The sequence below is a fragment of the Lemur catta genome, chromosome 6, assembly GCF_020740605.2.
Source record: "Lemur catta isolate mLemCat1 chromosome 6, mLemCat1.pri, whole genome shotgun sequence".
Lineage (NCBI taxonomy): Eukaryota > Metazoa > Chordata > Mammalia > Primates > Lemuridae > Lemur > Lemur catta.
The window spans coordinates 42,671,834-42,932,193 of NC_059133.1; the positions used below are offsets into that span (position 1 = coordinate 42,671,834).

At 38.5% G+C, this 260,360-nt stretch overlaps 2 protein-coding genes, 3 non-coding genes and 1 pseudogene across 6 annotated transcripts; 4 read left to right on the plus strand and 2 right to left on the minus strand.

Moving 5' to 3' along the window:
* Window positions 1–23,667: 23,667 nt before the first annotated feature.
* Window positions 23,668–123,756, plus strand: PTPRR (protein tyrosine phosphatase receptor type R). The gene is made up of 10 exons (XM_045553366.1): window positions 23,668–24,136; window positions 34,340–34,608; window positions 75,469–75,655; window positions 78,556–78,640; window positions 86,210–86,289; window positions 86,710–86,847; window positions 100,593–100,703; window positions 102,396–102,553; window positions 106,576–106,689; window positions 122,566–123,756. Exons 1-10 carry the CDS (start codon window positions 24,134–24,136, stop codon window positions 122,657–122,659), a joined length of 1,239 nt encoding a protein of 412 aa, XP_045409322.1. The 5' UTR covers window positions 23,668–24,133; the 3' UTR covers window positions 122,660–123,756.
* Window positions 30,646–31,577, minus strand: LOC123640236 (annotated as a pseudogene).
* Window positions 123,757–124,388: 632 nt separating the features above from the next.
* PTPRB (protein tyrosine phosphatase receptor type B) lies at window positions 124,389–231,128 on the plus strand. 2 transcript variants are annotated; one of them, XM_045553367.1, is made up of 34 exons: window positions 124,389–124,493; window positions 125,755–126,150; window positions 135,876–136,132; window positions 154,364–154,637; window positions 167,012–167,290; window positions 168,179–168,436; window positions 169,997–170,260; window positions 172,176–172,442; window positions 174,143–174,403; window positions 179,067–179,333; window positions 183,299–183,562; window positions 187,857–188,120; window positions 188,663–188,926; window positions 189,694–189,957; window positions 192,229–192,498; window positions 194,868–195,131; window positions 196,758–197,021; window positions 197,771–198,052; window positions 201,222–201,500; window positions 202,074–202,223; window positions 204,350–204,593; window positions 210,670–210,776; window positions 213,788–213,887; window positions 214,848–214,931; window positions 215,030–215,047; window positions 215,165–215,246; window positions 215,845–215,935; window positions 216,648–216,724; window positions 218,347–218,481; window positions 219,513–219,635; window positions 219,823–219,986; window positions 221,945–222,080; window positions 229,005–229,125; window positions 230,795–231,128. In XM_045553367.1, exons 1-34 carry the CDS (start codon window positions 124,439–124,441, stop codon window positions 230,815–230,817), a joined length of 6,648 nt encoding a protein of 2,215 aa, XP_045409323.1. In that variant the 5' UTR covers window positions 124,389–124,438; the 3' UTR covers window positions 230,818–231,128. The 2 variants fall into 2 exon arrangements, with proteins under 2 accessions (XP_045409323.1, XP_045409324.1); XM_045553368.1 differs by lacking the exons at window positions 124,389–124,493; window positions 125,755–126,150; window positions 135,876–136,132 and adding an exon at window positions 153,868–153,967.
* On the minus strand, window positions 159,173–159,307 carry LOC123640909. The gene has a single exon (XR_006736138.1). It is a non-coding gene; the product is annotated as a small nucleolar RNA SNORA70 (small nucleolar RNA).
* Window positions 231,129–247,964: 16,836 nt separating the features above from the next.
* On the plus strand, window positions 247,965–248,105 carry LOC123640805. Its single transcript, XR_006736056.1, has one exon. It is a non-coding gene; the product is annotated as a U4 spliceosomal RNA (small nuclear RNA).
* A 7,206-nt stretch (window positions 248,106–255,311) lies between these two features.
* On the plus strand, window positions 255,312–255,419 carry LOC123640842. Its single transcript, XR_006736087.1, has one exon. It is a non-coding gene; the product is annotated as a U6 spliceosomal RNA (small nuclear RNA).
* Window positions 255,420–260,360: the final 4,941 nt, after the last annotated feature.

A 260,360-nucleotide genomic window follows, 5' to 3' on the forward strand; every position in this document is an offset into this window, starting at 1 on the left:
AGACATCCCTGGCCTAATTCCCAGCTGGGGAACTCAGATTTGTTGTTTTTCTTCAGTAAACCAAGAACCTTATTATTAAACTGTGACTGTTTTCATAAAAATTGTGGCTTTCATCAAAAACTTATGTATGAATTTATTAGTTCATCTATATATATATAAAGTGCTACTCGCAGATGGGAAAACCTCACAAAATGTTTAATTTACTTAAGTTTATTTCAAAAACTGTGTAGTTTCCCCTGTGTTCTAGGCATTACATGAAGTTCTGGACATAAAGAGATTAAAAATAAGAATTAAGTTTGGATGTTTAAAAATAATATAGTGGTTCTAGTATTGGTACATAGTTATAGATAATTTTTATTTTATCTGTGGTCTTTGATGATGAACAACAATGTCAAAGAATAACACATCTGGTGTTTACATCCATCTTAATAATAAAATTGGATTAACTTCCTGTCTGATTCAATGCTGCAGAAAACAGTCATCAAGATGGCCCAAATAAATCATTTGATTCAAGAAGTCAAGCTCTATTTCCCACAAAATATAGGGCTGCCAGATTTTTTTTTTTTTTTTAGTACATCTCTGGTGTGAGACATGAGCAGATAATAATGCCAAATTATGGTTTGGCAAGAATTTCAAAGCAGGACTTAGGGTTTAGCAGCAAGATTTTAGACTAAGAAAAGTTTTTAGTGATTTTCTCTTAATGTCTAGTGTACATATACTTTTTATGCAGGACTAACCTGCTTAAATCTTGCATTTAATAGAAATTAAAGCTCTAAAGAAGATGTGGCTTCTTAATCTTATACACCAAAATATCTTCCCCTACAGCTTCCACAGTCCTAAATTTATTTTTTTAAATTGCTATTGTGAATTACTCAGTTGATAACTGATGCTGGATTGTGTTGTATGAAATTAGCCATTTCTATCTTTAGCTGTAGCAGCAGGAATAAACTATATATAGTCTCCTTTGTTTTTCTGATCAATACATGCACTTCTATCTAACCATTTAAATAATTAGACCAGAGATAGAGCAATCCTAATAAATATCATGACTCCAATCATGCTAAAAGGAAAAAAAAAGAATCTTACTCTGGGAATTGGGAGGTAATAACAGGATGAAATTGGCACAGTCACACTGTGCATTAAAGTTATGCTGCAGACAGCGTCACTCAGAATCTTTCTTTTCTAGAAATGAGATGGTTCTCGAGGTGCTAATCTCAAAAATAACACATTGTGGAAAATTATATGCATTTTATTATTCTCCATATCCTTCTACAGATGAAAGGACCACAAGAATACTGACTAAAACTTATTCCATACGCCATCTTTATTCATTTTTAGTTATGCAGAAAATTGTTAATTTCCACTGTGATAGAAAAAGCAAAATTACCAAGAATAAAAGTTGAAAGGACATTAAATCACAGAGTTTATATTTGCATCTCAAAAGCACATGTCAATAAACCTCATTTCATGTTACCATGTTTCTTGGTGAATTCTGTAGTTCACCAGAAGGGTAAAAACCAGAATCCTATTACAGTCATTGAAGTGAAACATAAACTACTTCACAGAAGGAATCAAAATGAAAGTAAATTTACAACATCCTTCCATGGAGCGTTAGACTCCAAACCACCCTTGTGACTGGGCTGGTGTTTCAGAGCTTATATGATCTCCCTGCCCCTTCATGGCTCAAGCTTTTGCATGTGATCAGCTGGAAGTCCCAGAAGAATACATTCCTGTTTATTGAATATAAGCACAGAAGTATAAAAGGTAGCCCTCTCCCCATTTTACCACATCTGGAATAAAGTACCAAGGCCATGTAAGGATTGTTTATTTCTTCATTTTTAAAAAAATGGTATTTGTATTTTTGATGGCTTGGGACAATATCAGTTTATGACTAGAAAGCAAAGTAGTTGGGGGGGGGGTTGAAAGATTATTATTTTGCCCTTGGACGTCTATTTCCAAGCATCCCTAAATGCCACTTTCAAGTTAGTTTGGTCTCAATTTTGATTGAATACTACAGTGAGAAGCCTCCTCTGTCCTTTCAAAAAATCTCCATGAATGGGAGCAGTCACAGCTCTGCTGATTAGAGTTTTGTCATTTTGATGAGACTGGATGTGGAGACCTGAATTTGTCTGACCTCATTTTTTCAGGCAACATTTGCCTGAGTGTCCAGGGTTTCTGCCTGGCCCCAACCCCAGCCATTTTCATCTCAAGCTTTGGCTGCTGGGTTCTGTCTCCAGCATGAGAAATATGAAGGGAGGGGAAGAGGAGTAAACACCCTGGGGGTTGCTGAAAAAGAATACAAGGAACAAGAAAAACAGAGAAAAAATAACATTCAGTAAAAGATAGAAAACATAATCAGGGGAGGTGAACGTGGAAATTTCTGTTGACTCGAACATATAATAATAAGACTCAAAAACTCTTCTAAAAGCAAGGAGCTTGCTATTATATTTGTTTACTGTACCCAGGATAATACCTGTTTGTGGTTAAATCGTGATTTTTCTGCTGCCTCTAAAGAACTTTGTATTAAACCTCTGTTTTCCTCTTTTTCATCCATAGATGTGTCTACAACATTTATAAAAATATTTATATAAGTATAAATGGATGCAAAATCATAAAGTATAGAAAGAGTAGTATCATAAAAGTATACAGAGTATCATTTTATATTTTACGGAAATTTTATCTCCTCTACTGAATTTGTACCAGGAAAAGTCAAGACCCTCACCATTTCATGATTTTTAAAAATAGCTTTTTGTAAGGATGGGGGCTTACTATAAATTATACAGAATTTAAAGTTTTCAGAACAATGTGCAAAAGTTCTTCATTTAATTGCTAAATTTGAGAAGTCTTTGCAGGTCAAAGAAAAGGTCTTTTCACAAGAATGTTATTAGGGGATGTGAAAGGGGACACTAATTAAGAGGTAATATTAAAATAGAGGACAGAGATTAATGAAATGGGAAAAAACTAGGTTATAAAAAGCTTTTCAAATGAGTAGGATAAGGAATTCTAATCTAAAGCACTAAATGCGGCTCTGTTTCAATATTAATATTTAATTTGTACTGGTAGAAAGGAGGATGAATGTGGATTGAATTTAACATCTATATTCTTCTGTACAATTTAGAATTTGGGCTGCATGTTCACAGTAGCCATGGTTTAAAGGGGCAGGATGGGGACTGAACAGAAGCAGAGATTCTGAAATCAAAGTACCCGTCTTAAAATGCGCTGTTTTGACCCCTCAACCTCTAAGATATACTTGCCCCCAAAACACAGCACTTTAGCAAAACCAAATTATTTTGATCATTGCTTTTTCCTGAGGCCTAGATTTCCTGATTGACTTTTGGCTGAAGCTCCTGGACAAGCGTAATAATCAGTCAATATCAACACCAAAGGTCCAATCAGGCCACTTCGTAGAGTCTTGATATTACTGTTCTTGTGAATAAGTTCAAGACCTTCATGTCACCAACAAAGTTGCTACTCCATTTCCCCTTGTGCTGAATATCCACAGAAGCTGGTCATTAAATTAATTGTTTTCAACATGCACGTGTAATAAACACATATCTTTAGGCAAAGCTTACTAAGAACTTTTGATCTGCCAGGTCTAGCTGTTTTATATCTAGTGGCTCATGTAGTTCTCATATAAAGACTACTAAAGGGATTCAGTTATCACTCCCATTTGACAGATGAAGAAACTGAAGCTCAGAGTGTTAATAATTTGACCAAGGCCACTCACCCCAGGCTTGAATCTAAGCCTACCTTACTAACCCATGCTTTTACCTATTATTTCATAATGTGGCAAAGTTTCTTATTTGGCATTTGATCACGTACCTGTAACTTTCAAACATACAAACATAGTTATTTAAAGTTATGCTCAGTCCCCCTAGCAATTTAGAAAACAAAATAGGCAAAAGATTTTAAATGTGTGAGCACAAAATTCAAGTAGCTCCTGGGTATCATCCTTGTCCACAAGGTCTTCCCCTTTCTAAACAAGAAATTAATATATCTTTTCTCACTCACTACTAATATACATTTAGCTCCTTCATGAATTGTTTCGATTAATTGGCTGATTGAGTGATCTAGTAGCCCATGACAATAATAAAGTAAGTTCATGAGAAACCCATTAAGTTTGTATTGCAATTGTTTTCAAAATGTCTCAAAATATTACTGTTACCAAAACTCTAGTATTGTTATTTCATGTGTTAAAAGGGGTAGCTCCTCACCAATGCAGGGATCTTAGGAAGAAAGATGAAGTCATCCGTGACACTGTTGCTATGGAATAAAGGTCAAAATTCTTATGATCTGGGCAAAAAGATTTTCTGTTTACCATCCTACCTTTATCCTTTTGTTCTAAGCAAAAAGTGGTCTTGATCTTCTGCCTATTTCTTCATTATACCTCATCCCTGCACCATTTAAAAATGTCAATATATACTAATAGCATGCTGATTTTAGTTTATTCATACCAAGTTGTACCAACTCTTAAAAACTCATTCAATGACTCTTTGGCATAAAAAAAAAGTCTGCAGTTGTATTTAACGTACCCATATTGCTACACAATGAACATGTACTTTCATGTGAGTTCCAATGAAAATTCACTGGGCCTTCCCATGGACCATGAACCACATTTTCAAAATCACTACTTGAAGGCCTCCAATTACTTCCTCACCAACACATCCAACGGCCTTTTCTTGCTTCCCATTTTTCTTAACCTCCAGCGACATCTGGTTCTGTTGACAAATCTCTTTTGGAAACTCTCCACTCCTGACTTCCATAACAACATTTACCTTGATTTTCCTCTGACTTGTCTACCTCTGTAGATATCTGTGCTGAAATCAAGGCCAACTAACAAGAAAAGTTGTAAAGTTGTAGAGTCCTTTTTTGTGTGTGACTTCATGGTGCCATGTGTTGGTGTTTGAGCAGACCAAGAAATAACACCTCTCTCCCTCTTGCCTGAGAAAGACAGAGGTAATAGGCCTGTGGAAATCAAAATTTCAGTTCTATTGCTGATAGAGCTGCTAGAAATGTGACTTAGGAGCATGACAATAACAATACTCTTCTGTGACTGCCCTTCCTTCTTGGGCAGAGTTCCTCACAATCCCAGGCAGCAATGGTCAATGCAACCTTCCCCTGCCTGTGGAGACAGAGCCTTTCTGATTTACTTTACCACTTACAAAGAGCAAACCAGATTATATGGTCTTTACAGGAAGGTAGAACCCAAAAGGAAAGCACAGAGCTACACATACCCCAAATGCACCAATTATTCAAGTTGCTTCCCCTCCCCTGGAGAGACTGAGAAGGGGAAGAATCCAGGAATAATGCTGAATTATAGCTGCCACCACATAGAATAAAACATCAGGATTGGGGAATATGCATTTCCTCCTTAAATCATAGACGAGAGCCATAGAAATGTGATAGCCATAACATCACATTAAAATGAATAAATATTTGTATGATATACATGGGTTTATGTAATAGTCACATAATGCATATGTATATTATATTATATGATACAACCTATATATCAGAAAAACACTAGCACTAAAAATACTACAATCTTATCTCAAGGTGATGGGATACATTATTATAAATAATATTTATTTCTTTTTTCTAATTCATTATATTTTCTAAATCTTCTGTCATAAGCATTATCTAATTTTTGTAGTTAGAAGGATAAGTTTTAAAACTCTCAAATTAATAAGAAATAGGTACTAATACTGGGTAAGTGTGAGTTTAATTTATACCCACTATTGCATACAACTCAGAAAACTTATATAGATTTTGCCTATTAGAAGTAGGCTTCCAAAAGTTGATGAGACCAACTTCTGATTTTTTTCCCCTCTTAAATGGCACAGTAGTCAAAGTATCAGGCATGTTAATTACAAATCAAATACAAATTGTGCTAAATCAATTTTTTGTATTTTTTAAATGATCAGGTATTACAGCTGAACTATTTAACTGAACATAACCTGCTCGAGAGTAGAGCCCTGGGTTTGTAACCCTTTCTAAGCCTATCATGTAACTCAGAGTCTTTCACTGAGTAACTACACAGTGTTGGTTATGATGATTCACATGTTCCTTCATTTCACAAAGATTTATTAAATATCCACTATGTACCAGGCCCTGTTCCAGGTCCTGGGGAGATAGCAGAGAACAAGACTGACAAGGTCTTACACCAGTGGTGCCCACATTTTAGTAAAGAGAGATTATACAGTTAATAAATAAGCACATCAGAAACTGTCAGATAGCGATCAATGCTATAAGGAAAATAAAATTGGGTGATGTGATAGGGAGTGGCCAGGCTGGGAAGGGCTCTCAGAGGCCTATAAACAAAGCTGTGAAAGGCCAGAGGGAGCCATCAGACCACTGTGTCCCAGCTCTCCAAGCAGCAGGCAGGCAAATATCAAGGCTATGGGTAAAAATGAGCAGACTTTGTTTGAGGAATTGGAAAAAGGATAGTGGCTTGAAGGAGGGATATAAGATGAGGTTCACACCCAACAGCAGCCAGATAAAGTAGGGTCTTATAGGCCCACAGAATGGAATTTAAATCTAAACAGAATAGAAAGTCATTGGAGGATTTTAAGAGAGAAAAAGAGAAGCTGAACTCCTTGGGGAAAAAAAAAAAGATTTAAAAATGGAGGCGAAAGACCAAGAAACTATAAACAAAAGTTTTGTGCCACTTCCTGTCTGAAACAACTAAGAGAGTCCATATCTCGTCTAGGGCAATTGCAAAGAATAAGCTGGCAGAATTCAGAAGATAAATGAAGATAATAATAAAAACAAATTGGAGAAATCAAAACCACGTTAAAAATAAGAGAAGTAGAATAGATTCTGCTGAAAACATATAAGGATGTAGACCCGAGAAAATGTAATATTTATTTAGCCAAATAAAGACATACAAGTGGTTAGAGAAACTGAGTTCATAAAATAATGTGGTGAGAGAGAAAGACAAAGAATATTTAATTGCATAAATAGTGTCTTTGAAGACGAAGCCAAAATATTTCGAAGAAAAATCATTCAAATGCATAGTTGGGGAGAATATTTCTGAAATAGAGTCTGGAATCTGTAGGCTTCAAGGGTATACCACGTAAGAGGAACTATCAACCCAGGGAAATATCCTGGTTAAGTTTTACAACTTTGAAGGGAAAGACTCCTATGAGATTTCAGGCAGAAAAAGCAAATTATCTATAAGACAGGCTAGCCTCAGGCCAGAGTATTTTTCACAGCAACTTTTAATGCCAGAAGGCATTGGAAAATAGCAGCAGAGTTCAAAGACAAAAAATAAAAATAAAGCTTGAATCAAGGGTTTCATAACCAGCCAAGTTGTTATTTATTGTTTAAGGTACCATAAATATATTCACAAACATACAACGCCTAAGGAAATGTAGCACTCATGGGCCTTACTTGAGAGAGGCTATTTAATAATGAAATACAGCTAAATAAGATATACAGCAAAATAAAGAATTCAGGAATTCTAAAAATAAAATACTGAAAATGAGCAGTGAGTACATTCAAACATATAACTAACACTATAGAACTGTAGAGACTATAGTTACAGAATGCATTCATTGGTGTAAATAATGCTAACACAGTCCCATATCTTAGTGGCTCAATACAATAAAAGTTTATTTTTAACTCATGTCACTGTTTAATGACCATTGTTGGATGGGGGCGACTGCTTCATACAGTGATTTGGGGGCTCAGGTGTCTTCCTTTGTGTGGCTCAACCATTTTCAATGCAGTTTTAGAGTCACTCTGAGCCCATAGACCAAGGGAAGAGAGAAAGAGAGAATGGAAAAGGCACCTTCATTCTTAACTGTCTGAGACTGAAAATGTGACTTTACCTTCACATTATATTAATTATTGAGAATTATGAGTATTCTCTATTACACAGAATATGTCAATATCATCAACTATAACACTATAAAAATAATATAATTAAAAACTGGAAGGTAATCATGAGAGTTGGTGAGGTTTTTGTTTTTTCATTTCTTATAGCAAAAGTTAATAAATACTTTCTAAATTTTACAAATCAAGAAATAAAAGCTTAAATATATTATCACATTTATTTAATAAATGACACTGAAAAAATGTATAACTACAATGACAAAAAAAAAGACCATACAGTAAAAGACAGAAAATGAAGGAAGCATAAAAACAAACAAACAAAACACACAAAGTAATAAAACACATCTATATCTATTAAAATAACAAAGTGAAAGGGATAAGCTAACCTATTAAAAATAAGAAATTATTAGATGAGAATTAAAACATTATATTTGATACTGGTATAGATTGTAAATATAGACATATATACCAGATATGTTAATAAATGAAAATAGCAAGTTGTGGAATAATATGTGTACTTTAACCCTATTTGTAGTAAATAGTAATATATATGATATATAATATGTATGTATTATTTGTATATAATATATGCATTGAAAGTATCTGGAAGGATACATAAGAAATGGTTAGCAGTGTTATTTCTGGGGATTGGGATGGAGAGTTAGGAAGGGCAAGATATTTTTACCTTTTACCATATCTTTCTGTACCTTAAATTTTTTGTAATAAGCATGACATTTTTATTATAAAAATTTAAACAAAAAACGCTAAAGTCCAACACAGTACTACTATTGGAACACTGAAAGATGAGCAAAGGAAGCGGGAGGACAAGTCAGGGAAGGTTGGCAGAATGGTCTTTGGGCTGAGTCTCCCAGGAGAAGAAAGAGCCCCTAGCAGCAATGTGCATGCGCACTGACACAGTGTGAAAAGGACATGGTATGTTTGACAAGCGTTATGTGTGACTGGAGTATAATATGCATGGTGGAGAGGGATGAGAGGTAAGAATGGAAGGGCAGGGCAATTTCTGTGAACCGAGGAGTTAAGAGTATTAATTAGCAAATGAGAAAGTGTATACAGCAAAGGCAAGAGTAACAGCAGCACCATCCTGTCCAACAGCCGGGCCCGGGAGAAATGAGAAGGAATCAGCAAAAGAACTCTGGAAATATGAAGACTCAGAGCAAAATGTCTCCCTCAAAAGGGAACACCAGCTCTTTAGCAATGGATACCAACAAAAATCAGAATACTGAAATGACAGTTACAAGTATTCCAAATATGGATTATAAGTTCAATGAAATACAAGAGACAATGGAAAACCAACACAAAGAAACCACACAAAAAAAAAAAAAATTCAGGAAATGAACCAAAAATTCACTAAAGAAATCAAATGATTAGGAAATGAGATTTCCTCTAAGTATTTTGAGCAGGATAATGACTTGATTGGGTTAGCATTTGGCACAGATAACGATGGTATCCAGATAGGGAATGATTTCGAGACCATGAAAATTTGGCAACCCATTAGGATGCTATTCAAATAGTCGAGATAGCCATGATGGTGGGCTGAACTATCATAAGACAGTGGAAATATAGATGAAGAGAAGATGGGTTCAGCATGCAGAGATATAGATGTGAAGTGGAGTGAACAATAAGGAAAGAGTTGAGTCAAGGTGACTCTCAAATATGACACTTTATCCCATTGTATGAAATAGAGGAAGAGAAGCAAATTTGGTTGTGGATGGGGAGACGGAGAAAGGTAAGCTCAGTGTGGGTAATGCTGAGTTTGAAGTGTAAGTGGAACACTCAGGTAGAGGAAAGCAGGTGTAAGATTCTGAGAAGGGTGTGAACATGAAACCTGGAAATAAAAATCACAGCCTGTAAGTAACAGCAGAAAACAGATGCAGAGTTATGAGAAGGGCTGGGGTGAAAGTACAACATGGTTCTGACAGGTCAGGGTTTTCTATTCAATTCACAGACGTAAACAGAGAACCTTTGACTTTTATTCCTAAAGATGATTTGCCAATCCAACCCACGGCCTAACAGGTTTTGCCTGAAATGAAATTCTCAGTTTGTCTAGAATCCTTTTCTCCCCCCTTCAAATTGTACTGATATGTAATGTCTGGCACATATCAGCCTCAGATCTCTGTTTGTGCTGTATTTTAGCATCACTATTTTGTGGGGAATAGTCAGCAATCCCTGTATGCACTGTGGAATCAATCCAGCTTTTCACAGGCAAGCAGAGAACTGAGGAAAATTATTCAAATGTTTTGATGCAATGAACCAGATGATTTCAATTTCAACTAATTACTTCAACTCACTTCTTCACTAGAGTTGAGTAGCCTAAATTTCTGTTTCAAATGCACAGCTTTTACATTCTTGCAAAGTTGCCTTTTTGAGTGATTTTTTTAAATCTTGAGTTCCCATTTCACTTTCCCATTTACCGTTTCAATCTGAGACTTTAATACTGTTTCCAAAGTTACAAGCCTCAAGTTAATCACGGCCCTGGGAATTGAATTCTCAAGTGCACACACAACCCCCCCTTACTCTCAGTTCCAAATGCTGCCCCTGGAGATCAGAGGCAGCGCCTGCTGGCTTACCCCGCCTAACAAACACTGCTGGTGAACCAAGAGCCAGCGGTTCCTCAGCAGTGTTTGAGGGAACTGAGGAACCCATCATTGGTTTTGCAAAAGAGGAGGAGTAGACAGAGTCTCTTACCGTGTTCCATCTCTGATGGCAGCCTCTACAGCCGGCAGAGCTGAAAGCAGGCCCCCGGATGAGAGCAATTTTCTAGTTCTCAGAGCCACCAGGTGAGCTGAGTTTTTCTAATCTCCTAGGTCTTCCAGGTGGATGCAGTAAGTAGTCCTTAAAAGTATAATGCTATTTTCCTCATCACTACATTTCCAAATCCTACTCATGCTTCAAGGTTGAGCTCAAGTCTTACTTTCTGCATTAAACTGTGTTTTTATATATTGGATATCTTTTTGGGCCATAGAAAAGTACAGAGAATAAGATAGCAAACACTTATATATCATTAGATAATTTTTATTTAATAAAAAAGTATTACTCTCTGGAAGAAGAAAGTCACATTCTATTGAAAGAAGTCACTTTCCCCAGGTCCAGTAGGAATTGTTTTCTGTGACATGCTGGGAAGTGAATCTGGAGCAGAAAGGTCTTGTTCGACTTGTGCCTGGATTCATCTACCTCTTCTGTCAGCTCACCCAGACTTCACCACTGCCCTCATCCATGATAAGCCCCACATGCCAACCACCTCTGGAATAGGATCCACATTTGATGGACCTCCCCAGCCTCCCAAACAGCTCTCCAACTGGGGATGAATAACCCAGCGACCTAGTTGAGCTTCTAATTTGTATTGACTCAGAGCCTGAAAGAAACAGAGGAGAATGTGCAAAATTATCAGGGGTTTTGGTCAATTCTCTGGCTATAAGTTAGCAATCTCTTTCCTCAGAATTCTGACTTTCTCCTTGCTATGGGTTGAATTGTGTCCCCTGAAAATTCATATGTTGAAGTTCTAACCTCCCAGTACCTAAAAAATGGGACTTTGTTTGGAAATAGGGTTGTTGGAGGTATTAGTTGAGATGAGGTCATAGTGAAGGAAGGTGGGCTTCCAATCCAATAGGACTGGTGCCCTTATAAAAAGAGAAAATTTAGACCCAGACTCTCAGAGAGGGAAGGTGATATGAAGACACAGAGAGAAGGCAGCCATGCCATGACAGATGCAAAGCCTGGAGCGATACATCTGCAAACTAAGGAATACCAAGAATTCCTGACAACTCCAAAAGCTAGAAGACTCAAGAAAATACACTCCCCGACAGATACAAGAGGGAACATGGCCTTGCCAATGCTTTGATTCAGACTCTAGAAACGTGAGACAATAAATTTCAGTTCTTTTAAGTGAAAAAAAGGTAAAATAAAAGTTAAAAGTATCACTGATGGTATCTACACAGCTTTTCTACCTACCCCCAACATAATTTTTTGCCCCTCCCCAGAAGCAAGTTGTTGCCTATAGTTGGGCTGTTAGGTAGAGTTCTTCAATGGTTCTGCCCTTTTCTGGATCTTAATTTTTTGCAAGGAATCCACTTCCAGCCCCTTGGAGCTCTCACCTCCATGCAATACTTCAAAGGCCCTAAGGTGGAAATGCAGCCTGAGGCTTTAATTGGACCCACTGCCTTGACTAGGAACCATTACAAATCTTTTGACCTAAACTCCCTCTGATTCCTGTAGCACTGAGCACTTGATTTAGTTTCCAGTCACTTATTTTGTACCAACTGAAAGGACAAAATAGAGCAGATATTATTTCCTAACAAGACTATAAATTCCCAAAGCAGTATCATTCTCCTTCTAAAGCAAGCTGAGAGAAGTCCCTCTAAGAGTCCCTACACTATAATAGATTCCACTTTTAAGCCAATCTCTTTATCAGAGAAGTGTGTACTTAGAAGTGTGCTTCACATGTGGAGAAACGGGAACCCTCATACCTCTTGGTGGGAATGTAAATTAGTCCAACCACTATGGAGAACAGTATGGAGGTTTCTCAAAAAACGACAAATAGAACTACCATATGAACCAGCAATCCCATTACTGGGTATGTATCCAGAGGAGGGGAATTCAGATATCTGCACTACCATATTCATTGCAGCACTATTCACAATAGCCAAGATTTGGAATCAACCTAAGTGTCCATCAACAGATGAGTAGATAAAGAAATTGTGGTACACGTGCACAATGGAATATTATATAGCCACAAAAAAGAATGAAATCCTGCCTTTTGCAACATGGATGGAACTGGAGAACATTATGTTAAGTGAAAGAAGCCAAGCACAGAAAGACAAATCTCACATGTTCACACTCACATTTAGGAGTTAAATATTAAAAACCACTGATCTCATGGAGACAGAGAGTAGAATGATGGGTTACTAGAGGCTGGGAAGGGTAGCAGAGAGCAGGGGATAAAGTGGGGAATGGTTAATGGGTGCAAAAATATAGTTAGATAGAATGAACAATATTTGATAGCACAACAAAGTGTAATCAACAATAAGAGTAAACTTTAAAATAACCAAGAGTGGAATTGAAATGTTCCTAACACAAATAATAAATGCCTGAGGTGATGGATATAGCCCAATTATCCTGATTTGATTAATTCACATTGTATGTCTGTATCAAAACATCACATATACACTATAACAATATACAGCTACTATGTACCCATAATAATTAAAACTTTTAAAAAATAGGAAAAAAAACTGTGCCTTGATTTGTAGAATAGGTGATACTGCAGCCATCCAATAGTTTTTGATAGCCTAGAATAGTCAAATTAGTGAATTAAACATTGTAAGAATAAAAGAAATGCATAAGATTTGGTTTACCTTGCAAGTATCTATCTCAAATGATTGTATTTTTTAAAATACATGATAATTTACTTCATGGCTTAAGTGTAGTAATAGTACTCATGGTTTAAATTAAGGCTCTATTACTAATATTGCAATTTGATTTGTACATTAGGAATTTTTTAATATTTAGATTTTTTTCCAAAGCAAACCTGAAAGGTAAGAGTATTTGCCCAAACAACTGAATAAGGAACATTGACTTTAGACCAACCCATCAGTACCACTGGCTTCTTCACCAGAGATTGAAAATGCAGCATCGCACCTCATTCTTTTGCCTTGCACTGGCAGCAGATTACTATATAAAGAAACTGCCAAGACAGGCCTTATGGAACTCACACAGCATCTTTCTCTCTGTGACTGTGTGTGAACACAAATTAAAGACGGATAACTGAATATACTTGGCCACAGATTCCATTCTGTCATCTGGACCTAAACTAAAGCAAAATAAATCAAGACATATCTCAATGAAATTCTTTATGAATTGACCATTCATTTTTGTTTTTTGTTACAACTAGCCAAATTGTATTATCACATAATACACCATCTTTTTAACTAATACTATTTAAAATTTCACATAAGGCCAGGCACAGTGGCTAATGGCTATAATCCCAGCACTTTGAGAGGCCAAGGTGGGAGGATTGCTTGAGGCCAGAAGTTTCAGACCAACCTGAGCCACATAGAAAAACTCTGTCTCTACAAAAAGTAAAAAAAAAAAAAGAATGGCTAATGGTGACATGGTGACATGAGCCTGTAGTCCCTACAACCCAGGAGGTTGAAGCAAGAGGATCGCTGAGCCCAGGAGTTTGAGATTAGAGTGAGGTATAATCACATCACTGCTCTCCAGCCTGGTGACAGAGCGAGACTCTGTCTTTAAAAATTAGAAAAATAAAATTTCACATAAAATGTCTCTATAATTTTATTTCTATCAAAAATAAAACAAAGGGCCATGAGTGTGAACTTACCAGAGTCACAGAAATTGTTGTGGTCAATCATTAATCAAGAACTGAATGTCCTAAACCGAACACTTACTATAAGTTGGATTTCTTTTTGTCTTTATTTTCCAGACACTACAAATGGATGTAAACAAGCTGAACATAACCTTGCTTCGGATATTCCGCCAAGGAGTGGCTGCAGCCTTAGGACTCTTACCCCAGCAAGTGCACATCAATCGCCTCATTGTAAGATGCCTACGTTTCTTAATCCCCAAATCCAAGCTGTGTTCTTTATCACTGAAGGGTTCATGCTATAGTTCTATGGCTGGTGAACCAAATCTGGCATACCACCTTTTTTGGTAAACTTTTTTGTAAAGTTTTATGAAACAAGCCACATCCATTCATTTACACATTGCCCATGGCTGCTTTTATGCTACAATGGCAGAGTTGAGTAGTTGCAAGGGATTGTTTGGCCCCTAAACTTATTACTACCTGGCCCTTTATAGGAAAAGCTTGTCAACTCAAGGCTAACTACTCTGATAGGTATGAAGTGGCCCGAAATATTAACACTTGTCTTACCAACCTGATACTACTCCCAAAATATTCTTCATTAGAGTGAAACCTTCTGTGTCATGGAAGGCACTGTTTCCAGACAGTATCTATTAAAACCCCTTCAAGTATATCCACAGAATGATGGACATTTCATGTACAAGGCAGAGGATTTTGGATAAAGAATAAAGAAGAACTGACCCTTGAGAACTGCAGCCCAGATGGAATGCAAGAACTGATAGTCTAGAAAAGCCAAAAGAAAACTAGGATGCGCATCTGAGTGGGGATGACGTAAAGGCAAAGGATCTGTTGTACAGGGCCCACTCTAAACCTGTCAGTCACCTATATCCATTCTTTCCCGGCTTTCCGGCTTTCAGCAGTGTTTGGGAACCCGGAAGTCATCCAAATACATGTTCCCATCTGCACTATGGGGTTGTGTGTGAAAAAATTTTTTAAAAAATCAGATGATTTTCTCTTTGTAAAACTCTGATCATCTAAGTTACATGTGAAAAGGGACCTTGGAATCACTGTACAGTTTTAACATTGTTCTATTTCCACTGCAAGGGGAGGACGTGCAAGCCCTGCGCATTCTCTCTGCCTTAACTTGCTGTGCTCCTGCAGGACCTCGGCCTCCTGCTGCACCAACCTCTGCACTCCCAGCACGGAGAGAGTCCGGTTTTTGTTTTGGTTTGAGGTTTATGTTTCTTTTCATTTTTCTGTGTTTGGAGGGTGAGTTGTTTCATTCCCCATAAAAACTTTTATTCTGTGAGACAACAATGGTCTAGAACTAAATAAGTTGGTTTTTTTTTTTTTAATTTTAACTCAGTACCACAGAAGAGGAAATACAGCACTCCCTAATACCCTGAGAGAGTAAAGTAGGTTACTTATACCCACAGCACACCCTGCTCAAGTTGAGAAGACTTAGGTCTTATAAATGTCTTGGATCTAGATGTAAATTTTTAATATAAACTTATTTATACATGTATCTTAGATGTCCTTTTATGCATATAGATTTAATGAGCCTAATAGCTGTTTGCAGGAATGAATGAAGGATCTGCCACACCCAGGGAGGGATATGCATATCCATGGAGAATGTTAGTAGTGTTGTTACATAATAATAAGTGTTAGTAGCATAGTTATAATAATAGGTAGAGTTACAATACCTGAGGCAGCAGAGCACAGTGGTTAAGAGGTAAGAGTGTGTGTTTTGGAGACGGATCGGTACTCCATTTCCGGCGTGGCCGTGTTTCAGCCATGTGACTGTGGGCAAACCACTTGCAATTCATTTGTAAAATAGAGATAACCCTAATACCTATCTCCTGGAGGGTGTTTTGAGCATGAAATGAGATAACAGATTAAGGCACAGAGCAGCGTGTCAGGCACAAAACAAGTGCTGTGTTCCTACTACTGTTGTTAGGTCATAAACTATTTAAATTATTATAAACATGTTTCACATCAGTATTTAGTCATTGTCTATTGTTCCCTCCAAACACAGAAACATTTTTTCCGGGTTGCTAGTAGTACGCTGATACTCCATTTTATACCTGGCTGAAAGTCTGATAAACTGTGTTAAAAGAAAATTTTCCAGCAGGAGAGAACTCCATGTGTCAAAAAGAAAAAACTAACAATTTCCTTTTACAAGTGCATTGTATAAGTTGTAAAAGAGAATATTATCAATGGCAATGTCATTTTTATCTGGTGTTTTATGTGTGTATGTATGTAGCATATCAGCCTATCATTTATGGTAAGAAATCCTCTGTCTCCATTTCAGCTAATGAGGTGATACTAATAGGAAAGGTGTCAGGATATCACTACACAATTTATGCATCTCTACCAAAGGATACATTTTAAGAGTGTGGCATATTTGAGGTGCAGAACAGAATCAGGGAAGGGATTTCAAAGCTCACCTAGCACCACCTTCCTCAGCTTGTCCAGTCTTCACATTAATACAAGTTATTTAAAAAAATAGAGAAGGTGGAGGTATCTAATATGTAACCTTACTATTACAGCAAGTTTTATTTAATTCATTTAATTTTAAAATGCTTCTTTAAATATAATTACTCAGGGAACATCTAAACAATATATTTCAAAAAATTATAATATCAAATGGAAAATAAACCAGCATCCAGTGAAATATAAAATTATAAATCTTGGCGTGCCAACTAATTGAAAGAAGGTCACCTAAAAATTTTAGATGTTGCACTGCAAATTTAAGTCTACTGGAGAATAACTAATGAACGTGATCTCCAAGGTGCCTTTTACAATTCTAAGATTCTGATTTTCTTTAATGTTTCTAAAGGAAGTTGTTCAAAATGTCTATAATGCATACAAATAATCTGCTTTTACTAGGGAAAGAAGAACAGTGTTGAACTATTTGTGTCTCCCATAAACCGAAAAACAGGAATTTCTGATGCTCTGCCATCTGAGGAAGTGCTGCGTTCACTTAATATCAATGTTTTGCAACAAAGTTTATCCCAGTTTGGAATTACAGAAGTCTCCCCTGAGGTATGTTGTTGCATGAAATATTTCATTTAACAATTTGCACAGTTAGCATGATATGGTAATTTGACCCCAAGAGGCTTTGAGATGAAACCTATTTATTATATGTTATTTGATAATGAAAATCTCCGTACGGGTCAGAATGCCCTGATCTTCACATTGTATATATATGTTTATTTCTTACAGAATTTCATTTTCATATTAAAGTTTCGCTTTTTGATGCTTTCTTCTCCAAATCTTTATGGCCTTATAACTTATTTTGACTTTTCCAGTAAATTTTCAAGAAGAAAGACCATTTAGATATATTTGTCAGTTGATTACTTACAACTGAAGTGTCAAAAAAAAATAGCTGGGCGTGGTGGTGTGGCCTATAGCCCCAGTTACCTGGGAGGCTGAGGCAGGAGGATCACCCGAGCCCAGGAGTTTGAGGCTGCAGTGAGCTACGATGATGCCACTGCACTCTAGCTGGGGCAACAGAGCAAGACTCCATCTCAAAAAAAAAAAAAAAAAAAAAGCAAACAAACAAAAACAAACTTCAAATCTTTTCTCAACAAGTGCACCCCCCTCATTGCTTCTTTGATAAAATATTCACCAGCTAGTCACCTTTTCCCACAACTTTGGAATTAATTTGAAATGTGATTTTTCTTTAGCTGAAGAAACAAGTCTTAACAACTATGGATATTTTCTTCATAGTATTTTCCAAATTTGGCACATTTTAAAAATTTCCTCTACCACCTCCACCATCTCGCTCCTGAGTGAATTTAGTTCCCTTTCCACTTCTCCTACTCCATCCCACTCTAACAAGCTTGCTGTAAGGATTATCATCCTAAATATATGTAACTCAATTCAGAGTCATGGAATTAGACCTCTAGGGAACATATTCAAACATTTTATGGATACAGAAAGTAAGGCCCATGGAAATTAAGTGACTCCCACAAGGTGATTAAACAAGAGAGGTATAAAGCCACACTTGGAATCTAGATATCTTGATTCCTAGTCTATTCTCCTTTCAAGTAAATCACTCTGCCTCTCATTGCAGCAAATATCACAGGTGTGGCATAAAAAGCTTTGGTATAATAGACTGAGTTTAAATCCCAAAGCCAACACGTAGGATGTGTGTGACCTTGGGCCGCCCATTTAATCTCGGTGAGATTGTCTGCATAGTGTCAACATTTTTGAGCCTCACTTTCTTCATATCCAAAATGGGTATAGTCTTCATCTTACAGAGTTGAAATATGAATTAATTTTTTTAAATATGTGTGGAATTCCTCACATAGAGTAGATGCCAAACAAATGTAATTTAAATGCAGGATGGATTGGCAGACTGAGAATGTATTTTATCATTGGACTGTGACTGTTGCAACGGCCCCTAATTGGTCTTTTGCTCCCCTCCCACTTCCCCTCGGCCTGACACATCCAATGTATTTCCTCTCTTGCCACCAGGGTAATCGTTTTCAACATAAATTTGGCCATGCCCTCCTAATTTCATGATTCTTTGGCTTCCAAAGTACTACAGAATGAAATCTAGATCTCTTAGTATGGTATATGGTCCTTTGTATGCTGTATTTTATAACTGTTGGCCAACACTTCCCTAGTTTATGTTTCAGCAATTCTAAATTTAATAGATATCATGATACCTCCATACTCTCTCCTCCCTCCATGTTTTTGTATATGTTGATCCTCCTACACACCTTTCATTTTTCAAGATCACCATAGTATATAGCAAAGCCTTTCCTTGTGCCTCCACAGCTGTGGGTGCTAATTGCGTTGTGTTCCCCTTGAGCTCAGAACAAAAACCCTTTAACCCATTTTGGTCTTCAAGTTCATCTCTACACTGGGGGTTACTTGAAAGCATGTGACATGTCATTTTATCTGTGTCTTCTTTGCCTTCATTTAGTGCTTGGCATACAATGGGCACACAGTAAAACAACTGAGATGACAAATAACCAAGCACTATACTAGATAGTACCCAAAGCCAGAAAAATAAATAAATAAACAAATAAACAAGAAAACAAACAAATAGATAATATAATTCTTGCTTTCAATGAATCTATGCTCTAACAGAGCAAATAAGATACAAACAAATAACAAGACTGTAGGATTATGATAAAGTTACTATACTGTACCACGAAAGCCTTGAAGAGACCCACCCCCACCCCCCGCCCACCTTGTGCTTCAGAGAGGCCAGAGGAGGCCAGTGGGGGCTTAACCATCCAGACCCCACCCCAGCCCTGCCCCTCTGAATCTAAAGCAGCTCCACGTTTATGACAAACCAAACCCCATTCCCACAGTTTAAGCCCTTCACAGATTGACTAGCACACATCTTGCTTAGGACAATTCCTCTTTAAATGTTAAAAATGCCATTGGATTAATGTATTCTGCTTCCCATAAACTTTTAGAGAATAATACAAGCATTCTTCCCCGTTGCTTTATCCTGAGTTTAAAGGCCATTCTGAAGGCTGTAGGAATATGACAATTTATGGAGTCACCCAGATTTGTGAACCAAGAGAAATTCACCATGAAAAAAAGAACTACTTAAAATCAAGTACTTGGGGGTCCCCCAACACACCCCAGCTCAGTGAAAATGAGGCGCTTTGCTTGACTGCCTCGCACAGAGCTATTAGCCCACAATAGACCCCAAGGTCTGTACTCCACTGGAACAGTGATGGTCAGAACGTGACAATTTCTCATAAAATTGTTGGAATCTAGAAATGTAGAATCTAGAAATATACATTACAAGAACAGAATATAAGGAGCATTTCATCAAGGACAAATGGAGATTGTTTGAACTTTTTGTTCAGGCACTCCTAGAAAGGAGCCAGACATCACCCTTTGACCTTTGGTTTTTGACTGGAAGCTCTAAATGCAGAAACAGGGAAAAGCTGTCTGTAGTGAGCAGCACCCCAGCGGGGAGCTACGTGGTACAGATACAGCCTGAAGGAAAACTGCAGAATCATTTCTTGATAAAGCTGGTTAAGGGCATTCTGTGAGTTTCCCCACCATGTCTTTATTCATCTTTTTTGTGGTTAATGTTTTATAACAACTTATGCCTCAACCCATTCTTTCACATTTTAATCTTAAAATTATAACATGCTATGGTAACATGTTCATTAACAGAAAAAAAGGAATGTTGGTATTTTGGCTTTTCATCCTCTACATGGGTTACAGAACACTGTGAATGATGTCTCAAAGCATCTCTTCCTAAATGTATGTTAATTACTTTCACAGAAGGATATGTCTTTTGTTGTTGCTGTTTCTTTAGATGCTTGATTTTTTTTTAATTGAAAATGACTCTTGAGAAACAAAGAAAAATAGCAAATTGAAAATTACTTCTGTTTAACCAGCTATTTTTGTTTCTAATCTAAGTTACTTGAGGGAAAAGCCGTTATTTCTTTCATATATTTTTATATGGTACCTAGAGCATTGTAGGTACTCAAGTGTTATTTTATTATAAGATGCTTATAAAGATAAAACTAGACCTCCTCTTGCCTAATATGTAAAATCCCAGGGAAATAAAATTACGTTCATTATTTTAATCTATATTTATAAATGTTTTTACAAAATGAATTAAATATATCTATTGAAACAATAAGTTCTGTGTTGATATTGAAAAAAAATGATTTAGGAAGTTTTTTGTTGTTCACTTGCAAATCACTCGTTTCATAGGTCATATATTTCAAAGAAGGAAGTTACCTTCTATAAATAACAGACCCATATGCTGACTGATACATTCATGGAATAGTCACAAAGAGAAAAAACCCTAACATATAAATATATAACATAATGCATGACTTTGGTGGTTGTCCCTTCAAACTAGGAACACTAGCCAGCAGTCTAGTTTAAAGACTTATTTATAGCCCTAGCCATATAGTTCTGAGGAGATATACAATCTACGTTAACATGCATTAGATCATTCAGACCAATTGTTCACCTTGTGTATAATACAGTGAAAGTTTGGCATTTGTCCAACAAAGCCATGTTGTTATGGGATACATTTCATTTGTTTGCCTAAGTCAATCAAATTAACCATATAATTTATAACATTTCCATTTCATTCTTATTCTGCGGGGGCTTCATCTCTGTTAAAGAGATATATCTCCAAAAGCCTCTGTATCTCTGTATCATTTCTCCTAGCATTCAGGATCTCCCCCAGCATTTGGGATCAAAATTGGTTAAAGAAAGAGAGAAAAAGAGAAAGAGAGGAAAGAGAGAAAGAGAGAAAGAAAAAAGAAAGAAAGAAAGAAAGAAAAGAGGAAGGAAGGAGGGAAGGAAGGAAGGAAGGAAGGAAGGAAGGAAGGAAGGAAGGAAGGAAGGAAAGAAAAAGGAAGGAAAGAAGAAAGGAAGGAAGGAAGAAGAATGCACTTACAATGCAACAATTCTTTAACAGGATATAGAGAAGCTATCGTTATCTATACAGGAAACTGCCCAAATTTTAAATAATAAAACAAAATGAAACCCATCAGTTTCTTTCACTGCAACTAAGTTAAAGGGCAAAGTGATGTAGCTATGAAATAAGACACAAAGACTATACAGTGGCATTAGCTTGACCTGACCACAAAGCCTCTGAATTATTGAACACTCAGCCCCTTGACAAAATATAAAAAGCATCGGGTTAACCCTATGCAAAGGTTAGATTGAAGATTCTTATGAATTATAGTCTTTTGATTTGTGGGATCTTAACTACAAACTTTTCCATTTACTACCCTGCCCTTATCAAGTTCTTTAGATCTCTGTACAAATATAGTAGTGCTCAGCAGGAGTGGCATGACTCAGAAAGAAATCTATTTACCAAGAAAGTGCAGTGACTAAGTTCTAGGAGTTCAAAACATGTGTCTTTCTAACTAGGAGTGGGGGATGGGAGGGTGGGAGGTTAATTCTTTCATCATCTCTGCTTCAGTTAAAAAAGAAATCAAAACAGGTTTGTCTTGAGCAGAAAGGAACATGTTGATATTACAGGAGTTGCAGAACTACAGCAAGAAAAAAAAAAAAAAGAAGTGAACCAAATCAGGTTAGGAACACAAAATCTCTTTCCACCCACCTAACCACCCCTTTTTATCCAAATTTTACATGAGCTTAAGCTCAGATCCTTATACTTAAATTTGACAAATTTATGCTGCCTACTTGAAGGCTTAACTAGTTTGCTTTTATAGCAAACAATGGATGCTATTTAGTTGCCTGCAAAAAAAAAATTCATTTCCATATTTATACCTGATTTCTACAAGAATTTTCTTTTCTATTAGTTTCCAGCTATGTTTATAGAGATATCGAAACAAAAAATGATCTGACTGAGGTCAAGGAAATAAAAGAACATTTTTCTCTTGATCCCCAAATTTCCTTTCCATCAGAATACTTGGTTGGTAATCATTTCATCAATCAAGTACTTTCAGATTCTCCATCAATTTACTATTTACATATTTTAAAAATACATTCTAAATCATTTCTTGTATCCATGTATCTGTCTATGTCTTAGAAAGTAACCCAGATATTATACTGAGCACATCAATATTTTACAAGTAAAGGAAATAGACACTTGACCACTGCAAGAAATTAGTAAGAGTCTTCCTCCATATAATTTTTGCAATCGCGGTTGAACTCAAAGATCTTTTTCTGTTCTGCTTTGCTCATCTCCCCACCAAAACATTCTTGAGTTCTAAGATGAAAGTTTTCATAAAACATTTTTCAAGGAAAATGTTTATTTTTTGTCTGATTTATAAATGTTGGAAGTGTTTTATTTTTCTCAGGCTTAAAAAATAAGTTAGTAGTGATTGCAAAATTCAGACACCTACAAGACATGTTTTACTCAAGGCGTTCTTAATCATTGGAGACAATATGCAAGGACAGATACATACCCTCACTGAAGGGAATAAAAAGGCAGCCTTCAAAAAAGTGGATTTTGAATGAGTGGAGAGCATTTGATTTGACTTAGCCTTTATATGTTTTTCCTAATCCTGGACCATTTGGTTTCAAGTTAAAGTTTCATTAACTATAAATCTATACTGTCACTATATTATAAAACAATTTTATTTTAAGACTTGAATTTAATCAATGTGCTTTTTTTAAAAAATAGATTAAATAAAATTAAGACTCATCACATTTTATTCCTGCTTCTTCTCTACTTTTCCGCCCTCAGAGTAGTGAACAAAAGTGATAAAAATAAAAACAAATCTGTTCATTTTACCTTTTATTACCAAATAATTCTGAACTTTTGGCTGTTCTCTGTTACTTAAAAAAATATACACCACTCTAACAATTTTTTAGTCAGATTTTGACAAAGTAGATTCCATTTTAAAAGAAAAAAAGATGTGACAATTGGGGGGAAGAAAAGAAAGAAATGATTCTGGCATTGTTGCTGTTTATTAATGCATCATGAGCTTTTGTTTGCACCTGTTTCACTTTTGTTTAAAAGTAAAGAGCGGTATTACAACACGTAATCCGGGGTGTTGATGTTGTGGGAGGGGACTTAAAACAGTAAGGCAAGCTTCAGGAACAATTTCCTCTGCACGGAACAGAACAGAACTCTCTTACCTATGAACCAGGTAGTTTCCAAGAGAGATAGTGAGGGACGTTTAGGAAGCCTGGGACCTGAGGGTGCCAGGCACGTTTGTTCCTGTCCAGGCGACTAAATAATCTCTTGATGCATGAGGATGGCAGTCTGTTGTCTTAGAGCAGTTTGAGAAGCAGCTCTGGCAGCGGTGGGTGTAGGTGTGTTCCACTACACTGAATGGAATAAAGCTAAAAATATGTTTAGTGTCTGATAAGAACGCCAGTTTCCTCAAGCTCTCATTTAACGTCGGACTTTCTGTTTTGCTTTTAAAGAAAAATGTTTTACAAGGGCAACATGAAGCGGACAAAATCTGGAGCAAAGAAGGATTTTATGCTGTTGTCATTTTTCTCAGCATCTTTGTTATTATAGTAACGTGTTTGATGGTAAGTTTGCTTCTTTGTATATATTATCCTTTGCTGAGGCCACTGCTTAATATTATTGGATGCATTGCCAAACGAGTGCTAAAAAAGCCTGGGAGCAGAAGCAAGACTATGATCCTGTGAGGTTGGGAATATTTCCTATCTGACAGCAGAGTGATTGCTAAAGGAAAGCCTTTGGAGTGAGGGATGCTGACCTGCACAATAAGGCTGTAAGTGCAATGAAGTTTTTAGTAACTTGATCAACCCTGAGGATGAAGCTTTAGAAAGTGATTTACTGAGGTCACTGAAGCCCTCAAAGTCAGTATAGTCTCATGGGCACACTATGGGCTTACTTTATTTCTCCTTTTATATCATCTTTATGGAACTCAGGAAAAATTTAAAAAAGGAAGTATGTCTTTGGGACAAGATTACTCCCTAAGGAGTGGTGATTTCCTTATTTTTAAAAGGCCTTGAAATCATTCTATGAAAAGGAGGTGATTATAACCTCAAAGGCTAAATTAGTTAGATACCGACCAATTGTTTAGGTGGATGAATAGTATAAAGAATAAATGTATGCCCTGCAATAGCTCTAGAAGTAACATCATGTAGTCCTTAAAAGCATATTTCTAGTTGAAAAAAGAAATAGAACACAAAATAAACCTGTCCCACTAAATTAGGCAGTGCTCTTTGGTATTGAATGAGTTAACGGTTATCTTTCAAGTAGAATGATACGATTTTTGTATTCTTTTGAAAATTTTATGATGTCTTATAATTGAAATTCACAAATAGATTTTATTTTCTCTTTTTTCCTGGATGCTATGTTCTTTTTAATTTTGCACATTTAAAAAAAATGCTTCTTCCTTAGTTTTTAAATGCCCCCTAAAAAGACATCATGCTACTTATTCTATTCACAATCAATAGTGTTACAAAGTGTTTTATTGGATTTTGTTCATTTGTGCTCCCCCTGCTGGGAAGCGGTTTCTGTTAGAAAGATTAGGGCTTAGTCTGGAAAAATGGAGGCTGCATAAGTCTAAATTTGAAGGATGTAAAACGTGTAAGACCTTAAACAGGATAAAAATGGACGTTTCCTAGAGTCCAAAATATAGGAAGTAGCAAAAACATCCTAAAGCTTCCATCATAAGGAACTCAGAGGAATCTCCCATGGATCAGGCATTAAGAAAGAAAATTTCTAAAAATTGTGACTCAGTAAACAAAGAATAATTTAAACATTGAGTAAGAAAATAGATTTTTATATTTTAGGTGGTAGAGATTAAGGAAAAAGAATTTTAATGAGAAAACGTTGGAGGTTTTATGGAAATTGTGGTAGAAATTTCTGGGCATTTCTTACTGTTTTAAAGAGTGTGGTTTCTTGTTATGGTTAATTACACTTTAAAATATGTGGCTCTTCTTTCCTTAATACAGGAAATCTCAAGTGCTGTTCTCTCTCCTGTCATTCACAATTAGGGTGTTTTTCTGCTTCACAGATGAAAAAGGACAGAAGGAGGGGAAGAATAGAAAGGGGTAGGGATTGATAAAAAAGTAGATTGCTCAGGGGATAATGTATGTGATAAGAGCAAAGGCAAAGATAAAAGGGGGAAAGTGAGAAGCAGATTCATGTGCATCCTTTGAGTACTAAAGGGCAGAGAGGGGCAGAGCAGAACCTGCTATGAACCTATGAACGTATAAGGTATGTTTCAGATTCTGCATTTCTCTCCCAGGGAGTGGCCGTGTATCCAACATGACTAGGTAAATCCCTACATTGATCCTCCTGTGGTCTCATGTGTCAAAAGGACCTGTAGTAGCTCCACCCTCAACCACCTGGGGGCCGGGGGCCACTCTTCCTTTCCCAATATTTGCAAAACACCAACATAAAAGTCAGAAACCTAGGTAATTCCACTCCAAAGTTATTAGAACAAATCAAGAAAGGAGCATTCCAAAAGTACAGGTAATTGCTCTCTGTTGGGTTAGTCTGTAGATTCATTCAATCAACCAATTCCTGCAGAATATCCACCGAGGGACTGATTGCTGTTGGCACTGTGGGCAAAGGAGAAAACAAGACAGATAAGGCCCTTGCTCTCTCGAAGTCTTTACTCTAGGCAGAGGCACAGACAATAATGAAGTTAATTTTTAAAAAAAATCAAACAGTGAACATACAGTGTGATTCCAACTGTATGACATTCTGGAAAAGGCAAAACTATAGAGACAGGGAAATGATCAGTGGTTGCCAGAGGTTGGGGAGGAAGGGGATGATTAGATGACAGACAACAGATTTTAGGGCAGCAAAACTGTTCTGTATTCTATAATAGTGAGTACATGACATTGTGGATTCGTCAAAGCCCAGAGAATGTATAACAGGAAGAGCGAGCCCTAATCTACACTATGGATTTTAGTTAATAGTAATACATCAACATTGGTTCTTCAATTGTAATAAATGTATCACACTCATGCAAGATGTTAATAATACGGGTAGGAGAGAGGGTACATGGGAACTCAGTACTTTCTGCTCAGTTTTTCTATAAATCTAAAACTGCTCTAAAAATAATAATCTATTATTTTTTAAAAAGTGAAATAGCGATAAGTGCCATGAAGAAGATAATAGTGAGTGAGTGGGGCAGAACCACCTGAGACATTTGAGACCTGAGAATGAAAACACGTGGCAAAAGGACCTCCCAGGCAGAGGGCACAGTGGGTACAACGGGCATAAGCTTAGCCTGTTCAGGTTCAAGGGGAAGGAAGGGTGGAAACTGAGTGATTTAAACAGAACCTAGATGTGATCTAATGTAGGTGTTAAAAGATCACACTCTCTGCTAGCGGAGCATGGTTGGGGCCGGAGAATGGAGTGAATTATGGGAGAAGGAGGACCCTCCTGGAGGCTTCTGCAATAGCCTGATGAGGAAGATGCAGGTGGCCCAGAGCAATGGGTGGTGGTGGGGATGGAGGGGAGTGAAGGATTGGGATCTATCTGAAGGTAGAACTGGCAGGACATGCTGTGTCCTGATTCTCAGGGAGAGGGGGAAAGAAATTCAGGATCACTCCTAGGTTGTTTGGCTTGACTACGTGGGTAGCAGTGCTCTCATTTCCTGGGAGAGGAATGTGTTGGGGTGGGGACCTGTATATTCAGATAGTTCTTGAATAAATGAAAGAAAGAAATAGAATGATAGATTTTAAACACTATCTTAAATTTTAATATGAAAGAGTCACTTAAAAAAGTAACAGAGGGAACCAGAAGCACATAGACAGAAAATTGATACTTATAGGAAAATAAATACTACCTGATAGACAGGATTGAGATGAAGCTAAGTTTATCTGATGCAATTTACCATGGAGAAGTCAACAGTTCACATTTAGGGACACATCAAATGTGGTTCTCTAAAATAAGCTCGTCTTTATCAGTGTTCATATGTTTTTGATAATTATCTTGATGTAAAGTAAGTTTTTTACTTGGATTTCCCAGTAATAATTATATTATCACTTTTATGATTGTCAAACACATATATTCCAATTCTATATCCCATAGTTTTGCTGATTCCATGGCAAAAGAGATAACTCAGAATTTCTCTTCTGACATTAATTATATTTATGCAAGATTAAGTGTAGCTGTTTGCATCCAGCCTTCCTACATACCATAGAAATGAAAAGTATGTGGTTTTATTATGAAATTATATAGGTAAATTGCTGTAATGGAAGGTTGTGTGTGCTACATAACAATAACGTAAGACTTGGCAACATTTTTGAAATGTGGCATATTGTTTACTTTCCTTAAAATACAGAAAAAATATATGTGTTGCCAGGCATAAAATTAGCCAGGCATGACATTTTCAAATATGTGACTTATTTAGCACCTCACAAATGTGAATTTAGAGTAGGTGGAGCGACAAATACAATTTTCCAAGAAAAAATGTGTGGGCAACTTCCAATCCATTCAGTCTGTTTTAGATGGAGGAAAACTTATTACTAAGAAGAATTATTTCTTAAACTTGAACAAATAATAGAAAAAACACCATTTATCATCTAAATTAGACCTTCAAATGTACTTAAAGGTCTATTTACAAGGGCAAATATATTTATGAAATGTAGATAGAGTGACTACAGGCCAGATTGCTTCTGGAAAGCAGTTTGAGAAATCACATAAAAACAGCTGTTTGGGTCAGTAAAAGCACTGGCATGTTAGACCCATAGAAGAGTCATCCATACATGTTGCAAAGTTTCTCTAGTCATGGTCTGGTAGCTGAGGCAGGAAATCCTATATCTAAGCACCTGGTATAGCTTGAGAATCAAACAATAAGTACACGTTAAAGGTAGACATAAATAACCACAATTTTTAACTTTGTTATATGTAATCCCTAGGGATTTAAGGGAAATAGGACCAATCATTCCAGATTCTCAGCTGGAATGATTGGTTACAGATCAGTTTCTTTGTTTTTTTTTTTTTAAGAGATGGGATCTCACTCTGTTGCCCAGGCTGGAGTGCAGTGACACAGTCATAGCTTAGCTTACTGCAGCCTCAATCTCCTGGGTTCAAGGGATCCTCCCGCCTCAGCCTCCCAAGTTGCTGGGACCTCAGGCATGCACCACTACACCTAGCTAAGATTTTTTTTTTTTGTAGAGATTGGAGTCTCATTATGTTGCCCAGGCTAGTCTTGAACTCCTGGCCACAAGTGATTGTCCTGCCTCAGCCTCCAAAACTGCTAGGATTACAGGTGTGAGCCACCACACCCAGCCACACAATGTCTTGTTTATGGAATGCAGTAGGGATTGATTCATGTTCATTAAATTAAAAGAAAATGAATGAACTCTTTCAGAACTAACTGCAAAAACTATAAAGAACAAATGCTACAGACTGTTGGTTGGTGGCATCATTTTAAAATTTGAACATATTTTAACCCAAACAGAATGTTATGTGTTACTTATGAGATTTTTTAAATAAAAATTATAAGCTGCATAAGAGCTTCAAAGGATTTTTTTTTAGCTGTCTCCCATTTCTGTCTTCCTCTGGTTCTCTTGTTCCCACCATTCTTTTTTCTCTTGCTATAGTTTGACTTTTACAGCTCCTCTCATTCAATAATCCTTTCTCTTTTTCTTTTTCAAATGATTGAATGACTTTATGGCATTCCAAGATTTAAACAAGCTCTTAAAGATGAAGGAAAAATGTTGACTTGTCATTTCTGTGGTAAGCTTTTAGGTTAGTTTTAAAACAAAGTGAATTCACATAGAGAAATATGCATATGCTATATTCCAGACCTCAATCTGTGCAGAGAAAACTCTCTGACACACTTTTCCAGAGGCTTTGGGATTTCGAAGAAGGGTATGGGAACTTGGAAGAAACAGTAAAGTTAAATGATCACATGCCTGGAAGTTAGAAAACCTGGATTCTAGATTTTATTTCCAACATTCCATAAATCATTCAACTGCTCTGGGCTTACACATGCTGGTTTCTCAAAGCAGCATTAATGACATTTTGGACTATTTATCTTGCGGGGGTGGGGAGTCTTTCCTGTGTTTTGTAGGGTAGCATCCCTTGCCTCTGCCCACTAGATGCGAATAGTTCCCCTTCCCTTCTTCCTCACTCCCCTCTAAATATGACAACAAAAAATGTCTCTAGCCATTGCCAAATGTTCCCTGAAGGTCAAAATGCCTCCCAGTTGAGAACTACTGCCTTTCAGTTTAATTCCATGACAACTGCCCTACTGCCAACTAGCAACCTCTTCACCACTTTCCACATTTCTGCAGACAGCCCAATCTCTTGAGTATTTTTAAACAGTGTCTTATACACGTTATACATCCTCCAGGTTCTGATTTCCCTAATTAAAGATGTCGAAATCAGTTTGTACACATACTACACAGAGACAGGTTTAAAAGTTGACCTCTCACCAGAGAGGAAGTAAACAAATAACTGATTGTATATGTTACAAAGGTTCCTCATCAGAAGCATAAGCTCTATGAATGGTAAGGGAGGACTCACTAGACCTTGTTTCATGCTAATATAATCACAAAAGTACCTGTCAAAAACAATTGAGAAGGTCAACATTTCCTCAGCTTTCTCATTTTCATTGTTGAAATTTGTTTCTCTGAAATCCAAATGTAAACAGGCAAGCAAATGTTCTGATATGCATATTATATTTAGATGGGAAGAGCTTAGAATATATAATACATGCATTATCTTCTACTAAATGTATTTTTATAAGGGGAAAGATATATTTGTTTCTTTCTATATTCAGGAAAATAACTTGCTTGCCGTTAAAAAAAACTCACCTTAAATTCTATTGCCTCATCATTTAGTAGTTATGTGTTTAGCTTTACACAGTAAGCTTGACATATAGGTAGCTTCTGACTGGTATTGTTCTAGTTTGGGTTTTGCTTTTACAGCGTGGTGGTGACAAAGTACACTGCGAAGGTGACAAAAACTGAAAAGAAGCAGTAAGTTAAAAACCTTAGGCACTACGTACATGATAAAGGTGTTCATCTTTAGTATTTTCTATCTCTTTTTTCCCACAAATAAGACTTTTTATTTTTCACTATTAAAAGTCTGAATTTTAAGCAGATTCTTGGACTGATGGTTCATTATCCATCACATCAGCTCGTTCAATTTTAGCACATCTCGTCCCCAGTTGCTTTTCCAGAACTACTACCTTCACCATGAAGCCCCATCAGTTTTCCCAGTTCACACTAGGGCTTCTTCAGCATCTTTATTTTTCTAATGAAGACATCGCGGAGAGGATAAATAGGTTGGCAAGCCTTTTCTATGTCTTTTCCAATGCGGTCCGGAATCAATTTATTGATTACTTCCTTCAAGTCATTCATCTGCACTGTATCTGATTGTTGCATTTTCTAAACTATATTCTAAGAATATGTTTTCAGTATATTCTAAGCTCTCCACATCTAAAGACTGCTGCATTTTTTAGTAAAACCAACACAGAGCAGATGAAACAAGTAACCATCAGGCGTCTTGACATCAACATGAGCTTCTATCATGGTCTGCCATTTTTTGACCATGGAACACACTTTGTCAGATCCATGCCACAGAAATTGGTCAGGTAGTTTTTATGCTGAACATCCTCAATTAATCTACTTAAATTTCTAAATCCAAATTTATCATTCTCCAGATCAGCAAGGCTCACTTTAAACACATGACCCTTGATGCAATTAGGTGCAATTTTGGTTTCTTGAGTCGTGGTGACTAGTGTTTTCCCAATATTTCTTAATGGAACATAGCAGGTGCTTTCACATCATAGCAATTTTTCTTAGAAAATGGATCAACCACTTTCTTCTTGGCTACCTTTTTGCCACCTTTTGTAAGGTGCTTGTTCTTGCCAACTGCTATGGTGCTGCTCCAAGAGTTAAAAGAGCAGTATTTTCTTTCCTGTAGCTTAAAGACACCACAATATGCTATTTGAAAGTAATTATAATAAAGGTAAAAAGATTTGTCACTTTGTATTAGATGTCTTTTTTTCTTATTCAGCAACATTTGTCACGGGAATATTATAAATTCATTATTTTTCAAAATTTAAGATTTAGTTTTACCCTACCAGAGTCCATGAATACCACCAGTATAAAAGTAACCAGATTACGAAGAAGTGAACTGACATAAAAGACAATAAGGATTCTCGTTCATTTCCTGAAGTTCAATGTATAACATGCATGTCCATAGGTGCATAGTCCTTTTCCTTAAGGAGATCTTTCGGTCCACAAACATCATACTCTTCGAGTTAGTGGGTTTGAAACCCGGCTGTGCAGGGAGCAGGCAGGGTGGAAAATGCACAGGCCTGCGAGTCAGAATTGTGTTAGCACTGGGCTCTGCCACAGCTAATTGTGGACTTCCGACAAGCCCATTGCTTGGCCAGACCTGTTTCCTTAATTTGTAACAAGGTTAGAAAGACCTCTCATGACCATTCTAACTGATTCCCTTGGCATCTCTAACTAAAAAGTAGCTTAGCATACATTCACCCCGATTTTTTTTTACCTCTCTGCCCTCCCCCAACCTTCTTTTTTGTTACTACAATTTGGGATGTTAGACCCGAGACATAATTAAACTTAGTTTTCACTCTGTGTTTAGATGAATAACAAAAGCTTCCTTTTATATCACAATTTCTAGTTCTTTAGCTCTTAATTTTGAGTCATCTTTTCATGACTGTGAGTATACTTTTAGGTACATTTTTTTCAGGAAGAGACATAGGTGGCATATTTTCTGAGACCTTGTGCATCTGAGAAATTTTGTTGGCTTCATATACATAAACTTCAATATGTCTAGGTATAAAATTCATGCATCCTTTGAAATATACATTTTTTTCTCAAAGCTTAAGAAAAATTGTTCCACTTTCCATTTTATTCTCACATTTATTCCACTAACTTCCATTGACATACATTGCTTGGGTTTTTGGGTTTTTTTTTTTTAACCTAAGAATGTTTCTCATTTCATATCCCTAAGTTCCATAAAAACAGGGGACAGTCTATTCTGTTCATAGTGAAATACCCTGTACCTTTTACAACACGATAGACACAAAGTAGGCACTGAAAAATAGTTTTGAATGATTTGCTTCTCTTTCACTTATTCTATTAAATAGTTTTTCATTTACAGTAACTCTTCTCTGACATATATCCTATCTTTTCTCTTGTTTTCATATTCATCTTTTTATTCTTTTGTTCTACATTCCAGGTAGTCTCAAATTTGCCTTATATACCACTGATTATGTTTTCTTCATTGCCAGTTCTGTTCTTTATTGCTTGCAAAAAAAGATCTACATCCTGCTACTGAGTCTTCAGTTCTGTAGGTTCTTTTTCTTAAATCTGTCTGATAGCTTTTCATGTTAGTTTGTTGTGTTTTTATTTTATTCTGATTCTTTTTTATAATCTTATTGCTAAACAGACTTTTTTCACAACATTATTTTGAGAATACTGGACAAATAGTTTCCAAAATTGGCCTGAAACAAATTCTCTAAGGTATTTATTTCCTTTGGAATTTCAGACAAATTCTTCCCTAATTTTCTTTTCTGCTTATGATCCTTTAATAAGAAAAAAACATATATTTTAGACTTTGTATCTTTACAGGAGATTTAAAATATAGAGATTACTAGGATTTAAAGGAACTTTGAAAGAGAAGGAAAGACAGAATTCACCTCATAACTAGAATAAATGTGATTGAAAAGTGCCCTGTCCTCCTAAGGTAACATTCATTAAGCTCATGAATTCTAAAAATTAAACAGGGGAGTTCAATTGGCTTAAGACTTTTTAAGATACAGATGTCATCCATGCTATATATCTTCAGATAATTACAGGTAATGGATTAAGTCACCTCTTCATGTGAATTAACTTGCCAAGTCACTTTCTGAGAGCAAACTTGAAGAAACACCAGGACATCTAGTTTCTGCAGGAATTGAAGGACAGAGGTTAGCATCAAAAGAAGGACAAAAAGGACTATAAAAAGGGAAGCCTTGGGACCTGAAAGATAAACTTTGTTCACCTCACAATTTGGCCTGTGAAGTGTGCCTGCAAAGTCAGTCTAGTTCTTTTAAAAGTTTAAAAGTAATGATCCTGTCATTTCTAAATTAAATTAGGCATTCCAGAAAAAGCTCTGAGAATGAAAGAAAGTGATACTTTTAATTTTTTCTACATGCATTAAAAATTAAAGGAGAAAGGGGTAAGAAAGAAAATTCTGGTTGTCCAAATTATTCTTTGATAAATGGCCTAAAGTTAATTTCGGCAAGTATTTACCAGATACTCAAGTTGGTATATGACTAATGCAGATATTTACCAACATAGGAAATTATGATTTATGGCGTAACTATTCTTTCATTGATATTTTGCAAGACTTTTTCTTTCATGCCATATTGGATGCAGATCTCCATTTCTATAAATGTCACAGGCCCTTGTTTCATAGCTATTCCTTCTATAAACCATTCCAATCATTTTAAGTAAGAATTCCCATGTGATCAAACTGACATCTGGAATTTCTACAAGATTAGCTAAATTTGCTTTTGAATATATCTTTGAGGAACAGATTCATGTATACAAATATTTGATATGTATGTGCAGCATTACTAGAAATACCAAGTATATCATCTTGAGAAAAATCTCAATACCACAAAACCTAGAAATCATTCTAGAAAGTTTTGCTTACTTTATCATTAAAAGTTGATTTTGGTTTGTCTTTTGGATTGAGGTGGAAGAGATCATACTCTATTATTTAGTGTGAGCAAACGTGACAGGAGCCTTTTATATTTCCTTCTGTAGATTCTTTATAGATTAAAAGAAAGGCTTCAGCTTTCCTTGAGACAAGATAAAGAGAAAAACCAGGAGATCCACCTATCGCCAGTCACATTACAGCCAGGACAGTCTGAGGCAAAGACGGTCCACAGCATGGTCCAGACTGAGCAGGCCCCAAAGCTGCTGAATGTTGTCGTGGACCCCCAGGGCCGATGCACTCCTGAGATCAAAGCTACCACCTCGACCTCCGTCTGCCCTTCTCCTTTCAAAATGAAGCCCATAGGACTTCAGGAGAGGTAAGAACTTATTGTATATCCCTCTGCGTGCGGTTTTATAAAAAGAGTATTCATCTGCTTAAAAAGAAAGAAGTGATTGACATGATTAGGTAAAATCGTTCACCACCAGATGGACAACAGGATGAAATAATATTTTGTTGTCTCCCGAAAGAACCCAGCTGTATTAGATAGAAACTTTATGTACATCTGATTCTGTTAAGCTTGTGTAGACCCAAGCAAAGTCCATCTTCAACTACAAGACAGTTGCTATCACTATTTATCGAGTGATTATTGAGGTTTGCTAACCTCACATGATGCTATCTTGTTTAATTGTCATAATCTCTGGTAGGAGAGGGACTGGGATTGGACTCAGTGTTTGCTGCAAAAGCCTACATTGTTTGGAGTCAAGTAGAAGGAGTCTATGCCACAAATTAATTTTTTAAAAAGTTTTACCTCTGCTTTCTTTAACCACAACAAACATTCAATATCAAGATCCTTGACAAAATTTTTGTTGCCTTACCTGCCTTTGTGATATTATTATACATGTAATATACTTTATACTGACTGATACATTTCAATTTAAAGCAAATACAATGGAAGGAAACTAGAATATGCAAAATACATAAATGAGAGGCTAATTCTTTGCTTCCAAAAAATATTAAATAAAGCTTTCCCTGGTGTTTTTCAAAATAAGAAGTCTCATTTTTAGACTTAAAATATGATTTGTATTGTATCCAACATTGAACACCAGGGTAGCGGGGGAAGTAAGAAGTTCTCAAGGTACAATCCCAGGTTCATTCTCCTCTTGATTTCATGTCTCCATTTTCTATGACTGTCTTTTTTATTACCTTAGGCTTTTAGATCACATATATAAATTTTGAATGTGTTTTCCATGATGCATCACAATGCCCTATGCAAATTGTCATGGTTTACACACATACACACTCACACACACACACACGCACACCCCCTTCAGAAAATGTACTTTGGGCTTTAAGAACTACAGAAGACAAAATTGGTCATTCAGAATTCTTTGAAAGTATCATCAAAGAACACTGAATGACATGAAAAGAAAGGGATTTTTTGATCCCTAAACACTTTGACTCCACAGTAGGAGGAAAACAGAATGATCAAGTCATTCTTTCTACCTCCTCCCCAAACACTGTTGGTTTCCTGATGGATCAACATAGGTCTCCATGTGACATTCTCTTACTTGGACACCACTAAATTGCTCTTTGGGATTCAGCATGGAAAGGAAGACAAGATAGAACTGTCTCCCTGAGGCTAACTGGGAGTCAGGAGAACTGATCCCAGACCCAGCTCTGCCACTCCTGGATTGGGTGGTCTCAGCTGAGTCATGTAATTGAAGTGGATGTTTGAGAAGGGAAAAGACAGGGATTCTAGCAGAGCAAGCACAGATCGGTGTTAAATAGATTCCCTGTCCCTTGATCTACAAAAGTCCCTACATTGCCGCCCTTCTCCTCCCCCTTCCTTCCACCTCTCAGCAGGAGAAAGGTATTCTCTCCACGCGGGCTCCAGGCCATTCCCCCCAACCCAGTAACTGACTCCACCAATTTTCCTCCTCTGTTTTCAACTGTTTTCAAACCCTCTTTGTTACTGCAATCCTTTCAGCATAGACATAGGTTCTCTTCTGTATTAAAGAAACTCCCTTAACCCAATTCCTCTTCTGGTTCTTGTCTTTTCTTCCCTTCTCAAATAACTGTCTTAAAAGAACAGAGGTTATTTGTTACTTCCTTGGTCTTCTTCAACCTTCCATCCTCTCTGTTTCTTTCACATGCTTGATTATCAAGTTGATTACTGGTGGTCTAACCACCAAATTCAAAGTGCTTGTTTCCTTTCTTTTCCTGTCTAGCGCTGAAGACTACCTCCTTCTTAAACTTCTCTTCCTCTTTTAGCATCAAGAACATCATTTTTCAGACTCTTCAGTGGTTACCTTTAGTCTCCCACACAGACTCTCTTCTTCTTTTAACCTCAGAGTTTCATCCTGTGTCCTCTTCTGTCTTCCCTGAGTAACCTTAACCACAGCCACTTCTTCTCTTACTACCTTTTAATAATTATGATTCCTAAAAAAATTGCCCCCAGCTCAAATCTACCTTTCTGTGAGATCCAGCACTGAACTGGACATCTCTACCCTGATCTTACTTAAACACTGCAAATTTATAACATTCAGAAATAGAACTCAAGATTTTCCTCATTACATTATTTCTCTTCTTTTTTTATTCTGAATCCCAGCAATATGGTAATATCCTTAGCTCCTCCTCTTTCTTCTTTCTCCCTCCCCATATAGACAAACATTATGAAGACCTGACATGTTTCTCCAAGTATTTGCTTCCATCCAACTCCAATACCACTGAGAACTCAAGACCTCCCCACTTCTCCTAACCAGGCTCCTACTGGTCCCCCTGTTTCAAATTCTCTCTAAACAACGCAAGCAGTGGTTTTCTAAGTGGTGTTTGAGTGTTGCTCTCTTTATGAAATCCCTCAGTGCTTCCTCATTGCCTTCTGCAAAACACTGATGATTCCTACATATGGAATAGGAGACCCTTTCTGATCTGGCCTTTGCCAAACTCTGTTCACTCATGTTTACTGCTAAAAGCTCCTTTATACTCATCCTGCTACTTGAACATTTTTCTGGACACTATGCCATGCTCTTTTAAGCCTAAGAATTAGTACTTGTCTAGAATCTGCCCTTCTTTTTCCTAATCCTATGAGCCTTTGACAAATACCACCAATATAGTGAGCATGAATCTGGATCTAGAAATCTGGAGGTGAGAAACGTAATTTCATTTTTCTGAAACTTAACCTAAGCTTTTTTTCTAGGTGCCATTCCACCTAAATGGTAGAAACTTGATTTCAGCCCCTTCGTGATTCACCCACCCCTTACCTCTGGTTTCCTGGGGTTGCATCTATGTTTTAAGGGGATTTTCTCCACATGAAGAGTAGGAGCTCCATCTGCCCTGATGTCATACCTGCAAACTGTCATCTGTTCAGATGTCCATTATGTTTTCAGTCCTCACAATGATACTGAGGACAGTTGCCACCACATTGTCCTTTGTTGCTATTTATGTAACCTCTTCATTTCCAGCAATTGCTTCCTCATTTTCTTTCTCTCCTGCCCTTTCTGGGCTATGTCCAAGCCACTTCCAGATGCCCAAGAATCATCTTACTGCTCTACCCCAAACAGAGGCACAGGAAATTCTAGGCATGTCTAAGATACCATCCCCCTGAAACACCTCCAAGCCACTCCTTCTCATGGCTCTACCAAGGGTTAGGGTCCTCCTGCTGACATTTCTTCATTTCCTGGAGCTTAGCCATGAGGCTATGGGTCTCATTGACACCTGCACCCACAAAGCAGCCCCTCTAACACTTACCCCTCCCCTAAGCCCATGACCTTTTTCTCAGGCTTTGAGAACAGAAGACCCTGCTCTTATTTATTTCACATTCCATCTTACCTGACATCCACATCTTGAGACAGATCCTTCCACTAAGGGCCTGGCCTTTAGAACTCAAAGTCCATGACAGGACTCAAATTTCTCTACTTTCTGTTCTCAAATTTCTTCCTAAAGGCAGTAAAGAAACCAAGCAGTTTGGCAGCCTCAATGCAGGGAAGGTCAAAGGTGAGGGGTCAGAGTGCAAATATAAGGAGGGAAGTCCAAGCATCACTTCCTCTTGGAAGCCATTTCAGGCTCCTTCTGCCTCATTCCCCCTCCTCCTTCAGCCCAACACTGATTTAGCTACTTCTCTCCTGCTCCCCTCGGCTTGAGTCCCATAACCCTGTGTGCATACCGTATTTATAGCACTTCTTGCATGTCTTTTAAACTTTGGTTTATTAATCTGTCTTAGCCAATAGACTCTAAGATTCTTGAGGGCACATATATGATTTAATTGTCTGTATATCTCTTACATATAGAACATAATTCCTAGCGAGCAGGAACTCCTGGAAATAAATGCTTGAATGAATGAGTGGCTAATTCTCAGGCCAATTCCCAGTTGTTACAGGGAAACACTCTGCTCATTCCACCCTTCCTTCCTCTCCTATTCTGACTGCCATTTTTCTGCCATAATTCCCTGTCAAATGGCATAGTGAAAAGTTTTAAGAGTGATAAAATATGAAGAATGTACAGTGTTCCATGCAGTCAGAAAACTTCTCTGGCAGTTTTAAGCCTCAAAGCTTAATTTATGCTTATGTGTTCTAATGGTGCCTTTAAAATGGCCTCATATTTTATAGACCCTTGTCTCTTGATCCTGGAGTGAAGTAATAATCTTCTGTTTATTGCATGAGAGTCTGACTTCATTAAAATCACCATGAGACCATAAAGGCTGCATTTATGAGTCACTTGTCCCAAAAATCTTTTGAATCCTACCATGTAAATCTCTCATCCCTGGTGGAGGTAGAATCTATTACTTTGACATTTTAATAATAAAATAATTTAAAATTAAAATATAAATAAAAGAAAATATAGAGACTAAATGCATATGCTTAATTGAGTACAGAGGATAGACTCTGGAAATTATGAAGATTAAAGAACCTTATATAGGAAGGACGCAGCAGTTCTCTCTCCTTTTCTTCTTATTTTCAAATAGTCACTAAATCATATTGATTCTTATTCATCCAACTTTCTCATGATTGATTCTCTTTTTCTGTAGTCATCAACCTGCAGCCAGTTCTCATTACTACATGGTCGAATCATTGTGTCTTAGGATTATAAAATGTATTAGGACTGATATATGTTATATATTTCATATATATTATTTTATTTCATCTTATCTGGCTGCATCTAATTTTCTTTCCTCCTTCAATACTCTTCAGGTTTACTGTGCTATAACAATACTTGCATTATCTCACTTTGCAAATTCCTCATTACCTCCCCTTTCCCTACAGGATAAGGCACATAGACCATCTTTTTGAACCTTAAAGTTCCTACACTATCATGCCCTGATCATTTGCTGCATACCTGTTTGCCATTTCACCCCAGCATAAACCTTCTATTCCATCCAGTCTGTTCTCATTCCCACCCTCCTCAGTATGCTGTGCTCCTGCCCATTTTGCATCTCTGTCTACCTTGTCCCTCCTCTTCCCTCTCTACCTATCTCTGGTCTCCAGAGTTTAAAACAAAACTGACCCCTACCATTGGCCATGCAACCTGTTCATGCCCACAGTGGTTTATAACACCCATGAATTCTCATCTATACCACTCCTCTAGCCATGATTTTAATTGAAGAGTCATCCGGAAAGGGACTGAAACTGGTTTTTAAGTGATTTGTCCTATCCCTTAACCACACTGCAAGAATCTTAAGAACAGGGACTATGGCTCAGGATAACTTTTTTGTCTCCCATGGTTCCGGTAATCCTGGCACATAGTAAAGACTCAAAAAGTATTATGGAGTTAATTAGTTTTCCTTTGCATCTGGAGATCTCATATATTTTTAAAGAACCTTCCATAAGAACAAATAGCCTAATGATAAACTATAGGGCTGAGTCTCTGTGCTAATATTATTTCTGACATTTATTAAACAAGTCACTCAGCAGAGTAATTAAGTCCTCTGTGGTATAGTTTTCCCAATAATATCTGAACAAAATAGTATCTGTTCCACCTTATTTCAAAGGACCCTGCATAATTAACAATTAGAATAAAATGGCATGGTGTCTTTGAGAAGGTAAAGGAAATCTAGTATTCTTTTTGTTTCTCTTCTTTGATTCCATTTCACAAGTCTCTGGTAAATCAGTTGTATTTTTGAACTCGAGAGTTGAAACTTTTTTTCCTACTGAATTGATACAGTTGAACTTGCCAGATAACATCATGTTTTTAAACTGTCAATTGGCTTATAGTTTGCTCATCCTATTCATAAATATACATTTTATATATATAATTTATAAATATATACTTACAAATTGAATATTAAATGTTATGTAATAAATGACAGTATCAAATTCGTCTATGCTAGTGTAATAAATGAATTCATTTCCCATAGTGAGTCCAGGGATTAGAGAGATAAATTCAAATGCCTATTCCATAACTACTATGTGTTTAACTTAAAACCTGTTTGTTCACCTGTAATGAGGAAAATAACAAGTGCCTTGCACAGCTCTTATGACAGTTAAGTAGGTGACAAAGGTCACGTGGCTGGGACAGCATGAGGCCATAGTTAGCTCATGTTCCCTCTTCATTGTCCCATCCCAGTCCTCCCCAAATCCTCAACAGGTCACTCTCAAGGAAACTGTATACAGGCTGAGTTCAAACTCTAGAAGGTACATTTTCTTCAATGGGAAAACAGAGAACTTATAAATCTGAAAGTTTCTGCAGATTTCCCCTTGAGGCTACGGTATAACCAATGGCCAATTTTATGGAAAGGAACTCAACAGGCAAATTGAATATGTTCACATTATTTCTTCATTTTTCTCACTCAGTTTTCTATTAAGAAGTAAAACTGAGCAAGGACATTAGGGAACTGTCCAGAAAGGAAGGGTGTACTCATTATAATGTAGCACTCTGTTTTCTTAGAGGTTGCAACCTGGCCGAGCCTGGGAGGTTTCTAACAGAGCTATAAATTTGTCTGCAACAATGGAGACCATGAAAAGACAGACCTTGTCAAGAAAACGTTGAGCATTCTACAGCCAAACTCAAAGCCTTTGCTTGCTACAGTTTCCTCCTGGCAAGGTAGAATGTCCTGACTTCTGTCCCTAGCTCATTTGGATGCTCACAAATTTGAACTTGGAAAATCCTTAATCATTCCTCTACTGGTCTCTTTTTGGGAGCTATGAGTACAGAATGGATATAACTTCATATCAGAGTGCAAAGTATACAAAAATACTCTGGAAATTAAAATCTGTATTCATTAAATAGACCCATCAATAAAAATGGACCCAACTCCCTCATTTTCTGTCAAATGAAAACCGAGGCCCAGAATCTTCTCTCTTAGGTCTCAGGTGAGGTTCTGTAAAAGCATAGCCTGACACAAGGATTCTTGTCCACTTGAGTTATAGAGAAGCTGTTCCCAGGAGAAGCTTATTAGAAAAGTAGGAGAGGCAGAACAGAGAAAAGGGCCAGCAAAGGGGCGGTTTCAGCTGCCACCTACCCTCCGCCTGACACACAGGGAGGGAGCTCTGAGCATGAGAGGCCCCTCGTGGACAGTTTTCTCACCTGAGGCAAATGGCTGGGCCTCTGTTGTCTCATGTTAGTCAACCATGGACTTCAGGCTACCCAGGCATGGTGGAGGCAGCAGGACTTGGCAACAACCACCAGCTGAGGGTGATGCTCCAGAGAAGTGGCAGGTGGGTGCCATTAACAGGCAGCGCTGCCAGCAGTGGAGAAGGAGAGGATGGGGTGCCAGCTGGGAAAGGTGATCCAGGTGGGGCACCAATGGCATTACTGTGCTTGCTAAAGGTTGCAATACCAGTTGCAGCAGAGCTAAGTTTACACTCCAGGCTTCCTTGATCTTTCCAGGCCATTATACACATACCACATGGCCTCCTTCAAATAAACACCATCCGTTCTGTTAGCACCTGGGACCCAGCACCATTGCACACAGTCTAGCAATCATGACTCAGCAGCTCAGCCTGACACTATGTGGATCATAAACGTAACACATAACAAACAAACATGTAGACGTCGATCCTAATTTAACTCCAAATAACATCAATAAAAATAACTGGATAAAACCTATGAACCCTCCACATGCACTATCTTATTTCATCCTCACAAAGCACCTATTATCCCTTCCTTACAGTGAGGAAACTAATGCTCAGAGGGTTTAAGTTACTGCCCAAATACTTAATAATAAGTTACCGGGAGTGTGAGGGTGACACACAGAATTTGAACCCAAGCATCGTGGCTCCAGAAGCTGTACTTGTAACAAATGCTACATTGCCAACCTTTGGGGGCAGAGGGAAGGACATTCCTAAAGCCCGTGGAAAATGCACTTTAACATAAATTACATATTGATATATTTAGCAAGTAGGTATATTATTGAGTGTCACACCGTTACTCCTCTTAGCAAATTTCGTGGTTGGTTTTCAGCATATTTTTCAGATTTTACATCACACAAAATGCAATTTTATGAGGTAGATTTTAAACGCTCAAGGTAGATAACCATTTCGTCACCACTATAGAAGCACACTGTCTGTCTCAGTTTTTTCTTTTATCCGGTTGCTCCTGTTCTAGAGGCCCAGTGGTAATCGGCTAAAGGACGAAAGTGATGGTGAACACCAATGTGGTAAAGAAGCTGAGGTGATGGAGACAGGAGGCAAAAAACTAGAAAACCCACGTTAGAAACTATTCTCAAAGGACGCGGTGGAGGGGGTCTCTGTATTGCTCAAGCTGTCTGGATAACAACTCACCCATTTCAAGATGTGTGTGGCAGACAGTGCGGGTGGCAGGAAAGCAGACAAGCACATGTTCCTGCCCCTCCACCAAGCTGCTTCCCCCGGCTGTCAGAACAGGACAAAGAGTAAGGGCTAATCTAACGGTTAGTCACACCATGGCATCCGCGTGCCAACCACCGCGCTGATGTGTTATCTCACACAATCTTCACAGCATCCCTTGAGGCAGGCATTATTTCTAGGCCCTTCTTGCAGGTAAGCAAACAGATATCTATAGAAACCGAATAACACCCTCAATGTCACAAACAAAGAAAAATTTAGTTGGAGATTCAAATCTAAACACTCTGGTTACAAAATCCGCACATAACCGCTATGTTCTACCTCCTTCTAGATGATACAGATGATAAATCTTTAACCTTCTATTAATATTATTTTTTATAATCATATTCTTATAAACTGCTTTTATGGGGCCATCCACTGACGGGGGAGGCATTGGAAACACACACAAGCCCTTCACTAACAGTGACCATCAGGCTGTTTTTGCCTTCATTGTAGGAAAGATACAATTGCATTTTTATGTAGGTAGGTTGGAGTTCCGAGGGGTTAGGAAAAAATCTTGAAAGGGTTTTTTATTCTTAAAAAAATAAATTAATAAAGTCCCACAGGGAATGAAGAAAATGGAAGCAAAAGTTTTGAAATCTGCCTAACAATGAATGGTGAGTCATGAGACAAAAATGTAATAGTGTTAAACTAAAGAAGTGACAGCAGATACAACCGAGGGAGAGAACAGAAGCCAACATATATTTTTAAAGAATTAAAAATAAAGGTGTTTTGCCTAAAAAGATAAAAATTGGTCATTACTTATTGGCAAGTGTTGTCCAAGCAGACCCTGAAATGTTTGAGCCCTTGTGGCTGAACAAGACCCAAGACCTGAAAGTGGCTCCATTAGCAGCCACTGCCATGGGTCCTTTCCTCTCCCCACCGTCCCTCTCCCACTTGTGGCCCCTGACGGAGCAACAGGAGTAAGTGCCTGAGTCATCTAACTGCTGTACCTGCCTCCTGACCACCCCGCCCACAGGCTGCCTCACCCCGAGGTTCAAGCAGAAAGGGCTTCTCAGCACCTCCACGCCCCCATCCTTCAACACCCATTAACCTGCAAGCTGACCCAGGGCGCTGATTCCAGCTTCAGGAGCAGCTTCCGTTCGCACCCACTCCATGGGGGGCAAAACCAATTACCTTGGGGATGCTTATGGCCGCTCTGTAGAGTGTGACCTATTTGTAGAGAGAATCGTGCTTATTTTCCCTAGCTGCATGTTAGCATTTTCATAACGTTCTTGTTGTCCTGACCCTAAAGAAGAGGTGGTTGTGGTATATTTTTTGAGAGTCATGTTCCCTGATTCCTGTACCTGTGATCAAATTAGAGTTTCACTTTGGAGAGTACTAAATGCAGTGCTTTCTAAAATGAAATTTCCGGTCTTTGCTAGGGGACCACGATCCAGATCTTGATGTACAAGTTGACAGAATTAGGTGAAATGGCCTGTTTTGCAGAAGCATTTTAATCAGGGCAGGCACAGAAAATTCCCAGAGTAAGCTTTGCTTCCTATTTTGAGAGAGGCTAGCTCTGAATCCTAGATACTGTGTCGGGAGGTTTTCCCCTGCAGGCGGAGGCTTGTGCCTTAGGAGGTATTTGAAATGTGTCATAAAGCTACAGTTCAAGGTCCTAGAAAATGTTTGCATTTTATGGACGGCCCGAACATTGCTTTCCTATGAAGCGAGGCGCCACTCTGCTCTCCTCAGATTTGCCCAGATACTAGTCCATGACCTCTGTAGCAGAACAGTGAAAAATCACCCATCACTCTTGGCAGGTGACTTGAGCAAAAATTAAGTTATTTTTCAACTGATGGGGATTTTTTTCTGTAATTTAAATATATATATATTTGTGTTTAATTACATAAATATAAAATTATATTTTTCTGTAAATATTATAAAAACGACTTTTAAGCGTCACTCGCATTTAGCTACGCAGCGTAATTGATCTGAGCGTGATTTAACCACGGAGAGAGGCTGTGTTCTCAAGATCCGTTCTACAACTGGCCTAGAGGGCGCGCGGCTGATTGTAGTATGTGGAAATAGTGCCCTCTAGTGGAGAACGGCATGTGATGCAGTTATCAATAGCTAGTCTCACCTCGGGAAAAGAAAGCCAAATGTTATTTTTATATTAAATGATGATGATGATGATGACTTTAATGTCCTCTCTGGCAGGTGAGGCATAATATCTTTTTGCAGATACCTTAGCAAAAAGGTCTCAGTGTAGTGGTGAAAAAGCTGTAACTTGAGAAATGACAAATTGGTTTGTATACTTTTGAATGACAATGTTCGGCATCCAATCATTTTCATTTCTCATTTAATCCACAAATAATTTCAAGGAGAATATGCCCAGTGAAATTATTATTGCCTAATAATGTCTTAAAATGTATAGATCCATTTATTTGGGAGCCAGTGTTTTCTAAATCAGGGATTGAAATACAAGCCTCAACCACTCTTCCCTTTTCCAAGCCCTCCCCATCCCACCTGCCTTCTCATTTCCCTCCTTCCCCTCTTGATTCTGATTTCCCCACAGGGTGCTGTCTAGAGCACAAATGCCTGACACACACTGTATGTTCCATAAATACTTGTTAAACCTCAATATGAGGAAAAGAAAAAGTTCTTAAACAATAGGTTAATCTTATTGAAAGAAATACTTGCTTAAAAAATTAAAACAGATGATTCCCCCATCATCTTCCTCCTGCCCCACAGACAGAAGTCTCTGGTGTTGCAGATTGCCTGGCCTCATTAGCCACTGAGACTGGAGTGTCACAGAGCCATGGTCCCCACGTGTCCTCAACGATGTCACGCTGTATCCTCTGACTCTAGTGGGAGTTTATAAAACCCTCATTTCCCCTGCTCTGAATATGATCTCCTGAAAAAAATTAATTTTACTCTTGTTCTGTTTCATTTGCTGTTTAATTTTGGCCCCTAAGTTAGTATATTGTTACTAAAGCCCTATTCAGAGGGATATTCATTTTCCCGGTAGAATCTTCAGTCTACCTACAGATTCTAAGAAACAAGTTGGAATTTTTTAACTCACTTTGATCAATAACGAGAGTAGAAATGATCAAGTGCTAAAGGACATATGAGAGTGAATACATTAAAAGTACAGAAAAGACCTAGTTTGCCTGAAGGAATATACCTCAAATGTGCATCCTTCAGCATATCAGTCTCCAATGGACACGCTACTCAAATACCTGTCAGGTTTTCCAGTCAGCTCTTTTTCTCATTGTCCAAGGCAGCTTTTCCAAATCGGTATTGCTCTTCTGAAATTCCCTCTTCCCATCCCATACATAGGAAAAAAGGCAGACTTCTAGGAGTAAACTACCTCTAAACTACCTCTTCTCCCCTTCCCTGAGCCCACGAATAACTTTCACATGTGTGACAAGCACGCACACGTGCTCAGGTAGAACTCCTGAGAGCTCATTCATTTTTGTTTCCCTAGTTCCACACAGACAGTAGGGGCTCTTTAAATATCAACTGGATGATACAGAGTTAGCCTTACCCATCAGAGTTAGCCTTATATATTTCAGCTCTGAAATGTCCAGTTATTTCTAGAAAGCCCAGGGGCAGAGAAAAATTCTTGCTATCTCCTTCATGGGTGCTTAAATTCTTCAGCCACTTTATGTGACCAATGAGAATTTAAGGTCTATGACCTCTCTGCTCCTGTTTAATGTTTAAGTCTTGAAGGATTAAAGGGACTCTCTCCTGAACCTGTTATTACAGCACAAATATGCATCAAGACATTTAGGCAAGAAAAGTCATGCAGTTGAATGAGACCATATTTGTGAAAGAATGATCTAGAGATCTAGACAGCGGTCTCAGATGAGGAGATTGCAAGTTTCTCTAGGCAAGGCAGTGCTTCCTCGTCTTAGAACATTCTGTAGAGCTTGGTATGGGGCGACTCTCCTTGTCTTTACTTCCTCATCTCTGTGTTGTAAAACTCCAACCTTCTTTTGCTTTCCTTCAAGTAATCATGAAATATTTGTGCAGGAAACTTTCTTCCATCCAGCTTCTTGATCCAAGTGATGTTTATAATCCTGACCATGGTAATAACAGCTCAATTTGCCATCACTGTTTTGTAGAAGAGAGTTTCACTTTCAGTCAGCATTGAAAGTGTATTATCTCAACTTTGAAAGTGTATCATTGCCTGTCCTTGCCTCATAATCCATGGAATGTTAAATATTTTGGGGAACAGAAATTAACATAAAAAGCAAATTAATAATAATAGCTCCTATTCTAGCCGAAAATTGTATAAGAAAAGAGAAGGAAGGCAATGCCTCAATGCTGGGGCAATTCAGAGTAGAGTGAATTTACTTTCAGCTGGTTGGGTTAGAAACAAAACATGTAAGCAAAGAAGTATTATGCACATACTAGGCATGGGGGGAAGATCTTACGTATTTTATTTGGGCAGATTAGATCCAAGAGCTTCATAGATACTTTGGAAACACGTGCACAGAGATGTTATTGAAGTAATTACTTCCCTTGTTCAATGTAAAATCCCCGAGAGCAGTCAAGAACATACTCCATAAATACTATTCAGCTAGGGATGACCCAAAGAAGTTTCTAATTTCTAATTTAAATATGTTCTTCCATGTCTGACCTGTAGGTGGCGTACTGAAACAACAATATGACATAAAAGTAAAAATCGAGGCCTCTGCGTGACAGAAATCCCTAAGCTCGGCCTTACATCATCTAGAGTGATACCAGCAAAGTCTAGTGTGGGGAGCGTGCCTCAGGAAGTCCTTAACACAGTGTCGATAATAGTCTCCCTGGAATTATTTTTTAATTATTTTATGTCACTACTAGTTTTATTCCCCCAAGGTGTGGGGCAGGGCAGTGTGTGCAAAAAATCAAATAACATTAGACTGTCAAGATCCTCAAAATATTAATAATAAGTAAAATAATTAAAACATGGCTTAAACATGATTATTTGACCCCACGGGCTTTTTTTCTAAATCATTATTATTCCTCATAGAAAACTAAACAGTGTAATTCAGTAAACTAAATTGTAACCCCTTTGGGAGTCAAGACCATGTCTTTTTTTTAATTGCCACGTCCATGAATTTTTATTGTCTGTCAAGGTACCTGGTGCGTGTTAGACTCTGATAAATGCTTAGTTCCCTCCCTCATTCCCACTTGTTATTGGTAACAGTGGGCATAGTGATGGTCTGGAAGTAGGTGGTAATATTTTAGAATTAGGGGCTTCTTGAAAAGCCAAAATACAGCATTTTAGAATGAGAGAAACCTTAAAGTAGTGGTTCCCAAACCTAGTTTATTGCCCTAGGGAAACTTTGCAAAATTTCTAGATAATCTAGATAAAAAATTTCTAGGTAGAATTTTTTTTCTCTCTAAATAGAATTTCCAAATAGAAAATATTCTAGAGTACAACTCAGAAATCCAGCCTCGGCCGGGCGTGGTGGTTCACGCCTGTAATCCTAGCCCTCTGGGAGGCCGAGGCAGGTGAATCGCTCGAGGTCAGGAGTTGGAGACCAGCCTGAGCGAGACCCCGTCTCTACTAAAAATAGAAATAAATTATCTGGATAACTAAAAATATATATAGAAAAGTTAGCCGAGCATGGTGGCACATGCCTGTAGTCCCAGCTACTCGGGAGGCTGAGGCAGGAGGATCGCTTAAGCCCAGGAGTTTGAGGTTGCTATGAGCTAGGCTGACGCCACAGCACTCACTCTAGCCCAGGCAACAAAGTGAGACTCTGTCTCAAAAAAAAAAAGAAAAAAAAAAAAGAAATCCAGCCTCAATAGCTCTGGGCCAGGGTTGGGGAGACACAAATAGATAGATAGAGGTATAGATATAGACACATACAGATTGTCTATATGTATAATCTATATAGACATCTGTATATACATACATAGATACACATTTAATATATTTAAATAGATACATTAAATGCATATATTTAAATTCCTTTTTAAAGTATGCAGTTTAAATGCATATATTTAAATTCCATATATATTTAAATTACTAAATATTTCTATATCTATATTTAAATTACTCCTATTTGGGAACTATGATCTTCGTGGTTTTGATCCAAGTCTCAGGATGTTTCCATAACTATACAGCTAATGGCAGAGCTCTTGATGTGAAAGCAGTTGTCATACCCCTTATTGGAAGCAGAGTTCTGGAACCGAATGACTCATTGCAAAACTGGAAACTTTTCAAATGATTGTCTAAAACCAGTTTCACTTTTGGTTCCACAGCACTCCAACAGCTCTTACCTACTCAATTACACTGGGTTCCTATATCTGGATTTATTACTAAAATTATTAGGATCACAAGATGTTAGCGCTAGAAGGCACCCTCAGTGCTTTTCAGACAAGGAACAGAGACAAAGAAGTCAACTATAAAAACTTGTTTACAAAGAACTGAAAGAATCTTGTGAGAAGCATCTGTCACCCAGGTTGAACATCCCTAATCCAAAAATCTGAAATCCCAAATGCTCCAAAATCTGAAACTTTTTGAGCACTGACATGGCACTGAAAGAAAATGTTCATTGGAGTATTTCAGATTTCGGGTTCTTAAATAAAGGATGCTCAAAGATAAGTGTATATATATATATATATATATATATATATATATATATATATATATATATATAAAATGCAAATTTTCCAAAATCCAAAATTTGAAACACTTCTGGTCCCAAGTATTTTGGAGAAGGGATACTCAACCTGTACTGGGTTATTCAACAATAGAATCATAGCTGGATTCGCGGCTAACTGCGGATTATTCCACATTTGATCTAAATCAGTGCTTTTCAATTATGCTACATCGAGCTTTCAGGGGGAGGTGGGCTGGTGGGGCCTGGGCCCTTCTCCAAGGCCTCAACAAACCCAGCTCTGCACATATTTGTTCTGTTTATTAGCCTTACGTGTAAGATGTTCTTTTCTTTCTTAACCAAGAGCCCCCAACTTTGAAAAAAGTTTGAAGACCACTGATGTAATTATTTCCTCAGATAGTCTCCTCAGGCTGAATGTGTTCAGGTGGAATCAGACTGGAGGTTGAAGACAGATCACGTGATATTCTGGTCCACGTGTCTTTCTCAGATTTGACTGTTTTGTGCCTGATTCGGAAGCATTTTCTATGAGACTCTTCTAGTTCGATTCCTCTGTACTGGTGCAGCGATGTAGCTAGACAGTATCGTTTCCACCTATCATTCCCCTCAGTATACCTGAGACATTTTTCGGGTTTCCTAGGGTTGTTCATAACTAACATAAATTTTAAAATAATTTCCAGAAAAGTTGCACACTCTCAGATGCATTTTTCACCAGCCACTTTGAAAACCTGATCACAATACGAAAGTGTCTGATAGCTTCTTTTATAATTCTTTTATATTAATAAATTATTCTTTGATAATTCTTTCTAATTTAACTATCATATGTTGTGTACATTTGTGCTTAGAAGTTAATTCTGATTTTCTTCATCCTTATAACCCATTCTAAAGGTTGTATTTTACCTTATCTTTATAATTAAAGTCTTCAATCACATTTTCTGGAAAGTACTATAGTTTTTTGATGTTCCCAGAGAAAGTATTAATAATAGTTTTTCAGCTAAAACCTTTGTCCAGTTTCAATCAATAAGAGTCTGAGTGTTTTAATCATCTGAGAGAGGGAAAATCAGGACTAGGAACCAAAACTCAGTTCCATCTAGTTAGACTCTTTCCATGGAGCCCTTTAAGGTTTCTGAGATGATTTCAAGACTTCTTCCGCTATACTGCAGTCTGACAATATATGTTATATATGATTAAATATAAAATAATTAATATGTGACTTATCTCTAATACTAGGTAGGAATTTTAACACATATAGTCTTTCCTCCAAATACCAAAAACTATTCCACCCCCCCCAAGTATATAAAAATCTAAATACTTTACATGTATAACTCATAATACTCAAAATAACCCTACCATTTTGGCCACTGTTTTACATAAGAAAATACCATGGCTCCAAAAGGTTATATCACTGGCTCAAAGTCACCCAATTGGCCATGGGAGCCATGGAAAAAATATAGATTACAGGTGGCTGAGTTCCAGATCCCAAGTTGGCAACCACCGTACATACATTTTCTTGGAAATCAGCCTTAAATTTCTACCCAAATTTTACCTGATTTTTGCCCTAAAACAACTTGCTTACAGTAGGCATACAATAGAAATTTGTTGCATTGAATTAGATTTTTTGATTATATTTTCTTGAATTATATTGACTATACACAAAAACATTAAACAGATTATTTAAAAAAAAAAAAGCATCATTCTTTACTAGGTTTTAGCCTGGGTCTCCTAGAAAACCTCCTACAAAGTTATGTTGAAAAACATCGCCTGTCATGATGATCCACCAATGATGTGAGTCCACATAATAAGCAATACTGCTTGACTATGATTTTCCTATTTAGGGTTTCTCAGGCACTGGAAGGGTCCTCCCTTAGCAAAGAGACACAAACTCATGATGTTTGCCTTCAACCAGGGTTATACTAGAGCCCTGAAGGGTAAACCCATTCATCCTAGAATTTGACAAATAGTCTAGAAATAAAGTCACCATTTGACTCATCTGTCCCATAGAGTCAGATATTTAACTCTTTGACATTTAAGATTCTGGAACAGCTGGTAAAGGAAAAAATGAATAGAGTAAGGGGTTTTTTTTTTTTTAACGTTATTCTTTTTTTAAAAAAAATCACCTAATTGTAAATGATTTTCCCCTGTTTTCTCTGTTCCATTAAAACCATTATCACCACAAGAATGATTATCAATGTATTTAAACTCACCTAAGTTGGGTCTTGGTACTTTTTCCGTCAGTATCTATCCCCCAAATTAATAACTAGGAAGTCTGAATTTTTCCCATGTTCTAAATTCTTTGGTGACGGAAACATATGAACTTAATACATTGAAAAACCAAAAACAAAACTTTGATTTCCTGACTAAAATTTAGCTGCTTTTCCTAGATTTGGTGGATAATTTTACTCCATTGTGTTTTATTTATTCTTAGGAGAACTTGCAGGGATTGTTTTCACGATAATGTCAGGATAATTGTTCAAAATTGAGCTACGGGCCAACCCAAGGGCATTCTCCTGGCACTGGTTTGGCTAAAACATACAAAAGATTTCTCGTCTTATCAAAAATATTCCTTCTTAACATAAATGAGTCAAAGTTTGACATTAAATAAAAATAACAACAAAACCAAGCAGTGACTAAATGTCTCATATGCTCTTAGTCCATGGTTAGATGGCAAATAAATCATGTCTCCCAGCCCTGTCTCTTCATGCTTATTTTGTAATAGGACGATATATAATATAAGATGCCCTCCACAGAGTGGGGAGGGGTGCATGCTACACTTTCCCTTTCTCAGGAAAGTATTAATAGTATTGGCCATGAGGCAGTACAAAATATTGGTAAATATGAAATGTCAATGTTTCTCCACCCCTTACTATTTGTTTAAATTTTTAATAAACTGACAAATAATACATTTTTATTACAGAAATTTTGAAAGCATACATAAGCAAAAACAAAACTAAAGAGATTATTTCCTAACCGGTCCCACCATCAAGATAACCACCATTAGCATGTTGTATGTATCCCTCCAGACTTATATACACAGACATACACATGCACACACCACACCTCCAGTAATTGCTGAGAACAGCAACAGCAGTGGTAGCGACAGGAGCAGGATCAAGCACCAGCAGTACTTCTAATAGTAGCAAGAGCCGTGTTTACCAACAGGAGGTCAGCGACAGCAACAATTAGGAGGACGCATAACCATGTGAGCAGAACCGCAGAGAAAGCTGCAAGGGTGGCGGCAGCACTGAGGTGTCTCAGCAGCTGAAACAGCAGCAACAGCAACGTAGCAATAATAGTAGTAAGAATACCAGTTAAAGGTACATAATTACATTTATTGTATATTTAATAGCAAGTACTGTTCTAAGGGTTTTATCCATATTATCTCCATTAACCCTCACAGGATTCTAATAAAGTAAGTGTTCAAGTTGTATCCCCATTTTACAGATGAGAAAACTGATATACACACAGGGTAAGTTGCCTAAGGTCACAGAGTCTTTAGGGGTAGAACCTGAATTTGAACCGCAGGCAGCCTGGCTCCATAATGCACTCTTCACTGCCACACTGGTGGTAATAGAAAAAGTAGAATGAATTCTAAAATACAGTTTGAGGAGTATTTTGAAATTACTTACGTTATGAATGAATCTAGTTTGGGAGTGATTCTGAAATTGGAAAAATAGAAGAAGATATGAGGTAACTTTCAAAAACAAATCTTTCACAACTAAAATGGTCAGTTTTTTACAACTCTCAGCTGAAGAAAGAAAGTATATCTTGCAAACATTTTAGCTCTCCTGTTTCATTATTCCTCAACAATTTATACCTATCTCTTTGTATGTTTGTCTCCCGTTTGAGGTCTCTCACTGAATTCTTAAAAATAAAGGACAAATGAACCATACTAATTCATTTGTCATTTGTCTGTTGATAGACATGCCTCCACATATTTAGGTGCTCAGTAAGTATTTGCAAATGATGAATAAAGCAATAAAAAATAAAATTTCAGAATCCACACTCTAAGTACAACTGTGTTGGGCCGAACACATACCACTTCAATGAGAATGCTATTTAATGCTAATGGCAGTAGCAGCCAAGGAGATAAGAAAAGTCTTACAAACAAACAAACAAACAGGTAAATGTTAGTGCTTTGGTTCTATTTAGTTTTCTTTTGCCTCCTAGAATCCCATATGTTGAAAGTTTAGTTTACAACAAATATTTGTAATATTTGATCTGTGTGTATACTTGAGATTGTCATTATTAAAAAAGATCCCTTCTGCCTCTAGACACCTATAATTCAAGACAGAGTAAAAACCAAGACCAAAAAATCACTCTAATGCATAAATAAAATTTTATCTTTTGAAAGATGAGAAAATATTTCATTTGGGGCAAAATGTGTGACCCTCCAACATAAATTTGAATTCTTGCCTCCTGCTTTCAGACCACCAGGAATGACAAAATTAGAAAAAATGAGTCTACTGTAAATACAAAATAACTTAAAAAAATATCCTCAAAAGTTATCTTATGACTTCTCTGCTTAGGGTTTCAAGCTGAAGTTTTGGTAACTGACTTGATTTAATTTCCAAGTCTCTTATCTGTAGTTTATTCTTGTTACTGCAGTTGCTACTGGTTTTTAACTTGTACACAGGAAACCAGTGCCAATCAATTTTGTTCCCAAGGTGACAGGAAACCCTAGTTGGTCAGATGTTGATTGTGCTTACTGTTCATGCTCCACCCATCATATTTTCTTCCCTTTTGGCTGAACTTAAGACAAATTAATCAGTGGTTGACATCTGGCAGACAGTTTTGGTGTCTTCTCAGTGATTTGTTGACCTGCACAGTTACAGAGTAAAACTTCAGTGCATAAAACTTGTAGACACTAAATATAAATGCTGCCAGGAATCCCTTCTAAGGATTTGCATGGAAGGCTCATCTTTTGGCTTTTATTGGAAATGTGTATTTTCTTGAGTAATGAAACATCTGCTGAATAAATATTTCACCTTCTTTATGATGGTGAGTGGCTTACCTCACTCCATTGTAAATTCCAGATCTGAACTGTGAAACAAGGGGCAAGGAAGGGCTCAGAGAATGTTAAGCTTTTTAACAGGTCTCTGCTGTTTGTGATTAATCTTTAGCCACCTGCATATTTTCTTCATAATGAGTCCTAGTCCACATAAACATATCCCTTATCTCTGAACACTCAGAGAGAAAATGTTGGTACCCAGAGCATGACAAATAAGATAACTCATACATAAAAGCTAAGTGCAAAATCAAGCCAGATGACCTCCTCAGCCCTCAAAGCCAAGCTTTTTTGGAGTCTCCTCTTTGAAACCCATGGTTTATGACTCTAAGAAAAGACAAATTACTGTTCACTAGCCTTGTGAACTGTTTTCTGAAATCATTTGTTTTAAAGATAATGGTACTAAAATGTATGTCTAATTTTATCAAGTCTAGTGACAGTAGAGATCATGAGAAATGTACACAAAATGTCATCTCTGTGTAGGAAGATGAAGGAAGGTAATGATGCAGGAAGGTGAGATTAAGATAAACCTAAAAAGGGCAGGTATGTTGGACCGGATAGGCTTTTCCTGTTCCTAAAATGTCTTGTGCTCTTACACAGGAAAAGCATTCTTATTCACCCGAGGCATTTGCAAGTCCTAGGCACAAGACCCAAAAGTACCCTGGGTTCTGTTAGTAAGAAGGCAGGAAAGGAGTGGGTGGGAGAGGAAGCATCCACGGGGGGTCCATAACCAGGACAAGCTTCCCAAAGGGTAAAAAAGTGTTTAGCCATTTATTCACCTATGCTTCCTTTATAATGAGAACAAACTCAGCTAGTTTGCTCTTGTTTCTTACTACAATACTTTCCAAGCCAAAATTTGGATACATTTAAAATTGGGGTTGACTTAGGCTATAGAGTCACCAAAGAATTGATCAGCATGCTCATGCCTTTGGAGAGTTTGCTGCCATGGCTGGTCCTGCCCACTCCAATAACCATCCAGCTACTATCCTCCTGAAGGTTCCTTTCCTAAATAGATTAGCAGGGGGAATTTTGATCCACTTTTACTTGTTCAGTAAAGTGTCTTCCATAGAGAGGCTAGGACTGTGAAAAAAACATTAAGAGGGCTAGAAAAAGTTTGCAATGTTTTGAATCCTAACCATTTTGCAAAGCCACATTCCCAGTTTTACCAATAGCCAAGTAGAAGAAAAGTCCAAGACACTAAGTATTTTTAAGCAGTCAGGGAGAGTTGGCATTTGCCAAGGACCTAAAAGAAAACTCGTAAGTAATCCAAATAGAATCCTGCTGAAGACCCAAAATATATTTGAAAGGTATTTCGTAATCTCCCCCCTCCCCACCTCATATTGGTCCCCCTTTTGATTTACATGACAATCTAGTTGGACAGTAGCAATCCACTGTGTGTGGGCTCTTTTCCACCTGCTGCTCCATCAGCCATGAAAAGGAGTGTGCCCAAGGGAGGTGGTTGTTAATTGCTATTCACAATACCGGCGCCCCTTATGAAATGCTAGGCCAAGATAGATAAGTTCTGTTTTCCTGGACAGCAGTTTTACTATGTGCAATGTTCACTGACTCTGACTTTAATCAAAATTGGTCCCTTGGCCTCCTTAGCATCATTTCTAAGCTATGAAGCTGAGAACTTCAGAACATTCGGCAGTACTATGCATAAGTAGGAGCTTTTGTAGGACATCCAAGCAATAGAGGGAACGATGGGTAAATGTCTGCAATGCATTTCTTTCAGGGACATGGAAAATGTGTTTTTCAGGGTAATCTAGTTTATATAATTATATAACACGTGCATTTTAATATAACTAATACTCTCCTAGCATATTTATACTAGAAAGCATAATTGTTATGGGGAACCTTTGTATAGGCAAACCCATTCAGGGAAGAACCAAATCTGAACTTTAACCTGAACCCAGGTTTAGAAAAAAGTTTGGAGGGTCAAAGATAAGACAGTGAGGAAAGTAAGATAATTTATGGGGCATATTCAAATGCAGTATAATATCCAAAGGCCTATTGTTACTACCAATAGGAAAAACGTACCCCAATAACAGAACAGAATAACTATAGCTCTGTATGGAGAGGAAGAACTAGAAAAGACTTGATTATGTCTATGCCCATACCTAACACTTGTGGAGCAGCTGCTATGTGCCAGGTATTGTACAAGATGCATTACAAATATGCAATATCCTTACTTCCTCATCTCCATCTCAGGTAGACAGATTTTCTCATCCCAATTTCAATCATGAGGAAAGTGAGACGCAGTCATTTGAGTAAACGTCGGTGGTCACAGAGCCCATCCCTGCAGAGACGGGATTTGAGCCCAGGTCGGTGCGCCGCCAAAGCTCATGTTCTTTCCTGTTTCCTTCCTTCTCCGATGCCCAAGGCACCCTGTCCACCTCCTCTATATTCATAATTGGACTGTATTCATTTTTTTCCAGTGGAAAAACAGAAGCATTCTAAAATCAATAATGTGTTGAGCCTAACTCACTCTCGCAGATCCAGTCCGCTTGGAGAGGAGCGGGTGGTTCCGCCTCCCAACCCCCAGATGGCGCCTGTGCGCCGCGCACGCACAGAGGACGCGTCGGGGTCGCCGGCAGGGTGGGCTTTTGCTTTTGTTGGAAGGACATTGAAGCTGATTGTTTCTCTGTCCTCAAAAATCCTACCTGAGACCTTTGTTGCCACTTTAAGACTTAAAGCCAAATCAAATAAACAAGGAAAGGGCCATGTACCAATCCTGACGTTGATAGGGAGCGGCCAAAGCCTCACTTCCCGGTCCCCTGTCGGCTTCTGGGGGGCTGGGGGGCCAGAGGGCAAGTGCGCGCGACGGGGTTACCGGCTCCAGCGTCGCGCCCTGTAGAAGATGCCTGCTGGACATCCGCTGGATTCTTGCTCGGCTTCCATCTCTTCTTTGTGAGCAAGGATACGGATTTGTGTTCGATGGAAGCAACAGATTTTGGGGTGGTTAAGCCTTTGCAATTTGTATTCTAAAAAATAGAAAGGACTTTTTGCCCTCTTGCTCCCCCTCCTAACAAAACAATAATGCAATTTAATCAGGAAGTTATATAAGTTCCATTAGGATTTGTACTGAAAAGGGATTTCTATGATACAGCACAATTTTACCGCAGAAATGATCTTCAGGAAAGGATGGGGATGGGCAACCTTGTCCAGGGTGCGTTCGTGAACCCTGGGTTCCCGTAACGCTACCGGCTTATCGAGGGCAGCCCGGGAGCGAATTGGCAGTACATGAGAAAGCATGATTAGAAGAGGGAAGGCTGAAATGGCCTGAATGTCAGCTGTTTTCCTCTACAGGATACTGGGCGATTCCTGTCCTAACCAGATACTGATTACTTAAAGCTTAGCCCAAGAGTTCTTGTCAAAAATGATTTCCGTAGTGTATTTTGACTTGCTGAGGTCTGAAGAACTTTGGGAATCTGTTAGGTGTGGACCTGAACTCCAGGAACTGGTCAGGAGTATTTGGTTAATGAGCACCATCCGTCTGAACAGACTGTCTGAAGCACCTCCTATTTACCGTGTTCACGCGCCTCGCCTCTGAATGTTCTCATCTGACACGGAGAATTATTGGTGGAAAATGTGTGCATTGATAATTCCAATGAAAGCAAAAAATGTTCGAAGGACTTGTCTTCAAATTATTTTACAAAATATTTCAAATATATGAAAACCACTATAAATATGTTTCAATCTACAAATTTATGCATTCCTCTTGTATTTCCCCATTATGATTGTATTCTTAGGTTTTGTACTACACCTCATCTATGACATAGACAAATGCAAAATATTTAAATTGTTGAAGACTATTTTTAGAGTGAATATATTTTATTCACATAAAATATAAAGGATTAATATAACATTCCGACTTTTTAAATTTTCTACCAAATTTTCAACCCAGAATGGTAAGACACAAAAAGGGTGTGTGTTTGCATATAAAGCAGTGGACCATGAAGTATTTTTTTAATGTCTCTTAGAAGTATAATTTCTAATGTTAAGGCTTTACAATACTTTGTTGTTTCAAATGTCCAACAGACAAGAAGCAATTCTAAATTCTATAAATAATATAATATTCAAATCAGAGTACCACATTTTATAAAATTCATTTTATCCTTAATCAGTTAATATTTGTGAGGTCTTTCAAATACTGTGATTGTATACGATTTTTTAAAAGCAGATTTTATTTTTCATTTCTTAGCATGGATTCCTATGCATACCAGAAATCAGTAAGCATTATTACAAGGAAAATTACTGACCAGCTATCAGGTTTTGTATTATAATTGTTTACTATATAATAAAAGCAAATACTATTTTTTTCTTTTGAAATCAGTGCAAAACATTATGGTAAACATAAGAAGCAATTCATTTCTAGTCAGTCTTGAAAATCTCTGTATACTTCATTATTATTTCCCTTCCCACACCTACAAATCCCTGCCATGCATAGAAGAAACACATGGATGCATAGAAGGAATTAAAATTAGGTCAATTATTTTCCACCTTGTTAGGGTTGCCAGGCATTCTTTATATATGGAACATGTCCTGTATTTAATGATTTTGTCCTGTGTCCTGTATTGATTGTATCAGAATGCCCTACATGTTGTCTACTAAGCTGTTTTTCATTAAATTATAAAAATCTGGGAGTTAGAGCTATTTTTTAAAATCAAACTGGGCATCTTGTTTTTATTTGCCAAATCTGGCCCGACTCCTTGTCATCCCTTGTCAGCATCTTTCAGTAGTTAGACTCATTTGCATGTTTCTCTAGTCCATTTTTATCAGAAATGACCATTTTCAGAATTAAGTGTCACTAGTATGATTTAGGACTGCTTAACATGCTAAGATGGTAAAGCTAATTGGTATTAGAAGTCATTCTAATCTAACACTCTCCTTTAATTTGAAAGGTGGTAAATTTTTTAAAAAGATATTTTCTTTCTTCATTATTGCATCATTCACAGAAACATATCCTGGAGATGTAATAAAAATTTCAATATCTCAGAAATTTAGAGTTGTCCAGATAAATATTAGAATTTTTGTGTTAAAAGATCTCTGGTGAAAGGAAATAATGAATTAACTTATAAAACAATACCTAAAGAAGAATAGTTTGTTAGAGATACGAGGAATATCCTTGTAGTTGTTGTTTAAAAGCCTGTTTTTGCATATTCTTCACTGCCTGAGAGAAATGCTGTTGAATATATTAAGTTTAGGACATTTTAATTTTGTCTTTGTAATATAAGAGTCATTCTGGCAAATTCTTGCAATGGTAACTTAATGATTACCAGTTGCATATCTAAAGGGCAGATTGAGTTGTCTTCTGTGATAGACACAATGTTATTTTAAGCAATCTTTTATGAATAGTGATTATAGCTGACATGGTAGATACTCTGTTACAGCATCCTAAGTGCTAACTATCTCATATATCCAAAGTGGTTGAAAGAAGTTACCACTTGTAACTAGACAACTCAAAAATAAAAAGACGACCCAAATTAAAATTGGGCCAAGGATTTGAAAAGGCATTCTCTATTGAAAATATATAAATGACCAGTAATATATAAATGACCAGCCAATTAAAAGGTGCTCAACATTATTAGTCATTAGAGAAATGCAATTGAAGCCATAATGAAATACCCCTTCACATTCACTAAAATGACTGCAATCAAAAATATGGACAAAGACAAATATTAGCAAGGATGTGAAAAAACTGGAACTCTCATACATTGCTGGTGGGAATGTAAAATGGTACAGCCACTTTGGACAAACATTTGGTAGCTCCTCAAAAAGTTAAACCTGGAGTTACCATATGACCCAGCAATTCCATTCCTAGGTATATACCCCCTGAAAATGAAAACATATATCCACACAAAACTTATACACAAATGTGCATAGTGGAATAACTCATAATAGCCAAAAGTGGAAACAACCCAAATGTCCATCAACTGATGAATGGATAAACAAATGTGGTATATCCATACAATGGAATATATTGTACTATAAAAAGGAATGGAGGAGCCTGGCACAGTGGCTCACATCTGTAATCCCAGCATTTTGGGAGGCCGAGGCAGGAGGATAGCTTGAGCCCGGGAGTTCAAGACCAGGCTGGCAACATAGAAAGACTCCATCTCTAAAAACTCTTTTAAAAATTAGCTGGCCATGGGGGCGCATACCTGTAGTCCCAGCTACTCGGGAGGCTGAAGCGGGAAGATCACTCGAGCCTAGGTATTCAAACCTACAGTGAGCTATGATCATGCCACTGCAGTCCAGGCTGGGCAACAGAGTGAAATTCTGTCTCTTAAAAAAAAAAATAGATTTAAAAAAAAAGAAAGGATAGATGCTACAAAATGGATGAACCTTGAAAACATTGTGCTAAGTATAAGGAGTCAGACACAAAAAGCCATATGTTGTGTGATTCCATTTATGTGAAGTGTGCAAAATAGGTAACTACAGACATAGAAAATAGATTAGTGGTTTCTAGGGACTGGGGAGGAGGAAGGATGGAGAGTAATTCCTGGTGGATATGCAGTTTCTCTTTGGGGTGAGGAAACTACTTTAAAATTGATTGTGGTGATGCTTACACAACTATGTGACTATACTACAAATCATTGAATTGTACACTTTAGAAAGATGACTTGTATACAAATTACATCTCAATAAAAGGAGGGAGTATATATACCTTTATATCAAAAATGTTACCTGTTTCTCAAAAATTGGTTGAGCATTGCTTCTGGGAATTTTTCATTTCTTTCTATTTGGTTGAAGCATGGTAATTTAGAATATTTTTATTTCTGGAGAAGCAGAGAGAAGTATTTCCTGCAGCAGGCATAAAACTGTCCTTTACATGACAAATTTCAGTTCACTCTTTAAAATGTGTATGATGTTTTGCATTCCAGAAATATTTATTTTTTGCCAGTCCATATGCTCCTTGGACATAATATAGATTAATAAAACAGTATCAAAAGGAAGAATTCTTTACTTTGTCTGGTATACATGATATCTGCACTTGGATGAATAGCTATTTGATCTTCAAGGTTATCTTGCAATTATTCCATCTGCCAGTGGTTGAGAAAAGACCCAGAAATAAAAATGAATTATTATAAATGGCATTAAATCAACAAATCCCAGTTACTTGGGAGGAAAGGCTTATTTTAACTATTGGCAACTATGTTCAATAATTTATATTTAAGCATCCATCTTTGGACTAGGTGTAACTGATAACATGATTACGTATTTACATTGGCATGAAGGCAATCATAATGATCAAATCAAATGCCCCCTCTTCATTTATCACTAACACAACTCTTCCAGGTAATTGGCGCCTTCCTTCCTTCCACCTGAGAAGTGATGATACTTTAAATACAATCTGTGGCCACAGAATAAGCCAGCAAAGTCATTGACTCTTCACTGGCCCAAAGGAAACAACTCCCTACTCTGAAATTCCAGGGTGAAAGGCCAGTGACTTGTAGAGAACAACAGTCGTCCTGGTTTATTCACAAAGCATCGAACTGACCAAAGCCGTGATTGCATGGCTGGGTGGCACACTTTTAAATGGACACTGAACAAACACAGGAATGCATATTTACATAAATTACTGTTCCTCGCTAAGCATGTGGAAAAACTCTGTAGACAATAGATTTTCATTATTTTGACTGAGAGTTCATTTTCTGTGAAGGTAGACCTGATTCATGACTTAAGATATCTGCTTTTTATATCAAATGATTAAAATGGACTTCTAGAAGCTTTCAGAAAGATGTTAAATATAATTACTTTTTAAAATATCTAATTCTTTTTATAAATGCAAAAGTTTTCTTTGTAAAAATTAAACTTTATAAATTTTTCTCTCCTATGACTAAGTTTAAGGATTTGGAATAAAGAAATGTGCTTTGAAAATAAATAAATAACCTCTACAACTCCCTGAGCAAGTCTCTATTCCATGACAGGTTACATAATATTTGAGTTATCTGTTTAGCATTCTCCCCTCAATCTATAAAGTCTTCAAGATCAGAGGCCATGTCTTGTTAACCTTGGCACCTCCCAGAGCCCTGTTCTAGAATATAGTAGGTACTAACATGTGTCTGTAGTTAAACTAAGTTCAGCACAGCTTTGTGGTTAACAGTAAAGTCTCACTGATCACACTACCTGTATTCACATACCTTCCTGAATGACCTTTGGTAAATCACTTAACATCTTTAGTTTCCCCATATACAAAGTGAAATAAGCATAACATCTCTCTCAAAAATCGTTGTAACAATTAAATGAGATAATACAGGCAAATCACTTACAAACTTAGCTTAATTAATATTAACTGCCATCCTTATCATCATCAATATTATTAGCACTTCTGTAACAAATGAGAGCTTTTACCTTCAGCATAACCACTGTGGGAATTTAGGCACTTCTCAACCTGGGGCCAGGTGGTTGTTGCTCTAGGCAGTCAATGAAGAAACAAAGCCAGGACTCCTGCTTGACTCTAGTTAAAGGGAAGATGAACTCAATGAAAAGCAAAACTTTTTCTTTTCTTCTCTTTTCCTGCAATCTTCCCAACCCTTACCCAGAGGAGGTGGAAATGAAGAGATGTGCACTCTGACTGTAAACATATAACAAGCGGGGGGCCTGAATAAGCTCGTGAAAAAGACAGGATACCCTTCTTCAATTTGTGGGTTGGGGGTGTGTGTGTGCGTGTAAGAGATAGAGACAAAAACATACATCAAAGGCAAGCAGGGCATCACAATTCAAAGATGTATTAAGAAAATTTATTATACAGTTACATTTAGTAGGAAATTTGCTGCCTATCACTAAACTGGAAGAGCAATACAGATATATGGAATAATGTGCTGTGTGATAAAATGGCCCTTCGTTCATGAATCCCATAGTGAGAATTTATTGTTATTAACATATATTAACATATATTGTTCATGTTTTATATGATATTAGTCTCTAAAATTTCAGTTGTGTTATGAAAATACATACATACATATATATATATATATATATATATATATTGACTGCAAAGCATTCCGTAGATGTGTCACCAACTAAAAATAACCAGAGCTGCCACTGTCCCTGGGTCTATGTGTATATTCCAGTGAAGCTTTATAGCTCCTGCCATTCTGGGAAATGTTTCAATGTTTCTGCCCAGTGTTTTCTTACCTATTCTGGGCATTTCATATAAATGGCATCATAGAATATATGACCTTTGTTTCTGACTTCTTTAACTTAGCTTAATGTTTTCGAAGTTCATCCATGTTGTAGTATCTATCAGTATTCTATTCCTTTTCATAGCACATTACATTCAATTGTATGGACATGCCACATTTTGTTTATTCATCATTTGATAGACATTTGAGTTATTCCCACTTTTAACTATTGTGAGTTATTCTGCTATGAACATTTACATACAAGTTTTTGTGTTTATGTTTTCATTTCTCTTGGGTATAACCTAGGAGTGAAATTTCTGGGTTATATGGTAAATCTAGGTTGAACTTTTTGAAAAACTATCAAATGTTTTTCCAAAGTGGCTGTACAACCACAATGTATGAGAGTTCCAGTTTCTCCATATTCTCACCAACACTTGTTGCCCATCTTTTATATGATCGCTATTCTAGTAAGCCATCATTATGGCTAATGATGTCGAACATCTCTTCTCTTCCTCATTTCTTGTTTCCCAATTTTATTACATTGATCCGAATGTCTATCCTGATGCTAGTACTACATTGTTTTGGTTAGTGTAACTTTGTAGTAAGTTTTGAACTCAGGAAGTGTGAGTCCTCCAACTTTGTTCTTTTTCAATATTATTTTGACTATCCTGTGTTTCTTGCATTTCCATATGAATTTTAGGATCAGCTTATCAATTTCTAAAAAAAAAAAGCCATTTGAGATTTTGACAGGGATTAAGTGGAATCTGTAGGTCAGTTTCGGAGGGTATTGCCTTCTTAAAAATACTAAGCCTTTCAACACATAAACATATGTCCTTCCATTTATTTAGGTCTTTAATTTCTTTGAACAGTTTTTTGTAGTTCTCAGTGTATAAGTCTTGTACTGCTTGCAAAATTTATTCCTAAGTATTTAATTCTTTTTGATGGTATTGTAAATGGAATTGTTTTCTTAATTCTTAATTTCATTTTCAGATTATTCATTACTATTGCTTACAATTGATTTCTAATATTGATATTGTATCATGCAAACTTATAGAATTTGATTATTACTTCTAACATATTTTTTGTGGATTCCTTGGAATTTTCTATATATGAGATCATGTCATCTGCAAATAGAGATAGTTTTACTTCTGCCTTTCCAGTCTGTATTTCTTTTGTTTCATTTTCTTATCCAATGACCCTGGCTAGAACTTCTAGTTCAATATGGAATACACATGGCAAGTACAGATGTCTTTGTCTTGTGCCTGATATTAGATAGAAAGCTTGGAGTCTTTCACCAATAAGTATGGTGTTAGTTGGGGGGGGGGGGTTGTTGATGTCTTTTTTCAGATTGAGGAAGTTCCCTTCTACTCCCAGTTTGTTGAGTGCTTTTATTATAAAAGAATGTTGCTTATTTTTTGATTCACATTTTAGCTGAACTCTACGGATCATTATAATCATGTGTCATTTCTGGTAATGTCAGTAAATGAATATATTTAATTTAGTTGTAATAACATATATATATACATATTTTGAGACAAAGTTTCACTCTGTTGCCCAGACTAGAGTGCTGTGGTGTCAGCCTAGCTCACAGCAACCTCCAACTCCTGGGCTTAAGCGATCCTACTGCCCCAGCCTCACGAGTAGCTGGGACCACAGGCATGCGCCACCATGCCTGGCTAATTTTTTTTTTCTATATATATTTTTAGTTGGCCAGATCATTTCTTTCTATTTTTAGTAGAGACGGGGTCTCACTCTTGCTCAGGCTGGTCTCGAACTCCTGACCTGGAGCGATCCACCCACCTCGGCCTCCCAGAGTGCTAGGATTACAGGTGTGAGCCACCATGCCCGGCCTAGTTGTAATAATATTAAAAGAGTTTTTGGTAGTTGATAGCATAAAGAGATAGGGAGTTATTAACTGCATTCTGCTACTTAGAAAATATAGTGTGTGTGTGTGTGTGTGTGTGTGTGTATTAGTATATATATCTGAATCAGCTGAAATTCAAAAACAGACTTCTCACTTGACAAAGAATGGTTTATTCATTGAGATTTATGAATGTTTCTTCAACATCATCTTTTTCTTACCTAAGTATATGAACTAGGAAAAACAAAACTTGGTAAGTAAAATTAGAGCTACCATCATTTTGTTCTTTCGTTAAAAGGGAAACAGCCTCCTCACTATGAGTGACATCAAAACAATACCAAATGCCAAAAAAAAGGTAAAAATCAATCATTCTTAGTTACAAAACGAAACACTACCTTTTTCTCTTTTTTAGGAACAAAATTACTATAGGTCTTTAGGATGTTAATGCTCAGACTTCTTTGGTAATTAAATAAGACTCAGATTAAATCTCAACTGTAACATTTACTGTACCTAATAAGCTTGACTTCTCCACTCTAAATTTTCAAACTCCTGTCTAACATGATCCCCTAATTCCCTTATTCTCAGAAGGATTGGAAAAGCCATAGAGCACAGTAATTACACATAGCATTACCCTAACCAATTTATTTGCTGCCATTCATCAATGCAGACAACAAAAATGTTGCTTTTCATGTGCTCAGGACTGGGCCTGTCTGAGGCACCGACATGGGTAAGAAGGTTACAGGAGATGAGGAAATAGATTAGAAAGCATCTCATGTCCCAGAGAAGCTATTTGTGGGTCTTATCATCATATTTTCAGTGCTCAGACATCATTCTAGAGGAAAGCAGGAGATTTTAGAGTTAGGAAGTCTTCCTCAGTAGCTACTGCTAAGATCTGACCACAGATGAAGAGGGTCTGAGCTATATCCATGTCGGTGAGCCCTGGAGTCAGTCTTCATGCTTCTTCCACACCCCTTGTGTCCAGCAACTTCTCCAAATTCTGAGATTTTGAGTTAGTTTTAAAAACTTCTTGACTGAAGAATAATTATGGAAATGCATGAACATTTAGGTATAAGGATGTTCACTGCAGTTTTGTTCATAATGGTGAGAAATTGAAAGCAAATGTAGTATCCAAACATAAGGTATTGGTTAAATAAACTGTGGTACTTCCCAACAATGGAATACTAGGGTGTTTGAAGATAGTGTTTAAATAAACTTGAGGACATGAAAAGACATTCATGATGTAGTTAGTGTTTAAAAAAGAGAAATCATAAAAGAATATATTCAGTAAAAATCTGGATTTTTTTTTTGTCGTACTTATAAAGACTTGAAGGATATACACAAAAAAATGTTATTAGCAGTTTATTCTAAGTATTGGTATTATGGGATATTTTTCTTTTTTATCTATATTTTTTGTTTTTCTCCATTGAACATGCATTATTTTTGAATCAGAAAAAAAGATATGAATTCTAAGAATATTAGGTATGAATTTTAAGGGCTTGAATTATAAAAAATGGTCCCAACTTAGATGACTACTGACTTTGCATATGTAACACTGCTTCTAACTCTTAATCACTACTCAATTATCTGATTATTACCATCCTCAAATATTTGTCAGTGTATACCTATATAGCTCCCACATATCCATGCATGCAGAGTAAAGTAAGAATTACCATATGATTATTATTATTATAATCATTTATAAATGTCTATTATATGCCAGATATATGCTGGAAATATTCACATATTTTTGCTTCTTTACCTTTTATAATATGAATCAAACTTGTGAGTTTAGTTATTATTCTCACTTGAAGATTAAGGAGTCTAAGGCCCCAGGAACTTCAGTAAAGTGCAAAGCAATGATTTAAACTTAGATTTCAAGGTCAATGCTTAAAGAACAATGTAACAAGTTCAACTTATGTTTTTTTCAAATTGTTTTTATTTTTATTTTTTAAAATAATAAAACAAAGGAGTAGTAAATTTTGCCTTGTCGCATACTCATATAAAAGATCAGATATTATTGCATGGATTCAAAAATTTTCATACAATTATTACAGCCCAACCAAGTTCATTGCCCACTGATCAAGAGGTGGCCAATACACTCAACTGGGTTACAGCAAAGAAAGAGTTTAATATCGCAGGTGCCATGTGAGGAGACTAGAGACATTTCTCAAATCCGTCTTCCCGAGAATTGGGGAGAAAGAGTTTTTAAAGATAGTTTAGTGGGCAAAGGTCTAGGGAATTGGGTCTGCTGATTGGCTGGGGATGAACTCATAGGGTTGGGAAGCAGAAATTGTCTTTTTGTGCTGAATCAGGTCCCAAGTCACAAGACGCACTGAGTTGGTTCCTTGGTTTGGGCCACTGGTCTGGTTGGGTCAGTTGGTCCACTAGAATACAGGATCTGGAAGATATTTCAAAGACCAGCCTTAGGTTTCACAAGGGTGATGTTATCTATGGGAGCAAGGAAGAAAGAATCTTCATGACCATCAGCCATGTGACTCCTAAGAAGTAAGCAATTATAGGAAGGCAAGTTAGGGAACAATGTCTGGTTATATATATATTATACTATGCTTATACCTTTGCAGAGTTCAGGCCCCTACCACTGTTCCCACCTTATGGCCTGTTATTAATTTTATAAAGGGTGGTTTCATAATCACTCAAGAAGGAGAGCAACATTCTACCTATTGAAGTAGGTGCTTTCAGGTAGGAAAATGAATCATTTGCCACAACAAAAATGTTCTCTATGTTATAAAATTTTATTTTTACTTTAGAGGGAAATTTATTTATCATCTTCCTGGGCCCATGTCTGGTATCTTTTATACTTATTATCATTTCTTCCCTACAAGATTTCCTTCCTTTAGAAAATTTTACTATGGATGGTCATGGTACCATTCATTTATTTCAGCTTCTAGAAATTAGTAACACTGCATTTATGTCACAATTTAACTTTTCTAGTGCTCTGTATTTTTTATTTTACCTTCTCCTCTGTCAAGTGACCCAGAAAGTGAGTTGGTACTATATATAATTTGTTGGCAGGTAAAGAGATGGAAACCACATACTATTAATTAAATACCATTAACCTTGGCACTTAAAAGAATGTAGGGTTGCAAATGACTGTGGGGGCCAGTCAATCCCCACAAAGTAAAGAAATTACATCTCTCCTTTTCACTCCCTTTGTCTCCTGCATTTTTAAAATGATCAAAAAATTTTTTAATTCTTTCTAATTAGTGTTCTCCTGGAAAGTTAAATATGTGGAAAAATTGAATGAACAAAATTAAATTAAAAAATTAAGTTGAGGTGGAAGGATTTAAGCTCATCATTTATGATCAAGTCAAGATTGTCAGCTCTGTGATCATTATATCAATAAAGACAAGGAGGAAAGGTCAGACCAAAGGGCCACATTTTCAGATGTGAAGAGGCCATCGACATTAAAGTTCTTACTTTTCACCATGTAGGATTAGATGCGGTTACTAATGAAGACAGCTTTGATAAATTACGTATATCTTTTATAAAAAAAAATTTAAAAAGCTCTCAAAGGTCAAATCTGTTTGCTTTCATTCTGTACTAAATGCTTCTTATAATCTTTAAGATGCATATTTTTCCGTTCTCATTTCAAGTACTTCAAGATAAGCAGCTGCCGCCATTTCCCATTGAAACTGAATTTTACAATCCAATAGTTTCAGAAGTACATCTTCCTGGACTACAGGCAGAATGGTCATTTATTTCATTTCATTCTCTTACTTCCAGTTCCATTCCTTATTGGTACTAAATGAGGTGCCATGCTTGAAGTCTCACAGTTCTCCAGGGCTGAAGTACTAGGAAAAAAGCAGCATGTCTGAGAATTAGAGCCCACAGACACAAGGCTGGCCATTGTAGCCTCTTCTGTCTATATCTGGCTTCTAAAATCCAGCATAATAGCCCTCAACTACCAGGAAAATAAATGCCTGGTTTCTGAGTTATTCTAACACTCAGTTGTAGTGTTCTTGTATTTTCCTTCCCACTTCTTGGCCATTAGGAGCAGTGATGTAGAATTGAACAATTTCAACAGAGAGTTGTTTGTATTCTCTTGCTGAAATGAATGTGTGGCCCTGGCCCATAATATTTATACATATTTTCCTTTTTACTTAATTGTAATTAACATGCTGTTTATTGCATTCCTTTTACCTTTCCTTAAGAATTTGCTTTTTCCTTCAATTGTTTGCATTGGTATCTTTTGAATTTCCTCCCTCTTATTTATTTGTTGGCATAAATAATAATTGGTGTTACAGCAGGAGCTTGATAAAGCTTTTTATTATGTTCCCTTTTGTCCAGTAGCAATCATGAGGCATAAAAAAAGGCTGAACAGTTTGTGCACAGTTGCACGACAAAATAAAGGCAAAGGTTTCAATAGAGTTTGTGTTCTTACTTTTCCACATTGTTTTTATTAAAGGTCTAGATCTCCTATAATTCCTGTTGACTTTTCTTTCTCTTAATCCTTTAGATTTTTTTCCTGTGTCTTAATTTGAGTTTTCTTGTAACTTCTTATATTTATCTTGTTTTTAGAATGTCTTTCTGATTCTGTCCTCACTTCTTAACGTTTTGACTTATAAATGCTGTGGAATAAATTCACATTCTCTTTGTTCAGTAAAATAGTATTTTCTCTTTCAGATCATTAGTCAGTGATAGCTAGTTAAAAACCTGCCATTCCCATATTTATAGAACATATCCCTTCTCCAGATTGTTCAGTAAATTGTGTTAGAAATGTTGATAACCTATTTGGGGGATGGAATAACCTAAATGATCCTCCCTTTACCATACCCCAAAATAAATTACAAGTAGATTAAAAGATTAGCTTTAAAATATCTAAACTTCCAGGAGAAGAATTCCTATGTATTAAAGCAATGCAAGAAACTGCAAAGGAAAAGATTAGTATGTTTGACTGAATCTAAAAGTAACTTTTAAAAAATCTTTAGTGTTTTAAGACAGCCACAAACTGTATATTTGCAACAGATATGTCTGAGAAATAATTAATATCATTTATATATCTTAGTAATCAATAATATACATAATGATGCCACAATATGAAAATTAGGGAAGAGCATGAACAGGTACTCTCAAAGGACCAATAAACAATAGTCATATGAGAATGTGTTTATCCTCATCTCTAACCAAAGAAATAAAAATTAAAACAATAAGCCACTGCCATTCCTGCCTATAAAATAGCAAAATTTTAAAGTCAATTTAAATGCTAGTGGAAAATATGTATGAATGATTTTAATTCCTTTTTTAAAACTTCTAAATTTTATAAATTTTCTACAGTGTACCTGTATTACTTTTGTAATGAAAAAAATGAACACTGTAAAATCTATATGGATGTTTATTTAATCTCTTCTCTCTAAGCACAAGACATGACTAAGAAGTGTCCAAATATTTATATGTACATATGAAAATATATTTGTTTTATTTTATTTTATTTTTTGTGACAGTCTCTCTCAGTTGCCTGAGCTAGGGTGCAATGGTGTCATCACAGCTCACAGCAACCTCCAACTCCTAGGCTCAGACAATCCTCTTGCCTCAGCCTCCCGAGTAGCTGGGACTACAGGTGAGCACCACCACACCCAGCTAATTTTTTCTATTTTTAGCAGAGACGGGGTCTCACTCTTACTCAGGATGGTCTTGAACTCCTGACTTCAAGCAATCCTCCCACCTCAGCCTCCCAGAGTGCTAGGATTATAGGCATGAGCCACCGGGCCCAGCTCAAATATTTTAATATTTTTAAGTTGATTCTAATGATTAGATTTCCTATTTCCATTATATTTCAATTAATCTAAATATTATTTTTCCTTGAAAATATTAATTAACAAAAGCAGAGATTTCTCCAAGTTAATGGCATCCTACCACAATATTTCACGCCCACAATAGGAGAGTACTTACCACGATAAGGGCTATTTTGTGGAAAATGCTCTCTGGAAGGTCAACAGCTTGTGCAAGTTTAACTCCACAACTGAACTTTGAGGCATTGTCTGAGGTGTTAAGGTGAAGTGGTCTGGAACAGTTTAGGATTCAGGGGAAATGGATTTGCCATAATAAAGGGAAGCTTTAAGATAAATAGGTTAGCAAGAAGGATGTACTTTTGTTTAGTGACAAATGTGTAGATTGTATCCATTGATTTCAAAACTTTAAAGTTATAATTTCAGGATAAACAATTTTGACGTTTTTGTGAAGATCTTCTAAAATAGAATCCTCAGAGAAGCAGAAGGTGAGAGTCAAGTAGAACTTTGTTTATTATTACTCAAGTTTAATAATAGCCAAACATCACTTTTTATAAGCAGTTTACTTACATTATCTGGTTAACCCTTGTAATAACCTTCCAAGATAGGTACTTTTAATTATTCATTTTATAAAACAGGAGAAAATTGAGATGCAATGAGGCTAAATAGCCTCACCAAAGGTCCTCTATAAGGACATGGAAAGGCAAAATTTGAGCCCAGACAAGTACGATTGCAAAGATCAAATTTGTACCCTGAACACTGCACTTCCTCCACTCTCCACCTCAGTAATCTTGACCTTCCCCCCAGCAACTGACTCCCAACTCCATGTAGGGAATATATAGTCTAACATAACCTGCCCATCCTACCCTGGCTTTTGGGTGGCAAAGCAGAAAGAACTTCGATTTAATATTCTAACTTGGATCGAATCTTTGATTCACTATTATGTTTCTAAGTTAGTTATTTCTTCACCTGTTAAATGGGGAAAAACTATTAATAATACTTTATTACTTAATAATAATACCTCAGAATGCTGCTATGAATATTGAGATACCACATGTGAAAGTGCTTAGAACAGTGCTTGGCAAATAATAGATATTTAATAAATATCAGTTTCCTTTCTTCCTTCCCTTGCAAGACAAAAGTCGTCCTTCCTTATGAAGTCAGTTTACATGAAAATGCTTTCATGGCTCTTAGCTTACAACAGAATCTTTGGAAAATTAACTCAGTAAACCAACTGGATCTTAGACATGGGATCCCAAAGGTTTTGAATATCCCAGGCTTTAGCAGGGCACACTGGGGGAAGCTAAAATAGAAGTTGATATACTTCAGTATCCTTTCTTTTCTGGATCTGGGAAGATTTTTTATTGTCTTGCAGTTTATACAACTGTTGCTTCTTTTTCGTCTCTCTTATATAACCCTGCCCCCCAATTCCAAAACACACTTTTACACATATTTTAGGACTCTAGCTCAAACTGCTTCTATGCCATTTCTCAAAGTTGTCTTAACATTTTTGCTCCCCACTTTTTCTCCTCCCAGGCTCTCTAACTCTCTACCAAATATTTATTTATTGAACTTGTACCCTCAAGACCAAGTCCAGTAACTCCAGGCATCAGCTCTGACCACTCTGGTTGGAAGAGACCTCACCAGCTACTACACCACTCTAACGTAGTATCGCTCCACTCAAAAGATTGTAGACACTTTGTCTCTTGAGGCTGAAAATCACCTGAATGGAATTATGATTTAAAATGGCATCTGATTACCAATCCCTAAAGCAACCTCTCGCAACTCCTTACTAAAATATTTACAAAACCAGCAAAAGCCCAATTTTCACAAATATACTAAAAATTAAGATCAGTAGAAAGACCATTATCAAAATGAGAAAAGATTTTCTATCAATTTAAAGGCCAGAAGAACTGGACTGAGAAACTTTAAAAACTAAAAGTTTTCCCACTAAAAATAGATTAAAATTCTTGATCTGAAATCAGAACCATTCTTTGCTCCTCCTCAACTGTTTGCCTCCTACTCAGAAAAAACAAAGGAACCCTTTCAATCACCAGCAAAAACAACCAAAAAAAATGTGGAAGGCAAACATTTCTCTATCAGGTAGGTTATATTTTATGGAGTATCCATAAAAATGAATGCTACCCCTTAATCCCTAATCTAGTGATCCAAGAGAGTTAAGACTAATAATAGGATGAGAAAGGTTTTCCAGGAGGAAAAAAATAAAAACACATGTCAATATTAATTTCTTAAAAGTCAGATGTGAGACCAAATATAAAATTAAGGGGAAATAAGGTAATATTGATGAAATTTACAGTGAAGATATAATTATGAATCCCTTCAAATAACACAATGGCTGAAATGTATAAGGCAAAAACTGTTAGAAGTTAAAGAAAAATAATAGACAATTATTGTAGAAGACTCACATATGTATCTCTTTTCTCCTACAAATCCAATAGGAAAAAAGTAGGAAAGAATAGATTAGAATACAATAATATCTTTAATAATATATAATAGTATAATAAATAAGGTGATATGTATATATATGTGTGCCTATAGACACATACATACATAATCAAACTAGTTGCCAGCAAAAACATCTGTTAACTATGATAAATATTTCTAAATATTTAGAAATATTTATCATAGTTTTTATCTCAAAGAAAGAATCAAGAAATTTCAACTATTAGAAGTCAAGCCATTCTCTAATTTCCATAAATTTTAACTAGGAATTAATAAAGAAATTAAATGTCCAAACACATAAATAACCACCAAATTCAAGTGGAAATTAAAACTTCGATTACAAACAATTTAGGAATTAACAAAAATGATGATATCACATTGCAAACTATAGAATGGTACCAAATCTGCAACCAGAGGCAGATGCAGGAGTAAAAAATTGATAGGTGGTTGTTGTTGTTGTTGTTGTTGTTGTTGTTGCATATTCTGATAATTTTCCATTCTTTAAAATTAAGCTCAAGCCACTGGGATATTTCTTAATGTAGTATTCCACAATAAGTATTAAAACACTATTCAGAGGAAATAACCTGCTGGATCTAGTCTACTCTTAACTGTCTTTACTCTTTTATTTTGACCTATTGTCCCCTGCTCTCCACTTCCTTGAGACACCAACCACTTGGCACTGTACTTGATCTCTTGACACACACCAACGACCCCTTTAAATCTAACAATTCTTGTGCACACAATCTCTGACTTTGATCCTCAGTCTCTCACATTTAAAAATGTCTCTCATAGTTTATAGTTACTCCTTGGTTCTACACAGCTAATATTACTTGTAAAAGGCACTCACACCTTCTATACAGGACACGAGGAGTCTTATAAGTTTTAAGGACCGCACCTCGCCTCCCAACAAGAGTAGGAAAATTACAAAGGGAAAATAAATTGTAGCTCATTTTAAGACTGTGTGATTTCTATGGCCTCCTATGAGTTTACACAACACACACACACACCCATACACATACACATGCATACATACATATATACATAAATAGAGGATACGGAAGCTATCTTTTAGGGATTTATTCAGAAGTTATAAAAGATATATACATTTTGAAACTTTTAAATTTAATTTCAAAGGCAATAACTGGAACTAAAATAATGAGATTTTTTTTCTCTGAGTTCCCTGTGCCCAGAAAAATCATGAGTATGTTATATTGAATGCAAAAAAATATTAGGTGGCTATACAATTTATATGCTGGACTCTCAGACACACGTATAAGTAAAAGTTGGTTTGTGTTACACCTGATTTTTCACTGCAAACGTGTTTGCTTTTTCTAAATTTTTCACTTAATATTATTAGCCATCCTGTGATTTCTGTAACAAGTATGTCTGTTAATAAATTATAGTGTATTTTCTCAATTCAGAGTTCTTTCCAACAACAAAGTTGTCACTTTCCTGTAAAGGAATTATGGATAGTTTCTATGGTCAATTATGGTACTAAAAGAGAAAATATATTTAGTTGTTATTTTTGTAAGTGTTCTCACTGAATTGTGTACATGTACAAGAAAGACAAATTTCTGTAATCAAGTAAATTCATGTTACCCGTCACCTGAATAGTGTACCAAAAAATATTCATGTGATGTTTAAACATAATAACATTCTTCTCCAATGTAGACGAGGGTCCAACGTATCTCTCACATTGGACATGAGTAGCTTGGGGAACGTTGAACCCTTTGTTGCTATTCCAACCCCACGGGAGAAGGTGGCAATGGAGTACCTGCAGTCTGCCAGCCGCATTCTCACAAGGTCACAGCTGAGGGACGTCGTGGCAAGTTCACATTTACTCCAAAGTGAATTCATGGTGAGTCTGCTATTTCTTTTTCACTCTTCAGTATGTATTTTGATATATTATGGACACATACGGAAATAGCACTGCCCTACACTTAAGCAGCTTACAAGAAATAAACGGTTAGAGTTCAAAAGGCGAAGTGAAATGATTTTAGATCTACCTTCTGTCACATCAACTATTGATAAGTGTTCACACTAGAATGTGATAGCTAAATTGAGTGAGAGTATGGAGGAGTTGGCCAGTCAAGGAAGTGGCTTGCAGGACCTGGGCAGGGAACGTGCATTTCAGGACAAAGGAAAAGCCTTGTTTTCTCTGGTTGGGGAATTAAATTGTTCAGTTTAACTGGAGCAGTGGAAGCAAGGTGAGAAGTGGCAAAGGTTGAGCCTCCAAAGTAGGAAAGAAACCCAAGTTTTAATATATATCTAGGGGTTTGGACTTTATCTTGTGTTTTAGAAATATCAGTCTATCTGTAGTAGAATAGGTACTAAAAGGGAGCAGTTTGGAATCTCTAAAGATAACTGTGATGGTGGAACTGTGATGGTGACCTAAACTAAGTTAGTAGCAGAGAAAATGGAGAGAATCTGTAAGACTATAAGGATCTACAAGGAGTGGGCTTAATTGGATGAGGCAGCCAAAAGTAACGGAAAAGTCAGCCATGATACCAGTTTTTTGGCTCAAGCAACACGGTACATATGGTGCCCTTTGGTGAAATAAGGAACACATGAAGAAGACCAAGTGTGGGCTAAAAGTGATGGTGAGTTCAGTTTTAGACCTATCAATGTTGCTGGCGATAGCTTAATGTGTGATAACACACATCTACCCAGAGAACACAGAGTTGGAATAGACCTTCTGAAGTCTAATTGTCTCCCAAGAGGACTATTCATTTTATAGATCACCTTGCATCTCAAATCAGTTGCACCTCTTAAGCCATATTGGTTGAGCATAATAAATTGATTATTCTAGCGTCAGTTCAGATATTTGCAACCACCCTAACGGTAAAAGATTCAGTAATGTGTTAGATCTACTATTAGCCCCATTAACTACTATTAAGTGTCCAAAGTAAAATATAAACACGGAGTTTTTAAAATCAGACTTTGCGGTGTGTCATCTTTTTATATGTGAAGAAAATGAGATGACTGTAATCCCAGCACTTTAGGAGGCTGAGGTGGGAGGATAGCTTGAGGCCAGGAGTTTGAGACCAGCCTGGGCAACACAGTAAGACCCTGTCTCCACCAAAAAAAAAAAAAAAAAATTTTTTTAATTAGCCGAATGTGATAGTGCACACCTAAAGTCCCAGCTACTCAGGATGCTGAGGCAGGAGGATCACCTGAGCCCAGGCGTTTGAGGCTGCAGTGAGCTATAATTGTGCCACTGCACTCCAGCCTGAGTGACACAGTGAGACTGCATCACAAAACAAAAAGAAGAAGAAGAAAAGAAAAGAAATAAGCCCTGAACAGCCTACTTCCCTGGAAAGAAATATGAAGACAACAAGGAGTAGCCAGGAGAGAAATAATGCTGGAAGATGACAGACTGTCAGTGTGTATCAGAAAACAGACAGAGAGAAGGAAAAGGAAGGGGAGGAATGAAGATATTACCTACTTTGTGTGTTTGCCAAAAGAAACCGACCTCTTTGTAGTTACCAAACATGAACATGTGTTTTCTATTAGTCAACAATTTTGCTTATTTTGGTAACTCAGAACTGAGAAGTTAAAACATTTAGTTGAAACAAGAAATAGGGATGAATATCATAAATATCCAACATAATGCGAGTTTAGGAAAGGATGTTTAAAAAGTAAGCTGCTCCTCTCTGTAAGGCAAATCTCAAATTTATAATACAGTCTGGCTTTTCTCAAATTTTCAGATTGACTGAAAATTAGGATAATGTGAATTAATTTATAGAGGATTTCTTCTGTTTTAATGAATATTATGCTGTTGAGTTGTATCTTCCATTGGAGAAAGTTTAAGTAATAAAAATATTATTTTATGTGATCTAAGGATTTAATACTTAGTCATTAAATAATATAAAAGTTATTTTATTTCACATTATTCTTAATTCTTTGCAGAATCTTCAGTTAGAGAATGTACTATTTTGTGTAATCAAATCTTTAAATATTTGTTTGGACCCTTTTGAAAACATTGGCTCTTTGCTTTCTCTGTCCTAGTCAACTGCCAGTGCTCACCTTTTTAGGTCTAATGCATCTACATAGAGCCACTTCTGGTCCTGTTGTTCCTTCTGCAATCACTTGAGGCACATAACACATATTCTCACAGAGTAAGAATATTTATATTCTTGTTAAGTGAGAGAAAAAGTGTCTGGATATCCTTCATTAAAAAATATTGCATTTACAACTACAAATGGAATAGTCCAATTATAAATCATTCCTTAGCAATAATCAAAATTTTAAAAAAATCATATCATCATCACTTAAATCAACATTTACCATTATATTTACCATTTGGGGAAGGAGGTTTTAATAATCCTAAATGAGTCACTATTAATGTTAAAAGATAATCTGTCATAGAAAAAATTTTGGTACTGAACTTACATAGAGATTTGGATATATTTGAATATATTGTGGTTTTTTTAAATCCATAGTTTAAAACCTGTTTAATAACTCCAGCAATTATGCCACAACAGGATTCCTAAAACCTAACCAAAATGTTTCATGCCTCTTTAATGACACATATAAAACAATGCTTTCTAACACACACAGCTGTTTCTTAGAAGTCAGCTTGTCAGGGTGCAGCTGATATGTTTATGAAAGGAAGGGCGTTGGTCAACCAGAGGTGCTAGTCTGTTGTTTTATAAATGACTTTGAAGTGCAGTGGGGTTCTGGGTCAGATGATTCCCTGTGAATATTTTCTTCATGGAAGCATTAGATACACTAACTTGATATCATTTATTTTTGCAGGAAATACCAATGAATTTTGTGGATCCCAAAGAAATTGACATTCCACGTCATGGAACTAAAAATCGCTATAAGACCATCTTGCCAAGTAAGTTTCTTGATTTCATCATTTGCATTATAAAGCACAAAACAAGCCTTCCCTATTCACCCCTACCTCACCCTTTTCAATCCTTACAATTCCCACATACACACCATATTTGGAATTAGAAACACATATCAAGACTAATAATCATTAAAGTGGTCTGAAGTTAATAACTTTATTTTTAATCCTATTATTATAACGCCCAGCTCACAATCCCAATAGAACACATGGTTCTAAAACTTTATTGTGCCATACATTATGGCCAATTGATTTTTGTCTAGGGTGTCAAACAATTCAATGGGAAAAGAAGAGTGTTTTCAACAAATAGTCCTGAGACAACTGGATTCCCACATGCAGAAAAATGAAGTTGGAGACCTTACCTCAGTCCATATTAAAAAATTGACTCAAAACGATCAGAGGCCTACATGTAAGAGCTAGAACTATCAAACTCTTAAGAAAAAAGCAGGTGTAAATCTTCATGATCTTTAATTAGTCAATAATTTCTTAGATATGACACCAAAAGCACAAGCAACAAAAAATAAATAAATTGGCCAGGTGCAATGGCTTGTGTCAATCATCTTAGCACTTTGGGAGGCCAAGGCCAGATGATAGCTTGAGCTCAGGAGTTCAAAACCAGGCTGAGCAAGAATGAGATCCCTGTCTCTACAAAAAATAGAAAAATTACCCACATTTGTTGGCACTCACCTTTAGTCCCAGCTGAGGCAGGAGGATCACTTGAGTCCAGAAGTTCGAGGCTGCAGTCAGCTATAAGGTTGCCACTGCACTCTAGCCCAGGTGACAGAGCGAGACTTTTTCTCTAAATAAATAAATTGAACTTCATTAAAATTGAAAAGGTGTGTGCTTCAGAGGATATCTTCAATAAAGTAAAAAGAGAGTTCACAGAATGGGAGAAAATATTTGCAAATTATATATCTAATAAAGGACTTATATCTTCTAGAATAAAGAACTCTTAGCAACTCAATAATAAAAACACAAAGAACCCAATTTAAAAAATGAACAAAGGACTTCAAAAGACATTTCCTCATAGAAGATCTACAAGTGGTCAATAAGCATATGAAAAGATGATCAACATCATTAGGGACAGGGAAATCAAAACCACAACAAGGGTGGTGGCTCATGCATATAATCCCAGTACTTTGGGAGGACAAAGTGGGAGGACCATCTGAGGCCAAGAGTTCCAAGTCCACCCTGGGCAACATAGCAAGACCTTGTCTCTACAAAAAAATAATTTTAAAAAATTAGCCCTATGTGATGGCATGTGCCAGTAGTCCAGCTACTTGGGAAGCTGAAGCAGGAGGATCACTTGAGCCCAGGAGTTTGAGGCTACAGTGAGCCATGGTTGTGCCACTGCACTCCAGCCTGAATGACAGAGAGCCTGCCTCTTAAAAAAAAAGCACACACACACAAACACACAAGATACAACTTTATATCCACTAGGATGATTATAATAAAAAAGATAGACTATTTTTTAAATGTAGAGAAATTAGAAACTTCATACATTTCTTATAGAGATGTAAAATGGTGCAGCTACTTAGGAAAACAGTTTGTCAGTTTCTTAAAACGTAAAACCTAGAGTCACTATATTACCTGAACATTTCACTTCTAGGCATAATATATAAGAGAAATGAAATGTGTATCCATACAAAAATTGTACACAAAATATTTGTAACAGCATTATTGATAGTAGCCAAAAACTGGAAACAACTCAAATGTCCATCAACTGATGAATGGGTAGATAAAATGTAGCATACCCACACAATGGAATCAATGAAAAAGAACAAGGTGCTAATGCATACTACAACATGAATGAACCTGGAAAGTGATATGCTAAGTGAAGGAAGTCAGTCGCAAAATATCTCATATTTTATAATCCATTTATGTGAAATGTCCCAATAGGCAAATCTACAGAGACAGCAATGACCTTAGTGGTTGCCTAGTGTTAGAGGGAGATGAAGAATTACTGCTAAAGGGTCTGGTGTTTATTTGTGGGCTAATGAAAATGTTACAAAATTGATTATGGTGATAATTGCACAACTCTATGAATTAAAAAAAAGGACTGCAATGGCACACTAAATGGGTGAATTGTATGGTATGAATTATATCTAAATAAAGATATAACCAAAATCCTCACTGTGCATACCAATCACCTAGAGTCTTTGTTAGAAATCCTGTCCCCAACCTCAGGGATTTTGTTTAAGCAGATCTGCTGCTGAGTTCAGAACACTACTTCTAGCAAGCACCCAGGTAAGTCTAATGCAGATGAAACCAGAACCACACTTCAAGAAACACTACATGTTAAAACTAGATTTTGCTCCATGAAATTTATCAATGTCAAATGAGCTGGATGCTAGGGACCAGTAAGGAATAAGAAATAGTCTGTAAAATCAAGGAGGTCATGGACTAGAAAGGAGAGACATGTAAACAAATTATGATCAGTGTCCTAAGACCCAGAATAGAGATATGGCCCAGGTGGTATAGGAGTTCATAGAGGACTGAGTAATTAATTCCTCCTATAGCAGTCAAAAAACCTTTGGAAAACTTAAATTTTCTATCACTAAACAAATGGAGTTTTGGCAGAATATAAACATCTCAAAGTTCTGGAAAGATAGAGCCACAAAGAATTTTTTTAAAGTATTGACATTGAAACAGTAGTCTTCATAATTTAGTCCATTAATTCACTCAAAAGAATTCTCCACATTTATAGTAATAGTGGTACATTAAAATCAAGTAAAGAATTACTGTTGATGGTGTCTTTGGGCTTCCCCTTCTGGTGGAATTGGAAATGCATTGTTAAAGTCATTCCATTATAACGTGTTTTTAACTGGTCTATATAGTTAAACCTATTTACCTAAAGTATGGTCAATGTTGAAAGATATTCTGTGACTACACCTGGCTGAAGAGGGTGAAAGTGCTCTGTGTTAGTACTGGTGTTCCTCTCTCTCACGCTATCTCTTTCTCTCTCTGATAAAATTTTCATCTAAAATATTCCAAACATAAATAACCATGGCATACATCACAATTACTATATATACCCAAACCATCATCTAGTTTCAGAAGGATTTGGAAATTATCAGGATTATTTCAAAGTCCAGCCTTCTCCACTTCCTGCCCAGATGATATCAGACAACCGCTGTGTAGTCCTGTGTCAGCTTTTCCATTCCCAGAACTGGGTGGACCGCTTGAACCAGGGCACCTGTGCTGACAACTGATGTTGCACATGATGGATTTTCTGCTGAAAGTGTCTGCAGCCTGAATACCCCACCCACCCCCTGTTGCACACAAAATATAATTTAGGAAATATAGCTTGGACAGCACACACTATTGGTTGAAAAGTGTCCAAAGAGACTGGAAGACCAGGCAAGGCTGTTCTTGTTGGCTTATTTTAGACTGTAATTTGAAATAAACTTGAAACATTACATAAAGTAATGATTAGCAAATGATCAAGATTTTAAATATTATGATTGTTTTTCTTGTTTTAATGTACACTAAATTCCTCTTAGGTTTAAAAGTTTGCTAGCTTATACATAATATCAACATTATAAAATTTTGAGGATGCTTTGCAGCAGATATATGAGTAGTCAAGAATCAATTAAGTTGTAAATTAAATTATAGCCATCTCCGAGGGCAGTATCAGCCAGGCTCAGAACACTCTGGTAGATTTAAATGCTAATGTCAAGTTTATATCAAATTATTTTGCAATATAAACAAATATTAGTGATAAAAATACATCTACATCCTAAATCACAAAACAATGGGGGAAAAAAGCAATCATATATCAATATGAAATTATTAGCACATAATGATATATAATACTGTAATAATAAATTTTATGTTATTTTTCTTCCATGAAATCAACTTATTTATACAAACATAAGACAATGTAGACAAAATTAAGGAACTCAACTTATTCAGGCCATTATTTCATATTTAAAAATGTAATGTCTAATATTGTTTCCTGCTTAAATTATGTTTCCTCTTTTATTATATTAAGTGCCTAGCACAGAGTAAGTTCACAAATAAGTAAATCACTCATTAAAGCAACCAGTTGTGTAGCTAAAGCGAGATATTAGAATAAGATTTGATTTCCTACCCCAGCAAAAACATTTACAATTTTTGGCAGGCTACCTAATCTTCCTGTGCCATCCTTTCTTTATCCCTAAAAATATTGATAATAATACTATCCTACAAGGCTATTGAGAGAATTAAATGATAGTATGTATAAAATGCCTACCAAAGTCCCAGCTAATCATAAGCCCTTAGCTAATTTTAGTTTCTCCTTTCCCTTCCTACCTAACTGAAGATGAATCTGCCATTAACCCCAGAACCAATTCCAGAAAATAGGGCAACACCCATATACAGACACATTCACAGTTTCAAGAGCGAAATACTTAAGAGTCCTATTTTATCTTGTAATTTTCACATGGTTCTTAAAAAGTAAATATTTATGTAATTGCCATCTTGCATTGCCAAGGTCAACTCTCCCACAGTGATGGGAAAATGGTTTATATCTCCAATACTATAGGCACAAGGGCACAAGCCATATGCGTCAATTGAGCGCTTGAAGTACAACTACTGAAGAACTCATATTTAAATTTTATTTTATTTTAATTAACTTAAATTTAATTAGCTACATGTCGCTAGTGGCTGCCACATTGTGCAGTGCAGCCCGGGAGTCTTCTCTCTCCCTGCATGAAGTCTGAAGGTGACTCGTGATCACCTTGAAGGTAAAGGTGTGACCAGCCCCTGCTTTTCTGCCATTTCCCATTTACCTTGAATTCATCTATGAAAACCATTCTTTTCCTCCCATTCATGCCTTTGCCCATCACTTGCAGTGATATGGTTTCCCCCATCTATTAATAATTACTTCTCTCGACTTCAAACCTCAAACGCATTTCTTCCTGGAGGGGAAATCTTAAACACAAGAATAGCCTTTGACAAAATCTGCTATGATACCAACCAAAATGTCAGGATTTAAGTACTATTTTGTCTGTTAAATAAAAGACTTGAGATTGCCAGAAGGTATTTTAGGGAGACCAGGATGGGGACATTTCCTGTGTTCTATACACCACATTTATATATATGTTCAATAAGATTGAGAGGAAAAAGAAAAAGGGAAGAGGGAATAAAGAATAGAAGGAGGGAGAAAAGAAGAGAAAGAAAGAAGGAAGAGAGTGAAAAAGAAAGAAATAGAAAGAGAAGGGAAGGAGAAAAATAATACTTGGCTTTTTTTATTAGTCCACGCTGACATATTGAAAGGACTTTGGTTAAAAACCTACATTTTCCCATATTCAGTTATATGCTGCATTCTTGCTTTAAAAAAGAAGTATTGAGAGCCAGTCCCAGCTACTCTGGAGGCTGAGGCAGGAGGATCTCTTGAGGCCAGGAGTTCAAGGTGACGGTGTACAATGACTGCACCTGTGAGTAGTCACTGCACTCTATCCCAGGCAATATAGTCATCCCCCCTCATGAAAAAAAGGGGAGGATTTGAAAACCTCTAAACACTTAGAAAATACTGGAAGTTACTAATTTCCAACATAATTTAGTTTGACAGAGAATGTGCTTCTAAGCAGGTTATAAAGTAGAGTTCCCAGTAAATGAAATATATTACAGGTGTTATAAACTGAAGGAAGTAGACCTTTTTTCAAGCCTGAGTGGTTTAGGGTGTTTATGAAAATTTCTAATAATCAGTGAATACTGAAAGAAATAAAAGATTTGTCTCCTTTTCTAAGAAAAAAAATCTAGAAAGTCAAAATCAGGGTTTTAACTCTTTCTAATAGAAATTACTTCTGCCATTAAACTCTTTATGAACCACATACCAAACAGTAATCACTTAGGATATAAAAGTTAATTAAATACAGCCCTTGCCCTCAAGGGGCTCACCACAATCCACTGAGGGCAAGCAGAAATGTAAGCACTTAAAATACAAGATGATAAACACCAAAATAAAATTCAGGGAGACCAAGAAAAGCACCGAATGTTTAATTCTGCATGGGAAAGCCAGGGAGGGCTTCAGAAAAGCAGTATTTCTTGTACTAAGCCCTGAAGAATGAGAAAGTCTTTACCACGAGCAAAGGCAAAGGAAAGAGTATGTGTAAAAGCATAGAATCTAGAAGAGTATGGAATATTTGGGAGATTGCCCTGGGTTCACAGGGCTAGAATATATGGTGCACGAGAAAGTGGCTATTGAGGTCTTGAGAAAAGATATATATATATATATATATATATATTTTTTTTTTTTTTTTTTGTAGAGACAGGGTCTCACTTTGTCACTCAGACTAGAGTGCAGTGGCTCAATCATAGCTCACTGTAACTTTGAAAACCTGGGCTCAAACAATTTTTTTACCTCAGCCTCGTGAGTAGCTGGGAGTACAGGTGCATGCCACCATGTCCAGCTAATTTTTTCATTTTTTGTAGACAGGGGTCTCGCTATGTTGCCTGGGCTGGTCTTGAACTCTTGGTCTCAAGTGATCCTCCTGCTTCAGCCTCCCAAAATGCTGGGATTCCAGGCATGAGCCACCATGCCCAGCCAGGAAAAGATAATTAAAGATCTATCATACCCTGCTGAGTAAGGAACTTGGATTTCATCCCCTAGGCCTACATTGTCCAGTACAGCAACTGCTAGCCACATATAGCTATGTAAATTTACATTTAAATGAATTTAAAATAAATTAAAATTTTAGTTCCTCAGTTTGTACTAGCCACATTTTAAGTGCTCCATGGGCACACATGGCTAGTAGATACATTTTTGGACAGAGTACATAGAGAACATTTTCATCACCGCAGAAAGTTCTGTTGGCAATGTGGCTCTAAGCTGTCTGAATTGTCAATAAATATAATAAATACAATAACTGTAATAGAATGAGTTCAATGGACAGATAAGTTTATATATACTATTGTCTTGGAAATTCACAAAGTATTTAATCCATTAGCATAATAAAGACACTGAGAAGTCCTGCAGTGTACTTTGTTTAATCCAATGTTTCCTATATTTATTTGGTTACTGAACCCTACAAATTTGTAATATAATTTATAAGTTATGTAATTCTATATCTTGTAGAAGTTACAATTTACAGATAATAAATATTTTGGGAAATATTGCCGTGGGCAATTGGGAACCGTGGATGGCATTTAGGCAAGGGAATGATGTGATCAGATTTTGTTTTTAAAAGAGCACCTTCTAGCACTCCGGGAGATCATGGCAGGAAGATTGCTTGAGGTCAGGAGTTCAAGACCAGCCTGAGCAAGAGTGAGACCCCATCTCTATAAAAAATAGAAAAATTAGCTGGGCGTGGTGGTACACACTTGTAGTCCCAGCTACTCGGGAGGCTGAGGCAGGAGGATTGCATGAGCCCAGGAGTTTGAGGTTGCTATGAGCCAGGCTGACACCACGGCACTCTAGCCTGGGCAACAGAGTGAGACTCTGTCTAAAAAAAAAAAAAAAACACTCCACATAATCAACATATAACAGGTGCTCTATGTACTGGTTATTGGTGTTCTAAGGAACTTTAAAAAGAGTAAATCTATTTAATATATTCTTTTTTTTTTCTTCATTAGATCCCCTCAGCAGAGTGTGTTTAAGACCAAAAAATGTAACTGATTCATTGAGCACCTACATTAATGCTAATTATATTAGGGTAAGTAAATAAATATAAATTTCTTTCTAGTGACTTACTATTTGGAATTATTTTTTTATTCTTTTCCTGGAGTAGATTAAGTTTGATTTAACTTGGTTACTAGCAAGATTTTATTTTTTATTTTTGTCTTAGTCACAATCAACATTGGTAATGAGTTCTTTATGAGTCTTCCTTCATTGTGAGTCCCTGGCTATAGTCCCCTATATGGACACTCTGCTGGGGACTGGGCATTACAACTCTTAATACTCTATACCATGCTTAATTTGCTAGAAAAACAGCATGAGAATTGTGGTGATATAATCAATGAAGCTACCATAGTCTGTGCTACACAGCTATTTTATTCTGAAGCTCTTTCACCTAAACTTTTAGTTCAAGGTATAAACTTAAAAGCCAATATTTTTGTCTCTTTACTCCAAATAGGGCTACAGTGGCAAGGAGAAAGCATTCATTGCCACACAGGGCCCTATGATCAACACCGTGAATGATTTCTGGCAGATGGTTTGGCAGGAAGACAGCCCGGTGATTGTTATGATCACAAAACTCAAAGAAAAAAATGAGGTATGATATTCAGCGAACTTCTGAATGTTATAAATGTTCTGTAGCTATAGAAGGGATACTGTATAAGTGAAATTGCCATGGACTTATGACAGATTTGTTTAAGATGGAAACTTTGAGACATTTAAATGGTAGATCACTTTATATATCCATAAATTGGTAATTGTTATTATTTTATGAATGACAACTTTCTTTCAGACAAGTCAATATACTTGGCATACACCCATCTAATTTGTACCCACATATCTCAGTAAGAAAATAAGAGGCCACAAATTGTCACCCTAATTTATAGGCAGGGAAATAAAAAACTATTCATTCATATCCCAAGTAATTTTTGAGCACTTGTTATGTGACAGGTACTATTCTACTTTTTGGTGATATAATAGTAAACAAAACATACCAAGATCCATGCCCTTGGTAGATTTTAATTTTCTAGTGAGGAACAACAAAGAAAAATCAACAAACATAATAAATTTATAAATAATGTAGAATATGAGAAGAGATTAAATGCTATTTTTAAAAAGTGGAGCAGGATAAGGGGTTTAGGCAGGCTGGGTGAGTGGAGAGGAGATGTGTGGGCTGCAGTATTAAGTAGAGAGGGCAAGATGAGCCTCATTAAGAAAGTGAAATTTGAAGAAAGATTTGAAAGAGGTTACAAAAACCAGTCAACTTTCTCAATATCGTCATAATAAGGAATCCAAGAGAAACAAAATTAGATTCCATTTCCATACTAGTATTCTTTTCTAAGGATTTAGTTTGTAGAATATCCATTCAGTATTTTGCATTATAAAAGTAAAATTGTGCAATTCCTCAAGGGTGTTGTCCTAGGTACTGCTTACATTTTAGGATATCATATTGGGATAATTACAGTTTGATTTTAGTCAGCATTTTTGTTTGTTTGTTTTCTTGTCAAAAGCATTACACCAGGGCTTCACCATGAGAGTAAGAATTTAAGAAAGCTGAGCTTTTCTTTATACCTTTTTGGTGAGTTATAACCCCTGAGAACAGTATAATCTTGCTGCTAATTAAGAGAATCCAAGCTCACAAAATAGCATCTTACAAGTTTTTAAAATTTTACTTTTTTCCCATTTTCGCTACAATAGATGAAGAATTTTTTCTGAAATTTCTTCTGGAAAAATAGTATATTTTTAACCAGTAGGAAAAGTTGTATACTTAATTAAAACTATATGGCTTACCAAATAAACACATTTTATGAATCAGATATGAAAGCCTGCAGTAGCATAATAAAAATAACCCCTAGTATTCTCAGCTATTTCACACACAGTAGCAATCTGTCAACATATTAAGCCACTGACAGTTCGTACACAGTTGTTTAATGTATGTAACATTTTATTTTTATGATAGAAAAGATTCTTCAAGTTTAAAAGGTGTATTCTCTGGATGTTTACATCCACACATTCATACATAAAACTTACATAATCTGGCAGACTAGATAACTTGAAAAACCTCCCAACTACAAAATGAGTTACACCGGGTAAAATATGAAAAAGCACACATAGTAGAGCTTGAGAAAAAAAGTAAAGGAAATTAAAAAAAAATGAATAAAGGGCATAAAACCAGAGAATTAAGAGTTACTTATGTTTAAATGGCAATACAAGAACTAGAGGTAAAGCCTGGGCTTGCAGGAGCTAGGAGTTGGAACTGAGACTTTACATAAAATGAGTACCTGCCAAGGCTATAACCTTCACAAAAATAAATCTGCCTACCAAATAGGATTATAATAAGAAATTCATCTGTTCTAAGTCCCGCCTTTGTATGGGATAAGGAAAAAACTCTCTTGAGTATTTAAAGCAAGAAACCTCAGAATTCAAAAACCAGAAAATATCAAATAGAGTAATTAATGTAAAAAAGTAATTCTAGATTGGTAATACCATTTGGTACTTTATAAAACAAAGGCAAACTTTTTAGATGCATACACTCTCAGCATATACCTCACAGAATTTCCATAGAAAAAGCCTACCCAGGGTGGAACAAGATGGCTGACCAGAGGAGCTTAATGCCTGTACTCCCACAGAAAAGGACCAAAACAATGAACAAACAACTGCATTTAGACTGGACTGTTTGAGGGAGATCATTGGAATACAATAGGGGAGACATGAAAAACCTGTGGAGCCAGGAGACCTTTACGGAGGGTTTCACAGAGACAAGAATGAAACACCCTACCTCTGCCACAGTGTCTTCCCGCACTGTCTTCCCACAGTGTGTTCCCACAGAATTACTGAAGTTGATTGACTACAGCTGAAGAAACTGCACAGAGACTACACTGCACCCACCTGGAACCAAAGCCAACAAACCCTACCCAACCAATACCTTAAGTTTTTATCTTCAAAAGCCACTTTATAAAATTGCAAGAAGTACCACTCATCAGATGCACAGACATCAACACAGAGACACAAGAAACATGAAAAAGCAAGGAAATATGACACCATTAAAGCACAATAATTCTCCACAAAATACCCCATATAGCCAAATCAATCTAGAGCCAAAAAGAAAAAAGAAAAGCTAGAGTCATCAGACTACCTAATTTCAATATATGCTACAAAGTTATAGTAACTGAAAGAGTATGCTATTATCATAAAAACAGGCATATAGACCAATGGAACATAACAGAAAGCCAAAAAATAAAACCACGTATTTACAGCCAACTGATTTTTGACAAAGGTGCCCAGAGCACACACTGGGGGCAGGACAGTCTTTTTGAAAAATGCTGTGGGAAAAATTGGATATCTACATGTAGAAGTATGAAACTGTATACCTATCTTTTAGCATGTATAAAAATTAACTCTAAATGGATTAAAGACTTAACTGTAAGACCCCAAACTATGAAACTAGTAGAAGAAAACAGTGACATGTTTCATGTATACCATGTAAATTAGATACAATTAATTTTCAGTCAAAGAAATCAAGAGTAGAGAGGTTACTTGAGATAAAGAATGCCAATATCAACACTAAAAGGCACAATACACAAATATGATACAATTCTAAACTTGTAAATTCGTAACATAGCCTCAAAATATCTGAAGCATTAATTGGCAGAATTAAAGAGGGAATTGATAAATCACCATCAAACTGAGAGAAAACCCAACAAAAAGAAGATATTAAGCCAGGTGCAGTGGCTCACGCCTGTAATCCTAGCCCTTTGAGAGGCTGAGGTGGGAGGATCACTTGAAGCCAGGAGTTCAAGACTAGCCTGAGCAACATAGTGAGATTCCCCCAACTCTATTTAAAAAAATAGAAAAAAAATTAGCCAAATGTGGTGGCACATAGCTGTAGTCCCAGCTACTCAGAAGGCAGAGAAAAGAGTATTGCTTGAGCCCAGGAGTTTAAGGTTGCAGTGAGCTATGATGACACCCCTGCACTCTAGCCTGGGCATCAGAGCAAAACCCTGTCTCAAAAAAAAAAAAGAGAATATATTAGTATTTATTACATTAAGCAGATAAAAATATTAATAAGACTATAGAAAAAGTTTAAATATGACCTTTCTACAAATCAACAAGCTTGATTTAATGGGCATATATAGAACCTTCCAGCCAACATTCTCATACAAACTTTTCCAAAGCATCAGATATTATGAAAAGTGACAATACTAAGACCATATAACAAGTCTTGGCAAATTTCAAAGAAAAACTATAGATGGGTGCTTTGATCACACTGCAACTAATTTAAAAATAAAAAACGGATAAAATGAAAATTACATTTTAAAATTAAAAAAACACACAATTCATAGATCAAAATGAATTTATAATAAAAATGTAAATTACATACTGTTTCATAATAGTCTTAGAAGTAAAAAAAATGTAAATTACCTACAACTCAGTGATGGTTAAAATACTACATATCAAATCTTGCAAAATGCTACTAAAAGTGTTCATAGAGGGACATTTATAGTCATGAATATTGACATTATAAAAAATTAATGATCTAAGCAACTTACTTCAGTTAGTAAAAGAACTACAGAATAAACACAAAGCAAGAAGAAAGGAAGGATTACTAAAAAATAAAATAGTAGTTAATGAAATATAAAACAAAGATAAAAGGATTGATTAAAAACAAGTCAGTGTTTTTAAAAGTCTAATAAAATAACCAAAACTAGCAGAATTAATGGAAGCTCAAATAAAAATATTAGAATGACTATAAAGCAGACACTTTTTTTTTAATCAAAGGACACTATGAATAACCTCATGCAGGATTTATGCCATTTCATAGATCTGAGCAGAATGCATTACTTCTGCCTAGTTTGGTTTGAAATATTATTATCTGAATAGACTGTTAGAATAGAAATGGTTTTTCAAAGTGCATACATGCCTTTACAAATTCTGCTTTTATTACAAATGAAATCATATGAAATCAACATAGAAAAAACACCATGATTTATATAATTATTTATAAATAGAAGCATGCAAATGTTTTGAAACAATTACATTGTATTTTCCACAGAAAACTTAATTTGTCAGTGTTGCATACGTATGAAGGATTAACACTTGGCAAAGCTTATGTGAAACAATCTCTCACAAGGATTACACAATAGGTTGTAGTAACTGTGTAAGATAAATTACAGTTTTGTTCACTTCAGCATTTCCTCTTTGAATCTTGTGATATATGCTGATGTTTGTTTATACTTACAGAAAAAAATCAGAAATGTGCCTTTAGGGCTTTAACTTGTTCTTGATCGGGGTTTTATCAGGACAGAAGCTAAGATTGTTGGTTAGTCAGAAAGCGTTCCTTAGAGGACTTGTAGTATGTGACATATTTTAAAGAAATCCAACGGGATGATAGGAGCAATGGTGAGTCTTCCAAAGCCCCAGAAAACAGTTGCTCTTCTCCTCCATCTCCAAGACCAAGGTTGTCATTCTACCAGAACTGCTGTGTAAGTCCAATGCGTATTTCAAAGTGGTACAGAGTTGGTTCACTGATGATGCTCAGAGCATTTCAATCTGCGTCTGCAAAGGAACAGAGCCCATCTTCTTCCTGCTTTTTCAAGTGGAACAGTCATCCTCAGAGCTAACCTGTTGCTGCCACTCTCAGATTTCACAGTCTTCATAGGAGAGCCAAAAGGATCTGCTGAAAGCTAGAATTTTCTTTTAATAATCCCCCTATTAATGGGTAGTTGAGGTTTTAATTTTTCTCTTTCGCTGCATAATCCAGAAATTGGAGAAGCAATATTTGTTTTTTATCAGTTTTAGCCCGTTGTTTTAAATGTCTGAGATATACCTCTAGGGATATCAAAGTCAAACATTTATGTTTTATGTCTTCCATGTGTGACATGTTTTGTGTTTTTTTCCTATAGCCAGTCGTAATCCCAATTTTGCAATAAAGATTTTGACATTTTTATGGTTCATGACTCTTTAAAATAAAAATTCCTTTCTCTCTAGGCTCTCCAAAGATGTAAATATAATACTAGAGAGAAAGCTTTGATGTTTTACAGATCAAAATGATACTGAGATGTCTGGATCAAAAGAAATACATAGTAGACTTCACACTACCAGGAAAATGCTGTTTACCAAAAATGTGCCAACTTTCAATTGTGTTAAGTGTCATTGTTTGGAATAGACAAAAATCATTTCCTCCAAAAAATGTGGAGGTGGAGTTATCTTTAGAAATTCCCAGGCTTTATATTTTCATGAACTTTCCTACTTTCTAATAAATAAATAAATGCTATCTCTCATTTAATAATCCCAATATTCTCAGTTACTCAATTTTTATAAAATGAGAATAAACAAAAGATGAAAAGATAGAGCTGAAAAAGTTAGTTATATTGAAATAAAAGGGAAGAGATTTTATTGCTGGTAAATTTGAATTCCTTCATTTAGATAAATCTCAAGAAGAAGGGAATTCCTCTTGAAAGAAAGAAACATTGAAAATACAGTGCTAAATTCTTTTAACATGAATTATTCTATTGCTAGAGAAGAGAGAGTAGCCCAAACCTACAAGCTGGAACTAGAAGATTAACCTCAAAATGGAAAGTAGTGTTTGCACACTATCAGGGAGTCAAAGTCCTCAGACTGCCACTGGAAGCTATTCATTGCACCTCTTTCCCCTTCTAAAAAAGAAGGAAAGTAGCTATAAGTGTTGATCATATTGCAAATATTCTGGAAGATATTTCTAGCCACTACCATTTATTGAATATATGTGCTAAGCATGGTCCATACATAAGTTCCATTAATTTTCATTCTAACTCTTTAAAGTAGATTTTACTATCCCCATATGAAAGATGAGAAAACTGACGCTCAGAGAAGTTAAGTCATTTACTTAAAGTATTGAAGTTAGTGAGTGATAGAATCCAAATTGTAATCCAGGTTTGTTTGATTGCAAAGCCCACGCACTTAATCATTGCTCCAGCATAGTAAAGGCCCAAATAAGGAAGAAAGACATTACTTGCAATGACCCACTATTGCAAGGCAAGCGACCCACTGTTGGTCTCAGAGAGCAGTTAAGATCCTGAATGTATCCCTCACAAAGTGAGGGAATTACTGGGTGATTGACCTAACATAATACTTCCCTCCAGTATTTAACAGAGCCATATTCTTTCTCTAGGTTTACATGCATCTTTCATCCGAGTTAAACTATGCGACTTAAGTACCATAAGCCCCATTGTGCCCATTGACTTATTCAGCACTTTTCAAACAGGTTAACCTCAAAATGCCATATAAAGGAATCATATTTTAATTTTTCCCTTCTTTTATTCCATTCCCTTCTCTATATGATTAAATTATAGAAAATATTTATTTTAATTACATTTATTTAGCCAAAGAACTCATAAGATGGCTGTGGGTGTGAAGAGCAAGGAGGTACACAAGGGGGAACCAGTCCAGGCAAAGCTGCAGCATACAAAGTCATCCCAGAAACCACCGCATGCCCGAGTGGAGCAGTTTGGTGTGACGTGAGCACGTGGGGCCTGCTAGGGAGTGAAGGGAAATGAGACTGAAAAGTTAGGTTGTGACAAAAGTTATACGACTATGTTGAAAAAAAAAAAAACACTTTGGGTATCATTATTTAGGCCTCAGGGAGCTACTAAAGATGTTTTTAAAGTAGAGTGACACAATGCAATTTGTATATCAGGAATATCACTGGTGGCAGGATATAGGGTTTGGATTTGGAAAAAGCAAGGGGAAGCAGGGAAATAGGTTAGGAAGTTGTAGCCACAGTCCAGGTAAGAAATAATGAGGTTCTGAACTAAGGGAGTGGCAAAGTGTATTGAGAAAAGAGAACAGATTTAAAGGGCTTCTAGAGGTAGATGCCACCGTGCTTAGCCACTGATTGAATGGGAGGGAGGGAGGAGAGAGTTTGCCTTCAGGATTTCTGGTGTGGGAGGCTGAGTATATGGCGAAGTCATGAACCTGCATGGGCAGCAAGGGAAGATTTCTGAGAAAAGGAAACAAGCTCCATGTTTAATGTGTTCAGTCTGAGGAATCCTGGAGGCTTTAGGATGGTAAAGTCTATTAAGCAGTTAGAAATAAGTGTGTAGAGCCTGGAGAAATGTACAGATGAGAAATCAGATAGGTGGTGGTTGAAGACATGGGAAGGTACAGAATTCATATAAAGAGAATAAAATAGGCTTCTGTATTCTGTCATATATTCTGCTTTTAACATTATGAGCATTCATTTCATTAATAATTCATCCAAACATTATTTTAAATAACTACTAGAATTTCATTGTGTGGATATGCTAAAATGTATGTAATCATTTCCTTATGGAGATGAGGTCAAAGATGTAACTATTGTTTAGAAATAATCTACCGAGGCAGCTACTAGAGTGCACACACCAGATTTGATGTCAGAAGTTGATTGAAGTGCTGGTTTTATCTTAATTTCACCATCTGTAAAATGGGAAAAATACAACTTCTTACCTTGCAAAGATGTTAGAAGGGATTAAGTAATATTTTACATACAGGTAACTCTCTTTTACATTATAAAGTACTATGCTGGTATTAGTTAATATTGTTATTAGCCTAACATAAATATTTAAAAATTTGTAGACAGCAGCGTGAAAGAACATAAAAGAAGATCAGTAATGACCTCGTTCAATCAAATTACAGCTACTAGAGATGTCTTTGCTTAATTAAATACAATCCAAGAAAGTCTTTTTTGCAATATAAATATTGACTAAGTATATCCCATGTTTGCCTTAAGTTTCATTATAAAATTGGATGTGCGCTCAGATGAGAAAAAGCGGCTAATCAATATATCCATAAATTATACTTTAATATAAAGTAGACCTTATTAAACTGTAACTTTGAAGAGAAAATTAATTTTTCTGATAAAATACTAATGACAAAATGTTAATTATGCCATGTTATATTCTAAATGCTTAAAATGAAAGTATGTCCTTTCTATCATGTATATGGATAATTAGATTAAAAAATTAGAATTCAAGTTAGGTAATCTAGAAGGTTTATCAAATATGCACAGAAAGTCTAGAAACCTGACTGTTTGATCGTCCAAATAGCTAATGTTTATTGAGCATTCACAATGTACTTGGAAATGAATCCTTATACTAAAAATATCTGTAAAGCCCAGCACAAATGAGCATGTTGAGACACGGAGACTAAGCAAGTTGCCTCCTCCTCCTCGTGACACTATGCTGCCCCCTCAAATCTTCTGCTTATGATGGGAAGAAACAGGCTATGGAGCAAGAAGTGATTGTGGCCAGAGAGTTGTGTGTGTGCTTATTTACATTCAAGGCAAAAATCTTTTAAGCGTTCTCGTTAGGAAAGAAAGAGGAGATAGACAAGACATTTTGATCTGATTTAAAGAAAACAACATGTTGATTCATTTCACTGCTCACTCAAGGTAGTGGACAACTTGAAGAGTGGATTAGGACTATGATGAGGAAGTCACACTCAATTTGGAGGTCAGTGTCGGGTAGACAAGAGGATTCTTTGTATTCATGAATGAAAAGAACGAAGCAAACCAAGTCCCGTAACTAGAGTGTCCAAACAGGGTCAGGGAGGGTAATGTTGGAGGCCAACCTGGGGTGCAGACGGTGGAGACCCCCTGACAGGCATTCAGATTTCCTAGAGGACCGGAATTAGATATTATAGATACTGCCACTGGGCAACTGGAGAATTAACTGGAGTCACCAGAGAAATTGGGATCCAATGTAGGACTTTGTTTACAAAACAGGAATCCATTCAACAGGGAGCAAAGAGACCAAAGCCACCACAAAGCACCAGCAAGGACATCCAGCCTCTGACGTAGGGCCCGTCACGTGGGTGGGGGGAACCTGGCCTACCATTGCACAGCAGTGCCGGGCAGCCGAATTCCCCTTTGTGTGTGACCACGGTTTTGATGGTATGCTGTCCAGGCAATTAGAGGTGGCCAGAAATTCAGAGGCTGACAACACTCAAGCAAAATTACTTGCCTGTTCTTTTAAACATGCTGACATTCCAAATGTAACTATGTACCTTAATTTTTAATCTACTAGCTATATTCAAATTGCTTTATTTCCAACTATAGTTAAGAGACCTCTTATTTGACACAGTGAATAAAAAAAATTAGTGTACAGAATCATTAAAGAAAATCTGTTTTACTTTATCTTAAAACATTTACATTTGTTCATATTAAAATGTGTTCATTTTTTATTATGGGACTAAGTTTTTTGTGTGTGTGTTTGTCTGAAGCTAGAGTTCTAGATTATATAGCTTGTATAAATCAAACCCTTTAAATATCATCATAATTTCCCATTTCAGTTTCTTTAAAGTGAGAGAGAACACGGTAAGGCTTATAAAACAATATGAATGTAGATTCCTATTTAGAGCTTTAAACTTTGCACACACTTTTATAGTTGTCTCCCCTGTACCTGATTTGACTGCAGTTTTCTTTACTGGTTCACTTTGTATTCCGATGAAAAACTTATTCAACTTATGCAATTATCTCATAAAATAACTCTTCCTTTTCTTTTTACCCTCATGCAGGGTTCTATGCGCATCAACATTTTACAGAGGGAAGGGAGGTCCTTGGTTAATGCTGTGGTTAAGTAGGGTTAGTTAAGAGTCAGTATGTGGAAATCAAAGATGGAAAGTTGAATTCATAAAGTGGTATTTTCTTGGAGGATCCTAGCCCCCAAAGGAATCTTCCCAAAGACCCCTACCAAAACACCTGAGCCTCAGTTTCCTCAGCTGTAAAATGATTTTAAAAAATAATAACTACTACCCACTCTACCTACCTCAAAGGACTGTGGAAGAGATCAAATGATATAATGTTGGTGAAGGTACTTTTAATATTAAATCACTGTACGTATGTTAGTAATACTCAGTTGGAACCCTAGGAATAAGAGTAGCTACAATAATAATGGTTTTAGACAATCTGACCCATTCTGTCCCTCTCACATATTAATGTAACACAAATGAAGCTGAGCATCTTTGTTTCATTTATTTAGAGCTACTTTTTATGTGATGATACAAGTCTTTAGCTTGTAGAACAATATCTCTGATTTTAAATATATAGAATCTAAAAGGGAAATAGCTTAAAAATAGATTTTTTTTTTTCCAGGCAACTAAACTACTCACTAGACATCCTTTTTCTTTAAACACAAATAGTTCTTACTTGGTGGGGGCCAGAAGGAGAGTCAAAAAAAATTATAAAAATATGAGCTTTCATTACTCTGTGTTGCATTCTGCTTTTGCTAGAAACCAATGATTACAAAGAATTGGTTAATGCCCAGAATCTATTCAGGCAGTTTTCAATAATTACTTATTTGCAAAAGAGACACAGTCCTCTGAAAACCTCTTTTTCCTCCAAATTATGGATTCTTGGAATTAATAGATAATTTTACAGAAAGGATCAGCCCAGTTAGCAAAAGAATAGTGATGATTTGGGGTTATATTCTGCTAGAAAGCATGCTATTTTGAATTACCTACAATTAGTGTGATTTCACAATATTATCTGTAAGACAGCATTTTTCTTTCTTGCGTTTTCTGCCTCTTTCATATCATTGTTAGCAGCACAATAAAGAAACCCTAAAAAGCTGTTCAGTCAAATAATTTGAGCAGGAACTTGGGCTTTTAGAAACAACTGCATTTGCAGCTCTCCCCCACCTCACATTCAAAAGCACCCACACTTATCTGGTCTCTTTTCTACTTTCTCCTAAAAGGGGGAGAAATGTATTCAGCATGTAAAAATAAACTATTGTATCTCAGAAAGGAGATGGGATGCTAATTAAGGGTTGTTTGAATGAACAAGTCACACTGCATTGTCTACTGGGAGCCGACTGCCAATTGCTTTTTTGGTAAAGAGTCAAGAAAAACATTCAAGAGGGCCTCAGCAAGCTTTGGAGAGAGGCGAACAGCGCTTCCATTTATCAAGTAGGTGCACAAGCCTGTGCAAGTATGAAGAGTCAGGGTGCAGGCAGCAAGCTCCTGCCTTGCAGCTTTTCCTACTGGTTTCGAGAGCCACCTCCCTAAACAGGGGCCCGCTGCTCAGGTCTGATGGCGGACAATGGGGCACGTATGTCAGATTGCCGGACCACTGAATGCCTCTTTCTTTGTTCAATACCTTTTTTAAGATTCTTTGTCACTCTTCTTGGATTCATCCGGAGGCATGTGTTTTAAGATACACAATAGCTTGGGTCTCGCAGAGAAATAATTGATCCTCCATTGAAAGAAACCAGGCAAATTGGTTAGTATGCTTATCTTCAACAAACTGGGAAAATTTTAGACATCTGGCAAGTGGTAGATGCAGAGGGAAATAAGTTGTTCTGTTTTTAAAAGGTTTGTTTTTGAATGCTAACATTAATTCAGCCAGAGTAAGTCTTTGGTCTGATTACCTAACAGAGTTGGATGGCGTGTAAATAAAGCTGAAACCATTTACTTCTTTTGGAAAACAATCAAAACGTGGAGGATGTAAATGTATTTTTATTGTAATGGATGAAAGAAACCGATTCCACTAGGTGAAGTGACTTCTTTCACTGCTCTAGCATGTGAAGTAGTTGGTAGTTAGTACGATAGAGCCCTGGAGGTGTGTCTACATGCCTTTTCCTTTAGTTCTGTAATTCTCTGATTCTTTTGCTACTCTTTCAAATCTATAAGTATTTAAATTTTTTTCAAATGCCTTTGACATAAATGTGAAGAAATGTGTGTCCTGGGTATTCAAAGTCCTGATTGACAGCAACAGATGAAAGGATTTCTGAATAAATTCGTGGGTGGGGGGAGAAAATGATAAATGCTATTTAAACGTTTCTAAAATTTACATTGCTTCCAGGAACACTTGAAATAAAACATCAACTTTCATTCTTTATCATTAAAATGTGTGATAAAAAAATTAATAGTTCTTGTACAGTTGTTTAAAAGGCAAAATAAAATAAACTTATATGTATGCTTGGATCTCATTTTGTAGTTTTTTTTTAATAACAGTGCCTGAATATAATAATAGTAATAAAATAATATTTAATGCATGAAAATCAAATCACTTTGGAGCAAATATGTGTCACCCAGTAGTTTTAAAATAACAAAAATAACATGTTTTAAGTGCTTACTGTATGCCTGACTTTATCCTAAATACTTTCCATGTATTAAATCACAAGGAAATTGAGGCCAGAGAGGTTAAGCATCTCACTCATGGATTCACAGCTAATAAGTGGTGAACCAAAATTTGCACCCAAGCTCTCTGAACCCAAAGCTTTTCCCTTATCCAATACTATATTGCCTTGCTTGTAATATAATTATTTTCACTCTTATTAAGCTCTTCAAAGCTTATATTATAAAATATTTTTACATAATTTTATTGTACATTTATTTCAATGGATCTCATAAGTGAAAAAAACATTGATCCTGGAAAATAAAATACTATAGTTGTATTAGTAGTCATTAGATCTGCCTTATATACAAGGGAAACTGTCTATGGAGTCTAATACATTATAAATATTCTTATTAGACACATTGGTTTGATGAGCAGGAAAATATGACTTTCTTCAATCATCCTGAGAAAACATTCCTTTTATTTCTAGTCAACACATGGTAAAACCTAATATTTGGATATTAATTTCTTTTTTTAATTTCAGAATATTACGGGATACAAATGTTTAGGTTACATATATTGCCTTTGCCCTGCTGAGTCAGAGCTACAACCGTGGATATGAATTTCTTAATTCTTAATTTAGTTCTTTATTTTTCTGTAGAGTTTTGGGTAATTTTGCCTAATTATTATTATTCTTGGTATGAAGTTAGGACTGACAGTGTTTGACAGACACATGTAAAAATTGAGATTTTTTTAAAAAATGACTTTATTAAAGTATAATTTATATACCATAAAATTCACCTGTTTAAAACATACAGGCTGGGCGCAGTGGCTCATCCCTATAATCCTAGCACTCTGAGAGGCTGAGGTGGGAGGATCACTTGAGGTCAGAAGTTCGAGACTAGCCTAAACAAGAGTGATACCTCATGCTACTAAAAATAGAAAAATCAGCTGAATGCAGTGGTGCACCTGTAGTCCCAGCTACTCGGGAGGCTGAGGCAGGAGGATCGCTTAAGCCCAGGAGTTTGAGGTTGTAGTGAGCTATGATGATGACACTGCACTCTAGCCTGGGTGACAGAGCAAGACTATGTCTCAAAACAGAAACAAAAACATACAATTCAATGGTTTTAATACATTTATAGAATTATAAAAATTGATATTTGATTTTTTTAAAAAATAATGATATAAAAACTCTTGAGACACGTAAATGAAAAGTACTCCAAAGCTAAGGAAAGCCATTAATATATGCTGTATTCTTCTTTCCCCTTCCCCAGAAATGTGTGCTGTACTGGCCAGAAAAGAGAGGGATATACGGGAAGGTTGAAGTCCTGGTTATCAGTGTAAATGAATGCGATAACTACACCATTCGAAACCTCGTCTTAAAGGTAAGATTATGCAGCTAGAGCCATTTACAGAGCAGATGATGTTGGAGGGTTACATTTCTGCTTTGCAATTATTTATCCTAATAAGTACTATGAATTCAATTTAAGTAAATTAAAGAATGTTAAGATCTCAGAGAAACTATAGCCATTCCCTCATGTATTTCTTTGTCGTCAGCTATTATTAGTATATGGAATAATTAAATTAATGTAAGTAGATACTAAGGAAATTCATTATGTAGGATCTTGTGATCTTATCTGCATTAATAAAATATCTCTGATTTATTAATAACTTTTGAAAGCCTTTAACTCAAGGCTGTGCTGGAGAGTTTACCATGATTTTTTTTTTTATGTCATTTTGGTCTAGGCAGCTTTAAGTGAGGCCTAGAATCTGTGAAAGAGAAAATCTGCACTCGTGGGTGGCTGTGGGAGGCAAGATGAGCCGAGGTGTTGATGAGATCTTCAGAAACGTGGAGTTACAGTAATTTATAGGGACTTTCCCCAGACCATATTATGTCATAGAAAAATTATCTTATTTAACTCATGGGCAGCAGATGCTGAGGAATGTTGCTATGGTATTATTTTTGCTTTTGGAGAATGATCGCCTGAAGATTGCAATCTGATCTGCAGCCTCACTTCTGGGACAGAATCGTCACAAAGAGGGAGAGACTGGAGGCAGGGTTTTTATTTGGAAGTTTGGGATAGGAAGGCACTTACTAAAACTTGTTTGTCAACACATGTCCTTGAGTGCCCGGTCCATGTCGGGGCCCCCACCTGGGCAGTGATGTGCATAGACCCTCACTCAGAGTGTCTCCAATCCAGGGATCCCAGGTCGCTCCTTTACTGCTGAGGTTCCTCACTGCTGTTAAATACTGGAATTTGGGATGAGTGTAGAAGTATTAGCATGACTGACATGAAATCCCAGTGTTCTGCTTTTGATTAATATGTTTATAAAAACCTGTCAGGAATGTTCACAAAGCAGGAACATTCTTGGCTACATTTTTGACTACCATTCTTTCTTGGCTACATTTTTGACTACCATTTTGCTTATTGTAACAAATTCAAAACATATATGTAGCATATGTTACATACATTGTCTATATTATAAATATAGGGTAGATCTCACTTAACAGGGGCAAGACTGTGAAACTTTGAGACCAGGATGTTGACAGTAAAGTTTTCTCAAGGTGAAAGGGTTCTTCAGAGCTGGGGAGCTGGGCACCGTGGTCCACACCCATATTCCCAGCTACTTGGGAGGCTGAGGTGGGAGGATGGCTTGAGGTCAGGAGTTCAAGACCACCCTGGTCAACATAGCAAGACCCCATCTCTTAAAAAAAAAGGAAAAAAAATTATCCAGGCATGGTTGTCCAAGCCTGTAGTCCCATCTACTCAGGAGGCTGAGGTAGGAGGATCACTTGAGCCCAGGAGTTTGAGGCTGCCATAAGCTATGATGGTACCGCTGTACTCGAGCCTGGGTGACAGAGCAAAACCCTATCTCTAAAAAAGAAAAAAAAAAAGGGAAGAAAGAAAGAAAGAAAGAACGAAAGAATGTTATTAAAAAAATCTAGATTTTTTTCCACCCAGAAGTAAGTTGCCAGCAAAATGGATGGGAGTGATAGAAGGCATTCAGTATTGTGGTTTGGATGACTTTTAGTTCCGCAAGGGAATGAGGCATTTGGTGGCTGTTGCTATTTTCAGCAAGGAAGTCACACCCAACATGTGAAGCATTACTGGTACACCTCATGGCCCGATCACAAGACTCCAGACAGTGCCCAGCCCCTCCTACAGCTCATGCTGGATGTAGAAGAAGACAGACTTGCTTCTGAGGGCCGAGGGCCTGTGGTTGTCCACTGCAGGTAAGACAAGAACTGCTCTTTCTGCCTGAGCAACTGTCCATTCTTTGTAGAAGTAGGGTTTTGCCTCCTGAGAATCACTTTGTTGATAAATTAAATATTTACTGAAATTGGCTAACTTTGTAATATTTGAGTCTTAATCAAGATGACATTCCTGCAGTCCCAACTACTCAGGAAGCTGAGGCAGGAGGATCGCTTAAGCCTGGGAGTTTGAGGCTGCAGTGAGCTATGATCACACCACTGCCTGGGAGACAGAGCGAGACCCCGTCTCTTAAAAAACAAAAACAAAAACAAAAGAGATAATGCATACAGAATGAAGTAACACTTTTAGGGCATTTTTGGCAAATGACAATTACACAGTAGACAAAATACCAGCTCTAAATAAGTGGCTCATTGAACAGGAGACCTTATTCCAATCATCTACCTTGAAACTTACATTGATTCATTTAATCTTATCAGTCTCATATACCTTAGGAATTACAGATGTGTTTTCTTTTTTTGAAATTATTGATGGCTCTTTTGTTGTTTCAGGATGGCCCCTGAGCTCTATTGGGATTGTATCTTGATAGCATTTATTATTATTTCAATTTTGTAAAAACCAGTCAACTATTTTAAGGATTATCTCATGAAAAACAAATGGAAACCAATTTAGGAACTGAGAAGCGGGCAGGGAGTAGCTCACCAAAGGAAAACCAAGTGTTGTCACCAGGACATGGGTGCTGGAGGCCAGGCCAACAACAGTGACAGGTGTCTGTGGGGGCTCCTTCCCCGAAGGTCTAGCTCAAACCTCTCTCCTATAACCAATATCTCCTTCCCCTTGTTTTCCTTTTGGTGTGAACAAACTAAAGCAAACATCTTTAAAGTCATTTATATGACTAACCATTTATTCTTCATACTTTCTCAAAATAATTTTTCTTGCTTTGTTTAACCTTGTAAGTCTCTTAAGATAGCTCTTTATAATAGCTTTAATAAGTAAATGATATAATTTTAGAGTATAACTTTAACCTCTTTCTTTTTTGAAAATTTGGGGTTTAATCAAGAGTCAAAGGCTGGGTGCAGTGGCTTATGCCTGTAATCCTAGTGTTCTAGGAGGCCGAGGCAGGAGGATCACTTGAGGTCAGGAATTCAAGACCAGCCTGAGCAAGAGCAAGACCCAGTCTCTACTAAAAAGAGAAAAAATTAGCCAGGCATGGTAACGCACACCTGTAGTCCCAGCTACTTGGGAGGCTGAGGAGGAGGATTGCTTGAGCCCAGGAGGTTGAGGTTGCTGTGAGCTAGGCTCATGCCATAGCACTCTAGCCCAGGCAACAGGGCGAGACTCTGTCTCAAAAAAATAATAATAATAATAATCAAGGGTCAAATTTGCTGTATGTCTATTTATCCAAAGGTGGACAGCATTAGTCTTATCCTAAACTTATCTTGTATCCAAAGAAAAACATTCTAATTGGCTGTGCTTTAGGTCTGGAAGTGGTGTCCCCCACCCAAAATCATTAAACACTTGGGATATCTAAAATGAACTAGCCACTTCCCCTATAAAACCAGCTCCCCTTCTGATTACTATTTCTAAGATTGAGACCATCTTTTTTCCAGTCACTCAGCATCTAATGTTGACAGTTATCTTTGGCCCTTCTTTCAACTCCAGCCTCAGTATCTAATCAGTCACCAGATTGGCTTTCCCTTCAAAGCTTTTCCCATAATCACCACTTCCTGTCCAACCACCATGGTTCAGGCCCTTATGACCTCATCCATGTACTTTAGAAGTCGTTGGCTAATTGCGCACACAGACCCTGCTCCCTCATGCCCTCACTACTACTATGGCCTACGCTGTGTATTCCCTTAGACGATGGTCCTGAAACTGCCCTTCACCACATGGAGTACCTGCATCAAACTTGTCAATGGCTTCGCATTGCCTAAAGCAAAAGTCCTTAACCCTGAATCTATTGATAAACTGTAGAGGTCAATGAACGCCATGAAATTATTTGAAAAAATTTGAGTATGTAAGCTCATGTGAGTTATTCTGGGGAATGAAATTTTATAGTTTTCATCAAATTCTTAACAACAACAACAACAACAACAAAAGAGCATAGAGAATGAAGTGCAAATCTCTTAGCCTTCCTTATAAGATCCCAGGGTAGCTTCCCATCCTTATTTCCCACTGTTGCACTAAAGTAACTTTCTCTTCTCTTCAAGGCAAGCTAGTATACTTATCGTCCCAAGTCATATATTCCGTTCCTCATCAGTCCTTTCCTCATACCATTGCCATACCTGGAATACCCTCTCTCATTTATGATGCCAAAATGCCTGCCATTCATAGGGTACGGTTCAAATCCTATTTCTTCAATGAAACATGCTCTCTATGAACACTTCAACTAAAAGGGACTCATTCCTCCTCTGAATTCCTCTGCACTGACATTCAACAGGAAACAAGTGCCAAATGTGAGAAATAAATGATATTTTTGTGCCAAGAGGGGATTAATTAATTCTAACCGTGGGGATTGGGGAAAGCCTCTAAAAATTGGAATAATGTTGAATTGGGTCTTAAAAAATGATCAATGTTTGTGGTTTTAAAAGGTAAGAAGCAGGGCATTGCTGACTGAGAAGATATCATTAATATAGAATGGAAAATTGGAAAATAAAAGAAATTTTTTGCAATGATTCATGTAAATGAGAACAACAGCACATATGATACAGGGAAGACAGCAAAAACAAAGGTTGAAAGTTAGTCACGTGCAGATTTTGCAAGGTCACAAATACCATGGTAGGAAGGGTAGACATTATGCTATAACTGATGGGAGCCATCCACAGTTTCTGAGTAGGGAGTAATATAATTAAATCCTTATTTCATAAAGGTGAACCTAGCAGCTGTGTGTGTCATGAATTAGTCCAGGAAAAAACTTGAAACTTGGAAACCATAATAAGATCACCACTAATCATGAAATAAGGAGTTGTTAAAAACGTGAGTACAGTCTACAGAAAGGAAAGCATGGGTCCCAAAGGCTCAGTGGAGACAGAAAATAGAAGAAGTGATAACAGATTGGATGTGGGAGGTGAGAGAGGGGGAGGTGTCGAAGATGGCTCCAAGATTTCCAGGCTGGAAAACTTGTGGCTGGCTGGTAATACCATTGAGGGAAAAGATAATTAATTCTGTTTTAGATACATCAAATTTAGATACAATGAACTGAAGCAAGTACAAAAGAGTAACATCAAGAGTTCCAGCTAGGAGATGGAATGACAGTCTAGAGTTTAGGAAATTTAGGGAGTTTAGATGTAGATTTGAGAGAAATTTACATACAGACTGTTAGTGGTTGAAATTGCTTGGAGAGAGAGGTTTTTAGGTTGATGTTATGGGCATACTGTCCAAGGCAGATAGATGAATATGTAAACCCTCCAGGATAGTATTTCTGTTTAGTTGTCACCTCCATATAAATGACTTGGAAATATGTGCCTCTAGCCACATCCTCTCTCCTAAACTAAGACTGCTCAACCTCAATATTTCCAAAACCAATCTCCTCCCTCCTGCCTTACATCCCTCCTTCCTTCCCTCCCTCCCTCAGATCCACCTTATTCCAAAATTCCCCTTTGCCTCAGAGGTGCCCTCCACTTTCTACCCTCCAAGCCTAGTCATATCTTTGCCTTCTTGTCTTTCTCCCTCTTCATTCAGTCCTCCAGATTCACATTTGTGATGTGTCTAAATCTCCCCCTCCTTTCTACTGCCCATGCCGTACCTAAGGTCAGACCCTAATTATTTTTTCTAGAACAATTACAATGCCTTTTTACTATTCTCCCCACCCGTCACCTCCCTCCACCCCCTCATCCTACTACTTATAACCAAATGAAAGAATGTATTTTGAATATATTTTAAGCACTTAGCACAGAGCCAGGTTTGTAATACTCAACACATGAGAGCTGTTATTATATTAACTGTTGTTTCTGATTTAAAAGTACCCTTTTAAAAGAATATATTTTATCTTTGTCATTTTTCCCCACCTTTTTATTCCTTTTTTTTTTTTTTCTTTTCTTTTCAGTGCGGGGATAGGTAGAACAGGGTGTTTTATTGCTACATCCATTGGCTGTCGCCAGTTGAAAGAAGAAGGAGTTGTGGATGCGCTAAGCATTGTCTGCCAACTTCGTGTAGACAGGTGAGTGTCACAGAGGCTTCCCCTCAAACCGCCCGATCTCATCAGCTAAACATCACAGGACCTGACGTCCTAAAGCTCTACAGAGATTTCTGTAAAATGCTTAAGTGTAATATAACATTATATTTTAAAAGCCATTAAAGAAAGTGTTATATGCAACTATCAAAGGTCCAAAAACCAAAGCTTATGTTTAACTCTTCCTCAACCCTAACACAGGTTGTTCACAGTGGTAGCTGTTCCTTCTTTGTCTTGCACCTCTATTCCTTATACACACTCTGCATTTTCACTTGACGTCATTGAATCATTCATTTGAAATCTTGAGCCTTTCAAATGAAGTGCATGTTGTATTAGCAAGAGAGATTTTTTAATGTGTGTGTAGTCTATTTTTGTAATTGTGGTAAAATACACATAACAAAATTTATCATCCCAACCATTTTTAAAGGTACAGTTCAGTAGTGTTAGGTACACTCACAGTGTTGTACAACCAATCTCCAGAACTCTTTTTAGCTTGCAAAACCCTGTACCCATTAAACAACAACTCATTCCTCCCTCACCCCAGTGCCTGGCAACCACACTTCTACTTGCTGTCTCTATGAATTTAGTCACTCTAGGTGCCTCATATAAGTGGAATGATACAGTATTTGTGTTTCTGTGACTGGCTGAGTTTACTTACAAGGTTCATCCATGTTGTAGCTTGTGTCAGAATTCCTTCCTTTTTAAGGCTGAATAATATTCCATTTAATGTATATACCATATTTTGTTTGTTCATTCACCTGTTGATGAACACTTGGGTTGCTTCCATGTTTTAGCTATTATGAATAATGCTGCTATGAACATGGGTGTACAAATATCTGTTTGAGACCCTGCTTTGAATTCTTTTGGGTATATGCCCAAGAAGTGGGATTGCTGGATCCTGTAGAATTCTACTTTTAATTTTTTGAGGAACTACTGTAGTGTTTTGCATAGCAGGTGTACCATTTTACATTCCCACTAACGGTGCACCAGGGTTTCAGTTTCTCCACATCTTCATCACCACTTTTTATTTTCTGCTTTTTTTGATAGTAACCATCCTTATGAGTGTGAGGTAGAAGAGTCGTTTTTATATAGAGACAGTTTGATCACTTTTGTGATGATTAGAAATTTCTCTTCTTCCATGCTCTACAACTAAACCTACCTGGGTCAATGGACATTGGAGTCAGCGACAGAGAAAGTGAATGCTACTCGTTGAGAGTGAGCACAGCAAGAGAGATGAGCAGTGGCCCGTCTGCTCAGTATTCAATGTGCTCTGGTGGAAGACTTGTTATGAAAGGCTGAAATCTTGTGTTCTCTTTTTTCATTCAAACAGGACATATGTAACTAATCATCTCCTGTGCCCTAGGCATTGTTCTAGCCGTTGCCAAGAATAGCATTAAACAAGATGAGTGAGGCTTCTGCTCTCCTACAGTTTACATGCTAATAGAAAGAGACAGATAATAAACAAGCAAAGAAACAAACAATATAATTTCAGACAGAAATAAATTCTGTGAAGTAATAAAATAAAGAGGGCCACAAGAGCTTATTCCCTTGGACTTTAGCCCTATAATCTAGAGTTTCCTAAAAAGTAAAACTATATCGTTACTTTTCAAGCTTTGTTCAACAAATATGCATTGAGTATCTACTATGTGCTAGGTCCTGGAATTTCAATAAAAGAGACAAAAGGATTATTCTGAAAATTCAATGAGATAATATATAGAAAGCACTTGGGATAGGAGCTGGCACATGGTAGCTTTCAATAAATGTTCATTATGTTACCATCGTCTTCATTATTATTAAAATTATCCTTAAAGTTTCTCCTATCTCTTAAAAATGAACATTCAAATACCCTATACAGATTAGATTTTCCATCCCTGTCCCTATTGTTCTTGTGTTCTTTTCAATAATAGTCTTTCTAAGCGTATCTTCCCTCTCTTTATTCTCTTGTGTTTGTTTCTTTGCTTGTTTATTAATTGTCTCTTTCCTTTAGCATGCAAACTCTACAGGCTGTTTATCACAGTGGTTAAGATTCTGCGCTCTGGAAACCAATTGCCTGAGTTTGCATCCTGTTCCCACTATTTTTTGGTTGTGTGGACTTGGGCAAGTTACTGGACTTCTCCATGCCTTGGTTTTCTCATCTGGAAAATGGGAGATCTGGAAAAAATGTAATATTTCCTATTCTTGTTGTAAGCATTAAAAAGACATGACCTATGTAAAGTGCCTGGCACATAATAAGCATTCAATCAAGTTTAGCCACAGTTATTATCAATATATATAGCAAGTAACTTAAACAGGCATCTGTAAACTAGAAATAGTAATATATAGCTCACAGGGTTGCGGTCACATTTAAATGAGATTAAATCTGTAATGTATTTAGTAGAACATCAGCCTGCATTTCTTACCCTCTCTTCACCCTCCCTATTTCACCCTTTCCACACCCCACATGTAACTGCTTCCAAAAAAATTTTCTTTTTGTACATAAAAAAATCAGTTCCAATTATCCCTCCTCCTTCTCTCATAATTGCTGTCTTAGTTTCCTGAAATCCCCTTGCCTTCCAACCAGGACAGTCCCCTTCAGCTGGAATAGGATCCAGTTGCTTCACTTTGGATTTGGGGACCCATTACCCAGAAGAGGGGCCCTAACTCAGAGGGTGAGGGACAGCACCCAGTCAGCCCAGAGCCGCTCCTGCATTGACTTTGGTCTCTCCTGCATAAATGCCAGATATGTACATGGATCTAACTGACTCCAAACCGCATTGCTCTCTAAAAACACCTGCCCTAATCTTATTTGGAATGACATGCTGAAAAAACAGGCTTGGTTTTCTCATTTTTTTGACTCCTGTTACTGTTAATTCTTGGCTACTCACTCTCCCATTTCCTACCTCCTGCACCCGCTTGCATAGCCTGACCTCTACCTTGATTTCCACTTCCCAGTCACATTCCCCTGTTGAGTCTACCAAATTGTCCTCTAGTTTTGAATGGAATCACAGATACATTTAAAAAAAAAAAAAAAAGAACCATATCACAATGCCTTCTCTATCTGCTCCTTCCTTCCTTAGGCAATGGTCAGAAATTTTAGCCTTGGCCTTCCGTCGCCAAGGTCTTCTCTCAAGGCTTTTCTTTTCACTCCTGATAGAATCGTCAAAATACATCCAGCTTCTCTGCTGGTCTGAAGCCTATGAGCTTCCTACCCCCTGGATTTGAATTACTGCCAATATGTGTCTCAAAATCATTCTGACTGATGTATTAATCAAGACGCTTTCTATTAATACTTAAATTCTTTCTGAGCAGCTGCTTCTGTCGTTCATAAAACAGATCTTCTCCTTAAAACTTTACTTTGCAGGCTCAACAGAGTTTCCTTTTCTCGTCTCTTCCTTCTACTATGCACTCCCCTAATTATTATGAAAGCAAAACAGAAACTCTTCCTCCTTTCTCTAACCTCTTCTTACTTCTTTTTCCCCTCTATTCTTCTTGCCTCTCGCTCTAGTTCTTCAGCTTGTTCCTATTTTAAAAATTCCAGTTTGTAGCTGACTGCTGCTATTGGCCGTGTTCTTGCTCATGCCAATGAAGGGAAAACTGATCTCAGCAAACCCAAACGTCTTCCTCTGTGCTCTTGCGGTGTATCTTTCTTCATCAGTTCATCATACCTTGCCCCAAATTCTGATCTCCCTGGCCATCCTTGCCTTCAGCTCTTGATATATCTTCAGACATTCCAGAATGCACTATTCAACACACAAAAACTTATTTAATAATGGGCTCTCCATCATGGTCTTCAAAGCACCTGACTCATTTAACTCCCAAAATAAACCCAAGAGTAGGAAAAGAGGTATTCTTTGGCCTCGTTTTTGTTTTGAATGAGGAAACAAGGAATTCAAGATATCAAGTAACTTGTCCAAGGTCATGTAGATTAGCAAGTGGTAAAATGGACCTATTGGAACTTAGGACATTTATTGGATCTCTAATTATTTATCTGATTTTTATCTACCTTATAGATAGAAGTAAATAGGCTCTTGGAATATGTTTATTATAAAACTTCTTTTTTTATATTATTTATTTATTTTTTGTGTGTAAAACTTCTTGATAAAAACATATCTCTTTGATGATGTTCTGCCAATTTTAAGCTCTAGCAAGGGATCCCTCGGGCAGGATCAGCCACGTCATTTGCAAAGCCCAGTGTAAAGTGAAAATGTGGGGCCCCTTGTTTAAGTATTATTAGATATTTGAAGACAGTGACAGCAAAGCATTAACCCAAGTGCAGGATCCTTTTCAGCACAAGGGGAGGGGGACTGCATAACTGCACAGGTCAAAAACCCTTGAAACTGGCTGTGCCTTGGGGTACTTTTAGGATGGATATTTGCAGATATACCTAAATCCTGTGTCCTGTGTTCTGTGGGACAGGCATCTGAGATTTCTGCTCAAAGTGGTGCTCCTAAAACATGCATGCATTCACTCACTCAGCAAACATTACTAAACATCTACTACTGGACATATATCAGACACCTGGTGTAGAAAGATGGATTCCCTAACTGACTTTTCCAGACTGTGTTCCTCAGGACATAATCTAATTAACAATTATTTCTTGAGAGCCTCCTAAGTGCCAAACCCTCTTTGATGGTGTTCAGGCAAAAAATAGGTTCTCAACTAAGTCTGAGAAAAAGCTACATGCTATGTTTCTTAGAACCTCTCCCCACTTGGAGATTCACAATAAGCATTAATACCTTAAAGGATCTGAAAAGTCTCCCAGTGTAGAAACCCACTTAACTTTGTTTAAGCATCTTCCAATATTTATTTGATCACAGAAGACTTTCCTCAAGCCATCTCAATGGGAGGGAAAGAAGTTGTAATAATAATATAAACTGTTCTTTCCAGACGTTTGAGGAAGAGAAGACTAGCGAAGGGATAGTAATTTGAGCCTGAGCAGGGACCATTAACAAGAGGAAAGGGAAGGGTGGAGCTGGCTGGTTGAAAGCACCCAGCTAAGTATAACAAGAGATACACAAGACTCAGCCAATGTATCAGAAGGGTGATATTTTGTATTCCACAGATTACAAGCTCCTACCCTTCTCTACTCTTTTTAACAAAAGCCTCCACCCACTAGTGATCCAGGGCTGTACACTGTGCATCTTCTTTTTATTTTATTTTGTGTCTGTGTTTTCTGAAACATGGTGTCACTCTGTGGCCTGGGCTAGAGTGCAGTGGCATCATCAGAGCTCACTGCAACCTCAATCTCCTGAGCTCAAGCAATCCTCCCACCTCAGCCTCCCAGAGTGCTAGGATTACAGGCATGAGCCACTGTGCCAAATGCCTGCATTCTGTTTTTATAGCCTATCCCTCACCACTTGTAGCTGCCTCCTCTGAGAATTCCAGGCAGGCATGGCTAACAGCAAAGAAAAAGACAAGGCAGTGATTTGGACACTTGAAATGGGGCTTGTTTCATGACTGATAAGTCAAGAGTTTGAACACTGGGCAGGATCAAAAATCCTGATCCCCCCCAAAAAAGAAAAATTACAAGGCACAGGGCTGGACGTGGTGGCTCACGCCTATAATCATAGCACTCTAGGAGGCCAAGGCAGGAGGATCACTTGAGCTAATGAGTTCGAGACCAGCCTGAGGAGCAAGAGTGAGACCAGGTCTCTACTAAAAATAGAAGAATTAGCTGGGCACAGTGGCAAATGCCTGTAGTACCAGCTACTCAGGAGGCTGAGGCAGGAGGATTGCTTGAGCTCAGAAGTTTGAGGTTGCAGTGAGGTATGATAATGCCACTGCACTCTAGCCAGGGAGACAGAATGAGACTGTCTCAAAAAAAAAGAAAAAGAAAAAAGAAAACAAAGGTATGATCCCTGTTATTCCACATAACAAAAACAGGCAATTTGTACTCAAATCACAAATCTGCATTTTAGTAATAAATTCAAATGGTCTGGTTCAGAGACGAGTGTGTTATGCTGAATGGATGTTTCCAGTATAACAACAATGACAAATCCATTTGGTGGATTCCTCATTCTCTGGCAAGACGTTATTTTTATTGGCTTTAGGACAACTGCTATTAATAGCTGTTCAGTTCTCATTGCAAATTCATGAGTCTGTGGTTTTCCTTTTAATAATACTTTTGAGCATATTTTGAACTAAAATAGGATTTCTTTTTTTCCAAGTAGGAGTTCAAATTCAGTGCAAGGCACCCACAGATATTTTATTTTGAAGGGCATTAATGGATCATCCCCTCATTCTTGTCGCATTCATTTTTAATGAGAAGATGAAGTAGGCAGTATGGCAACTGGGACTGAGCACTGTCTGGTAGGACTGGTAAGAGAATGAGGTGCCAGACATCTCTGGACCAGAAGTCAGCGAGCCTGGAGCTAACCCTGCCTCTGCCCATCATTTTCTGTCTCCACCCTAGGCCTCTCTGCCTACCTATGGTAAAAAGGGATATGGGGCATATCAGTGGTCCTCAGCCTCTTTTGGTATGAGGACCTCTTTTTTAAGAGTAAAAGATTTCATGGATCTCCACTTGATAGTTGTATTTGGAATCCCATAATCCTTGTAAGTTAATTTTTATTCTATGACTCACAACAGCACCTACATACATTTGAAAATTAGTGATACATTAAGTTGAATTTTGAGGGAAAACAAAAAAAAAGAAAGAAAATTAGTGATACACATATGTTTATTTGGTCTACTGATAATGTTGGGGGCTGAAGTAGATTTCAGGACCCCTCCAATAACATGCCTTTTCCATCCTGGGATTCAGTGATTGCAAGCTAATCAACTGGCTTTCTAAAATCCCTTCAGCTGTTGCTTTCTTAGAGTCTTTCAAGTTTTGTTTCTGTGGAGAACAATGGGATGGCAGTAATAGTCTTAACATTTTCCAAACACCTACTAGGAAAGGGAGGTTTAAAAAAAAAAAAATCTGGCCTCAAGATTATTACTCAAAGCTTCCATTCTTAAGGGAAAATCAAAGACCAAAAAGAGGTAAATATCCAAGGTCAAAGAACAAATTTTGACTTTTATTTTTTAATACTCTGAACTTCCAATTTTGCTCAAATTAGATTGACTAAATTCTGGATTTATTTGGGTCCCAAATGACTACTGTTTTCTGGATGGGAGACCTAAGTGGATTCAGCATAAGATTAAGAGAGAGGAAGTTCACATTCTAATCCTGCCTTTGATAATGACCCTGAACTAGTTGCTGTATAAACCAGGAAAAAATGTTTATCTGTGATAATTTTAGTTTAGAGTGCTTATTATTAATATCTGAATATGAAAAATATAATGAACTTTCTGTTGGCTAGCACTGTTGTAGAAAAAAATATCTATAGTAATAGACTGGCCCAAGAAACTCAGAAAATACTTCACATGCATATAGGTGTTATAGGAGAATGACTAAAGAGCAATATGTGGGCCGGGTGTGGTGGCTCATGCCTGGAATTCTAGTACTTTGGGAGGCCCAAGCGGGAGGATTGCTTGAGGTCAGGAGTTCGAGACCAGCCTGAGCAAGAGTGAGACCCCTGTCTCTAATAAAAAGAGAAAAATTAGCCAGGCATGGGGGTACACGGCTGTAGTTCCAGCTACTCGGGAGGCCAGGAGTTTGAGGTTGCTGTGAGCTAGGCTGATGCCATGGCACTCTAGCCCAGGCAACAGAGTGAGACTCTGCCTCAAAAAAAGAAAAAAAAAAAGAGCAATATGTGATCATCAAAAGACATCTAAATAGGGAGGAAAGGAAAGTGTTCCATTACATGTTGACCTCGCACAACTTTTTCCCATCATTTTTCTTTTAATGCCATTGGCATCTATGGATACTAGAAGAATTTGAAAACAGAATTTGGTAAGTGGAACATATAAAAGAATATCTGGTTCCAAAGCCTTCTTCTTTTCTTTCTTTCTCCCCCCACCCCACCCCCAGTAGCAGGAAGCAATCTGTCTAATCCTCCTTTTTGAGAGTCAGAGGTGGAATCTGTAGCTGTCTTTGTACATCCTTACCTTGGAGGCCTCACTGTGGCTTCCCAGACAGGATAGAAAAGTGTGTGTCATATCATTGTTTAAATGTTTCGATTAGTCACTTTAGTTTGATGATTTTCTTTTATTTTTTTTTAACTATAGCCATCTAAGAAGAGGAACATATATGCCATCTATTTCCTAGAATAATATGTGTCCCCAAAATATTCTTTGTTAAATATTCTTGGTTAAAATAACTTCAAAGCTAAGATTTCCACTTCTGGTATGATATTTATCAACTATATCCTTATATCTATTCATATCTTTCTGCATTCCCAGAGAACAATGGGATGTATGAATTTCAAAGATCTCACTTGAAGCTCAGGAATTGAACATTTTGGCTTACTTATTTTAAGGCCACTTGGAGATAAAGCCCTAGAAATTGGTATGGGTTCACTTGACATTATAGTTCCCGAGATCATAACAAGAGGTCCTCTTTGTGAAACAGATGCTGCCAACTGAATCTTCCAAGTGGTTGCCAGGACAACCTTTTCCTTCTTCCCAGCTTGGAGCTAATTGAGTGTTAACCTGGGTGTTCAGAAGAAAATGCTAATTTTCAGGAAAAAAAAAAAGAGAGAGACTCAAGATATGCTAGAGTTTTCATTGAATTATAATTTGATCTGTGCTGACTTTTATCCCCTACAAATACTTTAGGACACACCTATTTTGGAGTAGGTGTCTATGTTCAAACTAACCGGTCAGAATCAGTCAGATTCTGTTTATGTTTAAGTCCTCCCTCCTTGATATGACATCTGTATAATAACATAGGAAAACCTCTGTCGGAGGGGCCAGACACACCTCGCAGCTGAACCCAAGTCAGAGCAGCAGACGTTAGCCTCACTTGACTCATGCCCGAGCTATCAGAGATTTACCCATGAGGCACATTAACGTCCACACCTTTTGTTCTAAATTTACTGTACCAAACTTTACCAAAAGAATTCCAGATTTGAAAATAATAAAAAGCAAAGGAGCGTAAGTCCCATTGTTAGCCCAGAAGTGAGTCACCACCGCAGAATTTCTTCTGTCTACTGATTAGACCGGATACGGGCTGGGCGGTGCGGCAGGAAAAGCTGTTGCTCTCTGTATGTGTGAGTTAATAGTCACAAAAGGTCACAACTTTAACATGTTAAAAACCAAATCTCTCTCCTGGGCATCTGGAGGGGGTTTTTTCAACACACCCTCCTGGCAGCAAAAGGAAAATACTACATTTTTTTTTTTTTCCTTTCTAACCCAAGTTTACCCACAGGTGACACAGCTACGTGCTTCATTGCATGCAGACTGAGACACTGATTTTTATGTTTGGCGAGGCTAATGCGATATGAAATAGCTGACATTTCTAGAAGGGTAGTACGGCTGGATCCTCTCTGGCCAGGCCAAACACAGCGTTCCTATTCTCTGGCCACAGAGAAATCAGAGCCACACGGCCAGTACCACTTTTGCAATAAAGGAAGGACTTTCTTCCATAGCATGGGATGGGGTGCACAAATAATTTGTCATCCAAACCAAGACACTTGAGAGTGAAAGGTGGCCCTATTAATGATCACACCAGAGCAATAGGAGTGAACCAGGACTGTCCCAAGCAAACCAGAATGCATGGTCACTTTAGGTTCAATATGAACTAAGAATAGGAAGAAGAATAAGCAGTATTTATTTAGTACTCACTAAAGGACAGCCACTGTGCTAAGCATTTTGTGGATTATCTCATTTAAACCTTGCAGAACTTGAAACTTTGTTGGGTAAATATGTTTGCCAGGTCAGTGGTCTTCAAACTTCTTTATGAACGATGGGAAACTTTTGGCAGACAAAATCTTCCACAGAACACCAACGTGGAAAACCAACAAAAAGCAGAGCTGCCCTGGTCACAGCTGGGATTAGGATCTAGTTCTAAAGCCCTGCCTCCTACTCTGCCCTGCTAAGGGCCCTCAGGCACCAGTGTAGAGCCCTGGGCTCCTGGGAATTCTGCGGACAGCCTTCAGCCAGACACTGATAGGCTCTGACTCGCTTAATCCTTCCAACCTGATGACATTTGTCATTAATGTCATTTTATAAGCGAGGAAAGACACATTGGGAAGGATTAAATGACATACCTAAAATCATACAGCTAGTAAGTTCAAAAGCAAGGATTCAAACCGGAATCTAACAGATGTCAAGCCCATGACTTTCCACGATATCATCTGCCTCTACTGTCACTGTCTTCTAGGCTGCATTTGGATCTTTCCATCTAGGCTTGCCTGACCTGGGCCACCTCATGTCCTCTGCCAGGTTTGCTGCTAGCACTCCAAGGCCTTCGGAAGCCTCACCCCAGAGCCTCCTAACCAGTCCTATTTGACCAGAGACTACCAAAGAGTAGCAATAACAGTAATAATAGTTAGCATGTATGGTATTCTTATGTGCTTGGCTATATACTAAACATTTTACACGGATTGTCCCATTTATTTCTCACAACCATGATATGAGGTAGGTACTATTATTTTTGTTGCCTCATCATTTTGCAGATGAGAAAACTGAGCACAGCAAAGATGATGTGGTAAGGTAAAACATTTAGTAAGTAGGAGAGACAGGATTTGTCTTGACAGCAAGCAGTGTATGGTGTCTTTTTCCTTCTAACACACTTTGGTCCCTACTGGTAATGAGCCTGACACCTCAACATTCCAAAGTTTTCAAACCCATGACCATGCTCACAGCTAACTGGGGTTCCTTTGACGTTTTTATTTGACCTTACTCTTTTTTGAGAAACTAACTCATGCTCGGTGGTAGGGATTGTCACTTAATGTGTTATACCTCCTGCAAAAACAAATGTGTACCATAAAAGAAAAATCTGTGGCACAATAAAATTTTAGAGTTTATATAGAGTACAAAGCAATTCATGGATTGGGGAACACCAGAACAGAAGTTTAGTGTTCCAATGACAAAATGCCAGAGGCAAGTATTTATTGGGAAAATGCAGAAGCAAAATAAAGAAATTATTTGATTGGTTTGCAATTACAAAATTGCCTTTGTTTAGGTACCTTGTTGAAAAGTCCTAGTCCCATAATCATATGTGAATTGGCTGCTCGTGATTAGCTGGGTTTTAAGTTTTAGTTCTGTCTAACATAAGCACTTATCGGATATGAACCCAAGTTAAGTTTCGCTTCTGTTTGCAATTCAGGCTATTTTTAAGGCCTTTGATTTTGTTTGGTCAGCAATTTTTCAGACCTGATCTCCATTTTAATTTTACTTTAAGAGTACCTTAAAGAGGATTCTCCAAGCAGGAATGACATGTTAATGCAAGGGGTTGAGTAATGGTGGTAATTTCAGGCATTCTGCCTAACTAGTGATGGTCCAGCTATTTTGGGCCCCATAGGCCTCCACTGAAACATCATCTTGATCACCATGGAAATCTTCTAAAATCTTAACTTTGGTTGAGTTTAAACTTAAATCTATCGGAGGTCAAGAATTATTTTAGTGCCAGCTCTTTGAATGGAAGTTAGATGATGGCTTTTAAAGTAAGAAAAAGAGCATCCCTGTTTCTTATCTTCCAGAACCAGCTTGCATTAGGAGCTTTACATCAGTAATATAGATCCATATTTCAGCAGATCCATGGAGCTCTATCTGACCTAAGAGGTGCCTGGGAACCAAGTCAGAACTCCCCTGGAGGGTGAATTACTACAGAGCTCTCTTGAGGATTCCACAATGAATCTAGCTTATGGAAAAATGAATACATTTAATCCATAAATATATTTTGTACACAGGCACTATACCAGCTTCTTAGGTATTTTTTACTATAGCTAGCTTATAAAAAGACTGTATTTGCTCCATAACAGTAAAATCTAAAGGGTAATCCTAGATTTTAAGATCTTGCAATAATCAACAGACTATTCTATATGCCAATGTATGCAATAGAACATTTATTAAATATTTTCAAAGGTGATTGTGATGAATTCCTGGATTTGGACCAGCCTCTAATGAATGCATCCTAGGATACCCTTTTCTTTCTTCTAGCAGAGTTTATCTGTTTTCCTATGACATGAAAATAGCATGGCCTGGGTAACTTACTTGACAGATATTTACCTAGGATTAGTAAGTGCTTTTCACTGTTGCAAATATGAGAAGACTATGACATTCTGCTTGCCCTTAATAAAGGACCTACAACCTAGAGAGAAACAATTTTAGAATGGGATTAGATATTATATAACATGATATCAAATTATTTATAATAAAGACCCTATCCTGACTCTTTTTCTATTTTTTGTAAATGACTTAGATTTAAAAAATGTCAAATATCTCGAAGACAATGCTGGGAGTGAGAAATGGAAGACTAATATCTTGAATGATAGATAGTGATTCAGTAACCAAGAACATTGTGCTGAAACTAACAAGTTGAAATTAACAGAAATAAATAGAAATCTCTGCATTTAGTTTCAAGAATTCAATAGTGTAAGTACAGGGTGGTAGAAAGCTATAATTTTCACTTTCAAAAAAATCCTGCTGAGGCCAGGTGTGGTGGCTCACACCTGTAATCCTAGCACTTTGGGAGGCCAAGGTGGGAGGATGCCTGGAGTCCAGGAATTTGAGACCAGCCTGGGCAACATAGCAAGACCGTGTCTCTACAAAAAAAAAATTAAAAATTAGCTGAATGTGGTGACACCTATAGCCCTAGCTACTCAGGAGGCTGAGGCCGGAAGATCACTTGAAACCAGGAGTTTGAGTTTGCAGTGAACTATGATCATACCACTGGACCACTGGACTCCAGCTTGGGCAACAGAGCAAGACCCTGTAGAAAGAAAAGAAAAGAAAAGAAAAGAAAAGAAAAGAAAAGAAAAGAAAAGAAGGAAGGAGAGAAAGAGATGGGGGGAGGGAGGAAGGGAGGGAAAGAGAGAAAAAAAGAGAGAGAGAAAGAGGGAGGGAGGGAGGGAGGAAGAAAGGAAGGAAGGGAAAGAAAGATCCTGCTGACTTTTTAATTAACCTAAAACTTCACTCAATATCCTAAACTTCTTGCTGAGCACCAGGCACCACGTAGGTACTGTGGCACCTACCACGTGATGCAAACTTATTGGTCTACAATGTGCAGCTCGAGGGAGAAAATGTGCCCACTGACCAGATCTCATGGGCAGTAGACACAACACTCTAAGTAGGTCACATCTGATAAAATAGTGTAGAGAAGAGGGGGACTAGATTGGTAAGTGAAAGGGAAACCAGGCTATACAGAAATATTGAGTGACCACAGGATGTTTAGTCTAGAGAAGAAAAGATTATGGGACTTTGATGGTTGTTTTCCAGAATTTAGAGAGCTATTGTGTGACTACAGGGGAGCCTTAAGACTTTTTTGGGCTATTTATGTTTGACCAATAAGGTAAAAGTTAGAGAGGGGCAGATTCATTTTGATGTCTTCAAAAGTTTTCCTGCAAACCTTGGGAAAAGCTCCCTCTAAAGGTACCCCATCCTGTGAGCATTCCAGCAGAAGCCAGCTGGCCACCTGTCACATAGACTGCTTCCTTCTAGAAAAGCTGTATTTTGTCAGCAATTGGAATGGATGGTCTCTGAGAATCCCTCTGATGCCAAGTTTTTCATTTTTATTTTCCAATTAAGTGGGAAGTAATAGAACATTTCATATACCTTCCTGAAGACTTAAGACCTGCAAGAATTTTGCTATCCTACAACTAATGGGTCTCTTTCCCCATCTTCCCCCACCATCGCTGGTTGAATCAATCTTGTTAGTTAACAGAATGTCATAGTAGATATACTTCAACCATTAAAATACTCTGCTGACCTACTTAGGATAAAATGGTCATTAAGACCTAAACTCTGTCTCCATTCATTCACCACTTGAATGTCTAAATACCAGTGCTGACCAGAACATACCAGAAGGGAAAATTCTTGCCTCAAAGTGAGGTAAATGGTGAGAGGAAGTTGACAGGCCAGAGTCTGAGAGACGGAGCACATACCAAGTTCCACATGCAGTCAAGGGGGGAGTGATGGTTCCCTGCGCTGTGGAAATGCCAGAGGAAGGGAGGCACCTCTCAGCTCCCTGGAGCTGCGCTAATATTTACCACGGCTGTGTCTCCCAAGCTTCACAGGCAAAGCCGGCATCTTCCGGACACCTGCTATGGTTTAGGTGTGCCCAGATGTCATCATACAGCTAAGAAGGGGAAGAGTTACCACATCCTCAGCTGGCCATTCCTGTTGTCCACTTCTGAACAAGAAACACTTTGGCCAGAAGGTTCCTTCAGGACAACAAAATATACAGTTCTAGGGGAAAAGACTGATGAACTATTTCTGCTAATAAGTTGCTGTCACTGAAAATTGGATTTACCTCTTTATTTCTTGCCAAATATAATACATCATTTTGGCATCATGTTGACCTGCCTGAAGAATTACTGTTACTTTTGAAAGAGGAAGTCTTACTGCTTTGCTATTTATATAGGTTGACAAGTAAACATAGATGCAAGCCCCATTTAGTTATTACCATTAACCGAAAGTCATGTTACAGTGAGATGTAATATATCTTGCTTTTAAGTTGAAGTGATTAAAATAATCTGAAAATTATTTTCAATGGTACTAACAGCCACCAGGAAACACTGTCTAAAACATAGAACTAAACTAAAACATAGAGTTAGTTGTATGATTGCAGAGTTACAGAGACTTTATAGGACTTTAAATAACTAGAGTGATGCTGTTATTCAGTGAGCAGAAAAAATAAGTAACACTTATATTAATGTCTGGGAACTTTGTCAAACCAAAGAGCCATAATTATAAAGGAGCAAAATGTAATATAGGTACAGTATATATAAAAATATATGGCTGTGCATGGTGACTCACACCTGTAATCCCAGCACTATGTGAGGTCAAGGTGGGAGGACTGCTTGAGGTCAGAAGTTTATGACCAGCCTGGGCAAAATAGTAAGACTCTGTCTCTACAAAAAATAAGAAAAATTAGCAGAGCATGGTGGTGTATGCCTGTAGTCCCAGCTAGGTGGGAGGATCACTTGAGCCCAGGAGTTCAAGGCTACAGTGAACTATGATAGTGCCACTGCATTCCAGCCTGGTCAACAGAGCAAAACCTTGTCTCTATATATGATTAGAAGCATTATTATTTCTCATGAAGGCTACTGCCTTCTACTAATCCAATGACAAAGGGGATGTTGGGCAGCTAGTGATAAAAATAGTGATAACCAAGGGGAAAAAAACGAGAGCCAATTACCTTTTAAAATTCATTTAAGGACCTACCCACTATTGTGTTTAAATACCCAGTATACCCAAGGGCTAATGTTGTTTCCATGTAACCTACTCAAATAAACCATTCCAGGGTTGACTTTCTCTTTCTTGTAGAAAGAGCAGTATTTCACAGATGAGTTTTGTTTGGTGAGCCTATTTCAATCCATTTTAATCCAAATGTATAAAGCATTTTAACATAAGATAAATGATAGGGATACTGAGAAGTAACACTAACAGTCCAGCCACATGGAATTCATTTCACTTTCACAACAACCTTATGAAGTTGTTACTGTTACTATTTTGCTGTGACAGAGGAGGAAACCGGTGCAAAGAGTTTTAAGTAACACGTCCCAGCTCACACAGCTATGAATTGGCAAAGGAGGGACTTGAACTCAGCCTGGCTGGTTTCAGAGTCCTAGTATTTAACCATTAGGCTGTACCACCTCCCCACCTCCCCAGTGCCTAGTGTGTATCAGGCACTATGTTGATTCTTTTACATACATTAACATATTAACTTTGCCAGTTGGGACATTTGGACCCAGGTAAGAGGGATAACAAAAGAATCATTGGTCAACTGTTCCATGTGTCTTTGGCATAACACCTTAGCTTGTATGTAGTTTCTGTGCTGCTTGAGATTACAAAATGTTAGCAAAAAGAAGTTATTTTGTTATTTCTTCTTTGCAGAGGTGGAATGGTCCAAACCAGCGAGCAGTATGAATTTGTGCATCATGCTCTGTGCCTGTATGAGAGCAGACTTTCGGCAGCAACTGTCCAGTGAGTCACTGAAGACTGACCAGACCATCAATCTCTTGGGGTGATTATTCAAATTACCCACTTGAGGCTTCTAGAAGGAGCTTCCCGCAACGGAAGGAAAAAGAAGCTCTGAAGCCAACCTGTGGCATGGATTGTGGAAGACTTGGCAACAAGTTTAAGATTGCCAGCCCCTTGTGTATATGAATGCATTTGTAAGCATCCCTCAAACTATTCTGAAGGTCCTATGCTGATGGAGGTATGATAGATTTCTCACACAGCCTAAGGTGGATTTCGTTTTGTCTGTACTGACTATCTGCCACACAGAATGTATGTATGTAATATTCAGTGATAAATGTCATCAGATGATGACTGGAAGAGCTGCTGAAGACATTCTTATTGTGTGTTTAGATGCTTTAATGTTTGCAAAATATGTCTTGTGAATGGACTGTCAGCTGTTTAACTGTTCCTGTTTTAAGTGCTATTACCTTTCTCAGTTACCAGAATCTTGCTGCTAAGTGATTGATAATGGATTTTTAACAAATAAGTCTTTGTTTTTAAAAAAAATTAAAAGCAGTAACTATTTTATATGGAAATGTGTGTTGATAATATTACCTATTAAATGTGTATTTATAGTACCTCCTATCAATTACAGAGCACAATGATTGTCATTGGGTATATATGTATTTACTCTCTATTATTAGGCATAAAGGTGACTTCTGCTCCAGAACTCTATCCACTGTATTTCTACATTGTGAGTTGTTTTACTTTAAAAAGGCAAAACAAATTTGTAGCAACTATGAAATATCAAGAATTTTAAATACTTGTCTCTCTTTTACTAAGAAGGGATTTTTGAATATGCTGTCTACCTGGAATCTCTCTCCCAATAAAAGGCAGATGCCTTTGGGAATGATGTAACCTGTCCCATTTCCAGAGGTTCTTTCTAAAGATGCTGCCATGTCTGTCCTTATATTTCTGAAAAGTTTTAATCCTCAAGTGACAAATAAAGTTAAAATAACTACCCTCAGAAAACACGAGATGTTCTGCTCAAATATGAATTTTTAATGCAGCTATGTTGACTTTGTTTCATACTGCCAATAAACTACTCTTAATACTAAATATTGAGTAAAGGAGATTCTTTTTTCTCCTACTTGGAGAGAAGCCAGTATCTGTTTGGGAAAGCCTGAAGTTGATAACGTGATGGGTTTAATTTTAGTCTCTGCATCTCCACTGTGGAGATGACGATCTCAAAATGTAATATTGTCATCACTTGAGAGATAATAATCTAGAAGTGCCATCATTATGTGGTTTTCCTCGATAGACTCCCAGCATATCATTATACAAACAGTACACGTTTACGCCTTTATATCACTTGTCCTAGACCCTCATGAATTACACGCTTTATGTTTATTCAGCAGAATCACATCACCTGAAGAGATGTAATGTTTTAGGAACATTCAATTATCTAAGATTACAATTCTTTTCTTCCCTCTTGAGGTTAAGAAGTAGTCATGTGCCAAAGGGAAGGTAGGTGAAGACTTAAAGGGATTTATTCTGCTCCTGGAGGCTGGAATTTTTTCTGAATAAAAAAAAGAGAGAGGTAATCATAATCCCTTCTTTCTAAGGAAACAGACAAAAGGACACTGGTGTAAAACTTCCCCAAACAATTCAATAGGAGGAAGTGCTCGTCACCGACTTTTCCCCCCACCATGAAGGCACATTTCCTTCCTAGTCTCTGCTTCTCTTATCTGGAAGAATTTTTTTTTTTTTTTTCCCAAGCGAAGCATGAGCAGTTGTTAAATGGAAAATGGAGGCTGAATTTTACATGGTGATTCTTACCTGCTTGATCTTCGGGAGCTCAGGTGAGTGGGTCTGCCTCAGTTTCACGAGGGGTTCTCTCATATCTGGCCGAGGAGTCTTGGGCCTTTGAAAAGTGTCTGAAATAAGGTAGAAATGAAGCCAGGTGTCCATGGCAGTTTAGCCAAAGGCGATGAGGAGGGAGAATAAAAGGAGCCAGCTGTGCCCACACTGTTGAGATTTCTCTCCAGAAGAAACTAATTTCTCTCCTGAGGTCCTCCAAATGCTTCGAGCAGCTCCTGAAATGGCATATTTAGAGCAGAGAGTAAAGAAATCTGGGGAGAAATTTTTTATTATTATGTAACAGTATGTAGCATTTCCCATACCTTTCCCAAACAGGTTATAGTTTTTATTTTCTGTTGTGTTAAAGACAGAAAGTATAAGAAGTGTGATTTAAGGGGATAAGGGAACGTGGTATGTTTTATTTGGAAGGGCTGAATATTTTCGTGGGCGAGCTGTGCAATTTAAGTAAAAGCTCATTGAAAATGGTTTCTGAGCCTAAATATCTTACTTTTTATGCTGATGTTTAACAACTGGATGTTTAATTTTCTTAAATTGAGAAATGCTGAGCTTTTAATCTATTAGTATTTGAGGGAAAACTGTAGATACTGTCACAAAACAGAGAAATGCTTCTCTCCAGGACTAGAAGAAATTTAGTTTGTGATAATCAATATTTTCATTGGTTATTGTTAGCTAGGAGGTCGTGCTTGGAGGGGTGGGAAAATTTGTTTGAAATATAGGCAATTTTTTAAAATTGTGTTCAAACTATGCAATTTGTATACAAATACTGCAGTGTGAATTGAAGGAATGGAAAAGGGGTGCTTTTGTAGAGTGGGGGAGGAAGGTGATATGGAAAGAGGCAAATGGTTAAATAGAGAACTGAGCTTTTCATACCTTCAAAATATTTAACTAATTTGGCTAAAATACCACACCATAATCTTTGAATAGTTTTGTTTCTTTTCCAAGCTTCCTTTCATTTTCCAATGAGGGGTGTGTTTTCTTCCCTAGCCCATGTGAAAGTAAAAAAACAAAACAAAACAAAAAAAAGGTGGGGGAAGCTGTGTGACATTTTGACATTTTACATTGTCAGCCTTGGGATTTTAAATCACACGTGTTAAATCTAAGAATATTCACTTGAAATGATAGCAACAGCAAAATCTAAGTAAAACAGTAATTTTACTTAGGCCATTTGTGGGTGGGTTGTTTTGTTTTCTAATGGGCCTTATAATGTGCTACCCAGTACTTTATACACTTTTCATCTTCCAGAAGGGTTTCAGATTGTCCATGTCCAGAAACAACAGTGTCTTCTCACAAATGGGAAAGTGGGCGTGGGCTCATGCAATAGGACCATCCAGAACCAGCAGTGGATGTGGACTGAGGATGGAAAGCTCTTTCACGTGAAATCTGCACTGTGCCTGTCTGTCTCCAATTCCTCTGGTGCCCCTTCCCGCTCAGCCATCTTGGACTGCTGCTCCCAGGCGCCCCGATGGACCTGCTATGATCAGGAAGGGTTCCTTGAGGTGGAAAATACTTCTCTCTTTCTCAAGAAACAAGGCTCCAGGGTAGTGGTCAAGAAAGGCAGGAAATACCTTCATAGCTGGATGAAAATATATGTCAACAAGGAGGGAAAACTGGCCAATGAAAGTCTCTGCTTTAAAAAAGGTGAGCTATTCCTTTTAGAATCAATTCTGAAAGTCCTGCTGCTAAATGTCTTGTTTTTTTTTTATATTCAAGGGAAGTCCACATGCCCCAAACTTCTTCCTATGAAGATTCATAGCTGATGGAAATGGATTGTGTGGTGCACAATGGTGGAAAACTTCATTACTTTCACTAAAATAAGCCCAACATTCTTTCTGTCTATTGCTTGCTCATCCTTTCCTTCTTTTCTTGCTTCTTTTATTAATTCAACAAATATTTCTTGAGCTTCTCTTTTGTGCCAGACACCATGGTTAAGTACCGTTAGATGTAGGCATATAGATGTTAAGCGTAATCATAGCATATATGGAGTGACTAAAGTCGATGATCGGGAAATTATTAGATTTTGTTGACATAGATACTTCTGTTCTCTGATTATGAGGAACTCTTACAACATCAACATGGTGCTTGATAAGACAGGGAAGATAATAAGTTGTGCTTTTACACATCTCCTGTATTGATGTTTAGGGATGGATATCTTTTGAAGGTAACATACTTTTGAAACGGTAATAACCAATGTGCAGCCACAGAGTTTTCTAATTTGTTGGCTGTTAATGATATAACCCAGATGATGGACACATGTAAAAACTTGTATACACATGCACAAGACTCTTGGTGTAGTACACAGTTCAGTTCTGAGCTAGGAATTTTGCTTGTGGAATATACATGTATCTGAATCTTCTCTTTAAGTTAATCATTTTATTGTATGTTTACTACTCTATTAGAGGTTAGCTTTAGGAATTCATGAAAGATAATACTAACAGAGTCACAATATATTAGGTGCCAATGGGCCTTTCAAATCATGGGAGAATTACCTAGAAATGAAGTTTCTCATGAAGGAGACTGAAATCTGTCAAGCTTAAGTAAATTGTCCCAGATAAATCAGTAACAGAGCTATGATTAGAACCCAAATTTCTCAACTCCTTGTCCCGTGTACATTCCATTATACTAGTGGTCCCCAAATACCTGCCCACAGACTTTTGCCCAACTGATTGATGGCATAAGGATGATCTGGGGGAGAAAAGGGAGGACTTATTAAAAATATGATTCCTAGGATTCTTTGCCACCATTTTTTCCTCTACAACCACCTCCAAGATTCTGTTTCAGGAAATCTGGATTTGTGCATAATACATGATGTTTTTAAGAAAGCTTCCCAGAGGTTGGGCACCGTGGCTCACACCTGCAGTCCTAGCACTCTGGCAGGCCAAAGAGGGAGGATTGCTTGAGGTCAGGAGTTCAATACCAGCCTGAGCAAGAGTGAGATCCTGTCTCTACTAAAAACAGAAAAAAACATCCGGGTGTCATGATGCACACCTGTAGTCCCAGCTACTGGGGAGGCTGAGGCAGGAGGATTGCTTGAGCCCAGGAGTTTGAGGCTGAGGCAGGAGGATTGCTTGAGCCCAGGAGTTTGAGGTTGCTGTCAGCTAGGTTGATGCCATGGCACTGTAGCCCAGGCAACAGAGCGAGATTTTGTTTCAAAAAAATAAATAAATAAAAGTAAAAAGCTTCCCAGATAATTTTGATCCGTAACCCTATTTGGGGATCAGCATCCACTGTATCCTTAAATCTTTTTCTTAAGTGTTGATTTTGAGGGTTCTATGAGTCTTTCTACCATGCTAATCTTTGGACAGTTTTCTGTCACTCATTTATTCCATAAATTAAACAAGCATTTAATTAGATGCCAGTTGAATACAGTGGACTCTTCTACAATAGAAGCTGGGAGTTACAGTACCTGCTCTTATATCATTTCTGGCTATGAAAATAAGATAATAATATAAAAATCAATTAGAAAATTCAAATTTATCAGAAAACATATAGCATATAGCAGCAATTTGCACAATTCTTTTCCTGTGGTTCATCTATCAAGACCTTTCCTAAACAACACAGAAACATTATAAATATTACAGTTGTATTATTATATACAGAAAGTGAGCTTTGTTTTCAATCCCCAATCAAACCTTATTTAAAGTAAGATTCTTTACTTGGAACTTTAAAGTAGACATGGATTCAGTGGAGAGTTTTTCAAGACAGAAGATAATTCATGGAAAAAAAACTCTCTCCTTTGACCCTCATAATGAAATATGTCCAGTGATGGACTCCACTTCAAAAGTAAAGTGCATAGACTAGATCATTTGCAATTAATCCCTGAACATACCATAACTATTATACATACTTTTGCTTTAACACAATTATAGGCTAACAGACACATTTTTCTTCATCATAAACTTACCATTGATTGAAGATTAAGATTGATAGTTGTGGACACATAGCAAGAAAGCTCACTGATTTGCTAGAGAAACCACTGGTTTGGTTAGTGAAAAACTAACCAAAATGCAGCACAAGTATGCATGTTGTTCATCCATAGGATGTGAATTTTCTTTGTACATTCTTCATTTACAAAAAGAATGTAAAAATCTGAACCATATGTTTCATATTTATTTCATAAAGAAACATTAATGATTTCATTCAAGTATCCATGTAATATTTAGCCAGCACTTATTATGTGCCAGAGCTTGTGCTTATAACTGAAGTACCCTACACCAGTGTTTCTCAACCCAGGCTGTGTATTAGACCCACACGGTAGCTCTTAAATAATATTAGAGGACAAAGCCTGGGCTTTATCCTCCAGGCCAATTAAATTAGGCATTGTATTTTTAAAAGGCTTCCTAGGTAATTCTAATGCACAGCCAAGTTTGGAAATCACTAAATATATCTTATTCCTTAGGGTAATGGGGAAGCCAGGTAAGTAAATAGGTAATTACAATAGAGCATAAATAGAAAAAAACACTCCTCTCTCTATTATATATCCTTGCTAGTATGTCACTCACATTAAGCACCCATTGTTTAAGCAATTTTTCAAGGATAATTTTTAAGTTGCATATTTTATAAACAGTATTTTGTGTGATCACTAGGTTTTATCAAAATTTAGCTATGTCCATTCTCACTAAACTACCTTGTTTCTTTCTGATTAAATTAACAAACGTTTCAACTTCCAGGAAAATGTTGAATAGCAGAATGATAGAGAAAAATAAAGGAAAAAAGAAAAAACAAAGCTTTAAGGTCTGCTTTGAGGAGTGCCACCATTAAAATCATGACTATTGCCTTTGTCTTCTATCCAATCCAAGTATAATTTTTGGACCTACCAAACCATCAAAAATTACAATTACATCTATTCCAACAGGGAATAATCTTAGCCTCAAGCAAACAACAAAGGTTACAGTGGCCCAAATATTGAAGTTTTATGGATCTACCTGATGGGGAAAATAACTCATTCCTTGGCCTCCATATCTATATGGGAAAAAGGGAAATTTACTCAAAGGAAATGACTGGTTTGCTAGTAGATCTAAGCAAATAATCTTTGACAGGGGAAAACTGAGGCAAGCGAAACTTGAAAGTGGCTTCAACAATGCCAGCACAAATCTGTTGACAGACTGTCTGTGTAGTTCTAAGACTTCCAGGTGAAGGGTGCAAAATTACATCCATGGTTTGGGTACCTTTTCTAAGTGATGCCAAGTCTCCTTGCATTTATAAAAAGCTGGATGATTGTCTAAAATTGTTACTTTCACTCAGATGTTCCATATTGTAAGGAGAGTAATGGTGAATGTAAGATGTTAGCCAACCATTCCACATTTATTCAGCACCTAGTTCAGATTCGTTCATTCAAATCTCATATTTATCTTTCTTTTCTTTTTTTTTCTTATCATTTTCAACCTCTTGGTCAATTTGTACAAATCTCATATTTATCTGAGGGCAGGAAATTTTTGCAGGAAAATTTTCAAGCGTCCCTAATGTGGCTGAGCTGGTGAAATCATTAAAAGAGATTTTGCTGATGAAATAAACGATATTGTTGGCAGGCTTGATATAATTGCTGGTTAAAGTAATTGTTTAATTGCAGTAATTTGGGAGACGGGATAAAATGCATAAGCATTGTAAAGGATAAGCAATCATATACTATCTTGGGAGAAAAGGTTTTAATAGAAATTATTTGCTTTAGTGACTGGCGGAAGTACTTGTGAATACAAAGAGCTTATAGGGAAAAAGAAAACAAAACAGAAAGTGTTTTTTGTGAATATAGACCCTATTTTGACCAAATTGGCTATCACAGCCATCTTAGGGTTTGTTTTCTCCTTGCATCATCATAACAACATGGGCCTTGTAATGGACCATTTTTTTAAATATACTATTTTAAAATAATATTACCAATGATTACCGATATATGATTTATATGATCATTGAAAATAGCTGGTGTAGCATTTAGAGTCCCCTGACAATTTTCAGCCTGTGACATATCAATGAACCTCCTCCCCTTTTTCTGAGTTTGTTTAGCCTCTGGTTCAACATCTCTCTCCCACTACCTAATAGTCCTGAACTTTTATAAACCATTCTTTCTCCTCCATCAGGCATGCTTTCCTTCTACTTCACTATCTCATCCTTTTCCCCAAAAGAAAATATGGGGTATTAGGATAAAATAAGTACATCTTCATAATGCAACCCATAGTACAGTTGTTGAGTAATAACTGGCTATTGAAAAGCATCTATTTGACTTGGTTTTTCAATTATTTTTTTATTCTAAATTTTTTGCTATGATATGCTCTGGTGCTTTATTATGCTATGTCTTGGTATCGACTTCCATTAATTAATTTTGCTTTATTTCTAATCTTGAGTCTTTTAAAAGTAATTTAGATATGTATTTTTTAAGGGTACTCTTTATTTCACTGATTACATTTTCTGAAATGTGAACTATTCTTTTAACCATTTCCAATAATTATTTAGACTATTCCTGTTTATAGTTTATATTCAATTTTACCTTTATTCTAGTCCAATCTTGTGTGTGTGTGTGTGTGTGTGTGTGTGTGGGTACAGTCATCCCTTGGTATCTGTGGGGGATTGGTTCCTGGACCCCCCACAAACACCAAAATCCAGGGATGCTCAAGTCCATTGTATAAAATGGTATAGTATTTGCATATAACTTATGCACATCCTCTTGTACACTTTAAACCATCTCTAGATTACTTATGATACCTAATATAATATAAATATAAATAGTGATACTGTATTGTTTAGTGAATAATGACAAGCAAAAAAAGTCTTTAGCATGTTCAGTACAGATGCAACCATCCATTCTTTTTTTATTTTTGATCCACGATTGGTTGAATCCACTGATACAGAACCCACAGATACAAAGGGCCAACTAGATAGATAGATAAACGGATAGATGGGTGGATGGTTAGATAGATGATAAATAGATAGATAGATCTATGTATATCATCATTTTCTAAAGTATCTTCTGTTTTATTTGTCTCTTTTCCAGATGATTTACTCACTCTTAAAAGGCACATTATATTTGGCATCTTCCTACAGAATAGAAAGTACAAATATTGTTAAAATCTCCTATCCTCAAACTGAGTTTTATTAAAGTTATTTTGCTTTCTACATACTTAAAAGTTATTTATATCATTCAAAGAAAAAAAACTAACAAATTGTTTATCTTTATATTATCATTATAAAAAAATTCCATTTCTATTATTTCCGAGCCAATTATAGATTAATAAGCTAAAATACATATAACTCTCTTAAAAATGCATTCAAAAGATGGTCTTGATGCAGCCATAGCAAATGATACAGTCATTGCAAATCACTTTGTAGGTGGCATTCATTATCCTATCAAAAGAGCTATATGTAACTCAAGTGCTAAAACTTTTTAGTTTGTACCCAGCACAGTCCATCTTACCTTGAATTGTGTTCTAGGAGGAATTGTGTTATAATGTGGAAACAATGTAGTAGCAATGGTACAATAAAGCTTTTAAAAATAGCTTTAACATATTGTTCCATTGTGTAAAAACTTTTCCTTGCATTTGTAAAAACATCTTGTTCTTTCATGAACTGGGAAATGTATATACAGTTTTAAAGAACATCAGAAGAATCAATAGACACCAAAATATCCAAAGATCTACTATTTTTAGTGTAATTTCATGGCACCTATTTCAACAAAGAGTTCAGGAGACAGAAAAATAAACTTATTTTGATCACCTTATATATTTTTATAATAGATTTTCTTTCATCCTATCTTATAATCCTTCAAACCTACGTAAGAAATGATTAGAATTCCTTTTTGGCTCATCTTGTATACATGACTAAAACCATATATTTGCATATATATTAGAATAACCTGAGAAACTTGTTAGAAAAGCAGGTTCTGGGTCCCACACCAAATCTACTGAATCACAATTTCTAGGAGGAGGGTCATGGCTTCAATATTCTAACAAACCCCAAAGGTGATTCTGATTCCTACGAAAGTTTGCAAACCACTGCTTTAAATTTCATGAAATCTGGAAGTTGAAAGTTAAGGCTAAAACTTCTTTCTTGCTTCTTAAATAGCACAAGTTAAAACACAGACACAAAATGAAGGGGTACTGGACCTGAATATTCTGTAGTGTCTTTCTTTGGAAAAAAGGTGGTGGCCTAAAACAGAAAATGAACTTGTTTGGTTTGGGGATTTTAAAAATATATTTAGAAGGTTAATTAAAGACAATCACAGAAGACTGAACTTTTTTCCATAAGAGAGTCCAAAGCTACATGCAATGGTAATAAGTTACGTTATTTGCAGAAGAAATTTCAAGAGTGTTTTGACCACTTACCTAATTTTGGGAGAGTCCAATTTCATCCACTGAATTAATTATGTAAGTTGACTAATTAAAAAAATTTCTTAGGATAAAAACTTACCAACTGCTCCTTAGTGAAGAAGAGTAAGCATAGGTTGACATGCTAAGACATGTAATTACATGCTAGGTATTTGGAAGCTTGTTTTTGTCCTAACCCCATGGTTAAATTTTTTTTTTTTTTTTTTTGAGGATCTAAGGGCTAAAATTGTAGTAGTTGACTCAGAGGTTCAGCATTGGCCAAAGCTCAAAATGACCAAAAGGCTGATCTCCATATACAGAAATTTTTACAGCCCTACAATAGACAAATGTCTGCTTAAGGGAACATTTAAGCAAGTAACTCAATTAAGACTACAGAATTAAGACTGCTTATTGGAGTTCATTGTAAAGGAATCTCACTAAGAGTATGATTGAGTTTGTCATGTAGAAAACACAAGGATAAAAAAACATCCTGGTCTACGTCCAGAATGACTAACCCTGGCACAAAGGTAGTAATAGTGGCACAAGATTTAGAAATATAAAAACAAACAGAAACTAAGGGGAATGTTTAAAAATCTGTCAAAGCCTAGATCTAACAAATGTACAAGAAGGGTTGCCAGATAATATGTACAGCACCCAGGTACATTTGAATTTCAGATAAATAAATTTTAGTATAAGTATATTCCTAATATACAATATAATCTTTGTATTTTCGTATATTTGGGATATACCAAATTACTAAAAATTTATTGGTTGTTTATCTGAAATTCTAATTTAACTGAACATCACATTTTTATTTACTAAATCTGTCAACTCTGTGTATAAGGTACTTTGCACAACCTGCTACATCTCAAGGAAACGATGCTTAATAGCCAAGATTATTTTATTCACTTTTAGGAGAACTGCTGATATTTATATCTTGTTAAGTGGTAAAAATACCTTTTCTACCTTGATCTCCTTTTTGTTCCTCATCCCCCTCTTTACATACATTAAAATATGAAATATATTAATCAGTTGAAATTGGAAAGGAATGAGGCTCAAAAGAGGGGTCAGTAAGGCAGACCAGAACAGGGAAAATGTGATGATTAATAGCTTCTTTAGGAGCCCTCCACCTGACACACAGTAGTTGCTTAATAAATAGTTGTTTGAATGAATGAACCAGTAAAGGAGTAGTGAAAAAAAATGCTTCCCAATGCTTCATGTTGTACAACTGTGTCCCCTAGAGTTTTGTTATACAAATTGTGGTCTAAAACCAGCAACATCAGCATTACCTGAGAGCTTGTTAGAAGTGCTGAGTCTGACAATCTGTACTGCATCAGAATTTGCATATTAGCAAGATCCCCAGGAGATAGAGAGCACATTTTTAAATTATGGCTAGGTGAACCTAATTCATAAATCAGTATTTTTTAACATATGGGCAATTCAGCCTTGCAAAGCAAAGCTATAAATTAACCTCACAGCTCACAGATTTTAAATCTATGCACTATTCTTCCAGAAGATAGGTGGATTTGAAAACTCAACCATCTCATGATTTGAGACTCACACAATTAGGATTAGAAACAGTTTGCACTGTAGTTAAAGTGTCATTACTTTCCAAGGAATCCTCAGTTTTCATGGTGAGGTTAGGCAAGTCATGAACAGTGATTTTTTCCACCTGGTATTTTGTCTAAGCCCCCTTTGAGAAGTTCATAAACTATGAGAGTACCCCACGGAAGAAAAGTACAGGTGCATATATACACAGAATTTTACACAAAATTTATGAAGATTCGAGGACTCCTAAAGCCAATTCAACAACCCTGTAAATGTTCATAGAATGAATTTAATTCTGTCTTCTATACAGAGCTGGGTTTTTTTCTGATAGCACAGTTTCTATAACTCTCCCTCTACCGTGTAAAATTGATAGATAGGTAAAGGATGGGTGAATAGGACAGGCAAATGAACGTTGTCATATATGCAATGTACATTTGTTTTTTCATATAACTGAAGCTTATCCATGTGTCCATTATTGTTTTCTTTTTCTAAGTAAAATTGTTTTTATATGAAGAATCCATAAAACATTGTTGGGCCTAAGAATACTGAGTCATACAAATGCCCCCTGTATTTCTGGAGACAAGATTTGATTTCAGAAGTCAAATAAGGCTTTGCCTTAAAGAAAAAAGAAATGTGTTAGTTCAAAAGCCGCCTCGTCTCAGGAGGGCGTCTCCTTGGTCAGTAAAAGCTGCACTTCAAAGAGACAGCTGTAAACTGGGCCTATGGTTCTCACCTGTTTTGAAAGACAAGGCAGGCCTCTTCCTAGAGCCATGGGTTGCCAGAGCTGACGAGGGCCCCAGGAGATGAGAGCTGATCAGAGAGATATGCTAATGCCCAAGCCGGGCCCAGAAGGAGCCATGCGGTTAAAGTAATTAACACAAAGCACAGCTCATGTTGACTTATGAAATCATCTCTGTCTCCAAGAACACAATCACCAGAGCCAAGATGTCTCTGTTTTTTGAAGTAATAGCCTTATCAGAAAACTTAGAAGTTTGCCCCAAGAAGATTTTACAACTCATTGTTCCCCTAGTTAGAGTTAGTTAAAGGATCTGTAGTTGCCTTTTAGAAGACTTTGACCCTAAAGCAAACTGCCTGTTAGTATGTGAATTCCATTGTCCTTGGCAACGGGAGCCTGTACCTACCCTATATAATACCTGTGTGGATATTCAGTTTTGGAGATATTTCTAGCGGGAGGAAATATCCCCATCCGGATACCCTGCTTTTATCTATTTTCATAAACCTTTACTTTATAAACTATATCTTTGGCTCTGTGTATTATTATTATTATTTCTGTTTCCTACTATTTCTTCATCCTTTGCGATGACCCCTGCCTGAGAGACCCGATCGGAAGAGAAAACCTCCTTGCTGGGAGCGTAGCTAACTCCCTGCAAACTGGCGTGGTCAACTTAGAGACCTGATCCAAAGGAAGAGACAAAACCCCTTTGCGGGGAGCGTAGCTAACTCCCCGCAAAACATGAGAATAATCTTCGCAACTGCTTTTTTTTTTCTTTTTTCTTACCTCAGGTGTCCTGGGAACAGAAGTTTCAGACAGGTGCCCCAGAAACACAGCTCCTCCTCGGACCCTGACTACTTTTAATGCAGTTCCGTACAGCCCGGAACACCTTAATAGGAACACCATGGAGGCCTTCATCAAGAACACTACAGAATACTACAGCCAAAACAGCAGCGAGAGGCAGCACCCCTATCTGCACACAACTGGAATCACAGACACGTCCTGGGTTCCGTTGACTACTCAGCCCTTCTCCAGCACCACTGAAGAGGTAAAAAGAGAATGAATGTGGAGTGTGGTTTATGAATGGTCTCAGGAAGCCTATCACTTGAAAAGATTGTTTGCTGAAAATATCATCACCGCAGTGAGGGATCAAGCACTCTGTGTCCTAGCTGCTAATTGTACGTGAAATCATTTTACACAATGAGAAAATCTTTGAAATTCAATGAAAATTTCTATATCTTTATAAGATGAAGATAATCAGGCTGCTGTGACATAACTGTAGGTTGGCCATATTTTCTGAACCAAAGATAGGGTTCATGGTCTTACACATGGCCTGAAACCAAAAGATAGAAATTGAAATCGGTACCTTGCAGGTGACACTGTATATATATCATTATATCATAATTGCTTATGCTCTAAGAGCTGGGAAAGAGTTGCAAAGCAATGGCAGATTCAGAAATCACTATAACTGATTTGGAAGCACAGTCAGAAATAAGCAAAAATCACATATCACTTCCACATCAACGTCCTCAAACATACTTGTGACCTTTAGTCCACAAGGTGACAGATAAGTCAAATGATGAGAAGCAATGATGTCACAGTCAAAGGAGTCTGTTCAAAAGTGTTTCTGTTCGGGTGTTCATTTCTTTGGTTTTACTCTCCATTCACAGTTTTAGGCCACCATTTAGGCAACAACAGTATAACTATAGCAAATCAAAAAAGCTAAGGTTCCGCTTGGCAGTGTTTAATTGTTTTCTAATAAACAAGCCAAATCATTTAAGAAAGTAAAAGCCCAAAACTATTCATATGACTTAACATCCATTAAGTGCTCTGTTATCTTTCTGCATTGTGCAGAATTTAATATTGCACATGGTTCCCAGCTAGTGAGCACATACTTCATTATCGATCACAAAACAAATATAGCCAGTACATTCAATAACTCATGGGACTTTATTTTTATCTCCACTTTTCCTTAACTATAAATCTTCCCTCTGACCTAGTTTTTCCCTTGCGTCTGAATAGAAGTTAGGAAGGCCCATTACTTTTCCAGACACTCTTTATATCACTTTAAAACTCAATACTCATTCAATCCATTTACAAAAATATCCACTCCAGGAAATAACCCAAACTCTAAATTTGGCTTAAATGTTAGCTTTTTCTCTCCCATCAACCCACCCAGTTTGAGCTTAAAGTAGGGAAAGGGAAACATGTTCAAATTCTCTCACTCCCTACCTAACTTTTTACCCACATCTCCCAGCTTGATAATTATGGTTTCAGATCTGTCTGGGCTTGGAAAGTGGGAAAGGAAGGCAGGAAATGGACACAACAGAGCTATGACTTAAGGATACCATCATAAACTGGCCCTGTGGTCTCCCTGGATCTCCAACTCCCAGAGTCTTTCAACCACTGACATGAGTGAAAGATTCACCATTTACTTTTGAAAATAAATGCTTCTTGGTGGAGCGCCTTCTCATTTTGGCTGAATGTGCCTCACCTAAAACTTTCATTCTAACATCAGTTTACAAGAGCATTTGTTTACATCTGAGCTCAAATATATACAACACACAGAAAAAAAAATGTATATCCAATAAAAAACATACTGGCTAAAAACTATGATGAAAACACATTTGTCTGAACACTAAGGGGTTGTCTATTAGCAAAAGAATATTCCCCCATTTTTGCCCAGGTTTGACCATTGTGAAGCACAGAGAAAGGTCCAAGAGGTGGCCCAGCTCTGCTGGAATGAGTCCAGCTGCAGAGCTCTGTTGCGGACACACCACCCACCCTCTGGGGCCAACCCGGCACTGTTACAGAGCTCACGTGACCCAGTCCCAGAGCTGGGTGTGCAGCCTTGGCCTGCCTTTTCCTACAGTGAAATCCACTATAGTGTTTATGTGAGCTCCCAGGTAGGGCACCACAATGCCTATGCAGCCAGCTATCTCATGTTCTGGGATTTTTTTCTTAAAGCTTAGGTGAAATCTTGACTATATGCTGGGAGGCTAGTGCGTAAAAGCTATGCCCTTTCCACAGACAATTTCTACAACTGCAGCTCTCCATGACTGCAAAGCCTTAGTCTAGGCATCTCTGCTAGATCATTATTTGATTTAACAGGAGCTTTAACTTTATAACAGTCAATTATAAACAGCTGAAGTTAGATACTTTGAAAGGTGAAAATGAGTCACTGGTGATATAAAAATGCCTGTCCTCAGTAGGATTGGTTAAGCCTAGGAGTTTGAGGTTGCTGTGAGCTAGGCTGATGCCACGGCACTCACTCTAGCCCGGGCAACACAGCGAGACTCTGGCTCAAAAAAAAAAAAAAAAATGCCTGTCCTTTGAAAGTAATTTCAAAAGGTACTCTATCTCAGCAGTGGATGTCTAGAAGGGTATTAAGAGAGGAGTAAAATCATTCGACTTAGTTGCTTAGAATTTTGTAAAAAGAAAATCTCTGTGTGCCCATTTTTTTCTTTATCAGACAGCAACTGGTTTGTGAGAATTTTCCATTGACTTAGTCTAATTGGGCTGATGGGCTTTCATTGAGTGATGACAGGACAAATCTGAATATGAGTTTTTGGAGAGGGTAGGCTCTGTATTTATCTGGTTTTGTATCTCTAGGACCTGAACAAAGTGCTTACTACTTAGCAAGGTTTTGTGGAAAAGAAAGGAAAAAAGGAAAGATGGAATGGAATAGAATGGAATGGAGCAAAATGAAATAGAGGTGAAGGTAATGGAGTGGAATGAATGGAATAGAATGGAGTGGAATGAAAAGGTGTGGAGTGGAGGGGGGCAAAGTGAGTAGAATAAGTGGGGAGAAGCAAAGCAGAGTGGAGTGAAATTGGAATGGGAGAGTGCAAAGGAGTGCTGAGAGTTCAGTAGATTGGAGTGGTGTGGAAGTGGATGGAATTGTTGGCCACTTGGGTGGCAAATGACCTATTTATTGCCAATGTCCAAGTGGGATGGTCATGTTGAGTAGCCATGCTTTTTATTGTCTAAATGTTTTGAAGTTTGAGTGTATCCAGTGTTTAATATATTTATACTATCTAACATAGCTAGTGTTTCATTGAAGAACTAATTATCCATTTCCTTTTTTCTTCTATTTCCCCTATTTCATCCTTCAACTTCATCCTGTAAACACACACACACACACACACACACACACACACACACACAGTATAAGAAAAAGAGAAAAGGAGACAATGATGGTGGCTAACTTACTAACTTTGGAACATGTTCACCCATTCAACAAACATTTCTTGAGAATCAAACTAGTGTCAGAACACAGAGGACTAGAAAACTCAGGCTTTGAGTTCAAAGTCCTGACTCTGCCTCTTCCTAGCAAGGTGACCAGGACAAGTTACTTAAACTTTCCAAACCTCAGTTTCCTCATCTGTAAAATGGAACCTACACCTTTGAGGGCTGTTGCAAGGATTGAGAGAGATAACCTGGTCCTTAGTAAGCATTTGGGAAATAATAGTTGTTATTGCTATTCTTTCCTAGGACACAAAGATGAATGGCAAAATTGTTGCCCTGAAGGGACTCAACATCTGCCAAAGTGTTGAGGGAAATAGAGATATACACAGGCTTTTAGAGAATACAAAAGGGAGAATCCTGACTGGTGTGGAGGTTTCAGGGAATGCCTTCTGGTGGAGGGAATACCTGAACTGAGCTTACAGGAGTATGGTGTTAACCTAGAAAGAGGTGGGGGGAAAGGGAAGGGTGGAAAGTGAAGGAGCTGGGTTAGGGCATGATGGAAAGTTCGAAAGTGATTCCAATTTTTACCTAAAATTAGCATTTTAAAGAAACTTGGGGATTTTATCACTTCAGTCCAATCATGCATTCTATACTCATTTATTGAGCATCTACTATTTGGCAGACACCACGAGGGGTGTGAAAATTAATATAAAGGTGGTATCATAGAATCACATGGACAGCACAATGTGATCAAAATCATTGAGTGTAGGATCAGCAGTCTGCTGAGAATGTAGAAAAGACTTAGATGGTAGAAGAGTCCTGTAATAATTCTCCCATGTAAAGGAACTGAATGTATATCGAGAAAGATCTCAAATACATGTTTTTGGATGCATTCTTCATCTAGGAGCACTAATTAATTCCAACTCACTATTTTAATTCATGACCCTATTAAATTATCTGTCATTCCTTTTGTCCTTTTCTTGCCATCAATACATAGCATCAGGTAGAATTTAGAACACTTAATCCAAGATAGAAATCTAGAGAAGAAAGAATAACAACTGAAATGCTCAGATTTTATGCTTGGAGATATTACATTATTACCACTAATTAACATATATGGAGTGACCACTGAGTTCTAGACCCACAATCAAAGGATGATTCGGAGTTGGGACATGGGCTGGGAGTAGGCGTGGAGATGTCACAAAACACTTCAAAAGAGAAAGTGTCACATATTTGTGTCTTTCCTTCCATCAAGAATCCCTTTGAGTGATGAGGAAGAAAAGATAAATAGGTGTTATACAGTATCTGCAAAGAAGAGACTGCAAGGGATAGAAATGATAGCTAAGGTTTGTGCGTCAGGAACTGTGCTAAGCACTTTGGTACACTCTGGGAGTTGGGTACTTGCATCCATTTCCCATCACTGTGTAATAAACCTCCCCAAAACTTAGTGATTTGAAACAATGACAGTTCATAATTTCTCATGATTTTGTTGGATGCGTGGATGGTTCCTCAGCTGGTTCCTTCTTAGCTTACTCTTGCAGCTGCATTCAGCTTGAAGGGTCAGCTGAGCTAGTCAGTGCTGGCTGTAGGCTCAGGCACCTAGGTTCTCCTCCACATGGCCTCTCACCCTCCAGGAGGCCACACCAGCTTCCTTTTCATGGGGTTTTTGGCAGCTTCACCAGTGGGCAAAGGTGGATGCTACAGGCTTCTTGAGGGCTAGGCTCTGTAATCACACAGCATCACTTCTGCCCCATTCTATTGGTCAGCACAAATCTCAAGCCAGGCCAGATCAGGGAGTGAGGAAAATAGACTCCACTTTGTGATGGGAAAAGCTGAAAAGCCACATTGCAAAGGGGCATACATTTTGGATGGGAGGGATCTGTGGCCATTAAACAATATACCATACCATCATCATCATCATCATCATCACTGTCTCTATTTGGCAGATGTCACGCTGAAACTTAAAGAGGTTAAAGACTTACCCAAGCTCAAATGACTAGGGAGTTGCAGAGCAAGAAGAGTACACCCACGCACATACACACGCACCCCTGAACATCTAGCCACCTATTCTGTTACATAGAGTACCTGTTGATGAAGGTAAATGCCAACGAAGTAATGGTCTGAAATCCAGTAATCACTCTTCATTAAGGCTATTGTAAAATTGTCCTACTTTGACTCCTTTGGAAGCAGAATGTTCCCTACTCTTCTCTTTTCTCCTCCCTTTTCTCACCTCCTTACCTGCCACTGTGAGGGCTTTGACTTTGGAAGACTGTATGTGGGGCCAGTACTTGGCCACAACTCTGTGGTGCACTCACTCGCTCTCTCTCTCCACCCCCCCCAACACTGAATAGTAAATGAATTAACATTATTTCATATGCCTAGAGTAGTGCCTGGAAAATAGTGAAATAGTTTAATTTTTTTCTTTTTATAGCTGGATCTGGGAACTCTTATGAAATAGTTTAATTAATATTAGCTGCTATTATTATTGTAACCTTTATAAACAGTGTTATGTGGCCATGTGTGTCTTCACAAGGACAAAGTCAGTGGAACAGGAAACTTGTCTATGGTGTGAGCCAGGAAATATCTGGATCAGTTGTTCTTCAAGTACAGACACAAAACCCAGAACTTATTAGAAATGCAACCACTTGGGCCTTGCCTTAGACCTACTAAATCAGAAACTCTGGGTATAGGGCCCCCAACAATCTGTGTTTTAACAACCCCTCTAGTCGCACTGATACCTTTTTTTTTTTTTTGAGACAGGGTCTCACTCTGTTGCCCAGGCTACAGTGCAGTGGCATCATCATAGCTCACTGCAACTTCAAACTCATGGGCTCAAACAATTCTTCTGCCTCAGCTTCCCAAGTAGCTGGGACTACAGGTGCACACACCACCATTCCTGGCTAATTTTTGTATTTCTTGTAGATGGGGTCTCTCTGTTGCCCAGGCTGGTCTCTAACTCCTGGCCTCAAGCAATCCACCTGCCTCAGTCTCTCAAAGTGCTAAGATTACACCACCATGTCCAGACTCTGAGCAACAGGGTGCAAGAGGAAGAGTTAAATGTGGAGAAGTGGACTCCAAAGAGAGAGAGGAAGGGGGGCCTTGGACTTCACTTTGGCTTCAAATCCTGACCAGCCTCTGTCTACTGTTTGAGTAGTATACTCTCAGGAGAGGTCTGGTCCGGACCCCCTCTTGGCCATGTGACCTTAGTGCATGTGGTTTGTTGCAGAGGTAAAGAGCTAGGGCTCCAATGTCAGAGAAACCTGGCTTAAATCCCAGTGGTGAAATCTACTAGTTACTCAACTCGAGTCATACTCATGTCTCTTTAAAATAAAGATACTTGTGGGTACTCTATCTGCCTCTTAAAACAGGATTAACATCTGATTAAGCAAAGTGCTTAGAACACTGGCTATTCATAAGTATTCAATAGTTTTAGCAAATAATACTAGCTTCTCCTTGTTTTTGTTTCACCGTTCCTATCCTGCCTACTTCACAAGGTTATCAAAACCAGATGAGCCAATATATTATGTGAAAATGCTTTGAAAGGGATAAAATGCTGAGCATGCAATAGAAACGTTATGGGCTGTTCTGATACCACTAAATATCTATAAATCTTCTTTGGAGGTGCACCTCCTTCTTCCCCTCCCCACCCCACCCTTGCCCTGGCCTGGGAGAGAGGTTGCATTTCCTCAGCTCATGAATAGCCATTGTGGAACTGGTCTGGGCTTTCACAGTTCTGTGTTTCCTCCCATTTGGCCTTCAAAGAGATCACAGCCCAGTGTGAGTCTCCAAATAAATGAGGAGGAGTGCAGAAAACACCCCTCTTCCCCAACCCCCTGCAAGTCTGGGGTAACCTCCTTTATTGGGTCAAAGTATGCAGGGGAGACACGCCACTGTCACCACTGTTCTGTGGCCAGAACTGAAAATGGGACAATAATATTTCCCTTTACTGAGGCCAAGACCTAGAGGGAGAAGAACAAAGATGTAGGAGAAAAGTCAAACCATCCCCTAATCACTCCTCATGACTCTTAGATTGCCTAATGTTAATGGGATAAAATAGAAACAGGTTCTGAGATTGCTGATGCTACAAAAAGGCCAATTGAGGAGTAGCATTGTGGGAGGGACGTGTTTCTGAAGACCCTAATTTGTAAGGAGCATCATCTAAGCCTCATTCTGACATGGGCTACAGTTTGCTTGATTTGCCAGCTGAACTGCATTACAGCGGGCCAATAGCATAAATGCGGCTTACAATTCACTAGACCCTGCCAGCCTTAAAATCACAAGGATTCTTCTTTTCTTTCATTGTCTTTTAGTTATGAGTGATTTGCATTGCTTTCCATTTTTGCGCACAAAGACTGTGTTGATAGTTTGTCTGTATGTAAAACTGACCCTTGAAGAACGCAGGTTTGAACTGGGTAAGTCCACTTATTTGCGGCTTCTTTTCAACCAAATGCAGGTGGGAAATGTGGTATTTGTGGAATTCAAAGCCTGAATATATGGAGGGCTGAGTTTTCCTATAAGCAGGATTCGAAGGGCCCACTACAGCGGGACTTGAGTATGTGTGGATTTGGTTATGGAGGTGGGGATGGAACCAATTCCCTGGCTTATACTGATGGACAATTATGTAATTATATGCACATAAAATGCAACCACAAAACAGAGCATGTGCATTGAAATGGGGTCTTTAATATGCCAGTATTTCTCTGGCACATTGTTTTCCCTGCAGAAAGGTCTACCCCAGGCAAGGGTTGATGTAGTAAGAGAGAGAAAGGCAAAGAAAAAGCAAAATGAGATCAAAGGAGAAGAAGCCAGGAAGTGCCCATTGAGAGAGCCTATGGCTCTCAGCCCTGACCGTGGATACATCAGAATCCAGCAAATGGGGAAGCTGAGGCAGAAGGATCGCTTGAGGCCAGGAGTTGGAGACCAGCCTGAGCAATGTAGGGATACCCCATCTCTTAAAAACTATAATTTGCTGGGTGTGGTGATGCTGGTCTGCAGTCCCAGCTACTTGGGAGGCTGAGGATTGTCTGACCCCAGGAATTGGAGGCTATAGCAAGCTATGATTGTGCCACTGCACTCCAGCCTGGGCAACGGAGCAAGACACGTCTCTCTTTAAAAAAAAAAAAAAAAAAATCCTGGAAGGCTTTTTTAAGATTCTAAGATTCCACCTCAGACCTACTGAATCAGAATTTGCTGAGTTCTCCTACCTCAGTACCTATAGTGTGAAAAATCTCCCCATGTGCGATTAGGTTTCCAATCCATTGGAGAATAATTGAATAACCAGCCTGTTGAGAAAAACACTGAAGGCAAGAAAAGAAAGGAAGTGCTGCTGGGGGTGTATAATTTGAATCTAATCACAAAGACATATCAGACAAGTTCAGATGGAGGGAGATGCTGTGGAAATAAACAACCTGTATCATTGAGAAAAGCCAATGTCATGAAGGTAATTTTAAAAGACAGGAATTGTTCCAGATTAGAAGAGTAAGAGATGTAACAGCTAAATGCTGAGCTAGATCCTGTAGTAGAAAGAAAACAAAAAAATACTAAAAAGGACATTATTGTGATCATTGACAAACCTGAAGTATGGACTGTGGATTTAAGTATTGCTGCAATTTTGAATTTTCTGATTTCGATAACTTTACCGAGATTTCACACTTAATTCAAGATGTATGCAATTATTCTGAAATGGTTCAGGTAAAAATATTATATGTGGAGAGAGAAGGAGAGAGAATGATAAAGCAACTGTGACAGAATGTTAAAGAAACAAATTGCTGAGGCTGGGTGAGGATGTATAGAAGCACTTTGTACAATTCTCAGAACTTATCTGCAAATTTGAAATTATTTCAAAATAAAAAAAGTTTTAAAAATAAAAATAGTAAAGGAGAAGTCTACTTAAAAGCTTTTAGAGGGTAGGATCCAAGGGATTCTACTGAGTTGGGGATAGGCCAGTGGCTGAGACATACTAAGGTCTGTCTTCCTCGAGGACCAGGGGACAGCGGGTGGGGGTTAGGAGGTGGAAGGAGAGCAAACACCAGGAGAGAAATGGTGATCAGAGGGTCAGAACTTGGGATGAGCTAGTTGACAAGTGTGATGATAAGATAAAGAAACTCTGGATGAAACTGATACATACCCTAAATCTCTCTAATTTACCCCAGCTACATATTGGTTGCACTCGCACATTCCACTCACAGAATAACAGCTTTGAAAACCAGTTTTGTGAAGTATGGTGAAAATTAACTGAGTGGAGAAATGCTATGAATGAAAGGAGCTGTCCTGGAAGTAAAATTCCCTTTCCATTCTTCCCACACTTTGGAGGAGCTGACAACAGAATACCACCACTGCTAAGACCAGATAGAGTCCCCCCACTGGGGAACCTTCTACTGGGAGTTGGTGGCACCTACTTTTCTATCAGGACTCTTGTTATTCTGGATTCCTAATAGATCCCAGCCAATGAGTTCACCTCATCTGTGTAGCTTTAACAAGTGCCTGCTGCTCATCTGGGGGTCTGCGAACATTGACATCTCTCCTCTTTATGCAAGGCTGTTCTGCCAGCCCAGGACAGCAGAGCTGTGGAGGGGGTACTGCAAGTGTGTGCTTTGCTATGAGTTTTGACCTCAGTGGCCTCAGCAATGACATCAGGAATGACCTCCTGATTGTTGAGAAGAACTCCATCTTCTCTGGAGTTAGGGTTTGTTCATTTGGAACATGGGCTTCTTGGACACTAGCTTTTTCCTAAGGTTTCAGTGTAGGTATTAAATTCCGTGATGCTAAGGGTTCCAGGTGCACATTGGAGCAGTTGAAGAATACTATGTGTTTTGTTTAATACTTACAAATGCTTAGCCATGCGTTGTTTCATGCTGGGGATGCAAATGTTTGCTCTGTCAGTATATAAGTAGACATTGAGTCTCCATGACCTGGGATGCAAAGGCAATAATAAAGAGTCATGACCCCTTCCTTCAAGGGCTCTGTAATCTAGTTGATGGTTTTAGCAGTATATTTTTGAAAAACATGATAAGATCCTATGATCTTCTGCTTTGATCACTGTCAACCCCAACATTCAGGGGTCTCTGAGATGCCATCAGTCTGCTTCATCCAGCAGAGAAGAGCGGGGTGAGGGAGCTGTGTGGAATTAGACCTGCCCAAGGAGGCAGGCAGAATGTGGGCCTGGAATGCCTCAATCTTTTGCTTTTTAAAAGAAAAGTCAAAATCCAGATATTTTTTGCATGTAAAATCTCCTTTCTCAATATTACCTACTCATTCCAATTTTTAAAACAATATTCATATCTCACTGTAAAAGCAAAAAGCTCACCTGTGCTATTTGTGACCTCCAAGGAATTCATGGCAAGTAACGGTCTAGCAATGAGATATTCGGAATAAAAAGAGGGTGCAGTTTTAACCCTCCACTCATCATTCTCTAAGGGAGATGAAATGGGTGAATTTTTGTTTTCCTTTTCTTTAAAGCCAGTGTTATCTTAAGCCATGTTTTATTTATCTACTATTCTAGGGTTTGGTGAATAAATGTTCCTGAAACCATAATATAGTGCAGCCACGCCCATGTGGACCATCCACACTAAGCAGGAATCCCTCCACTGGGTTCCTGTGCAAGCAGCTCATCTCCCAGGGTGAGGTGGGGGGGCTGGTGTGAGTGAAAACCTAGCAGGAGGACTTGAGGCTGAGAAGTGATTCATTTATAGTTACATCTGGTTGTAAGTTATGTGGCTGTCTGTGGTTACAAAGTTATGACAAAAGCTATGCAACGCCTATTTCCTCCAAATTAAAAAAAAAAAGATGGGGAGGGGAAGAGGGTGAGAAATTGGTGTAGAGAAAGAAATACTAGGAAATCTCAGAGATGCGTCGGAGAGGGACGGGTGGAGTCTGCTGTTAGAGACATATCCGGCACTCCCACCCCTCCTTTCCAGTATTTAAAAAATAAATCTTGGTATGTCCAACAGACAGAGCAGCGGTTAAATGTCTTTGGTACCGATATACTGAAGAGTTTCTCTTGGGTAAGAGATTGAAGCAATGATAGTTTATTATCATTTAGATGTTCTCAGAAAGACATTTGCATCCATAGACTTTGTCATTGTCTAGTATAACTAAGTGCTCAGCATCTGTGATTTATTTTAATGTTAGTCATAGAATAATCATTACTACTGATAGTCATAGAACTTAACATTTATCAAACCCTTTGGCCAGGAACGGTTCTGTGCATATAAACACACTTTCTTATTTAATCCTTGCAACTGCCTTCCTAATGCTTTTATTATTTCCATTTTCCCAGAGACCTGTGATATAGAAAGTTTATCTAGAAAGATACTAAGTATTCCAAACTGTATCTCTAAATATAAAATAGGATGGTCATTTTTTTAAATTTTGTTTTATTTCAGTATATTAGGGAGGTACAAATGTTTGGGTTACCTATATTGCCCTTGCCCCACCCGAGTCCAAGCATGTCCATCCCCCAGACGGTGTGCACCACACCCATTAGGTGTGAGGATGGTCATTTTTAAAAAAAAAATGACTTATTGTTAGGTCTGGAGCCAAGAGGGAGACACAGGAAGCCTCAGGTGTAGCAAAATGCTGTTTATTTGGGGCATCTGGGTGCAGATGGGTGGAGGCCGAGAACAGTGTCCACAGCAGGAAGAGGAGTGCGGTGGGTTTTATAGGAGGTTTGGATGGAAGCTTGAGGAGGGTGAATTTTTTTCTGAACATTAACTTGTTCTGCAACCGTCTGGGGTCAGAGTTAGATTTACAACCTCCGACTCTCCAGACTCCTTGGCTATTGTTTCACAGCCCTTATGATCACTATCTGAGTTTTCCATTAACCGCATTCCGTGCTATGCATACTTTCTGGGTTCCCACCCTGAGCAAACCTAATACTTATCAAAATAATGTTTCCTTACATTTTAATATATCTCTTTTTAAAATGTGTGACACCTGCTGCAAGTTAAAGTTTTATTCACTTTTGCTATGATTTACTACTGAGCCAGTTTAAATTAAAACTTAGAAAAGGATTCACCATCTTGTAATTGGTTTTAATTGACAAAATCCCCTGCTTGCTATGCTTTTGTTTTTAAAAAGATAATATCTGGAGAAAAGCCAATAGTGAGATTTGCATAACAAAAGTACTTCCTAGGAGGAAAAGTATCAAACTGTCATTATGTCTAACATTCATTAAGTTTGCTGCATATTGATCCTCTTTTTTTTTAGCATCCAAGCTTTTTTTTTCTGAGACTGAATTGCCCAGGCTGGAGTGCAGTGGCATGATCAAAGCTCCCACTACAGCCTCAAACTCCTGGGCTCAAGCGATGCTCCTGCCTCAGCCTCCTGAGTAGCTGGGACTATAGGCACATGCCATCATGCCCTGCTAATTTTTTTGTGTGTGTGTGGTCTAGATAAATATGTTTTAATGATTTTTTATGGTTGAAGCCACCATTTTTTTCTTTTTTAAAATTTCAGAATATTATGGGGGTACAAACATTTTGGTTACATATATTGCCTTTGCATTGCCCAAGCTAGAGCTGTAAGAGTGCCCATCCCCCAGACAGTGTGCTCTGCACCCATTAGTTATGAATTTACCCATCCCCTCTGCCCATCTCCCGCCTGCCCGGCACCAGCTGAATGTTACTTTCATGTGTGCACCTAAGTGTTGATCAGTTAGTACCAATCTGATGGTGAGTACATGTGGTGCTTGTTTTTAATTTTTTTTTTAATTTTTTGTAGAGATGGGGTCTTACTATGTTGCCCAGGCTGTTTTCAAACTCCTGGCCTCAAGCCATACTCTGGCTTTGGCCTCCCAAGGTGCTAGGATTGCAAGTGTGAGCCACCACACCCAGCCCACACTTTATTTTTAATGAGAACTTATAAATATAAAATATGTATATTATATATTATAAAGGTCACAATTTACTTAAATGACACATTCTAAACTTGTTCCAAGACCTCCTAAATCATCTATATAGTTTCTTATAACCAGAGAGCTCAGTAAAATTTAAGAGAAAAAAAACACGAAGATGTCATTAACTCTTTTGAATATAAAACTATATCTAGTACAGGGTTTAGGGTATAATATGAGACTTTTGTTTGGAATTTAAGTAGGTCTTCCTCACCAACTAGAACAGGAGGGCTTGTTAAAACACAGTTATGGGGCTGTACCCCCAGCAATTCTGATTACTTCGGTCTGTAGACGAGCTATAGAATTTGCATTTCTAGCAAGTTCTCAGATGATATTAATGCTATCCTTTGAGAATCACTTTCGTAAAGGATACTGCCTCCCTCCTCCTTCTGCTATTCCTCATTTCTCCTTCCCTCCCACTCTAATCTTTTCCCACCTTTTTCTCTTTCCCTTCAAAAGTAATCTTCTCTTCCTCTTTTTTATTCCTTTACCCTTCCCTCTTTTTCTCTCTTTTTCTCTCCTCTTCTCCCCCACCTCCTTTCTAGGATAGTATTCAAGGCATCCAGAGGACTGTGTTTAAAAGGACTTATTTGAAGTATTTATTCACATAACAATATTTCCTGAGCAGCTACAAAGATTCATTTATTCATTCATTGACCAAGTATTAACTGAGACTCTACCTTATGCCCAGCCCTGTGCAAGAAGGGCAAGACAGGCAAAGACTCTGTCCTAACAGCATTCCCCATAGGACCAGAGAAGGTAGACAGTGCACAAATATATAAATAACGATTATTACCAAATATCATTAATACTCCAAATTAAACAAACAGGTTACTGAGATGAAGAATGATAAAGAGATACTTTTCCCTGTGAAATTTGAAAGGGCCTGCCTGGCTCCACAGAGGTGTGTTTAGGCTGAAACTCAAAGGATGAGAGGAAGATAGCCAACCAGAGAGCTTCAGGAGGAGTGGTCCGAGGAGAGGAAATGGCAGACACAGAAGCCCTGGGGCAGGAGAAATCAGCTCCATGGGTGTGTCTCCAAAACCCAAACCACAGCCCTGCACACAGTAGGTGCTTAGTCAAGATTTGCTGAATGAATGAATAAATGAATTATCAGACCCAGGCCACTGGAGAGTAGAAGGCAAGCAGGAGAACAGCAAGGAGTGGGCAGAGGCTGGGTAATGAAGGGCCTGGGTGATGAGGAGTTTGGATTAGCTTTGCCAATCCACTCTCCCCTCCCCTCATCCACCCAACACCCCTTCTCCCCGTCTACGCCCAGTTCAAACCCTGATCTAAAATAGCAGTTCTCAAACAGTGGCTCCAGGATGCCAATGACCAGGTGTATCATTCAACATCTATGTTCCTAATGTGACAAGATCCGTGGGCTTTTAGCCATGAATTCAAAATTAATGACATGTTAATTATAACATAATTGTTAATTAATTGCTATGACAATTTTTTTTAAAAACAGCTGTTTGTTCACTTATGTCTAATCAAAAGCAGCCTCAACCTTCCTATGTAGTATGGGAAAAGTTTCCTAGTGGCAAGAAGAGGTTGTCCCCTGAAATGGTACAGAGTAGCTGATCCCAAATTCCTGGAATGCAATAACTTCTAAAGCAAATGCAGTGCCATTATGCAGGATAGACTCAGAAGAAGTTGAGGAATTCCAAAGATGAGAACAAAGAACAAAATAATCAATTTATTTATACTTTGTACAGTAGTTTCAAGCAAACTCCTCATATAAAAGATGATGTCTGGCAGCTTCTCCCAGTCCTATATTTCCTTGAATCTATTACAATTTCTCTCTGATTTCTCATATTAATATATTTGCTTTTAAAAGGAAAAATGTAATCAGTAAAAGCTTGAGTTTAAACATTCCCTTTTGTTTCATGGTATGCTAATTTTTGTGGGTTATTTAGGACCTACTAATTATTTGAAAGCTCTGTTGTCAGCCTTAAGATTTTCCAAGGGAGAACTAGTAGTTATATATCTCTGGAAAAGAGATGTCTATAACTTTTGTCCTTTTCTTCAGTATTTCTATGATTCTTCATATAGATTGAAGATAATAAAATAGATAAAGGATACATGATTCTAAATGTATATGTCCCTCTTTGGTACATCAAAAAGAAAATAATTGCATTGAAAAAAATCATTTCTTTTTTTCCTAATTCCTGTTCCCAAGAGCTTTATTAGCATGATCACTGTTAAAAACATAGAATTTGGAAGCATCTAAACTGTGTTACTGTGAGGATATTTTATTGCCCTGTTTGACTGGTCTTCTTCAAACTTTGAGCTTTTGGTACATTTGCCTGCGTGATAAGGAAAGATTGTTAGACAGTGTGTTGGAAATAAAATATAGCTCTAAAATTAACTGATAGGGTACAGTATATTGGTGCCATGTAGTGTTTTAAAAAAATGTTTGGGAAAGCTTGGAGGAGGTAGGATTTATTGAAGATTTCCACAAATGACAGAAGGCTATTTAGTATATGTAAGTGGGAAGATTCCAAATCTGAGAGCTGAACTGTGAGAACATTTTAAACCTCAAAAGAAAGGGCAAAGTGAAGGATGAGCAACAAAAGTCAGTAAATGGATGAATTTAAAAGACAGCAAAAAATGTGATTTGGGTACAATACATTACTTGGCCAACTGATCGTGTACAGCACATTAAAATTTGCAAAGGTGCTTTAATATATATGATCTTATTTATTCATAATAGCTCTGTGATGTATGTAAAGTAGGTATCATTACAGTTTTACAGTGGATAGAAATAGTGTAATAGAAACTTGTTTTCTTAATATAGCAAAACAAGAAAAAGGTAATAAGGGAATTAGGCTGAAAGGGAATAAGGCTGAAAAAACACCCCTGTAAAGGCTGAAGGCAGCCGGAGCCTGCAGTAAGGCTTGCAGTATCTAATGGAGGGGAGGAGGGGGCTATCTCTGACGAGGCAGAAAGGTACGCCAGGCTCTGCAGAGCCACTGAACTTGGGGGCAAAAAACAGAGTAAAAGCTCCTTAGTAAGACAAGTGAGTGACCTGGGCAGAGAAGTAGGAAAGATTCTGTTTTCCCAGAAATACACAGATGTTTTAGGTGTAACCTTTTTTGAGTGTTTGCTAACTTGAAAAGGAGAGTTGAGATCTCTGATCTGTCTGCGGAGATTTGAGATCTCTGGTCTAGCTGCAGATTAAAAGTCCATAAATTCTTTGAAGGAGGAGGAACTTTTTTTTTTCATTAACAGATTTTTTAAAAACATGTTTTCTAAAAGAATTAAAATAATTTTTGCTTTTTTCTACTTTTCTTCAAAGTAGATACACTAGATAAAATATCCCCAAATATAGTTTTATGCATAACCTGTCTATTTGAAAAAGAAGGGAATATGTTCTTCTTCCACTAATTTGAAAATTAGAATATGGAATCGCATGTCTTTTGGTAGTTGTTAGAGACGGCACCCCCCAAAAAAAGGAATCAAAAATTTTAAAAGTTGTTGTAATATTTTGGTATTATCACCTGCACACAATGAAATATTCTTGCTGTTTGCTTATTGGGAACTTTTCTAAAATCCATCTTCAGATACATAATCATTCAGGTACTAAGGCAGTTGCTCAAGGGCATACAGTGGGTGCTGAAAACTGAGAAATGCCATTTCTTTGTAAACTTGTGAGAAGCTGAGCCATGAATAGTATTTTTCACCAAAAGAGTTTACACGGCTTTCTTCTATTGGTTGGATAATTATGGATGAAATGGCTTTAACTACTGGACAAAACAGTGATGAAACTGCTTTGCTATGGGTTGAACAATGGACGGTGATTATACTTGTTGGTCAGCGCTATTTGCATAAGATTTAGGGAGGACACAGACCTATACAAGAGAAAAGAGAAAGTGAGTGGGAGAAAAGAATGAAGGTCAAGTTGACAATTGTCCGGCTCCTTTTGGGGTCTTTTTCTCTTGCTGGTGTCAAGGGGACATGCATTGGAACAAATGAATGCTGTGAGGTGACAAGGGCAAAAGCTCTCTAATAAAAGCCTCCAGGAAAGAGTGTAGGCGACCTAGGGAAATGTGCTGCGGTCAAGTTTAATCCTGGGAAAAGAGGCCCAGGAGAAAGCAGATGAGGAAGATAGGAAGGAAGATAGGGAGGGGGAGACGCTGGGTGTGGAGGGAGGAAGGGGGCGGGGTGGGGGCCTGGAAAGTGAGAGGGAGCAAGCACTAACTGTGGCTAAAACGACTGGATTGAGGACCACAGAGTGGGGAAAAGCGAAAGTCCAGGAGGAGGAGGAGGAGGAGGAGGAGGAGGAGGAGGCAGAGCCCCGCGGACCCGGGCGGGACCCCGGCGGGGAGGTGGCGGCGGGGCAGCGGGGACAGCGTGGCCCGCTTCGGGCCGTCTTGGCAGCCCCGGTCGCTGGCTCCTCAGGGCTCCCTCCCTCGCCGGCGCATTGTTCCTTTGCCGGGAGACGAGGAAATTGCCTTTTGATTGCGGAAGTCCGCGGACGGGGCTCGGGGCGAGGCAGCGCGGGTCAGCATGGCAGCGTGGGAAGGGCGGCGCGCTGCCTGTCCCCGCCGCCTCTCGCGTCCGCAGCCCGCCCGGGGCGGCAGCAGCAGCAGCGGCGGCGGCGGCCGCGGTGGCCCCTGCGCGAGGCCGGCCCCGAGGGAAGCGCGCGGCGCCCGTGGGCCGCGCTGAGCGCGCGCAACAGGTGACCCCCGCGCCGCCCCGCGTGCAGCCCCCTCTCTTTAGTCAGGGTCTTAACCACTGAGCGCAATGCTGAGCCATGGAGCCCGCTTGGCCTTGTGGGTCGCGCTGAGCCTGCTGCAGGTGAGTGACCTGAGAAGGGGTCGGGGTCTAAGGCGCCCCCTCCTCGCTGAGAACCAAGTTCCCACTCCACTTTCTGGTCTCCCGGGTTGTACCTTGAAGAGGGAGGTGGCAGGATTTCTTCCTGCCCCTTGGGAAGGATGATCCTCTTTTGAGCTCCCACCCGGACTGACAGCTCATCCTACTGTCAAAGGCAAAAAGCCACCTTCTCTCTCTTGCTGCTCTCGACAGACAGCTGCTAGGGAGAAAGTTGCTGTCCGGCTCCCCTGCGGGCCTTTGCTCCGGCTAAAGGGCAAAGGGACTGGCTGAGGCTGGGGGCCAGGGCTGGGGACAGGCGTGGACGTGTACCTGGGCAGTCCAGACTGCAGCCTTCAACTGTTGTCTCTGATTCTTTTGCAGACGGGACTGGCTGAGCCAGTGAAATGTAACTTCACCGTGACGGAGTCCAGGGTCTCCAGCCGGTCCGTCTCTATCCAGTGGAAAATCTGGGGGTCACCTTGTAACTTTAGCGTCATCAATAGCAGTGACACCTCGGAGGCTGCGTGGTGCCATCCCATTCGGATAGACAACACCACGTATGGATGTAACCCCAAAGATTTACAAGCGGGAACTATATATAACTTCAGGATTGTTTCTCTGGATGGAGAAGAGAGAACTGTGGTCTTGCAAACAGGTAACGGGTGGCAGGTGCAGTTGGATGGCCAAGCCACTCCTGGCTGGGCCCTGCCTTTTCAAGCCGGTGTTTCATTTGAGTTCCAGGAATACAAAAAAATAAAGCTGTGAAGATAAGTATTGACAAAGATTTCTGGTCTCCTCAGATCTGGTGAAAAGCAGCTTGGTTGACTTTCAGAGACACCCTTAGTTCTGAAAACAGCCAACTAGCCACTGGAGGAGGGTTGGGAGATGCAGAAAAGAGAAACTTTGGGCTATAGAGGAAATCTGTTAAAGTGATGTGTTTGGGCTTCCATTGCATTAGATTGTCAAGCCCTGGAATAATTTTAAGTAAATGTTTTTAGAATAAATAATGAAAGTACAATGATTAGGAATATGCCTTTTCTCGACTCAGTTTTAGTTTTAGAACCAAGACATAAAATCTCCAGGAATAGAATAGAGCTATATTCATAGGGGAAAATTAGAGAAGTCCCTTGAAGTGAGATACCAAAATTATTTTGTACTTCTTGAGTAACTGAAACAGCATAATATCAGAGAACATCCTTTGGTTACTCTTTACCTCAAGTCAATCATTTTCCTTACACTTTTGGTGAATCCCTTCATATGTGAATAGTAAGAGTTTCTGAGTTTTGTTACCTGTCAAATGAGTGTTAGACTAGGTCATTCAGGTCCAAGTTCTTACCAAGTGCCAACCACTTAGGTAGGGGCTGTCATTTAATCCTCAGAGCCACCCTCAGATGTGCTCTAAATTCTCTAATGACTTTGATACTTTATGACTTCATTATTCCTTAACATTATCTCTTTTTGTTGCAATAGTGATGCCTTTCTTTCATCCAGAAATTGAAATTTAAGTAAAAAATTCTAAAAGTCAAATTTAGAAATGTGTTGTCCTTACTATTCTTTCACATATCAACCTGAACAGAGATTATTTCTTTTGCTGTAGTTCTCTAAAGAGCCTTGAGAACTCTCAGTTTGAAGGGCAGTTATAGCAGGATCGAGAGATTTAACTGGGCTCATGTAACAAGCCAACCAAATATTAATTCTCTTATTTTTTCAAAGAAAAAAAAATCAGAATGCCCAATTACGTCACTTGACTTACTTCAGATGAAACTTTTAGGTAATATGTGAGATTTGCAGAAACTCAAATTGAAAAGAGAAACCACTTGTTAAGAATCTGGTTTTTTTTTAATATGGATTCAAAGAGAGACTGAAATTAACCACAAAATTAAAACATTTTACGGAAGTTTAAGCAGCTGGGTTGTTAGTCATAACGTTGTTGGCTTCTTGGTATTTGAGGACAGTTCTGTGAACACTCATACTGATAATTCTTGGAAATTTATAACATAGAACTTCCAGATATGTTAATTACATTCGAAAAGGCATCTGGTCAACTGGTATGTGTGTTCAATGGGGCAGAGCCATTTGTTAAAATAGGTTGAGCTTTCAGAAGCTTGTTGGCGAAAAGATCAAGATACTTAAGAAGCTGGAATAAAGTCATTTAATCCAGAGGATTTACTTTTTGGAAAAATGATAATGGAAAAGGACTCACTGTAGATGTTACTAGTTAGGATAGGCTTTGGGTTAAATTATGCAGGTAGGTGTTTCAGTCCAGAGGCATTTATGAAAGGTAAGAAATATTTACATTATATTGACCATGTTAAGTAAAACAAGACCTCATCAGCATCCACAATGTGCTAGTATTCAGGGTTCTCATCATTTTTCTTAAGGAGGTACTTTGTACAGATACTTTTCACCACAGATTTTATGAGCTTCATGATAAATGTGAAGAATGAAAATTGCAGGAGGTGTTTGCATAATGTTAAATTTTCCACACTTATTTGTATGGTGGCTATTTAAATAAAAATTATTTTTAATTAAGATACTTTAAAAATTGTTTCAGGGAGGAATTTTTTACTTGGTTGTTATTTATTTGTCTGTAGTGCTTTCTATATGTTAAGGACATATGTGAATTGCTCATGTAGTTAAGAGAAAGTACTAGTATTCCTTTATATTGATTGCTAAGCTACAGAGATGAGCTCCATAAACCAAAATTTACTGTTATTATATTAAAGCAATGCCTACTAATACAATATTGTCTAAGACAAAACTTCAAACAAAAAAAGTCACTGAGAATGTGTGTGCTTTCCTTATTCCATCTTGCTTGTCTTATCAGTCTAGAACAAAATAGAATGAGAGCAGGATGTGAGATTTGGCTAGAGATGCAGTAGTAGCCTAGATGATCTCTGTGTCATTCAAATGTGATTTGTCTCACCATTTTTCCTGAAAAATTTTCTAAAATAGCTAGTTATTTTGGTGTCACATACATGGCCTTAAGGGTAAAACAATTTCATTAAGCGGGCAACATTTTAGCAATAGTTTCTACTCCAGATTTAAAATCAGAATTGAAAAGCCTGTGGATTCTAATTCAGTTCAGCAAACTTTTAGCAAGCACCATACCACAGGGAACTATGCCAGGTAGTGACTGGTATCCTTATAAAGATGACAAACAAAAAGTGGTCCCTACCCTTGTGGTCTTGTGCAGCAGTGAGAGAAGGTTACAATGAAGATGGTGACAGAGCTTTGTCACAGCTTTCCTGGATGAGGACTTTACCCAGCCTCTTGTACAACATGCTTTCATAACCATAGAGGAGAAGGTATTTGGCAATTGTTACATTTATTTGGTCATTAAGTAGGGAATGCAATAAGAATATCCTTTGAAAGCCACATTATTTAGTTGTGAATTCACCAGAAATCAGACAGTGAACATACCAGATGTTGAATAACTTGGCACATTTGAAAGACTGTGTCCTCATAGTCACAAACCAGTAGCCTCTGGGGATGTCTAAGTGTCTAAATAATAGCTATCTTTTATTTGACTCACATAGTATTTGTGAAAAAATTCCAGATTATTTCACCAGCATAAAAAATGGAAAATTCACATAAAAACACAAATGTATGAATTCTCTTAAAATATTGAAATATTTGGCAAAACTGTCTACCTAGAACTCTCTAGAGTTGAGTTGTAGCTTCTCCTTTTAGATACCGATTCACTGGAATACCCCTTCATTTATTTCTTTATCTGAATGCATTCTAAAGACATTTGAATTTGTGACTTCTACTTTAGAGTTTTCATTTGGAACTTTTGGGGGGCAGTATTTGTCCAACAATAAGAAGTAGGATTTTAGTACCTAAAATGGCATCTAGCACATGGTAGGTATTCCATAAATATTGACTAAATGGATGGATAGATGGATGGACAGATGAATGAGTGGATCTATGGATGGATGAATGTATGAATAGCTAGATAAATAGATACAGATAGGTAGATGTGAATGAATGAAATTAATATTTTAGTGAGAGAATATACATATTCTAAAAATTTTGTCTGTTCTTGTTAGATTATGGGTAAACTACAGAGCCCAGGGATGAGATGCATTGTAGAGGTAGAGAGCTTTACCTGTAGAAAGAATATTTTAGTGGAATTTAACCCTCTTGCCCTCTTGTTAGTCAATTTCAGCTACCTATTCATCAGCCTAGGGGAAAAAAGGTGCAAAAAAACCTCTCAAATGATTTAAGTTATTTTAATATGACTAATTCCTTTTTCTTTAATAAAAAAATATTTTAGGGACTTTAATTATCAAATCACCATATCAGCTATTATTTCTACTTCAAAATGTTGTTTATTGTATTAGTTTTCTAGAGCTGCCATAACAAAATACCACAGATTGGGTGGAATAAACAACAAAAATTTATTTTCTCACAATCCTGGGGGATAGAATTCCAAGGTCAAGGTGTCTGCAGGTTTAGTTTCTTCTGAGGCCTCTATCCTTGGCTTGCAGATGGCCACCTTCTTGCTGTGTCCTCACGTGGTCATCCTTCTCTTTGTGTTATCTATGTACTAATCTCCTCTTCTTAAAAGAACACCAGTCATATTGTCTTAGGGCCCACTCTAAAGACCCTTTTTTTTAACTTAATCATCTCTTTAAAGGGCCTATCTCCAAATATGATCACATTCTGAGATACTGGGGTTTAGGGCTTCAACATATGAATTTGATGGGAACATAATTCAGCCCATAACACCTATAAAACTTTAAACATAAGCCATTTTTTTGGACAGGAGGTAGGATTTATTGGTGGGCATGAGTGAGGAGGGGGCAGCACAGTGGAAGCCCTCATGAGTGTAGAGCTTACTGCTCGTCCAGAGGGCCATCACTGGAATCCATTTGACCCCACATCTATCTGGGATAAGCCGCTTCTCAGCCACCATGTCTTCAAATTCATCCTCATTAAACTTGGCAAAGCCCCACTTCTTTGAGATGTGGATCTTCTGGCGGCCAAGGAACTTGAACTTGGCCCTATGTAGGGCCTCAATTACATACTCCTTGTTCTGCAGCTTGGTGCAGATGGATGTGATGACTTGGCCAATATGAACCCTGGCCACTGTGCCCTGGAGCTTTCCAAAGGCACCTTGCATACCTCTCTGGAGCCTAGATTGGGGACAGCACAAGATCTGACAGATGAACATACATCAGAAAGGGTTGTGCGCAAGGTCACTCAGAGCAACCCATACAAACAACAGGCTGTGTACACTACCAAGGAGGCTTCTGTTTACAGTCATTGCACACTGGGCCCCCATGAGGAAAGGAACATGGTCAGCTTAATTGGCAGCAGGATCTTATTTTTTTTAATTAATTTTTTTTTTCTTGAGACAGGGTCTCACTCTGTTGCCCTAGTTGGAGTGCAGTGGTGCAATCATAGCTCACTGTAGCCTTGAACTCCTGGCTTCAAGTAACCCTCCCATGCCAGCCTCCCATGTAGCTAGAACTACAGGCATGCACCACCATGCCTGGGTAATTTTGCTTATTTTTTGTGGAGATGGGGTCTCACTATGTTGCCCAGGCTGGTATCAAACTCCTTGCCTCAAATGATCCTCCTGCCTCAGCTTCTCAAAGTGCTGGAATTACAGGCTTGAGCCACCATGCCAACCCTTATTTCTTAATAATATCTGTATGTTACTTGCATCAAAATCTCTTATAGAGCTTGTTATAAAAACAAGCTAATTCTAAATTCTAATAAATTTAGAATTTATTAAATAGAAGGAATGGAGCTGGGGGAATCTTCATTTTAAATATCAGAGTGAATCAGTTGCACACTGATGTTCAAGAGCTGTTGACATAATTTTTCCATTATTCATTGGCTTTAAGATTTTAGTACCATTCCTCTTTAGGCTTGGTTCAATCTATAATGCCTAGGAATATTTATTGTCTTTTTTCTGGAAGAGAAAAATACTCTAATATTTGTTTAGTGCTTTTATAGCATATAAAACATTTTCACCTACTGTATTTAGTAGGTAAGAGTATAAAATATATATTATACTAACCATATATTGTTTACTTTTATCCTCATGGCAACTCTGGGAGAAGGTATTATGAAGGAGCAGGTTGCATAGTGACCAAGAGTTGAGTTCTGAAGGCACATTTCCTGTATCACATACTAGCCACATTATTTGGGGCAAGTTACTTAACCCCTCTAGCACTGTTTCCTAATCTATAAAGTGAGGATGATAATAATAATAATGCCCACCTCATAGGGTTGTCATGAGGTCTTAATTAGTTCATCCATAAAATTCTGGAACAGTTTTTATCACATACTAAGTATGTAGTAAGTTTACTATTATTATTACTTTCAGGTTGGAGATGAGATTGATCTTCCTAAGAACTAACTGGTAATTTTCACAAATCCACGCAGCTAATATATGATAAAGCCAGAACTTGAACCCTGGTTTACTGGCTCCAGCTCCAATATTCTTTTCACTACTCTGCAGAAAGGATATTACTCTGAAATTGGGATTAGCTCTTTCAAATTACCACATGATATTTTGTTAATACTTTTCAAGTCAACTTTTAAAAAGGACAAAGTATATTACAAAATATTTTAAATCTCTATATACCTAGCCTAACCAAGGGTGGGGATAATGATTAAATGTGGTTTTACATGAAGAAATGGGGAGCCACTGTTGCTTTTCAATTGTGTTGAATTTTTGGTGGTGACTTCAGTGTTTAGCAATCAGCCATTTGCAGTCAATTTATTTCAGGAATTTTAAGGTCAAGCTGAGCTGCCTACATGGAATGAAGCAGCCCAGTTCTCTAAGACTGATCTTCCTGCATGTGCTTAGGAATACTCTTCTATTAGTCTGACTTCTGTTGGTGGGCATGGCATTCTACACATTAGCTAGAAAGAAATAAAATCTAATTTGTCCAGACAGAATAAGAGGAGAACAAAGAAAAACTGTTTGACCTTCCATTCCCAGACATCAATTTGCTGGAATCCCCCTGGGAAATAAAAGATAATACTTATAACTTTCTGACCTTGTAGGAGAAATCAAGCCCATTCCAGATGTATTAATGTATATAAATTAAGATGCATATATGCTCCAAACATATACTATACAACTAAAATGAACATGGCAGGCATACATATAGATTTCCAGGGATTTTTGTTTTTCATTTTGTTTTTCTTCCTTTTATATGGAAAAAACTTGAATACATAAAAAAGTAAAAAGGATGGTATAATGTACTCATCACCTACCTTCAATAATTACTAATTTATAGATAATCTTGTTTTGTCTATATCCCCACTCATTCCCCCACTGCACATCATTTTGATACAGTCCAAGTTGCTATCATCTCATTTCACTTATAAATATTTCAGTCTGCATTTCTGAAAGATAAGGATTTTTTAACATAACCATAATATAATTATCACACCTAACATTAACAATAATTCCTTAATATCTAGATGTCCAGGTTTGGAAGTATATATCAAGTGATAGCTTATGAGTTTCTACATAAGAGGGCTTTTGGGTAGCGATCTGATTAGAAGAGGGACCAGGGGACTTCTCTTTATATTGCATTTATGTAGCATTTTAGATAATATTGGCAAAAGCCTCAGTTGCTGATATCAAAGAATCGGGGTGGGCCTGCTGAAGGGTATCAGGGCAATGAGGGTGCAGCAGTGTCCATAAGTTGTCTGGATTCTCTAATATTCATTAGAAGTGAGCTTCTCAGTACTTTAGTTTAAACTGCTCTCTCACTCTGCAATGCCCTTTCATCTCTCTGATTTTTAAGTCAAGTCCCACTTGACTTTCCAAACTTGTTCAAGTTCACCTCCTTCATGAAGTTCACCTCTGAGACCTCAGCCCTTGGACATCATTCTCAATTTTGCATATTTAGCATTGATATCGGCCTATATTACTACTAAAAGCAAGAGAAGCTGTCATACTCATACCAACTACCATTTACTGAGTGCACACCATGTGCTAGGGGCTGCACTTAACATCTTATCTACATTATCTCTTAACACTTACAACTCTGTAAAGTAGGTATTGGTAGTCCCATTTTACAGATGAGGAAACTGAGGCTCAAGGGGGTTAAGCAACATGCCTAAAGCTCCCCCTGTGGTGACAGTGTTGGGAATTAAACCCAGGTTTAATTCTGACATCAAAAGTCAGCCTCCCTATAATTCATCTTTCTGTTTACCCTTTTCACATATGTCTTAACTCCCTGAGTAGACTGTAGATTCTCAGAGTGCTGGCCTCTACCTATTTATATACCTAGCGCTTAACATGATAAGCTGCAAAATAACACGGCAGCCTGCACTGCTGTTTACAATGATGCAAATGATTGTCAAAACTGCTTTAGTTTCCCTTTTGAGATTGTTAAAATTTTATGTTTCTTAGTGGCTGAATTTTATATCTAGTGTATACAGATGTTAAATCTAATGCACAGCAATCTGATGTATTAGCATAGTATAGCGCATCATCTTTAACATAAGCCAGAAAGCTAACTATAGTCAAAGAGCAACAATAACAAAGTGAAAGACATTATCTCTCTAGAAATGTATTTAATTAACTGGAGGTTGTGAGCAATTTCTTTTCCATTTTGTTGTTCTTCTCATTTTCAAAAACCTGCACCAAAGGATGGTTTGGGCTTTTGCCCCCCGATTTCTATGAGAAAATCTCTAATTATTTTATATGAATAGTGTATTTTTATTCCACTATAATGAAAATGTTACATAAATGCAGCTTCCAATCAAGTCCCCTAACCACTCTACTTTTAACTAGAATGGTATCCCAATGTCTGTAAGAAGCAGAAATTGGCTCTGTAATTTCTAAAAAGGTCTCATGGACTGAAGTTAGACAGTGGTGAAAGACAAGGTTGGGAAAAGGTAGTACTATCCAGTTTGAGAAAACCTTGAGTGCCTAGGAAGAAACTTAGGCTTTATTCTGAAATGGAAACTCATGGAAAGTTCTTGATGCTTCAAGGAGGCTGAGGACGGCAGAAGGGAGAGATGCACAAAGAGGTTATTTGGCAATAGTGGAGGGAGACAGAAAATAAAAAAGATACTTAGAAAACTCCTGAAGTAAGCCAGCATAAAATGATAGGACTCCAGGTAAAGGCAATACAATCGGGGAAAAAGGAATAAACAAGAAAAACATTATTTTGGAAAAGAGAACTTTCATGGCCGCAGAATTTGATTTGGCTGTCATTACTATTGTTTTTCATTTTGTCTATGCTACAATATTCAAACCACCAATTGAAAAATTCTACAAAGCTGCCTATCATTTTCCATGGACACCTATTTTGCTTTTTTGTTATTCCACTGAATATATAATTTAGACATCATTCCCTACACTAGGACAGCTGAGGTGTGATAGAAAGAACACACAATTTGAAGTCAAATATTAGAAGCTCAGCTGTACTACCTGATACCTATACAACACAAGCAAGTCATTTAATGTCTCTGAGTCCCTATTCCAACTGAGAAAGCACATTGTAAACTATCAGATCCCACACAGATATAATGTGGTGCTATTATGTCTTCAGGAAAAGCTTTTGGCACCGACCCATAGATTGGCTGCACCTTTGTTAAAAGGTTGAATTTATTTCTAAAATAAATACAATCATTCCAAATTTTAAACAGTCTAGAAATTCCTATATCAATAAATACTAATGTTTTAATGACCATGCTCTGGCAAAAAAAAAAAAATTAAGCAAATATTACTTGCATTATAAGTATAATTTTCTCCTTCTTTCTAAGTCACTTTTTTTTAAGAGATGGGGTCTTACTATGTTGCCCAGGCTGTAGTGCAGTAGCTATTCACAGGCAGGATCATAGCACACTACAGCCTTGAACTCCTGGGCTCAAGTGATCCTCCTGGTTCGGCCTCCCAAGTAGCTGGGACTACAGGCATCTGCCACTACACCCAGTGTCCTAAGTCATGTTTTTTATGAAAAGGAAGACATAATTCATTTTGGTTCAGGAATTTTGCCAAATTTGTCTTTCCTTTGAGAACAGAAAAATTGGGTTGACATCAAGCCTACTTATTATGAAATTCTGGGGCTTTCTGATGCTGGTAGATTCATTCAAGTACATGAGATGAATATTGTAGAACTTTGTATTTGGCATTTCATATTTCAGGTCTACCTGGAACCAAGAAGTATAAAGATGTCTTGAATGTATAGCTAATGATAAATTGTGATATTGATCAAGATCAAAGCATTTATTTATGGTTTTTGACAGTTTTCATATTTTGTAATACTTCACTGGTTATTATGTATATGAGAGTGGTGGAAAAAACAGAAAAGCTATAAATGCACAAATATGTGCATTGATACCTCTAACCATCAGCATAAATTACATAAATAGGATTTTCTAATAACATATGATCTGTCATATAATCAGAAGATTACAGGTATATGACTAAATTTTCAAACAGCATTAAAAATTTCATTCTCTCTCTCTTTTATATATATATATATATATATATATATATATATATATGAAATTAGCAACCTGATAGAAGTCTCTAATGTGTATCTAATAAAATATTGAAAACTTCTTTTTACTACAGCAGAGTTTTCGTTGGGCTTAGATTAAAAAGAAGTCTGAAAACTATTTAATTTCTGCAGCTTGCATAGCAATAGTGGACCACTGCCAGCAAAAGGCTTTATCACAGTATAAATGGGGTTTTAAGTGTTTGTTTCCAGTGCAGGTTCTCGCAGCCCAGGCACTTCCCAGTCTCATTGTTCCTTTGTTCTAGCGGATGTACAAAGGATTGACTGTTTTGTTTTCTGGCTCAGAGAGATTAGATAAAGTCTACATTTCTGAACTTCACCCTCCAAGCACGCAACCTCAAAATTCATTTTGTATAGCTCATATTTTGCAGATTATATATGTTTAGATTATAGCGATCATAACATCATTTTCTTTAATTTTTATCTGGCTTGGTAGTAAATGCAGATGACAGTATTGATCCCTTTTGAACTATCACTGGAAGCAGCTGTCCCTCTCATCCTTGTCCTTAAAATGCCACTTCAGCAAAAGCGCGTCATCTCAGTTGAGTGTGACAGTGTTGTTCTTGAGTTTCGTTGGCTATTAGAATCCCATGGTCTACTCTATATCTTGTTACTTCTGAAAACTGCCTGGGAATGTAGGTACTATTATTAATTATACTCCCCAGACAGATGAGAAAACGGAAGCTTAGACAGGTTAAGCAACTTGCCGAAAGTCTCATGACTGTTAAGTGATGGAGTTGCGATTTGAATTTCATTCTGACTCCAAAGCCCATGGTCTCTACTGTTACATCTCACTGGTTCTCCTAATATCTTCTCCTAATTATAGGAATAATAATAATGATAATAGCTAACATTGGGCACTTAGTACATGCCAGATACTGTTCTAAGTGCTTTTTATAATATTCAATTTATTCTTCATGACAATTCTACTTAAAAGATAATATTATTATCAGCACTGCAACATGAGGAAACCGAGGCACTGCTCAAAGTGCACTGCTACAAAGTAGGAAAGCCTGGTTCAAGTCCAGGCTATCAGACTCTAGAACCTACACTCTTGAAGTGAACTAAAGGGCTATGCTATGGTGTGAACCATGCAACCTTGTATTCCAATCTCACCTGTGCTTTGGGCTCTTTGTGAATTATATTAGTTAGTTATTGCTGCCTCAGCTTATTTGTCAGCTAATATTTATATTATTAATTATTGATATTATAAAATGGTATGTGGCATATTTAATTTTTGCAGTATGAAGTGCTCATATAAATCATAACATAAAACATAAAACACAGAGACATTAGATTTCATAGGCTGTATTAAGCCTATGGTGTCTTATGAGTTGTCTGTCTGTACATGCCTTTTAAATATAGAGTAAGGTTATCTTCTTTCTTTTTGTATATATTAATGTGTTAATCACAAGTGAACATCTTTTTAAAGTATATATTGTTCTAATAAGGTTTAGAATTCTTGATGTTATCTTGTGAGTAAAATATAGTCTATCAGGAGGTGGATAAGAATTGAAGTTTCTGTAGCCAAGCTACTAAAACATCTAACCTGACCCTTAGAAATTGGTCTCCAATATCTTGATTCCACTTTCTAGACCAAGAACCATGTAGGATTCCTGAAAATTTCTCATATGGAGATGTCTCTCTATAGTGCTACTCTCAGCATTCAGGATATCAACAGCCTTATTTTTCAGGTTCCACTTCCCACTGTAAAAAGAATGGCTGCTCATTAAATACTATTGACCTAGTTCCTAACCCAAAGATATGTTCTTTATCCTATTCCAAGTTCAATGGTGGAAATTCAACACAGGCAAAGCAGGGCTCCTGAAACTGATCCATAGCTTTGGGAGTTGAAATCAAGTTAACAGCTGGGTGCAAGACTTCTCCATTCCCACCTACTCTGGGGGCACTGGCAGCTCCAAAGTGCCCCAAAACTGAGATTTTAAAAATTTAGGCAGGTAGGGAATCTCAACTATTGGGAGAATCCATTTTGGTGTGCAAACCTACTTTAGGCTTTTAATCAAATCTGTATCTTTTGTGGGTGTTTAATATCTAAAAACCACCCGAAGTTACGTATACTTGACACCAACAATCCACAACCTTGGAAAAAGTTCAGTACAAATTTCAAATTCTTTTTATTTAAATATTTACATTTTCTATTGAGATTTTCACTATTTATCTAGGCATAGCCTGGATGTTTGTCAATATTTGAAAAGTGTGCTAAACTTGCAAGCTGAAGAAAATATGACCTTGCTTAGACTTCAAGGTCAAAGCAACCTTAACAAAAAAAAATTTATTAGAAAAAGGAATTCATATGGCTAGTAGCTGAGTGGGGTTTTTCTTTTGCAAGTGAAATGGTAGGTTTAGAAGTGAAGCAAAATGCCAATTTGTTTCACAGGTAGCAGATTCTTCAAGTTTTTAAGAAAAATGAATCTGGATTGTAGCAAAATAAGCTTATTTACAAGTTATTTACAAAAGTCTTCAAGCCATGTTCTTTTTCTTCGTATTTGTCTTGCAGATCCTTTACCTCCTGCTAGGTTTGAAGTCAGCAAAGAGAAGACTACTTCAACCAGCTTGCATGTTTGGTGGACTCCTTCTCCTGGAAAAGTCACCTGGTATGAGGTGCAATTATTTGATGATAATAACCAAAAGATACAGGAGGTCCAAATTCAAGAAAGCACTTCATGGAATGAATATACTTTTTTAAATCTCACTGCTGGCAATAAATACAATATTGCCATCACAGCTGTTTCTGGAAGTAAACGTTCCTCTTCAGTTTATACCAATGGATCAACAGGTAAGACCTGTTTATAAATACTTGAGTTTTTAATAGTCTGTAATACTTTTGAAGTTATATTTTATTCCAGAATAGGAGTGAGAATGTCCCCCAGACCAATTAAGTAATTTTTAAAAGGAGGTCATGTGATACAGTAGAAAAACTGGACCAAAAATAAAATGTGTGATCATGTTCCTAACTTGCTCAGTGATTTTGAACAAGTCATGCACGGGACTTCTCTGAACTGACGTTTTCTCCGATTTGAAATAGGTGCTCCCTAATGGCCCTTCAAACTCAAATCCTAGGCAACAGGATTTTCTGCCTCATTTTCTAAGTTTGTGCCATAAAACTGATTTTTAAAACATTTTCTTTCTTTATATATTCTTCTCATAACATCAAGCCATGATGTTTCCCAGATGTCCCTATGTTTGAAACAGGTCTTTGCTTCCTTGATGTGGTGAAAAATAAGTCATCTATTGTGCCCACATACCATGACAGCCACGGCACATTACCACCTCCTTCAATAAGCACATGTCTTTCATAACATTCGCTCTCCCTCATTTTCTCTGTTTTTAATCTCTCCATTTTTCATCTTCTGTAGTTCTTGCCTGTCTCCCTTCTATTTGTTGCTGTGCCATGTTATACTTCATTGGCAAAACTACCTTAATACCTATTAACCGGGGGAGACAGACAAGTCAATGGTGATGTAGCTTTAGCCTGTGGGCTTTGAACAGAGCATTAATCAAGGTTCCAGTGAAATTTTCAGAGTCCTGTTATCCATTATTGCTATTACACAAGTTAATATATAAAGAGAAGCATAAATAAATGTGTGAGTTCTAATTAAATGTGCCTGTGTCTTCTGTAACGAAATTAGGAATGATATTTTGGACATGCATTTTATCCCACCAGTGCCATCTCCAGTGAAAGATATTGGTATTTCCGCAAAAGCCAATTCTCTCCTGATTTCCTGGTCCCATGGCTCTGGGAATGTGGAACGGTACCATGTGATGCTCATGGATAAAGGGACCCTAGTTCACAGCAGTGCTGTGGACAAACACACTACTTCCTATGCTTTTCATGGGCTGACACCTGGCCACCTCTACAATGTCACTATTGCTACCGAGGCTGCAGGGCTACAAAACTACAGGTGGAAACTAGTCAGGACAGGTAAGTTTCCCCTCCCTAGTAGAATAAGAATAAAGCTCAAATCAAGGGAATGTTTAATAAATCAGGCTTATTAAGTTATTTGAATAATGGTAATGTAGGACAAATTAAAATTCACGTAAGTTATGGAAGAGTCTTGATACATTTCTATTTTTATACTGAGAAAAAGAGAGATTCCCTTTTATTCTAAAGTTTAGGCTAGCCCTTGCCAACATTTTGAAATAGGCAAAATTAATTGTTGACATGGTCCCAGCTTCGCTTTTTAGTAGTCCCATCTCCTGGCATTTTGCTTCTGAGAAGCAGTGCCTTAGTGACGTCACTCACAGTAGGCCAGAATTAGTTTCTCAGTGCTATGCATAGACCTACCCCCATGTGACAGTCATTTCCAAAACGCTCTGTCTAACAAAACATGTCCTGGGCCGAAATACCACAGGTCCTATTCTCACAATCTAACCTAAACTGATAAGATAATCTGTGGTAAGTGTTAATGAATAATTCTTACAGGGATTCCTTCACTCAACCAAAATTCATTGAATGTAAGCTATATGCTAGGCATTGCTGATTTAACAACATCCAAAAAAGACAAAGTCTTTGTCCTCATGGAGCTTGCATTCTAGTAGATTCTAATGCTTCTAGCAGGTCTAATGGGTTAATAAGTCCCCTCTCTTGGTGAGTTATCGAATTTTAAGAGGAAATCTAAAATATTTAGTGCCTTAGAAATTACTCTAGTGGGGAGGGTTTCTAAAACTATAAGAGGCAGATGAGAAAGATATTTGAGGACTCCTGTACATTTACACACCTTTTATAACACACCTCAAAGATGTGTAGACATTCCTGACAAAAATGTATTCTTTATCTCAAGAGATATTTATGTATACCAAGAAGCACATTACACTTCTAACTACCTTATACAAGATCAATGAGCTATGCCCATTCTTTTTATGAAGCCTCATTAATTTACATTATGTCATTAGTGAGGCCCCAAACTGCCGCATGGGCAAGAGGTCGAAAAAATATTCACCAAAGGATATTTCCTCTATAATCATTTTCCTTTGATGAAATAGTAACACACCTCTTTATCATGACTTAATATGAAAAATAAAGTATTTTTAGCACATAAAATTTTGTAATCACCGATCTATTGAACAATCTATTTATTATGTACTTGATATTATTAAATGTATAAAGATGAGAAAAAATTAGGCAGATAACAGACCTCTTTGTGCATTGCACTTAAAGAATTTCAGAACTGGAAAGGACCAAGCCTCTTCTGCAAATAAGGGGCACTAGCCTCAGCGATCTGGAGCGAGCTGTCCAGTGTCCCAGCTGACTAATGGCCATATCTGAACCAGAATCCTGGGCTCCCAATGGCCAGGATTAGGATCTTGCCACTACACATACAGCCTTCTTTTGGTTTTATAGGATTATTTTTGCCTCTCCAAGTGGTTGTTTTCTTCTGAACAAGGAATGTGCCTTGCAAAAATTAAAATACAGTGAAAATTTGGCCACAGGATTGGTAAGATATCCTGAATAAAAGTCTCTTTTCCATTCTTTCCTAATTAGCTCCCATGGAAGTCTCAAACCTGAAGGTGACAAATGATGGCAGTTTGACCTCCCTAAAAGTCAAGTGGCAAAGACCTCCTGGAAATGTGGATTCCTACAACATTACCCTGTCTCACCAAGGGACCATCAAGGAATCCAGAATATTAGCATCTCAGGTTACTGAAACTCACTTTAAAGATTTAGCCCCTGGACGACTTTATCAAGTTACCATCAGCTGTGTCTCTGGTGAACTATCTGCTCGGAAGATGGCAGTGGGCAGAACATGTGAGTCTCGGGTACAGAATATTCCTCGGTTGCCCAAATAACTCTCTGACCCATCTTAGAATAAGACAAAATAAGTTGGAAGGAAAACTCCTTTTCTAACCTAGGAAGTAGGGTCTATATGACTGAGGATGTTAGGGGTCCACAGCCCAATATGCAGAGTAACGCAGAGGGTTAATTACATTCATCTCAATTACTTAAGTAAGTGTGTTTGGATTCCTAAATGATCTGCATATTATTTCTGTCCTATGCTTTTTCATGTCACATCACTTAAGTAGCATAAATACATTAGCTTTGATACCAATAAATAAAACATTTCTGATCCATTCTTATAGTGAGGACCAGTAAGCACTTAACCATGTTTTCCATACATTATTTTATTAATTTATGTCACCAAATAATGATCCAGTGTCTTACATGTGTATATTATTGTACTGTGAGCTTTCAGCATTGTTAAAATGGATGAGACATGCTACTTGCCTTTAAGACAGGGTTTATTTACCAAGCTACACCCTGTGAAACCAAATCTGGTCTGTGGTCTGTTTTTGGTTAGCCCCCAAGCTAAGAATTATTTTTGCATTTTTAAAGGGTTACAAAAACAAACAGACAAACAAATAAGTGAACAAGAAAAATATGAGACAGAGACCATATATGGCTTGCAAAGCCTGAAATATTTACTCTCTGGCCCTTCCAGAGAAAGTTTGCTGACCTTACTTTAGAGAGGTTGCATCTTAATCACACAGATGTAGAATATACACACAACAAAAGTAAAAATAGTACATTTTAAGATTCTCATGCTCTACTGATTGAGCTAGCCGGGTGACCACAAAAGTAAAAATAGTACCTTTTAATATTGACTGCATTGATATTTCCATGTATCCAGCACTGAATAAACACTTTACACCCATTATTTCATTGAGTTCTCACAAAAAAAACCATGAGAGATGTCCTGTTATCACCATTGTACAGATAATTCAAAGAGATCAAGTAACTCATCCGTAGTCATCCAGCCCATAAGTGGTGGAGCTAGAATTTAAGCGAGGCTGATTCCACAGCCCTTCTCTGTGCTACTAAAAATCTTGAGAAAGAGCTATATGGTCAGAAAGGAAAGAGAATAAAATTCTCTTTCAGAAGAGCAGTAAAAGCTTAGAGGAAATGGCCTTTAAGTCAGACCTAAAAAAGTGTGAAGTTCTTGGCAAATGAACAGGGAAAAGAAGGAAGGGCATTTGAAGTGGAAGGAATAGTATAAGCAAAGGCACAGAGGCAGAAGAGCCCGGGAGACTTACAGGTCTGCAGAGCATACACCTGGAGGCCGTACAGCTTTCCCAGGGGTAGGGAAGGAGGGAGGGGAAATAGAGTTAAGACTGGAAGGATGTGGGGTCTGAACTTGAAGAGCTACAAATGCAAGCAAAGGACCTGATATTTTACTCTGTAGTTTCTGAGGAGAACTTGCTGTTTTTAAGAAAAAAGAAAATTAATAAGATCAGAGATATATTGCAAGAAGATTTTCAGTTGGAAAAGAAAAACAGGAATGCTTCATGACCACAACATCCAGTGTGTCTTCCAAAAGATGCCACCCTCATTAGGAGCAATTCCAGTACTGTGTCTAGGACTAGAGTGCAATCAATAAAAGACAGCATTCATGTCACTAGATTATTAACAGTGTTACAGAATATCACATTAGTAAATATTACTAAGATATTTTACTAAAATGACTTTAGCATACATTTCTTGAGTGTCAAATGTTTCCAAAATGAAGAAAGAACACTCATTTGCAATCCACAGACATCAGAAGGGGACATAAATGTTTTGAAGTACAGATATCGTGTCTCCTATCTACTGTTGCCCATGAAAAGTAAATTAATGTCCTTACTTTTGGTTTGTAGTATCTCCTTTTTGACATCATTTCACCTTTTAGTTCCAGACAAAGTTGGGAACCTGGAGGCCACCAACGGCTGGATGCGGTCTCTCGTGGTGAACTGGTCGCCCCCTGCTGGAGACTGGGAGCAGTATCGTATCCTGCTCTTCAATGATTCCGTGGTGCTGCTCAACACCACGGTGGCAAAGGAGGAAACGCGCTATGTCCTGGGGGACCTGGGGCTCATACCAGGAAGACAGTATGAGGTAGAAGTCATTGTTGAGAGTGGAAATCTGAAGAGTTCCGAGCGTTGCCAAGGCAGGACAGGTAAGCAAATATGAAGGTGTTAATGACTAATGGAAGCTTAATCTGTTTCCTCTCCCAAGTAACCCAGGCAGCTGCTAATGTCATACCCTGGTGTTCCCTGAATTTGAGATATTACAGACTTGCAGACTAACATAGGGTAGGTAATATTTAATTTGTCAAATTAGAACGTTGAAAATCTACTTCCACTAGCAACTCCATTATTTCATAAAAGAAGGACATTTTAAATATGAAAAGAACAGAAGGATACAATCTGAGAATAAAGGCTAATCCTTCCCACAAAAGAATCTTTTGCTGGTGATCAATATTAGGGAACCATTGCCTTAACCTAATGTTGACTGTGGGGATTTCAGGTACCAAGGAAGGGTGATTAAAGTGGAAAGATATATTTGGATTTTAGGGAAGAGGAGAATGAAGATCCTGAAACATGGATCTTGGTATTCTTGCTGTCACCATTATACTATAATTCCTTAGGCAAGTCACAACTTCTCTAAGCTTGTTTTCTCAACTTTCAAATAAGAGAGTTGCCCTTCCAAGTTTAACATTTCTGTGATAATCCCTATGGTGTGAAATACTCCATTCTTGGAGTATTCTCTCTTAGTCTTGCCTGACAGTAGAGAAATGACTACATTGATTCAATGTTCTTCTTTGAAGAATGTCAAAGAAAAGGATGGAGACACCCCCTTAGCTTGCCAACTGTGTCTTCCAATAACGTTTTCATCTTCTGAATATTAATATCCACTGGATGATGATCAAAGACCTATATCAGCTTAAACCAAGCCAGTTTCAGTATTTCAGAGGACAAGCATCTATGTCCTCTGCAACCTCAAATAACTTGAAAATGTATGATGAAGGGGACAGCAGGGACTGTCAGCATGTTGGCATAATTCTCAGGAGAATTTTCTTAAATTGCACCTCCAGTTTACCTTATTTGAGTAACTTGAAGTAGTCTTTGTCATAAATAATCAAATTGTTTTTACATACTGAAGAAGGAAGTTGCAGAGTTAGGGACTCAATTAGGATGGAATTATAAACAATGTCTTTGATGCAAAAATCACCATAAAATTTTATACACTTGATTGTTTCATAATTGGTTTCCCTGTTATTTTACAGGATCAACCCTTTGCTCTTAACAATATTGCCTAGAAATTGCAATAATAAAGCCTTTTAAAGAAATGGGAGCAATTTTGATTCTTTAGATAAGAGGGGTCCTTAATCAGATGCTGTTTTTCCTTACCAACCACCTCTCCCTCTCATGAACACATCAATGTTTCTGCCTCAGAAACAAAAGAGAGATGCACGTGGTCTTTCCAAGCTATGGGGATAAAAAATACTTCTAACTCCACCTAAATACTCACACATAGCCTTTTCTTTGTGGTTTTGTGGATGTTGAGATGAGATTAAATATTTTTTGTGTGACAATTCATATGAAGAGATAAACTCTAATAAAGTATTATGTGGTCAAAGATACATGATGCCTTCCAGTAAGGTGTTTTCCAATAGTATTCTTTTGGATCCTTATTTCTGGTTATGGTACATGAACAAAATTTTTTTGTGACAAGCGTTTTTGTTTTAATCTTCATAAGCACTGATAAATGTTGAATCGGAACACCCTTGAGGATGGAGGAGAAGAGCCCTCGAAAGAATACTCGGTGAGTGTGTCTGAGTCCATCAGTGACCCACATCTCCATTGCTTTCCTCAGTTCCCCTGGCTGTCCCCCAGCTCCGTGTCAAGCATGCCAATGAAACCTCACTGGGCATCATGTGGCAGACCCCTGTAACAGAATGGGAGAAATACACCATTTCACTAGCTGACAGAGACCTCTTACTCATCCACAAGCCGCTCTCCAAAGAGGCCAAAGAATTCACTTTTACCGACCTGGTGCCTGGACGAAAATACAAGGCTACAGTCACCACTATTAGTGGAGACTTAAAAAATTCCTCTTCCGTAAAAGGCAGAACAGGTAATAATGTGTATGCATTTCAGATTTTAAAGTGTTCTGTCTGCTGAATTATTTAACATGCAATTCACAAATATTCATTAAATGCCTATTATGTCCTGGGCATGGTTTTATGGGTTCTTTCTGTTGTGTTTGTTTTCTATTTTACTAATTTCAGCTATCTTTATTAGTTCCTTCTTTTTACTTTGCTTGGGTTTATTTGGCTAAACTTGAAACAGAGTAAAGAACAACGCTTCCAAGGAGTTTTGCTGCCAGGGAGAGCAGAGAAATAGGGCAGCATCTAGAAGAGGAAGTACAGTTGAAAGGAGGATTGCTTTTTAAGGATAAAAGAAATAAGAGCATATTTTATGCTGATGGGAATGATCTAGAAGACAGGGGAATGGTGATGATGTAAAGAGAGGGAAGAAATACCGCAGTTATTCTTTGAGTAGGAAAGAGGTATTTGGATCTAGAGCACACGTGAAGGAACTGGCTTTAGAAAGGAGCACAGGTAATCGCACTTGAATGTCAGTTAGGAAGGAAGATATGGGTGAGATGCCAGGGGGTAGGAAGATGTATCGGTGGGCAGTTGTCTTCTAATTGCTCTCATTTTCTCAGTGAAATAGGAAGCAAAGATTCCTTTCTTCAATTTATATACTATTGTTGTCTTGTATTTTGTTTCTCTCTCCTTTTTTAGCCCCATAAAAAAAATGGAATTATTGTTTTATACAGTCAACATCTGTTTAGATGTACCTACCAATTTACCATCTTTTCCCCCATTACTTTCCTTCATCCTGGAGAACACTCTTCAAATTTCTTTCTTGAAAGTTTCTAGGGACAAACCCTCTCCACTTTTGCTTTTTATGGGCATGTTTCTATTTATATTTAGAAACAGAGACTCTAAATATAATATATGTTGCCCAGGCTGGCCTCAAATTTCTGGGTTCAAGCGATCCTCCTGCCTCAGCCTCCCGAATAGCTAGGACTACAGGCACATGCCACCATGCCTAGCTAGACATGTCTTTATATAGCTTTCAGTCTTGCAAGATGTTTTCCTTGGGTTTCAATTCTACGTTGGAAGTTATTTTCTCTCAGCACATTGAAGATATTATTCTAGTTTTCCTGGCATTTATTGTTGCTGTTGAAATTTCAGCTGTCAGCCTAATTTTTATTTCTCTCTGAGTAATCTGTCTGCTTACTATAACTACTTTTAAGATCCACTCTTTGTCTGTGGTATTCAGTTATTTCACAATAATGATCTAGATGTAGGTGTCTTTTTGTTTATCCTGCTTGAGATTCATTGGGATTTCCCTACTTTCAGATTAGTATCTTTCAATAATCCTGCAAATTCTCAGCTATTAACTCTCCAATATTGCCTCTTTTTTTTTCTTTCTATTTTTAGTAGAGATGGGGTCTCACTCTTGCTCAGGCTGGTCTCAAACTCCTGACCTCAAGCGATCCTCCCTCCTCGGCCTCCCAGAGTGCTGTGATTACAGGCATAAACCACTGTCCCCAGCTCCAATATCACCTCTTGCCTCTTCTCTATTTCCCCTCTGTCTCCTTCTGGTATTCTAGAACACATACATACACGTGTGTTTATATTTCACAATTTTCATGTATTTGCTGTCTGGACTGCAGTCTTGATAATTTCCTCATCTCTTTAAGTTCATTAATTCTTTCTTTGGCTCTGTCTAATCTATTTCTAAATCTACCCATTGAGTTTTAACTTTTAATTATTACATATTTCCCTTTTAAACATTCTTTGGCTCTCTTTCAAATCTATGTTATGCTCTGCTAGTATTTAGTTATATTTTCATTTCCCTCTTTTATTGCTATATGCAAATTAACAATGTTTATTTTTCATTCTAAATCTGATAATTACAATATATGAAATCTTCAGGAGTTAGATCCTTTTGTCTATTGATTTTCCTGCCTTTTGCTTATAATGTTTTATTTCCTTAAATGTTTGTGATTTCTTTTACTGTAAGCTCATATTCCCTAGAATTTTATTCTGTGGGAATTCTTTAAGGCCTTGTTTGAAGGTGCATTTCAGAAAGAATTTTTCATTTGATTCTTTCAGGTGCACAGGACTACTATCAAACCAGACCTACTTTAATTTAAATTATCTAAATTATGAACCTAAGGTTTTTATGATCACTCAGGTTTTATGAATTCTGATTGCAAACACATAGAAGCTATCTTAAGATTAGGAATGCTCAGAGGAAATTTTTTTCTCCACTCACTACTAAAGAGGCTAGGGTGATATGGGGAGTAGAGAGGGAATATTTATTTAATTTACACTTAGAATGTAGCCTTTTAGGATCCAGTGTCATGCAGGGTCACCTGTGAGCTTCTTCAGTCTATAAAAGTCCTACACTTTACCTCCTCTCTCTGAGATCCTGCAATACCATAAAATTGAAGCTTAAATTTATGTTTGAAAGATGCTGTCAAGACGACAGTTTGCTTCAGTGATCCAGTTACCTCTGTGGCACCTAGTTTTGGCCTCTGAGAATTTCTTACATTCTTGACAACTTACTGATTCATTTACATTTTTACATTTTATTCAACATGTGTAGTTGTGTTTATTGGAGGGATTTTTTTGGTATCTTGCTCATCATACTGCCAGAGTGGAAGTCCAAGGCATTGTTTTAGACTATGATCATTTTCATCATCCCTACCACCCATATTGCTGGGTCATATGGTAAGTGTATGTTTAACTTTGTAAGAAACTGTCAGGCTGTTTTCCAAAGTGGTTGTAAAATTTTACATTCCCACCAATATAAGAGATTTCCGTTTTCTCCACATCCTCAGCAGCATGGTGTTGTCAGTTTGTTTGTTTTATAATTTAGCCACTCTAATTGCTGTGGTATCTCATGTGGCTTTAATTTGCCTTTTCCTAATGTCTAATGGTCTTGAGAATCCTTTCAAATGCTTATTTCCATACATTTATCTTCTTTGGAGAGGTTTGTGTTCAAATATCCTGCCCATTTTTAAAATAGGGTTGTTTGTTTTCTTATCATTAAGTTTGAGAGTTCTTTCTTCTACAGACAAGTCTTTTGTCCAAAATGTGTGAGGAAAATGTTTTCTCCCAGTCTGTGGCTTGTCTTTTCACTATATTGTTAGTGTATTTTGCTGATCATGGCTTTGTAATTCTGATGTCCAATTTATCAATTTTTTTCTTTCATAGATTATGCTATTGGTGTCATATCTAAAAAAAATCTTTGCCTAACACAAAGTCACAAAGATTTTCTCCTAGAAGTTTTATAGCTTTAGGTTTTAAATGTTGGTGTGTAATCCATTTTGAGTTAACTTTTATATATAGTATAAAATATGAGTCAAGGTTTATTTCTTTGCATATAGATATCTAATAATTTCAGCCCTATTTCTTGAAAAGACTATCCTTTCTCCACTAAATTGCCTTTGCATTTCTAAAAAATCAACTGGCTATATATTTGTTGGTCTATTTCTTGGCTCTCAATTCTTTTCCATCAATCTACGTGTCTGTATCCTTTGCCAGGATCACAGTGACCTGATTATTGTAGATTACTATTTTTTAGTAAAATCAGATGATGTTAGTCCTCCAACTTTGTTCTTTTTCAAAATTGTTTTCGCCATTGTAGATGCTTTGCTTCCCATATAAAGTTTAGAATTAGAATTCTAAATTTCTAACTTTAGAATTTAGAATCCTAAATCTTCTGATCCATGTATAGTAGCATTTTTTAATGAATATGTTTGTATCATAACCCAAAAGGCAGGGAACTTTAAGAAGAGGAGTGCCAAGTTTCCAATCCCTTTGATTATCCTAATTCAGGAAAGAGGCACAAAGAAGAATATATGTTGACCAAGTATCAACTTCAAGATTTGTGTATAAGATTTGTTAAAGGATAGGTTGGAAGTCACAATCATTGCTAATCAAGAAAAGGGCACAAGCTTAGGAGTTAGACAGATCTTTGGACCCCAGGTTGACTATTTGTTAGCACTATGATACAGGCTCAATTACTTACATTTTGTGATCTTTGGTTTCTTCATTAAAAAAGGGAAAAATGAAATCAGCTTTATAGTTTTGAATAAGTATCAAATAATATAACTTCTATAAAGTATACTGCCCATAATTGCCACTTAGCAGGGATTCAATAGTTATCCTTGTCATTATTATTATTTTTATATATGACAATATAATTTATATTATTATAGCATTTTCATGTATTATAATAATGGCCCTTTTCAGAATGTGCCCATAAAGAACTAACCAGTTTGCCAGACCATAACCTAATTATAATATTGAAGGAACTTCCCAGTACCACCCCATAACAACCATTGGCTCAAGTAGATCACATGGCTTTATGTTCTCATGGGGCAAAGACAGAGAAAATCATATTATCTTCAAAAACACAGCCTTCATTACTTAAAATTTAAATTCAAAACTACTGATTAACCATGCATCATTTATCCTTGGATCCTAAATAATTTTGATTTCCCATATAAGCAGCTTTTTAAAAGTAGTAGAGCCTCTGTAGGGGAGTAGTTCTCCATATGCCACAGGAAATAGAACTGAGAGTCTACAGAGACAACAAAAAAATTATTTTGGGCACTTTCAAGTCTGTCTCCATTTTTTGACTCATTTTTCTTACACTTCCTTAGGGTGACTAAGTGTCATTTGTTTTGTCTTCTGTCTACTGTGTTTTAGTGCCTGCCCAAGTTACTGGCTTGCATGTGGCCAACCAAGGGATGACCAGTAGTCTGTTTACTAACTGGACCCAGGCACTGGGAGATGTAGAATTTTACCAAGTCTTACTGATCCATGAAAATGTGGTCATCAAAAATGAAAGTGTTTCCAGTGAGACCAGCAGATACAGCTTCCACTCCCTCAAATCGGGCAGCCTCTACTCGGTGGTGGTGACAACAGTGAGTGGAGGGATCTCTTCTCGACAAGTGGTGGTGGAGGGACGAACAGGTAAGAAGTGGAGATGTATGTATCTATTCTATGACTTACAGGCATCTTAGTACCTAGGATCCCCAAACAGAACATTCTAGAATTTTTTTTAAAATAGCCTAAAAACAAACTCATCTCTGGCCTTCCTAAAAGCTAAGTTTCAATACCGTCTGGAAAAAAAGTACATGGAATGGAAATTGGGTGATGAATGAGGGCAGGAGAGAACAAATCCTGAATTTTCTAAAATCTCCAATAAACATGTCAGAACTCCTAGGAAAACCTTTGCAAAGACATAATAGTCACTTGATGCCTAAGCTTATCCTCTCATTCAGTTGATTACCTTTGAAATGTTTATGTCCCAGTTAAGGTAAACAAGTAATGAATTTGAAAAACAAAACAAAACTCTCAAAGTATCTTTCACTCTCTTTCATATTCTTGCCTTTCAAGACATAGAAAGAAAATGATTTCCAATTTATGTGGTTAGAAGTTGAGGTAATATAATTCTCAAATCACATATGCCTTCATAAGCAATCTTAAACAAGTGCTTAATACTATCTGCCACCTAAACAATGTTCCTTGACCTTAAGAGCTCCCTGTCAAATAGGGCAGAAAGCTAAGTAAACAAATGTCATTATGGTAATGTGTGTCAGAGAGCCATAGCACCAAAGAAGGAATTGTAATTTTCTTCACAATGGAATGAAAGAGCATAAAATTAAAATATATATTATATATAAAATTTATGTTCCAATTCCTTAGAAAGAAAAAAAAATCGCATAAACCCAATAGAAGCTTTGATATTTATTAGTGAACTCAGAGTCAGGTTGGTGACCTTGCCTACATAATTTTATAAAATTATTCTAAGTTGGATTTCAGGCTTCTCCTTCTACCTCTCCAACGCTCAGATTCTGAGTATCAGCTGCAGGCATCATAAATGTATCTCTTTCTAAAATCATGAGTCTCACCTACTTAATAAGCCCAAGGAACATTAACTTCATTAACTCTCCCAGAAGAGCAACTAAGTCACTGAAAAGATGTTTCATAGTCCTGGTAGAAATTCACTGATGTATGCCCATTTCCCTCATTCTATGTCAGCTAACACTGTCATCTGCAACTTTCTTCCTGATGACTTCATTCTTCTCTTTCAATGGTTCTTGGCACCATCCAACAATGTAGCATTGCTGAGGATGGGGGTGATGAAAATCTTAGCTTGGAAATCAGGAAGGCCAGATTCTGGTCCTAGTTCTTACATTCATTTATTTCTCTAAGCCTCCAATTTTTAATCCATATGTGGTAATTCATTCCTACCCTGTGCGTCAGAGTAGAGAAGGAGAAATAACAAGAAAGTTGAGGAGAGGAGTTGAGGAGGACCTTGCATTCATTTCCCAGTGAGTTGCAGCTATATCAGTCAAGTTAGACTGACTTATTTCCTGCTTACACAACTTTACAATGTGGGTATTCCTGATTGGATGACTCGATTGGTTGGTTTTTCTGCAAGCAGCAATTCAGGGATCCTGTCTCCTATCATCTATGGCTCTTCCTTCCTCTAGGTCCTCAGAGCTCTCTCCATTTCTCTGGAGAATGGAGGGGCATGGTGCAGATTACCAAACCTGGAAGTAGAATCATCACTTCCACCAACATTCCTCTGGCCAGAACTCAGTTACGTGGCTACATCTAACTGCAGGGAAGCCTGAGAAATACAGTCTAGCTTTGTGTCGGGAGGAAAGGAAATGGTTGGTGAACAACTAGTCATATTTTGGTAATGTGTGTCAGAGAGCCATAGCACCAAAGAAGGAAATGTAATTTTCTACATAATGCAATGAAAGAACACAAAATTAAAATATATATTATACATAAAATTCTCATTTTAAAATATCACAAGGGCTGTCCAACTTATTGTGTTATACCAACACAGTAAAGTGTATGATATCACCTGAAATGAGTGGCCATTTGAAATAAGTGGAACTCATAATTATTTTTATACCTTTATTTTAGTTATAACAGAGGTATCGGTATTTGACCTGTATTATATAATAGAAGCATTCAAAAAAGGGGCAAGAAATTCTTTGAAGGATTATCATAAAGTTGTGAGGAGCACACAAAATATGAATACATATAAGCATGAGTTATTGTACTCAAACATATTAAGAGTGCACATTATCATGAGGAAGGAGAGGAATGGGATACTACTGTAGCAGTACAACAACTAGGGATTTTGAAAGGTACCCAGATTGGTAAATTTGGTACACAGTAAATTGTAAATAATTCAGTGGCTAAGGACTTTATAATCATTACTATCTTCTCAAATTGCTGAAATAGGTCAATACTGAAATAATTTTGAAAGACTTTCTTTTATTTTACTTATGTTTCCACAGAGTAGAAACATATGGAACTAAACCCTCCCAGCCTAGATAAGGTGGAATAATATTTAAAATTGAAGCTATCAGATATGCTTAACAAATCTAATTCTAATCTGAAAACATGCTCATTCTAAAAGAAAAACAAGCCAATTTTGTACCTATTTTTCTTAAATGTGTGAATCATACTTTTGGCAAAACTCAGGATCATTGTATCTTTTCTAGTAAAATGTTAGAAGTTGTAAGTATTTCCAGCAGTTTTAAAAAACAAGCAGAAAAAGTTGCTTTTGAGATCAACCAAAGGACATATGGATGGTTGGATGGAGGGAGGGAAGAAGGAAGGAAGGAAGGAAGGAAGGAAGGAAGGAAGGAAGGAAGGAAGGAAGGAAGGAAGGAAGGAAGGAAGGAAGGAAAGGAAGGGAATATACTCATACATAAATCTTATTGCTAAAAGTTCAACTTTATATCTAAAAAATGTCCATATATGTGGATCAGCGTTTGTTCAGTTGAGTGTTGTTCATAATTTTTGGTGATGAGTAAGTGCTTTTAAGTGTGAGGGAGACTCTGGAGCTTAACTCACAAAGTCAGAGCATATTAGATTAGAAGGATTGTCATTAGTCATCCAGCCAAATTCTATCCATTACATGTGATGTACTAATATTGACAATTATATGAAACTATTTAGCTAAGTTAATCAACTAAGGATGAAAACAGTACTGAAGTTCATATCTACTTGGCACTTTCTTCCTTTATTCACTAATGGCAGTACTATTTACTAGGCACTTATTTCTGAAATATGGTACAACTTAGACTCAATACTACAATACTAATTTGCTAACGATCCTCCTGGCCTGGGAACTCCTTAAAGGCATCCATGCCCTTTCCATTTTTGCGTACCTGGCAAAGAGCAGGTTCTCAGTAAATATCTGTGGCACTAAACCCCAACTGACACAAGGAAATGGTTATGCTTGACATCAGAAAGGCCGTTACCACCATAATAGCGCTCTCTGCCCGCAGTTGGTCCAGTTTCCAGACTTCTTGCTTCCAGGACAGGTTTTTAGAGTTATTTCTTGCCACTAGAGGGCAGGAAATGCTTTGCAAAGGGAAAACACAGTCCCTCCAGTTGTGTCAGCTATTAGACTCCCCAGGAATGAACTGCATGAAGATTGAAGCTGTCCTGAAGTCTAAGCTGAAGTCTAAGATCTTTAGAAAAGCTTTCACATTCTTCACCTTCCCCTCAACCATCCTTGCTTTACTGGTGAGCTTGGTTCGAGTTGATTCATTGGGATTGTTAGGTTTGTTCCGTTTCCTGCCGGGAACCTCCGGACACCTTCTCGTAAAAATGCGTCCCCTGAAGGCACTTTACAAACAGCAACCCCATAAAAGCGCGGCAGCGGCATGCTTGTATCTATGAGGCATCCATCCTAAAGGCGCCTTGCGTTTTTATTCTGGTTAGCCTCCTGGCGTAAGAACGCTCAGCTTCCAGAGGCTAAAGTGAAATCCCCTCGCTTCTTTGACCTCTTCCGTAATCAGCTTAGCTCTCCGGAGTCCACAGATTTTGTTGGCCACGACAGATGACGCAAACCGTTGACTGCCTGTCTTTTTAAAATTTCTCCCCCGTGACACCCACAGTCCCGTCCGGCGTGAGCGGAGTAACGGTGAACAACTCGGGCCGCAACGACTACCTCAGCGTTTCCTGGCTGCCGGCGCCCGGCGACGTGGACAGCTACGTGGTGACGCTCTCTCATGACAGCAGGGTGGTCCAGTCCCTCATCATCGCCAAGTCTGTCAGCGAGTGTTCCTTCAGCTCCCTCACCCCAGGCCGCCTCTACAACGTGACCATAAGTACAAGGAGCGGCAAGTATGAAAACCATTCCTTCAGCCAAGAGCGGACAGGTAAAGACGCGTGAAGGTGCAGGGCCCCGTAAGAACCGATGAGCACGTTAGGGTTAGGGGTAGGGGTAGGGTTAGGGGTAGGGGTAGGGGTAGGGGTAGGGGTAGGGTTAGAGGTAGGGGTAGGGGTAGGGGTAGGGTAGGGGTAGGGTTAGGGTTAGGGTTAGGGGTAGGGGTAGGGGTAGGGTAGGGGTAGGGTTAGAGGTAGGGGTAGGGTTAGGGGTAGGGGTAGGGGTAGGGGGTAGGGGTAGGGTTAGGGGTAGGGTAGGGGTAGGGTTAGAGGTAGGGGTAGGGTTAGGGGTAGGGTTAGGGGTAGGGGTAGGGGTAGGGGTAGGGGTAGGGGTAGGGGTAGGGGTAGGGGTAGGGTTAGGGACATCACAGAGCTGTAAACATTCTGCGGTGACAGGATGGGAGGCAGTTGAGATCACAAAACTGTTATTAGTCTTCATATTTTGACCCAAGGAAGTCTTTATGGGAGCAAATGTTACCTTTGGAGTAAGAATAACATAGCTTTTGTGGCCAAAATTCATATCATGTGCAAACAGCGTAAAAACGTATTTCTGTTTAGGGAGCACTTTTTGCTTAGTAGTGCCTGGCTTTCCATATGTAAGCTAGCTAACCCCTATAAAGTCTTGAGTGAGGTAGTCATTGTTATTATTCCAGATCAGGAAGCTAAAGATTAGGGAGGTTAAGTAACTTGTTCAACTGTTTACCTTGTTAAACAGCCAGTAAGTTTCAGATCCCGGATTTAAACCCAGTTCTAAATGACTCCAGAGCCTATGAAGCTCTCTGTCCTGAAATCCTTCCTGAAATATCTGTTAGTCAAATCACTGTTCATCCTTTTTGACACAAGTTGAAAATGTGAACCTTTATAGTTCTGGGACTAGGGAGCAAAAATCTTAGCAAAGGAAGTCAACCTGAGGTCTGCAATGTGCTGAAAAGAACTAAATTTAGACAGTTACCATATTCCCAGTGTATTTATGCTTTCTGGGGTTTACATCTGAGATTTCTGCTTAAGATTGGCATTAATAGGTTGTCAAATCTTTCCTACTAAGCTATGGATTGAGTTTTGCATTTGAAAATGTCAGTTTTTCCAGGAGGATCTGGGACAATTGACATCACCCTAATACCTAGCACAGGCCCTGGGGCCTATCAGGCACTCAAATATTTGGTGAATGAATAATCGGAAATCACTTAGATAAGGGGTTTTTACCTAGTGATTTATGGGTGGACTTCAGGAATGTAGTGACCCTGGAAATTGTCCATGAAATTTTTGAGAATAGGAAAGGTATGTGCATTTCTTTGAAAAGAGAGAATCCAAGGCTTTTAGCACATTCTCATTGTTTCTGTGACCCCAAAATGGTTAAGAACCGCTTATGATGGCTTGCATTGTTACAGAATGCTAGCATTGAAAGGATCCTTAGAATGTTCTAACCTCATCTCCTCATTTGGAGACAAAATCTCAGAGAGCGTGTGGCTTCTCCAAGGCTGCATAACTGACCAGCAGCAGAGCTCAGCCTAGCTCCCCTGCTATGTCTATTATGTCACGCTATATCTGAGAGTACTAGTCAAGGACATAAAGAGATTATGCGTACCCTCAGATAAGTAAAAGTCTAAGTATACTGATAATCACACTAATGATTTAGCTCTGAAAAGCAGACTTCCATTTACAAAGCAGTCTTATGTCAGTGTCTCATAATGATGATAAAGGTGGAGCCCCCAAATCACCAGAAATTAAAGGGTATGTCATCCAACTACTAACCTCTTGCTTCCCGTCAATACCACTTCTTGAACATTTCCTATCCATGTGACTTTAATATTGCCAGGCCTTTTGCTAAGATTATTTTTAAATGCAAGACAAGTGATACTTTATTTAATGCATCCTCTTGACTTTTACCAGCATCAACTTGGATTTGGTGCATGACTAACTGGAGCAAGTCATTGCCCCTGACGAATGAGTTTAACTGGAGATTCATGTCTGAGTTGTTGTCTGGTTGATTTTAGCTGATTATCTTAATGCCCTTTTCCTTTTCTGATGCTCTTGCTCTTCATTTTGGGTGAAATACCAATATTTCTAATTCTGTATCGCATCGTCCCACCATGTAGTAAGGCAGGTCTCACAAATTACCCCCAGTCCACCTGGAGAGCTCCTTATTGACTTAGCATGGTATTAAGCCTAGTTTTTCTTCCTGTAATAGTTGCTTTGCCTTCAGGAAATTGCTTGGATGATTGACCTTTCTTAGCCCATGCATACACTGTCACTTCATAATTTCCTCTCCTTAACTCTGCAACAACTACATTCAAGCAGCACTGTAATTGGTTTCAGGTCAATATCCTGAAGAAAGCATGCCAGTCTTTGCTCCATATCTGTGGTGAGCTATATTCCAAAAACTAATCAGTAAATATAATCCAACAAAGGATGCTGATACAACTTGTAGTATGAAAAGCATTGTAAAAAAACAAATGTAGTTTATATCATCCTAGCACTCAGGGAGGCTGAGGAGGGAGGATCTCTTGAGGTCAGGAGTTCGAGATCAGCCTGAGCCCTGAGCAAGAGCGAGACCTTGTCTCTACTAAAAATAGAAAAAACTAGCCCGGCGTGATGGCACACACCTGTAGTCCCAGCTACTCAGGAGGCTGAGGAAAGAAGATTGCTTGAGCTCAAGAGTTTGAGGTTGCTGTGAGCTAGGCTGACACCATGGCACTCTAGCCTGGGAGACCAAGTGAGACTCTGTCTAAAAAAAAAAAAAAAAAAAAAAAAAAAAATGTAGCTTAAATGCAAAAATACTGAAATTTCTGAGCCGTTTCATGATTTGGGAGGAAAGTAGAAGAAAAGACTAAAACACAAGCTTGGCATGTGGTTAGAGCAGAAATCCCTTAACATATACCAAACACAGAGGGAAGCTGTACAGCCTAGAGTACTTGATAGTATCAGAACAGAAATTTAGTACCCTAGATTGAGTTCCTGCCTCTTTTCAATGTTCCTCCTCATTAATATTTATAATGTTCCGTTATAGTCAAACAGTAATGAATCTAAGGCCTATTGTTGAATTAAAATTCAGCATCAAGTAAAAACTAGAATCTCCTTACTATCATGTTCTAAATCTAGAATTGTTATTTTACAGTTTTCCTGGTAACATGCATTTATTTATTTATTGGTTGAGAAGGAAACCATGGATACACGGGATTGTTTGTTTCTTTGTATATTTATTGGGAAGAACCTCAGGTATACAAAATTAGATTAATTATAATTCTTGGTTCAGGAAACCATGTATCAATTGCTACTTTTATTTTTTGACATCTGGTTAGTAATTTTTAATAATTTAACATGTACATGGGAAACCACTACCTAAAATAAAAGCTAGGACCTTAACAATAATCTGCATCAAATCATGTGGTTTCCACCTCACTAATCCATACCAGAGTAACCAACATCTTGACTCCTATGTTTATATCTCCCAAGCTTTCCATCTTGTATAGTTTTATTGCATCTATATACAGACCTAAAATTATAGGTCTTTAAAATTTTAGTTCCTTTAACATTATTTTTTAAAAAAGGTATTTTTAATACAATATGTAATCTTTTGGGGATTGAAACTTTTCACTTATTATGTTGATAAGTTTCATTCATATTTTGTGTTTTGATGTTAAGGGGAAAAAAATCTATATTTTTATGATTTGAGTTAAGAAGAAGAAATTAATTATAGTATTTCACTGTGTTCATTATCCAATCACCTGTAGAGGGACATCCTCTCCAGCACTTAGTTTTATGAGGTTTGTAAGTTTTGCCAGTCCAATGGACGTTAAATGGTATTTCACTGTAGTTTTGACTTGCATTTCCTTGATCACCAGTGACATGGGCAATCTCTTTATGCATTATGCAATTAACCATGTGTTTCCTCTTCTTCCATTTTTCTTTTGGATTGTTTATACTCTTCTTGGTAACATCACATCTTGAGTCACCAAGGCATGCTAGAATTATTAATAGCAGCACCATCATGCATATTAATCATCATTTACCATGTTTAATGTTCCATGTTATAATGACATTTTGTGGTGGCAAACAACAGGATTAGAATGCATTCATTGGGTTCTGTTAAAAGATCTATTTCATCACCCCAAGTAGTGTAACAATCTTTCACCTCCAGAAACTTGTGATCTAGAGATCTAAGATTTGGCTTTTAAATGCATGCAATAAAAATCTACTCACTTTGCTTTATCATCCCAGGTTGTCATCTGTGATACAGTGCTCACTCAGAATCACTACATCTTAGCTGTTCTCTATTCTCTTTTTCAGTGCCTGACAAGGTCCAGGGAATCAGTGTTAGCAACTCAGCCAGGAGTGATTATTTAAAGGTATCCTGGGTGCATGCCACTGGAGACTTTGATTACTATGAAGTCATTATTAAAAACAAAAACAACTTCATTCAGAAGAAAAGCATTCCCAAGTCAGAAAATGAGTGTGTATTTGTTCAGCTAGTCCCTGGGCGGTTGTACAGTGTCACCGTTAGTACAAAAAGTGGACAATATGAAGCCAGTGAACAAGGGAATGGGAGAACAAGTAAGTGGAATGATTGCAAAATCTGACAGTTGGTTGGACTTGAAGGTCATTGAGTAAATAATTTATCTGAATGTTGAATTTTCTCTACTTACTGATTAATACATCACATTCCCAGTACCTCTCACTTGGAGCTAACATCATTCAGCCAAGCCATGGGCCATAATTATAGCATATTTATTGGTAGATAAAAGCAAGCATAGTGGGGGAGCAAGAAGGCCAAATGTCCCATTTTTCTTTCCCGTCTTCCTGCATCGTGGCATTAAAACTCCAGACTTCTTGTTTTATTTTACGACTGAGATCATAACTCATTTTATAATTATATTCTACCAACATTTAGCATGTAAGACTTTTGTCAGAAAAAAAAATCACAATTTTAATCATTGCTTCCAATTTTTCTTATTTAATTATGCATGAAGTAGTTCAAGTGGTTTATTTGGGGAAGGGAAATGTCTGCCAGTTCCTTGAATGTGATTCATAAATTATTGTGTAGGTAAACTCCGATCAGTTCCTTTCCTGAAATGTCTTCTCATTTTTCTCCCCAGTTCCAGAGCCCGTTAAGGATCTAACGTTGCGGAATAGGAGCACTGAGGACTTGCAGGTGACTTGGTCACCAGCTGATGGGGATGTCGACCAGTATGAAGTCCAGCTGCTGTTCAATGACATGAAAGTATTTCCTCCTTTTCACCTTGTAAATACCGCAACTGAGTATCGATTCACTTCCCTAACACCAGGGCGCCAGTACAAAATTCTCGTTTTGACCATCAGTGGCGATGTACAGCAGTCAGCCTTCATTGAGGGCTTAACAGGTAATTTGAAATACTGTTCTTGAACCTGAGTAGATACAGTGGGGTAGTCAACATTCGGGTAGCCCAGGCATTTTCGATTGAGGGTTTGGAGGGATTAAAAGGGAGATGCCTAAATGGGAGAAAGTTATCTTGATAGTAACAATGATGTTGTCCAAGATGGGTTAACAAAAATAAAGTATGATATGGGAAGGGGATGTGATGTGGGGGAAAAACTTTCAGAGAAATAGCATTAAATTGATGTGACTAGCTGGTGCTTGTGAAGCATACAGATTAAGTCTAAATAACTCGGTTGCTTGGTTATCACTTCTTTGGAACTCTATTAGAGTGTTGACATGTATTGACAGTTCACCATGAGCCAGACCTGCAGCCAAGCACTTTATATCTTGTTCAAGCTTCACAGTGCTACAGGCTGGTTACTGTTATCATCATTGCCATTTTTCTGATGAAGAAACTGAAACTTATAAAGGTTAAGTAATTTGCCTGTACTCCCACAGCTAGTAAATGAGAAAACTAAGACTTGGACCAAGCAGTCTAACTAGCCCTGGTGATATCATTGGTGTTCTTCATTTCCGCTCACTGGCCTTGATCTCCCTCTAAACTTTCCCTCAGCAACTTCAGTTCAGGCAGAAAAGTCAGAGAAAAATGGCAAATTTACATCTTTTTTCATGTGTGTAGATACTGACACGTAAGAAGCATGAAAACTTTGGTTGAAAATTTCCACAGTTCATTCTCTAAATGATGGCTTCTAAATTTATTTTCTTTTTTAGTTCCTAGTGCTGTCAAAAATGTTCACATTTCTTCCAATGGAGCCACAGATACCCTGACAGTGACCTGGTCTCCTGGTGGAGGAGATGTTGATTCCTACACAGTGTCAGCATTCAGGCAGAACCAAAAGGTGGAGTCTCAGACCATCCCCAAGCACATCTCTGAGCACACGTTCCACAGGCTGGAGGCCGGGGAACAGTACCAGATTGAGATCGCCTCAGTCAGCGGGTCCCTGAGGAATCAGATAGATGCGCTCGGGCGGACAGGTGAGCACCCACCTGGAGAAGGGTTGTAGCATGCCTCAGCGTTCTCCACGGTGGGACAGTGAATGGGTTCAGGCATCCACAAATCAAAAAATCTAAATTTAAAACCACCTAAGTTTGTACAAGTCAGTGTTGTTTTAAGAGTCTTTCTCATTTTTTCTTTTCATCTTACTTTCCTTTCTTTAAATTTTTTTTATCAAACTTCTTTTGTTTTTTTTCCATTTTTATTTTATTTTTCTTTCTTAATAAAGATTTTCAAAACAAGTGAGAGGTAATTAGAAACCAAATCATTTGAATAAACTTTTATGCTTGCTAAAGGATATAAAATCTTTCATTTTAATCAGCGGATTTCCGTCATTGTATATTTTTCAAAATTTCTCCCTTTTCTCAAAATTCTTTTTTTTTAAGAAAAAGTATACACCCATGCCATCTACTTTACCAGGGATAACTAAAGGACAAGTATCAAATGAATGAATAATGTGTTTATTTATATTAATATCACTATTCATATATTATTTTTAAAACAAAAATAAACTATAAGTGCCTTTGATATGCTAGGCGTTTAAAATGATCTCTAGTCATACTACGAGGCAGAGATCATTAACTTCATCTTACAGATGAGGAAAGTAAGGCTCAGAAAGTTTATGAAACATTATCAAGGGTACATAAAATAAGACCTAGAGCTATAATTCAAATCTAGGTCCAGCGGGCTCCAAATCTCATGCTGTTTACTGTGACACAGTACTTCTTAGATGTCTCCCATTCTCATGACCATTTATTTAGTGATAGGGCCTGGGACTTCCATACCATGCCCTACTGTGCCTCTATTTCATATCTATATCTATTATTTATATCTATATATCTCCAACCTTATGTCAAGCACTATGTCAGAAAGTGGGCATTCAATAGCAAGACAGAGCCCGTGACCTCAAGAACCTTATAATCTAGTGAAGGAGACAGAGAAGTAAAAAGGTAATGTGGTAAATGCTAAAGACAACATGGTAAATGCTAAAGTAAGAGTAATTATGGAACATTATGGGAGCAAACAAGAAAAGTCAAGGAAGGCTTCCAGGAGGAAGTAAAACTTAAAGAGTAAGAAGTCATCTGCTAGACTGGGTTCTAGCAGAAAAAGCAAAAGCCTGCACGTGAGAGAAAGCATGGCACATTTGAGGCCCGACACACTGTTTAGTACACTAGAATAAAGAACGTGAGCCATGTGACCAGGTAAGCAGATAGACCAAATCGTGAAGGGCCTTGTACGGAGAGCCACTGAAGGCCCATCAGTGTGGGAGGGCTGTGAAAATATGCTGGATATGGTATGCAGGTGAGGAAGAAAGGGACTGGTCAAGGGACTGTGGCAACAGTACATGCCAGAGATGGTACGGTCCTCAGGTAGTGACAGTAGAGGAGAGAATGGATAGATTCAAGAGACAGAAGATTTAGGACACAGAAATTATAAAACTTGTGTTTGCGTATGTGTAGAAACGTGAGGGTGACAGCTTAAGTTTCTGACTTGGACCAAGACAGAGGAGCAAAAGATAAGGAGAACGTAGGGGAAGGGAGACAAGGAGTCCTATTTGGATTCTTGAATGTTGGGTATCTGTGGAACATCCAGGGAGAGATATAATTTGCAAAAACAGGAGAGAGATCTGAGCTGAAAATTTAAATTTGGGAGTTGTCACCTTATGGGTGACAATTCAAACCATGAGGGTAGATTAAATCTCCTAAGAAGGTTATGTAGAATGAGAAAAGAAATGAACCTCGTACAGAAAATATTATTAATAAATAATACTATTTTGCCTTTCACATCAGGAGCTATAGTACAAATATTATTATATACTACTGCTTAAGTCAAGGCTTGAAGTTTTGACTTGAGTTAATATTGGGAATAAAAGTCTAAACAAGAGACATCATTCAGCCATCTAAGTTACATTCATTGAAGATAAATTTGTTCGGCATTCTTCCACTTTCTAAATACAGAGATAGGCATCACTCTGAATATTTATCAGTGTCACTTTCACTAACTCTTCTACCTGTTTGATCTTAAGATCCTCTCTAAAATCAGAGGAAAAAACAGAAAATCAAAATATTTATACAGACAAGTCAGCCAAGAAATATTTTCTCCCTAAGGGCACCCAGAAGGTGTCAATGCAGCATAAATAAAGCAAAGGCATTGTCTCCTACATCCGTTGATTTAGGAGAGTTTTTCTCAATTGGCTACTTCATCCTAAATGATAGAACTTGAATTTTCTTGCTTCTCTTGCTTCTTTGCAGTGCCAGCAACTGTCCAGGGAATAAGTGCAGACAATGCATACAGCAGCCATTCCTTAATAGTAAGCTGGCAAAAAGCTGTTGGTGTGGCAGAAAGATACGATGTTCTGCTTCTAAATGAAGATGGGATCCTTCTGAGCAACACGTCAGAGCCAGCCACCACCAAGCAACACAAATTTGAAGATCTAACACCAGGCAAGAAATACAAGATACAGATCCTGACTGTCAGTGGAGGTCTCTTTAGCAAGGAAGCTCAAACTGAAGGCCGAACAGGTAATCAGCACCCCTTCCTGTTTTGAACCAGGTAGCTCCAATGTCTACTATTGTGTAAGAATCACAGGGTGACAGGGATGAAGCCAGCCACATTGGGAGGGGACACCTATTTCTTGACACAGTAGTAGCATTCACCCTGATTTACCACTTCCACGCCACTCAGCCTGTCCCCCCGACAGCTTTGAGCCTGCCACACCGAGTTTGATTTTTCATTAAAACTGGTACTATTAGTTTCCTATTGCTGCTACAATAAATTACCTCAAACATAGTGGCTTAAAACAGCACACATTTATTATCTTACAGTTCCTTCAGGTTAGAATCTAAAAATGGATCTTCCAGGACTGAAATCAAGATATCAGGTGTCAGCAGGGCTCTTGTTCATTCTAGAGACTTTAGGGGGAGAATCTGTTCCTTGCCTTTTTCATCTCCTAGAGGCCACCCACATTCCTTGTCTCGTGTCCCCCTTCCAGCAATGACATTGCTCCAACCTCTGCATCTGCCCTCACATCTCTTTCTCTGCTCTCCTGCCTCCTTCTTCCATCTTTTAAGGACTCTTGCAAGTACCTTGGTCACCACATGGACAATCTAGGATAACCTCTTTGTCTCCAAATCCTTAACTTAATCACAACTACAGAGTCCCTTTTGCCACATAAAGTAACACATTCACAGGTTGCAGAGATTAGGACATGGACATCTCTGGGGCCATTATTCAGACAACCACACTGGCCTAATTGATTAATTATTTATTAAGTACCTAGGTCTGAAGGGGGTGGGGGTAAGGTTGATAGGGACATAACAATGAGTCAGACATGCCTCTTGTCCTTGAAGAGCTGACTGACTACTTGGGGAGACAGAGGCATCGACAAATAATGACAGTACATTGTGATAAAGATTATCTTGTCCAACATTCAGGAAAGCATGGAGGTTGGGTGGAATTGGGAAATCTTCATAAAAGTGACATTTTGGTACTGTCATGAAAAATAAAGCAATTCTCCATACGAAGAGAAGGTGCCAAACACCCGTGCAGACAGACTATCCTGAGCAAAGGCTGGAGATGTGGGAAGGAACGATGAGAAGTTGTGAGTAGCTAACGTGTGGTGCACAGTGGAAAGCTGAGGCTGGAAACCAGACTGGGGCCAAATTAGAATGTGCCTGGCATGCCTTCCTCAGGAGTTTAGTTTTTTATTATCTTATAAGCAGTAAGGAGGCAATAAAAAATTTTCAGCTAGAGAGTAATTGTTATGTAATGAAAATTTGTACCTTAAAAAAGATAAGGCCAGGCGTGGTGGCTCATGCCTATAATCCCTGCACTTTGGGAGGCCGAGGTGGGAGGATGGCTTGAGGCCAGGAGTTCAAGACCAGCCTGCTCAACATAGTCAGACTCTGTCTCTACAAAAAATAAGAAAACTAGCCAGGTGTGGTAGTACAAGCCTGTAGTCCCAGCTACTTGAGAGGCTAAAGTGGGAGGATCACTTGAGGCCTGGAGTTCAAGATCAGCCTGGGCAACATAGTAAGACCCCGTCTTTAAAATGAAACAAAATGAAATGGAATGAAATGAAAGAATGCAGGGGCCCTGGTGAAGAATAGTAGATATAGTCAAGAAGTATTTCTGCATTAGAAACGGTGGTACTTGGTGGCTGAGTGGATTAGAAAAAGGGGAAAAGAATAAGATTCCAGAGTTTCTACCTGGGGTGTCTGGTAAAAGGTGATTCCATTAACAGAGATAAAAGAAGCAGGAGGAAGGAGGGTCAAGGAGAAATCTAGACTCTGTTCTGTATTGAGTTTGTCTGAATGACTTGCAGAGAAAGGGAACATAGACAAATGGGAATATGGGCCTGAGCTCAGAGGAGAACTGGGCTGGACATAAAAAGCTTTGGACCAAAATGCTAGTTAAATCTGTAAAGTAAATGAGAGAGATTGCTCGGCTAGTCCTATAGAATATGAAGGGACCCAGGGACAGAACCATGGGAAAGACCCACTTTTAAGGGCCTGGCATAAGGAGAGGAGAAAGCAAAAAGAGCCTGAGAAAGAGCATGCAGGGTGGAGGGAGGAGAACCCAGGCGAAATCAAGACAGATGTCCTGTTCAGTTTCTGCCGGCCTCTCAGGCCTTCCAAGGAGCCAGGCAGCAGCTGTGCCCACAGTTTGGCCTCACGCTGTTCCTGGCAGCACTTGTCCTCCTTGCCAAGAGGTAGCCCTAAAGCCCAAAAGGGGCACAAAATCCTAATATGAAACTTTTAAAAATGGTTTTGGCTTTTCCTATTGTTTTTCTTTCCCATCTGACTTGAATCTGACTTTCTCTGTTTGCTTCTCCCTTTCTTTCCCACCCCCTGCCTCTCCCTCCCTCACTCCCTTGCTCCTGACTTTGCAGTCCCAGCAGCTGTCACCAATCTGAAGATCACAGAGAACTCCACCAGGCACCTGTCCTTTAGCTGGACCCGCTCCGTGGGGGAGCTCAGCTGGTACAATATCTTTCTGTACAACCCGGATCGGACTCTTCAGGAGAGAGCGCAAATTGACCCTCAAATCCAGAGCTTCTCTTTCCAGAACTTGCTGCAAGGCAGAATGTACAAAATGGTGATTGTAACTCACAGTGGGGAGCTGTCGAATGAGTCTTTCATATTCGGTCGAACAGGTAAGACCCGGACCCAAGCAGTAATGAACAGCAAGGCAATTGTCACCGCATTCACTGGCTTTGCCTTGATTTGTCCTTAGATTCCTATTCTATCCAGGATGTAGCTTCATGAAAAATGTGTGACTTTCAGGTTTTTTGACCCTAAATCACACCTTTTATTGTACACAAATAATTTGTGGCCCCTTTTTGCACTGGCTTCTGCTCTTTTGCCTCCACTTGTTTGCTTGATGGGGTTTGGCGAAAAATGAATCTGGCCCCTCCACTTGCCAGCAGACTGTCCAAGAAGGTGTTATGTAACCCATCACGGCTCAGTTCAAGCTATGCCCTTCAGCTTTCTGCAAGAAGTAGATGGAGCGGAGGGCAGGAGCAGAGAAAGGCAACCACAAATTGGACAAACAAGCAGTGACTGCTGTGAATTGGAAACATAGCACTAGAGGAAATGAAAACAAAGAGTTTTCAGGATAATGAGTGAGAGAGAAAGAGACATCTCCCTGGGCTGCAAATAAGAAATAGAATCTACTTTTTTCTATAATTTGAGTTTTCATCTCCTATTCAACTGTTTTTCCTCATCTGACAGTAGTTTCGGGGTGCTCCTCTGTGCCAGGCACATGGCTCACTGCTGGAACGTGACAGTGAAGAAGACAGACAGGGCGCCTGACCTCAGAGAGCTGTACACTAGGGGAGAGGGGAGGGGACTGGCACAGATTTTAAAGGGAGATGATTTCAAAACACCTTAAATTCTATGAAAGAAATGAACAATGTGTCATGACGGTGACTTGGCAGGACAAGAAACTGCTTTAGATAGAGAAGGCATCGTAGCTGAGACCTGAGACGAGGGGAGCCACATGAAGACATATGCCAAGAACACCCAGCAGAAGTGCTCAGTATGTCTTTTGAAAGGAATGAAAAATAGCAGCAATACACCTCGACCACAAATACAGTTGCCTGCATGTTGCCATTTTCAGGGCCCCCTGCCCCCTGCCCCCTGCCCCCTGCACACCTTCCCTTACCTGCCCAACAATATTTAAAGTCCTCCCAACAAGTGGCAACAGTCTTCATTTTCCAAAGAATAACAAAGCTTAAATCTCCATGGGACAAGTGGTGGTGTGGCTAATCTATACAATAGGAGGAGTGACTGTTAACATTTCTTTTCCTAAATGAGGTTGTGCCAATACAAGTTGTGTAAGAAAGAGCGTAAGAGACCTGAGAACCTACAGGAGAATGGAGACGAAGTAACAAGACCCAGAGAGCATTGTTATGGGATGGTGGCTGCTAGTGAGATGGGCCAGACTGGGAGGAACTGGAACATTTTACGAACATTTTCTGGGCCTTTTATGAGCTAAGTTACAAACTATTTGGCTAGTGTTAATTAAGCATTTAGGAAGATTTCATTTGACATGTTTATCAGGGTGCATGTGGCAAGCATATAGAAGTCACCACCTGTTTTGTTTTGTTTTAATTTGTGCCACATGCCCCTAAACGTAAGTGATCTGAAATGTAGGCAAGATATGACTCTACAATACGTGTGACTTACCCATATGCCCAACATGGCTCACACTGTCACCTGCAGGCCAAAAGGCCTTCGTTTCTGTTTTGTTCTCAGTAAGAGTTTTTCATCTGTTTAAGTCCCAGCCTCCGTCAGTAATCTCAAGGGGTCCAATCGGAACATGACAGACAGCCTTTGGTTCAGCTGGAGTCCAGCCTCTGGGGACTTCGACTTTTATGAGCTGATTCTCTACCATCCCAATGGCACGAAGAAGGAAAACTGGAAAGACAAGGACTTGACCGAGTGGCGTTTTCACGGCCTCGTTCCTGGAAGGAAGTACACGCTGTGTGTGGTAACTCACAGTGGAGACCTCAGCAATCAGGCCACAGGGGAGAGCAGAACAGGTAAGAAGCCCAGGTGCTAATGGCCAAGGGTGGGTGGGAAATAGCGTCAAAAGGACACATTTTCATTATGATTTTAATGACAAGAAATAAAGTTATTAATGATGTGCCATGTGCTAGCCCTGAACTTGAGAAGGCACTATGGTATAGGGGATAAAGGATGCAGATTTTGGTCAAAAAGATCTAGGTCCTTAGCTTAGTTCTGCCATTCAGCTGTATGAAGTTGGATAAGTCACTGAACATCTCTAAGCCTCAGTTTTCTTATCTGCAAAATGGGGACAATCATATACAATCATCATTGTGTTGCTATGAGCAGTGCTTCCTAACTGATTTTATGTCACGGGAACACATAGATAATATTAATATATGAATGCCACCCTGGGATCAACCAACTAGGCTGTCTGCAATTGGACATAATTGTCCATGGACCCCAGCCCTGTCACCTCAAAATCTGATGGAATCAATACCTTTGCACTCTTGTAACCCATTCAGAACACACTCATGTTCCACAGTGCCCCAGTAAGGAAGCTATGGTTATGAATATTTAAGAAAAGACACATAAAATAATTGAGGACAGTGCCTTACACATAATAAATATTATAAAGGAAAGCTCCTACTACTATATTATTATCATATTATCTCTTCCTACAAAGTACATTAAAAGGTACTGCTGTCACTCAGCTGTCTTATTTGCATATGTTATGGATGTTACCGATACAATAACATGATTTTTCACTTTCTCCTACATACAGCCCCAAGTCCTCCCAGTCTTATGTCCTTTGCTGATGTCGCAAACACATCCTTGGCTATCACCTGGAAGGGGCCCCCGGACTGGACAGACTACAATGACTTTGAGCTGCAGTGGTTGCCCAGAGATGCACTCACTGTCTTCAACCCCTACAACAGCAGAAAATCAGAAGGACGCATCGTGTATGGTCTTCGGCCGGGGAGATCCTATCAATTCAGTGTCAGGACTGTCAGTGGCGATTCCTGGAAGACCTACAGCAAACCAATTTTTCAATCTGTGAGGACAAGTATGACACGTTTTGCTACTCTTTATTCTCATTTGGCGTAGAGGAAATACATGTTCAACATCTTATTTCAATGGAGCTTGGTTTAAATGCACATTTTTACTTGGGATTGGTTGGATTTGAATTCAGGCAGAAATCTATACAGATTTGCTCATTCACTCAACACTAACAACAATAGACAATAAAGAAATAATCTCTGCCTTCACGGAAGTTATAATTAGGTGGGAGGTTCTACCATTAAACAGACAAGTACATTTTGGGTGTGATGCAGGAAGTATTAATAAACGGCACTATAGAAAGCCCAGTAGGGGAATCAGACCCAGTACAAGGGAGCTTCCTGGAAGAAGAAACAGCCAAATTGAACACAAGGAAAGAGCAGGATTCATCAGGTAAAGGTGGGGGAAGAAGTGAAGAATATTCCAGGTAGGGAGAATAAAATATTCCAAGATCAGGGAGGAGAAAGAAAGATCAGCCAATAAGGAACAGAAAGACATTTACTTGTCCAGAGCATAAAAGGTGAGGATTAAGAGAATCAGATTGTAAAATGTCTATTTGCCACGGTAACAACTTTGAACTTCATTCTGAACCAATTGGAGCCACTCAATTTCAGCAGAGAAATCACAATCATTAAACTTTAGAAAGTCACTCTGGGTACAGTGTAGAGAATAGATTGAAAGGGGCCAGACTAGAAGCAGAGGGATCAGTTAGGAAATGCTGCTGCATGTCCCTAAGATAAAATACTTTCACAATGAAGTGTATACCAGTTTCTTACCAAAGGCATTTTGGGATAGACACAACAATCCTCAAAGAAGCAATGATTTTCAGTGTAGGAACCTCAATCCAAATATTTATTTTTCAGTAATACTCAGTACATGTAGCTTCCAAGATCAGATGAGGTACTTACTGGTTGTTGATAAAAATACATAGTAGAAAATTAGAAATTTAAGCAGGTAGTTGTTTTATTTATTCAATAAACATTAATGCTATAACAGATATAACTTGTGCTCTGTGTTGTATTCAAAGAGCACTTTGGGATCAGATTGTTGTGTGTCAAGAGAAATATGTGAAAAATAATTAAGAGTTTTATATTAATACTTTATAGCAAGCTCAGGATGAGTTTTCAGTGGCTTATAGTGCGCTGTATTAAGATTATATTAATAAATCTATTAACCAGAACAACTGCAGTGGTTACCAAACCCAAGGCAGGACCCTAAACACTCTGCCAATTGCATCTTGGTATTGGAGTCACCCAGGGAAACAACACAGTCAAGCACTGGGTGGAACAAAGCTTTACTTACATAGAGAAGAGACAGAGCAAGATCAGCTTCCGTCGTATGTGTCAGTCCCCCATGGCCAGCAGATCTCTCCCAGCTGCCGATGCAGGGCTGTTGGCTGTGTGCATTTCTCTTAGGCCGCAGTAGAAGGACCCTGTCCCCTCTCCTCAGATGACAGATATATAGCACTGGTGTTGGCCAGATGCCATGTGATGTACATGCTTAAGCAGAACAAAAGAGCATACATTGAGTTTGCAACAGGGAAAGATATTCCCACACAGGCAATAAGCCCAGCACAGGCCATGTGGGTGCTTGATCCCTTGGTAAGAAAATGTTTGAGGCCCAAGGGGTCAAAAGAAGAAATATTTCACACCTGAGACTGCCTTTCTCAATAGTGTCGCAGGTGCTCAGTTTAAAGAGCTCATAAAACTCCACAGAGGCTGGACTTATAGATCATGACTGGACTATTGTCTTCAGTCCTGGATGCTAGAATTGAAGAAAAGCATTTACAAATGGGGCACAACCAAGACAAGAACAACACAAAGACAGACTCAATCCCATGTATCATGAGAAATGACTGATGATTTTTTTTTTTTGGATTGTACTCCTTAGGATTGGGTTTGTCTGTGGGTAACAGAAAACCCAAAATAATAGAGGCTTAAATAGAATAGAAGTTTATAATTATTGTATAAAATCATTCCAGTACTTCATTTCTTACAAATAGGCTCCAACCATGATGAACAACTTGCAATTCTCAATTATCTACCTTCCCACTTCCCCGAGCCCCTCTCTTGGCGCTTGGGTTCATAGTTTTCTCTACCCAGAATGCCCCTTTCCCAATACCTTGGCCAAGTGTCATCTCTGCCATAAAGCCTTTGCTGACTTCTGCCTACTACTAATAGCTGGCAGCTAAAAGTTTTGTGTCACCCCACACAGCACCTTCTTTCCCCTTTTTTTCTGGTACATTCTCCTTTCTACCTTGTATTATGGCTATTTTGGACTCATCTCCCTTCCTGGAGGTTAAGGCTAATGTCTTACCTACCTCTCCACTGTTCACAGTCCCTACCAGAGCACCTTGCACATCATAGGTACCTATTTCTACCAACACTTGAAATATTTCACTCCACTCTCTCCTTGTTCGCATTGTCTCTGTGGAGAGGGCAGATGGAATTCTTATCTTTGTTCATCTATAGGGAAGATGTTTTCCCCCCTCTGGCTTCTTTTAGGAATTTATGTTTGATTTTCTGTAGTATGAAAATGATATGCCTAGGTGTAGTGGGTTTTTTGGCATATATTCTACCTGTTGTTTTTTTGAGCTTCCTGGATCTGTGATTTGGTGCCTGACATTAATTTGTGGGAAATTCTTAGTCAGTATTGTTTCAAATATTTCTCCTATTCCTTTTCTTCTTCTTTTTCTTCTTCTGGTATTCCCATTATGTTTTTGTTATAACCTTTTGCGACTTAGCTGACATTTGTATTCCTTGGTATGAAACAAGAATTAAGATGCTAAGTGTTTCCATGTTGTGATTTTTTAGGACAAGAAATCCTATAACAAAGCATGTGTCAGCAGAAGGTTAGTTGTATTCCAAATCAGAGCACTACTCTGCCTCACCTTCTCTTTGACTTCAGCCACTTGATTTCAGTGCCCTCTTTGATCATGTTGTCACTTCATGATTTTCTAATGGGACAGCATTTTAACTTTTAATGCTTCTCAAAGTGGGATCTGGCAGGCAGAAATTCCCTTGGTGATCCATGAGAATTTTTTCCTCTAAAAACAATCCAAGTAAATTTTGAGAACTATTTATTTAGATCCCAGAGCTAGTTGGACCCAAAAGAGCTGGGGAAAACAATGTGTCTCCTAGAGTTCTGAAATGTGTCTCCTCCTCTCTCTCCTTTAGAGCCAGACAAGATACAAAACCTGCATTGCCGGCCTCAGAACTCAACAGCCATTGCCTGTTCTTGGATCCCTCCTGATTCTGACTTTGACGGGTATAGCATTGAATGCCGGAAAATGGACACCCAAGAAGTTGAATTTTCCAGAAAGCTGGAGAAAGAAAAATCTCTGCTGAACATCATGATGCTAGTGCCCCATAAGAGGTACCTGGTGTCTATTAAGGTACAGTCAGCCGGCATGACCAGCGAGGTGGTTGAAGATAGCACCATCACAATGATAGACCGTAAGTGTCCCCAGAGGTGCACCTGGAGCTTCCTTTCACTCAGGGTGAGGGGGCTTTGCACTTTTCTTTGTCATCCTGTCCCCACTATTCACTTGCATACAGTTCACATTTGCATAAGCCCATCTGGTTGTCACTTGGAAAGGAGGGCCTAAAAGACTCCAAGAAATTAAAACATTTCTCTGGCTAAAGTACCCTGCCAGCAAACAAGTTAAGTGATCTTAAAGTAACTGGATGAGTTAGTATTTAAACACATCACTTTGCCTGATATATAGTTAGAGCTATAATGGAGCTTTTAAGCAATTTGATGCTACAACTTCAGGAAATCCTGCTGAAGAGCTGCCTCTTTCATTATGTTTAATGTGCCACTAGCAAATCACTTCCTCTGCCTGCTTTCCTTCAGGAGAGGAGGAGAGTTTCTTGATTACAAGTGTTAAACACATACACACATGTGTGTGCACATACACACATACGGTCTGATGTAGGAGTGGAGCTCTGCATTTCACTAACTGTTGTTTATCATGTGAAAGCAGAGTTTGTGACCCCTCTTGGTTCCTTCCTCATCTCTTTTTCCAGGCCCCCCTCCTCCACCTCCGCACATCCGTGTGAATGAAAAGGACGTGCTAATTAGCAAATCTTCCATCAACTTTACGGTCAACTGCAGCTGGTTCAGCGACACCAATGGAGCCGTGAAATACTTCACGGTGGTGGTGAGAGAGGCTGATGGTAAGTTGTCCTGAGTTAACTCTACTGGTTCTCACAGTTCACATGGGGACTCTTTCTGTGACAAGTTTTTAATATTATTTGGCTCGATCTCTGCTGGATACACAGAGATGTAACAAAAAACTTCTCAAAGACTCAAAAAATCGGCAATAAAGCCTATTATCCTATGGGTTGAATTATTAAATGGGAAAATAATAATGATAGCAATGACAATGACAACAATAACCATCATCTATTGAGCCCTTACTATGTGCCAGGCGTTACTGGAAGTGCATTGCGCATATTGACTGGTTCAATCCTCTTCGCTATTTATTCCATCTTGTCTCCTACTCTCTTGTTCTGCCATTAAACAGCAATATGCTTCAGCTCTCTCCACCCATTCCTGTCTCAAATACCTCAACTGACCATACACTCGCAAACCACCTACCAATTTACAAAAATAACCAAAAGCTTGAAAGAAGGAAAAGATGTTCACGAGAATTGTTCCTCCTTTTTCTAATGAATTTTGAATAGTATGTTTTATTCTCCAGTTTCCTAAATTATTTACTGTCTACCTGATTCCTGCAGACTGGGCAAATACTGGGTAGTAGTCATCACAACATTCCATTAACCACGGAATGTGATCTTCAGAGCTTATTATGTCAACATTTGTCAAACCACCAATAAGAATGTTGTGTTTGGGGCACACATGTCCATGTATGTATTTGCCATTGAGGTTTTGTGTGTTATTTCTCCAGAAGACATGCTTGTGCCTGGAATGGCATTAATATACTTTACCTTCCTTATATTTTTCAAAATTGTTTAAGGTGCTGCACATGAGTTTCTTAAGCATCCCTGATAATTTTGACCCGTTTGTGATTAAGGGGGAAACTTTAAACCTGACAAACACTGAAGCAATTTCTAGGTTAAATGGTATTTTAATCTCACTGGGTATCTAACAGTCTGTGTGCTTTTTACATTTTGTTTAATTGTACTAAAGCTAATAATTAAATTATTAAATTATTAATTAAATAGTTTCAAGGGTCAGTGGTGCATCCCAGATTTCCTCATACCTCATAATTGAAGATAAATCGATGAACTGTGGAAAGACTTTAGATTTAATTAGGCCACAATGAAGACAATGTTTTACTCCATGAATACAAGGCAGTGACCAAAAAGAAGTCACAGCCCAGAAAACAGCCTTGTGTTCTCCAGCTGTGTTGGGTTTCCGTTACTGATGTCCATGGAGATGGGCTGTGGTTCCTTGGTGGGCTAAGATAACAACCCACGTCATATAAATGTCATTTATAGCATATATGCTTATTCTGAAGGCAGCATTCCCTCTTAACTACTGCCAACAAAATAATATTTCCAAGACCCACTTGTTGTGAGAAAATTTCATTAAACAAGAGTCCAGGATGCTATGAAGAACCCCCACAGTACCACTCCTTGAAGTTCATTGTAAATGGTATCTGATCTCTATAATATTTATCTTCCTACTTTTGCTTTTCTCCAGCCAACATCAAAACTAGCTTGCAGTGCCAAAACACACAGCAGGGTGGGTAGATAGGGGAAGAGTTCTGGGACATGCTCTGAGTGAGGGGCCAAATTGGAGCCAGGATTCAACTGTACTCAAGATAACAGAGAGCCACACGCAGAGCAATTATCAGCCCAGGCGTGGCACATGGAGCGTGCCTTGTGGGATGACCGCTCTGGCCTGTGACATGATTTCTCTTATCTTTTCCCTATTTCCCAGGTCATAGGGGTTTCCTTATTAGCTCAACTACAGTGGTTATTGGCAAGGTAGAGAGCTCGTCAAGTGGGTTGACTCTCACAACAGGGAGTCGTCCAACTCTCTGGAGTTGCAGGACATGTTATCGTTTCATGCAATGACTTACCCTCATTTTATGTCCTACGAAAATGATGGTATAGATGTGTATTTTATATACACACATAATACTTTATTTATTTTTATTTTAGAAAAAGTGAATTAAAATTAATTTCACTAGGAGAATTTCACATCATCCTTTGAGATCCCAGAATCCGTATTCTGGGGATGGCCAGACACAGTGGGTAAAACCACTTAGACATCACTGAAATCACTCAAGTCACGAGAAAGACTGTCCTTAACTGTGGGTTTTCTCTTCCAGGCAGTGATGAGCTGAAGCCAGAACAGCAGCATCCTCTCCCTTCCTACCTGGAATACAGTCACAATGCCTCCATTCGAGTGTATCAGACCAATTATTTTGCCAGCAAATGTGCTGAAAGTCCTGACAGCAACTCCAAGAGTTTTAATATTAAGCTTGGAGCAGAGATGGAGAGCCTCGGTGGAAAATGCGATCCCAATCAGCAAAAATTCTGTGACGGACCACTGAAGCCACACACTGCCTACAGGTTAGATGTATTACCATCATTTTGCTAGGAGGGACGTGCTACATTACTCGGTGCTCTGCTGTCTGAGCGTCTGATGCATGTGAGCTCCTATAGATTAATAACCTATGTTACAAGAGTACTGTATATATTACTGGGTAATTTATAACAGTTCGGTTCCTGCCTCCATTAGCAGGTAATGTGTAAAGACAGCCTTCAGCCTTGTACAAAAGCTCCAATTCTTTATGTGAAGAATGCAAGGATCTTAACAGATTGTTCTTTCTCCTACAACTTCTTCAATATGAGTCAGATAATTTACGATGTTCACTATTATGAAAATGTCCAAATATTAATAGAAAGACAGAGTTTAGGGAGACCCAAACCATAGGAGGTTATATCTACCACGTTTAATGAGGACTGGAATTATACTTATTTATTTACCTTCTAAGGCATTGTAAAGATAGTCCAGACAGAACTCTTGAAGGAAAAGGGCCCCTGAATGAATGGGGCACACTCTCTTCCCACTGAGATGGCAGATGTAAACCAGCAGCCTTTTGGCTTTGGCCCCAGAAGCATTGCTGCCACCAACAGGCCCTCCCAGCCGCAGGAATTGGTAGTGCTCTTGCTCTGCTCTGCGATTTCAGAAAGCAGGTACAAGCAGACAGCACCCCAATCAGCATCCTCAGGAGACAGGGACCTAGGCTATTGTCTTGGACAATAGACATCTGAGAGTACGACTTTTGCAGAGGATGCACCTTCTCTGTTGGGTGTTGGACGAGCTGGTATCTAGGCCATTGTGGCAGCCAATCAGGTTCTCCATGTACCAGTGTCCATTCTGGTTGGTCCGCGCTGAGATCTCATTGATTCTCACATATTTGGAGTATCACTCCTGGGTCTCAGTAGACAAAACTCTTCCACCAGCTCCAAAAGGAAACTATGACATAGCATCAGACAGAGAGAGTTTTTAGCCCCTCCTTTGCATCAGCAAAGGCAAGCAGGTGTTTTGCTAAGACAGAAGACTCGCTTTTGGCAGGAATCTGTAGAGCTGCCTCTGCTCAGGACTCAGCAGAAGCTTGCTGTTGCCTCCCAGGCAAAGTCAGCATCTCCAGAGTAAACACACACAAACTTACTAGTGACATTTACTTCAAGAAGGAGTAAATATCAGCTCAACCAGCTACCGGACCCACACCCCAACTGTCAACCCACAGCTGCACAGCCGGGCACCCCCTCAGCTCCAGTTTCACAGCACCCCCTCCCTGTATCCCTCCAATACTGCATTTATAAGTGGCTTTTAACCCTTTATCAAATTACCTGTCCTCTTCACTAGACTGCAAGAGCTCACAGTCTAACAGGGGACACAGACATGTCATTGGTTATGAAACAATATGGCATGTACCTGACACAACCGAGGTGCTTGTGAGATGTTTATGAACAAATAAGGGAATGAGCCGAGATGCTCTATGAAAGTTACACACTCTTGTTATAGCTTAATCAACTCAGGGCATACAAATTTGTTTTCCAGAACACAGATTTCCTATCTTTCTCCAATATACGTTTGGTTCCGTCCTGTTAAAAGCATGCCAGGCAGACGATGCTTGATAAGAGGAGGCACAGCCTTTCAAAGCACATGAGAGAGCCACACGCTCAGCAGCTTCTTGTGTGGCAATGGCTGAATCCCGGCTCACTAGTCAGAATTCTACAGTCTCAGGGCGATAATCACCACAGTGACCCTCGATGCTGTCAGGCATCTTTTTTCCAAAGGGAATAGGCACACAAGAAAGAACATGGAGAAAGAAAAATTAGGATTGAAGAGAAATGGGAAATGCTAGGCTTAACTGATATGCAAGTTTATTATGTCAACGAATGTACTGTGTTCCCTTTCATTGCTGGGTTGCTATTATCCATACGTATTATTAGCATTGCTGCATATGGAAGGAGAAAGGGCAGATCATTATGGAGAGAGGCAGCTTGGAAGTTAGGAAAGTGCTGATCTGGTTTTGTTTTTATTCTAAATAGAATAGCAATGTGACCACAGTCAGGTGGTCAGCTTCTCCTGACCTCATTTTCCTCAAATGAAGAAAATTAAACCACATGATCTCTAACTTGCTGCTATAGAATTGTGATTCTGGACACATTGAAAATGGAAATAATTCTGTCAGATATCTGTTCATTAAAATAGTGTCTTATTCATATTATGGTCATGCCAATAATAATATGTTCAATATATGTTTTATCGCCTCCTCTGAGTAAGGTACTGGGCCAGGTGTTGTGGGTGATAGAAAGGTAAATAAGAGGGAGCCCCTGCCTTCGAGGAGCTTATGACACAGGAAGAGAAAGAAGACCTGTCTATAAACACACAGGCAGAAATGTTGATGGGCATAAGAGCTATATGAAAATAAGTGCTTCGGATGTTCAGAGGCTTCCTGAAGGGAGTTTCATTTTACCTGAGTATTAAAACATACGAAAGGACTTGGCAATGTGGAGATAGGGACAGGAGGAGATTCAGTGTGGAGGGAAGAGGGAATAGTGGGAGTCAGAGTATGGAGAGAGATTGTTTAGAGAAGAGCAAATAGTCCAGTTTCAAACAAAGGGTGTGTGAAAAGGAGGATTGGGGAACATAAGACCGGGATGACAGCATGGGACAGGATTGTGGGTGGGTGCTCAGTGCGGGCTAGAAAATGTAGTTGTGGTATTTATTTTTTGGAGTGAGTTGTAAGGACAGAGCTCCTCATGATCCATTAATTTTAAGCCAAGCCTATACTAGGTCATTATCTCCTTCCTGTGTTCCTGAAGGTTCTTATTCATCTGCATCCATTTTGTGTTTTGTGTTTACATCTGTGATTCCTAGAATTTCAGAGCAGAACATGTCAAGGTTGTTTATTACTGATGTTTTTATTTTACAGCTGAGGAAACCGAACCATAAAGAACTTTAGGGACCATTTAACTAATTAATGACAGAGTGAGGGCTAGAGCTCAGATCCTCTGGTTCCTAGCCCAGGCTCTTTTTGCCATCCGCCCAACAGAAGTCATTGCTTTTAACCAGAAATTAAGCCAAGAGCAATTATGGGAAAGAGATCTGCACTAAGAGTCAGAAAATATGGAGTTCAGTTTTCTTTCACCAGCTTTCTCTGTGATCTTGGGCAAGAAAATATGGAATCATTCCAGGATTTAGGTTCCAAACCTCTAAAGTAGTATAATAAGCTCCCTTATTATACTGGAGAGATTGAAGATGAACAAATAGAACCATGTTGGAAAAAGTCCTTCCGCACTTATAAATCACTACACAAATGTAAGAAACTCTTATCATCAGAGATACTCCTTTCAATATTCAAATATATAATAAATTAGCAACACATTGACTTCTTACCTTGTCATTTAACATGCAGTGACTGCTTGTTACCCTTTGTGGATATTTCACAATATACTTCCATCAACAGTCTATTATTCCTGGAAGCATAACTTTTGACTTGGAAAGGATCTTTTAGAGATGAAAAAAGGATCTTTTAGAGATGGAAATTATAGATGTGGTTGATCAATATCATCTTGGTGTTCATTTTACAAGATTACACTTGGACCTGGGCATGAGTTAGATCAGAACTATTTGCCCAGGCCTAGTGCTGCTTCAGCATTGTCACGGGACATGGCCAGATACCTTTGGGTTAAACAAATGTAGATTTTTTTAAAAGGAAAGAGGAGTCTTCCATTTACTTTCATAGAATTTAAATTAATACTAGCAAAAGATTTCCCATATAAACCAAGCCTAATGCTCTATCAGTAAACCTACAGCCAGAGACTCTTCAAGATAGAAGGAACTCAAGAAGTCTCCCAAGCCACTCTTTAACTCAGTGCAGGGTTACCCTCTGACAGCTTCCCTGGGAGCTGGTTCTCCTCCAGCCTCTGCTTAAATCCCATCCCCCAAGCCTGCACCCCCACAAATGACTGGGAGCTCATGACCTATGTATGAGGCAGCTCATACTCTAGATGTTAGTAAACAATTTTATATTCCTAAACTCCTCCTTCCTTCTGACTTCAGCCTACTGTGCCTAGTTCTACCTTCAATAAGAAAAATAATCATGTCTGTTTACTCTCATCCACAGAGGCCTTCCTTAAATCTGAAGTCAGCTATCAGGTGCCTTTAAGTCTTCTCTGTCATTGTCCTAGTCATTCACCTCAAGTGATCTCTATTCCTCCCTAAAATATATCCCCAGAAATTGCTCGCAGCCCTGCAGACTGGGCCTGACTCATGCAGAGAGCATGAGACTATGATGCGGATCATGGGCTTTTCATTCAGGCAGAGCTTACGAATCCGTGTTTCAGTATCTGCATCTTGCTTGCCTATTGAATTTAGGACCAGGCTGATCTTCAGGCACTATCCCATGCGGACACATGGACAGTCACCTCAACAGCTCTCTCTTATCCAGGTGACTGGAGTCCCTCCAAGTGTCAGCTGCAGAGTTCTAAATCGATGTCTCTCTGTCATTCTAAATCCAGTACCTCCCAAGCAAAGCTCAGCCTCTTTTGCCAGTCTCTCTCCCCATCTCTACCAACAATGCCATTGTTCTCCTGAGTGACCTGAGTTCAGTCTTAGGCCCATCCTTGATCCCTCCCTGCTCCTCCACAGTCTGGGCCCCACCTGGTCCTTCCTCACAGGTTTCCTTCCATTTTCATTGCCTCTGCACCGGGCGCAGGCCCCGTGGCCTTGGCCTGGAATATTGCAGCAGTCTCTTAACTGAGCTCTCTGCTCCCAGCCACCCCATCTCCTTAAAGACAGTTTCCTCCAAATTCCAGCATTCCTCATTTGCAATTGTATAATGCTTTTTGATTTTACTATTTACCTTATTTCTTTATATTTTGCTTTTCCAAGTTTTCAAGAGTAATGACCCTATATCTCTGTAACTTCAGCAATTAGATGTAAAAGAGGCCTTTAATAAACATTTCTTATTGATGAGAATAAGTATGATATTAAAAAATTTTTAGATAAAACAATGTTTAGAAAACAATGCCAAAAAAGGGGGAAAGGTATGTAAGTCAAAATAGCAGCAACAATAATAATATTGATATTTGAGCCACTTGACTGCTCTCACAGGCATCTCAGAATAACTGCTCTCACAACTGAACTCTGGATCTTCCCAAACCCCTCAATGTATTCCTCGTGTTAGTAAATGGCACCTCCATTCTTCCAGTTGTTCCCCAGCCAGAACACATGGAGCCATCCTAGATTCCACTCTTTTCTTTCATATTCTACATCAGCAAATCCTGCAGCTCTTCCTTTGAAATAGCCAATATTTCTCATGACCTTCACCACTAGCCCACCTGGATCATTGCAATACCCTTCCAACCAGTGTCCCTTCTTCTACCTCAGGCTCCTCTGTCTATTCCCCGTGCAGCAGCAGCCAGAGTGATCCTGATGAATACCCTCCAGTGGCTTCCCATGTCACTCAGTCGTCACCGTGGCCTCCTGGGTCTGTTGGGGTCTGGCCCTGTCTACCTCTCTGATCTCATCCCCAACCACTCCCTTACTGTGCTTCCACCATGCTGGTCTCCTTGCTGGTCCTCAGACACTGCAGGTGTGCTCCAGCCGCAGAGCCTGGCACCTGCATTCCCTCTACCTGGAATGCAGGCCCGGCTCCCTCCCTCACGTTCCTCAGACTTCTGTGCAAGTGTCCTCTTTTCATGGAGCTCTTCACTGACCGTGCTGAATAAAACAGCCCCACGTGCCATATTCCCAGTGCTTTCCTCTCCCTTGCCCTGCTCTTTGCTTTCTCATAACACACCTCTCATCTGACATATTTGTGTGTTTATTGTCTGACTTCCTCTATGAGAATGTAACCTCTGGGATGGTAAGGACTTTGTTTTATTTTTTACAGTCTCCCTAGCTCCTAGAACAGGGACTGGTACACAGCAGGGGCTCAATAAATATTTGATGGATATATCAATAAATGAATGCATGAAGCCAGGTCTGTATGATTCCATAGTTCATGTCCTACCCTGCTAGGCATGAAAGGGGTGCCTACCCTGTTTCTCCTTGAACATATTTTTCAGCCAATCCTACTGTGCTCAGCAACTAATTGGTATTTAAATAAATTGGTTTTCTTTTCAGAATCAGCATTCGGGCTTTTACACAGCTGTTTGATGAGGACCTGAAGGAATTCACAAAGCCACTCTATTCAGACACGTTTTTCTCTTTGCCTATCACGACTGAGTCAGGTAAGGCTATCCTTTTGACCCACCCACATCTTCTGGCAACTACCATGTCGCCTACAAGGACCTCTGTCGGGGAGGATATCTGGTGATTTGGCTGATGGTGGGGAGGATGTTTATTTTCACTTAGAACTTAATCTTTATATGATCATGGATTGATGCAGATTAGAGGGATTGCACAATTTCTGTAAAGCAAAGACTGAAAAGGGATTAATCTAGAAAAGAAGGTGGATTCAGTGGAATGTTGCTATAAAGGACTAAGAAAAAAAAGAAAAGAAAATTTAAAAGAAGGAAAGAAGGTTGAAGTACAAGATTTTTTTCTATTAAAAATGAATTATTTTTTAAACAGTGAGTGGAAAACATTAAAAACAAAAGCTTTCACAGGCCAAAATGTAAGTTGGTACAAAAGGCTTTCAGTTATAAGTGAGAATATATGTATGTATAAACATAGAATCACATAGGGAAAAACAGATTAGCAAGTATTAAAACACCAAAGTATAAATGATGAGTATCTCAAAGTAGTGGAATCATAGGTGATTTTTCTTCTTTTTGCTTATTATTTGTTGTCTTTACATTATTAAAAATGTTAATTTAAAAGGCTGTACATAAAAATTTATGAAAAAAACTTCTCTAGTGCCTTAGAGGGCAAGTCTGAGTAGCTAATGTTTACTGGTCACCCTCTCTATGGAAGTACAGTTTTAAGCATTTTACGTAGAATAACTCACCCAGGCCTCACTACGACCTTTTGAGGAAGATGCTATTATCATCTGCACTATAAAGGTGAGGACCTGCGGCACCCAGAGGTTAAGTAACTTGGCCAAGATGGTACACTTTTCTGGCACTTTCTGCCTGAGCATACAATTTCTCACTGCACTGTCTGAATATTCCCATCATGCTAAGAATAGCATCATTTTCATCACCTTCTTTCTCAACACCATTGTGTGCCCAGCCTTTCCCTGTAGCCAGTGCTCTACAGTGCTTGACCTCTAGGTCTGGGAAAGTTCTTCTTCATAGCTAAAACTGGCTCTCGTGCTGCAAGACAAAAGATGACTCAGCCTCACAAGCATTTCAATCTATTTATGCCAAATATGGGGATAATATTCCACTTTTCAAACCAAAGAGAGATCAGAACACAGTTAAGAAGATTTAGATGTCTTTGCTTATAATTTAATGTTTAGTGGGGATTTTGTAAACACAATTCTTTACTATGTGAATATTGTTATATAACAAAAATTGTATGTAGTCCAGTAAAGGAATACAGCAAACATATATATATTTTTCAATGTTAGCCACATTTAAAAAAAGATGAGTGTGTTGATTTGATGTCTTAAAAAGCAACATGAAATAAACAAACCCAAGGCCTTAAAATACAACTTCAAAAATGGGCTACTCCATAGACCTAAATATAAGAGGTAAAACAGTAACACTTTTAAAGGAAAATATAGGAGTAAATCTTTGAGACCTTGGTTTCAGAAGTAGTTTTTTTGATATGGCACCAAAAGCATACGCAATAAAAAGAAAAACAGATAAATTTAAAATGTTTGTGCTTCAAAGGACACAATCAAGAAAGTGAAAAGACAAAATACAAAATGGGAGAAAATCTTTACAAATTGTATATCTTATGAAGGCTGACTATTCAGAATATATAAAGAATTTGTACCTTACAATTCAATAATAAAAAGACAACAGAATCATAAAATAGACAAAGGATCTGAATAGACATTTTTCCAAAGATGTGTATAATTGGCCAATAAGCATATGAAAAGATGTTCACCATCATTAGTCATTAGAGAAATACAAATCAAAACCACAGGAAGATACCACCTCACATCCACTGGAATGGCTACCATTAAAAGGACAATAACAAGTGGATATGGGGAAATTGGAACCTTCATACATTGCTTGTGGAGATATAAATGGTATAGCTGCTTTGGAGAACAGTTTTGCAATTCCTCAAAATGTTAAACCTAGAGTTATGATATGACCCAGCAATTCCACTTGTCTAAGTATATGCCTAAGAGAAATGAGAACATGTCCACACAAAACCTTGTACATGAACATTCATAGCAGCATTGTTCATGACAGGTAAAAAGTAGAAACAATCCAAATGTCCATCACTGGATGAATGGGTAAGCAAAATGTGATATCTCCCTACAGTGGACTATTATTCGGCTATAAAAAGGAATGAACTATTGATATATACTATAACAACAATGAACCTTGAAAACATGCTAAGTGAAAGGAGCCAATCACAAAAGGCCATGTATTTATGACACAATTTATATGAAATGTCCAGAACAGGCAAATCCATAGACACAGAAAGTAGATTAGTGGTTGCAGGGGTTGAAGAGAGGGAGGAATGGGGAGTGATTGCTAATAGGTATGAGGTCTGTTTTGGGGGTAATAAAAATGTTATAAAATTGATTGTAGTGAGAACTGCAAAACTCTGTGACTATACTAAAAACCATTGAATTCTACAACTTAAATGGGTGAATTGTATGGTATGTGAATTATATTTCAATAAAGCTGTTAAAAAAAAACCAATAAGGCTTCATTACCTGTTCATAAACTCCCAGTGGCAGTATCATACCAGATAATAAAAATGAGATTTTGTTAAAATAACTCGCAATTCAGTGGATTTGCCGAAGCCCCGGATGCTATGTAATATGTTTTATATACATGAAATCACATTTTTATATTGTTGGCAAACTCTGGCCTTTATCTCGGGTGGCCCAAGCTTTACAAACAAAGTCCAAAATTCCTTTATGAGTTATACACTATTAACTTCCAAAGTAGACAGTCATGTCCGGCCTGACCATTACAGGGTGGCAGCCAGTATTTCATCTTCTCAGCTGCATACGCGTAGCCTTTGGAAAGTAAATGTCTCACTGGGGGCTTCGCTTGAATTCTGTTTGTAATAACATCACTTGGGAGCTACGGCCTCAGTAGCTCCTTTACTGGTTCCCTCACACTAACTTTCCCACCTGGGTTTGTTGTTTCCATCCGGATTATTGTAGAGCCCTTCCTTGGAGTTATTGAAGGTGTGAGTGCCGGTCTGTTTTTAATTGGCATGCTGGTGGCTGGTGTTGCCTTATTCATCTGCAGGAAGAAAACGAGGTAAGTACAAAGATCCCTTTGGTGATTGAGCCCACCGCTGTAAAGATGAAATTGAAAATGCCCTTTAGCCTGAAAAGTAAGAAGGGAAAATAATTCAATTTCCCCAGGTTAAATCATCAGTGTTTTCCTATAAAAATAAAAGCCAAATTCTAAAACCATGAGTCACTCTTTTTCAGTTCCTTTATATACCATTGATGAATTTGGCCCATACCAAATAACTGAGAGACCATCTGTAGCTTTACTTAAACATGAAACCAGATGCGATGGCACATGCCTGTAGTTCCAGCTACTCAGGAGGCAGGGGTGGAGGGATCACTTGAGCCCAGGAGTTCAAGACCAGCCTAGGAAACATAGCAAGACCCTGTCTCAAAAAAGACAAAAAAAAGAAGAGTCCTTTTGCACAGGAAAAAAACATTTTGGTGTGGTTCACATTCTAATGAAGACAGAGATGTTTGCAAATTGTGTGCCCAAGTGCTTTTCTGAAATATCCTGAAAAGTATGGGTGACATCACCATTCTGTGGCTCCTATCTGCCATCCTAATTTAAGAAAAGACCTAAAAAAACCAAATAGCATGTGGCCCCAATGCTTTGCCTTCTTCTCTTAGTAAATTTTTTTTTATTTGGCACATTGTCTTCTCTCCTGCAGTCGTGTCTGGTTCACTCTTGTGGGTTTTTTTTTTTTAAGGAAAATTTTATTGAGAATGTGGGAAGTGATTATAACCTGTAGCCAAAAACCAGAAGACAAATCTTTAGTTATTGCAGAGATCCGTTTCTGAGTGGGAAAGATCTTCTTTATGCTCTTTCCTTTCCCTCCCCCAAAGAGATGTTGGCTGAGTGCAAATCTACATGAATACTGAAAAATCCAATTTCCACAAACATGCACAGCCTTACCATAAATGGAAAAATTTGTTCAAGCCAAGTATCATAATCAGAATAAAAATCCTCTCCCTTACGTTTCAGCCATGGTCGAGAAAGGCCCTCTGCCCGCCTGAGCATACGTAGGGATCGGCCATTATCTGTCCACTTAAACCTGGGCCAGAAAGGGTAAGCACCACATTCACCTTCCTATAGGTTATTGAAAGATGGTATCGTATGAGATTTGCTAATGAGGTCTTTCCTCTTCTTTTGGTTTTCCTTCACAGTAATCGGAAAACTTCTTGGTAAGAGAGAAAACTCATTAATTACTATATTATCTGCCTTTGAAATATGACTCAGACTGGTTACAGCATTTTCCCTTTGCTGGAGTAATTTTTGTTTTGTTTCATTTTCAATGACAGCCCAATAAAAGTAAATCAGTTCGAAGGGCACTTCATGAAGCTGCAGGCTGACTCCAACTACCTTCTGTCCAAGGAATACGAGGTACAACTCAGACAGAATGAAGCCCCAGCACCCCTAGTCCTTGGCAGAATTCCCCTCCTAACCTTTACTTTGGAGACGGAGGCTGATGGGGCTCAGGAGTTAGGATGCTGCTTAGGATCTCAGCTGCGCCCTCTTTTATGCCTAAACCATTCCCTGCACAATATACCACCTAATCTCAGAGGCCAGGTCAAGCCCCAGAGTAGCACAGCAAACCGTGTGCTACCTGGATCCCATAGTAAGGAAGAGCTAACAAATCTCAAATGCAAACCTAATGCTGTCAGTGTTTCAGCCTGGCCATTTGCTTGGCTGGTTAATGACGTGGGTTGGTGAAAAGTACCCAGGCTTTGGATTTGATTCCCAGCTTTGCCACTGTGTGACCTGGGGCAAGTTAGTTACCCTGTCTGAGCCTCCTCTGTAAAATGGTGATAAGAACACCTCCCTTGTGGGGCTGTTGTGGGGATCAGGGTAATGCATGTCGAACACTAGGCATTCTATAAACAGTAGCTAGTGTACATATTTTTATCTATCTCCAGGACTGTATGATTTGCCTTATTCTATTTCATATTCTCCATTTGCAAACTTCTTTTTGACCTAATAGGACTTAAAAGATGTGGGTCGAAACCAGGCGTGTGACATTGCACTCTTGCCGGAGAATAGAGGGAAAAATCGATACAACAATATATTGCCCTGTAAGTTTTGTGTCAAAATTTATAATACTGTCTTCCTCTAGCCATTTCTACACTTTTCCAGGAATAAAATGGGGCTAAAGAAATATAGTATAGCTGGATATGGACAATCTCAGGTTCGGAACGCCTTCAATAAGAAACGACTTGTATGTTTCTGCACTTCCCTCTGGAGGGAGAATGACCAGTTTAAATTGTGATTATGAGAGGCCTCTTATGCTGCTGAAATTTTCCCCTGTGGTCCTACTGCTTCACCTTGGAGGCTAAAAACAGTAATGGCGTTAACAGCAAGGGCTCTGCCATCAAGCTGACCTGGGTTTGCTTAACACAGTCTTTAGTCAGAAATTTTTATTTAAATTATCCTTACCCCATTAAGCAAAGCAACAGAAGGTAGTCTTTCTGGATTGTATTTTTTCCAGCAGGGAAAGGGAGCTGGCCACTCCATCAGGCAAATATTATAGTGTTACAAAGGAAAGCCTGGGTGGGGCTTCACATTGTCCCCTGTGTCTGACTGTTTATGAGCCACCTGTGCAACCTGGGGCAAGCTAGTCATCCTGTGTGGGCCTCATCTGTAAAACGGAGATGATAACACCTCCCCTGTGGGGCCATTGTGGGGATCAGAGCTAATGCACATCGTGTGCTACACAGTACACAAATACAAACTGTAGAAAATTTACCCTGAGACTCAGTGACAAATCTCTCAATAACTTCCTTCCAGATGATGCCTCGAGAGTGAAGCTGTCCAATGTAGACGATGACCCTTGCTCGGACTACATCAATGCCAGCTACATCCCTGTAAGTGAGCCACTGGGTCATAGTGCCAGGATCAAGCTTTGAAGGGTGTCTACACTGGACATGCCAGCCCTCCTGTCTGTTCCCACTGTTCTTAGGTCTGGAAACATTTGTAGATTTCAGAAGACCATGTCTGATTGCCATAAAACGTGGGGTATCCAATTCAATCACTGCTAAGCCCTGTTATTCACAATGGCTGTACTCACATAAAATTATAATGGGCCCTGGATGCATTTTCATAGGTCATTTATTCTCTGCAGCCCTTGGCCAAGGTCAGGGTTCCCTAAGGAAGATGAGGCTCTGAGTTTGGCTAGCATCTTGCCACCTTCCTACAGCCACTACAGTGGACAAAACTTTAAGGTCAAACAGATCGAGGGTTGAATCCCACTTCTGCCCCTTGTCGACTCTGTGACCTTGGGAAAATTATATTACCTTTTTGGGCCTCCCTTTCCAAACACTTAGTATAATACTATTTATCTCAAACAATCATCCCTTCACTCAATAAACACCATTGTATGTTGAACACTAGGCTGTGTACAGAGATAAGATGCGATCCAACCCTACAGGAACTCTCAAAAGAGTTGGGGTATCAGGAAATTAGAAGGCAAGACCAGGAGAAACCTGCTAGAGCAGTGCTCCTCCAACATTAACAGACATCGCACTATCTGGGGGCCTTGTTAAAATGCAGATTCTAATCCAGAGCAGGGCGTAGGTGGGCCCTGGGACTCTGCATTTCTGGACTGATCAAGCATCTGAGTGATCCCAATGCTGCCAGTTTGAGGACCACACTGTGTAGTGAGAGGCTGGAGTTTGCCATGGAGCATCCAGGAGGAGAAGATCAACCAGCAGAGAGAGAGATAAAGGAAGGCTGATGCAGGCAGGCGGCATGACGAGGATAAATAAGGATTAGTCAGATGGGAGGCAGTGTTTGGGTGGGCGGGGGTGACATAATGTAGAGACCCTGAGCAGAGGCAAGGAGAGGAAGAGCTGCTACCAAGGTTTACAAGCAGTTCTTATTGCTGGAGAGCAGAACGAGGGAGTGAAGATATTCTAGCTCATAGAATTGTGGTTCGGATCAAATAAGATCTGTGCAAGTCGTGACCCACTGCACGTTAGATCGTGGGTGCTCAATGAACAGTGGGTTCTTTTTCATTAAGCTTCCTTTTCATGACATCTCTTACCAAATTATTCTAATGTTGATTTTCCAAAATGACTAAAACTCTTCTACACTAAATAGGGAAAGAGCCTGTTTAAAGTCAGTCCCTCAGACAGTCTCTCTCTCTCTCTCTCTCTCTCTCTCTCACACACACACACAAACACACACACACACACACACACACACGTAATCGAGGGTGAAGTGTTTTCTAGATCATGGCCTGAGTCCTCCATTAGCCGGTTAGAATAGACCCAGTCTAATAAAAGGGAATGTGGCTCTTAACAATAGTTCAATGTTCTGGCCTTTGTCCTTCCTGCTCCTGAGCCTTGACACTTGTGTTAGTATCTTTTTCTCAAGTCAGGATCCTGGCAGAGACCTTCAAATCATCTAATCTGCAGAGCTAACTCTTTGTTTACAGTTCTGAAGAGGTCCATTGTTTCTGACTCTCCATATTGTAAATTCATTGCAGGGCAACAACTTCAGAAGAGAATACATCGCCACTCAGGGGCCGCTTCCTGGAACCAAAGATGACTTCTGGAAAATGGCGTGGGAACAAAACGTCCACAATATTGTCATGGTGACCCAGTGTGTGGAGAAGGGCCGAGTGAGTAAACAGCCTTCCTGACTTCCAAGCTTTGCTTTCCACTGCATGGATAGAATTCTGCCCCACCATCCACAGTTAAACCACACAAAACCAAGTAGAGATCATGTGAGAACCATGTTAGTGACTTAAGCTACTCAGTTCGAAAAGTTCTAATAGTAAATCCATCCAGGTGATGCCTGATTCTGATTCTGGGTCTCAAGTTTCAGTCAAAGCTATTTACCTTTGAGGACTGGGATTATCCGCAGTGCCCATTACACAGAAAGATTACCTGGCCACTTGCGTGCTTCATCCTTCAGTGTATGGCCACAGAGAGACCCTGCCAGAGTCACTGCACCTGCCCCTGCTCTCAAGAAAGAAGCGAGTTTTAGGCTGTGTCGGCAGATGCAAAGTAAAATAATTATCTAGACAAATTAAGCCAACCTTTTGGAATGCAATTATAATCCTTACTTTATATGGTTACTTTGAGGATTAAAAGACATTATACTTAAAGAGCTCAGTATCTGTGCTCAATAAATACATGCTCACAATCTTCTTTCTCCTGTCTTTGTACATGTAAAGGCGAGCTTAGCTAAACATTCTGATTCCTCAAAGATCTCTTGGCAGTGACATAAAAATATGAACAAAGCAGAGCCAGAAAGACAGTGCCTTCCTATGTCCAGCTAGATCTTTCTTCAGAAAAAAAAAAAAAATTATAAATTGTAAGCCATGGTTTATTTGCTAGTGGAACTAAGGAAATTAATTTAAAAAAAAAAAAAAGCTCAAGCCATGTATCACCGTGCCTAAAAAGTGAGTGAATGCAGAGGTTGGGGCGTGTGGGTGCGCCTTGCGCAGAGTCTCTGCTTCACTCCCCACAGCCGCTCAGCTTCAGCACTAGCCACGAGCAGGTTAATGTTAATAAAAAGTAGATGCTCAAATTGCTTTAGCAGCTGACCTGGATTCCTAACTCAGGAAGGTATTTTGAGGAGGGAGAGTCCAAGTTCACAAAGGAGTCACGTTTCTGGACTCACCTTTTTTTGTTTGTCTTCTTCTAGGTAAAGTGTGACCATTACTGGCCAGCAGACCAGGATTCCCTCTACTACGGGGACCTCATCCTGCAGATGCTCTCCGAGTCCGTGCTGCCCGAGTGGACCATCCGGGAGTTTAAGATATGCAGCGTACGTTGGTTTGCTTGACTTCATTCAACAGCCTAGCTTGGAAAGATGAAGGGCGTGTGTGAACCCCGTTTTAGCTGGTTCTTCTCCTGCAGCTTCAGCCTGTAGGAATTCCTGCGGGACACAGTTGTCGGATCTGAAGGCTTGCCTTGGGCGGTTCCTCTTACTGTCCTGTTCTCTGCTCTTGCAGGAAGAACAGCTTGATGCACACAGACTCATCCGCCACTTTCACTACACGGTGTGGCCAGACCATGGAGTCCCAGAGACCACCCAGTCCCTGATCCAGTTTGTGAGAACCGTCAGGGACTACATCAACAGAAGCCCGGGTGCTGGGCCCACCGTGGTGCACTGCAGGTATGTGGTGGCCTCGGCGCCAAAGAAATGGCAGCCGTACATGCGGGGGCTGTGCCCGGGAGTCTGGAAAAAGGCATAAGCAAGGGGAATCTGGCCGGCGGAGAGTTTATCTGAGCCAACCAGCCTGCTTCAACCCCAGGGGACTTTATTACACTCCTCCCCTTCCCCTGCCGGCTTCCCCCCTCTTCACTGACTTCTCTTTTTCTACTTTCTTCCCTTCCCACCTCTCTCTCACGCTCAGCCTGCAGCCTTCTTTCTCCTCTTGTTCCTTTTCTTACTATCCAAAATGCAAAGTCCTGCTGTGACTCCCATGCCCTCCATCATGGGCCCCGTAGGCTCACCTTCCATCCAAGTTCCCGATAACTCACCTCCGGAAGGTGAATGCACAGGCTCATTCTTGCCTCTGGCCATTCTTAGTCCTCGGAATGGCTTTGTCTCTCTCCCCCTCTACACAAGCCCTACCCATCCTTTGAGGTCCCTGCCCTAGACTTCCCTCCAAATCCAGTATTGTGCCATGCCACAGATTAGGTCATTTGTAAAACAATAGAAATTTACTTCTCATCCTTCTGGGATCTGGGAAGTCTAGATCAAGGCACCAGCAGGTTCGGTGTTTATCAAGGGCCTGGTCTCTGCTTCCAACATGGTGCCGTATTGCTGCATTGTCCAGAGGGGACAAAGGCTGTGTCCTCACATGGAAGAAGGTATGGAAGGGCAAAAGGACCTAGCGAGTTCCTTCCAGCCCTTTGATAAGGTACTAATCCTATCCACGAGGGCTCTGCCTAATTACCTCCCAAAGGCCCACTTCTTAATGCTGTTCCATTGGGGATTAAGTTTCAATATGAATTTTGGAGGAGACACAAACATCCAAACCACAGCATAGCACTTGCCACATATAGCACCCAATTTTTCCTTTAAATTTCTCGTCTCTCCTGATTTCTCTTTGCTTCAGACAGTCTGTCCATAAAATCAACCTAACAAGCGATCCTCTCTCTGGGGAGCCTGGTATTTAGCTAATTAGTGTTTGCAGCAACGCTTTGATAGCCCTAACTGAATGGCACTGATAAATAAGGAGCAAGGAACTGCTACAGTAAGGAAAATGTCAAGTGCACTCGTGTCTTCCCAATCAGCCCAGCGCCCTGGGAGCCCCGCTTTCATATGTCATTGGAACCCTGACACTTCCAACAGGAAGGTGAGGCAGGCACTCAAGAGCTTCCTGCTTTCTGAAAAATGGCAGGCTTCGTTGCCCAGGACCACTGGAGAACTGGTTCTTCATCTTATAAATGTGTGCATCAAAAATCCCCAGAGAACAAAACCACTTTGGGGAACAATTTGGCAATCCCTAGTGAAGTTGAAGGTGTTCATACCCGATGACCAACCCAGCAGTTCTGCTTTCAGGTGTCAACCCCTGAGACATCTCCATACATTGCACAATTATGTTCATTGCAACCAATTTTTTAATAGAGAAAAGCAAAAATGATCTCATCATTATTGTATTGTCATCTACTGTAGGGAATAGATGGTTTATGAACTCTACAGAATAGTTAAAAGAAATCAGATCTGCTTGTAACAACATGGATAAATCTCAAAACACAATATTGAGCAGAAAAGTTGGCAAAGGGATACATATAACATGTCACCATTTCAGTAAATTTTTGAAACACATAAAGGAAATATATTGTTTATGGACTGACATTATGTAGGAAAAGTATAAAAACATGCATGGAAATTATACACACCAAGGGCAGGGTTGGGGTGGGGAAAGGGAAAGAAAGGAAGGGGAAAGAGATAGAAGGCTGGGGTTATATTTCTTTAAGAGAAAGTGCACATTGAGAGAAAGAAATATTCCTATCTTCTGCCATTACTTGGAAGGGAAAAGAAAGATTGTAGCAGTCTCTGGACGCAGTCTTAAAAGGCAAATTTAGTAAAAAGGCTCAATCTTTCTTTGCCATGTCTTCTAGTGCTGGTGTGGGTAGGACTGGAACCTTCATTGCTTTGGACCGAATCCTCCAGCAATTAGACTCCAAAGACTCTGTGGACATTTATGGAGCAGTGCACGACCTAAGACTTCACAGGGTTCACATGGTCCAGACTGAGGTAAGGGTTACAGGCTGAAGGACACAGACCACCCTCCACTTACCCCCAACCCCCCAAAACAACAACAAAATGTCCCAGACTTTAATCTGACAAGGAGAAATAACCATGACACATTAGGAAGAAAAAGAGAGAACTGAATACAGATATTTTTTAGGACTTGCTATTTTAAAACAAATCTCAGCGACCTTTAGCGTGACGTGTGCCCTTGTCTCTACTGAGCTAGTTGCTCAGTTCAGGAAAGAATTAATTTAGGTGGGTAGGAAGAAAGATGAATTTTTTTTTTTGAATTTCACATGGGGGAATGGTCAGGCCAGTCCATCTTAGAGATCACTCTAATATAAGCTGGTGAAGGAGCACCAGCATCTCAATTAGTAAGGAGGAAGAAGATTCCAATCTCTTCTCTCCCCAAGCTCTCCATACCTGCACCCTCATTTCTGGAAATACCAAGAGAGCATATGTTGATTGTGAAGGCTCAATGCTTCCATTTGTACAGCCCTTTGACATCTTCAGGGCATTTCTGAACATAGTATCTCATTGCATTTTCACAATATCCAGGTAAGAAGTATTATATTCCATTTCTAGAGGCTAAAGGGCTTTGCACAAAGCGCACAGCCATGAAGTGGCTGAGCTGGCTTGGACACTGACAGAATCCCAGCCCCTTGAGTATCAGGCCGACTGCCCCACAGCCTGAGGGACAGATCTGGTTCCCCTGCAGAGACCAAGCATCTCATTCACTCCCCTGCCTAAATGGCTTCCGACGCTCAAGTTCTCTTACCCTTGTGTTTTCCAAGTTTTTCCCCAAGTAATTCGGCAAAATACTCTGTATAAAAAAAAAAAAAAATTCCCATGTTTGAAAAAGTGAAAAATTCCACCTTCCCCTCTTACAGTCACAGTACACGTGACTGCAGCCACAGCAATGCTCCTCAAAAAGGGGGAATCCTGCATCAAAGGCTCCCTTTGAGCTTTGCTGAACCCGCTATTCCCAAAATCACCTTGACCCCTGAATTCTTTCCTTGTGCAGCAATACTAATATCCTACAGAATTCCCACTCTGTGGCACATTTGGCAAAACAATAGTGTCACTGCCTCCTGCAGGCAGCGTCCACACCTAGGATCCTCTCCCATCACCATTGTCCTGGGCTGGGAGGACTTTCATTATAGCAATTATCCCACCGTATTTTGAATGTTTTATTATGAAATTGTTTAAAAATACAGAGAACTAGGGAAAACAGTATAATGAGTTTCCCTGTACCCAGACCCCAGCTTCTACAATTATCAGTATTCTGTGTTTTTTTCCCAACTATATCCCATATACACTGTTCCCCACCCCATGACCTCATGGGAATATTTTAAAGCAAATCCTATTAATGCCTTATTTCATTCTTAAATGCATACATATATATGTGTGTGTGTGTGTGTGTATATATATAAATGTTTTTTAGAGATAAGAAATCTTTTTAAAATTATGACCACAGTACGTACCATTATCACATCTAATAATTTTAACCATAATTCCCAAATATCATCTAATATCTAGCCAGCACTTAAATATCCCCAATTATCTCCCAAAATTACTTTTTATAAAAAACTGTAGTTGGTTTTCATTAGAACCCAAAATTCACACATTTCATTGGCTGAAATATCTCTTAAATATCTTTTAACCTATAATCACCCTCCCTTCCATTTGTTTTCCATGCCATTTATTTGTTAAAGAAACCAGTTCATTTGTTCCATAGATTTTCCCACATTCTGGAAGTGGCTGATTGCATTCATGGCGGTAATGTATTCCTCTATTCCCCGTGGTTTTTGTCAGCTGGTCGTTAGATCCAGAGGCTTGATTAAACTCGGGTTGCTTCTGCCACCACAATCCTCTCGGTGGTGCCGAGTACTTCCTGTTGCATCACTTCAGGAGGCAGGTCATCAGGTCTGTGTCTCTCTCTCAGTGCTGATGAAACTGACAGTGGGTTCAGGAGGCAGCAGCCTGAGCCAGCCATTATCCTCAACAGCTTTTCACCTAATGATTTTTAGCAGCCATTGATGACTGCTGTCTAGCTCTGCTACCTCATTAAGGGTTGTACAATTATAACACCCTGTATCATAATGGTCATCCTGCAGCTTTCTCCTCAAGACTCTGAGTTCTTAGAGGGTAGGAACGTGTTTTCCTTCTCTATAGCCTCAATATTTTTTAATCTGTCAAATGAATGAACAAATATCCTACAATTATGTTGCTAAAAATCAGCATTAATGTTTCATTATTAGTGTATTGTCACTTCCACAAACTCCAACCACACTTAATTTGTAAGTTGAGGAAGAGGAGGTTATGGCAATATAAATAATATTGAGCCGTGTGTGTGTGTGTGTGTGTGTGTGTGTGTGTGTGCGCGCGCACGTGTGTGTGCGTGTGCGTGTGCATGTGTTTTCAGGCTCTCTAGTAATTGTCAAAGAGGCTTCTTGGGCCATGTATCACTTCCATACACCTGCCCAAAACTCTGGAGATGCATTTTTGGCAAAGAGCAGGAACTCTATTATAAATACCATTGGCTGACTTTCAGACCAGAGGTAACACAATGTGCCAAAGCTCTTCCTCCTTCTCCTTAGAAATAACTCCTTTTCCCTATTCTCTTCTCCTTCTCCCCCTACCTTTCTGAGGATTCTGTGGCTTTGTTCCTCAGCTTGCCTTCTCAATGTTTGAGTTCCCAACGGTTCTGTCCTCAAGGCACTGCTCTTCTTTCTCTCAATCTTCATTCTTTGTGATGTCCTCCATGCCCATGGTTCCAAGAAACATACATGCTTATGTTTCCCAAACATAATCCTGCTTCCCCAGCATTCACCTAAGTACCTGCCTACCAGACAATTCCACCTGAAAGCCTTGCAGTCATCTCAAACCCAAAAAGCACAAAACTGAACTTGTTAGCTTTCTTTTAAAAAACATCAACAAAAACAACACTACTCCTGGCCTTGCACCTTCCAGTTTCAGTGAACAGTATTGCATCCATGTGTTTGCCCACGCTGCCTTCTTTACCTGCAGTTCCCACATCCAAGTACTCAAGAACTCCTGTCAGTCCTACCCAATGTCCTTCTCTTTGTCCCAGTCCCTCACTCCACTGCCACTACCCTTGTTGGGCCCTTTATCAGCTCTTGTTGGCCCTGTTGTCATAGCTTCCTGGTTGGTTTCTGTCCTAATGATTTTTCATCACCACTTGCATCATCAAAGTTCCCTGGCTGACCATGTCGCCTCCCTGCATAAAAATCTTGGAAAGGTCACCATTGCTCGTAAAGTGAAGTTCAAACTCTCATCCTTGTGCATAAGGCTCTTCATAACCTGGCCCAACTTAACTTCTCCAGTTTCATGTCATAATACTACCCACCACTACTGTTTTAGAGTCTGCCAAAATTAAGGAAGCTTTCCTTCCCTGGGCCAGAATCAACTTTTATTCTTTCTATCATAATGAAATAAACATTGCAGTAAGATAGAAACTTTGTCTTTCCCTTTTTTCTGATTAAACAAAATCCCAAACAATAGCCAGATATCATCTGTCTTGATTTAGCCTCTGCCAAAATTGGGCTGCTTCTACAGGCTCTGAATCCCTGGCCCCAGAGTTGGCAGGGCTCCTTTTGTAATGGCAGTGGGTGCAAAGTGGTATAATCCACAGCTGAACCCCTGTGGGTAACTTCCAGCAAAAGAGGAAGGACATTCTAACCCCTTGTATTATTTTTCTGGGTCCATGGTGGTAGTTGACTCCAACTTTCTTCTATATTTGGTATACAAAGGGATTCAGGTCTTCATAATTTTTTATAAATATATCAAAAAGCAAGGATTTCTAAACAAAAAGGCACTAGTCAGGGGATTTGCAGGTGTGTCCCTCCTTCTTTTAGCCTGCTTTGGGGCACATTTGCAGCCTGACTCTGAGAGAGACACTTAGGGAGAAATAACTTATTCTAAAGAAAAACAGACAATAGTCCCAGTCTGTCAATCTCATCTGCTTCTCATGAGAACGAAACACTGCGATGTCGTAGGACTAAGGATCTCAGGTTCCATTTGGGAGATTGTTCTGGAGGTTTCCTATAACCCATACAATCTACATTTCATCTACCAGACTTCTCACAGTTTCTAGAATATGTGCAATTTCATGTTATTTTGCCCTACTTCTTTGCTCAAATTCTTACAAATGTCACCTTATCTCTCTAGCTTGATACTTTTCTCCACTAAAAGTCAATTTAATGACTTCTTCTTCCATAGGAAGCTTTACACATAATTCTGACTTTTATCATCTTATAGTTATTTGTTCACATTTGCCCTTCTGCTAAACTATGCACTCAGGGATCATGAAAAGCTATAATACTATTATATAAATACTATCTAATACTACAAATATTGATGAAATTGAATGGAACTGAATGTGTTAACACCAAGCCAAGCCCTCACCATTAAAAAAAAATGATATTTTATGATCTGAGGTTCATATATTAGACATTCTACTTTTCATTAAGAATAAAGTGAGAAGCACATTAACAATCTGATAGTTTTAGTAGTAGTCATTTTCAGAAGGATATTCTATGGGGAAAAGACAAATTTATATTTAAGACAAGGCAAGTTAATGGGTATTAACTAGTTTCAAACCCCATGGTGGATCATTGTTGAAGAATTTATTAATAGGCCATAGCACAGATGTACTAGGGTTCATTCACAGCTTACCTCTGAGGCCCCAAAGTAGTTTAATATCCCAGTAGAACTGAAAATATGAATTATGGGTGGGAGAAAACAGTGGGTGCCACTCTATTATTTGGTGGATCACTTTTAAGATGGCAAAAAGAGATTGCTCTATATTATTAACTGTTCTCAGGATAATACCCTCCTCAAATTTTCAAGGTTGAGATAGAATAAAACTCTCATAACAAATGAGCAAGGTCTGTGAGCAGAGAAGCAGAGAATAGTTATTAATATTATTGCAGGCCTCATTTATGATTGATTTGGTTGTTTAAAATGTCCCCATCTATTGATTATACCAGACCTACCTTATAAAGTCCCATGGGTAGATGACCAGGCAAGCTTCCAATCAGGGACAATGCCTTGTGCCAACCCATAAAAATAAGTACTTATCCACTTTGAAAGATTGTTAGTGAGGGAAGAGCTTATAGTTCTACTTTGTATCTCAAACTCTTAAAATACTTATTCTAAGGCTGACCACACTGATGGCCTTGAACACGAGGTCCAGAAATATTTTTTATACAACTGACATCAACATAAAGTCTTGTACCCTTTAATGGACAAAGGATTTCGCTGTAGAAGAGACCTTGGCCTCCTTGTCTGATAGATGGGGAAACTGAGATCTCAGGAAGCCTCGTGATTGAGCCTAGGGCAGCTGGAGGCTGCATGAGAGCACAGTCCCCCTCACGTGGTGTCTGCTCCCCTCCCAGCCTCCTCACTCCCTCCCTGGGCGCTGAGCAGTTGCTGTATCGTTAAGGAGAGCCCACAGCCAAGCCCTGAGGTTCCACAGACATCCATTCCCTTATGAGAGAGCTCAGGCGGGGATAAGGAAGGGGGCCCAGTGCACAAGTTTGGCTGCCTGTGGCTGAGACACCATTGTCAGTGAAGGTCTTTGTGGTGTCTTTATGGCCACCAAGGCACTGAGTCTTCTATATGTGTTTATATTTCAAAAGTAGTTAATACCCAAATAGTTGACAGGTAGGTCTGTCCTCACTGTGCAACCCCATGTAGTTCTCTGCAGTCAGCCAACCTCTCTGAGATTCTTCCATGTGCCAGACTTGGATGCTGGAACAACAGAGACGGATAAGACCCTGACCGTGCATTCAAAGAACTAACAGTCCAGTGGGGTTTACTGTACACACCTCCTTTTTCTCACTGTATTCCCAAAGTAAAGGGAACAAAACAGAAAAATGATTTTCTCATTCAGTAATGCAATGAAATTGGGATTTGCCTAAGAAAACTGGTTTAGTAAAAATGACATGAACTCTGAGGTCCCACTCCCAAGGATCAAATTCTGGGGCCCCATTTCTTAGCTATGTGACCTTGGAGAAGTTACTTAACTTCTGAGTCTTAATTTATGCTGATAATTATATCTACTTCACAAGGCTGTTGAAATCATTGAATGAGATAATTTATGTAAAGCACATAATTAGCACAGTGTTAGGCATTTATTCATCTTTTTCATTGTGAAGGACCTACTATGTGCTAGACATAGTTCTAGGCACTCACAGAACATACTGTGTACATACGCATGCTTGTTAAAAAATGAATAAACGGCACCTCTCTGCCAATTACCATTATTCTCTTTTCAGTGGGAATACAAAGCAGTCACTCTTTTAAGTACCAGAGACAATTAGTGAAGTGATGGTCAAGAAATTTTCTGACTACAGTTGACCCCTCAACAATGCAGGGGTCGGTGTAGGGGGTTGGCAATCCCCACACAGTCAGAAATCTGCATATAACTTTTGACTCCCCAAAAACTTAACTACTAATAGCCTACTGTTGACAGGAAGCCTCACTGAGAACACAGTTGATTAATACATATTTTGTATGTTATATGTCTTATATACTGTGTTCTTACAATAAAGTAAACTAGAGAAAAGAAAATATTAAGAAAATCATAAGGAAGAAAAAACATATTTACTACTCATTAATGGAAGTGGGTCATCGTAAAGGGAGTTGGTCTTGCTGTCTCAGGGTGGCAGAGGCAGAAGAGGCCGAGGAGGTGGAAGTGGAGGCGGGAGACACAGGGGCACCACTGGTGTAACTTTTACTGGAAAAATATCTGCAAGTAAGTGGCCCGTGCAGTTTAAACACGTGTTGTTTAAGGGCCAACTGTGTATGGCATTCCATCATTGCTGATGTTTGTCAAAGATTCTAATTTTTCTTATGCTTGAGAGCAAGCCCTCCCCTGACATGTTTGCTGCTTTTCCGCAGTGTCAGTACGTATATTTACATCAGTGTGTAAGAGATGTCCTCAGAGCCAGGAAGCTACGGAGTGAACAAGAAAACCCCCTGTTTCCAATCTACGAAAATGTGAATCCGGAATATCACAGAGGTAAGAGCTTCCTTCACTAACTTTTAAGTTCATTTATCGAGATATGGTCAATCTGGAAACCATTAATAACTAAAGCTCTTCCGATAAATACCACGCATTTCTTCTTCTACCCAAAAGGTCCCTACAAAGAGTGGCAACAGGAAGGAGAGGCAGAGTGGGGAGGGGGCTCCCACAGTTGAGTGAAATTGCTGTTTCACATGGGCATCTCTTCCTGCCTAACCTAGGATGCCCTCTATTAGGGACTCTGCTTAACATTTCTTTTCCAAGCAATAAGCCTCCCCTGGGAGTTCAAATTGTACAGTCCCTTTAGAGAAGAATTTGGCCATCAAGGTATCAGGGTCCTTAATGTGTTCTTATCTTATAACCCAGTAGTTCTCCTACCACCCTAAGTACAGAAAAAGCATTATGCATGAAGCTTTTCATGGCTAAAAGTTTGAGTAAAAAACCCCTAGCTGTTTGACAATAGAAGATTAAGCACACCATGATGCATTCACTTATAGAATATGATGCAGTCATTAAGAATGATATTTTTGAGGATGTTATAATAAAATGGGTATTCTTATACGTAAGTAAAGCAGAATGTGAAACAAACAAAAGTAATGCATAGGGGAAAAAGACTGGGAGGAAATGTAATACAATCATAAAATAAATTTCTCTGAACAATAAAAACAAATTTTTCCTTCTATTTTATGTATTTTCTAAATTTTCTAGAATAAGCATATAACATTTTTCAAATGAAAAATTCAGTAGAAAAAATTTATATACCTTATAAGGCACTGCTTTGATCAAGCAATAATTAAATGACAAGAGAAGAGTCCTCATGCCTCTTCCTACTCTGGGCCATCATTGCGACCTAAGTTATCACATAGGCTAATTGCAAATGTGCAGATTCGTTGTATTAATTCTTTATTACTGCCTAACATATTATCCCCAAATTTAGCTGCTTAAGTCAGCATTTATTATCTCCATTTCTAAATAATCTTCAATTGACCGTGTCACCTAACATTTTACTTAGTTCTCTGTACTGTCTATACCCACTCGCCCAGCCAGTATGTTAAATAATCTGTAAAGCACAAAAGCTACTATTTAGAAGAGTCTTTTGTAAATCAGATAATCCTTTTGTATTATAAATAATTACCCCCCTAATTTATCTGAGTAGTAAATTAAGGTTTTTGCATGTCAGATTCCTTAAGAAGCTCCAAGATAGAGGGAGTTCTGGGGCAACTTAGAGGTTCCTTTGTCTTATTTTGACTTTTTTGAGAGTCTTTTTTTAGAGTAATCTATGGTACTCCTCAAAGAAGCTAACTACAGTATAGAAAAAGGTAACCACCAGGCACCTGAAGTCTAGGATTCAGGTCCTAAGTCTGGAAGTAACTAGCATTAACAAGCTGCGTAACCCTGGGTGAGTTATTCTGCCTCTCTGGATCTATGACTTCATCTATAACAAGAGAGGGGGTAGACTAGAATCTCTAGTCCCCTCCAAGTCTAATAATCTGGGTTTCTAAATGGGATGACTTGGCCACCATAGGAATTGTCTCATCTCAAACTATTAATATATTGAGCTTTAGTCATTTTTGCTGGTCTTTCCCATTTGTGATTTCTACAGACAGAGCAAACAACTATGAAACACCCTGCTACAGTCTCTAATTGCAATGTTTTTTTGTTTCAGATGCAGTCTATTCAAGGCATTAAGAATGTGCCCAAAGATGTCCTGGAGAAAAATTATTCACTGTGTGATTTTTTTTTTTTTTTTTAACTCGCTTCATGCCCTACAGATGTGCCGGCTCTTTCTGTTGATACTATGTATAATTTATTAATCTGGAGAATTTTAAAAATTTTATGTAATTTAAAGGTAACAGATATTATTGTACATAGTTGTATTTTGTAGTTTCTTCTGTAAATATGTATTTTTCATAATGTTTAATATTAAGCTTTATATAATACTATTTTTCCACACTTAAGTGTTCATGGCTTGTTCTACATAAACTAATTCAAATTCTATGGCAGGACTACTGGTAAAACGTGTATTTTACTTCTGGTAAAATGTTGCAGAAACAATCTCTTGGACCGTGTTTTTTACCTGTTTGTGTTCGCTGGACTGGAAGAAGGGTTGGGCTAGTGAAGCAGGTAGTGTGGCTGGCTGGCTGCATTGCTGTCCCATGAATCTCAAGATCCAAAGATGATCCAGATGCTATTAGGACAAGATCTCACGGTTAACAAAAGGATAGAGGGAAGAGGAGAAAAAAATTAAGCAGCACCAAAGCACAGCTAAATGGTTGTGCCTAAACTAGTTGCTCTCTCCCCTTTCTCCTGCCAGAGATTCAAGCCCAAGTGGTCACCTTGAGGGTCTTGTAACTTGCAGTGCAAGCCCAGGCTGCAGGGTTGAGGGTTCTGATAGAGAATGATCCAAACAGAGTGATAAATTCTTTGTGTTAAGAAGATACTAGCTCTCTCAGCTTTGTTACTTGGAAAAAAAATTAAAAAACAAAAAAAAGAAGAAGAAGATGCCAGCTGTACCACTGACTGGAAACAGCACGCAGAGCACCATCGCGGTGATGAGAGATCATTTCACTGCAGTTATAGTGTGGAGTGTGAACAGGCACACCCATACTCTCATGTATTTATACACACTAGTCTTTGTCTCATTGCCAGTGGTTGCATTCTTGGAAAAGTCACAGTTATGCCATTCATACTTGGTTTTCCCACTAAAAGAAGATCGTGGTGGCAGATTATGCTCCTGATCCAAAGACCTAATACCAGCATTTTTATAGGAATGTCTACAAATGTCATATATCATTAATTTAAAAAATGAACAACAGCACAAACAAAAACATAGTGGTCGTTAGTATAAAATTTTTCAAAAGACATTTTTAGTAAATCAATGAGGTCAAAATGTCAAGTAGTCACCTAATGTTGCATTTAATATAAAAGGTACTACATACTCTACCAAGTTTATCTTCCATTTGTGTTCTTATTTTGACTTTAACAAATTTCAGTGAGTCAGTAAGTGGGCATTTCCTTCGACAAGGTCCAGTTCCGAGAGCCTTCCTGGGGAAAATGTGAAAGGCATCTATATGGAACCTTCACGGCTACCTGAGAAAATGAGCTGGAGATGCTTGCCTTTTTCTCACTGCAAGTGATTTTGTAAAACATTTAGGAATTAGAGGTCAAATGTGTTGATCTCATAGCCACATTTGCAGAAAGAATGTATTTCTTTTCAAGTATGTATTTTTGCTACCTACCATAAAGTCCCATAAGTAAGATAATGGGTATATAATTGGCATAATAATTAAAAATCGTTAACTATACCTAAAATAGTTATTTATAACCATATAACACTACACCCAGTCTGGAAGATTTTCCAGGGTTATTTGAAGCTTGTAAAAACAAAGGAAAACTTCTTAAGAATAAATACGAAGAGTCCTAAGAGGATTCAGTTTTTGACAGTTTGATCGTGCTCAGTACTCCTGTGAAATGACAGCGTTAGGCTCTGAATCTGTATCAGGGAACTAAGTGGATCTTCTAGGAATGAAAAGAAACAACACACATGTAAATGTATAGATGCACCACCTGAGAGGAAAATAGAAGACAGAGATTTATGAGGTGTGCTGTCTATTAGGAATCACTTTTCCTACATTAAAAAGAAAAAGCAAAAGAAAAACAAAGCAGAATTTTAAACTAATGTTGCTGGATGCAAAGCACATTAATGCCTGGAAAGGCAAATTCATTTTTGACTTTTCATTCATTTAGAAAACTTTTAGTAAGTGCCTGCAACCTGCTAGGCACTGTTCCAGAATCTACACATTTCTACTCACATAAAGATAATTCATCATAATGATAAATTTATGGTTGTTGTTAATATTTTCAGCTGAGCTTAGAAGAGGGACTCATCAAGGGAATGAGATAATTGAGCCAGTCTAAGACTGTGGTCACCTTCCACCAGCCACACACTGGCAAGTGCTGATGTTGATTCAATAGCAAACCACTGGGTCTAGAAGAGAGAGTAATTAATTTCACAAACCAGGAATTAAAACCATAGAAAACTACACATCTATAACAGTAAATAACACTGATATACCCTGGAAAGATCTACGGTAGAGTCAGAATTATGGAAATGGACATGACCAAGGGAAAACTGTACACTTAATCTAATTCAAGAAATGTTTATTCTTACCCTACACCTACTTTTAAATCTCCTTAGCAACAAATATTTCACTATTCCCTATTACTCCTAGGAAGACTAAAAACATAGTTGATCTATTTATTAATTTTAAAAGGAAAAGAGGGTTCCTTGACATTCAGCTCAATTGGATGTATTTTCATTTAATTGCACCCTGTGCTATGTCTTGGTAAACACTCCATTTCCTGTCTGGGTGGGCATCCTGTCTGTGCACCTGTGCAGTACACTTTAATCATCAAGCCCTCAAAGTGCTTTTGAGCTATCAAACCTTGGGAGAGTCTTGTCTTGCATAATAATAATTATTTAACCAAGTACTTTATAATCAACTCCTTTAATCTCTTCTCATTAAATCAATTTTGTATTATCATTCTGTTGTTCTCTGGAAGGAGGCCAGTTTTTCAGCTCTTGAATCAAAGTTTTCAAAGACTTGCCTCCCTATCTGGGCTTGTACCTATTTGTCTGGAGTAATTCCCCATCCCACTCCTCTGAGTGCCTCTGTTTCCCTACTTTCCCCTCTCCTCCCTACTGCATATGTCTGCTTGCCCAGTTGAGTGTGATTTTATCTTCTGCTCATCTTATCTGCTTACATGCATTGGTATAATTTTATAGTCTTTTCTGGTTCCACATTATCAAAGTGATGACCATGATTTCACTGTTAAATACTAAAATGGCCGGAGCACACAGATATTTTAGAGGTAGTTTTATTTGAGAGAGTGTTTAATTACTTCTGTTATTACCTATTGGAAGAAAGCCCAAGTGACATGCGAAAATATGAAACCATTTAGCAGGTGTCCAGCAATACAAAAATAGACCTCACATTACACTTCACACTCTGATTCTCTGCCTTGGTGTCTAAGGACTCCATTTCTTATATTAAGCACTCTCCTTACCTTTTGCAATAAAATTTTAGGCCACATACAAAATTCTCATTCACTTAGCTTTCTCAGAATTCTTTGAGGTTGGAATCCTGAAATCATAAAGCTACCAGATCCGCATGACAACAGTGGTAGTATCTGAGCCCCAACTCTGGAACGCTCTAGAGTTTTAGTTCACACATGTGGGCCAGAGCAAACCTGACCTGGTGAAAATCAACAGGCAATAAGCTGCTTGTTTGTGGTATTAGTTCAAGGGCTTTCCAGAGTCCATTTCATAGAGGAAATGAAAGTAACCGATCGGCCAAGACAGAGTGGCAAGAAGGAATGACTTATCCGTCCCCAAGTTGCAGTGAGCAAGCCCTCAACCCTACCGCATTCCCTGCCCAAATGCCCTGTTAATTCTCTGAGTATTTTTAACCTGAGACTTAGAATCACGTCAGGTATTCAAAGAATGTTTCATATCAAACAAAAATGTATAAACCATGACTTCAGAAAGCAAGTAAAATGATGCAAAGGGAAAATAGTTGAAAAAGGGAAACTAACCAGATGTCATCAGGAGGATACAGTGGCATCTCTTTGAGTGGCCAGACTGTTTTTTAAAAATCTTGTCATATGTTTCTATTAGGATATATTGCCCTTTTGGGGATTTACTTTGACTACACTGGCCAGATGATTTAGATGATTAAACAATTGAATCGATTCATTTCATTTTGTGAATTGACCAGGTGTTTGACTAAATTTACTGGGTTTGGCATTCCAGACCCACTGCCTTAGGTTCTTATAGTGCATGATGACTTTGAAAATGTTTGGCCATTTTAGTTAAAATGCAGTATAACATTTGATGCAGCCATGATAACAGGAAAAATCTGTTCTGTTCTAAAAATATTTCTAGCAATGGAAATATTTCGGGAGGCTCCCTCAGAATAAATGTATGCAACACAAATAAGGCACTTTATTTTTTTAAGATCGTCTGGATAGATACATTTATTAAATAAGGAAATTTTTGGTGAATGCTCCTAAAATAGAGGTTTATGTAATGGAAATAAAAGATTAACAGGTTTACCAAAGATTATTTTTATAACCTATATGCCAATGCACATGATCTTATATAAGACACAAAAATAAGTTATTCAAAACTGTGAATAATGTCAGACAAATGCAATGTGTCCCTTTTAGAACAGTCACAAGAAGGGTCAGTTATAGCTGTTTTAAGAAATACTATCCTCACCCTAAGAACAAGCTTTCAGTTATGCATGAGATGTTGTGTGCACAAATATGTAGGAGGACAGATATGAGCTGTGTGCATAGATAAGTATCCCATTAAGAAAGAAATACAAGCAATTGTGGCTTTAGGAGTTTGTAGCAGAGTTGGATAACATTCCATTGCAGGTTAGTGGGAGTGCATTAGCCTTTGTGGAATTTCCTAATTTCAACCACACTGGCAAGATGATGCATCATTGCTCTTATTTAAAGAGTACTTGATCTCTGGTCATCCATGCAGGACTATCAGGCTTATAAATTCTTCAAGTCTTTAATCTCTTCTCTGCTCCTACCTTGTAGAAATTAGTGCACAGCTCATAGATATTTTACATACACCTTTTGAAATTGCTCCTAGCCTGATACTTTGGATGTTAGATAGTCAGTGTCCAGTAATATTATTGTCCATGGAGGTTCATCTGGCTTTTCCTTGACTTGTGTGAAGCATAAATAAATAATGTAAATAAATCCAGCAACTGAACTTACTATGTGCTATAATAGAGTGCTTTTATGTTTTTAATATCATTTACTATTTCTCTGCAAATCTAGTTAAAATGGCAATAGATGATTCTATTTTTTCATTCTGAAGCATCTACCCACAATATTGTGTTTCTACCAACTCTGTTTGGACAAAGAACTTCATTAGCCTTTCCATTTAAACTATGTATATGCTTAGTATATTTTCATGTTTGTAACTGCGGTTAAAAACTCTATATGGCATCTTGCACACATTCTCACTAGTGTAGGAATAAAACTGCTATTTGTTGAAGGAGAGTGTCCTGTCTTCTGCTCACCTGCTCCTTATTTATCAATTTTTGTCATCCTCCTGCTTGGGACAAAGGTCAAAAGTGATTGCTTTTAAATGAGAAAAATCTTCCAGGCCATTATCATGAAGAACATGGTCGTTTTAACCTTTATTCCTGTAAGTGCTGAATTGTCTACCTGGGGTATCGTGTATATATAATGGACTCTCCAGTTGACTGTCTCCAACTAAATTCTGGTTTTCAGCTCTTTAGTTCATTAGTAACCAAAATATCATCCATTACGAACAGTGCTGCTGTGCTCTCAGAGGCTCTGCCCCCGCTGGAACACGCGAGCCCTTCCGAGACACTTCACACATTAGCAGACAGAGTGACATTTGGTAAAGAGCTGCTGTTCTTACTTCCAGAATTATGATTTTGCCCTTTTGCCATTTCATATTTCAGTGGAAAGATGAGTGTCCTTCACAACTCCAGTATTTCATTTTTCTATAACTTACTCACAGAAACCTTTATTTTTTAAAAATGTACAATAATAGATTGATATGTAAAACCATTAAATCAAAGCAATCCTTTTTAAAACAATTTCTGGATCCAGAAACGTAGGTTAACAAAATAATTTGACCTATGAGGCTAGCCTTTTTTTTTCCCACCAAAGTAGCTGTTTGCTTCATGGAATTTATTATTAAAGAAAAAGAGAGCGTTACAATTTGAATCACTTAGTAATTTTGGTGATAATTTTGGTGATCTTCCATAGTCATGAAATATTAGAGCTGGAAAATCCAGCTGGGCATTAAGAATGTAGGAAACCACGGCTCAAATCTGAAAGTGACACAGTCAACGGACAGAGGAAGAGAAGAAGAAAAAAATACATAAATAAATAAAAAAGTGATTTAAAAAATTAAATAAATAAATAAAAGTGACACAGCAAAACAGGGCAATGCTGGAATTAAACCTGGCCTTCCTGTTGCTCACAGGGGAGGACCTGTCCACATGTAAATACAGACAAATAAGAAAGCTGCTTGGGAGCCAATGACCCAACGGCCATTCCCAACACTGACACAGAACCCTCAGTGGAACCTTCAACAATTTTGCATGATTAAATCCTCTTTTTTTGGTATTTCATCTGTCGGGAGACATCCATTTCTTAAACAAATCTCAGACTGTATTTTAGAGTCATACCTTAGCAAAAGTCATCACAATCTGAAATCTAAAATAATATTGAACATGAAAGGAAAAAACATGATTTTCTAACATAATACTATTATAAAACTTTATTAAAGGTAATGAACTAAAACCACCTAGTTTCTACAGCTAGATTCTGAGAGAATTGGCAAGACTTTTGATGTTGCCTATAAAAGGAGCATTCATAATAGAAGGGTAAAAATTAACTGGTGAAATTCAAGCTTGAGTAACAGAGAAAAACATGCAGGGATGTGTAGGAGGAGACAGAACACTTATCTCCTCACCGAAGGAGGTAACAAACCCCAAAGACTATGCTCACTAAAATATCTCCCAATCCAGTACCTCCCAAGGAAAATTTTACTATTATAATAGAAAATTGTTGATCTGAGTTAAGTTTGCTTTTTTCCCTAGGGTTTATTATGATGAAGACTCTGTCCTGTGATCAAACGTTAGTCAGATTCCTCTAAGTCCTCTGCTTGACTAGGCCCAAACTTTGGCTTCCCTCTCTGTCCTTGCAGAATCCAGTTTAAAGTCAGTTTAGTGAAAATCCTCCAGTCTTGGTATCTGACCACCCTTGATAGCTTATCACCCTGGCCTATCTTCAGCAGGAATCCCCTTTACCCTTGATGTTTCTTCTTAGTAAGTTTCCCTCCACCAACCCCAACTCTGTTATTTGGCTGTAAATCCCCATCTGTCCTTAAGCTGAAGCTGAGTCCAATCTCTCTCTCCCCGACTGCAGAGCCCCATTACAGTGGTCCTTTCACTTATCTCTATGGCCTCTCTTGAATAGTCTGCCTCATGTCTTTAACAGTTGCCATGAATTATTTCTTCTTTAACGACAGTAATGATGCAAGAGCCTTTGTGTAAATTACCTTAATATAAAATTACTTTCCTCTTTGCTCTTGGAGCTCTTGGCCTCAGGAAGAAACTTGGCATCTATTTCAGTCTTTAAGAAAGAGCTAGCAATGAAATATGTTTCCCATCTCCATTATCCTGCTGCAAGCCATTGGTAGCCAAGGAGTTTTTGTGTTTTAGGGCGTGCCAAACAATCACCACCACAACAACAAAAATAAAGAAACCTGACAATACAACCATAGAAACAAAAAGCATTAAGTTCAGAAGCCAAGGAGCATTCCTAAGTCTAAGCTCTAATCAGATAATACCATCGGTAAGATGTATAAATGTTATTAAGACATATTTCATTCCTAAAGAACTTTCCAATGACTATTGACCCAGTCCACACCCAAGTTGGTGTTACTTGCCTACTCAGGACACCTGGGGAAAGAAACACTGTCTACATGCAAAGAATAAGGCATCAGCAATAAATAAAGGCAAACCAGCACCTCAGCTCCTGCACCTTGGGCCCTAGGACAGTGCATAGTCTGTTATGGGCTGGGATCTCAAAAGGACACTTAGCTGTACCTGCTTAGGACTCGGGGTGTGTGTGGAACCCAGCACAATCTCCCTCCCTTGTGCAGTGCCATCACTGGTCTCCAGGCAGCTCCCTGTGTTAGTTTCCGGGTCCATGAGGATCTAGAGGCTCTCCCGTGGCTAGGATTGCAGGAACTCACGATGGGAATGTGGTCCACTGGGGGGTCTCTCACTAACCCTTACTCCACATTGTAAAGTCTCTCTCAGTTCCAAGCTTTCATTTTGGTTCTTGTTAGTGAAGGAGGAGAGTACAAGATGCTTCTAGTCAGACATCTTGAAGCCCTTCCTCAACAAGTGCAGGTTTTTTGGAAATAAACTTTCTTGGTCAGATAAGGAAATTCCAGAGAGTTCCTCCTTGTGCTTCAGGGTTGGGGGGACAAGACAAGGTTAGCTCTTGATTCTGAGGCAGTTTCTAAGGACTCTCAGTATGTCAAAACATCAGTCTTTGGGGCATCACTTTCTGAGTCCCAATATTATTCTACAGATGAAGAAACTGAGGCATGCAGAAAACAATCTTGCCATTGGTCATGTTGACCTAAAGTATAAAACTGAGGCAAAATTAACATGAGTAGAGAGTTTATTTGGGCCAAGTTTGAGGGCTGAAACTCAGGAGCATAGATTCAAGTTGCCCTGAATATATGCTCTGATAAGCAGCAGTTATAAGTGGTAGGTTTTTACAGAAAAGAGAAGAGCCAGTTCCTAAGTTGCTTACCAAAAATTTACATTAAAATAACATAACAATTGATTGGCTATACATTGTTCTTTGTATCACAAACTCCAAGAACATGAAGCTAATGCTCAAGGCAGCTAGTCAGGAAACTACAAGGAATCAAAGAAAGAACAAACTGCCTTTAAGTAATTGATCCCAGGCATGGGTTTTGGGGGGTATGGGGTGAGGCTGATAAATTTTACATACTCATTTAGCTCAGACTGCTCTGAACTATTCTCTTTTCTCAGTCACATAGCTACCAAATGTCATAGTTTTACTTTGAACATGGACAGTGTAATTCTAGAATCTATGTTCTTAACTACTTCCATGTTTCATGGGATGGAGAAAAGGTAGATTAAGCTCCTCGGCTTAAATTAAATTCAATTTTGGGCTCCCAGCTTTCAATTCACTTTCTCAGATTCACATATGGGCTGCAAATCACTTCCTTCCACCCTATCCAACTGCTGCTGAAAGGCCCGTGTGTCCATTAGCCCTGATGTTGACGTCCCTCCCGGTATCTTAGACTAAATGTGATAGCACAGTTACCTACTCTAAATTCAATCCTATCTGTTCCCTCTGGTGCTCAGGAATATGCTGCTAGACATTCTCAGAGGTATAATAAATTCTTAGGGCAAAGGGACAGTGATTGCCCTGTGGAGAACCAGCATGTCGACTCAGAATGGAAGACATGAAGAAGAGCTAGAAGAGGAGGAATCCGCAAATACAGTAGAGGAAATGGGCCCTAAAATTCAGCTCTCAACTCAGCGATTCCAATAACTAGAGGATATAAAAGCCAGGCTCAAATGACTGCTAAGCCATTTCAGAAAAGGAGAGGAAAGAGGAACAGGCCTCTACAACATTGTTCAAAGCAAGCAAGACAAAGAAAGCAAGTGTTACCCAGTGGAGAAGGAGAATAAGAGCAGGGAGGCCAGGGTCTCAATGGTGCCATTGCCACTGTGTCCCTCAAGCCCCAACCATGAGCAAGGAAAGTGTGATAAAATGTTTACTCCTCACCTCCAATTAGGTGAGGATAGCATTGATACATCAGTCAGGGGTCCAGCAGGAAACACATGGCACACCCAAATGGGGCAATGAGGAGAGCTCAAGAAAGAAGCCAGTGATCAACAAGTGGGCAGCTCTCCTGGACCAGTCCTCTGAGCAGCTTCCCAGGGCCTCAGCATTCAAGGCCATGCAAGCACTTTGCTGCACAATGTGGCATGAGGAGAAAAGCAGAGTTGTGGGTAGATCAGTCTAGACTTATTCAAAAGCTGTGTGATTTGGGATAAGTCTCAAGGACCAATTACCTTTTTTCTACCCACATCTCCTCAACAGGAGGTCATCATCAGTACCTGCATTCAAAAACCCACTCTGACAAGCTCTGCAACTTGAGCAGTTTATTTATTGCCCTGAATCTGTTTCCTCATTGTAAGGTAGGTGCAAATACACCTGTCTTGCAGGGTTCATGGATGGTCTTAGATATAATCCATGGAAGACACCTACCACATTGACCAGCACAAATTTCTCAATACTTGCTAGTTCCTTTCCAGCTCTAAGGAACATTGCATTATGACCCTAGGTTGAATGAGTATTCAAACAGGAATGCTGAGTGGGGAAGAGAATCCCATGAGATGGCTTAACTAAAGAGACTTTTCAGGACAATTTACAGAAATGTGGCAGGGCTAGAGGGACCCAGTTAAATGCCTTGGAGAGGCAACCATGGATTAGCAACAGTGGATCACTTACCACCCCTGAAATCAAGAGAGAAGAAAGGTCACCAGAGTCCAGTGAGAGCAGAAGCCGTGGAGGCGGGGCTGCCTTGCAGAGACCTGATACAGCCAAGAAGCCGGAAGAAAGAGCCTGGCCTCTCCTACCCTCTCACCCCCCAAGCTGTATCCCCCTGGCCAAACCCAATCCAATTGCAGTCAATTAGGTGGTCTGGGTGACACAATCCACAGCGGCCAACACAAAGCTGGGCAGAGAAGGCAGAGAATGGACGGGAGAGTGGGAGGCCAAAGAAGACTAACCAGAAAAAACACCCTGGGCCTCCAACTCTTCCAACCTGCGTTAGAGCCCCCTTCCTTCATTTCCTACAGCACTTGCATCTCTGCTACCCTTTTGGGTAGTTAATGACAGTTACCTTATGTTTATTTTTATGCTTCACATAAAATAGCATGAACTTTCTACAAATGCATACGCTGCTTGGGAGGAAGATTCATGCTCCTGATCACTTTCATGTGGCTCTGTGATATCTACCATGATGCTGGACTCAAAGTGAAGTCTCAATAAATACATGTTGAATATTCCTGAATCCATATTGGGGAAGGAATAGAAAATTTACACCTCCTGCCCAACCTCATTCTGAATACCCTAGTGATGATGTTGAACTTTCCCTGAGCTTTGTGATCCTGGAAAACAGTGATGGCTAAAGAATCTTTCCACCCTCTATGTTCTGGAAATGGTTTACGTTTCCATCCTTCCCCACATGACTTAAGGATGCCCCCTTGTTTACCTATGACAAGGTCAAAGACAGACCCTCCAAATTCCCATTCTTTGTCATGTAAATGATTAGCTGAACTCTTCTCACTGACCAATCTGGTCAAAATGCCTCCTGCCTTGGCTTGACCAAACTTCAGTCAAGCTTCTCTCCTTTGCCCAGGTCCCTGAGTTCTGTCCCTCTCTCAGCCTGAGCCAGCATGCATCCCCTCCTTAACAGCCCCTCCTGAGAATAGGCTGGCCTCAGGGTAAAACTTCCCTGATCATCTGTCTGGTCACATCATCACCAGCACACCCCACTTCCGCACACCCAGTTCTTCCCAGACTTAATTCCTTTCTGAAAGGAAAACCTTTTTCTGCCTGATTTTGAGATGCTTGCAGATATATCAGATGGAATAGTCTCCTTATTGCAAACAGTTCCTCTGCCCTGTTACAACCATCCTTTCACTTCCTTTTGCAACAATCCTTTCAGACAAAGTCTCTCTGAACCTAGGTCCAGATTTATTTTGTATTTGACACAAGTTTGGGTTTGCTTGAAAGTGCCCACTTGGGATCCTAGATATGCACCTAGGCACCTTCAAACAATGATTGATCCCCCTGTGTTATAATTAACAGGAGCTTTGAAGTACTTAGTTTTATAACTTTTGACTTTCCGGAGCAGGTCTGCATCATGATCTGAAATGAATTCAGGATAAGTTTTCCCAAGAATGCTAAAGAACCCTACAGAACATCTCCTCAGGGGGCACACATTATATCCAAGAGGAACCAAGTTCTCATAAATCTCCGAAAAGTGATACAGCTTTCTGGAGTTGATTATATAAGAAATCTATCCTCTCCAGGTGAAGAGGGCATTTTAACGCTTATCTTTTCCAAGAAATTTTGGAATGCTTGAATCTGCCCTGCAATATCCTCCTCCTCACTAAATGGTTAATGAAGATTGGGAAACTCAGCACCCCATTCCACATTCAGACGTCTCAGACAGAAACACTTCCTATCGCTGAGGTAGTTATGCTCTGCCTACACCTTCCCTCCATTCGTCCCCATCCTATCCTTTGGATTCTGCTATGGGTTGAGTTGTGTCTTCCAAAAATTCATACGTTGAAGTCCTGGCCTCCAGCAGCTCAGAATGTGACCTTATTTGGGAAGAGGATTATTGTAGATGTAATTAGTTAAGATAAGGTCATACTGGATTTGAGTGGGTCCCTAATCCAGTGTGTCTGGTGTCCTTATCAAAAGAGGAAAAGTGGGCACAGACATCCATGACCCGATCTGTGAACATGAAGGTACAGATCTGGTGATACATCTACAAGACAAGGAAAGCAGAGATTGCCAAAAGCCCATGCGAAGCTAGGGGAGAGGCATGGAACAGATTCTTCCCTCACAGCCCTCACAAAGAACCAACCCTGATGACACCATGATTTCAGATTCTAGCCTCCAGGACTGTGAGACAATAAGTTCCTGCTGCTTGAGCCATGTATTCTGTGGTACTTTGTTAAGGCAGCCCTAGCAAACTAAAACAGATTGTTATTAAAAATAATAATGATAGATGCTCATGTTTATTAAGTTCTTACTCTGTGCCAAGAACTCTATAATGTACTTTTCCTCAGTAAATGCTACGAGTGGGTCCTATTTTTCTCCTCATTATATTATTAACCTCATATGGTAGACAGAATAATGAGCTCCCAAAGATGTCCACATCCTAATCCTTGGAACATGTGACTATGTTAGGTTATATGGCAAAGGGGAATCAATATTGAAATTAAGATTAAGGCTGCAACTCAGCTGGCCCTGAGATAGAGAGATTACCCTAGGTTATCTAGGAGTGCCCAACGTAATCACAAGAGTCCTTATAAATTAAAGAGACAGGCAGAAGGGAGAGAACCAGAGAGAGAGCAGTGTGAGAAGGACTTGGTTTGCTGACTTTGAAGATAGAGAATTGGGGAGATGGGACTGGGTGTGGTGGCTCCTGCCTATAATTTCAGTGCTTTGGGAGGCCATGGAAGGAGAATTGCTTGAGGCCAGGAGTTCAAGACCAGCCTGGGCAACATAGTGAAAACCTATCTCTATAAAAGAAAAAATTCAGCCAGGATTGATGGCATACACTTGTAGTCCCACCTACTTGGGAGGCTGTTGTAGGAGGATCACTTGAGCCCAGAAGTTTGAGGCTGCAGTGAGCTATGATCATACCACTGTACTCCAGCCTGAGCAACAGAGCAAGACTCTGTCTCTAAAAAACAAAAGAGAGACAAAGAAAGAGAAATGAAGAGATGAACCAAGGAAGGTAGATGGCCTCTAGAAGATAGAAAAGGCAGAGAGAAGAATTCTTTCCTAGATACCCCAGAAAGAACAAAGTCCTGCTGACACCTTGATTTTGGCCCAGTGAGACACATTTTGGAGTTTGACCTTCGGAATTGTAAAATAATAAATTTATGTTGTTTTAAGCCACTAAATTTGTGATAATTTATTATGGTAGCAATAGGAAATGAGTATGCCCTATTTTGCAGATAAGAAATGTGAGGTTTACAGAGTTTATATAACTTGTCCAAGGTCATGAAACTAGTAAGTGATGAAAACCAAAATTGAAAACTCAGGTCTCTATAATACAGAGCCCCTATTTCTAACTACCCTGATAACTTTGTAAAACAAGGTCTAATCCTTCTTCCACATAACAACCTTTTAAACTTTTGTAAGTAGATATCATGTCCTCCTTTATTCTTCTCTACGAGAGGCATAGTTTCTTCAAACAGTCCTCATATGAAACTTTCCAGACCCCTAACCAGCCCAGAAAATAGGACACCCAAGCTGAACACAGTGCCCGTATGGCTCCAAAGTCGCCACCTTTGTGCATTTCAATCCATCTTTGGCCAAAATGAAAATTATAACTCATAAAATTGAAGCAATACTTTTTGAGTTAAAAAAAAATGAGGCGGTAGTTTTCTTATATTGACAAATTGGCTATGAACTTAATGTTCCTACAACATGACTCATTTGAGTTGGAACATTAATTTATTTGAGCAGCCAGGTCCACATCACTTTGAAAAAAGTGTCATTGCTCTGTCCCTGCAGAGATCATTTAAAAAAAAGTCCCAGTGCTTGGCTCTTGCATTGATAGTTTGGGCTTCCTTCTTGCCTCCCCTAACTCTCAGACCTGGAAGGGTATAATGCTCCCTTGGAAGAGTGTGTAGTCGTAGAGTCCACCTGGCCACCCTTGCCCCACCTAAACAGATTAATTGTTGCTTGAGACTGAGATCCAATGGGACCACATGCTTTGTATTAAAGGCAGGGTCTTTGTAAGAAAAAGTGGGTGGGAGAGTTAGTCTTCAGATTTGAAATAGCCCACGTGGCCAATAAGAACTGTGAGTGCATCATGGTAGCCTAGCAGAGATAGAGGAACACACTGAGGTCTCCCAGTGGTGTTTTGGTATTGGCTCGTGAGAGCTCAATGTTCAATTTTCCCAACCAGTTGTCAGACACAGCCATTATTAATCATTGAATCATATAAACTTACAACTTAATAAATTATATCAAAAACAAATGTAATGAATATTTAAAACTCCTCGCTTCCTAATAACTTTGCCATATTTTACTGTTATCTCTGCTCTTGAAGTTATTTTTGTTGATTGTTTCTGTATACTTGAAATACCATATAATGGTGTGCTACTGCACATTACTTCCCCACTCCAAGTTCAGTGATGCCACATTGATAGCTTGCAATCAGCCACAGTGGGAGTATTTACACCACAGAAATCAGCAAATGCTATAAATGAGGGCATCCCTCTTACCCCTGGCTGGTTGTCAAACATGCAGTAAGCCTTCCCACTCCCACCTCCAAATGCACACAAACACTGCACCCTGCTCATCCCAGTCAAGGAGTGAAATCATCAGTATCATCATTTCATCCAATAATTATAAAGGGCAAAGAAAGCATTTCTGTAGGGTTTTTTCCTTCTTCTTTTAAACATTTGGTGGAGGGGGGCAGCCCTTGGAAGATTTCATTCACACATTTATAGTTCATCTGTTTTCTCTTTAAATTTCAGAATTGATTTGAATTTTATAACCCAGAGTTGGCATTTAGGATACGCTGTCTCAGAAAGCAGAATTTTAGGAACTAATGGGGATACTGTAGTGATTTTTGTATCTGATGTATGGGACAACATGGGAAACCTCCTGGGGCATCCTCCTTCCTAAATTACCTTTTATATTCATGATACTGGAGCCCATAATTAAAGATATACTGAGGTTTCTCCTAGACTCCCAATTTCATTAATCTTATAACTTAATGAAGATTCTCCTTCTTACCCCATCCAAAATGCTTCTGAGAAGCTGTAGGTTTGTTCCTCTATTTGGGGAAAGTGGTAGAAAAGAAAATCTGTTCAATTATCAGAATCAAAGTACTTCTCACTTTTCAGTGTTAAAATAAAATGTCACTGAACAGAGGTTCTCCACTCGGTGTTAAACCTCCCCAAGAAAAAGTCTCCTAAGGTGGCTAAAGAGAGGCAAATGTAAAGAGTTGAATTCCTCCCTCAGCTTGTTGGTGGGAATGGAAGGAACAGGATCAGAAGGTTAGGAGGGAGGGAGGGAGAGCAGACGGTCCCTGCCAATCACATAGATGAGAAACCAGTGATGACGTATGAATTGGAACTCTAAATTCAGAGATAATTAACCTTGAGTTTGCAGGCTACTTGGAGGTCCAGGTAAGGGAAGGCTAGGGAATTAGGGGATTTTAATATAGGTAACATTAATTGAACACCTATATTGTGCCAGAAACTATATTAAGCATTAAGGATTTTGCATATATTATCTTTCCATACAATATCTCATCAACTACCTTAACTAAATGGTCCAGAAAAGTAAATCCTCTTCTCAAAGTGTCTTATGCATGTCCAAGAAAGATATTTAGATGATCTGGTGAGTAACAGTAAATAACTTTTAAGAAACCAAATGCCGCTTCATGGCTTCAACCATATGAATTTTGTTGGAGATCCCAGAAAAAAGCTTTTGATCAAACAAAGCTGAGTTTATTAACTGACTGCAGCAAAGGAGACTGCCTTGACAAAATCTTGGTAGTGACTCAGAAAGAGCAAGTTAGATATTTATAGGATTTGGGGATCTGGGCTCAAGTGGTTTAAGACAGGTGTTTTAAAGCAAAGAACTTACTGGGACCAAGCCAAGTTCATAAGATAATAGTTTAGAATTGGTGAAACTATGAGGTGGGGTCATGAAGTAAATCTTGATGAGCTTTTTCCCCCTCTGATTTTGGAGTTAATCTCTGGTATTTTGTAATAGCTTCTTTGAACCTGTCCAATAATTTGGCCTTCTGGGGTAGTATGAAAACAGGATCCTTAGTAGGAGTCGCCCATCTGCCACAAGGACCAGGTAAGGCATTTCCTTCAACCTGCATGTTAGCCTTTTTGTTTGGCATTCTACCTCCTGAACAAACATTAGAACACTTAATCTTTTGACCATTTTTCTTTGCTGTTTTCTCCTGCACAGGTCAAGATCCTTAGTTATTTCCAAAATCTTCCCCAACTCTTGCCGTTGGTATTAATTCTCTTATCTGGAGTTAGTTGACAAGCCCTGGTGAACACAATAAATTTTGCCTTCTAGGTTGACTTTAGCTCCAGTAAAAGATCATTATTCTAGGGGAGAGTTGAGATCTGTGATGACACATCCAGCCTGATAATTTCCTGTTTTGTCTTAAGGTGTGATCAGTCAACAAACAGGGCTAATTCTGCATTTTCTAGAAGTTTCTAATATATTTGTTCAGGGCATGGGCTGTTCTTGGACAGAAGTTAGGCAGTCATAATTTAGTCCTTCTTCTGGTTAAAAAACAAGGAAAGTAGCATGATTTAACATATAACTATACCAGCATGTAAGGAAATGTTTAAGGGAGAAAGTAATAGAATTCCATGAGAGGTAAATCTACCTGCTAAGAAATATAGTGTATTTTCAGCTTTGCACAGTGGCAGTATCATAGCCAATGAGGTTTATCTGAGGCACAATTATTACTAATTGAAAACTTTTCCCAATACCCTGTGGTGACAACTTGTAATATAGTCAGCATTGGCAATTTTTGACAGTCTTTACAGAGGCTAAGTAAAGAAGAAAGAAGGAAAGAAAAAAATAGCGTATTCTCAGCAAGCAACAAAGATTGTTGAGAGTTGATCGAGTCTAAGGGAGACCCTACAAGCAGGTTAGCAGTAGCCTTCGCTAATGCAGCTGCAGTTGCTATGAGCCTAACATGGAAGGTGAGCTTTTGCTGGGTCAAAAGAAAAGCTGCAGCAAATCTCTGATTAATACCATAAAGCTGAGTCAGAACACTAAGGGCCTGTCCAGATTGCTTATGCATGAATAGGTAAAAAGGTTTAAAATGCTTAAGTTGACTAAGGGTATGACAATGTTAAAAAGTTTATTTTAAATCACCAAATGTTGGCTCATATTTAAGTTCCCAAGGAAGAGTTTTGATTACTGAAAACTTGTTTAAATCATGTAGAGGTATGGTGTTTAGAACAGCTGGAATCCTCTTAGTTGACTCTGAATGGCTGACCTGGTAAAGTTTTGTTTTTGATTTTGGTTTTAGAGATGGGGTCTTGCTATGTTGCCCAGGCTGGAGTGTAGTGACTATTCACAGACACCAACATAGCACACTACAGCCTTGAACTCTTGGGCTCAAGCGATCCCTCTGCCTCAGCCTTCTGGGTACCTGGGACTACAGGTATGCACCATGACACCATGGCACCTGGGCAAGTTTTGAATGGATTTTCCTCTGTACTAAGTGAGGGATTTACTCTGGAATCTTGATCTAAGTGATACAATTTGTTTTGACTTTAAGTCCTTTCTAATTTAAAACTGTAAGAAGATAGATGACATTGATTAAGAGAGTTCAATTCATTTTTAGGCTATAACAAGAGGTCATCTACATATTGGATACAAGTAGAATTGCAGGAAAATTTAAGGTTCACAAGGTTCTAGTCAGGGACTTGTGGAAAAGAAGTAAATCACTGAAGTGTAACTGTTAAGGCATGTTGTTGACTTTCCCAGGAAAAAGTGAGCAGGATTAACTATCTCAATCTACTTTAAGGAACCACTAAAGAAGGCATAGATTAACAAGTCTAGAATATCTAACCCCACACGGAAATAGTGTTAGGGCTTAGTATCCCAGAGAGTTAGGGAGTGACTGTTTTATCTATGACCCTGAGGTCCTAAACAAATCTGTATTCTTGCCCTTTGGGTTTTTTGACTAGGAGGACAGGAATATTATAAAGACTGGTACAGATTATGATGAATCTTTTTATTAGGATTTCAATTGTTGATTTTAGTTTTTGACCTGCTGTTTCTAGTTATTGTGCAAGCTTGAATAGGTTTTGAATGTGTCAACATGAACTTTGAGGGATTCAGCCCTAAAAATTCTACTGAATCAGAATTCTACTGAATTCTTCCGATCAGAAAGAATATACCACCCCAGAATATACCACTTTGACATAAGAATTACTTTAAGCTAAAGGCAATTGAGAACCAGCAGACACAGAAAATCTCTCTACCCTCCCCCTATTGCTTAAAAGCAGGGCATAGTATTTTTTTTTTTGAGTAGGTGTCTTCCCTCCCCTCTTTCATACCAGAAAAGCCCACATTTTACCACCCCTAAAAGCCTAAACCCCCTTTCCTTTGTCTTGTCACTTTTCCATAATGCTCTTTGTGAAAATGGTACATAAGCCTCCAAGTCTAACTGCTTCTTTGGGTCTTTACTTTTTTCCTATGGAAGGCTCTGCTGAATATGTACCGTTTCTCCCATTAACCTGCCTTCTGTAAGTTTAATTTGCAGGGCCCCAGCTACTGAACCTAGGAGGGTAGAGGAAGGTTTTTCCTCCCCTACGCTATCTGCATCAGTAGAATTTTTAGTCCATAAGGAGTCCAGTACGGGACTTCATGGAGATCTTCAATTTGAGTTTAATTTAGACAGAAGGATACCACTAAGTAAGTTTTCAAACTAGCCTTGGTCTGAGTCTGAATAGGGGAGTCTTTGGAGATCTCAAGGAAGGGTCTTCAGAGGAGCATTTAATCTGGCAGATTCATTTACAGACAGATCCCTCCCAATACAGTTAGCAGGCGATGTCACAAAGGGTAAGGAATGTTCCTTGGTTAAAGGCCAAGGGTAAAAGTTATGGGCCGGGACATGGCAAATACCTCCGGATTATTAGAGCTGCACCTGAGTAGTTTGTTGACCCTCTATGATATGTGATATAATAGTGCCAAGGTTAAAGGTTGGCATTGTAACACTATCAAAAAAACATTTGTAAGGCTGTTCTTCAATATTTAAAGAAACTTTTTCTTGTGCACTTAAGGGTAAAATGGCTAATTAGGTACTTGAGTCCCCCTTAGAGCACCTTTATTATTCATTCACTTTATTTTTATTCCTTCAGTTTAACTAGCACAATTGTCTTTCCAATATCTTGTTTGCTTATAATATTTACAGTCTTCTTTATCAAGAGTCTTCCTTCCCTGGATGCTTCTAGTAGTTTTTATATGCAAAGGCATTAGTTTATCCTAAGTCTGAGGGCTCCAGGCCTCTTTCAAAAATTTCAGTGAGGTGTTAAAGATCTGGCCACTGGGCTATTTCCAGTTTCAGTGTTTGCATGTTAAATCCCCCTTTTCTGGCTTAAGGCTGTTCACAAAAAGTGAGGAAAGAGCAAGGGTCACATATGTCTCAGCATCTACTCCTGAAAGCTACCAAAGGTTATTGAAAAGTCTATCCTTGAAGTCTTGAATCATTTCTTTTGGAAGATTTTTCATGCCAACCAAAAAATGTAGACAATTGGACTTTGCTCACTTTTTGTTCTATGATGCCTGTCAAATGTACTGTGACAAATCCCCCTAGCAAGGGATGGGGAGGGAGAGCCAAATCTCACTATTCTTATCAAAAGTTCCCCACTATAATTCTGTTGGACTTTTGTGTCTTGTGTTTATTTCACTACAACCCTTATCCATGGATTTATCTTTCTAAGTGGCATAATTTCACCAAAAATAATTTAGAATTATAGCTAAGTTACTTCCAGATTCCTGACTTCCTGATTCAGAAACTATGTGAGATAATAAATGTTTATTGTTTTAAATTGCTAAGTTTGGGAGTAATTTGAAAATGAACACAGTAACTTTTCTGCTGTTCATCTGTTTAAAGAGTAGCATATATTTAAATACAAAAAAAATTAGTTTACCTTCATTGTAATTTTTTATTTTAAGGCTAAGATGGCAATATATTTTATTATTCATTCATTTATATTTTTCCAGGTTTAACTATGCCCCAGGTACTATGCTAAGTGCCTCATTCTGTAACAGAGGGAGTGGCCTGGGGAAAAAAATGGCAAAAGATATTTTCTGTCTTTTTAAAACTTTCCCCACTCTTTTTGGGAACTGAGACCTGCATCCCTGCTTCAGGCAGGTGGTCAGCAGGGACAGGGGAATGTCTTTTGTTCTGTGTGTTACACGAGGTAGCTCAGCAGAACTATGGGCTCCATCCCAGGCCCCAAGCCTGGCCAGCAGAGGTCTGGGAGGAGGTCATGGCTTTATCTTCTGCAGACATGGGATGATTAGAGTCATTAACTGTAGTTAAATGACAATAGCCTAGAACTGAGGGCCCTCCCTTTAAAAGCTCTGTATTGCTGCTTGTGTACAGGAATTTGGATTTTGAGACAGATAGTCTACCATTTTCCTCCTTTGCTGGCAAAGTAATAAACTTCTCTTTTCTTCTCCTTCACCACTTGTCCTCATTCTTCTGATGAGGCCTCATGGGCAAGTACTGAGCTTTTGGTAACAATTCTACCCAGCTTTAATGAAGAGGCTAGAAGGATGTTTGATAAAGAACTTAGAAGCATACGGAAAGCACTTAATAAGAGTTAGTTGGGGGGGTCATACTCATTATTATTATTATGGATTAAAGGATCAACAAAATATGTTTCTTGTTTCACAAGGTGGAGAGATAAGGAAGAATCAATGGATTAACAGCCATAAAACACGTGATAAATTCTTACAATACATGCTAAATTTTTAAAATAATTGAAATATGTACAAATTCTTATGGGATTACAGAGGAAGTGGTGATTAATTCTTGAGGGCAGGATGGAGGGAGGAGGGTGGACCTTGAAAGTGGGATAAAATTTTCTAAGACAGAAAAGAAAATAAGAAATGACATATATAATGGATCTGGGGAGTATCCACTCATCCATCCATTCCATAAATATGCCATTGTGCCAGTGGTTGAGAAAAAAAAAACCCACTATCAACGTTGTTCTATTACACCCTCACGGATCTTACAATCTAGAGGGAGAGATAGATAATAGAAAAATAAACAAACAAATAAATAAATACAAGCAGCAATAGGTACTGGAAAGGAAGAAAACAGAATGAAGAGGAAGAGGATGACAGGAGAAACCTATTTATATAGGATAACCATGCTTCCAGGAAGAGTCTACTTTTAAACTTAGACTTGATGGATCAGAAGAACCAGGTATTCAAATATGATTAGAAGAGAGGCCCAAGCCATGGTACAACACTCCAAGTCCTGAGCAAAGTACAGTGCAACTGAACTTCAAGGCATGTGACACAAATGTTGACATATTAGGAAAAGGTTGTTAAATGGTTTGGTATATTTTAGTAATTTGTCCTTTTTCAGAATGACAAATCATCTGAGCCAGGTAAATTGTTCCCTATCCATGTTGTCTGATAATATTTTGTCCCAATATTTATTCTGTCATTGTGTTCCCTGTCCATCAATAAGCTTGAGACAGAGACTTAAGAATATATCAGAGCTATTGTAATATACATCCAGAGCTTAGAAAAGGGGAAGGCAAGAGATACTAGATCTGGGAATCAATGCTGAGCTCACAGGGAAAGCCAGGGACTAGGTGAGACCATTCAGAGAAAATCTATAGAGAAGAAACACATCTAATATTTATTGGTTAATATTCTACCTAGGATAGTACTGTGTACCCCACAATGAGTCAGTAAATGTTTCTTTGGCAAATTCTCTAGCCCACAGTGGTAGACAGCTAAGTGTCTACAGAAAGATCCTCAAGAACACACCAACATCAGCCCAGTCAGAGACTCCTTCACTTTCCCATGGTCTGTTCCAGGTCCCCTCCCATCCTACTGCCAGGGCTGATCTGGTTTGATTCCAGGCATTGGAATAACAGTCAATGTGTATGTGTTGTTCTTGGGGGCAGAGTCAGCCGGGTGGGTCAAGGTATGACAACCTAATTAAGCACTGCCCACCTGTCAGGCTCAGAAACCACTGCCATATGTCCAGCAGGAATCTTCCTCATGTTACTTTTCTAATGGAGTGCATACTACCTCCAACAGTGGCTGCTTTCACCCAGCCATCCTAAGTTTAAAGCAGAGATGCAAGTTTAATAACTGCTATCTGGTAAATGGGACAAATGTCCAAAGGCAGCCCCTCCACTGTTCTGTGAATTGTAGACACTTGTAGAATTTGCCAAAGAGAAAATTCCTAGGTTCATGATGTAGAGTAATGTATGTAGTGCCTTTGGCAGTGACTCTGAAAGACTGAACACCTTAATTTGCTTTATTTAAAGAACTGATATTTAACCAGGCACATTCCCTGACATCAACACATATGTTTTTCTTTTCTTGATTTTATCTCATTAACTCTCATACCCTGAATGATAGAACTCTTGGAGGTATTTACACTTCTGACCTTTAACCCACTGGCTTTCACAAAAATAAAAGCATTTCTCCCAAACTTCAAATACTATCAATTCCTCCATAGACTCAGGGTGGTCGTGTTTGAATTTCTCATTCAGACAAGTTCTAGATGTCACTTGAAAGTCCAAGCCCTAATTGGATAATTGGATCTTTTTCCACCTGCCAGACATGTGGAGCTTGTGTGACAATATTCATCAACCTCATTAGTGGTGCTTTTGGAAGCATAGAAGCAAAAACCTTTGTAAAAATTACTCCGTGTCAGAGACCTGCTAATGAGACACAGAATATATTTTATATACTGCAAGCTTTTTAGATATAGGAATGTTGCCACTTTTCAGAGGATGTATCATCATGCAAAAAGTAGCCCATTTTCAGTGTTGTACAGAGAGACCAGGGGAAAAGGATCAAGTTCTTTGGATTTTAACTCTGAGAAAAAAGTACCTCAGTAATTGCTTTTGACCAAAGGGAATTCACATCTTTTACTAATGCTGGAAATTGCTACGCATGAAGTGAAAACTTTCAAAACAGCAGTATATTAATGCTGAATAAAATGGAGAATTTAGAAAAACCTGGATTTTCTTAAATAGACCATGACTTCAGAGATGATTTCTTCCACATTGGAGTTTTGGAAATAAAAACAACCAGTTAATGACAGAACTTCATAAAAGAAAAATCCCTGTATTGGTATAGTCTTAGGCTGGTAGGGACTAAATAAGAAGTATCTGAGAAATAAAAACACAGCTTTTTAGGAAAAATTAGTTTTGAGACAATTTTTTCTTTTTACTGAACTAATGCTACACCACCATCATCACCATCACCAGAATAACCACCACCACCATCATTATCGTCATCTTTGTTAGTATTTATGGACCAGGCACCATGCTAAGCACATCTCCCACATTGTCTCATTCAGTCCTCTCCAGTGACATGGTATCAATCAATAACAGCTTCATTTTATAGTTGAGATAACTAAGCTAGAAATTAGGTAGCTTGCCCAAGATCACAGGGTACCAAGAGGGAGAGCCAGGATTCCAAATCATGCTATTTGGCTCCAAATCCCCTATTCCATGCCTCTTTTCCCTAGATAATTCCCCAAAAGAAGCCAAATTCATTCAAAATAAGCTATTATATCCCTGCTCCCTTTTCTGACACCCTATGTATCCTTCTGAATATTTTCTTATTTCCTACAATTTTTAAATCTCCCATACTCTAGGAAACAATATTTTTCTTATAACTGGAATAAGTTCAGAGAGATGGAAATTCTTATTTTTTTAAAAAAGACTACAGATTCTATTCTATATATCCTTTGAATATTCCAAACTGTACTGGCTGTCTCTAAGCCCTGCTCCTATACCCCATACTAACTAAGGTAGCGTTCTCTCCCCTTACCTTCATGAGGTATCTCTTTTTGGCAGAACACCAAAGTTTCTCTTACCATTTTTTCTTTTCTCTTACTGGTTTTTAACAAAATTCTAATTATTAATAGTTCAATTTTAATCAGAAAATTGATTAAACTAATTTAGTTAAACTTTAGTTTTAGGAATATAAAATAATACAAAGAATCATCTAAATTTCAGGAAACAGTGCTTGCTTCGGCAGCACATATACTAAAATCAGAATGATACAGAGAAGATTAGCATGGCCCCTGCACAAGGATGACACAAAACAATAAAAAAAATTAATTAATTAATTTCAGGAAACAATCACTCTTTTCAGGCCCAACTCTCTTCTCACCCTCAGCACAGTTTATTTCTGTCAATATGTACAATGTATACAAGAGGAATGTAGTAAGGAACTGATCATATTCCTCCCTCATTCTCCTTCCTCATTTTAATAATAGGCCCTGTGTCCCAGGTTTCAGAGGGCACGGCTGCCCAGCAAGAGGCTCCTTTGCAGCTCCTTTCTTTCTACAATAATATACATAAAATTGATGTGTGCTACTCCTGCTTCTCTTTCTCAAAATGTATATGCTTGCCCTTTACTTTCTTTTCCTCTTCCCATGGGCTGGCTGCTCACGATGAAGAGAACACGCTAGGGAATGGCATAGAAACAATGTAGAAGGAATAAGTTCCTGCACAATTTCGTGGACTCTCTCCTGATGGCTACATGAAAGAAAATAAATTATCTTATTGAAACTACAGTATTTGGGGGCTCTCTGTGTTACAGTGGCTTAGCCTATACCCTAATAGTTTTAATTTGAGTATCAGAACATTATTGACTGAGTTCTGTCCCACCAAAACTCATAGGTTGAAGCCCTAACCCCTAACATAACTGTATTTGAAGATAGGGCATCTAAGGAGGTAATTAAGGTTAAACAACATCTAAGGAAGGGCCCCTAATCCCACAGGACTGGTGTTCTTATAAAAAGAGGAGATTAAAACACACATGGAGACACCAGGGGCACAAGTGCACAGAGGACACACAGCATGCAGGCGGCCATCTGCAAGCTAAGGAGGGAGACCTTACGAGAAACCAAATCTGCCAATATCTTCATCTTGAACTTCTAGCCTCTGGAACTGTGAAAAACTAAATTTTGGTTGTTTAAGCCACACAGGCTTTGCTATTTTGTTATGCAGCTCTAGCTGACTAACACACAGAAATGGAAAAGTACTGTCATAACAAAAACCTAAAATATGTGGCTTTGGTATTATTGCCAGGCAGCAGGCAGTGAGGAAACAGATATTGCAGGATGGAAAACTAGAGACCCTTTACGTGTTGACTAACCAATTAGGTAACCAGCAGCAACAACTTGGAAGGCAGACTAGCTATGGGGAAAGTGGTTAGAAAAAAAGAGTGGTGATGTGTATTGGCTGTTTCTTGCTGTTCTAATAAGGTACTATGAAAAATAGTTGGAAAAAGAAAAGTTTGCAAGTAGGTAACATAACAGCTTTTTACAGAAGCTGTGCCTATACCCTGAAGGCCAACTGTTTCTGTATTCCAAACAGCAGATGTGATTATTATTTAGAGACTTTCCCAATAGTCTTCACTAATTATTACTGGCCAGACAAGGGGAGTCAGCTCAGCAGAAAAGGTCAGATGAAGGGTGCTGCATTCCCACTTAAACTCGTTGTTGCAGAAGGCCTCAAGGTGGCTGCCATGAAATTGAGGGACAGAGATATGGACCAAGCACAGTGACTAGTAAGTAAGATGCTGCTGGCTTAAGAACTATAACCAGAGTAGCTCTTTGGTTGTGGTTACTTTCACATGAACTGACTGAAAGCAAATGGACCAGAAACCTACTATGTTTTTGATAAAATTATGTCACCAATGCTATGATCACCCTTAAGATGCCAGATGAACACGCCCCCACATACACACCAAAAATTCATAGTAGATTACTATTAATTCAGTTCACATGATGAGACTCATAATGCCATCCCAATACCAAGAGAGGATGAAAAGGTTTATCACTCACATACTGAGACTTTCCAGGGAGATAAAGCAGGCTCCCAAGTGGATCCAGAAATGGCTTAACTGGTTTGGCATTAATTGTTCCTGGAGCGTGAGGCTGGAGTGAGGGTTCCTGCAAGCAGGCCAGAGCTTGTGTCATTTGATCTTCGTGCTGGGACCAGAGGAAGAGTCACCGAGGCTCTCATCAGCTTGCCCAGAATGTGGAGTGTAAGGGGAAAGAGAATGGTGAGGCTTGACAGCTGTCAGCAACCAAACATCAAAAATGATGTTGAAGTCTTTATCACAACCAAATGAACTATAACCCTGGCCTATAAAAGGCTGTTTGTTCAATCTCTAAGGCAATCTAGGTCTATAAATCTGTACCAGCAAACAGGGGGCTACAAAAGCCATCATGCCCTCAAGTTGCAGATGTGGCCATAGAAGCTGATGAGCAAGAGGTCAAAGTAGGGGCCATAGAAGACAATGGACAAGGGAGTTTCTCCTAGAGAGCAGATTCGTGGTTTCACCAGGGACCTTCCTTCCTGCCAGGGCAAGGGATCTTTGCCATGTGTGCTCAGCAGATTTTCATCATGATGTGGGCATTGACTGCTGTCCATTACTCGTCTTTAACTCTAGTATATTCATTCTCCCCTTCTTAGTTTTAGTAATAGAAACTGTCTTCTGGAGATTTAGTAGGGCACATGTCCATCTAGCTGGAGACACTGGGTATAGCTATTTAGTAAGTACTCATGAATGGAGTGTGGGCAGAAGTGATGGGTAAAACTTCATTAAAATGAAATTGCTCCCAACTTCCTCTCTTTTCACAGGCTGGGAAGTGGATGTGCCTCCTTGAGCCAGCTTTGACCATGGAATGAACAGTCCCTTGGTAACGAGAGAACCAACAGACTTGATGAATCTGGATCCCTTGATTACCTACCCTGGTAATCCAGCTACTTCTGGATTGCTATGTTAGGAAGAAGTGAACTTCTATCTTACATGAGCCATCACATTTTGAGGTCTCTTTGTTAGCAGAACTATTTCTGACTTATACAGAAAGAGAAAAAAATTATTAAGAAGTTAAGCTTCTTTGCCGTTTATGACCTTAAAATGTCCTCTCCTTTTTCCTTTGGGTTTTACCTTTAACAAGTATAAATAAGGAGCCTCAAATTTAACTGGTGGTAAGCAAGTAAGACCTTAAAATTACATGTGACCTCATGAATTCAGTGTGCTTCTCCCATTTCCCAAAAATCAACCTACAGAATACAGTTTGTATACTTTTGGGGCCTAAATGAAAACACTTTGTTAATATAAATGTATGAGTATCAAACTGATAAATGAAAACTCAGATTGATATATATTGACTTCCCCCTTTTTCAATACATATGTAATATTTGTGCACTATTTTTATCTACTCTCTGCAATCAATTAATCATAGATAATTGGATTAAGATAAAATGGATAAAGGAGACTTCATCTCCTACAATGTGACGCAAAGATGATGATTTTCTCTGATTCTCAGTTCCTTGTTACTCTATGCTTCAGCATAGTTCACTGTGTTGTTGCTAAGACAACAAGGATGCTGCAACAGGAAGCTGGGACTGAAGTCAAGGAACAAAGGATGTCACAAATAGTGTGGTCAAGGCCTTTTTCACAGTGAAACCTGTAACATTTGAATTAGAAAAAAAATGATTGGAGTTGGGCATGGTGGTGTGCACCTGTAATCCCAGCTAGTCAGGAGGCTGAGGAGGGAGGATTGCTTGAGCCCAGGAGTTTGAGGCTGCAGTGCACTGACTGTGCCTGTGGATAGCCACTGCACTCTAGTCTGGGCAACATAGCGAGACCTCATCTCTAAAAACAAAACAAAACAAAAGATTGTACTCACCCAACAGCCTTCCACAGACTATGACTCTCAATCACTTATGTTCTAAAATTAAGAAAACGGTATGCACACTACAAGTCAGGAAATCATCATTCCATTAATACATACCTTTTTTAGAACTTTGTAGAAATAACAGAGGCGAACTTGCCTTTAAATTCCAATTTGCCTTTATTCTAATAGAAGCATGTCTGAAGAACACCGGATGAAAGCAAAAAGAAATTACGTTGTCCGTTGTTCCTCCACTAAAGATGTACATCTCATCTAAACACAGGTTTGATTCTACATGGTCAATAGGGCAGCTTTGATATTCACTGAGACCTGTGACTGATACCTGGAGTTTGAGTTTATGAACAGATGTAAAGAAGTATGGTCTCCTCAGTAAGCGTTTGAGAAAGGCACAGAACGCTCAGCAGCAGCAGTGGTGTGAGAGGGGTTGCATCTCCAGCTTTGTCCAAGCAAACCGAACAACTGCAGCCATCTTCCTGTTGTGACACCCGTAGCATCAAGGACAAAGAAAATAAAAACAAAATGCTAAAACTAATTTTGAATTTTTTGCGGGGGAGCGGGGGGATAGGGTGTCTTTTGCCCAAGCTAGAGTGTAGTGGCGTCATCATCGCTCACAGCACCCTCAAACTCCTGGGCTCAAGCGATTCTCCTGCCACAGCCTCCCGAGTAGTTGGGACTACAGGTGCACGCCATCAAGTCTGGCTAATTTTTCTACTTTTTGTAGAGACGGGGCCTCACTCTGCTGCTCAGGCTGGTCTCAAACTCCTGTCCTCAAGCAATCCTCCCGCCTCAGCTTCTCAAAGTGCTGGGATTACAGACATAAGCCACTGCAACTGGCCTTGAGCTTTTTTTTCCCTGATCTAAAAGAAAAAAAAATGAAAACAGTTAACTAAGCTGAAGAGTGTCCTTCACATCATGTATATACTATTTCACAAAGATAAAAATCCATAAAAAATAACATGAATAGATGAATAAGGGAACCCCGTGCTCTTAGAGCTTGAACAACTTCTTTAGACTCATCTCCCTAAGAGTAATCAGGCTGGGCACAGTGGCTCATGCCAGTAATCCCAGCACTATGGGAAGCCGAGGTGGGAGGATCACTTGATGACAGAAATTTGAGACCAGCCTGAGCAACATAGCAAGACCCACATCTCTACAAAAAAAATAGAAAAATCAGCTGGGCATGGTGGCTCACACCTGTAGTCCCAGCTACTCAGAGGGGTGAGGCAGGAGGTTCACTTGAGCCCAGGAGTTTGAAGTTGCAGTGAGCTATGATGACACCACTGCACTCCAGCCAGGGTGACAGAGCAAGACCCTCTCTCTCTAAAAAAAAAAAATAAATAATAATAATCTGGTG

Coding starts and splice junctions, on each gene's coding strand:
- PTPRB (XM_045553367.1), top strand. CDS start 124,439: ATGGAGGCTGAATTTTACATGGTGATTCTTACCTGCTTGATCTTCGGG. Junction 170,261..172,175: donor GATGGCAGTGGGCAGAACAT/GTGAGTCTCGGG, acceptor TTCACCTTTTAG/TTCCAGACAAAGTTGGGAAC. Junction 198,053..201,221: donor TTTTCAATCTGTGAGGACAA/GTATGACACGTT, acceptor TCTCTCCTTTAG/AGCCAGACAAGATACAAAAC.
- PTPRR (XM_045553366.1), top strand. Junction 86,848..100,592: donor AACTCAAAGAAAAAAATGAG/GTATGATATTCA, acceptor CCCCTTCCCCAG/AAATGTGTGCTGTACTGGCC. Junction 100,704..102,395: donor TTCGAAACCTCGTCTTAAAG/GTAAGATTATGC, acceptor TGCTATTTTCAG/CAAGGAAGTCACACCCAACA.